This window comes from Copadichromis virginalis, linkage group LG2 (genome assembly GCF_057382275.1).
Source record: "Copadichromis virginalis isolate Kocher_CV1m ecotype Utaka linkage group LG2, C_Virginalis_male_GT1.1, whole genome shotgun sequence".
Taxonomy (NCBI): domain Eukaryota; kingdom Metazoa; phylum Chordata; class Actinopteri; order Cichliformes; family Cichlidae; genus Copadichromis; species Copadichromis virginalis.
The window spans coordinates 22050795-22286307 of record NC_140619.1 but is presented as its reverse complement, the minus strand read 5'-3'; the positions used below and the strand labels follow the sequence as shown (position 1 = coordinate 22286307).

Sequence of the window (235513 nt, the reverse complement as noted above, 5' to 3'; positions counted from 1 at the left end):
AAGCTCCCAGGCCTCTGGTAGAGGACCCAAGCTTGAAGGATAAACCGCCCGCAGGGGCGTGCTGGGTGTTGTATATATATATATATATAGGCTATAGCTCATAACATTTTAGTTATACTTAACACATAATTATTAAAGTTGTAATTACACACTGTTTCAGCATATCTGTGATGTTTGAATAGTTTTAAAAATGAATCCTGAAAATGTTAATCTGCAGACAGCCTACACTCCTCAGAGCAGTCAAAAAATATGAAGATCCTTAAACAGAAGCAGCAGGAAACACAGCCAACTTTCCACATGTGTTGCTCACTATAGTTGTTGATGTAGCAATGGAACACATTTGGAAGATCTTTTAGCCCAGGGCCCCAACGAGCTGGCTCATCAAACATTTCCTCCCAACGAGAGCAAGGTTCCTTAAATATTACTGTAACTGAAGAACAACCAACAACCACTCCATACTCTCACCAGGTTCTGCATCACCTGCTGCTATACCGCCATCGATGCCTAAAATTTATTTCAGGGAGGATGAAATCATATCATGCAATCCCAATAAAAGGGACCTGAGTCTGCTGGGTTATTAGCTCCAGCTCCTCCTGCTGAATCTGTGATTATTCGTTCAGCACACACAACAGAGCATCAGACCACATTCTTACCTGTCATAAGAAATTAGCAAAACATATCCAGACAACAATGCAAACATATGACCAACATTTACACATCTTATCATATCACTTTTATTATCAATAGCCTACTGAGAAACAGCCTATTCATCTATGTCCTCTGTAATGGAAATCTGTTTTTGATCTATATCATTTGACTTACTTAAGCTACCCTACTAAGTCCCACTGTACTAAATAGAGGACATCCTGGGCTTACCATTGATATCTCATCTGTCTGGGTGACCTCTTTTAGCTCCAAAGAGGAAGGAAATCACAGACAAAGTTCAATGGGAAGATTCTTTTTTTCCTCGGTTCTCAGGAGGATATGAACCAAAATGAGGATATGGTTTACAAGAGTCAAGACAACTTGCTTCAGCAGGTAACAAAGGCAGCGATGAGGAGTCAAACTGTGGGCTGATTTCCACTTTGCTTTTTCTTGTCAGCTTTGTATATGTATAAATATGTAAGCTACAAATAATGATTATTCAGAAGTATTATTCAATCATCACACCCGTAACCTCCTGAAGTCTAAGTTACAATGTGTGATAATCCCATGTGTCAGAAAATTACTCTTTGTTCCCTGACTGCCAAAACCCAGGAGAATAATTTGATAAATATGCACCGCATACTGACTGCCTAGGGTTAGGTTTAAGCTTAGAGCTGGGGTTATCTGATGATGACTTAGATGTCAGAGGGTTTATCACAGGGGTGTCCAGCTCCAGGCCTCGAGGGCCGGTGTCCTGCAGGTTTTAGATGTGTCTTTGATCCAACACAGCTGATTTAAATGGCTAAATTACCTCCCCAGCGTGTCTTGAAGTTCTCCAGAAACCTGGTAAGGAGCTAATCATTTGAGTCAGGTGTGTTGACCCAGGGTGAGATCTAAAACCTGCAGGACACCGGCACTCGAGGCCTGGAGTTGCCCACCCCTGGTTTATCATATATCAGGGTGGGGGTATACCACTCCTTCAGACACACCCCCTTACCTGTGAATATTCCTGTATAGTAAACAGTCTGTAAAACTCGGTGTGTCCGATTCCTGCTATGCACTGCTAAGATCAGTGGCTGACAGCAAGTGAAAAATACAAATATGCTATCTGCATTTGACCATTTTGGAGTACAGCTTAGCTTGCCTGTAAGCTGTATTTAAACTGTCTCAGCTAAACTTCTGCTGAGGTTTGCTTTGAGCCGTCCTTCTGATGTTTGCCAAGGCAATCAGCATACTCTGATGAAAAGTCAGAGGGCCTTATCGAACCATGAAATGATTTAAAGTGGCATGTCTTCATCTCCTGTTTCCCATCTTTCTCTCTCAAAACCATGCCCATTATTCACACTGCTGTACTTTTAACCCAGCTCACCTCTGGATGTGGTTTTTGGATACATTTCCTATTTTGGGGGAGCTTCAAGTGTAGATGACTGTTGTGCAAATCAAACAGTACTCCCGTCTGCTGCTATTGGCTGTTTCAACAGCAGATATTTTGACATGTCACATCAGGAATGACCGAGGTGTGATTGATGGTGTTAATCACAGAGTCCACTTATAAACATTCCAGTCCTTGTATTGTGTACATTTGCTCACTTGCATACACCTGCATGACACAGAGCCATCATTACTGACATCAGCCCCACCTGTGCTTTCCTTCCAATAAGAAATCAAATGTTTAAAAGCTTCTTTTAAAATAACTATTTCTCTCTCTGATTGTTGGGGAGAACATACAGGGAAAAAATTATGAAGCTATACTTAGTGATATATCTCTTAAAGCTATTGAATGTAGCTCTTTAGTGAGCAACAGAACTACAACATAACTAGTGACATTGGTCAGAGCGTAAAAAGGCCATTACTGGATGCTGATTACGGTGTGAAGCTCAGTAATGTTACAGAAAGTCCTCCGAATTTCCTCAAAATCTACTCCCATTCATGACAGACGGTTGATTTGACCTCATACTAAAAGTTAGTGATTCATTAGCTTGATTGTGTTGGGACTCCTTTACTTTTGTAGGTTCCTACATGTTTGTTCTTGAAAAACCCATGACGGAGCCTGCTCTGTTTGAACCAGTGAGCTTAGTTAAACGCAGGGTCATTTGCATTTACTGGAATGCAAACTGGAACCATTTTTCATTCACTTTGACATGATTATGTTTTTCTCTGCACATAGGCCAGAGCTCACAATAGCCATGGTGGAGTATGCAGAGCCTAATTTTCGAGCTTTCAAAAGAACAAAAACATTTCCCTCGAACAAAGAGATCAGGTTTTATTTTATTTTAAGTCAAAATCCACTGGTCTTCCCTCCACTGTTTGACATCTTTAATACAACTTGTACCTGAAAGAGTCTCTTGGTTATCCTGTAGGTCAGGAATGTCAAACTCATTTTACATCGTGGGACACTTTGATCTTTAAGTGGGCTGGATTACTGAAACTTCCCATTCTGTCAATGTAAAGACGTTTAACTACACAGTCTCAATATCCTCCTGAGAACCAGCTCAAAAGATGACATCCTGGCCTTTCCAATGATTCTCATGTGTTTGGGTGGCCTCTTTTAGCTTCAAATAGGCAGGACATCACAAAAAAAAGTTAAACCGAAAGATCCTTGTTTTAGGGCTGGGCCATATCATACCGTTCACGGTAATACCGGTATAATGTTGGGCAACAATAAGAAAATGAAATATCGCGATAGAATACGGGTAAAACGCGCATGCGCAGTGCCTTTGTTTTCATACGCACATGACGGAAAAAACACGGTGGCGATACAGAATGAGAAGGGCGAAAGTGGATCGTTGAATGAAATAGATGAACCAGAACTGGTTTGTAAAAACGCTGCAACTTCAGTGGTGTGGAATTGGTTTGGCTTTCGTCCATCAGATACACAACAAAGCACTATTTTTGGTAGAGCATGCTAGCGGGCCGTCGTTATTACCGTGTTTTTTGGAAAATACGGCACACTTAAAATCAATCCTTTGATTTATCTGAAAATCGACAGTGCCCCTTATAATCCCGTGTGCCTTATGTATGAATTCTAGTTGTGTTTACTGACCAGTGCCGTAGCTCCGCAAACGCACATAACGCACACTGCGTAGGGCACCAAATGGCCGGTAGGGCACCAAAAAAATCAGGGTCGTAAAAAAAAAAAGTAAACCATATTAATACTATAAATATCATATGCATTAATATGGTTAAACAATACAAAAGCAACATAAAACAATTTTCCCGAGAAAAGGGGTGAATCTGCTTTGTGCCCTGTCTCCAGTCTCCTCCTGGTGCCCCCCCACTCCCAGTGGTCTGTTCTATAATTGGTAAACACCTGTTTGAACATGGCCTCGAAACTGCAACAGGAGTCGGGAGCGGAGAAAAGAAAGAAGAAGAGGAAGCGTGATGAAACTCAGGCGTCGCTTGCCGGTAAGGCAATGTTTAAATAATAATAATAAAAAAAGTTCATTATTGTAGCCCTTGCTTGCACGCTCATGTCCGTCAACTCTGTGATAGCTCCTGTTAGCAGTGTTCATACTGTGTTAACAAATGTTGCAAATGATTGATGTTGGGTAGTTTGTTTACGTTGTGGATATGAATATAGAATGGACTACTAAAAGCAACTCATCATGGTCACTCAATTGACGGTTTTCAGATAACGTTATCGTGATTCGTGAGACTAGCATTTCCCTCCTCAGGTTGCTAGCTGGCTAACGTCATGCATGCTACTGATTAACCTTAACTTTGGGATAGGTCAGTGATGCAGTCAAGTATTATTATCAGATTAGACAAGATTACTTTGTATGTTGCTGCATTTCAGGAGATCTATAAAGACGCATATCTTATTTATGCCATTGACGTCTGAACACATAAATAGTTCTCGTCTTTCTTTAGGTTCATAGATCAAGGGCGACATCTGTTGGTGAAACTGTAATATGAAACCTATATCTTCCAGTAATATAGATTTCCTACTTGCGCATTTATATCAAATTATGTACAGCATGTTTATATTGCCATTTGCCATTATGAAAATCTATACATGTAAAATATAGTTAGTAATTTTTAAATGTACCAGTGACTTACTTAATTTATTAGTCTTATAATGCAATCTTTCGTAGGCCTACTGTAGATTCAAAATTGTATTTCTGTAAAATCCCTGAATATTTTCTCTTGTATGCAGGGTCAATGCTTAAATATGTTCAAGGAGGATCTCAAGGACAGGATGAACCATCCAGTAGTAGTGCCATCCCTGGACATCAACCACCAGCCATTGTAGACCCTGCAACAATCCCTAGCCAAGAAGAACAAGAACCATCAACCACCAGTTCAGGTACAGTTCCATACACAAGTACCACTGAGAGTCCTGTCACTGAGAGACTATCAGAAAGTGACACTGTGGAGACATGTGTGCCCCCTTCAACCGATCCTGCTCTTTGGCCAGCTCACATTGTAGATGCTGATCGTGTTGAAATTGTGCGGAGAGGTCCTTTTAATGTCAGCTCTGATTTTAATTTTCCAAAGGGGCCTGATGGAAGAGCATTTCACACTAGCCTTAAGTTCAAAATTCTTCCCAATGGAGAAAAGGTTCACCGGAGCTGGTTAGTGTACTCACCGCAGAACAATGCTGTGTTCTGCTTTGCATGTAAGCTTTTCAGTGTGAAGGATATAAAGCTGAGTACAGAGGGCTTCAGTGACTGGTCGAACATCAACATCCGTTTGAGGGGTCATGAGTGTAGCCAAGACCACATACAGTGCATGCTTAAGTGGAGAGAACTGGACACACGGCTAAAGAAAAGCATGGCAATAGATCAACAGGAGTTGACCTTACTAGAGGCAGAAAGGAAAAAGTGGCGAGAGATTCTCAAACGATTACTCTCAATAACTCTCTCACTGGCTTCCAGAAATTTGTCTTTTAGGGGCTCTTCTGACTGTCTTTATGAGCCGGACAATGGCAACTTCTTGAAGGAAGTAGAGCTTATGGCAACATATGACCTTGTAATGGCAAATCACTTGGCCAACATAAAAGATGAAGGTTCCCACACACATTACCTCAGCCCTGAGACACAGAACGAACTAATTCAGATTATCTCTTCAGAAACATTCCGCGCCATTGTGAAGCAAATCCAGTTGGCAAAATACTTCTCCATCATTCTTGACTGTACTCCAGATGTGAGTCACACTGAACAAATGTCAGTCATAGTACGCATTGTTTGTTTCCAAGCACAACCAGATATTAAAGAATACTTTCTTGGCTATATAAATGTGGAGCAAACAACTGGCCTTAACCTGTCCAATGTTGTCCTTGACAAGTTGAAGGAGCTTGGCATTCCATTTGAAAACTGTCGAGGACAGGCCTATGACAATGGGGCCAACATGAAGGGGAAGAAGCAAGGTGTTCAGGCCAGACTGCTACAATTAAACCCGAGAGCATTGTTTGTGCCTTGTGGAGCTCACACGATGAATCTGGTCATAGCTGATGCTGCCAAGTCCTCTCCAGATGCAACTGGCTACTTTGGGTATTTGCAGAAGTTGTTCAATTTCTTTTCCAGTGCCACCCAGCGATGGGCCATTTTAACAAAACATGTGAAATTGACACTTAAATCTTGGAGTGACGTTAGATGGGAAAGCAGGCTTCAAAGTGTAACTGCTGTCCGGAGTCAGACAAAAGAAGTGAGGGATGCTCTCCTGGAGGCCAGAGAAGCTGTAAGTGATGCAGTCGCAAAGGTGGAGGCTCAAGTGCTTGCTGAGGAAGTAGCCTCATTTCGATTTTTGATTTGCTCCATCGTGTGGTGTGAACTTCTTACAATCACAAACCAGGTGAACAAGTTACTACAGTCCAGCTCCATGCAGCTCGATGTTGCTGTCAGGCTCATTGACACTGCCAAAAGTAACCTCTCTAAATACAGACAGTCTGGGTTTGATGAGGCTGTGTCAGCTGCCAAAGAACTCTGTGAGGCCCTGAACATAGAACCACAGTTGAAGGAGAAAAGGCTCAGGAGCACAAAAAGGCAGTTTGCATATGAAGCTGTTGATGAGCCCCTCCATGATGCCCTTAAAAAGCTTGAGGTCACATTTTTCAATTGTGTTGTGGACTCTGCTTTAATCTCCCTACAGGAGAGGTTTGAGACCATGAATCAAGTGAAGGAGAAATATGGAGTGCTGCTTGATTTCAGCAAAGTGAATGGGATGTCCAAGGAGGATTTAAAAAAACACTGCACTGAAGTACAGAAGACACTGACAGATAAGGGAGTAGCTGACATTGATGGACCTGAGATGATGCAGGAAATCATCAACCTTCCTCAGCTGCCACCACAGACGTCTGCTTTGGAAATGCTGTCATTTTTACATGACAATCAGCTTCAAGAGGTATATCCCAATCTGTGGATTGCTCTGCGTATTGCACTGACCCTGCCTGTCACAGTTGCCTCTGCTGAGCGAAGCTTTTCAAAGCTCAAACTCATTAAAACGTACCTGCGTTCATCAATGGGGCAGGAACGTTTAAGTGGTCTGGCTGTTATCAGCATCAATGGTGACGTGGCTCAGAAGCTATCATATGATGACCTTATAGCTGATTTTGCAACCAGAAAATGCAGGCGTGTGCCTCTCTAGGCCCTAGAGAGGCACACCACGCCTGCATTTTCTGGTTGTCAGAGTATGCCCTAGAGTCTAGGGCATACTCTGACAACGAATTGTAAAAATGTTTAACATAGTTACTTAAGGAATGTGGCTTTTGTGTTCAAATTCTTATTTTTCTTATTTAAGTTTCTTATTTAAATTCTATTGTGAAACTATTTGTAAATATATTAATAATAATAATACTATTATATTATATATATTATTTTTTTATAAAAAAAATTACACATTATTGCCAGGCTCTTTGTTCTTGTTCCAATGTTCAATTTTTGTTTCAGTATTTATTTGTAACAGTATTTTTAACCTCCTTTAACCTTATTTATTTGTTTAACTGTCATGTTTGTTGTTATTTAATTAAACAAATTCCACTGAGAAATTCAAAAGTATTAATGTTTTTTTTTTTTCTTTTCAGTGGCGGGGGGGGGGGGGGCACCATAAAGCATTTGTGCTTAGGGCACCCAAATGGCAAGCAACGGCCCTGTTACTGACCTCGAAACGATTTTATGTACACGGCGCTCGAAAATCTGTCAAATGTTTTAGTACGACTTTGCTAAGCTACGATGGATTGTCGGAGCATTACGGCTATCATAGGGAGGAGCCTCGCGGAGTGATACGTACTGTGCTTCAACATAATGGTACCGTATAGTGTGTGTGTATAACCTCTTTTTAAGTTTTGTGGATATTATACATGGTTATGCTGAGGATATGTCGGCCAATTCCCACTGGAAATGCCTTTTGGTTAAACTGTCAGCAAGGAATTTGCATTTGCACTGTTTTTAGATAACTTTAATGCACATAAAAAACAGCTCCTTGTTTAAGTGAAAATACATTGATATTTTTATTTGCACTAATAAAGTTGTAGAGTTGTAAAGTATTTTGTCTAGTGTCAATTATATCGTCAGTTATATCGTTATCTCAAATTTTCAAATGTATATTGTGATAAATATTTTTGGTCATATCGCCCTGCTCTACCTTGTTTCCTCGGTTCTCAGGAAACAAAAAGAAGTGCAATTTAAACTGTGTGCCTCAGTTTTTCTACATATTAAACAAATTGTGCTGCAGGAAACAAGTTTTTCGTGTATAAATTCTAAGAAATAATAGCCAATTCCTGAATAAGTCAAAGTCAGAAATTCCGAGTTCCCAGTTGGAAGTTTTTTGTTGAACTCCCACTCAACTCGGACTTCTTGCTCAGGAGTTGGATCAGCCCCAGATACTTTGATCTATCAAAGCATTATAACATAAGTATTATCCTGTATTGCTAGTGATACTTGAATTGCTCTACTTTGCTAAGAACCAAAAGAAATCTGTTTTTTTTTTTCTTCTGGGTCTGATGTATCTGGAACACAGTGCAAATGTTTTAAATTACATAGAAACGTTTGGTAGCTCATTGCCCGTGTTTTTGTTAATAATGTCCCATAGTGGAAAAAAACTAATTTCTAAAAAACATCTATCACTTTATTGTTTATCTATTACTTAATAACACTGATGTAGTAGGAATGCGGTGCGGGGAAGCTCTTTATCAGTTGGCAAAGCTTTAAATGCAAATACACATTGTCCAAAGTTGTCCAATGGGCCTTCATTGCTAGGCCGACTCTGGGACCCGGGCCTTATGTTTGACACCCCTGCTGAAGAATATTGAGAACTGAGAAAGCGGAACATTGTGTGCCACACGGATATAACAACGAGTTACCGTGACAAACAAAACAAAACCACACAAGTAAGGCACAAACATAAACTGCAGTTACTGTGCAGCTAATATATTTTTCCCTTGCTTAAACAAACCAATTATGTGCCCTCCGCCAACGAGCTCGCACCCACAGTCGCGAGTCATATCTCTGCACTAAACAAACCCAGACTGTAGTTTATCTGTTACATAAGCCTCTGAAAGTGGACTTACACCTATAGCCACAGCCAGCGGCTTTAGCATGTTACCAACTGCTGCACTGCCTGCGAAGACGCATACGACATTGAAACTCTTGTAACCCATTTTAGTCTCACGTCCCGGGAGTTTACCTACTGCAAAAGACATATACTGGGTAGACATCTTGGCTCAGCCCAGACCGTGCCCGTTCAGCCTTACCCTCGCGTGGCGGGAGCCACAATGACGCCAGTTGCACCACTACGTAGGCGGCGTGCACCGCGATCCCTCAGGTGCGCATGTCAGCGAAGGGGTTCCCTAGCGGTAACGCAGTGAAAAAGCGAGCCAACAACACTATTTCCGGTTTGAAAATTGCTTTCAGAATAAAGGTTTTAAAAAAAACATTTTCAAAATGTTTTAAGCCAGCGGTCCCCAACCTTTTTTGCGCCACGGACCGGTTTATGCACGACAATATTTTCACGGACCGGCCTTTAAGGTGTCGCGAATAAATACAACAAAATAAAACTAGTACCCATACCGAAAAAAAAGAAGATTTATTCATAACACACGTGAAAAGACCAAGGAAAGCCGAGTAAACGATAAAAACGATAACAAAATAACGCTGAAAACCGATAAAAACCCTGAAAACTATACATTTCACACCTGAACCTCAACTCTCGCGGCCCGGTACCAAACGACTCACGGACCGGTACCCGTCCGAGGCCCGGGGGTTGGGGACCGCAGTTTTAAGCCACTGAATATTTGAGTATTACTGATCTCAGAAAAGGAAAGAAGTAAATTATACAATCAACTGTCATTTTTGAATAGTTCAGGCTCTGTCCGGAAATGGACAATAAATCCTGCTAGTCTATAATCCCAAAATATAATGATTGTGTGGGGACAGAAAATACACAGCTGCTCCCAGCTTTTGAAGTCTTGAGCTTGGTAAACCAGCCAGGTTGCTTTTGTTGATGTAAAATAGTTGTACCTGTGTGAAAAGACTTATAATTTGCGGTGTTAATAGATATTGGATTACTGTTTAAATACTCCTGCTCTCAAAGGCGGCCCTCCACAACATTTTATAAAATTGTTTAGGTTTTTTTCTTAATTCAGGATAAAATGAAATCTCCTGTCCTGAGCTTGGGATATTGAATCTCACTGCAGCTGGACAATTCTCTAAGACTGTGTGGCGGCCAGTTTTTCTTTTCTTAATTTTTCTTAGCGAAATAAACTGGAAATAAATACTGTTTAAACTGGGAAAATTCTTCAAAGGTTGAGAAAAGTTCTAATGAATTCTCTTAAACATTTTTTTTCCACCAATGACTTTTTTAACCTAATAAAATATAGCATTAAAAAACATATTTGTTTTGACTGTTCAACTGCAAGTGTGCTCATTCTTGAATCTATGCCTTGAACAGCTGCGGCAAGCTTTACATGGATGGTGCTGTTGCAGTGGATGTTTTCTGACACATCCAAACAGGGCATGAATTGTTGTTGAGAAAATCAAAGAACACACACACACACACACACACACACACACACACACACACACACACAGACTTGTCTTCACGTTTTTTTAGAGAGGTTTACGGAAGTGCCAAGTATTCCATGGTCCAACTTTTCAGATGTGTCATCTTTTTACTGTTAATATCACTGCAAATTGTTGTATGGAAGTATAGTAATCATGTTTGCAGCCCAAATAATTCTATGCATGAATAAAGTAAAGGTTTACTTCCATCCTAGGAAAAGGATGCTTCTTTGGGGACATTGCACAGAAAAGCCTGTCAGAATATTAATTTAAAGGCGTTTCCTATGAGACTGTAAACATGTAACAGTGAAAAAGCGGATTTACTTTTGTGTTATATGAGGATGGAGGAGAGCAAGGTAGTTGTGTCACCTTTAGATGGTCGTGGTTTAATTGTGAAAAACGGAATTCGGAAGTGTTGCCGTCTTTGCTGCTAGCAGAACACAGGCCGCAGTGATTTGGTAGCCGCTGCAGTAGGAGGAAGGACCGCGGTTCTACCGCTTCTATCTTTCAGTTTCGCCTCAAAATTTGCTTGGTGGTTCTTTCTGGTAGCAACCAGTTAATTATATGTGGAGTAACGATCTTATATGACAGCTAAATCGTAGTATTACTAACGGACAGTGATATCAATCGCCATTTTAATCGCACGTTTTCCCTGTCAGAAGCGCTAGCACAACAATGGCTCTGAAAAGAATTCACAAGGTAAGGAAGTGAACGGCGAGGCCCAGGATTTCGCAGTTTGGTTATAGATCTAATTCCAAGGTTGTCTAGCGGATGCTTGTCCGGCAGATTAGTTGTACTGACAATAATTTGAAAAACGGATCTATTTATTCAAGTTAGGTTTGAGCTGGCAGCTAACGGTCTGTGAGTCTGAATAGCGAGCGGCGACACTGAGAGCAGCAATGCGCCGCCTTTCAGTGCTGCTACAAATGGGCCAACTCCACCATTGGCTGTGTTAGCTGTTCTTGGTTGTGTCACATAGCTTCACAATCTGTTTCGGTTCATTAAGAATGTATTCGATACCGCGTATAAAAAGATGTTTAGCTTGCCATGGTTGTCACTAGTTAATGGTATTAGTGGTGTGTTAGCTGCTGCTGGCTAACATTATCTCTCCCGGTTGTTGGCTAGTTTGGATGCAGGCTAGCCCACTGCATTTCTATCTTTATAGTAAACTAGCGGCAGTTTTCACGATATGCTATCAGATATGTCTTCATTAGTCGATATAAACGGCAGCCTACGTAGCTAACATTATTCAACACGGCGGCTTTCGTTTACTTAACCCGCTATTTGATTTGACAGATAACTGAAGTTATCCGGCTAGCGGTAACGGCTAGCTCAGGAGTCCAGAGCTTATTTAATTAAAGGACGGACGGCTTCTTTGTCGCTAGCCATTTAAATACCCGATCATTTGCTGTTGTTAGAGGAACAGTAAAAGTTCAAACATAATGATCGCTATATCGGAAGCGAGCATGTACCTCCTCCCCGTTTTTTTTTTTCGTTAACTGTATATTGTCATCTTAATTCATAACCTGCAGGTTTTCGCAGTAGTCATGTGAAAGCAGCCATGTTATTGTTTGCATTGAACATGCTTATGGCTCAACGGGAGAAGCAGTACATAAGGAAATTCTTGTTAATGTTAGCAGCGAGTCGGTGTTGTAAAAACAGGCCCCACGCGTTGTTCGCCTTTGATGGCATGTTGCTGATAGCAGGCGAGCCCTATAATCGTTATTGTGCCGCTCGTCTGATTGAGTTAGCTCCGCGTTGTTTGGTCCTGTTGCAATTAATTCCCCACGTAGCATAAAGGCATGTCATAATTTGGCCAGGCAGCTCGCTTCATGTTTCTCTTACATGACATCCTGTGCTGCTGTCGAGCCGGAGAGGTTAGCGTTTACGCTAAGCTAACGTTACCAGCATACCGTTTACTGCGAGCTAACCAGTTTACACGGCTGTGTGGGCTATAGTAAAAGCTTTGTCAAATTATCGTGATCTCGGTTTGGGTGTACGTGTGTTAGCCGCTCTACCTGGAGAAAGGCAGTTACGTAATAGCGGTCAGTGCCATAAGCAAAGGCTCGGGGTGCTATAGTAGTGTTGTTGTGTCACCGGGAAATGCTTTGAGAGTTACTGTAGCAGGGAGCCTTTATGGCTGTGGCACCGGCCTCAGGAGCTGTCTGAAAACAAGACAGAGCTCCTGGTGAGCAGAGGAAGTAGTAAGTAGAACAGCCTCTATAAGATTATTGAAGCTCTTTTTTTTGTGCCCACCCCAAACACATGCTTAAACAGAGGAAATTCTTGTGTGGTTATTTTTATGTTGCATTTCCTTTTTCTCTCTGTTCTTTAGATTGGGGTTGCGCTGATTGTTTAATTAATAGCCCGATATTGGTGTTTGTAAAACAACCTGGCTAAACCTGATATTTCTGCTTGCTCCTTCTTTATTTGTTTTTTTATCATCTCTTCTTTCAGTTTATTCGGAGGATTGTTGAAGGGAACTTTAAAAATGTGTATATTAGAAGGATATATTCTTAACGATTAAGTTGAATTTCTGAGACAAGTCAAAATACACTGATAATCGTGTTTTAGAAATGAGGACATTTTCTCTGTTAATGTATAGACTGCTTGGACCTCACACAGAGAAGAAGAAGAAGAAAACAGCAAAGTGCTCTGTTCTATACATTGTAGCTAAAAGGTTGAGATGCAGTTTGGCAGGTTCACCTTAAACCTTCCACACTTTCCTAACACCCTTTGATGAACTCAGGGAGTTGACTTCAATCTTTAACATTTTAAATTTATTTTCAAAATGGAAAATATTAAAATCAATTACTTTATATTATTCTTATTTTTTTCTTCATTTGGCCCTACTTAATTACAAAGAAATAAATGTCATTCACCTCTTAAACACACTGTCTGGACTCTTATCTGGCACAATACTGATGTGACACAAAAGATAAACAGGACACTTTCATCAGTGAATGCTATCCTGTATGCAGATGCTGGTGTTTTTAGCCCTCTTATCTGTTCTTAGTTTTTATGGTCTATTTAATGCTTCGCTGTATGGCCGGACCCAAACAACTCACATCTCTTTGGTTTGTCTCAGGAGTTGAACGACTTGGCACGGGACCCACCAGCCCAGTGTTCTGCAGGACCAGTAGGAGATGACAGTAAGTCAACATTTAAACCCACAGTGTCACGTGAGCTGTGTGTAAGCAGGATTCAGAACCCTTTCCCGCTTTTTATTTGAACTTATTCATAATCTTATGTGACCAAATCATTTTTCAATCATCAAATTATACTCGCATATGACATAGGAATCAATGACAGATCCATGAAGACCAACATCTATAAAATAGATTAAATTAGTGTTCGTTTCTGCTTGAAGGTTATTCTTAGAGCTCACATCCAGGAAATACCTGCAGCTCCTATTGTGAAGATTTCTGGGTAATTATAAAAGCATAACCCACTGTATTGCTTCATGTAGGTTTTACTTTTACTTTCACAGCAAGGGTATTTTTTCTTTTGTAATGTTGGGAGTAAATCAGAGTTCAGATTTCTTTTTTTAATCTCATAGACTGAACCAATAATGAAATGCAGAAGGCATTAACTGAACTGAACTTAGCCCTGCAGTATGTTTGTCAATGTTTCCTTGTAACCAGTACTTTAAATGTTGTATGTAAAACTCCCAAGGTGCTTCTATTATTGCAGGTTAATTAAACAAAATTTGGTCCTAATGCTAAAATTTGTGTGCAGAGTTAAAAAAAAAAAAAAAAAGTTCAGAATATTGAAAAACTTTGATGATATGGGGATTTTTTTTGTACTGAAGGAAAATGTTTAGTGAGCAGTTTAACACTTTCTCTTTGATGCGTTTCTGGTTTGATCAATAAGTCACTCAGTCCTAAACCACAGTGTCCACAATCTTGTGACCTGAGGTTTAAGTGTCAGTAAATCCAGACACTTAAATGCCTGCATAATTTTGGAATTTTCACTTTGGCTCGATCTCATCAACTTGGTCTTGACCCTGCTGTAACGTCAAAATCCAAACTGTAGTTTTTAATGACCAGCGTCCAGTTTAGTTAGTTGCTTTTAAGAAATATTTTGATACATTAAGATCTTGTATTGTGGTAGATCTGACGCTGTCCCGTGCTATATACACAAACAGATACATTCAGTTAATCGCTCTGATGATGTGCCTTGATATTTAAGTCCATTTAACGATTGCTCTTATTCTGTCTTGGTAATACAGCAGTGTTTTTACATATAGCTGTAATCCTTTATAATCATGTCTTTTATGAATGATAGTGTGGGAGTAATAATAATTGCCCTAGATGGGTATGTTTAGAACAAGTAGCATGAATAAACACAGACAGATTGTATTTAGGATGTTTAAAAAAAAAAATAGACAGAGTGACTATATTAAGTGTATGCACGCTGATTTAAATATGAACTCATGGACTTGCAAATTACGTGCTGCCCCAGTCATTGCACAGAGGTTGACGCAAACTTAGCCAGGAGTAGTAATGCGGCGGCTGCCTGCCCGACACATCCTGAGTGCAACACCTGGGTTCAACAAGAGACCGACACCCACGCTGTTGTCTCATGTTTGAGGTTTGTGACGTCTGCATACATAACCAGAATCGTCACAGGGTGTACAGTGCAGCTGCTCTAATATGTTGTATTGTTTTTAGGAAACAATCTACATGCTTTGTTTCTTTAGTCTGTTTTCATGTCTTCAGACTTATTTTTGCATATTGATATCTGTTCCTAAATTATTTATTGAAACTATTCTTTAAAACAACAAAACTTATGTGCAAGATTCCTTGAAGATTATTAAATGAAATATGAATATGTTGTGTTGAAACTCAAGACTAACCCATGAATGTGTTAATATCCTTTGTGTGTGCGTGTGTGAGGGGGGATGTTGCATTTAGGTTCCAGTCAAAACAAAAACATTTGATTTTTATCTTAGGACCGCACGCGCAGGACACGTCCATATGTGTCTGCATGCTGTCAAGATCACAACAACCGTCTGAGGAGTTTTTCCTTTGTTTTAAAGTCTGACATTTTAATGACACAATCATAGTGTGGATCCCGTAAGCACTGCATCCTGGGATTTTGGTGTGCAGTCTGTGTTTGTGCACGATAGCGTCTAACTTTTGTACTTGTGCGGAGAAAAAATCAGTAGCAGAACTTTTTATTTGTTTGCTGTACACATCGCTTCCTGCCATCAACATCAAAAAAACCAAGACGGTGTCTCTTGTGAAATGCAGTTATTGTGGCTTTCTTCACAAATGTGACATTTCTCCTCAGACAGGATGCTTGAATTGGACAGGTTTAAAAGATCACAGTCAGATTACAGTGGTTTGTTTTGGTGGTTATCCAAGCTCTTTAAAAAAAATCACTTCTTGTTTATTAATTTCCTCTGAAGCAGCAGGTTAGTGTTATTCATGTGCTGCAAGTGTATATGTAGTCATTTCTAATTAAGAAAAGACTGTCCTCAGCTGCACTTTATTTAAAGCCTGTTACTCAACTGTATAAATAAACAGGCACGCTTCATGTGGCATTATTTATTCTAACACTTCCCAGACACACATCATGTCCTCAGTTTCATAACAAATTTCTCCTTTTTTGTTTCAGTGTTTCACTGGCAAGCCACAATAATGGGACCCGTAAGTACTCACACAGTCACAGCTTTAACCGTTGCTTTAGGTTTATGGGAAATTCACGTACATGCGCACGACTCTGAATTGTTCTCACTATAAGTTTTCTACCTGCCTGTTTCCTTTTATACCATAATTGTAATGAAGCCCATTGGGCTTCTCTCTCCTTCAGAATGACAGTCCTTACCAGAGCGGGGTTTTCTTCTTGACCATACACTTCCCCACAGACTACCCCTTCAAACCGCCAAAGGTGAGCACCAGAGCATGCAAAGAAGTAGCTTTTCATAAACAGAGGGTGCCTAAGTTCCTCTTGCCCGTTAAAGCGTGCCACAGCTTTACGTCGTTCAGCTTTCTGCCGTCTCCCCCTCTTTCTTGGCTCCCCCCATTCATCTGTTTTCAGGTTGCATTTACCACAAGAATCTACCACCCAAATATCAACAGCAACGGCAGCATCTGTCTTGACATCCTGCGATCACAGTGGTCTCCGGCTCTCACCATCTCCAAAGGTAAGGAGATGTTTCTGGCTGCAGAGTAAAAGAGAAACGCCCCGTTTTCTTCTTTTTTTTTTTCTCTCGTGAAAGCGCTACCTCCAAATGCATTCCTGTGGCAGAGGTCCTTGATTTAAACTGGCGCAGCACTATCTCAGTGAATGTCAGAGATGGTCCTTGAGCTAATACAGTGGTTTACACAAATAGCGTCCCTCATGCACTGTGAGTGTTTTTGTAGACCAATTATGTTTATGATCAGAAGTGGAATAGATGGGACCTGCTAGCATGTGAGGGTCATCCAAAGGAAAATGTATCCAAACTCTGAAAATGTCAGTTTTTATGTGTGAGAACTCTTAACCTTTTGTGTGGTCTGTTCCAGTTCTCCTGTCCATCTGCTCTCTGCTGTGCGACCCAAACCCGGACGACCCATTAGTACCCGAGATCGCCCGCATCTACAAGACTGACAGGGAAAAGTGAGTTGTTTGCATGAATAGTTTGCTTTCATGTGCCTTTTCAGATTGTTGCTAGTAACACTGTTGCTAACAGTGTGTGACATAACAGAAAAAATTGAAACTGTCACCACGAGTCTTTAAAATAGCCACACAGTTAACAGTGAGGTTCAGATGTGTCACTCACTCCCCACATTTGGTTTCGAAACACCCAGACAGCAACAGCAAACCTAACTCGGGGCTTCATAATGGGCGAATATCCTCTGTGGCCATGTCCAACTTTTATATACAGGCTATGGTCAAGAAGGCTGTTTAATGTTAGAGCGTGTGAAACTTGAGCTTTTTGATTAGTCATGCGTGAGGGTGAATGAATGCAAACATTGGGGCACAGACATGCCACCTTTCTGGAGTTGTCACCCCGTTGAGACGATCAGAATTTGCTACCTGTGAAATTAACGATTGATCGATAAGGCCGGAGAGCCAGAATTGGCTCAACAAAGACTCCCAATTTGGCCCACTGGCTCTGGAAAGTATGAAATATTGCATATATTTTGGATTTTAACTATTTTCATAACTTGGAACTTTTATAAAGACCCAAAGAGCTCCCCATGGTCATTTGTGCTACATCAAAGTAATTAAGTAGTAGATAAATGACTAAATGGCAGAAAAGGTCCTTTTTTTATATATATATAAATATCTACTATAAAAAATAATAAAATCTTACAATGGGTCCACAGTAAATAAAAATAAAAAATTACATTTTATGTGAATGAACAAATTAAGTCACAACTCTTTCAGTAACTTTACACATTTATTTCTTACTCTTTCAGGCCAGAGTCGTGCTGACAGGTGTTTTATATACAGCACGTTTCTCTTATCGTGTAGAAAAACAGATACGTTCCATTGAAAATTCCTTTGTCTTATATTAAAGTATCTGAGGGATTTCATATGAAGCTAAACATCTTTATCGTGACAGAAAGGAGAATGGCACTCGTCTGAGCCTACGATGTAAAATGAGGACGATGTGTCTGCTCTGTGCCATTCGCTCATGAAATTTCTGCCCTCCTCTTTGGCTTCTCCCCAGCTTGATGCACTCTGACAAAAACCTAATTGCTGTGCAGGTTTAGTGACAGGCAGTGGATGGCCAATTAAATTGTTGAAAGTGCAAGCAAGTTTTGAACAGTCACGGTGACGTCGCAACAGAAACGTGATGCGGCCACACTCGTTGCGATTCAGACTTCGGGGAGCATCTGCTCTAATTCGGGCTCCCCGTTTCAGACACGTTGATGGGACCAGTCAGAGTAAAGGCAGTGGTGCAGATTGACTACAAGTGTTCAACATGTTGATCCTTCACTAAGTTAAAACTGACCACTCTCCTCTCTTTCTCTTTTTTTTTTTTTTTTCTTTCTTGTTCACAGGTACAACAAAATAGCTCGGGAATGGACACAAAAGTATGCAATGTAGTGTTGGGGGTAGAAACATGGCCAACCACCTCTACGACGTAAAGGCTAGGGGAGCTTCAGACGTAAAGAGAAAACAAACAAAAAAACCATACAAACAAATGAAAAGTTTAAACAAGATCTTGTTGGTTTCCATTGGAGTGCTTTCTTTGAGCCACGCCTCCCCTTCACCAGAGTACCTGTAAAACTCCCTCTGCCCCACCTTCTCTCTCTCTCCCTCTATTTGCTCTATCTTTACCCCTTCCCTCCCTCCGCCCCTCAGCTCACCCACCCCTCCTCTAGTGTACATATTGTCAACTTGCAATGGTAAAGCCCATCTCCCCTTTTTCACCACCTACCAACTCCTCCTCCATCTCCTGACTTCTGTATTCCATTTGTCACCAAGCAGGTTGGGCTGTCACCGATCCTCCACCCTCCCCTGTTTATTCCCTGCACGCCCGCATTCTCACCCACCATCACTAAAAGCATTCCTTTAAGCACCAGTCAAGCTTTGAGGGGACCTTTTTCTTCCCCCATTATCTTCCAGTTTAATTTTATTTTTGAGGGGGAGGGGACAGTAAGATGGAGGGATTTTTACACTCTGCACCCTTTCTTGTTTTTGTTGTCCTAATGATTTCCATCTGTAGGGGTGACATTTCAAGGAAGTAGTCAAAGGGCACTCTGTGTTTTATACAAGGCTATGTAACATGGAAAAAAATTACACGCAGCCTATTTTTGGTCTTCTGTTGGATTCTATGAAAGGACTTGAATTTATCCCCACACCTCCTGTTCCTCATTCCTCCCTCCCCCAATCTTCCCTCACCCAAGTTGACCCCTTTGTACACACACACACACACACACACATGCACACACAACTGTAACCCCCATGTCACCCTCACCACCATCATTTCTTTATTCACAAAAAGTGGAGGTTCTGGACCAGGTATTTAAGCAATTCATTTTTTTTCTTAGTTTAACCTGTGTTTTTATTTCCCACCCCATAATTCTTTAGTTTGCTTTTATCTTTCTTTTTTTGTTTGTTTTTTTTTGCTATTGTTAAATTAGAGGCTAACATCTTAAATGGCTATGGGACTGGCTTGGGCTCTGGGTGCGAGGAGAACCCACTCTTCTTGCACAAAACCTCTGTATATTGAATTACCTGAGAGGCTCGTTGAGCTTTGTGTGTTGATTAAACTGTGTAATAAAAACCCTCGACTCCTGTGTTGACTCATACTCAGCCTCTTTTTGAAGAAGGCATACAGAGGCAGGTTGGCAACATCTGAATGCAGTTAAGAGGAAGTTCTGCAGAAATCTAACAGGATAAATAAGATGAGCAATTACCTCATTCTTTTATGGTTACTTCTATTCCACAGAATTCTGTGAATACTGGGGAGCATAACAAAATTACAAGACTTGAAAGCTTTTGAAATTACATAATTCTTGGGCGCTTGTAGAGTCCAGTCAAGCCTTTAGAAAAGGTCATTTGTCGCCCTCTGGTGGTATGTAAAGTAGTTAAAAGTTGGGAGACCTTCCAGCTCTGTCACAGCTAAATTAAAAGCTTTGACTGGTAAAACTTTATAATTTATATATTTAAGCATTGTAAATCTATAAATGGGGTTTATTTTGAGTCAAAGGTGTTATGTTCAAACCCCCCCCCCCTCCTTTTTTCTTTTTTTTTTTTTTTTTTAAGCCAGTGACCTGTAAAGGAAATGGGACTCACCAAAGCTCGCAGTGGTCAAGATAATTATCCGCCGTTAGGAAAATTTGCCAGGCAGTGGAATTTTATTTATCTTTTGGCTATGGACCCGATAGTGAAGAGTTTTAACAAATACACTTAAAATAAAACGTAATATTTATTTATTTTATTTCTGGAACGTATTACTCATCACGGCAATTCCAACTTCAAAGAGCGCTAAAGCGAAGCCGGAAATGGTATGGGGGTTACGCTCTTACCCTTGTCGAGCTTCGTTCTTCCTCGGTTTTGATTGGTTGGTGGGCAGTGACGCAGCAGGTTCGGTGCGCTGTCAGAGTGGATAGTTTTGATAAGCTCTGTGGTTGACCTTGCTGCTGAGCGCTGATCACATACAGTACACCGTCCAAGGAGGGGAAAAAAAAAAAAAAAACCTCCCAACATGTCAGCCACCCATTTACCTGCAATGCCAATGCCTCCGATACCCGACTTACCCAGCTCGGGTTTCAGGTTAACTAAAGGTAAAGTATTAAAGCTGGCTAATAGCATGCTAGCCTTGTATGAGTGTTTTGTTAGCCGTTAGCGGGTCTGCGACAGTGTTGTAGAAAAAACTGTAGGATACTGTGTGGTTGTATTGAGGCTACCGCGTTTAATAGTAACGTAAAGACTCAAATATTTTTATATAGACTGCAAACTTTTCCCCTTCTTCTGGCATGGCGCCGTTAGCTGGCTAACCGGTCACCGAACCCAGTTGGACACGGGTTAATTTTTCCAACTTTAGACTTCACTCAGTGTGGGCCACAGCTAAACGCTATCTCCGTATGCCCGGCTTCCCGCCGCTCTAGCCAAGCAGAAGTTCACAGAAGTTGCTGATCAGGTCTGACAGCAGGGCCCACATTCCTGTTCTGAAACATGTGATTCTCAGTACTCGGCAGATAATCCTCCATGGCTTGGAAAAATTTCGCCACTCCTGGCCTTGGAAAACACCGCCACATACCTGCTTGTTGGTTTTCTAAGAATAGGCCTAAACTACTCTAGCATAAACCCTTTCAGAACCGAGAAACTGTTAATGCCACTAGGTCTGACAGGCTGAAATGATGACTAAAATGATGTTGCCTCAAATGACAGTTATGATCACTTGTTTAAGACATTACATAAAAGTCCTTATCATATTTGTCTTTTTTCAGAGCATTTTTTGGTTGCCGTGCCGGTGGCGGTGGTTGCAGCTGTCGGAGGCTTTCTCGTCAGCCAGTACCTGAACAGGCGGAGCTGCAAAAAGGGCCAAGTGAACACCTGCATCAACAAAGACAGCCCTAAAGTGGTCCACAGCTTTGACATGGAGGACATCGCCACCAAGGCCGTGTACTGCCGCTGCTGGAAGTCAAAGAAGGTTGGTCCCCAGGCAGCGATAAATGTCCTTTAGCTTAAACTTCAAGTAACAGTCATTGAGCTTTCTAAGCTTGCAGGTAATCTTATCAGAGGTCCAAAACTGCTTAGCTTTCTGCAGTCACAGGTCACGGTTTGACACATATTGTGCTGATCACATCCCAGTTGGTAATGGGATGTGACCATCTTTAACATCCCTGACCTGCGCTGAAAGTTACCCTCTGACAGCCCTCCATGCTTAGTCGGTTTCAAACTGCTGTTAGCATGAACTCATATGTGGCTAACAGACTCTCTTCATATGACTGATAAGAGTGAATTCTGTTGTCGTTTCTCCTCTTCCCTGCAGTTCCCTTACTGCGATGGTTCCCACACTAAACACAACGAGGAAACCGGGGACAACGTTGGACCGCTCATCATCAAAAAGAAGGACGCGTAATCTGAGCCACCGGAGAACTCGGCCCTCCCTGACTCCTCGCACGCCCGGCCCGATCATCTGTCATTCTCATTGCCGTGTCACACTGATTGATGATTACAGTATGACGCTGATATGTTCAGTCCAAACTCTGAGCATTGTCCTTTGCCCGTAACAGAAAAACATAGTTTTAATATCAAACTGGCCACACTGCTCTGACACTGCTTAGTGTGACTTTGAAATCAAAGGTCATTTGAGGACAGATAAGTTAGATATGGTGGCACTATGACTGCAGCTCGCAGTATGACCTACTTAATGTGCCGTTTGTTTAAAGTTCTCACTGGGCCTGATAAAGGTGAAATATTTCCCCGTGCGGGCATTGTGCCTTCATGTTTGGTGTCCTTTCAGCCGCCTCCTCTGGCTGTGGGGCAGGTGGCTGAAAGACGAGACCTTCAGTCAGTCCAGCGTCTCGGTGAACTGAAGCGTAGGCCTTAAATTTAAATCTAAACCAGAATCCAAACGCTCACACAACCCTACATGAATGTTAACACACATTGTTTTGTTTGTTTTGCTGCTTTAGTCAGAGGAGGTAGAAGTTTAGTTTGTTGTTAATGAACTGTTGAAACTGTCTTCTTGTAACCAGTTCCTGTGGCTTTCTGGGAAAACTTGTGTTGAATCTGTGTTCAGCAGCTCGTGCCCATTAAGAATATATTCTGCCGTTTCAGCAGGTTGATTTTTCTACTGGCTGCGGGGTGTCTGGTTTGATTCATTGTTCTGTACATTGTGAATAAAACTTGAGTGACCCAATTTGAAAGCTTCATTTATTCATTTCGTTCGCCTTTTTCCACCACAGGATCGGAACGCGTGTCACAGCGCTGTGCTGATGGATTAACGCAGGACGGGGGTAATGAGTAAACAGCTCTGTGTGCGTGTGTGTGACTGCGGTGGGATCGGGGCTGTGATTTGTGTGGGAGAGACGGAAGTGAGGGGGGCTCCCGTGCTGCAGTGTCCACCGACACCAGTGGCCATTTTAAGACGGAGCAGTATTTGCGGTGACCGCTAGAAGACGCTGTGTTTACACGGATCGCCCAGGCCAGACAGACAGCAGTGTACGCGAACACGGTGGGCCCCTGCTCCCATAGTGACACGTGCGCGCGCTCGCACACACACATAGACACGCACGCACGAGGTATCTGGCTGCGTGCCAGATGCAACGGAGGACTCTCAGAAGAGGTGGAGTGGACTCCGCCGTCCCCGCGTGAGGAGTCACCTTTAACAGACAGCGAGCTCACGTGCTTCAAAGCAGACGGACATTAGCATAAAGGCTATTTATGTTAAACAGGCTAATTTAGCTCACAGGGCTCTTCCTGTTTTCCGAGTGACCTGTAAAAATATCATTTTATTTTGTAGCTGTTTGTTTTGATATTTATTTACATCCACCGTGTGTGACACCACAACCCAGTGTGCTTTTATGTATGAAAGGTCACGGCGCTGGCTTCCGGTGTGGATAAGACACCAGTTCAGACGGTAAAAAAATAAACAGTAAATCTGTATTTAAATCCATTTTAAGGGGAAGAGTTGTTTTGGTTGGATTTTTTTGTCTTGTTTTTTTTAAATAAGAGCTTTTTTTTATGTTAAAATAAGTAGGCGAAGCCTGGACTGCACAAACAGTAAACGCTTAAGAGTTTTCAGCTACTTTACTGAACATTTAATATAGCAAAGTTTGATTGAATACATTTAAAGATTTATAAAAGGACAAACAGGAATAATTAATAAACTGGGCTTTTGACTAGTTTCCACAGGCCTGAATAAGGCATAATTATATATATATGTGTGTGTGTGTGTGTGTAAGAGCCTAACAAGACTTTCTAGTAGAGAAAACATAACGAGCGTAAATTATAAGTGTGCCCGGTGTTTACATAATTTTTTACATGTGTCTCAGTTGTGCTGTTGACTGCGTGTAACCGGTGGCCTTGATTCGCCTTAGTATTCCCGCTGCCAGCTAACGGTGTGTGCTGATCTGCTTCTGTGGACGTTTCACGGGGTCGCTCTGACCAGAGCCTCGACTGCAGAGTCCACTTCGCATTTTGAGCGACGCCCCCAAATTCCGTGCAGAGTGTTTGCAGACCCTCCGGGACGGAGAGGTGGAGGAGGAATCGGCTGCTCCGCCGTCCATATACGCTACAATCACCACGCCATTAGTTCATGACTTCATCATATCTTTGACAGGAGAGCTCGGGTCGTGTTTGTAAGGTAAGCGGGGAGCTTTTCTCGACACTTCCTGTTGATTTTCGCCGTGTTGTATTGTCGCCTTTTTTCTTGCGCGCAGCGCCGTGTCGCAGCGACCACTCGGACTGTGGTCAGCTCGCCGTGGCGTCGGTCGAGCACCGTCTTCTTAGGTAACCTTAATAACGGCCAAATGATCGATCTGGTTTCCCGATCGATCCGCCAAAGGGGGCGATTGGCCGGTCTTGTAATAACACCCATCTCCCGTGTTTAATCAGCGGAGTAGTTTTTCTACAAATGTGGACACGGAACATAGCCTGGTCTTTTTTTATCCACAGCAACCGCATCGTTGCGCACCTCGCTCCTCGTCGTCGATAGCAGACAAAAGACAGCCTGTTTTTTCCCCCCGGCGTCCCTTATTTAGTCTTTCTCTGCTGAGCTTAAGCTTTGGCTGGCACACATAACAGCAGTCGTCAAAATGTATTTGAAAAGCGCGCTCCACATTTGACCTGCGCATATGCGCATATCTTTGCATATTGTTGTCGCTCTGTTATTGATTGCATTGATATACCGTGAAATTCTTAAAGGGATACTGCCTCCTGTATGCGGAAATCATTGGCAAGCATGCAGTGTGTGTCAGATACATGGCTGCCTTCATCTCTGTCCGGGGAGTTTGATTTCTGAGCCTGTGCACATGCATGTTATATTTTTGTCTTTAAGCACCGAATCTCTGCACTCTGCTTCTCTGGCTGTGTTTGGTGGCTCTGACTGAGAACATATCTCCCAGCCCTTCTTTCCTCGTAACTCTCTTTCTGTGTTTGTCACTCCAACATTTCTATTCTTAACCTTCCTCTCTTCATCCCCTATTCATTTCTAGCTCTCCAGGACTCCGAGGCTGCTGCAGAGAATGGGAATAGGGACACAGGCCAAGGCTTGCCATTTTGGCTGAAGTAACAGCAGGACAGTTGTCAGCCTCGCATCGGCTTCAATCCCCTTCTCCCTCACCTCTCCTCCCACACACGCACGCATACTCACACAAGGACAGACAACTCCCCGTAGCCAGCTATGTCCACCGCGGTAGACATCGCTGGCCCTTCCTCCCCGGATCAGGCCCACAGCAGTGCTAAAATCCCCAATGAGCCACTGAGACCAAGCCTTAAGCGCTCTAACCACCCTTACAGCCTCTCCCATTACATCTCCACCCCTTCCCCGGCCGTGGATGTCAAAAGCCTGATGGAGCCCTCCTCATCTCAGCAACGGGCCACCCAGCCCGGCCACGCTAAGCCTCGCCGGGCCCCCTCCTGGCCCGACATGTGGGAGTCGCCCAGCGGGCTCCACCTGGCCCACGCTGCGGAGCTGCTGATGCGCGCTGGGCTTCTGGCTCTCACCCCTGCCACCACAGAGCAAGCCAGTTTGGGCGCACAGAGCAGCCAGCCAGCTAAGAGGGAGGCTGCAGAGGCAAAGAGCGGAAAGGGAGACGGCGAGGGAGGTGGGTCCGGGCCTGAGGAGGAGGAAGAGGACTCCTCTGCATGCAGCACTGACTTCCAGCCCTTCCTGGGTGCCTGGTTCCCCTTCAGCCCCGCTCTTTTCCCCCTGGCAGGCTTCCAGATGGGGGGAGGTCACTGGAGAAGCACGGCCATGGGAGCTGAGGGCATAGAGGGGCTGGTGGCCGAAGGATACTCTCCCAGCTCCCTGGGCGGGAGCAGCGGAGGCAGGAGGAAGAGGAAGAGGTGCGGGGAGTGCGTACCGTGCCGGCGTCAGACGAACTGCGAACAGTGCAGCAGCTGCCGCAATCGCAAGAGGGGACACCAGATCTGTAAATACAGGAAGTGTGAGGAGCTGAAGAGGAAGCCCGGGGGGCCGGGGTTTGAGAGCAGAGTGTCTGGGTTTGATCTGAGGGGGTCTGATTTTACTTTGGGTCTGGCACAGGAGAGAAGCAATGGAGCCTTGGACGGATAGTAACGCTTGCGGTGGCAGGATTTGTCAGAGGTTCCCGGTTGGATGATTGTTGAGGAGCTGCAGTTTTAACAAAACAAAAATTACAAAACCACACACACACACCAACACACACTCACCCACAGGACACCCTGTTAACATGCTCGGACTGTGACTGCCAGAGACGTTTAAAGATGTTGTGTTTCGTGCAGAGCTGCAGCTCCCGTTTAAGAATGTCCACACACGTTCCCATCCATTTTGACAATCAGAGAATTGGAGAGGCGAGAAAGAAGGATACCAATGTTTGTCAATATTCAGATGATGACAAAAATTCTGTAAATAGACTGTAAATATCTGGAAAACATTATGTCTTCTTCTTCCTTTTTCTTTTTTTTCTTTTTTTTTACGTTGCTTTCCAGTTTGGATGTACTGTGCTTCAAAGGTAAAGAGGAGCCAAATGTTTTGTTTCTAACGAGGGGAGTTTCTGTTGTTCTGACGTCACTGCATCAGTAAGAAGTGAATGAGTTTGGCCTCGGCTAAATTATTTCATGTGCAACTTGTACTGTATAGCGCTGTTTGCCCTTTTGAAATAAAAGAAATTTGCCATGTGCACTCGTCTACAAGCTCTATGCTACGTCTTTATGTGTGTGTGTGTGTGTGTGCGTGCACTCATTTGTAATTGGGCGTATGTGTCCGTTTGCAACCTTGTTTCTGCTTGCGCACACATGTGCTCCTGTATGTGTGTGCGAGGTTGTGTGTGGATTATGAGTCACCTAATGGTGTGGCTGAGAGCCTTATCACAACCCCACAGACACACAAACACACCTACACGCTGCCTTGGCAAGTCCAGTGCGTGCACTTGAGCACACCTAACCTGACACACACAATCATCACAAACATTCGGGCTCTTCCTCGCACACAATTTCCTTTTTTTTTTTAAAAATTTTCCACGTATGTATATATAAATCTCTCACACACGCATACACAGATGAGGGGGGGGGGGCAGATTTCAAGCCGAATACACAGCCAGCTGGGCTGAGGCTACAGGGTGGGTTTTTGCTTGTTGCCGTAACGATGGCTGATGTGATAAGACCTTCTTCCTCGGCGCCACACTCCAGGGGACCGCAGGGAAGACGTAACCATGGCAACGGCCGGCCCGAGGTGTCACGCTATAATTGGGCCACGGCTGCACTTCCTGTGAGCCTTCAGTCAGGGGGGATCGCAGAGGGACTGTGTGTGTGCTTGTATGTGAGTGTGCATCTGTGGGGGTGGGGGCAGGAGGGGGATGTGCACGTCCGTGCGTGTGTGTGTGTGTGTGTGTGTGTGTGTGTGTGTGTGCGTGTGTGTTTGTCAGGCAGGGAGAGAGAGAGAGAGACAGAGAGAGAGGGAAAGCACTGCACGCCAGCCAACGCAGGACACTGCCAACTCATGGAGAAAAGCAGCGAGCTCCAACATCATGCAATTACAACGCTCCCACTGAATGAGAAACACGCAGTCTTTTAGTTTTGAGTCCACAGTCTAGTGTTTCTTCATCTCCCAGACAAAGGGAGAATTTCAAATTCTTGGATCTGCAGCTTTTTCTTTTCTCACCCCCCCTCTCTTCAGTGCCTTTCTAGTGATTTGGAGCTTAATCCCCCCACCCCGCTCCTCCTCCTGGTCTCGTCACACATGCACACACACACACACACACACACACACACACCGGAAATCTGTGTCACCCGCTGCCCAGCAGGTCCAGTGACTCCCTGAACGCCTGCAGTCTGGCTCCACTGGCCTGCAAGATGGCAGGAGCAAAAAAAGGAGGGGGGGGGGGGGGGGGCATTGAATGGAGGACAGAGGAGAGGCGGGGGAGGGCTGTGAGAGAGAGAGAGAGAGTTGGGGGAGGTGGAGGAAGAGGAGGAGAAGGAGGAGGGAGTGGAAAGTGGATACAGGGAGAGGGTGAAGGGGAGAGGAGGAGGTGTGTGTGGGGTGGGGGGGCATGGTGAAGGGCAGAGAGAGAGAGAGAGAGGGAAGGGGGAGGAAGAGGAGGGGTAAGAGGGAGAGATGAAAAGCAGGCCACAGGGGGAGAGAAAAGAGAAAGCGAGGGATATGCAGGGAGGAGGATGAGGGAGATGGACAGCAGGGGATGAAGATAACGTGGGGCCAAACAAAGAGAGTGGGAGAGATGAGTGTGAGATCCAGCAAGCGCGGTGATGGAGGCCGATTGAAATGCAGCGAGACAGAGATGCGGGGAGGTTAATGATGGATGCATTGTCCAGATAGACGGTGTGTGCCGTCACAGACCCCTGTGGAGCCTACATATGTTAGCACCAGCAGCCCTGCCCACTCTGGAGGAAAAACTCCTCACACACACACACACACACACACACTGCAGTGGAGCAACCTGCCAGCCCGAGGCAACCTGCGCTGGAGCTGGGCGGACCCTCGCTCATGAGCAAGTCCTCTGAAATTTTGGCCACTGCGTTTGCTCTGAGACACTGTGTCTCATTGTGACGATCTTTTTTTTCCCTTCGACCATTGGCCGTTTCCCCAGTGTTAGGAAATGTGTAACAGCTTTGCAGAAAACATCATCTTTCTGAGATCACTCGTCATTATGCCTCTGTTATCCATTTGCATTCCCCTTTTGTACACATGGAAAACATGCATCTCCCAAACAGCAACACAATGGCTTCTTACATCCTCAAAAAGCCCTGTCTCATCTTCCCCCCAGGTTATATTTTGGTGACACCGAGGTCAAAGGGCTTTCTTGACCTTTGACCCTTAAAGCTGTTAAAGGTGGATTCAGAGTACGCCAGGTTCTAAAAACAGCCACAGGATGGTCTTGTTTCTACCGGTGAAAAACAAGCAGAGAAATCACTAAATGATACATGTGACTTCAAAAATATCTGAAATGGATTCTTATCCAGTCAAAGCTAAATACAGCCATAAAATCCAGAACAAATAAAAATAACTTTCAAATCCTTCTCACATTTCTACGGTACGGAGCCCCGCAGCGGACATGGGAGAAAAAAAAATTAAGACGGACTTTTGCGAGACCTCGCAAAAGTTTTGCGAGATCTTGCAAAAGTTTTAGCCGCATTCTTCGGACGCTGGCTTGAAGCCGACCGGGAGGTCGAGGCACGATGTGCCGGGAAAGTGGTGTTCCTCCCGGCTGTAGTAGGTCTCGACCTCCCGTTAGCTTCGAGCTAATGGGAGGTCAAAGGCCGAAGAATGCGGCTAAAACTTTTGCAAGATCTCGCAAAAGTTTTGCAAGATCCCGCAAAACTTTTGCAAGATCCGAGTTTGTTTTGCGAGATCTCGCAAAACAAACTCGGATCTTGCAAAACTTTTGCGAGATCTTGCAAAAGTCCGTCTTAATTTTTTTTTCTCCCATGTCACCTGCGGGGCTCCGTACATTTCTATGCTCAGACGTAACGTGTGCACAAAATTCTGTTAATGTTTAGCTTGTTGCTGATTTCTAGGAAGCTAGGCAAAGCCCAGGGATAAAGTCTCCCTGTCTGCAGAGATATTTCATCATGACGTGGACCACCCCACGATGTGGAATTGATTATTACCAAAGATTACTGGGCTGGAACTCCCTTTGCACCTTTAAATTTGCACAACTCTGACAGCTACCAATCTCGACCACAGCTGCAATGTCAGTTATACGTTTTTGTCACAAGCCCTGCGAATTTTAGTTAATTATTGATAAATAAGTTATTACAAACAACACTTGGCCAACTAATTGACTGTATATAGAAGATGGAAGTCATTTTCCGATCTGAAAAGTAAAGTCAGCATGAACACCGCAGTCTTTCTCATTTCCAGCAGGGGGTGCTGCCTTTAATTATAAACACATGTCTGGTTGTAACTCTTCCTGATAGTTTTATGGTTTCAGTGGCTAGTTTTAAGTTGTTCCTGAAACAACACATTGCTCGTTTTATAAGTTATGGTCCCCATTAGAGTCAAAAGGGATGATAAAGTTTGGTTTACAGTGTGACTGACAAGTTGCTAGTCTATAAGTTTGTTGTGTTCTTCCATTTGCACCCAAGTGAAATTGTTTAAATAGCTTACTTTTATTAGTTTTGAATACTTTATACTCTATTTTACTATTGACGCATATGGAACATAACAACTATTTCAATCCATTCTTTAAAAAAAAATAACAATGATAAAGTTTATATTTTTACCCTATCAATGCTACAACTCTGGGCCAAACATGGAGGATTGTTTGTTGTTTTAATGTGTTTAAACGGGTTTAACATGTTTATTTTATATAGCGAAGTCCCTAAAAATAATCATTGGTCACCATCAGCCTCTCAGGCTTTTTTTTAGTAGTATTCCAGTGCAGTATGTCTTTAAACTCAGTTTTTAAAAACATTATGAAACAACTCTAATCCATAGATTTACAGTTTGCAAGCACCGAACATCTAAACACTTCAGAAAAGAATCACTCTCAAGCCGAGTAATATGCCAGTAGGGGCATAAAGCCTGGGGTCAGGAATTTTTCATAGCGAGTCACCCAAACCCCGGAGCAGGATATTAATGACTAACCTTGTGTTGTGGATGAATCATCTCAAATGTTCTCTTGCCTGAAGTTTGGTTAGTTTTCGGTGTTATCTTCTTGCCATATGATTGCATTTGTCTCTGGCCATTGGGGACTCTCACATTAACTTCTATTCTGGGTAAAAAAGTTAACCCTCATCCTAGTGAAGATGGAGTGTCTAATGTGTTTATATTATGCTGACCATCACCACACCAATATATAGCAGTTAGCCCAGTTAGCCCAGCTTCACTAACTCTACAAACATAGCTGGGCTTTAGTTTTCCGTCTTTTTGTGCAAAGCAATAGCAGAAAAGTACATCTTAGTCCTTCGGTCCCGATCCTTCAGTTATATCACCTTCAAATGAAAACTAGCGAGCTAACGTCCTGCTTTCCTCTAGCTTTGTTAAACATCTTTCACGGAGGCCTGGATGTTAAACTTTAACATCTGAGAGAAACAGTCATGATGATCATTTTATTGGTGATTTATTTGGACCGTTTCTCAGTGTTTGATTGATTTTAACCGAGGAAGAGTTCTGACGCAGAAACGGATGATAACATTAGACTTAGGAAGCGGATACTGTCTTGCTAGCACCCAGTGAAACTTCACAGCATGAAGGTGCTGTGGCTACCTCCAAATGTAATCAGGTATTTTTTAAAATGGGGATTTTTCCAAGGTCGTTTTGAAAAATATCTCTGTCCAGATCAAAATGCTAAAAACAAACTCAAGTGCTGTCAAGAACAGCCAAAGCAGGTGGCAATGTAACCTCGCGAAGACATGCTGATCAATGAAAAGCACAGAAACAATAACAGAGCAGTCTAGTGTCAAAAAAGGAAATCAAACCACATACCTTCGGTTTTAAAATTTACGTTTTCCTTGTCCATATGTAAACGCAGTAATGAAGTTTAATGCATTTACATGTTTTAAAATATTCACCCTGCCAGGAGTCTTTCAGAAACTCAGTTTTCAGTGATCCAAACGCTGCTTACATGTGTACGAAAGACCCAAGTAAATCGTTATTTACGTAAATAATCGTGTACATGCGGACGTAGCCTTTAAAACTAAACAAAAAAACTCAGGGGACTCAGAGGATCACATGAGTATAACCTATCCAACGGTTGTTTTAGTCTGGATCAAAGTGTTGGACCCATAGAAAGTATAACGAAGAGATGTAGTGACCGTGCTGTCACCCTCTGGGTTCTGAAGAACTGTTTTAAAGCCTTGAGACCGAATGTTTCTGCCGTTGCCATTTTGGTGTAAAAAATCCAAATGTGACAAATGGGTATGGGTCTAACTGTGAACCCACTTGATCATTGGCCAGCAATGTGTCGGTTAATCCTCTATTTTGAAACACGGTATGACCAAGGTTTACAAAGTGTTTACAGAGTCAAAAAGGTGTTTCCCGTTGACTTCCATTTTTGTAAGTCCTCTAGTTAGAGTACAAGCTGTGTCCAAATTCATAGGCTGCATCCTCTCGAGGACCCGGCCTTCATGGCTGCATCCAAATTGATTTACTCACGAACAATTAAAACAATAAAAAGTCAAACAATAATATTTTTAAGTTATCTAAGTGATTTATATATTATGTTTAATCTGAGTAGTGAAAGACTGCGGGGGGTTTGAAAACGATGTGCCGGGAGTTTGCTGTTCTTGCCGGCTCTAGCGAGACGGATGTCTCCGAAAACGTCAGAGCACTTTTGAAAATATGTGATGTCTTGATAAACCAAGCAGATATTTGAAGTTAACACAGCTACATTCTTGCCTGAAAACACCTTAAAAGTTTATTTTGTGACCCAGAAACAGTAATAAGAGTAATATTAAAACTAAGCAATTCCAGTTTCCAACAACGGCGGCAAAAAACACTAAAAATATTTATTGGATTTAAAAATGTTTAATCTTACACATTTCAGGTGTATCCTACCTTTTGCCCAGTGGCAGCTTTAAATTCCAGCCCCACCCACATATCCTAAGTCGGATACACAGATAACAAATTTAATGGATGTAGTTTTCAACATTTGTATAGTTTCAAATAATTACATGAGAAGCACAATCTGATATCCACATGTTAGAGTTCCTGCTACATCATCATAACAGTGTTGGTGCAGGATCAACATTGCAACTGACCAATCATGTTGTCAGAGTATTCACTTAGCATTAGCCAAGAAGTTAGCAAATGCTATAAAAAACTATCACAACCAAACTAGCACGAGTAATCTAAATTAGGCTAACAGCAAATCTAAATTGCTAAAACATTTATTATGTTGCATAAATTAATAAAGAATAAAAGAAAGATTTATACAAACAAAAGTTTTTTTCGCTCCACATTCCCAAGCAATGACATCACAGCAATCCAATTGGTCAGTAGCATTGTTGATCCTGGACCAACATGATAATGATGATGCAGGACCAACAACAACATGGGGTTACATGACAGACTAGCTTTTTACCAGAGAAGCCTCGTTACAAACACATCATGTCTAAAAGACGTGGCTATAAGTTAGGGCTTATGATAGATAATGTTTTTAAGCTGAGAGTCGAGCTGATCATGGTTAAATGAAAACAAGTTTTTTACGCTGTGTAACTTAGCTTACTTAGTTTTACTGTTATTTTGCAGTGCGAATTCTTCAAAGTTAGCAAACTGAATAAAAAGCCTTAATTCATGAAACTTAGAACTAGTCAAATAACCAGAATTGTTACACGTTAAGTAACAATTATCTTCAGGCTATAAATGAGACTACCATTGCATTCTTGTGGAATGACAGCCTAAGGTGTTGTCTGTCACAGATTCTTTTTTATTGTCTTTCCCCACAATGACCTGATTCACAGAAACGATTAGGAGATAGCTTTTCCAAAAGACAGCCAGATAATATATGTTGTTTACTGTCACACGGTCGACACATGACATGCTACATGTGTCCTAATTTCACCTTTCGAGGTGGATAGAAAATAATTAGGAGCAGCAGCACTCTCTATACGCAGCACACGAGTGTATACAAACATTCCAAGAAGAGCTTTCTCAAGGAACAAAGGTGAACAGGCTCCCACAATGCTTTACTGGGACACCCAACACTGTCCTACTATATATAGCGGCGCTTTTCACGCTGTGTGCATGACTGCTCGTGTAGAGTCACATGGTTCAAGATATATGGCCGGACAGACGCTCACACGCTCTTCACTCAGACACACACACACACAGAGGGTGAGGGTGTGGAAGTGGTGAAGGAATGCGAGAAGGTTTACTGAGTTGACTGTGACGTTGTGCTTCCCGTGACCAGACTCTCATTTTCTCTGTCTCCCCTAGCGTCTCGCCCTCCGTCTCAGTCTGAACCACATGCTAATCAGCTTTCTGTTCTCTCCGTTTGATCTCTGATGGGCTGTTTTCTGATAGAGCCCAATGAATAGATAATCATTGTGTAAGTGACCACTATCTACAGCTTCTCTGTGTCATCTGCAGCTGTCCCCCCTACCCCTACACACACAAACACACACACCAACACTGTGAACACACACAACTTTGTTAGAAGCAAGAAAACTCTTTTAGTTTGTTCTTTTACACAACAGGCATAAACCCATGTAGGACATATACAGTACAAATACAAACAGAAGGTAAAAAACAAAGTGTCAGCTGGTGAAGACTTTTAGGAATTAATTAGTGACCAAGTAAAAGGAACATGTGACTAAATGGTTAGGTAGTAACTACAGCTCAAACAGTGCAAACCTTAAAAATAAAGTACTGCTGTCTCTGCCACGGGTGTGATTTTGTTCTTTTCTCTGGCTTCTTCCTCCTAATGTCCCGTAAAGCTGCAGTAGAGCCTATAAATATTTGTCCAGGGAGATGCTTTTCACTGTTTTAGATATGTACTCCAGCGCAGTGGAAAAGAAATGAAGCAATGGCCATGAGGTTAAAGTGCTGAGTCAAAGCAGTGGAGGGTGTTCACATCCAATTTGCCTGACCAACATAGAAACATAAGTTATTTTTACACACAGTCCCTCTAATTTGATGACCGTGCAGTTCTGTGAGCTTAAACATAGCAGTGTTTTAGCGCTAAAATGTGGATTTCCCCCCCTGCCAAGTCCATCACCTGATTATGCCCTCTTGACTGACCTCATCTGATGCTAAGTATAGAAATGTTAACATCTTTGGGTCCAAATAGCCAATACAAGTAAAAAAAAAAGAAAAAAAAAGTGCACTTATGTGGCTTCCACAGCTGTCGGCGATCCTGAGCATGTGGCCATGTTGAAGTCATGAAGATATGGATTTGTTTTATTTTAACCACAAAACGTTGGTCAGGTCAACAGATGTCAAATGTGGCTAAACGCTCCCTCAAAAAAAACAAGCTAATGTTTGTTTAGTGGGTTGTTTCTTGCTATTTTTATTGTTATTTTTTGCCAATCACCAAATAAAAGGTAAATAAAATATCACAACTTTTAGTTTTTGGCTAAATTCATCAAATTTCTTTTGCCCTACTAAAGTCTGTGAGGAGCAGTGCTCTGAGCTGGATGCTAACATTAGCATGCTAACTTGCTTATGTCAATGACGCTAATGTTTAGATATTAGCTTTCCTCATCATAATGCTGTAACTGAAATCACTTATTGTACACTATATATTCAACATGTGCACTCTTGTTCAGCATGTTTTTGACTGAATTTCAGTATTATGTTTATCTGTAACATGCTACGGGCCAATTCCTGAGAGCATATGTGCATTTCTAACAGAACCTGACGTCGTTTCAGATTAGCCAACTACAGATACACAATGAAAAAGTATAGTATACCTGGCAAAGAGAAATTGAAATGCTTAGATTTAAGTGTTATTGAAGTTAACTTTCAACTACTTTGGTCATTGTATCATCACTAATATATTGTTTTGTGGAATATTTATGTCTATGTAATGTCCTTCCTGTGTGCTGCACAATTAGCGTATAAATGGGTTATTTTATTATAATTATGAGATATTATTTTATTTTGGTCTACTAAACTGTACATTGTTGTGTAATTTTAGAGGCAGCCTGATAAATTATTGCACAGTAAAAGTTGAAGGAACGTTACTCGTTAGCATTCTGTGGGGAATAGAGATACTTAAAGCAGCAGTCCTCAACCTTTTTTGCACCGCGGACTTGTTTATGTCCGGCAATATTTTCATGGACCAGCCTTTAAGGTGTTGTGGATAAATACAACAACATAAAACCAGTATTGGACAAAAAAAGAAGATTTATTCATAACACATGGGAAAAGACCCAGGAGAGTTAACGATAAAACCGATAAAAAAATAACAATAAAAACCGACAGAAAGCCTGAAAACCATGAGTTTCACACCCAAGTCTCATATCTCACGGCCCAGAACCAAGCGAGCCACAGACTGGAGCCATGTGGCCTGGGTGTTGGGGACCGCTGACTTAAAGGACCTAAGTTTACTAAAAGTCTTATGGTCAACTTCAGAGAAAAAAATAGAAAAGACAGAATTCACCATGTAATGAAGCCAAGTGTTTCTATCAAATATCGTTCACTTTCATTATACTCCTGACACAGGATTGGTAGATCAACTCAGAGACCTGATGCTGCATGCTAGAGCTTGCAGCTTTGTCAAAAAGAGCCACAGTTTAGTCCCTTTGAATCTGATAGGTACAGTTTCTTTTCAAGTCGAGTGTGCTGGAGTGGCCATTACTCCATTGGTAACATTTGCTCTGACAGAAAAAAAGGCACTGTAGGCTGCCACATATTCCAAATATTATCATATACATCTGGATAAATTGTTCTTGAGCAAGACACCAAACCTGAAAGGCCTCCTGAGCAGGTCCGTGTCTGTCAGTGAATGTCAGGGACAGTAGAAAGTACACTGAGTATACTGACCCTGTTAATAATTTTACATGAATTTGGTTGTTTTCTTTTAAACCCAAAACTCTTACGCCAGCTAAAACGCTGAAGGAGAATTTTGCCAACAAGCAATCAACACAGTTAAAAACATTATAGTAATACGGTACATGGACTACATTTAACATAGCTCCCACCTTTGGATCAGTGAAGAAAAAAATGCGGATGATTTATCAGTTTTTCCTGCTTATGACATGTCAGTAATAAAACCACAGTGTTTTTCACCTGCAGTCAATAGTCTGTGTCTGGACACCACGCTCTGTGTCGACCTGTCAATCACAGACGCCGTGTGAGCGTATCTGTGCTCGAATTTCAACTCAACATCAAAGCTGCTTAGTTTTATCATTCAGGTTGACTTCAGTCCAAAAGCTTTCAAGTCTTTCTCTCACTTCACCCCCAGATGTTTCTCTTTCTGTAGCTCGGACCTTGAAATAAGGTCTAATAAAGTGGACTTTTGTTCACTGCTCGGGTTCAAGTCAGAATCCTTTTCTTTCAGTACGTGCAGCCTCAGCCTGAGCTGCTGCTGTACAACAGAGTGCTCATTACACTCAATAGAGTAGGCTCTTCGGGGTCATGTGTAGCAGAGATACACGTGGAGTCTTAATGGGTCGGTGGTGCGCTTCACTTCTGCAGATGAGCAGGTTTGGCTGGTATGGGTGGTTTCTTGGAGGCAGTTGATGTGTTGTGATGATTATCTGCGAATTTCTTCCTGAGCTGCTCCACGCGACCTCTGCCCTCTGGCTTCTCTTTGTAGCACGCGGTTTCTAAGAAAAGAAGCACAGGATGCAATCAATGACATGTTCTGGGATACAGCTGAGGTGTAGGGTTGCCAACTCCCTGAAAAATAAATAAGGGACACCTCGTGGCCAGGGTTGTCTTCACCCTTCCCAGTGTGGTGAATTTTCTAGCTCCTTTTTTTGTGTGTGAAATTATTTTTTTAACCATTTGACTTGAAGTTGATTTAAGTAGATGTGTATTCTTTGTGATATAAACACATGTGAAACAAATGATCATTTAGCCATTTATTTTTAGCTCAAAATGACAACATTAACACATAAAACAGGTCTCCTTCTTAAACAGAAGCCTGTCATGCTTAACTTTTGAGAATATAAGTAAACCTTTCTTTAAAAGAACTCTGTCCTGCTTAACTTAAAATAACAGAAAACAATAGAAAGAAAAATATTCTTGTAACAGTGCACATTTAGTGCATTTAGTACAATTGGCTTCAGTTGAGGTATTATTTCAGCTTTTCTAATGCTAATCAGCTGCTCCTGTTTGTAAACCCGCTTGTTCCCATGATTACGCATCTTAACTCATCATCATTATTCATCTATGTATTACTTTTATGTATTAGTCATCTATTTGTTGTAATCATCTATCCTTGCAGTCGTTTATTACACAAAATAAATTATATTATCACACTTCTGGCCACATAGCGCTGATATTCACTGCACATGCCCATATTAACTTTTTCCAGCCAGGTGTTTTCCTTTTCCCATTCTTCCCTTTCTCTGAGGGGAACAAACATTGCTGCTCTAACGCTGGGCTTACACTGTGCGGTTTTAGGCCCATTTTGAGCCGATTTTTGAGTGATCGGACCGATTTTGGCCTTCATCGTGCGTCGTGTAGTATACGTGGGGTAACGAGAAGTGATTAACACCTCACGACCAGCTCCCGATCATCAATCGCTCGTGAGGTTCTCACCACAGCCGCTCACACTGCTCGCGCGCAAACACGTAAACGTTGGTGTAAAAGACGGAGCAGCACGGCTGTGCAGCGTGTGATCTGGACACAAGCGATGGAGGCACAACTTGTAGAACTTTGGAAAGCTCATCCGAGCCTTTTCGATGTGGCATCACAAAATTATCACGACCACAACAACCGTGAAAATAGTTGGATTTACTCTGCTGCTCAATCACAGCTGCCTGATGAGTGTTTTTCATTAGCAATTTAGCAAAGTTGATGGTGGTGTGTGTGTCTGTGTGAGTGAAAGACAGAGAGGGAGAGAGCGCGACAGATTTTCTGTTATAACCTTCATGTTATGGAGGCACAGTGTGAGCACTCAGGTCGCATCAGAGCATCGGGTGGTATAGTGTGAGACCCTGCATCGTGACCTACCAACTTCTAACCCCTGCGAGTCAATCGTGCAGTTTGAGCAGGAGCTGAATAACGTGACTGAAAAAATCGCACAGTGTCTGCCCAGCTTTAGGTGTACTGTACTGTGAACTTATAAGCAGTTAGAGTTGGTGATTATCGTACACTTTTAACACTAGCATACATAGATCCTTCCTCTATCCTCTCCTCCCTTCTCACCTCTGTCCTGGGGGCCAGTCTTCTCTGTGTCCGCCAGCGGGGCTCTGAGCGGCTGGTTGCCATGACTACTAAAATGGGGCTTGTAGAGCGGAGTCCAGTCGCTGAGGTTGTCAGAGCCGCTGCCTGATTCGCTGTCGCTGTCCTCGGCCGTGTCCTTCGGGTCGTCATCAGCGCTGCACGAGTCCATGTCTTCCTCGGATGACTGGTCATTCGGTGAAGCCGTGTCATCCTGCGCGTAAGACCGAAACGACTCAATGTTATAAACTCTAACACACACGCAGGTCGTCGCACTTTCAAACACATTTCAAACATGGGAACTTACATGTGTGATGGGTAGCTGGATGTCTTCTTTAAGGTTAAGCTGCTGGTCCTCACTCCCTGGAAGCAAGTCCACTCTCTGGATGGCATTCATGTTATCAGACTGAAATCTGAAAGACAAAGACATCCGTTTTAGTCCCTCCGATAACAGCCTTTAAATGAATCCACCAGTCAGCCATGTCACTAGTAACTTCTATAATCATGTTGGTGCAAGGAACTGTCCGGCTGACTGAAAGTATTTAGTTCACTGTTGATCTACGCAAACATAATTGAGAATCTATATGTTATGTGCTACGTTAAAAACACGATGCAGAGCAACATTAATTCAGATCTATTGAAAATAGGTTATTGTTCTTTACTGTGATAAGATAAGAGCTTATCATCCTTTGGATTTCTTTGAGTCGACTTGTCAAAGATATTTTTTTGGGGAAAAACACACTATGTGTTTCTACCTGTTGTTCATGAGGTTCTGGAGGAGTCTGGAGGATCTCAGTTCGTCCACCTCACCGATTATACTGACGCTCACGTCACCATCCCGCCCAAGGAGCCACCTCACGTGTTTACTGGAAGCTGGAGAGAAAATAAAAGAGGAAAACAAAATGTATATGAAGCATACAACATAAAATATATCCTTATTACACTCGGAGAGAAATGCTCAGCAGCATTTAGAATGAAGTCGTCTAACAAACTGTTATTGTGGCTATCAGCCAGAAGGTGGTGCTGTCCTATAAGTGTTGGTGTTGGGAAGCCTCACTCCCGGAACAGACTTACCCTCTAACACTTTGCTTGTTGCTGATTTGTCCTTAGTACATTTTTAACCCAGTTTGTGTTTTCTGTGTCCGTTTTCCCCCTGGAATTATTTAATTGTCTCCTACAGCAAAACTACCTTCTCACCTTCAGTAAGAGTTTACTTAAATGTCCCCTTTAAGTTTCACTTTAAGACCATGTTGTAATGCTAAAACCTTTATTTAAGTGTCTAATGTTACAATAATCATGAATTCACTCACAGTTATGAATCAATAAATTTTATAATGTTGCGTTCACATCCTGGAAACTGGGTGTTTTCAGCCATTGCCTCATTATGACGTTATATTCAAAAATAAACCCCCATCCTGACGGCTGCTGATTGTTTTTCCATGACAGTAGAGTACCTGATAAAGACCAAACACCTGCCGTGATGTCACAGATTGGGGCGTGGCTTTAAAATTCAAATTGTCAGTGTTGAAATTCCCCCAGCGGGACCAGTGAACATTTACAGGTTTCCAGCTAATAATGGCAGCTACTTATTTTTAGACAATTGGCTTGTGTGCTACGCATGCAGTGACATAGCACATAATGGTACCTGTGATGTCAGAAAAAAAACAAAAACACACCTTCAGTATTCACATTTATAGCCACCTCGCTGAGTGTCGATCACCTGCCATGACTTTACAGACCTGCGGTGCCTGTCTTTATTACCACCACACCCGCAAATTAACCAGAAATGCAGCACATAATAGAAATCTTCACACATAGGTGCAGGTTTAATCATGCATTTGTATTTAAAGACCTGTTTGCACACCACATGTAAAGGCTTGTTTTTTCCCATCCACAGAACAGTGAACAAAGACAGAAAGATGGCAGAAGGATTGTATGGAGTGCAATGTGCAAACGGCACACACTCCGTCACCTCTCAGGTGACATGGCAGAGATTGGGTGGACAAAGATGGGAACTTAATATGTGCTTTAAAGCATGGTGACGCCCCAGAACCACAGGACCTCCTCGATCTTATTCAGCTTTCAGCCAACAGAATGATTCAGCTGGCTGTGAGAGATCTGTCCATCAAACCCACACATGCTCACACACACACATCCATTGTCCAGGTGAACCGGCTGAGGCGGCAGGGTCTCAGTGAGTTAGAATAACACCTTAATTAGAGGAAGGCTGGATGAAATGAGTAAGAGAGAACAACAGGGATGGTCAAACTGGATTTCTTTGGGCGTAATCTGAACACATTAGTCAGATTGGTAACCAGAGAAGGTTTTGTACAAAACTCGTGCTTCACTGCTCACGTGTACTGAGAATTTAGAAGTTTTCAAGTAGGTGTAAATGAACTCTGGTGCCCCATTTTCTAAAATCTGTATTTTCGGAGCCCCCCAAAGGAGTTGGCAGCAAGCAACAAACTAAATTAAACATGATGAGCATGAAGTGATTTGCAGTGAACGATATTTACAGGAAAAACATGGTGTTTTCTCTTAACGTGTTATGGTTATACTGCCCAGGGCTTTATTAAATATTTAAAGCAATCTAAAATGAAAACTTAATAAAAAATAATTTTCAATTTGGGATGAGCGGGTTGTCAAAGTCCTTCTTCTTTGCAAGCTACATATTCATTGTATAAGACAAAGTAATGAGTTACAGCACTATTATAAGAAAAATAACAATAAACAGCTAAATGAAGCTAGTGCCAGCAGCTTGCTAGGTTAGCTTAGTATACAGACAAGAAAATGTGAGAAACGCTAACTGTTGCTGCTGTTGTTAGCCAACCATGATAAAGCTGGGACAGAAACTTTGTGAAGCTGCAACTTATGTATTTTTTTCATTGTATTTCTTTATTTGCACTTTATATTTGTGCATCTTAAATTAGCAAGATAAACATTGTTAAGGACAGTTACAAAAAAAGAGAGGAAAAGCTAAGCTAGCTCTTTCACCTATTTCTAGTCTTACTATTACTATCTATATAATATTCACCTTTACAATAAATGTATCCATATAAATTTATTGTAAAATAAATTTCAAGATTCAGGCCTGTCAGCTAGCTGAGAGCTAGCTAGTTTTTATTTTGTTTTCAATTCAGTTTTTGCTTTAAGCTAGCTTTGAGCTTAGCTTTTATTTGTTAAACATGTTTCATTTTAGTTTTATTTTATTAATTTTAATTTTTGCTTTTGTATTCTGTGGCATACAAAAGAAGTTATATTAGCAAGAAGTTATACAAGTGTATAATAAATAGGCTAACCAAAACACAGATTACAACCTTTACTTTAAGAAAATAGTTGACTTAAATAGCAAACAAAGCCTTGAATGCTCGCTGTACTGACAAATGTAAACAAGACTAGAAATAATACAGGTCCTGTATCGTAACATATTTCAGTTAGCCTGATAAATAAACCATAATGTTTCCACAACGTTTCATTTTCTGGGTTTTTATTTTTCAATCAATTACACCTTTTTACAGGTAGCTTTAGTCTTTAGTGAACCAGCAGCTTTTCTCTCTCATTTACCTAAATGATTTCCGCCTACTTAACCTGTCGAAAGAGTTGTGACACCTGCTGTTCCTGTAAAGAAATCTGGTGATATCAGACCGGACGGTATTAACCTCATGTCTAATGATGTTATGTAAAAATGGGAGCCAGGTTTACCAGAAACCTCGGTCCTTCCTCTTCCAAACAATGTTGTTTCATGAGTGTTTAAGGCTGTTCCCTTACTGGAATTTATACAAGTGTGACCTGTATGGTAAGCTGAACAAGTTTACCCACTACAGAATAACCAGTGCTGTACCTTTCTTTGACTTGGTGTTCCTGTTGTGTCCTCTTTCCCTCTCCTCCTTCTCCTCGCGCTCTTTCCAGCGGCGTACCTGCTCCTCTCTCATCTTGAGGAAGAGGATCCTCTTCTGCTCCTCACTGAGGGCCTCTAGAACCTCAGGTTCCACCCACATATCTTGAAGGATTTGAGCCAGCATCCTGCCTCTTTTCCCGGGCACCACACACGACTGTCAGCCCCTCTGTCTCTCGGTCCACTGGGTCGTGTTTCAGCAGTGGGGTGTGATTGCTTCTTTTCCCGCTGTGCTCAGAGTCAGGTTGCCCTTTTCTTTGAAGGATATGGGATCAGGTACAGTCCTGGCAGTTGGAGGTCAGTTCGGTGTTGTTTGTCAAGTGCTGTTTCTCTGGACTGCAGCAGGAGTGTGCAGGCTCTTTCTGGAGGCGGAGGTGCAGGGTAGAGTGTCCGGATCAACTGGGCAGTAAATGCTTCTGTTGTGGGCTTTAAAGAGAGAGTGAGAGAGAGAGATTAAACCTACTTTATTGTTTTGTTCCCTTTCACTCAATGCAGCTCTGGCTGGCAGAACACAATAGGCCCTAAGCAAATAAGTAACAATGCCAAGTGTAATGTGTGTGTGTGTGTGTGAGTGTTGCAGTGAGAATGCTGCTGTGTTTCCAAACACTGATGGGCAAATAGGGGCAGGTTCAGTATGTCACACTCACACACACAGACATAGACAGGGTGGGGTGCTAATGACTCTATGCTATCTGTGAGTAACAGACCCAGGGATAAAGAGTTGAATATCACACACACACACACACACACACACACACACACACACACACACACACACACACACACACACACACACACAGTCTCGTTTTTTCAGAACCTTATCAACATGCATGTCAACACAGTTAGTTATAAATTAATCAGGAAGCCCTGAGAGTCTAAATCCCAGAAAACAACCTTGTGCAGTTTTTAAAATATGTGGGCTAATGTTTTGCTGAGTGAGAGCCAATAGGATTTGTGTGGCTGATAACAGCTGACCAATGAGCGCTTGAGAGCGATCCAGTGTTATGGTCACTGATAAAAGTTTCCTTTGAGGTTAGGTGTGGCCACATGTGCTTCACAGGGGGGCCCATTTAGTGATTCTAAATCCTAGTGGTGTTCAGTAGTGCAAATTTTAGTACTGATCCGATACAGGGCAAGAGGTGCAGATATCAGCACGCATACTGATACTAAAAAACCTGCAAAAGCAGCTCATGTAGGCTAGAGCAGTGTGTCCAGTGTGTCATGATTTATGACATGAATCATGGGCGGTTTGCAAATTCTGAACACATTTTAATGACCCTAAATCACTGTGATTTATACCGTCCACAATAATTAGTTCAGTGAGCTTCATACTGTACTTAGAGGACAGAAACAAAGTATCGATCCTATCAGCCAAGTATTGATTCATTTCCAATACCAGAGTTAGCATCATTACTATCGATATTTGGATTGATCTGCCCACTTCTGCTAAATCCTGAACAAGAGCGGAATAATTCAGCTTAAATGAAGCAGTGAAACCAGGATATTCTGCACCTGTACATTTTTGTTAGCCTGGGAACTCAAAACAGTAGAAAACAGTCAATTTGGTCTGGCCCTGCTACCCACAGGTCACCAAATCGCACTAAAACGAGCAGCTTAGTTTTGGTGTCAGTTGTAGAACTAGTGTCCCTTCGTTCAATATCTGTCAGTAGTTTTTTTCCCTTGCTGTGATGTCTTTGTGATCCATGTTCTTTCCTATGTGAACGCCTACACTCTGTACATTGAATGGGGGCTGCTAAAGCCCTTTCAGATTGTGATTGGGAGCAATGCAAATAAACCCAACCTGACTCGAAGACTTCATAGCAAACATTCAGCTCTGTGGCAAATTGCTTCAGCTCTCTATTCATGAACAGCGTTACACCTGCACCACAGCTCCCACAATCAACTGTGTGAATTTGGGAAAAGAGAAGCATTCAGACTGAGACGTGAGTGCGTCCAGATTTCTCAAAGACAATAACAGCCCTTGCAGACTCTTTAGAGAAATAATATCACAGAAAGGGACAAAATTAGCAAACTCGCGGCTCTGTTATTCTTCTGTAAAGGTAAAGCATTGGGCTCTGGCTCTGCGCCAGCATGCAAATAAGCCTCTCTGCCGCTACACATACACCGAGAAGAAAGAAAGAAAAGCAGAAAGGCATGTGCACGGCATACTGAGAGAAAAGTTTGAAAGGTCTCTCAGTGTGAGAAAACACTGGCCATTTCACAGCGGCGGGGCAGAGTGTGAGAGATAAATGAACTTAGACGGGCCGGAGAATAGCAATCAAGCAAGAAAAGCAGGCAGAGAATGAAAGAGGAGTGCAGAGGAGGGAAAGTGGACTTACTCAGCAGCTGCCAGCTCGTAGCATCTCCCAGCTCCGGTCTGACTTTCAGTGCCTGTGTGAGTGAGCGCTATGATGAGCGTGTGACGCGACAGGCCGTCACAGAGCGCCTTTGTGTGTGTGTGTGGGATCAGATCAGTCGTCAGCAGTGCTGGTATGCAGGCATTTGTACTTGAATAGAAGTGGGACGGACTGACATAAGTGCATTCGTCTTTTCTTCTCCCCTCCTCCTCTTTCCACTACCTCTTATCTCCTGTTTAGATTACTACAATAACACAAAAAGGTAAACTAACAGCAGCTGGGTCACAGTATTAAAGTAAGCAGATTTACACATGCAGTGTACCTGCTGCCGTTAATGACTTCATAGCCTGAAATTTCTAATCTGCTCCGCTGATGAGATTTAGTTGTGTTCAAGGACATGAGGAGTTTAATTTCCCCTGACAGGCTCTGAATTTTACCCATCAAGGGAAAAGAGGGCAATTCTCTCTGATTCTTTTCTTTTTTTTGTCTTTCCTACATGTACTGTTTAAATCTCATCTGGCTGAGAGTGCCTGCATAGCTGCATTTACCTCCCCACTTTCCTCCCTCTTCTTCCTTAAGGAAGTCCTGCTGGCTTTGTACGAAACAATTAATCACAACACCGCATGCACAGAAAGGAAACTGGGGTTTTTTTTCCACAGGGGTTTTCCGTCAACAGGTTGTTGACACCATTATTATACAGGTAGTCATTGTGTTTGCTCTTACTCTGCCCAGAGGCATAAGATCAGCTTGATAGCACAAATGTCATTCACATTCCTATTAGCAAACAAAGCTATTTACAACTTCCAGTGTATAAGTGATGCATCAATGATGAGGCTGTTGCGTGATTTTCAGGGTTATGTGACTCACAATGAGGCTTCTGAGATTAAAAAAAAGAGGGGGAATTGCTGCTCCTGTGATTTTGTTTACAAGGTCCTTGATTTGAGAGATGATTACGTACACTGCTGTAAAGTACGTTAAGAACAGGCCTTTATTAAATGGGTCAGTAATACATTTACATTTTTATGACAGTTTTTTTTTACGTAAAATGTTATAATATTGTCATAGATTTATTCCAAAATCAATGTTTATTCCTTTATTGTTTATTTAACACAACTTATTTAACATGGTTTATCATTTATTTGTTGAACCTTTAATACAAATTTTACCCAAGTTTCTGCACAACCACTTAAATGCTTGTTTGGTGTATTTTACATTAGTTTCACCACAGTTACTGCCACGTTAAGGTTTATTTAAACGAAACTTGCAAAGCCACTTATTTGGAAGGTCTGACTCATTCAAACTGAGTTATCAAGTTGTAAAGTCGGCTAATCAGCAATATCTGTTCAGCAAGGATGACGGGAGTGGTAGGAGCAGAGTGGAAAACAGGCCGAGTGTGTATATGAGATGGCACAACACACCTGCAGTTTTAATCCTGGTGTGAACAACAGCTGAAATTTGTTATAACACATCTGTTACAAAATGTCTTTAATAAAACTGACATGTTACTGTGAAAAATGGATTAAAAAAATCTGCACTAAAATCGCAATATTGTTATTTACGAATAAGGCAGGAAATGGTTTGCTTTCTTTAGCTCAGTGGATGGGACCCCAAACCCCCACAACAGCTACCATTGCGCAAAGTGAAACTGCAACTACCATCAGTCAATACTGCTGAGTCTCCACCAAAAGTGATACCAGACACCTGTTTGTCTACCTCTCGGTGTGTTTCTCGCTCTCCCTCTCTCTCGTGTTTTTTCCCTTTCCTTGAAATCTTGCTCACGCCATTTCTTCTAATCAGTGACCACACCTCTCAGTCAGATTAACAGGAATTATTTTGTAGTAGGAGCTGATTTCCAATAAGGAAAACTTAGACTCCTTCCTTTATCTGTCACCTTCTTACCTTTTACATTTTCTAGGCAAATAACACTTGACTTTTGCTGCCAGGTCTCTCTTGGAAATGACGGACTTTAGCCACAAATGGCAGCGGCTGAAGGCCCCGCAGTTATTTACAATAAGTGAATGAATGAATGGAGTCATTGGTTTGAATTCACTCTGAGGGTAATACACGTGCGCCCACACTGAGTGGTGTTAATGCATGAGCAGCTCCCTCTGCTGGAGCAATGCAAAATAACAAGTCAAGTCAATGAAAGGATCATGTGACTGCAGGGGAAGGGGGGGGGGAGGGGGGATAAATGAGAGTGTGCTTTTAGTCATACTACAAAATATATGTTTAGTGTGTGTTTATCCTTATTAGGTATATAGATCTGTTTTGAACAACATAAATATAGTATGTGGAAGATGCATTACCTCACTGTATTGAAATAATGCAAAAACAAAAAACAAAGGAACAATAAAAGCACATTGTAATTAAAAGGATATTTTAATATAAATCTTTGTGTCCATTTAAATTATATAAAAATCAAAGTTAGAAACACAAGGATGAAATGGTTTTGACACATGCAGAGAAGGGATGGCGGACATACTGGACAAAGGATGTTGAAGCTGCCAGGCAGGAAAGACCACAGAGAAGATTCGTGGATGTAGTGAAAGACGACCTGCAGAGGGCTGGTGTGACAGAGGAGGATGCTGCAGACAGGGTGAGGTGCTGGTGTGACCCCTAAAGAGAACAATGGAAAGAAGAAGACAATTCTAAAATTTAACTGGATCATGACATTTCAAATTTTTTGATGGATAATAAAGAGACTAACCTAAAAGCTGTGTGCTTGGTTTAAAATGGAAAATGGTCTGTATTTATATAGCGCTTTACTAGTCCCTAAGGACCCCAAAGTGCTTTACATATCCAGTCATCCACCCATTGGTGATGGCAGCTACATTGTAGCCACAGCCACCCTGGGGCGCACTGACAGAGGCGAGGCTGCCGGACACTGGCGCCACCGGGCCCTCTGACCACCACCAGTAGGCAACAGGTGAAGTGTCTTGCCCAAGGACACAACGACCGAGACTGTCCAAGCCGGGGCTCGAACCGGCAACCTTCCGATTACAAGGCGAACTCCCAACTCTTGAGCCACGATCGTCCCCGATAAAAGGATGAACATTAGTGGAGTCTCAGTTGAGTTGGGGCTGTTTGTATTACCAACCAGGGCACTGGATCAGCAATCATTAGCATGATATACGCTGAAGTAGTCTGTGTGGGTTTGTGCCCAAATGTACTTTCATATATATAAATCCCATTGATTTAGAGTGTATGCTGTCACCAGACCTCACCATCCTGCAGCTGGCGCCTCTTTTTTGTTGGTTGTACATGCTGTTCAGAGCTTCTGTCTCTAGGTTAATAATTGCTCATGTTGAACTTGGTGTAAATTACAAAATACATTTACTGAACTATAAAAGAGGAACATGAAGATCAATGTATGATAAAGGAGCTTTTTTTAACACTGGGTTGTATCCTTCGCAGGTTTTTCTGGCCCTGTTAGGCGGTTAACAGCATTTCCTTGACCTTTAACCCCAACAAGTCTGCTGAGACCACATCTGCATAATCTGTCTTGTTCTGCTTTTCCTATGTAATTTTTCTCTCAAGAACTGGGATCTCATGTGATACCAGCAGTTTGCATTTCCCATCATGTTTTTTTTTTTTTTTATCAGGGTGATTTTTAATAGTAAAACATTTGGTACTGCAACATATCCCCCCTCAGCTGCTCCATGTTTAATGCATGGGCTGACGCAGAGGTTGTGCATTAGCATGGATTCACATAGGCGTGCGGCTAAAACGACCGCAAAGAAATATTGGTTTAGTCCCCAGCGTCTTTTAACTGGCAGAAGCGACTGTGATGAAGCTCTCGGTGCTGAGTGTTTGCCACAACGTGCCACCAGCGCTGTATGTTGACTTTTTTAATGCTTCATTTGAAAAACGTAACATCATTACATACACAGGCTGCATTTTTCATGTATATGCAGCAATGCAAGCTTACACTGTGGATACTGGTTTACGTTCCACATTTTAATACAAAAAAAAAATACCAGGCTTTACATGGATTAAAATGAAACCCCATTTTAATCGCAAGTATTACAGGCAGAGCTGCTTTGCTGATTACATGGTGTGGCTGAATCAACACGAAGAAGCAGCTTAAACAGTTAAAACAGCATTAATTACCTTGGAGGGGAAAACTGTAAACGCAAATATGTCATCATTACCTTATTAGTGCTGCTAGCGAACAGCTACTGATCCTCACATCCACCAATGTAAATCCCTCTATTTTTTCCTTTTTGGTCTCCACCACTTCTTGTTTGGGTAAAGAAATGTCCTCTTCAGCTGTTTACAATGATTTATAATAACTATAAACTAAGTCTGTGTGTGTGCTGTTTGGTGCTGGGGAGGTAGGCTGGTGTGCAATAATAATATTCATCTAAATCTATTTGTCACTGCTGATGGGACCCGTGAGAGGAAACAAAACAGCTGAATGACACTAAAACGATCTTGACGCCTTTCCTATGACACATACTCGTGATGAATAAACATAGTTGCAGACCAGATAAGGTAATATTGCATCTTTAAGAGGAACAGGTCTCTCCTGTAAATGAGACATTGGGTGTCAATGGGGCTATCTGTATAAATAAAGTTTAAAATACAAACCATCTCAACCTTGTCTTTGTCTCCAAAAACGTAGCATCTTCAGCTGTGTCACCTCCAGCTCGGCCTCATGTATTTTTGTCATTGCCACCATCTCAAACCATCCATCATAGCGAGTCTCACTACCTTCTTCAAACCTTCCCTTTCACTCTTGCTCTTGTCCTTCTGTCCGGAATCCCCTGACTCCAGCCTGTGCGCTCTTCTTCACTGCTCTTGTGCACTATCCATTGTTTTGGATGGTTGGGTATCTAAACTCCTAAGGTTTTAATTCTCTTGCATACGAGTTAGCAAGGCGGTTAGCATTTGGACGACAGGACGACACCTGGGCCTGACACTGTCCAGTTGTTCTCTGGTTCCAAAGACATCCATATTTACAGCTTGACACATAGGGGCAGAGTGTGGCACTGTTGCCATGGTGATCGGTCTGTCGGTTGACCTGGCTGCCCAGCAGACTCGTAGCTCATACACACGCGCGCGCACGCACACAGACACACACTAAGTGTCGCTACTACACATGGCACATTCTGTCATCATGTTGGCAGGGCCGCCAGTGTTTCCCTTGTTCGTCTGGCTGGCCGTCTTTCTCTCACACTCTCTTTCTCACACAGACACACACAAACCCAAGTAAATACAGATCGGCTTTGTCCATAAATAAACATGGAAGTTTACTTTTTTTGTTCATTTCTCCTGGGAATGCTCATTGAGAATCATAGATTTATACATCATCTCGCTCTCTCTGACACACACACACACACACACACACACACACACAGTATCATTTTCTTTACTTTCATCCTTCAGCTCACGAGGACAAGTGGTCACAGGTGGAAGTGACTGACGCTGAAAAATGAGGACCCTTCCCAGCTCCATTTGCACTCCTGTCTCTCGGAGGAAAGTGTGTCTATGTAACCTGCTTTTTCATGCCTGTGGATATAATGACCCAGATGAGAGACACAGACACGCACACACACAATGACATTTACACAGATACACACCACAAGTGCTGACATGCGGTGTCCCCCTCCTTTTCAGAGGTAATGAATGCTGATGAGGTAGTCAAGGGAATCACTGGAGTCCGACACAAAGGCGTGGGGTTTAATAATGATGTCCAATGAGGAGGTAAGTGTGCGGCTTGTTTGTTTTTTCTTCTTCTGCTGAATCTGTTACAAAGATAAATGCACAGTGCAAGGCCTTTGTGTTACTGATGTGTTCCCGTTGCTAGAGTTCTTTTCCCAAGTGCAATAAATTCACGCAAAACACTCGCTCCTTGTGTTTTTTCTTTTTTGTAAATGGCAACCAGTACAACATGAATTGTCTTGTAAGGCATTGAAGAATGGGTTTGAAATTCATTTTTAAATTTAAAAACCCTATTTTGCACGACAGCATAGTAATAGCAAGTAATATATGTGTATCCAAAGGGCAAATAAAGGCCACAACACTACTTCCTTTTACCTCTGTTTTGGGCTCCACTGACTATTTACAATTAATACTATTTTAAAATGAATTCCAAAATGGACATGCAACGAGTATAAACATGCAAAACCAGGAGTAATGTGCTCACACGTGTATGTCTCTGTGCAGCAGCATCCATTTGTAAATGTGATAGTGAGGCCTGATCAATATCAACCTAAAGTGCACTACAATAACAAATGCTTGTGAAAATCTCTTTAAGTCACAACAAAGATAAAAAGGATCAACTCTAGAGAATCCATTTTTACCTCAAGGTTGGTAACAACTTGTTTGACAAATGTTGCAAGAGGACTCAAGTCAGAAAGGTGGACAGCTTGGGCCACTCGGCCCAAAAATAATGACCTCATGAAAATTTAAAAGAGTGAGAACCAGCCATGCTCTGATGCCCTGAGGTATCCTAACATCAGCACTGTGGGGCTGGGTTCAATACGAATCAGTGGAAAGTCAGCTGACTGCAGTGTGTTTTATTAATAAGAGAGCTCAGTTAATACTAAAAAGAAGAGGCCCGAGGATGAATCCTTGAGCTATACCACAGAGGGTGGCCAATGATGAATGACATTTACCATGAGAAATGGAAAGACTTCTGTCAGACAGTTTCGACTTGAGCCACTCCAAGGCAGTGGCTCTAACATGCTGCTCTAGGTGGGAAATTAAAACATTGTGATCTAATGCGTCACAAGCTGCTGTGAAATGCAAAAGCATAAGTATGACAGTCCCCAAAGCCAATGGTTAAAAAAATACCAATAAAAACGTTCAAAAGTGCAGACTCTGTGCTGTGATTTGCTTTAAAACCTGACTGAAATACCTCAGAAATATTGGGAGTGTTTAAAAAAGGCTGCAGCTGTAAGATCTCTACTTTTTCCAAAATTTTAGAAATGAAAAGGAAGCTTGAAATAGGTCTGAAACTGGACAACAATCAGACATTGTACATCATCTTAAGTCAGGCTGCTGCTTATAAGCCTTTGAATGTAAGTTCCAATATTGTTGAATATATGGTCCAATAGTGCCCCAAATGTCTTTAAAAAACACAAACAAGTGGGAGGATATCATTGGGAGAGCCCGATCTGAGTAACAAGTTTCCTCAGTTATGACAGACACTGGAACAAAATGGCTAAAAACTGCAGGAGTGATCATAAAGAAAGGGTAATAAGAAGGATGTAAGATATGTGCTCTACCAGTTAAAATCTCGTCAACAAAGAAATGTAAAAATAGCTTCTGTGCATTTGGACTGAGGAGGGTTAAGATCAGAATTTTCAATGCTAAATAATAGACAGGACTTGTGGCAGTGGCTGTTGATAACGCTTGAAAAATATACAGATTTCTGGTTCTTTATGATATTTACTCCAACCATCTTTTTAGATAAGTGTCTTATTATCATAAGACACTTGTAGCTTGCCTTTCCCCCCCATTTATATTCTGCTTTTTTTACATTCTCTTGGAGCAGCAGTATTTCTGTCCTAGCTTTGCTAAATGTTGGCATTCTTCCTTTTGGTGCAGTGTATCAGGAAAACTGAAACAAAACAGCAAACTGAAGCCAAAGAGCCCCCTCTCCCCGCTGCTAAAGCATGTGATGCTCATAAATACGTATTCACACAGAAATACACATTAAATGGTCACTTTCACACATTTAATGCTTTGTGATTCATTGTGATTTACTGCTACAAGGGTAGAGTATAGTGGATTTAACTGAATTCAATTAATTGAAATCAGCTAGATAAGTGTAAATATATAGAATATATAGAATTAAACTGAAACATTATCAGAGATTTACTAAGCATAGCATAAGTAAAATCCAGGAACTTTATTTTAAAAAATTATACCTGGGAATCCCACAGGCCAGTGGGAGCCACAAAGAGGCCGCTGGAAAGCTGCAATCACCAAATACCCGCAAAGAGTAAGGCAAGTCCTGAGGAATCAGCTGAATGGTAAGAACAAGGCTATCAACACCTTCGCCCTACCGGTGATCACATGCCCTGCTGGTCAAAGGAGGACTTCAAGACAAGGAAGCTTCTGAGCATGCATGGAGGGTTTCACCACAAACCCAGCACCCTGAGACTGTGCGCTAAACGTAAGGAAGGGGGCCGAGGATTAGTGAGTGTCATAACCTTAAGTTCCCAGGCCTCTGATAGAGGACCCGAGCTTGGAGGATAAAGACTGCACACTGTCTATATATATATCTATCTATAACATATATATTATATATATTTTTTAAATAACTCTTCCTATTTATCCGCACAAATGAATCTGTGTGTACACTCGTATTAATTTAATATCAGATATCACAGATGCACACGTGTTTACACTCCAGCACACTGTGCTATGAAGTCCTGAGATCAAAGAGCCACACCATGTGCACACACATACTGTGATGTGTGTGCTACATATATGTGCCCACAGTGGTTCCTGCTTGTGTGTGGTGTGTGTGAGTGCTCCCCAGCTGTCTCGCAGAGCTCCCTGTTGTTTGGCCTGACATGGCAGACGGGGCCGGCGCTGTAAACTCTTGGATCAATGCTTGTTTGGAAGATTTCTGTATCTAATTCCACCAAAGTCAGCAGCACTGCATCTTCTGATGTGTGTGTGTGTACGTGTGTTTGTGTACCCTAGGGTGCTTGAATTTGTGCCCATGTGCGTGCATGCTTGCATCTCCATCTTCCTAATGAGTTGTATATGTGAGCATGTGCGGAGGAATGCTGCAGGAGGTCCTGGTGTGTGTGGATGCAGAACATCAGTGTGTGCCTCGGTGGCTTACACACACACACACACACACACACACACACACACACACACACACACACACACACACACACACACACACACACACCCGAACATACAGAGCTAAGAGTCATACAGCAGGGGCTAAAGACAGACACAGACAGACAGACATCATCAGTCTCTCTCGCACCTCCCCCTTGCTTTGATTAAAGACACAATGTTATTACTTGAGCAGACCAGCATTAGCTTATTGATTTATCTCCCCCAAACCTGCACACACTCACACACACACACACTCAACATGCCAGTACACCTTATGATTGCACATTTGGGCACCCATGTGTATGCATGACGGAACAAACGCATAAACATACTCTGACACCACAGCCGTGCACATTAACACACTCATATGCACCATTACAGGAGACCACCCGCTCCAACAAACTAAAATGCAAGCTGTTAGCTCCCCCCCCCCCCTCCCCTCACCAGTTACCTCCCCGCCTCCCTCCCATCGTCACATCAGGGATTTCCAGCGCTCCCAACACGTTGCCGGCATCATGGCCCTGCAGATGTCACTTAGCTGCAGACACACCTCTTCATTTCTCCATCTCGCCAGCCGTCCGCCTCTCATGGGACATAGAGGAGGGACCGAGCGGAGAGCACTGAGTGCATGTGTGGGTGTGCAAGTGTGTGTGTTTGTGTGGCTACAGAGGGGGAGGGGAAAGGATCTGGGCAGGTTAATGAATTAGTAATTAGGATTGACATTGCGTCTGCAGTGGGTTTTCCTCCAAACTATTTCCACCCCTCTCTCCCTCTCGTGCCTCTTTCTTTCTGGTCATCTGTGCATCCTCTGAACTCTCTTTGTCATCTTCACACCCCACCTCCCCTTGTACTTCTCCTCTCTTCATCCTTCTCTTTGGATAACCCCCTCCTCTACCTGCCTGGCTATGGGCCTCTCCTCTCTAACCTTCTCCTCCCCTTGTCTTCAAACGCACACCAGGCTCTTTTGTTCTGTCCACATCATCATCTCTTTTGCTTTATGCATCTCTCTCTCTTTTTCTTCCTCTTAATTCTCCCTGTGCCGCTTCATCACCCTTTTCACTCGCTCTCCTCCTTCTTTAGTCTCCTTCTAATGCGCTATTGATCTCTGGGATATTACTGAGGTCTCCACAGTCTGTGCAGATGTTACTGTAAAACTTGGCACTCCTGGACATTTGAAAGGGACGTGCTTCAGAGTCCTGAAGTACCAACATTGGAAGATTTTGGCACGAGCCAGTGCAGAGCCATATGAATGATTGGATGCTACTGCTGTGCTTCTGTTCATGACCTTGAGGTTCTTTAGTATGAAGGTACTGTCAAAGCGGAGCACTGTACAAAGGCAGTTCTGATGGTCTGAACTGCCTCCTGATTGAATTTAGCTGTGCTTGTGAAGTGAAAGAGAAAGGAGAGAAAAATGGTGTCAGACATATGCTGTTACAGGGTGAAAATATCCCCTTTGTTTTGTCAAGGGCAGAGCGGGAACAGAAGCTAATTTGCACTATATGCTGAGAGATAACATTAAATGCTTACCTGTTAGTTGGACGAAGAATGATAACACTTTTGTGTTAAATCCTCTGCAATCCAACTGATCATATGTGGCTCAGAGCAGGCACCATCAGCAGCCTGACAGCACAATCACAGTTTCATACCATGGTGTGTCTATCAGTCTGAAAAAGAAAATTAGACTCCCTGGCAATTTCTCATTTTGACAAATGCAAATGTGCAAATACACATGAATATTAATATGGGGCGGGGCAAAAGCATGTGCATTGTATTAATGGCAATTTAAGGCGTTGCAGAAAGTGTTTATCTGACACTGTGTGCTCATTCCTTAAAACCAGTGGTCGTGTTTAGCGGTTCAATTGGGATTATTGCTTTTCTCAGTGGGCTTTAATCATAGTTTTGACAGAGGAGGTAGCACAAACAGCATTAGAAAAAAAGGGGGACTGACAAAGATCAACAGAAAGCGCTCGACCTGCTGTTACTGATGATTAACAGTACCCTGAAAACAACTTCTGACAGAACTCAAGGCTAACCACAGGTCAAAGGTCAAGACAGTGGTCCGTTGCGATAGAATTAAAAAAATGCAAGTAGATTTTTCCATGATCAGTTGCACAATACAAGAACATTAGGATGTTCACTTTCATTTATGTGTGGTAGGTTACAGTATGTTCTGGCATGATTACACTGAGCTGTTTCATGTAACATGGTTCACTGTGGGTCAAGCGGGCTATTGACTGTTTCATAGGTCATGTTTTCCCTTTTCAGGCATCCTGCTGAATTCCTGTTGAAACCAAACTTCAGCATGACCAATGCAGCATCCCAGATATGACAGCTGCAGGACTTTAGACCTTGGACAACACCATCTGAATGTCTGTAAATCATCTACATGCTCTCTTTTTCTGGTCAGTTCCCAAACTTTTGTATTCACACCATTAATTCTTAATTCTAATATCTGGTGGAGAGGGGGGGGGGAGTAACGCCATCCAAGATCCCAGGACCTTAGTGTGGGAAAGGTTTCACCACCTTTGAGCACTCTATAGCTCTAATACCACCGGTCCAGCTACAACTAAGCTCCAGGTCTCCAGGTTATCATCAGTGGTCAAAGAGAAGCACGTATGTCAACACAACTGTCGGCGCTAATCTTCACTGCGGGCTGCAGTGTTTGATATCAACAGGCCATCGAGACACGTCTCGTTCACACCGCGCTCTAGCCACGGGAGAGTGATGGTACTCCCGAACGGTCCGAGGAGCGGGTTTAGAGTTTCTCAGCTGCCACTCAAAGCACGCATAAGCTCCACAGTGAGGAGGAGACGGGCAGGACGCCTCCGTTCATCCGTCCATTCATCAGAAATAATCCGGACCTCCCCTAGCAGCCTGAGCAGAGGCGCGAGACGACACCACGAGCTGCTTCGGTTGGACGTCAACGTCGGGCGCGCGAGCGAGAAGGGGGGCAGCTGAGGAAGGGAGAGAAAAAAGAGCCCGTCTGTCAGTGTGTGGCGTGTGGATGTAGGGGAAGAGAGGGGGAGAGAGGACCAGTGCCGCCGCGCAACTCCCAGCATATTTCAGCATCCGACTGGACGCATTTCACCGGTGAGTGAAGATACGACACGTTTATTTTTAAGACAAACGGTCAAAGTGTGAAGATATTAACCTAGTGCGACTGTGTTAGCGCTGTTTAACCGCCGGGTCTAGCGAAGCCCATGCTGGGTGACCGTTTAGTAGTTTATTAGCGAGAGAGGCATTTCTCACAGAGGCTGTCTTTAGCTTTCCTGTTTTTCTTGCTAATGTGGGAGCAAAAATGCTCACGCGGGGCTGCAAGCCTCCTCGCGCCGGCAAGCCGTGTTTGAGGAGCTAATGTAGGCTGTGAGATATGCACCGTGCGGGCCGTGGGATTTTACGGAGGTGTGTGCGTGTCTGTGTGTTTGTGTCCCCCGAGAGGAGGCAGAGAAAAGCCTTTTCTCTGCTTTTTTAGGAGGACAAGTCGGTCTTGAAACGCGACCAAGGCACTATTTTGGAGGAAAAGAAAGACACCGGCCTCAATTGAGCTTGAACCGTGTCTCCCAGCCATCCTGTTGTCATGGTTACTGGCTCGAGGAGGCTGGGAGAACATGGTTGTCTCGCGCTGTGGTCTCTCGCTCTCTCTCTCTCCTTCGCGCACACACACGCACACACACACTGGTAGAAACAATAAGCCTCGTCTGTCTGGTGTTTGTTTATGTCTTTTTAAGTGCATTGGGGGGGGACTCGCTAGAAAAAATAACACTGGGCCAAAGCTCTCAAATCAAGTGTATCCTATACATATAAGGGCAAAGGTGAGATGTAACCATGAGACATGTACCTTGAATAACATCATACATACTCTAAATTCTTTCCATAATGTCCAAATACAGGAATATTACAGACTCTGCAAAGACACTGCTGTGTCTTTGCTTTTTCAGGATGTGGGAGGCTTCTTTTTTAACAGGTGTTTGATAGCCGCTTATTTTTTATCCCCAAAAGCAAAGTCGCTATTATCTTAATTATAGCCATTTGCATGTCTAGTCTAGATCTATTGTAATTCATTTCCCCGATACAACTGTGGGCTCTTCCCATGCAAACGTGTTGCTCGCTCTCCAGTGTATTAATTTCATACTCAAGGTGTCAGACATCCAGACACACTAGCACAGCAGCTCCACACCAAACTGTCACCTCTTGTTGTCTTTTTCTTCTTTTTAAATCATCCCACTAATGACTTTATTAGCAGATGTGGAAAAAACACAAAACATTTTACGCATTCAGACTAATGTTGTGTAAATATAGGGTTTGAGATATTAAACATATACAAAACACACTGAAATTCCAAAATGACGGCAACCTATGGTAGCACTTTATAGCACAGCCTGTGACTTACGGTGTAATATCTCAACACCTACAATGCAAATACTCAGAATTATCGCTAGGTACGGTGGAATAAGGGTAACAATTTGAGTTCATAAAGGACATAAGAAACAAATTATACTGTAAGCAATTTGAAGTAGTGAGTAACACCATGGTATTTTAGAGGAAAAGACAAACAGTATTTACACATCTTTCACTGTAATTACTCACTACTTTTAGGGACTGTATTACTGAGTAGCCTAACCTCTTCTTACATAGTGGTTACAAAGTATATATAGGGTTGTGCCATTCAAATGAGCTATTTTAAATTCAAAGCTTTAATGTAATTATTCATATTGAAAAATTCAAGGATAATTAATTCAAATTTATTGTCCCAAAATAATACATAATTACAATGTAAAATGGGGAGCTTAGGCAAATCAGTAATACAACCCCTAAAATCTGTGGATATATATTTTTTTCAATCCTTGAAAATTTGTTATCACCATTATTCTATAAACTATATTATATACCTTCTGTTAAGTATGTTTAAGTACTGAATATAACAGCCTAAATTCAGAAATATTACACAACGGATTTAAGGAAATTACTCCATAGTATGTGAGCTGTATTACAAATGTTTCTAAATCTACACTTTTCAAAATCACTCACATGTCACAAAGGTCTGTTATGCTTGCCGTGCATAATAATGAGTGAATTTGTATTAGAAGGTGAAAGCACCCAGGGGAATAGGCCCAAAACAAGATAAATCACCACATTATTGTAAGCATGTATTTAGATGTAAGCAGTTAGAGTGACAAAATGTGAGCGGACAGTTGACCTTGACTGCACAGAAGTGACATATTGGGGTGATTTCAGGGAGCTGGCTGACTGTTACGCTCCACTGGGCTGGTCTAGCAAGTTTTAGGCGCTGTGATAATGCTGGTGTGACTTGCAGCACAGGCATGAATGCTAAGAAAATAGCCCTGGACCACTTCCAAGTCCACATTTTCCTGACTGCTTTCACATCCTCAGCTTATAAGGAGGAAATGATGACATTATTTTCTTCCTCTCTGCATCTGTTCTTGTAGCACAACAGCATTTTTGAAAGGTGACTCTGCTGTGTGTGCATGTATGAGGATAGGCTGCAGGGCCAGTGCTGCACCCAGCCTACGTGTTATGAACAGGGTCAGTAGGTCATTTATAGTATAGGACTAGTCTTTCTGAGCATGTCTTACTGATAGTGTAAGAGAGGAGAAGGGAAGAACAGGGGAGGTTTGCCTTCTCTGTTCTTAGTATGCAGATCTAATATCATCTGTCAATGTTCAGCTGGCAGCTTCATGAATTAATTTTAATTACTAATTAGCTTGTAGAAAGTATTTAGAAGGCTGTCCCGGTGGTCTTAATGCTGCTCTGCGGTAGATTTTCTATTGAAAGCTAAAATAAAATGGCTGTACTGTTCCTTTTACATGTATAGCAACAGCTTATTTATTTTGATAGTATAATTTACATTTTAGAAAAAATAGGGTGATCAACTTGATGTCAACTACTGTGGTGAAACACCAGCATTGCATTCTTCACACCACTTGACAGTATTGGGGTGCTGCCTTTTAGTAAGAAATGCTCACGGTGGCACGCAGCACAAACAAAAGAGCTGCATACAAATGCTTCAATATTAAATGAACGGGGGCAGCACTGCAAACGTAATGAGGTCAGGCAAGTTGAAAGTATCAATTGATGGCCTGCTCCAGCATCTAAATTCAGTGAAAGGTGGTGCAATGATGCCCAACAGAGGTATCTACGGGCAGGGGAGTGCTTCCAAAAAGATTTACTAGATAGAGAGATAGCTAGACAGAGATTAATGGATTAAGATGATTAAGTCTTCATAGAGCAGAAAACAGTTAAGGCTAGTACAATACTTATATCATATTGAAAACCAGTATCCTGATTTTCTTTCCTATTGTGTCGCTCGTTCATTTGTTAAACTCCCAGAGAATCTTGGGTAATCCTTTCCACTGCATCACATTACATTCAGTGACTGCCAATGAAATCTGGCCAGAGTGCAACACCACTTGAGGAGTCCTGTGCTCATAGGCACAAAAGTATCCTGTTTTTATGTATTTACAGAGTAAGAGAAACCAATTTTATACTTAAAGGTCAGGTTAGCCTGTTAATATAACTGTATAATGTCTTTGATTGTGGACAAGGACTGTTAAGTCTGATAAAATGGAAGCTATGAGTTTGAAAGGGACGGCACATCTATTGTTGCAATCATTCAAAATGTCCAAATGGGAATTCATGCAAATATTTCAGACTGTCTTCTCACTGGGGTTGAGTTATATGTTAACATTAGCCAGCCGACCACTGTGAGTACAGGAAGCAGTGTTTGCTAATTTGTCTGCCAAAGTGTGTGCAGCACAGACTCACCAGACTCTCAAATTTTGTATTCTTTTTGCTATAGCCTTTAAATAACCAGTAGGACAAAATGAGTAAAGTTAGGGACACCTAACAAAATCTATCAAATTAGTAAATATAAAATTAGTGAGACAGTAAAGAAGACTTAAGTCCCACCCACACATAAAATGATTTACTTGTTCCAAATCGCTTTTCAATTATTGATCAGTTTGCAAGAGGATATTCCAAGCCCCCTTTGTGTAGGTAATGTATTTATATGGTAATGTATCTCATATGTCATTCACCAGTATTGCTTTAGTTCCTCGCTTCAAAGATGAGAAGACTTTAATTTATGACCCTTGACTTTACATCGGTTATTTTGCCTGTTGTTGCTACACATGGTTGCTTTTTATTGACATTATAACAGCGCTTATTCGTACACTGGCAGGTTCCCATGGTGCTACATTCATACATCATGAGAATCTCCATCAGAGCAGTCTGTCAGTATCTTTGTACAACTCTCTGATCTTGCTCAACACAACAACAAAGAAGGGAACCCTTGGGCGACCACTAAATTAGAAGAATAGCACAAAAAAGGCACAAATAACAGCCAATCGAGTGGACTAGTCTATCACTGAGCTAACACAACAGAGAGACAGATAACCATTCACACTTGCAGTCACTCTTGTAGCCAGTTTTGAACAACCAGTTACGATATAACCAGATAAAAAAACTACTGTGTATAGCTCTTAAAACTGAATTGATTATACTAATATTGTTCGTAATTTGTTCAGATATTAAATGAATGGGAGTTTGTTTTAAAAACATAAGTCGATGTGTCAGTGTCTGTGTTTGATGTGATCTTGGGTGTGTCAGAATTATGCCATGTTTTCAGTCACAAAGGCTTCCCTTTTCAATTAAAATTTAGCACGTGTACAATTTAAGTTAAATAAATATTGAACCCAAGGATCTAAAGCAGCGGCATCTTCAGCACCACTGTGAGCTTTGTGTTCCTGTAAGATCTTCTCAGCACTTTCCTTTTCACTCTTATTATCTCAGTAGTTGCTTCTCTGCTGCTTATAGAGACCAGTCATGCTTATCACCAGAGACTCCCATTGGACTGCAGCTCTGTGTCTCAGGGATCAATAAATCACACCACGGTGTATGTCTATGTGCAGTCTTTGCAGTGTGTGTGTGTGTGTCACAGAAGCACATGTAGACAGATAGAGAGATATAAAAGGCACAAGAGGGAAGAAAAGCTATTTAATGGCAACTTGGTCTTTTATCCATCATTCTCACCGGATTGGTGAGTTATAAGTCTAGGCGATGGCATGCTTTTAGATGTTAGACGTTGGTCACATGATTGGCAGGTTGTCTGATCACAATTAAAGGAAATTGATAACGGTTAAGAGCCCCAGTGTTCTGCTGACAAAAGTGGAATGCATGCATCCATCCTGATAGCCATTGTATATGTTGAGACACAAAGACTCAGAGACACACAGACACACACATACCCCATCTGATAACCGCTCCCCCAAACACACACACACACACACACACACACACACACACACACACACACACACACACACACACACACACACACTGTCTCTCTCTTATTGGCTGTGTTTTCTTCATCTGTCCATGTGGGGTGTCTGAGCACATCTGCTCTGTCTCTCCTCAGCAGCCGGATTCATAGTGCTGCTCACTTCCACTATCCTTCTTCCCTCCACCCCCTCCTTTGGATAAGACCCATTTACCTCAATTACTGCAAAATGAGTGGTAGAGAGTGCAGAGTTAGACTGTGAGATAGCAAAAAGCATAATGGTGAACAGATGAGGAAGACAGAGTGGGAGAAAAACAGAACACCGGAGACATGCAGAGAGGGAGAAACGGAGAATTCCCACTTCTCGTGTCTGGTTTCATAACCGCTCACTGCTTCCATTTATGGAAATGTTTCACTGCTTTATTTGTGCGTCTATGTGTGTGCGTGTGTGCATTTCACTGCTTAATAATATGTGCAAATTCCACTTTGTGGAGTAGCATAAATACATGCAAATTGTTCATATGCCTCATACTCATACATGAATATGGAATCCATAAAGCCCCGCTGGAAATGTGAGCACCCCAGTTTGGGAATATTCAAGCTCATTATAGTAGAGATTGGTCAGCAAATTCTCATCCAAAAATGTTTTGAGGCCTAAGAAGCTTTCAGATTCATTACTAGTTTGTGAGATACACTTTTCATAGTGTGCTATAATGGAGTTTTAAATGTCTTGTTTGTGAAAACTATGATGTTTTCATGGATGGAACTCTGAAACAATCTGGTGACTTATGAATAATGCAAACCACTCCCATAATCCTTCTAGTAAAAGACAAAAAAACAAAAGAAAATGAGTCGGCCAGTCACCGATGGTGTACTCAGAAAGACTTTGTTCAGAAATCTGTCGGTCCTTTGAGATCATCGCAGCAGCAGTCAGAGAGAGGATGAGGATTAGAGGAGGCTACAGTAGCAGAGACACAGTGCCTGGTTGTGCCTGTGTTGTGTTTTGTTCCGTTTTTAAAAGTTTACCTGCATTTCTTGCTGCGACACAAGACTGTCTTCGCTTTTTCAGAATGAAATGCGACAGCAAGATGCACTCTTATTTGTGTCTTTTAAATGTGTCTACAATAACACTCCCAGAGTGAGAGCTCCAGCTTGCATTTGTGTGACAACATAAATAAAACTCAAAGAAGTTCAACTTTAGTAAGGGGAGAACTCTCCATAAATTCATCATCCTTTTGCAACTCTGATGAAACAGTTTCTGGGCCTGTGGTATCCTCATGCTCAGGGGTAAGCCAAAGCACTTCCAACATCATACTTGTAGATACAAATTTGGCTCACTATCTAGCCTGCCATAAATTTGTCCTCTCTAAAATGGTTCAGTTTTTTTCTGCACAGTTTGGCAGACAATTTTTCCCCTGAGAAACCAGAATCCAGATATGGATGTTCATTTTGGCCTAACAGGACCCTTACCTACATCTGCATGCTATCAGAGGAAGCTATGAATTCCACTAAATATTTTACTGCAGTTGTGCTGCAATTCCCAAGCTGTGGATGATTCAGCAAAGCAGAGAACCAGTAGAGCATGAGCAGACTGGCAGGGCTGCTTCCTGGCAGCCCTTTTTATGATACTGACACATAGAACAACATAGCAATAAAAACATAATCAAATATTCTTGATCTTGGAAACAGCATTTGGCCCAATAAATAGCTGTTCTGGAGCTGTTCAGTATGACACAAACTCCCTCAACTGATGAAGCTTATCCAGCTTTCATGTCATAGACGTTCATGTTTCAGTCTTTGAATCTTAAAGACTGAGCTTTAAAGTTGCTCGACTTTATGTGAAACTAAAAATCCAAAGCCTAAACAAACTAACTTTAAATGAGAGAAAGACAATCAATATGAGAAGCTGGAACCAAATAAGCTTTGCTTAACAGTGACTAAGAAACGATTAATTATTCATTAATTATTCATATTTCTCTTAGTCACCATTTCACGCCATCATTTCATCGGATCTCAAAAAAGATAAATGTATATTTTTTTTATTCTCACTAAGTCTCTCTCCATATAATTTATATAAGAAAAATACATCAACAGCTGCATTATTCAACATTTTACAACAGGAACTGTTTCTGAGAGCTGCTCATTAGCATTTGCCCATAAACTCCTGAAAGGTGAATATAAACAGAGGGCTAACAGATCAGCAGCAGACCTTTACAATACGTTTACAGAGTTCTATGATGCATTAACTGTGTGTAAGCCATCATCAGTGATGAACCTAACACTATGCTGTCAGAACATGTGATTGTTTTGTTTTTTTTAAGTAAAAATTGTTTTCCCAAGTCTTGATAATCAGTGGACAAAAGAAAATCAATCAATCAACCCCTGACCCTAACATAAGATTAGGATTAGGGCCTAGAGGATGTGATTGGGATTGTTGCCGTTGATGACTTGGACCTCACAGGGTTAAGTGCATTGAAGGCAGGCATCTCCATGGAGATCAAGAGGAGCTACTATTATAAGGAATCTGCCGAGAATCTCTGTGCCTGCCTGTGTTCCTCTGCTGTTCGTCGCCCTCCTTTCAGAGCTGTTTTGGGATCATCTGCTGCAGAGGACATAATGTTCCAACATATACTGTATATCTCTCTCCAACACTGGCTTGCACACCTAAAAACACACGTATGCACAGCTGCTGCTTTGTTAAGAGTGACCTCTGTGACTTGCAGAGGAAAGCGCAGAGGTCATAAGAGAAATAATCAAATGACTGCTCTGGTTCATGGTGGTGTATCTTTCTTTTCTTCTTTTCTCTGCAGAGGATACATCCAAATTTAAGGTTTAATCTGCATCTTTTGTCTAAGTGGAGAGTCACCCATCCCCTGCAGGGAAGGGCACCATGACCCAGGAGGGGCAGGCTCTGCCCTCTCCCACCCCACCAGAGAACCCAGTAGAGCCCAGTACAAGCACCACTACTGACCCACCCAAAGAGACACATGACAAGACAGATGAGGACAAGGTGGATGCTGGTGCAAATGATGAGACAGATGAAGGAAAACAAGAAGAAGACGTCAGGGAAAGTGAGGAGGGGGAAACACAGAGAGAAGTAGAAGGGATGGTGGAAGTGGAAGGTGATAGAAGAGAAGGGGAGTTGAAAGAGGAGTGTGAAGATGGGGATGAGCATCAGCTGACAGAAGGAGAGGCGGAGGGGGAGAGGGAAGGGACGAAGGGGGGAGGATGTATAAATATGGAGGAAAGCTTAACGGGGGAGGAGACAACACATGAGGCGGAGGAGATGAAAGAGGAAGAGGAGGGGAAGGAAAATGAAGAAATTCACCCATGCACAGAAGAGGAGGCAACTAATTCTCAACAAGCTGGCCGGTTAGTGGACAAAATTTTATTTGTACCACTTTACCTGTCAGAGCAAGCAAGTGTCATGTTGCCTGTTAATTTGCATTGCTAAAAAGACAAACACAGCTTCCTTATATTTTTATAATAACCTAAGAGTGTCACTTTTGGTCAATGTTTTTTGTGCTTTGTGATTTGAATATTTTTTATGTTAAATTGTTTTATCTCTGCGGTTCCCTTTGTACATAATTAGCCTAATGTGCTTTACTCATATTTTACAAAATAAATAGTCAATAAGCCTCAACTTAATGAGCTGAAAAAATGGAAGAAAAATATTTAAAGAGCTAAGGGACACAGCAACCATTTCCCAGCTCCCCAACTGTCCCAGAAAGACATTAGTGGAGGGCAGTCTGTAAAAAGCTCAACATGTGGTAGAAAAATGTGCCTGCTAATTAGCAGATTCATATATAACAAGCAAAAACTACGCAGAATGATAAAGACATACTGAAAGCAAAGTACATCTAACCTTTTTCTTTTAAAAAAAGGGATGAAATAGCGATGCTTTTGTATCATATTGTAGTAAATAGCACAGTGTTTTTAGATGAACAAGATGACTGATCTTTTTTGCATATTTTTATCCATTTTCATGCGTGTAGGTCAGATGTTTTCTTTTCTTCCTGTTGATATAGATTGGCAAATGGTATAACTGGGAATGACGATGAAGATGAAGTAGGTGAAGAGGACGAGGGAGGAGATGAGGGGGCGATACAAACACACTTGGACACTTTCAGCTCTAATTTTGAGACAACTGTAGAACAGGCTGACACCGAAGTGGAGGAGGAGGAGGAAGAGGTCCAAAAAGAAGGTGATGGCAGAGAAAACCAGGACAGTTTCAGCTCAGCTTTTGAACAGATTGTCGAGCAGGTCGACATTCAGGATGAAGAGGAGGAAGACGAGAGAGAGTTGGAGGAGGAGAGGGAGAAAAGTAGGGTGGACAACAAAGATGGTTTCAGCTCCACATTTGAGCGCATCGTGGAATCTGCCCTGCTCAGGGGTGGGACCTGCTACAGCAGCCTGGACTCTCTGGATGTTCTGTCACTCACAGATGAGACAGACAGCTGTGTTAGCTTTGAGGCGCCACTGACACCGCTCATCCAACAGAGGGCACTGTTACAAGGTCCTGAACCTCTGGAGCTTGAGTTGGCAACAGTTCAGGAGCAAGAAGGGGCTGAGATTGGAACAGATGCCCCAGGGCCTGAACTCGGGGCTGGGGACAGTGCTGGAGCAGTGGCTGGAGTAGGAGGAAGCCCGCTGAGGACCACCATACCTGGGAGCAGATCAGAGTTTGTGTTGAGCCAGCCTGGACGCTGGGCCATTCCTAATGGCTATCACACAGATTGCCAGGGAGACATGATTAACTCTGTCAGGTAAGTTTTACTTTAGTTCCATGTGTGGACCAAATAACATTATTCTAAAGGGATGAATTTGGTTTAAAAAGTAAATATGACAATCCTGAGAAAATATAGTGTAATACATTAAAGAATTTATATAAAATGGGGATGTTTTTGCATGGTGGGTGGGTCATTTTACACATTCAATGTTAAACACAGTTTAATGAATATTTAAATGACTGATGACAGCTTCCAGGTTATGTGGTTGTTGAAGCCTTATGCAGATGTCTTACTCAAGTGTAATTAACTTAACTTAATGTGACCTTGGCTTAACCAGTAGGTGGCGTGAACAAGTGAAGCCCAGCTGTAGGTCCTTAGAGAGGTGGACAGGGAGGGCTGGTTGGGGTGGAAAGAGGTGGCCCGCCTCTTTCCACATATGCAAACTGAGACAGTTCTTTAAACAATAACCATGATGGAAGCAACAAATGTAGGCATGCGTTACTTAGCTTAAAATGTTCATATTTTTGGAAAATAAAGGAACTGAGTCTTTCAGTGTTCATGACTGCACAGTTTTGTGCACTCCAGCAAAAATGTTGCATTCACACAAATGTTGCATTAAGCTAAACTGAACAAACAAAAAGTTGCAATACAAGGAAGCTTTAACATTTTGATGAAACCAGTGGGACTGTTAAAGCAGGACTGCTGCATTTGAAATGAGAGGAGCCTCTGGTAAATGTATACAGAGTTTATTCACCAGAGCTGCAGACTGTGGCTCGACTATTTGCTCTCTCCAACCTCTTTTGCTTAAAGGATACAATAGAGAGAGATAACCTCAGTACTGTCAAATGAGAGGTTTATGCATCATGACAGAAGACCTTTTGAACAGAAACTCAAATTTTAGGAAGAGTGTGGTGGTTTTCTATGGGAGGGTTACACTAGATAAGATCCATGGCAGCCTGTCAGCATAATGAATCACTTGTGTGAGCAGGAAAAAACAAACTCGTTGGGCTTTTCGACAAAGAGAACTAGTTTCGTTCTTGATGAAGATTACATTTTTGACATTTTGACCAGTAACAGGTTGGGTTGGAACCTGATATATTGGTTCACTATGAAGGAAACAGATCATGGTAATAATGCTTATTTCTGCCTCTCTAATGTCACAGACATTAACTTGGTGGAGTTTTGGTATTGAAACTATGATATATTTTATGATATTGATGTTCAAATTTGGTTATAGCGAAATACCATGCTGAACAAAAGCACATTTTTAGCCTTTAAACTGTGACACTTTGAGTGGATGTAAAGTTGATTCAGTTGCAGGTTTTATCAGAGCTTAGATGTGTTTGCCAAATTACCATGAACTTCGTGTACTTCATGGACCTCTAGCTATTATCATAATACACATATATAAAATCAAAGCTTTATTTATCCAAATAATTAATCATTAAGGAAAATATGCTTGATATAAACTGAATGTATACGAATCAAGTACATTTCATTTGACCAGATTTCATTAAATTCCATAAATACACAGAAATTTTACATGTAACATTGTTACATGAAGCCAGACCTGGAGGGATTGTGGGGACACGGTAACAGCTGACATGACTTTCTTACAATTAATTACCTTAATAGTAGTAAAATGGGTTGAAGGAGACAACGTAGAGCCACTGAAGGGAGAAGCAGTAACGCAAAACATATGGCGAAAACATGTAACTTGAACTTTGGCTATAGGTCTCCCTCGCTGGTGTGCACACAGTCCCTGTGGCGTGTTCATCAGCTCTTCCCCCTTGCACAGTTCCTGCAGTTAGAAACATACTGGAATGCCAAATAGATGCACAGACCTTTGACATTATCTGCTCAGCTAACTGCTGGGATTTGCTCAGACTCTGGTATGACTTACAGGATGAATGAAGGATTTTGGATGTCAGTTCTGCTCTTCTTTTCTCCTCTCCTTACCAGTCTACAGATGTAGTACTTTAGGCACAGTCTTGCTTCCTGACCACCAGCGCCAAGCTGAATGAGCTATTGTTTATGTCATGACATCATCGTCTTCAGCTTTCCTCGGCCCAGCAGGGTCTTAGAGTGAATGTGAGTGTGTATGTGTGTAAGTGGGTGATTATTGCTCCGTGCTAGCCAGCCTGCCAGACATTTGAGCACTTAAACCTAGAGTGGATACATCTGCTAGTCAGTCTTAAAGGGAAAGTTTAAGATTTAAAGATACTAACAGTTTCCAATTATTTACTTCTTGATGTCCATTCAGATGCTGTTTTTCAGGCTGTTAAAAAGGGAACCTTTAAAACTGTTAGGAATTCCAGTGCAAGTTAGTCTTTTAATATTCTCTAGAAGGATTATGGATCATGTGCTTCTGAACTCCTTCTACTGATAAATGAATTTCCTTGCCTTACATTTCTTCTCTCTCTGTGCCATTCAGTGTCGTTGAGACAGTGTCGTATTTCACTGTCTCACCTTCTGCCTCTCCATTCATTTCTCCACTTGATTCATGTTATCTCACTATATCACATCTTAGTTATAACACACACACATAGACACACATACACACATATCCTCCATTTCACTTACACTGCTCTCCTACCAGCATATCTTATCTTTCATTCTTCTTGTCTGCCTACTTCCTTTTTTTCTGGTGGGTAGCCAGAGAATTGCCGTGGTTACACATTTTGGCACCTTGGGCGTCATGGACAATGGGCCTTTTTCACTGCGGGACCGAGCAGCTGCAGAGCATAGAATAAAAAATTAAAGTCAGTCAGTCAGTCAGCTTGGCAGACATGATGTTTTTTTAATAATCACCTTTGCCCATTATTTTCACTGAGATTAAGAATTTTAGTCATAAGAAAAAAAATTGTTCTAAAATAATTGTAGCAGTTGAAACAACTTTGTTTCAACTGCTACTCATAGACTTTATAAGAAAATGGACATAGCCACAATGACATCACCTACTGATTCGCGAAGTCCCCTGTTGAAGCCTAATGCCAGGAAGTTTGTCTGAGGCCTTCGTGGTGTTTTTAAAATTGGATGTCTTGAGTAAGGAGGGGAGGTGACTTAGAATCCGAGGGATAACACACACTCGTATGGTAGTAAATTGCTATTTATAATAAGACCATACTAAAGCATATGCTACTTGGACCATAATTTATAAAACTGAACATTTTTTTGTACTCAGTATGATGTAAAAGTAATGATTAGTCTTTTTGGCATCATAGATTTGTCATTTCATGTCATTTAGACTTTGTTTTATTTTATTTATTTTCTTTTTTTTGTTTTATCTGAGCACATACGTGTGTGTATTTACATATATATTTGTATTTGTAAATGCAAGTATGTGTACTTGTGTATATATTGTTTTTTTCTGTATATGTCTGAAATAAAGATACAATACAATACAATACAATAGATCAAAAGAACAGGAGAACTGTTTCCCCTGGGTGTCTATATCAGCGGTCCCCAACCTTTTTTTGCGCCATGGACCGGTTTGTGTCCGACAATATTTTTACGGACTGGCCTTTAAGGTGCTGCAGATGAATACAACAAAATAAAACCAGAACCGGTACCAAACAAAAGAATATTTATTCATAACACACGGGAAAAAACCTGGGGAAATCGAGTTAATGATAAAAACCCTGAAAACCATATACAGTATATATATATCTATATGATTTGCAAACGAAGAAGATGCCCCCTGCTGGCCATTAGAAAAAATGCAAGTTTAAGAAACTTGTGCGCTGGCTTCACTTTTCAGAGTTGTATTCTGCTCTGTATTTTCGTCTATGATGTTATTTCTATTTAATCGTGTTTATGGTGTTTTTGCATTGCATTTTTCAGGGTTGTGATTTTGGACGTCATACCTCTGCTATGTACAAAAATGTATGAAAAAAATGGTCATGCTGTGCTATAACTGTCAGTGACAATGCTGACATTTTTTTCAGTTAGAGCCCCTGTTTTTCCTAGGTTTAGCATGTACACTAATGTTAAAGGATAATACACCCTCTGTCAGTTCTTAGGTTTTACATATCAGGATATAATAAACAATTGGGTCTTAAAATTAGGTAAATACAACATCAGATGAACAACAACATATGACATATTACTCCATGTCATTATTTATTTAACAAAACTAAGACAGAATGCAGAACCATAGAATTGTTAAGTTAAGTAGACCTCATGATTCAGTAGCTTATAGAAACCCTTAATAGCAATAACTTGCGGTAACTTGAGGATCATTGTTCAGTTACATGACCCAGTTTCAGCCAAGCACAATGACTGCAAGGTACCCAGGTCCTGTGGCTGCAAAAGAAGCCCAAATAATCACCCCTCCACCACCATGCTTGACACTTGGTAGCCCTTCCAAACAAACCACACTTGTTCAGTCTTTTTCTGATTGTGCTGTCAAAAACTTTAACATTTTACATGCTAACTGAGGCCCTTTTCTCTGAGCATTTCACAGTTTGACCTTGGGGTGAATTTGCTGGGACATCAACTTCTGAGAAGATTCGCAACTGCCTGGAATGATTTCTACATGTGAATAATATTTTTCATTGTAGAATGATGGCCTTAAATTGTTTGGAAATGGCCTTATAACCCTTCCCAGACTGGGTAGCAGCAGTTGCTCCTCTGAGATCATTGCTGATGTCTTTCCTCCTTGGCATTGTGTTAACACGCCCCTGAATGCTCCAGACCAGCAAACTGCAATAACATCTGCTTTGGTAGAGGCACTCACACTTTCTGATGATCAGTTTATCGAGTGTTTGATTACTAGTACATGGATGCTACTTACCATCCTAATTCCAATAGAGGCAATAAGTATATATTTTGTTTTTCATGCACTGCTTCTGCATTTTGGAATAAATTTGTTAAATAATTAATGACACAGCGTAATGTGTCATGTGGTGAGGTTCATCTCAGATTGTATTTACCAAAGTAAAGTGTGTTTTATAAATGTAATAAGCAAAGACACACATTTTCTGCCAGTGCCACTGTTTCTTTGCTTGTGTAAGCCCCTGGGTGGTTACATTGTTTACAAGTAAAAGATAAGAAGTAAGTTTCTTTTATGTTTCCCAAATTTGTTGTTGCTTATACCCTACATCTTAATGAAATGTGCTTCATTAGGCTACATCAGTCACTATAAACAGATGTTGTGCTCCCTGGACAAGTAGAAGTGATGAGGCTCCACTCTGAGAAAGCATACACTATCTTTGCAGTGCATGTACATCATCTACAAATGTAGCTATACAAATTTGCTCAAAACCACAAATACAAAAACCTTAATGTTGCATATTTCTATATTATATTCATACTAATCTAAATATTACAAATATGAAAGGCAGATGTTTGTTATCTCTTGTGATAGTGAGTGAATGTAAATGACAATACAGCTGAAGAGGCAGAGTGGTGTGTCTTTGCGGAAGAACACATTGGCATGCAGTGTGAAGCAGTTGGATCGGCATATGTGTCTCAAAATGCTGCAGAAACTGTTACTGAGTCATACATCTGATGTACACATGTCTAACATGCTCTTTGTGAATGAAACTGAAAGGCTGTTACTCCACGTTTTGCTTCAGTTGTTCATACTACTAATCTCACCTTATTTTTACATATTTTTCAGCTTTTTTAACCATAGTTTTTGTAATATGGCAGTCAAACCAGGTATTCAAACTGATCCATTTGGCTGGCAAACCATGTGCACTGGTGTAAACTCATTGCCACATACACCTCAGTTTGATCTGAAGTGGGCTGGAAGGTTATTGCCTAATAAACTCTTAGAAACACTAGCAAATTATTTACCTTTCCTGTAGGGTATTATTTAATAAACCATCCATAAAACTAATGATACATGATTCAGAGGGACTTTGGTGCATCCAGATGGTTATAAAATGGCAAAAAAAAGCACAAAAAAAGAGAAAATTACTAAGTTGCAAAAAACGGGCACTTTTCTGTTATTAAATGGGAAGCAAACATTAACCCCCCCACCCACACACACATACCTAATTTTGTCTATCTATAACTTACCTATCTTTTACTTTAGTGTGATATACTGAGCCCAACTGACAAAATTAGTTAAAAGACCCAAATGTATGCCCTCCTTCTTTGAAGTTTTCATGTTGTACAATGCAATCCAGTGGGCTGAAATGGACCATTTACTGGACCATATGTTTGACATCCCTTCCCTGGTGCATATACAGCCTGTCCACAAGTTAGCCTTCAACGTTTGTAGCTGGAGCTTTGATGTGGTGCAAAGAAACCTAATCTTACCTCAGCCAAACCCTCTCTGCAGATATTATTCCCACTGTTACTGTCTATTCTGACATCAGTGGGTGAAGATAGTGAAATGGGCAGCTGGCCACAGGAACAGGGAAAAAGTACAGCAGATACTGTAAGCATGCCAACCAGTACATGCAAATATGAGATGACAGTGCTCTTAGTCAGCAAACCTGGCTTTTAGTTTTGAGCTTGTACACTTGTGTAGTTTGTCAGCCTGTCAGTCATTGGGTTAGACAGTCAATTGCATCTTTTTTTTGGTTACTTAGTCACTGTTACTTCACACGAGTTGTGTTGCTCTGTGCTCTGTGGGGACCATGAGTGAAGCTTAACCTTAATCCACAGAGGAGACTAAAATCGCCATGAAAACACACTCTCTGTTGGTCAGTCTATTTGTCTGTCCAGCAGCTTACTATAAAGCAGGCTATATCTACGCAGTGAAGCCAACTAGATGCAGGCTGATTATGTGATAATGCAAACTGCGCTAGAGCATCCATGCCCTCAAAACAAACACACGCAGTGCAATACTCAAGAAAAAAGATCCAGTGTCTGGACATATATGAATGTGTTTGACAAATGTTCTATGGCTGAACATTTGCATGAATACATGTGATTCCATTGTGTATGCGTATTCCTCCTGGTGGCTCACAAGCCTAACAGATCAAGCAGAGCAGATAAAAGCCAGGCAGTTTGTTTCCATATCAGAGAAGCAGCTCTACTGCATGGACTAACCTCTTTCATACACAGTGTTGAGCGCAGAAACACACATACACATGAAAGACATGTGGGCCAGAAGCATGCATAAACAAAAACTGTGTTTAATGCTCGCACATTCTAGCTCACTCAGTGATGCAGATATGGGAGTCCTTTATATCCGTCTTTCATATTCTTAATCTTTCTCTCTCTCTCTCTCTCTCTCTCTCTCTCTCTCTCTCACACACACACACACACATATGTTTGAGGATATCACATTGGGAATAAAACCCTTAGTGAGGTTCTATAGCACTGCTGAAACATCCTGCAGATTATCCTCTCCTGGCTCACACTCAGGCAGTGATATGGACACATGCAGTCCCACATACACAAAAATAGATGCGTACACAAAAGGTTTGCAAACAAATCTCTTTCACCCTCTCACCACAGACTCACATGGTAACTGAATAGTTTCAGCACCAGCATATTTATCCCTGGCTATTTATAGCTCAACTCTGTTTTATGACACATCCCACAACCCTACTGTAGAAGTGACTGTGTCTGCTGAATTATGTCTTTCTAACCATGGGTTTCTCGCTTCTGAGGCGTCTTGTCAGCACTTCCTGTATGTGCTAAGTGGAAGAGAAAGCAGACCATATGAAACATTTGTGCGCAGTTCTTGGCATGACTGCTCAAACTGTAGCTGATTTTACAGCAGATGGTAATCTTTAGCTGCTGTCAGATCAAGCTGCTGTGTTTAGTGTTTCACTAAACCCAATCCCACACCTGAACATAATTAGTCTCACCCAGCCAAAAGAGGTCACCATTGTCCATTGTTTACAGCTGAGTAGGTGGTTTTTGAGTCCTGTGTGTTTCTCTGTGTGTGAATAAGAGCTTGTAAGATGGAAACAGTAAGCTACGCTAAAGGTTTTCACCCTTTTTCATTTTGTTGTTATTACTGATCGAAGGATTTCTTGGTCATTTTGTATTATTTAGCTATGCTGTGTTTATAAAGGTGTAAATGATTGACAAATTTAGGTTGTTCTATTCTCTCCTCAGTTTGTGGGTGCATCAGTGTTTCATCTAAATCATCAATCAGTCGTTGTCTTGTGTGGCTTGCAACTGTCAATGTTTAATTGGGCTTGCAGTCAACAGTAATAGTAACTCCTATTAAGAGCTCAAATACAATACAAATTCTTAGAGTAAGACGCAAACAGCAAACAGTGCAATTTACCTCTGTTTGCGCATGTGACTATTTTAAGAAATTGTTTTGCAAGGCTTTTTATGTATTGAGTTCACTTATGTTTGCAACTTAGCAGGTGGAGCTCAAAGTTCTTTTTGAGTCAAGCTTCACTGGCTGATTGACTAAAATGCATAAAATAAGAGCTTGTTTTAATCAGCTACATGTTTTTAAGGCAACATTTCGCTTCTAAAACCTCATCAGCTGAAAAGCTGAATCTTTTTTTTTTTTTTTCCCCACGTGCTGTTGGCTGCGGCATCATATTTGTGCTACAACAGGTTTATAAATTCTGCTGTCTGTGTGGTTGTGTGTGAATGACAAAGGTTATCCATGAGTCATAGGAAGCCTCTCCAAAAAACACAGACTTGTGACTAGTGTTCAGATGTGTAAAAACAGTAGTCTGGCCACTGTTGTTGTCTGTATTCACCAGCCACTTTATTAGATGCACCTTGCCCACCTCTCAATTTTAAATACACGTAGACATTGAGGGCTAGCAGGAGGGACTATGCGCTTACCTGCTGCTCTCTGGCAGGTAGCTCCATGCCCTCCTGGGTTTTAATTGCACCTTAGAACACACATGCATCAACACTACAATGAGCGGGTGGAGGGAGGTTTGGAGTCTTCTCTCACCCCCATTCTCTGCGGCCTGCTGGAGCGGGGGGGCTAGGAGGAGGAGTTGGCCGTCCGACTGCGGTCTGGAGTGTGGGGCCTCCCTGCTGCTGCGGAGTCGGGGCGGTCTGCCTCTCCCCACCGCAGGGAAAAGGGTAACACCACCTGGGTCTGGGTGCAGTTCCCCCCTCCAGGGGCAAGGGTACCTAGACCCGGTTCGTAGAGTACGCTTGGGGACAGAGTCTCTTTATGTCTGTCTCCACGTTGGTTGAGTGTGGAGTAAGTGCATATGAGAGCATGAGGGTGGGAATGGATGTTTGTGTCTGTGTGTGCCTGCATGTCTGTGTCTATATGTCAGGTTGGGTATCAGACGCCACCTCTCTGGGGACATCTCAGGCCCTCCAAGGTTTGGAGGCCTATCTCTACCCACCACCACTTCCCCTTCCAGTGGCGGACTCCCTCAGGTGTCGGTGCGTTGGTGGTTCTTTGTGTCTGGGGGTGGGCGTCCGGGTACACACCGGCTCACTCCTTGGCGGCCGCTTATCGGGGCCTGGAGCCTGGGGCTCGCTCGGGCCACTTCGGAGGTGGGGTGCCCCCGGCCTCTCGGCCTGGGGCTCGGTCACTCAGGCACAGCTGGCTGCCGGCGGAGCTCACGGGCGCGTCACTGCAACTCCCCCTGGCTTCTGCTCCGCGGCTGCTGAGTGAGCCCTCATCTGGGACTCTCCTCAGCTCTTACTGGGACAGTGGCGCGGCTGCCCCTCTGTTGGTCTTCCTTGGTCTCTTGTGTTCTGGGGGCCTCTGGATGTCTGGAGTTTTGATCTCCTCCATACCTGCTTCATACCCTGGAGGACGGGGCTGTGGCTCCCCACACTCCCTAGCAGATCGTTACATGGAGAAACCTTTGGAATGCAAGCATGCTGATCCACACAGGTATGCACACAGGTGTACACACGGGTATTCACAGACGCGGACTACAGCTTTCTTGGCTGCTGTCTCAAAGCACATTGTGCGCTGTCTATCTTGCCCCCACACCATTACACCACCCGTTCTTAGCTGGCACGTATTCTGTGGTCTTCTGCTGTTGTAGCCCATCTGCTTCAAGGCTCAATGAAATGTGTGTTCAGAGATGCTCTTCTGCACAACTTGATTGTAACAAGTAGTTATTTGAGTTACTGTTGCCTTCCTATCAGCTCAGAGCAGTTGTGGCCATTCTCCTGAAGTCAGGCATCAATGTATTTTCATCAAGGGAAAGCTGCTGCTCACTGCACAGGTTCTCTTTTTCTGACCAATCTCTGTAAACCCTAGGAATGGTTGTGTGGGAAAATCCCAGCAGATTATTAGTTTCTGAAACACATCAACAACCACGTTCATGTTCAGTGTGAACTGCAGCAGGTCGTCTTAACCACGTCTACATGTGTAAATGCATTTACTTTCTGTCCTGTGACTGGTTGATTAGATATCACCTGTAGAACAGGTCTACTTAATAAAGTGTATAATATATATAGCTTTTTTTAAAAGATTTCCACACCCTATCTCCTGATTTTTTACTTTTATCAATACAGATGCTTGTTGTGATAAAGTGGGTGAGAAGACCATTTGTCTATATTCTTAGTTAACATTCTTGTTTTGATTTAACCATATTTCATATATGGTCTGCAATAGGCAAACATCTACTATCCCGGGTTTGTTTATGTTTTGCACTTTTACAGATTATATAATATAACATCTTGGTTTAAATCAATTCCTACAAGTTTGTTAAGTTAACATGTTATTTATTTCAACTGTTAATTGGTATTGTTTAGAACTTACCTTACCTACCTGTCTTCCAGAAACAAAAGGAGGAGATGTAGTTTTACTTCCTGCTTTATACCTTCTGGGTTTGTCTGAGGTCACAGGAAGAGACCAAGTGCAGAAGGGGAAGAACTCTTATAATTTAATAAAGTTGAGTTTAGAGGGTTTATGAAGAAATAGATTTATTGTTGTAATATGTATTGATTACACCACAGAGTTTATGTTGCCAGTAAAGAGGAGTAGTAGAGGTTTGAATATAATCATGTTCATCTTACCTACCTACTTAATGGAATAGTCCAGAGGAGAAATTGTTTGGTTAAGTGGACTATTTTAAGCAGAAGAACTCAGGTGTTTCGAGAAAGAAAGGTTCAGGTCAGTGTAGCTGTGTGCAGTTTGACCTTAATGTCTGTTGATTTAAGTTCAGTTATGTTTATTTGAACTGAGTTAATTATAGAGTTGAGTTTCTTATTTGTTTTTTTGTAAATATTGTTTGGGTCACAAAATGGTGAATAAATCACTTGCTACACTGGACAGCATCAGTCTCCTGCACTTCTTTGACCTCTTAAGTCGAGTCCTACCACACTTGTCATTTCTTTTTCTGTGCTTCTTTCCATCAGATCAGAAAGCGGCCTTTGTGTTCTAGCTAGCAAATGTACTAATATTACTCTGTGGTTTTGTGTGCTTTACATGATGGGTTATTTTTGTCTCATTTAAATTATATTTACATAGCAACCATCAGTCTCCCACCTCTTTTTAACCTCTGTTATATCTGTAGATATTTTTAGCTAAATGTCTCATTGTTCATTACACATGGACATTACGCTTGGATTTTTCTCTATCCGGTGATAAACTCTTGCAAAGTAGAGCCAACCAGTCATATTTTGTCATATTAAGCTCAGGTGGCTTTACGTTTACCTTTGAGCATGCACAGAAATCCTCACATCTACTAACTGCTTGCGACTTAATGAACTTTAAGAAAACAGGACGTCCAGCTGGCGTTGGACTGATCTGCTGGCTCTCAGCCCTATAATGCAGAGGAAGTTGTCTTGGCTGGGACACACAGGGCCATTGTAAAGCCACCACTAGGAACAGCGCTATTCATCAGAAAGAAAGTCTGTCCAGTGCTCGCTCCGCCCCCAACATCCTCCCTTCAATGGAGCTTTCAGACCAACCAAGAAACTTCAAGGAAAGCCCTCCAAACACACTCCGTGCATGTTCGCGTTGTAGTGGAATAACACAGCAGTGTCACTGATCGTCTCTGAATACGCTGCGATTTTATAGAACTTGACTTGGCTGAACGTTAGATCACCAAGCCGGGCCGATGCACAGTTCACCGAATACTGGACGATGAGGCGGTCGGACCGTAGCACGCCTTTAACCGCTAATTTCCAAGATCCGAGATGTGGAAAGAGGAATATGATGTTCACTTCGACTTTTTGCTGCAACTCCTGTAAGCTTGGCTTTATCTCTCTAAACTCTTTTAAAGCTCTGATCTCCAGATGGGTGGGTACATTAACAATTATGCTGCGTGGCAAAATGGAAATAGTGAGGTAGCTGTGGTGTAAGTTGACCCTGGCGAAAAATTCCCATGATACTAGAATAATATTCATAGAAAGGCATATTTATGGTAGAAAAGAAAAAGACAAACCGTATTTTAATCTAATGTGGCACGTGGCTGACGATGTGCTGGACTGGGTTAGCTATTACTTTTCATTTGAATTAAAAAAAAAACAAATCTGCTGGAATTATTATTATTATTGTTTTAATAATTCACCTATTGCTAGATAGATTATTTGATGTCGTGGGTACAGCAGAGTTCAGTTCAGTATTTAATTGAAGATATGACAGATCATAAGCTGCCAAGTTCAGGTTGATGGGTTTACAGTGGTAGGAAACGAAGAGCCAAAACTAAAAACACCACCCCTCTGATTAAGTGGAAAATGATTAAAAATAAGTCACTTTATCACTAGCTTACTGATCAAGTGATTAATGTCTTAATCAGTTATTGTTGGATTCAGTTCTAGTGATGTATTAAAATATGTAATAAATGGTTTGTAGCCAAAGACCTGATTGCTGTCACCTGCCTGCTTCTTATAAAATCAGTACGGCTGATTTGTTGTAGCAGCCACCAGTGTTATACCCTACGGAAAAGAGCAAATATCAGTAATGTGTGTGATTCTGTTTGTTTATTAATAAACAGTAAAGGCTGCTACTGTCATCGGTTCACTGAACTAATGGTAACGAGTGTTTTTATTCACAGAGGTGCCTTTGTTGTTTGTATTAGGTTCCGTTCTTACATTTGTTTTTAGTTTCATTTTCTGCCAAGACTCAATCTAAAAGTTGAAACAGATGACCTCACTGACACGCTTGCACAACTACACACAGAGCTTTACTTCTGCCTCTACTGCTATACATCACTTTGGCCATAGATCAGTGTAGGCTATATAAAAGCAAAAGAAGAGCCTGTAAAATCACAGAATTTTACAATTTGGTTTACCCCATAATTGGTAATTACACTCATCCAAGATGTATTTAGGACCCTCCGCTTCCTCCCTCATGCACACACCCACACACACACCTTACACAGACACACCTTGTAGCTGTGGGCACGGGTAGTACACAGCTAAAGAGATTAGCATGTGAGTCAGAGACATGTCCTATCATGCTCTGAGTATGACACAGTCACACAGACACGAGCGCAGACTGAGTGGCGGTCACACTGACTGAATAAGACTGGCCTGGGGATACAAAATTGTGCCTTCACATAGACTAATAGCTTTGCTGTGTGCCACTTGGCCCTCAGTAACTCTGAGTGTCTTTTTCACAAAAGACCTGCACTAGATAGCTGACACTTAATACTGTGTCCCTCTCACTAATATTTTGTGTTTGTGTGCCAGAGACCGTTGCACGGGAGGGAGACTGGCATCGTTTTAGCAATTTAGCCCCACGACTGATATGAGTTTTGAATGATTTATAAGGACGTTCTGAATGCAGTGAATTAATATGATCAGACAAGCGAAAGCACATTCACTGCTAACACCAGGCTGGATATTGTTTTAATGGTCTGGCACACTCATTTTATTAGGTGTATATCAACATGTTTGCCTGTTGTTATGAATTTTTTCCCTTCATCTAATTGTTTGTGTCTCAAGTAACTAAGCTTTTGTGGGTGAGAGTTGTGTATTGATGAGGAGCTGGCTATGGGGTAGCTGTGCAGGAAGCATTTTAATCGCATCCCTAAACCAGATCTGATGGCCCCTTTTCCACTCCAAAGAGCAGCTAGTTTTACTCCTCCCGGAAACTCCCCACCCTGTCCCCAAGGCTGAGCCTTTGCACGCTGTCAGTGGCCATTTTCTGCTGGCTTTATCTGCAATCTCGTTGTCATTCTTGGAAGTGATGCTTTGCTATGATAAGTTGGAGAAGTTTGTATGACCCAACTCTTGGTGGTTAAGAAGTTTATGTATCCTGTGACTCTGGGTACTCTGTTTATGGGGGTAATAGTCTGTTGCTACCAAGGCAAATTGGCCCCAGCAGATCAAGGGCCAGATGATGATTCTATGAGATTAATGAATCAGCCAAGACATGAAAGTGGATCCTTGCCTGGAGCAGGGAAATCAGAGTCCTTTGTGGTACTGAGCTGTATGGGTGTAGCACACAGTCAGCTAAAGTGCGTGAAGTCAGGGGACTGAGTCTTAGCTATGGAAACTAGTCATTTGTGATTTCGCCTGTAGCTTTGGATTTTTGTCCACTTTCATTCTTCTTCCTGTAGCGTGGGACACTTAGCTTCCGCTGTATCCATAGTAACCAACTAATCCTTTACGACAGCAGTGCCTAATGTATTGAATTTACGAGGGTAATGAAATTGGGCTGATCACATTATGCAAAGACATCTGAATCATCTGTTGGGGCTGCTGGCGGCGCATCACGGATGCAGAGACCAGAGACCAGCAGGAAATGAAGAAATGCTGCTGAGACTGACGGAGGTGAATGCGTGTACCTCATTTGTCATCAGGATGCTGGTAAACATGCGAGTGGTGTATCATTTCCATTTGCTTTTTTTTTTTTTCTTTTGTCATGGATGGGCGTTATGCTGTCTTTTAACCAATACTTTGCCTGTGGGGTCTGGATGGAGCAAGTGTCTTACAGACGTGCACATCACATGTGGAGAAATGTCAAGTCTCTATCGACACACAGAAGTCACAGAAATGACTTGGAATCAAAAACAATCCTCACTGTTTATTAAGATGCCAGTAAAAAGGCTACACAGCTTCCCACTGATTGACTCTGGCGTGCATAACAGTGTGCAAAGTATGTAGTGCAGTGCAGCACAGTGGATATAACATCAATCAAGCTGCCACAGTAAGTCATAAATACATAAGCAGGGCACTAATTAATACTCTGCATTGATTATCTATGCTGTCTTTACAACAGTTTAACAGCCACAGAGCATGTGGGGCCTTTTGTTTGAATAAACAGACTGTTAAACTCTCCTTCAGCCCCCAGTAGCCTTCATCACAGCCTGCAGTAATGCCCTTATTTATTAAAGGTTGCCAACTGTAGCATGAGACTCAGCCTAGCTGTCATGGTGCTACTCAGAAGTTATGTAGTGTCTTCTGTGACTGAAAGCCTCAGAAACCTGCTGATGTCCTCAGGGTAAAACTCTGTAACGCCAAATCCTGTTTTACAAGCTGGACAGTGCAGTGTTTGAAATATGTCTGCGTTTGCCAGACAGGGAGGGTCTGATGAAAGATGCTTTTAAGTTTCATTTTGCAAAATGTATAATTTAGTGTCTTTCTGAAGCATGACCCATACTAGTGATTAAAAAGTCAGAACATCAGCTCCTGCTGCTGTGTCAGTTTTTTAAAATCATTTTGTTGCAACATGATGGTTAAGCAAGTTAGCACTGTTTACCCACAGCAAGAAGGTCCTATGTCTCAACCTGTGCATGGGCCTTCTCTGTTCAGTCTGTCAGCTCTGGGTTCCCCTGCAATCAAAAACATGTTAGGTTAATCATAGGTTAATGTTTCTGTGTTGGCCAGGAAGCTCTTGCCTAAGAGATTCTAAATCTGAAGAGCTCCATTTCCTGGTTATATAAAAGGTATATAAAGATTAAAAGTTTTTACTTCCCCCAATTTAATGTACAGTGCTAAATCACTAGGCTAAAAGCTTTTATGCCCGTCCACCCCTGTCAAATGTATTCCATTTATATCGATGCCCTGGACAATACATGTGGAACTTCTAATAAATTGAATGAAGTTGACTTTATTCATATAAACATCAAATTTGTGTTAGATCACTAGGATCAGAGCATGAATGATATTTATGCAGCTTTAGGCCTGTTGAGCATGCTTTCCCCTGCAGTGGTTTTACATCCTTCTACTTAGGCTTTTACTGGCTGAAAGTATGATTCATTTATTTATTTATTTATTTATTTTATGTTTAAGCATACGCTTAAATGAGTAACTCACTTGGGTGAAATAGAAAAGAGCTTAATAATCAGTTCAGGCTGCTTATAAAATGGTATATTCCAGCAACGGTTAACACATTTCAGTTTGAAACATTACCATGTATTGTTACCATGGTGCATAGTGTTGGAAATCTGTCATCGATTCAGCCTGTGCAAGTTATTACTTTACGCTGAAAACAGCACGTTCTGTCGTGTTCTCAACACTCACTTTATCTGTTCTTCACCTTTATTACTCCTGCAGGGGTGACTAAGTGCATTCTGTTTTTGGCATAAACTCCTTGTTTCATACTCTCACACAGACTCATTCACAGCTGGAATAGACATTTGACTGATAGACAAGGAGGTTGCAAAGGGCGTTTAACTAGCACATTTGGGTGTTTGGGGAAAGCTACCATCGAGGCCAGGGAAGGAGCATTACTTGGTCACTTCTGAGAAGCTTACTTTACTAACTTCCCAGCTGCATTTTCCCAAAATAGAAGGGTAGAATTAAAGGGTTTTCTTTATGTTATAGCCCTTTAATATAGCCCTTTAATTCTAATTATCTTAGTGGTCCACGGTCTGAGATTAGTGGGGCTTTTTAGAGGAGATTGGGGCAGGTGAAAGCAGCTTCAGCTGTATAATCAGCCATCATATCCACTGCATCAAAGTAGGACATTAAGTGACAGTGAAAGTGGGTCACTGCCATAACAAGTCATTTGAACCTCATTTGACTTGTTTTTCTGTGCATGTGAGCATATGTTTATGTAATTGAGTTTTATGCTTCACAGTTGAGCTTTTTCTGTTTAGCTGTGAGTGAGTGGGTGTCCATAATGGGCATGCGTTCCATTCATTACCCTGGGTACCTGCTTGTGTGTGCGACTGTGTGTTTGTTTTTACATGTGTGTGTGTGTGTTCTCCTCCTCAGCGATGCCAACCTCACAGACGGGCTGTCTGACTCAGATGAGTGTGATTTGGGCAGTCTGGAACACGGGAGCACGGATACTCTGGCCAATGGCTGCCGAGCTGACTGTGAGGCTGCGAAGAGGCTTGCCAAGCGCCTCTATCACCTCGAGGGCTTCAAACGCTGCGATGTGGCCAGACACCTGGGCAAGAAGTGAGCATGCATACAGACAGTTAACACAGGCACACACACTCTGGTGTGATGGTCCAATACAGGGAGGTTTGTGGGCTTGCCACAAGTGTTCCATATCCACGAGACACAAAGATGATGGATGTAAAAATCAAACAAACAAACAAACAAAACAGAAAAAAGTTTCATTAAACACTCCTCAATGTGTGTTCATATCTGAATGTGTATCCATTATCTATAAATATTTCCCAGTAGGCACACAAAAATAAGGGCGCAACAAGTCAGGTTTTAACTGTTTTGTTGGTAAATATAACTGTATTGTAATTTGAAATAAAATATAATGAAGTTCCGTTTAATCACAGGGGAGTTACACCCTTAGTCGTGGCTGTAACATAGTGTTATCAAACATTTATATAACATTTGTTGATGTGCTTTCTGTCTCCCTGCAGTAATGAGTTCAGCCAGATGGTGGCATCAGAGTACCTGAGCTTCTTTGATTTCTCTGGCTTGTCGCTGGATCGCGCCCTGAGGTAATGCCCACTCAGCACTGGCAGGTGATGAATGTGTGATGGTAGAGCTATTAGTGCATGCACCTAGGCTGTGTGTGTTCTTCACATTCCCTCTTCACAACACATTAGCTTTGTGTTAATCAAGCTGTCGTGCTCAGTACAGTTAGCTGGTGTAGCTGACAGCTGCAGAGTACATCACGGTCTTGTATCTGACATGTTGCTGTCTCAGACTGCTGCCTTCAGTGCAGGACTTTCAGTTGAGTGAACAATGCTGATGAAAAGTGACATCCTGCATTCATTTTGGTACTGTTGGGATCTTTACATATTCTGGATCTTCAAAGTACATTCAGCCAAAGTGATGAATTCTGAAAAAAAATTTTTTAGATGCATCATCTGTATCTAAATCTGAAAAAAAGATGTCAGCTACCAAGATGGCTTCCCTAGAATAATAACTTTTTTTTTTTTTTTTTTTGCCTGTCCCGTTTGGCTCTTTTGCCATCAGAATTGTTGTCTAAAGGCAAAGAAAGATGCCCAATAACTTTAAATTTAGCACAGTTAACAAAAACAGAAAATGCTCAGATCTGTGATAATAATATGCTTTTGTTGTTTAACAAAAGTGTCAGTTGACAAATCAATCAATGATTTTGACACTGATCCCCTCTGATTTATTTACAGTTTAGATGTGGAACCTGTACCATACTGCACTATGCCACAATGACCTGAGTTTTAAAAAGCAGGACTAACTGTTGAAGTTTTGGGGTTTTTTTGAGAAAAATGTTTCATAAGGTTGTTCATGTGTGGCAGGAACTTCTTAAAGGCCTTTCCACTGATGGGCGAAACCCAGGAGAGAGAGCGGGTCCTTGTCCATTTCTCCAGACGCTATTGCCACTGTAACCCCCAGACACCCACCTCTGAAGGTCAGAGCTGTGAAGGTGATGATAAAGATAATCAAGGGTAACAGTATTATAATCAGAAAGTGAAAAAAGACAAAAAAAAATGGCTGTTGTTGGTGTCCATGTAGAAAACAGTTGACTAAATGTCCATGGCCCATAGTTTTGCATTGCAGTGATGAAGCTGGTGCATTTCAATTCTTAAAATGTAACTATTGCAAATCACTTTATAGCACCAGATGATATTATTTGAGTGTGTAGATATATTTTGTGCAGCACTGCAGACGTGTGCTGAAAAACTGTATGTACATTGATTTTGTACACTATTGTTTTTATATGAGTGTGTGTGCTTGGAAAGAAGTGGTGTGACATTTAGCGGACCTCAGCCATGTGTACTGTCCCTTTACAGATGGAGCCCACACATTGACCTGCGCCCTCATGCTGCTCAACACAGATCTGCATGGACATGTATGTATTGTATTTCTCTGACATTCTGATTCCCAGAATTAACAACCTTTCATTTGTCTAAATCACTCTTCATGTGACTTCATATTGCTATAGAAAGCCCACCTGTGAGGTCTGCTATCTACCTGTTGTTTTTGCAAGCTTAGCTTTAACAAAATGTTGGTTAGTTGTTCAGTCCCATCAGAACAAGGAACGCTAACTAAAGTGTTACTGGTTTGTTGCTGCTGCCCTAGAACACTGACTACAGTGACCCTGACACTAATGAATGCATCAAAGCAGAGGTGTGGACTCGAGTCACATGACTTGGACTCGAGTCAGACTCGAGTCATTAATTTTATGACTTTAGACTTGACTTGAAAAAATGTTCTAAGACTTGTGACTTGACTTGGACTTTTATACCAATGACTTGGGACTTGAATTGGACTTGAACCGGTTTACTTGAAAAGACTTGATATTTCACCTAGAGCTGGGCGATAGAACGATAACGATATGTATCGCGATATAACTTTTACTCGATAGAGAAATTAAGCTATCGCGATAGACCTCGCCGCTCTTGTCCTCAAAGAAAAAAAAAAAAAAGGTCAGCCAATCCAAATTAAGTAGCGCAGAGCCGAACCAATCACAGCCGCAGCGTCACGTCGCGTGGCTTGTTACGTACAGCACAAGTGCCAAGCCGCACGTGTGTTTGTTTGGGAAGCAGCCAGCGGGTAATGGAGGAAATGAGTGTGCCGACTAGAAAAATCAACCGAGCGTGACCGAAGAGAAAACAGATGATGGTTCCAATGCCGGAGAGATTGTCAAACGGAAGAGCCATAGAAGTTCCGTAGTGTGAAGGTATTTCGGCTATTTCAAGTCTGACAAAAAATAGAGTAGCGTGCACTGTGAATTGTGCCGAAAGCAAGTCTGGAAATACAATAAACTGGTGCATGCGTCACACTGTGCGCCACGTTATTGTTTCGGTGAAAGGAATTTCTACAATACTGTTAATTCTACTCTCTGCAGTGTTTAAATGCTTACATATACACACAGTTACTGTCCCTCCACACATACGACTCGGTTCTGCTTCTATGCCCCAGCTTTGTTTACTTTTTCCCACCGAGGCTTCTAGACTTCTGATTGGCCAACATTTCGGCACGGTTAGGAATCTAGCGCCACCTGCTGCTTTGGCATGTTCATAGCAGCGTTTTCCTTCATTTCTGCCTTTATGTGTGGACGGGATTATTTTTTAAAACGAAAACGGAAAATCTCAGTTTTCAAAAATACCCGTGTACGTGTGGACGTAGCCTCAGTCTCTGACTGGAAGCGCTAATTCGTCATTCGGCTTTTGTCAGACTAAAGTAACTGTTAAAACTGTTTGAAAAGCTAAGCTATACAACAAGGAGAGATTGAGAATTTCCTTTTAGTTCTCAGTTTATTGGATATTGACAAAAGTTAGTCAGTTTTGTCTGTTCTTCTGTAAAACAAACTAAGATTTATTTTTAGAATTAATATTTTGTTTCTAAGTGGAATTGACAATTTAGTCTGTTTCGTTTGTTCTATTTTGAAACTTAAACGCTTTAGCGGCTGCCTTTTGTGTAGTTTGCAATATTTGCCTTTATCTATCTGAAAAAGTCTCATGTTCCTTAAGTACATCTACCCTGTTGAACTTATTATGGGAAATAAATATTTAAATAAAAACAAGCTGCTGATTATTTCACATTTTACTTGTGAGCAACGGCACATTTAAATCTTACAAATATAGTTATTTGGCTTATATCGTGATGGATATCGTTATCGCCTGAAATGAAAAAAACATATCGTGATATGAAAAAAATCTCATATCGCCCAGCTCTAATTTCACCCCAAATATAAAATTTAACACGCATATTATATAGAGATTGAAAATGTGACGTCATTCACGGGTAGAACCGCAAAGGATTCTGGGAACTCGTGGCAAGAAGTACTAGCGCACGCAGGCTTTCAATTAAAATCAGTTACACAGCGATAAAAAGAAACACAAAAATGTCAAGAAGCTGTTGTATTATTAACTGCAATAGCCGGTCGCATGACAGCCACGGGAAGCCGACGGGTAAAGAGATCGGTTGTTATCGGATTACGACGTTTAAGAGAAATTGTTCGAGCCATGTTTCCGAAGTGACAAACAGGCGACGGATGGCCTGGATTGCAGCCATTCAAAGATCAAATATAACGTCCCAGAACACTCCAGCTCACAGGTTAGTCTGCTCCAAGCATTTACACGAAGGTCAGTGTTTTTTAGTAGTTAATACGTCATTTTCATAACATAATTGGTGATATAGGTTACAAGCAAGTCTGGCGCTGAACAGAAATTGTCGCGCTATGCTCCTTTATTTATTGTGCATAAATAGTGAATTGTCCTGACACAATATTGCGTTTCGCTTCTGTTATTATGGTACATTGACAAAAACATATACTTTTATTCACAGGATAAAACAGGTTTTTTGTATCACTAATTGTCCAGTACGATTACAGCATACAATATTATTGTCACTGCTACATTTCTGTGATGCTACCAGAAATTATTTCCACTACTAATTAATTACCGTTGAGCTCAAAGGTCCTATTAATAAACGGTTAAGGAATGTGTATTTATGACGACAATTTGTGAGACTGGTAAACTTATGATACGTACGATGGTCTTTCGTTCTACACGGTGCATTTCAAGGTCCTGCACCCATCTGTCGGTAAACTGTACCTGGGCTTGTTGCAGTGACCGGAAGTTACTAAACTTCATGAGTGTGTGCACTCACTCCAAGAACCGTATGATTATAAATATGCATATAAATATGCTAAGATGAGATAGCTGACTTCATCTAACTAGCAAATGTTGTCCAGGCTACGTTGGTGATGCAGTTTTTTTTTAATGTGTATGATATTTTTGTCATGCGATTTTAAAGCCGGTCCTACAACCGCATCCAAGAATAACATGCAGCTTATCTCAGAACTGTCGGTGAAAATTATTCTTGGAGCTAGGTTTAATTGAGCTGCATTCTAAAGAGGTGCAATTTCACAATTTGTGTATATTTTCTAAGTTCACTATTTTGTCATGTGTTGAGAAAAACACAGATTTTAAAATTACATGGTCTAATATTTACATTTAGCATAACTGCAACATGCTTTTTTTCGTTTTTTTAATGACTCGAAAGGACTTGAAATTCAAAATTTCAGACTTGTGACTTGACTCGGACTTTTACACCAGTGACTTGAGACTCGACTCTGACTTGCCTGACATTACTTGAGACTTGACTTGAGACTTGAGGATAAAGACTTGAGACTTACTTGAGACTTGCAAAACAATGACTTGGTCCCACCTCTGCATCAAAGTTAGATAAACTAGCTGACGTTCGCTAAATAGCTTTCACATTTGCTTTGACAGTGAAAGATTTCTTGTCCTTCACCTCCCAAAGGCAGTATTATCGACCCATCCAGATCAAAGCTATATGTAATTATCAGTGAAAGGTGATTTTCAGGAAGATACAAACATAGCCAAAGTGGACCTCCGGCAGGGACTTTTTTTAAAATGAGTCTGGAGTCCCCAAAACATGTAGGTTGTTGACATTCAGGTCTTGCCTCACAGGACTGAAAACTGAATTAGACAACAGAGTGTAAATACAGGCCTTTGTCAGCAATGCCATGTCTTTATCTATGTCCTCTTTTAGGTATAGTTCTTCTTCTTTCCCTTCTCTTTCTGTGCTTTTGTCCCAGCTTCTCTCTCCCCTCCCCGGCCTAGTTTCTGACCTGTTTCTGTCTCTCCTCTCCTCCTGTAGTCTCGTCTGTTCCCTTCTAAAAACAGGGACACTGTGGTCTGCATAACATGATCCATCATAGGCTTTTTGCTTTGCTTTTCTTCACCCTCCTGCTAATAGTAGTTTTACTTAATAGGCCTTCTCTAATTAAAATCCTCTCTTTTCTCAATCTCTTTCCCTCCTTTTCAAATCCATCCTCTGCTAACCATATCTGGTCCCCTGGTCTCTCTCTGCCCCTGCAGGTGGTAAGTATACGTACAGTACTAACACTCATCTCGTTCACAAATGCTCCTCCTTTTGTCAGCTGACAATAGAATTGAAGTCATATTTTTAAAATGTAGGTTTTTAAATACTTTCGTTCAGTGAGACAAAAGTATTTAAATACCTAAGTTTGGTTGGTATTTATGCTGCTTAAATGAAAACTGATCATTCAGTGAAGTTGTAAGAGTATTATCTTCTTGTGACCATTAGTGGATCATACCAGTAAAGAGAGAATAAAACATTTTCCACTGCCTGTCAGATCACATCCTGAATAATTTCTGTTTTCGCTGGAAAAGGGAACTGGGCTGTCTTGCCTGCTATGTAGCCTCCCTGGAGGAATGTGTGAATCACATCAGTTTCAGATCAGTTTTATTTCCACTTCTGTGTCTATTCAGGTTAGAAACATCTCCCTTCTAATCATGAGGCATCGTGATTAGAGGTCAAAACGCTGGTAAAAGGTGTGCTTGATATGTTCTAATATAGGCACTACCACTGCGGTAGTACCTCAGCTGTATAACACTGCCACCCAGTGGACAGAATCTAATCTGCATCGACATTGGAGTCGATAAAACTCGGTGTAAAGCACCAGTTTCTTTAAAATAATAATAATATATTTTAAAAAAATCTTTTCATACACATGCCCCCCCCAAAAATCATTAAATTGTTGTTTGTTCATTTCTCTCTGTCTCTTGGTGTGTTCTCCTCTCCTCAGAACATTGGGAAGAAGATGTCCTGTCAGCAGTTTATCAGTAATCTAGAAGGTCTCAACAACAGCAAAGACTTTCCCAAAGATTTATTAAAGGTACAGATCTCGTCCTGAAGTAGCACAGCAACAGGAGACTGAGTCAGCTTGATTGTTATTTATTCATTTATTCTCAGCCACAGACTAAAGTTTGTGTTGTCATTCCAACCCAGTAGTCAATTTTTTTTTTTTTAAAGAAAATGTTCACAAGTCCCCTCTTTTGTTGCCTGCACAGGTTTTGTATAACTCGATCAAGAACGAGAAGCTTGAGTGGGCAGTGTGAGTATGTGTTCTGTGCCCATCAAAAGGATAAGTATTTGTAGTATGCAAGTTTTTTGAAGTAAGTGCACTTGAATACATTTCAATGTGTGTGTGTGTGTGTGTGTGTGTGTGTGTGTGTGTGTGTGTGCAGTGAGGAGGAGGAGCTGAGGAAGAGTCTGTCAGAACTGGTGGAGGAGCAATGTGAGGGCGGGAGTAAACGTGTTGCTAGGGTAACGGACGGCAGTAACCCTTTCATTGCCATTCCCATTCTCCTAAATGCCGTCACCTACAAGCATGGCGTGCTGACCCGGAAAAGCCACGCCGACATGGATGGCAAACGCAGTGAGTACACACATTTTTGACTCAAGTTAGCAAATCCTTTATGATAAAGAAAAATAGTAATAAAGCAAGAGCTTTCTTTGTGTTTTTTCTCCTAGCTCCAAGGGGTCGCCGAGGATGGAAGAAGTTCTATGCAGTTCTGAAAGGGATGATCTTATATCTCCAGAAGGTACCGCATCTCGTCCTCTGCTCTGTTACCATAGAAACACACTGCTGTCACTGCAGTGGTGGATGCTGTGAGCTTCTGTGCTCTGTGTGTGTGTGTGTGTGTGTGTGTGTGTGTGTGTGTGTGTGTGTGTGTGTGGGTGTGTGTGTGTGTGTGTGTGTGTGTGCCAGAAAGGGAGGGTGATAGAAAAGGCAATTACAGAGGAAATGAGGCTGGTCTGTGTAAGTGTGTGTTTGTCTCCCCCTGCTGGCAGGAAGACTTTACTAACAGCCCATAAGGTTAAATAAATTAGCTTCTATTTCTTGTCATCGGGGTAATGTTTTTAATTTCAGGTGATAGTATGAAGGTGATGTTACTCTGGTGTCAACCTGAATGTAGTGATCTGGACACTATCGATACGTGCAACAGTTTCCTTTTATTCTTGTTACTTACCCAGGATGAGTACAAGCCAGATACCGACATTTCAGAGGTAGACCTGAAGAACGCAGTGCGAATCCACCACGCTTTAGCTACTCGTGCCACCGACTACAGCAAGAGAGCCTACGTACTGAAGCTCAAAACCTCAGACTGGAGAGTCTTTCTGCTGCAGGCACCGTAAGTTATCTGTCCTTAAACAGTAAAATTTTAGGTTTCGAAATTTTACAACTTTTTTTTTCAAGTTTTAATTTTGCATTATTTTTGATGAAACCATGTTACTTCGGTTTGAGAATGAATGTTTTAAGAGGATACGCAGGTGTAGAGGAGAAGGGTGTGTGGTGCATAATGATCTATGAATAATCTGTAAATAGCCCTGCTCTTAAGAAGAATTTCTGTGGTGGTTTAAGGTGCTAAAAAAGGAGTACCTACTAATAATCCGATAATGGAAGGCACTATCTCTCATTTGATATTCAGCATGCCTCAAAACACTGATTACACTATTATTGTGTCGAATGACTTCAGAACTGTTTCTGTGTTGGATTTGTCATTTAGATTTGAAATCTTAAAAGCTTTCAATTGAAAATGTAGGTGTGTAGTATAACTAGTTGGATGTTTGATATGATTTTAATTGCTCGGTTGCTGTCATCATTTTCCTGCTAAAATGAAACATACCACCATTAAAACTTGAATGAATTGGTTCTCTGTCTTTGTTTCTGTCTCTCTCCAGGAGTGAGGAGGAGATGATGTCTTGGATCTTCCGGATTAACCTGGTGGCGGCGCTGTTTTCTGCCCCAGCCTTCCCTGCTGCTATCGGCTCCATGAAGAAATTCTGTCGGCCCATCCTGCCGTCCTCATCCACCCGACTGAACCAGGTCCGCACTCAAGCACATGCACAGATGGTGGCACGCATTAGAAACACGAACTTCCTTCTCTTGCATCCCACAAGAAACATTATACACCAATGTCAGCATTCAGCATCCAGTACTAATTGCATATACCACACAGTCTATTTCAGCAGCATGCACAGTTTACATATGCTATTTGTATCTGCTTACATCTGATTGGCTGTTTTGGGGTCCTCTGGCATCTGTTTGCGCTGTGATTGGTGCAGGAGGACCAGCTGCTGAGTCACGAGAACAAGCTGAAGCAGATGAGCCTGGAGCTGGAAGAACACCGGAAAAATCTGCCCTCAGCTGACCCAAAAAGCAGAGAGTGGGAGGAGTACCGGCTCAAAGAGCACTACCTCGCATACGAGGTAAATTCTTTGTGTTGCTTTTTGTTAATTTCTCTGCTTTTAATTTTCTTTTTTTAACTGATAAATAGCTAATAGACCACGAATTATGACAGAGGAACATGTCTGCTGTATTATTTTTAGAGTCAAGGGTCACTTTATTTACCCTTGGTATTAAAAGCTAGGGTAGACAACCTGTTTTTTGGCAAATTGTGTTATTGGTCTCTTCTGTTTGACTCTTGATTAATTGTCCTTTGGTCTTTTTGTCTTCAAAAACACATCTCTCCTTCCACGCCCCTCTCTGAGCAGAAGACTCGGTATGAGACATACATCAGCCTCCTGCAGGCTAAAATACGCACAGAGACGGATGACCTTGAGAAGATTGAGGCCAGCGTGATGGGCGGCCTGATCATGGAGGGCGGTCTGGCCGGCCGAGAGTGCCACCTCCGCAAGACGCAGTCCTCGCCGTCCATCAGTCAGGCGCACGGTGGCCTGAACGGGAGGGCAACTGGATGCGACATCCCAGGAAAGAGGAGCTGAGGAAAGAAGACCAAATGCCACAGCCCTCAAAGCAGCATCTCTTCAAGCCAAACTAGTTAAATCCTACAAGTCCTTCTCGGATTTGCTGTTAGCATTTTATTTATTGTGCTCCATTCTTTAGTAAGCCATCACTATCCTTCCCAGAATTTATCAACCGTGATGATAAGTTCCTGTAATGAGCAATAGATAAGAAGAGCGTGCGCTTGATACCCCACCACAAGCGACCCTGCCAAACCTCAGTTCTTTTAACTTTTGTTATTGCACATTACAGCGATCATAACTGTGATCACTATTTATAGCAGCATCGTCAGTATTAATTTTTGAACTCAGAGTGAAGAGTTGTCTTTAGTTGAAATGTGTTTTTTAGTTGTGAGCTGCAGTAGTTTATAACCTGTCGATATAAGACTGCACAGACACAGACTGGTTTCCTTTGCCTTGCTCCGCAGCTTGGGAGTCAAGCAGTGATTGAGATGGACATAGTACAGATGGTACTACTGTAGCATTTTGGCTTTACTTCAACTTGCGTTTACACACTCGGCCACTCACAAGACTGTGTGCTTTATGGACCTACAATATTGTTGGAGAATGGTGTCTGAAGATGCAACATATCTGTCCCGGAGATATAGGAACTCGGAGAAGAACTCAGGAGGATCAGATTCCTGTATAGCATATTTATTTATTTATTTAACCTTTATTCACCCCAGCAAGGGTTCCCCTCTCAACATTCACACATTTACATGCATTCACATGAGAGCAGGAGCTGCCAAGAGGAACCATAGTTTAAACTGTTCACTGAGCTGCTCCACCGGAGGAACTGGAGGTTGAGTGCCTTACTCAAGGGCACCTCGGCACTAGCTGTTGAGGGATTTAAAGAATACTGTTACTTGTCAGAGATCAAACATGTGTTCCTGTGATTTTTGAGCTGCCGCTTCCCCCCTCTAATACTAACCTGTGTTTAACTGTATGTTTCTGGAGAGGGCAAAAGCACTGTGCCATGTTATCCACTTACTGCTCTTTCTGTACCATGACTGAGTAAACTGAGCTGCCAGAACTCATATGTAACAATATATGGTTGGGCGTGAGGTTTCTGAAGACTGAAGGGCTGAACAGGAAAGTGTGGGTGGGCTGGTGTGTGCACATGCATGTGTGTGTACGCGTGTGCATTGGCGTGCTTTTGAAAGTGGCTCCAGTTAAGAATTTGAACTTGTAGGCGACAGGAAGAAGTAAATATAGCAGGGTCATGTTATTTGTATAAAGATTTTGTTGAGCACATTGAGAGAAAACAAGCCGACGGCCTTATGCTGAATAGCACTGCCGGCACAGTCAGGCCTGGATCTCTCAAAAGCATCTTCAGGACAAAGCCAGCCACGTGATAAAACGTGTTTTTAAGTCTGACTGATCTCTGCTCTGATTTATAACATGCTACATGGACCTATCGCAGCGTCGTTTGCCCTGTTATAATTTTGGGAATTTGACTTTCTGTTGCATAGCTTCTTATTAGATGAAGATGTTTTTAGGAAAGCAGGCCCTGACCGATTTCAGATGGAGGCTGGCTGACAGCAGAGCATAGCAGCAGGACTGCTCTAGCGTAGTGGGCTAAAGTCAGGTAGGCTGACAGCATGCTGGATAGGAGAGGGGAACGGCGGCAAAACAACTCCACCAGCAAAGTAGCCATCAAAACACCCTCCACATGGGTGAGAAGGAGCTGATGGAGGAGAGACTTGTTTTCTTAGAAGAGACTGGTTTGGTTTACTTAGTACGACCGTCTCTGCCAGCCAAGAACAGGCAAAATGGACATCCAGCACACATTACTCCAAATTGAGGAAAACAACATAATGAGGCCGATTCTTCTGGAAGGAGGACTTGTGTAAGGTTGTGGGAAAAGGACATATGGTGGTATCGCTCTCTGTGAGCACCTCGATTGATCCTATATCCCCCAAACACACACACACACATACACACGTTCTCTTTCTGTGTGATTTGTTATGTAATGACACAACTGTAGATCAGTGAGTTCAGCGCCCCCCTCACACAAACACAGTGTGACTCAGAAGCATGTAGACATAACCAGGGTTGCGGATATTGATGGGAGGAACAATTATATCTTTGGCTCCGGACACATTGCTTCTGTTGCTACGTACATTGTATTAACAGTGACTGATGGGATCTGAGATCCTTTTGGGACTTTGCTGGAAATCTGGAATCACAGCTGGAATCCTGGAACCTGATTCTTGTACAGACCAAAACGCTGAAACAGGAGCGGAGCTTTCAGAGAGGAAGTACTTTTTCTAAAGCTGTATTGTTAGGATAAATACCTGCTTTCTTACACGGAGACTTCCCCTTATAGTCACTTTGGCTGTTGTGCTAACCATTGTTTCCCAATGTTCTAGGTTAGGCCTGTGCTGTAATATAGGGTTGTGGAAAAAAAATAGTTGATTGTTATGTTTTATTTAAGTTAAAAAAAAAAAAAGACAACTTCGGCACTTTGATGTCAGGATTGGATTTTTCTTTTTGTTTGTTTTGTTTGTATATCTGAACTTTTCTGACAGGATGCTCATACTATGTAAAGGACATATTTACTGAATATTTAGTCTGTGCTTCATAAAGTAAGCTTTTATACAGATTGATTGTGGTTGTAATTTATAAAACTGTCAAGACTAAAACAATGAAAAGCTAAAAAAAAAAAATCCGTGCCAGTTTTTTAATTTGTGTTTTAATTTTTAATTTGTGTTTGTGTTTTTTAATTTCTTTGACATTCTGCAGACATGACTATTACTATGTAATGCTTTTAAACATCTCCTGTTTACAACTACGCCCACTTTCCTCCACAGGTCAGTGCACTTGTTTGAAAGTTGCTGCTAAAATGTGTTGCCTTGCAGTTAAACTGTCAGTTGTTAAGTTGCACATTTACCCATTGTGGAGCACATTTATCGTAAACCCTCATTGGCCACTTTATTAGGTTCGACCCTCCCTTTTATTTTCCTTCAAAACACAAAGGTGCTGGAGACACTCCTCAAAGATTTTGGCACCTAATAAAGTTGCTTCAGATTTTTTAGCTATTTATCCATGACGTGAATCTCCTACATCCCACATCTCAGTACAGTAAACTCATTGTCATGTTCAAGAAACCTCTTTGAGATGATTTAAGCTTTGTGACATGAAGCTTTATCAGAGTGTGATCATAAAGGGAAGGACATGGTCACTAGCAATACTCAAGTAGGCTGTGGTGTTTAAAGCATGCTCAGTTGGTACTAAAGAGTATGATGATGAAATATTTGCAACACCAAGGGAGAATCGGTCCATCCTTTAATGTTGGTTGTGCCAAATTCTAATCCTACCATCCAAATATTCAAGGAGAAATCAACACTCCTCCTCCTGTAGTCCTGAGTTTTCTTTGCATTGTAACTTCAGTTTCAAGGCTTGGTTGTAATGAGTGGTCATTTGAGTTACTATTGCCTCCCTGTCAGCTTGATGCAGTCTGCCCATTCTCTTTCTGACCTCTGGCATCAACAATCATTTTCACCCAGAGAACCGAACTACCGCTCACTCTATACACTATAGATGGATTTGGAGCAGATCAGCAGTTTTTCTAAAATACTAGGACCAACCTGTTTGGTACCAACAACTATGCCATGTTCTAAAGCTCTGTTTGAATTTCAGCAGGCTATCATAATCATGCCTGCATCCCTAATTGCATTATGTTGCTGCCATGTACTCAAGAGGTTGAACATGTGTACCTAATGAAGTGGCCAGTGAATGTATATGTTTATGTTACATACACATATTCAAAAATGAAGTTTCTGTAAAAGTTTAGCTATAGGTTGCTTAATGACAGAGACCGCAGACACACCTAGCATGTGTCTGTGGTCATGGCAATGTGTTTGTGGAACAAACAACCTATTTCGTGTGTGACGTGTTTAGTACACAACCATAAAGCCTCACAGCTGAGACTGTAGGTAAGAGCTAAGCGTGATTTTTTTTTTTAAAGTTTAGTTGAAAGAACATGATAAATATTTAATTACACATTTAGCGCAGCATAACTATGCCACTATAATAATTTAATATGCTTAGTTTAAGACTATAAGGAACGAATATCCTGTAGCTGCCCACATATTAGTCACAATAACGTTATGTTTTTTTTTTTAAATGTCCACTCGACTATTTCCACTTAGTTGTCATTTGCCCCATGTATATAAAGGTGATTCAGTAACAGGGTTAATTTGATACCTAACGATATAAAGAATTAGCCGATGTGAAAAAATAAACAGGTATGGTAGACCGTGTGCTGTGCCACGCGCTGCCTGTTACAGAGAGTGTTGCATTATCAATTGCAGCTGTAATGTTGCTGAATTTCCGGGTAGCTGTGTCTGCTTAAGGCTGGGATTATACCCGCACGCAGGCACGAACATTTAGACTCTGTGGGTGAGTAGTCCTGCACGTTTTACTGTTGCCAAGTCCGCTTGAAGGACGCATGCGTAGCGGGTGCATCGTTGCGTGCCATCTGCCTGGCTAGCGGTCACACGGACGTCCGCGATGGGGAAACTGTAACACTGTCCTACAGTAAGTGTTTCAAACCGAAAGGTGTCCGCTGAACCATTTCTGTCATACAAGCGTTTGGAAATGCACATGGTTGTGAGTATTGAGACCTCCAGATCATTAAAGTTTTTTTTAAAAAAACAAACAAGAAGTTGTGACATAAAAAAGACAACAAATTTGGCGCCATTGAAAGTCACGCTAAAGCATAAAAAAGACCTGCTAGAATTTATGAATAAATGAACTGCAAATATGAGCTTTATTATATAGCTTTAAAGTAAAAATGTTTTAAGGTTGATAAACACAGAGGTAAGGAGCAAGTGAGGAGTCAGTCAATTTACCTGTCAATCCCAGTGATTTGGCCAGTCAGGGGTGGGGTTAGACATTTTGAACCTATCACAGCCAAAGAATCACAGGAGTCACTAACACAGCTAGCAATGTTTGATTTTACTGCCCCACAAAAATAAAAGCATGATCATTTCCTTAATACCACCTGTGCTTAAAAAAGAAATTAAGGAAGTAAAAGTAAAAAAAGAAATGTTTTTATTGTTTTATCTATTCTGCACAGGACTCCCACAGCATCAGCTGGTCTCATAATCAGTGCAGCGTAACCAGAGATCTTTTTTCCCCCTCTGCATTCTTGTTCAGTGACATATACTGGAGCCTACATCACACACACTGCAACTCAACCCTGCAAACCCTGAGGGACGTCTTAATGCTAGTAGAAGCTAGCTATTGTCGGCAGCTATGTTTTGTGTAACTCCTCTGACTTTCAAATCTGAAAGTACCACGAGTTCCCTTTAAATGCTATAATTTGAGAGTGTACTTATGTTTAATTGACTTTTTTTTGCAGCTATAATCGTGAGTACAGTGTGCATCTTCTCAGCTTTTAAAATAACCCTAGCCAGCTCATAATGGGGTCAAATGCTAAAATCAGTCAATAAATTCATACTTGAATTTGGCATCTGTTTCCCCTTACACTCTAACTGTATTCGTTTGGTATAGCACAGACGTATGTGCAAATATATTCTGAGAACTTTCATATATAACCATCATAAGCATATGTATCACTACTTTGCTATTACATTATCAACTCTAGAATCAAATCTAACCTCTTATGTGTCACTTTCTCTTTTTACAGCAGTCTCTCAAAAACATGACTCCTTTATAAGTAGTGAAAACAACAAACATTTGATTAAGGGTATGAATACCACATTAGCCATGAAGCTTCACATTTTCAATCCTTCCACCTTTGTAACAAAGACAGGACTTCTTTTTATTGCCCTAAGAAGTCGGGATTTTTTTATTGATCCTGCAGAAATGAGGCAGACCAAAAGTCTCTTTCAAGCTCTTTTAAGGTTCTTTTTTTTTGCTTTCAAATTCTGTCGCTCTCCTTCTTTGCCCTCTTTGCATCATCCAAGAAGGGGGATTGGAGAAGGATTTTCTTTTTGCCAGGTAAAGTTTCCATGATTGGTGTGGTTGTTCCACTATTTCGGTTGCCAGGGAAAATAAAAGCGCTGCCTTTCTCCTGTTTTGCAGTCTACATTTTCCCAGGAGATTTTGAACCTGCTTTCCATCACAACTGCACCATGAGAACAAGGCTTACTGGTGTCCGGTCTGAATGCTGATAGCATCGTTGCATTTTGCAGCAGCAGTTTGAGCATAAACGTAAAGTAACTTTAAACTCCCTTTAGGTATACGGCATAGTTGAGTAATCCACATGAGGTGCCATTAGTGATAATGACACCCTGGATGATAACATGGTAGTTAATACAGTGCTCCGTGTTCTGTGTAAAACTTGACTTTTTGGGTCATGATAGTCAAGTGACCTGTCACATGGATTAAGAATGCCCTGAGCAGTGAGTCTTATGGCTTTAGTAGTCCCATGCACTCTTTGGCCACCTGTCTCTGGAATAAGTAAAGGCAAAATGTAAAAAACCCCAAACAAATCAAATCCGCCCACTGTCGTTACCCTCCTATGTGCCAGTCAGTCCTGAAGACGTCTGTGTGTGGTGGCTCTTGATGTTTTGACGCCCGCTTTCTTTCAAGTTCTTGATTTGACTTTTCTTGACAGTCTCCCCAAAGCTGCAGTGATTCCTGTTGAATGTGCATGTGGTGGGGCGTGGTCTGCGGGGCCGTGCGGACGCACCTGCACGGCATCCGCAATCACGCCCGCCGTGTTAAAACACGGGGACTCAGGGGTTGGTGGTGGTGTGTGGTGTGACGTGAATCAAATAAAGTTGGCTCTGAACGTCGCTCCGTGGTCCCGCCGTGCCTTATTCATGCCACAGTGCACCTTTTTGCTATCATATCAGCCTCTCTCTTCACATGTTACCTCCTGTGAGATTCCTGACACCCCTCCCCCACCCATCACCTTCACTCAATACCAGGTTGAGATGCAAATAGGAGACTTCACTAAGGCAAGTCTGCTGGACCAGACGGAGTGAGTCCCCTTGTCCTCAAGACCTGTGCCCCCCAGCTGTGTGGAGTCTTTCATAAACTGTTTATGCTGAGTCTGAGTCTGCAGAGGGTCCCGGTGATGTGGAAGACATCATGCCTCGTCCCTGTACCAAAGACGCCACGTCCCAGTGGCCCCCAGGATTACAGGCCCATGGCACTGACCTCTCACATCATGAAGACCCTGGAAAGACTCATCCTGGACCAGCTGCGACCCAGACTAAGACCACATCTGGATCCCCTTCAGTTCGCTTATCAGCCTCGTCTCGGAACTGAGGACGCCATCATCTACTTGCTCAATCGTGTCTACACCCATCTGGACCAGCCGGCGAGCACTGTGAGGGTCATGTTTTTTGACTTTTCCAGTGCTTTCAACACCATCAGGCCGACCCTCCTGGGTGATAAGTTAGCAGCGATGCAGGTGGATGCTTCTCTGGTGTCCTGGATTGTTGATTACCTGACAGGAAGACCACAATATGTACGTCTCCCACAGTGTGTGTCTGACAAGGTGATCAGCAACACAGGGGCACCACAGGGGACTGTCCTCTCCCCCTTCCTCTTCACCCTCTACACCACAGACTTCAGCCACTGCACAGAGACCTGCCATCTTCAGAAGTTTTCTGATGACTCTGCGGTGGTTGGATGCATCAGCAGGGATGATGAGACAGAGTACCGGGCTGTGGTCGACTCCTTTGTCACGTGGTGTGAGCAGAATCATCTGCAGCTCAACGTGGCAAAGACCAAGGAACTGATCGTGGACTTCAGGAAGACCAGGAAACACTTGACCCCTGTTTCAATTCAGGGGGTCAGTGTTGACATTGTGGAGGACTATAAATACCTCGGAGTACACATTGACAATAAACTGGACTGGGCTAAAAACACCACAGCACTTTACAGGAAGGGCCAGAGTCGTCTCTATTTTTTGAGGCGACTGAGGTCCTTCAACATCTGCCAGAAAATGCTGAGGATTTTCTATGAGTCTGTTGTGGCCAGTGCGATCCTCTATGCTGTTGCATGCTGGGGGAGCAGGCTGAGGGTCGCAGATGCCAACAGACTCAATAAACTAATCCGTAAGGCCAGCAATGTTGTGGGGATGGAGCTGGACTCCCTCAAGGTGGTGTCGGAGAGGCGGATGCTGTCCAAGATAAAGACAATGTTGGATAACACCTCCCACCCACTCCATGACATGCTGGTCAGTCACAGGAGCACGTTCAGTGAGAGACTGAGATTACCGAAAAGCACCACTGAACGACACAGGAAATCATTCCTGCCTGTGGCCATCTCCCTGTACAACGCATCCACTTAACACACTGTTTGCTGCTACAACTACACATGTTTCTTTTCCAACTATTTATCTATGAGTGACTTATGTATGTATGTATGTATATATATGTATATATTGTACTATTCTTAGTTAGTGTATTGTCTGTCTTGTCTTAATGTTGGTTTATAATGGAGCACTGTAACAAAAAATAATTTCCCCCAGGGATCAATAAAGTATTCTGATTCTGATTCTGATACTTTCCCTTTCCCATCTACTTTCCATGAATAAGTTTCGATTCAGCACTCTGTGAACAACGAGTCTTTTCAGGAGCCTTCTGTGGCTAACTGTCCTTACAGACGGTGTCGACGATCATCATCTGGACAACTGTCAAGTCAGCAGTCTTCCCCACGGTTATAAAAGATCACTGACAGGTAAAGTGTCTGTGTAGATTCTCCACCAATCAATTCACCTCACATCCAAGAGGCTTTTAGAACTGAAGAAGCCTCTTGGATGAGAGGTGAAACATCTTCAAGAAATTTAAAGAAGTCCAGTTACTATCTTTCCGAGCTCCATAGGCAGGTAAAGTGAATAACATCAATCATCTTGTTGCAGTGCAATGTTCTGCTGGTAGAGCTTTGCATTCGAGCAGATGCAACTCTGACACGTGGTGGCTGCAGAAACGTTATGGTTGCGTATGACAACATGTGCCCCAGCACGCTCCAAATACAGCCCATGAAAGCCTGGAAAACACAACAGGGAGTCAAAGGTGCTGACTTTTCCTGATCCCAATCTGATCACACAGTGGCAGGATGTGCATAAATGAGCCTGACTGATAGAGGCACCACCCTGCCGGGACACCGTGAGAGGTCCAGCTTCCTGAGAGCTTCTTTGGGTAGAATGAACAAGGGTAACTTAATGTCGCAGCTGATCAGTGTATATTGTCTTTCTCGTTGTGCATAGAAACTTGGCAGATTTCCTTAAAAAAAAAAGAAACTAATAACTTTGGTAATAGTATATTGAATTCAGTCAGCAATTCCTGCTGGTTGGGGTTCATCGAGCCCGGGTCTGTTAAAAAACTGACCATTGTGAAGTTAAAGACAGCTATGCAGAGACCAGGACATGTGGAATGACATTTTATTGCGCCATTAGTCATTTTTCAGACAACAAAGCTCCCTCAACATTAAAACAAACAGCAATGTACAAAACAGCACACCTTTGTTTTATTTTTTTGCCATCAACGGAAATTTAATAAGGTAGTGAGAGTACATAACAGAAAGGAATGGAGTGTAAGGACGCGAATTATGATGATGATGTCGAGATGTATAGGATGAGCTCGATGTCAAAGCCAAAGTAAGCACCATCGTCATATAGTCAGGAAAAGGCCATATTTCAGTAAGAAATATCCTAGAATGGGTGAGGAGAGGTTAAACATGATACAAGAGGGTCGTTATCACAGTTTTCAGACATTTTATCAACTAAAAAAACAAAACAAAACAAAACAAACAAAAAAAAACAATATCGGTGTAGCACTACTTTATCATGCAATTTACTTTAGTAAACCTTCTGACACAGACAAAATATACTTCAATAAGTAGAACTCAATACATCTCTGTCCAGCAATAGTCACAAAGCCTGTAATTTATACTCTTTAAATGTGAGATCCCTATCAAAAATAATATGCAGATTTTTATTTTTCTTAATATATCTAAAGTGCAAGTATTTATCCATTTTTATTCAATGCTTTCTGTAAGTATAAAATACAAAGGAAAAAAACAGCAATGTTTTTCCTGTTTACATGTTATATTTTTCTGAAAGGAGGAGCATCATATATAACAAACCATATATATATATGTATATATATATACACACACACACACACGCCACAGATAAAATATTTTCGAAAGATACAACATATTATCTCTTATGGGGATGGTAAAGGGATTGAGACCAAACGGTGACAATGGGATATGTTCATTGTGCATTGACCCCACCCCCTTAAAAATCCAGGATCCATTTAACCCAACATCTCCAGAACAGCTTCAAGGACGTCTTCAAGAACTATACACAACAGTAGCTTTTACAGTCTGCGAACACGGTGGACCCTACTGCTCGGTGCGTGTGCAAACAGAAGACATGCTGAATGAGCTCCTCTGTCTGTGGTTTTCTAATGAGTCATATAGTGCTTGGCTTTGACCAGAGGCTGCGATTGGTTGTGTGATTAACCAGAAAGTCCGAATGGCCAATGAAAGACTACAACACTGGAAACCAGAAACAAAGCACATTTGGTTGTTTTGAACACCTTAACAGAAGTTCAGTCAGTTCTTTACTTTTTTTGTTTTTTTAGTTAGTACTCGTATAGTCTGGTGGAGGCGCGAGCCGGCAGCCGCGTTTCATTTGTGGAAGTTTTCTGTTAAACCGTCATATAGACGGTTTGTTTCCCACCTACAGCGGAGCCATCCTAGCAATCTGACACTGAGGTGCGTGCAGCAAGTAGATATCGCTGCATCTACAACTTAACCTCTCCTCAGTCTGACCAGGAATGGTCTGGTTACCTGTAGTCTGATCAACGAAAGAAAACGGCACACTTAAGTCAAATCTGACAAATGAATACTGCGGGCGAAAGTTCGGTTAACATCATGGTTAGAGATCACTATGATGGCTGCTGCTGTGGAGAAAATAATTGAAACGGCGCTAACAAGCACAGAGCAGCATCGCTCATGCACATCCAACCCGTCCGGAGCCACCCGAAGACGGCACACCATCACGTCCGCTGACACGGAAAACGAGACGAACGGCATCCGCCTACCATGCTGCATTTAAGTCCTAGAGATGGATGACTGTGTAGATGTGGGCACAACGTGGTTGCGAGGTGACTCCAGGTAAAGGTCTCACAAAATCAGGTTTGATCGCACCGGAAGTACGCTTCAGACAAAGACCCAAAAAAGCCACGTTCAACGCTAAAAACACAACCGACCCAGTAGCACCTGGAGAAAACAAAAGAACACATGTTTAAATCTTTTTTGAAAACAAAAAAAGAAGCGAACAATGTGTGCGTTTCACAGAGTGAGGCATTCACAAAGTGAACTCTATGAGCATGTTCAGGCTCTCCTCATATTTGGCCATTAGAGAAAAAGAGAAAGGAAGCGTCGTATTTCCAGTCTTAGCATGTAGCAGACATGATTAAAGTCAGTCAGGCTAAAGCTAGAACACTTTGGGGAATAAGTGCTGTATCACCACAGTGACTTCAGACTCGCGGTGACCTCAAGATGAACTCAGGTTGACCTCAGATGTGCTTTTCTGGGCACATAGTCATAGGTGGTTTGTACGTGCATTCAATGAAAATAAATGTTTTTTGTATTGAGGGCAGTGTGAGGAAATATAATCATCTCTGTAAGAAGTGGAAGAGATTTCCAGAGAGAAAGGTCCTAACTCGATCTGTCTGCAGCCGGGTTGGAAGGTTGTGGCAGGCTGCTGCTGCTGCTGGTAAGCCCTTACAGTGCAGTGCCAGGCTTCATCGGGCCTTTCACTGTCACTGAGACAAACGTGGGCCAGAAACAGTCCTGTGGTGAACAGATGGGATTTTCTGGAACCTTTTTTTCTTCTCCTGCCATCACAAACGCAGCCAATCAGACACAAATCAGCTTTTAAAACTAAGGATTGAACTTGTGACACCTTAGGAGCCCAAGTGTGCTCCGGGGACTTCTGCTTTCGGCCCAGCCTCAGCTCTCCTACATACACGGTAGGCCTCGCTTTTAGCCGCTTTTATCCAGCTGAGGCCTCTAAAGTGTTCCCTTCCCGTCAGCTAGGTGGCATGCCACACCGACAGGCTCAGTCGTATTTAACACACTGAGAGTTCAGCAGGACCTCAGTGCAGGGCTGAGTCAGCTGAGTCAAAATGAAGGGATGGACTACACGTCCTACGTGATGAATAGTGCACAAGCAACAAGCCTTTTTTTAACGCCTGGGAAAGGGAGCGAGACTGCGACAAGAGTCTTCCCACATCAGAGGGGATTGTGATCCTCGCCATGAAAACAACAACAAACTCCTCTGTCCTTTGGCTTCTGCCGCGGCTGATCGCTATCACCCGGCTCGACTGAAACCCCAGAAAAGCCTAAGTCAAACTGCGGTTCACCTGTACTGCAGTCCCAGGTGAGCGAGGGCTCGCACTCAGGCTCCAAGCACACAGTTCTCTTTCTCCTAATGACAGGAGGCCTTGTGCAGTTCTAGACACAATTCAAAACACTTCAGAGGCCTCCCAAACACTCAGATATCAACAAGAGGCCTTAACAGGGGGAGAGTATGTGTGTGTCTGTGCGTGCGTGTATGTGTGTGTATGCCAGCCACCCCTGGACCCAAGTCCCAAGATACTATTCAAGCTTAGTGTAGAAGGGCCAACATGGAGACAGTCAGAGGTTGTTGACGGTCTGTGTTGTGTGTTTGGAGGAGAACTTTTTTTTCGTTTTCCTAAGGGAGGACGTAAAATACCCGAGCTAGTCTACGCGCACTGAGAGACAGACAAGGCAGCCTACTGGTTTACAGAAAGTGACAGGAAGAAAAACAATTAAAAAAAAACTCACAACGAGTCTGACTTTTTTCACCTCGAGAAGTAAAAGTCTTCACATTTTGGAAATATAATGCGATGCATCCACTTCATCATCATGCTTTCAAATATCTACTGATCACATAGCCTATACATTTTTTTCGTCTATACACGTGATACAATGCCACGATTGGCACGTACACAATATTGCACACTAATATAAAATGTCCTACACTAGTCAGTGGCTTCGTCTCTGGCTGGGAGGGGAAACCTGACACGTTTTGGACGACATACTGTGGAGGAAAGGGGAAAAAAAGAAGCATCAGAATAACAATGCAAAAGTGACATATTCTGAGCGGCGAGGCCCCCAAGGAGCGATCAAGGGGCTGTAGCACCATAAAGAGATAGACACTGCCTCGGCCCTGCACTGATAGGCCTCTACATCCGCTGGACCGCATTCGTACTGACTGCATGGGACCGGCCGGCTGGCCTGCCTGGCTGGCTGACTGCCTGGCTCTTTAACAGCATCCATCTCAGCTCTGACAAATAAGCCTCATCCAGCCGCTCCTGGGTTTTCGTTTTTTTATTTTTATTGTATTTATATATTTTTGTTGTTGTTGCTGTTTTTTTCATTTTTTGTTTTTCTTTTTAACATCATGGTGCATATGGTGAGCAAAGCCACCCATAACATTTCCAGCTTACTTTCCACGCTCGCGCACACTCAGTGAGATCTCGGGAGGCACCGATCAGTCCGTTGAGCCAGGGGTGCGGCTAGGGATTCTGGGCTCCATGTTGCGCCATAGCACAACATGCATAGCCCCCAAAGTGCCAACAACACCCAAGAACACAACTGGACCCACCCCCTGCCCCCAGCTCCTAGCAGCCTTTCAGCTTTACTTTTGGTGTTGCCACGCATGCTCCATGCACTGCAGGGGTGTGAATCCCACAGCCCTGGTGAGTATATATTTCTGCCTACATAACAGCACTCGTAAATGAAAACATACAGCGGTCGAGGTCACAGACCATCCACGTGAGAACACGTAAACGAGTGGAGTGTATAAGGCACGGGTCGTAATGACGTCAGAGAGGATGCGCTGCCTCGCCGCGCGCTGCGCTGACGCGTCTTTTTTTGTCTGTTTGTTTCTGCGCCTTGCGCTCCCACATATGGACCTTTTTTAATATCCTTTTGCATCCCCCACCACCTTGAGGAAAAGAAAAAACAAAAAACAACAACGTAAAGAAAAAAATCCCACAGAAAACGTGGGCATCTTAATAAGGAATTTTTTTTACAGCTGATTCACAAAATCATAATTAGTACATCTAAGTTAGCACTTTTTTCATTTAAGTTTATGTGGACATGGTGCAAGAGGGTTGATATTCAATAGAGTAGCTCAGAGATAGGTTTAACCCATTTGTTTGAGGCGCACATAGGCTATTTAGGTTTGTGTCTCAACCTTTTCCATAATGGCATGAGAGAAATGCTTCCATTAGCCGACTACGTTTAGGCCAAATTAGAGACTACAGCCTACTTTGCCAACTTCTTTTCAAAACATGTGCCTACACGCATGCTGACAGGTGTTTACAAGGCCTGCAGTGCTGCCTTCTGCAACTCATTGAGCATTGCCATATTTATTCTGCGTACCTTTATAATAAACTATACATCTGGATTCGGATTTTGGTTTCATAAAGTCCATAATATATCCTCTTTGTGCTGATGTCAAATATTCCTTCTCCATGAAGACTTTATACTCTAAACCTCTGGTTTTATTTAGATTAAATCTTAGGTCTATTACCAGTTTTTAAAACACTTAAACATTTTTTTTTGTGAAATAGCTTTGATGTGTGCAAAATCTGTCATCGATAGAGATATAAACACTCTGTTCATTGTCACTTAAATCAAGTAGGAAACGGTTCATATCTTACAGTTCAGTCCTTGATAGCAGCGGCTTACTGTTACATGGGTGGTAAGTGGGGTGACATCCAGTAAAATGAGCGAGGAGACAGCAGAGGTGCTGCCATGTCTGTGGAGGTTGTGTGTGTGGGGTGATTCCCTTGTAGATTCTCTTTCTATTTTACAGTTAAAAGTCTGGGTTGTTTTTTTCTCTTCAGAGTCCAACGTTGTCTCGGTTGTTTCATGTCAGCTCTCCTAAAATCCGCGTCAGTCATCGTCGCCGTCGTCTCCGCCGTGCGGGCCCTCAGGTAGCAGTTCCGAGGCCCTTTTCTCTCTACTCCTCTCCTGGATCTTCCTCATCTCCTCCGCATATTTACAGAAGGTGTTACCGAATTTGGACCACACTTTGCAGGGAACCGTAATGGAGTTCCGGTACGTGGGCTTCACCTCACTCACCCGCATGAACACCCCGTACTTATTGGAGCCCACGTCAAAGAAGAAGCGCTTGTTGTCGACAGTGAGCGAGGTGCCCTCCGGGAGCTCCGCCGGCTCCTCGTCCACGCCGTAGTCGTCGATGAGTTTGGCTAAAGCGTCGCGGAACTCGATGAGACCCTGCGCCGGCAGAGCGATGGTCTGGCCTTGCGCGCTTCCCAATCCGGGCCCCCGATTAACGGTCTGTCGGATCCTCAGGAACCGCCCCCTCTGGTTCTCTTTCAGATCCATGTAATATTTCCGATTCTCCCGCACCAGGAATTCGCTCTTGAGCGCCCGCCGGGGCTCATCCTGCACCATGTCCGGGTTGGTCGGGCCCAGCTGGGCGTAATGTTCGATAAAGTCCCCGAGATAGTCGCGGAACTCCACGGCGACAGACATGGAGAGAGTGAGGCGGCTCTTGTTTCCCCCAGCCCCGACCTCGGCTATCTTTAGGAAGCGGCCTTTAACATTCTGCTTCACGTCAAGGTAGAAGCGCTTGTTCTGGATGTCGACGCGCTTCGAGGCGAGCTCCTCGGTGTCGTGCTGCAGCCGGGACATGGCGCCCATTGCGCCCGGAGGCAGCGAGCCGGGGCCTGCGGTGGGCCCTCCGTGGTCACTGCCACTGTCTCTGTCCGCCATGATGCTGCCTCCCTGCTTTACCTTCCACCGTCTCCCTCTGCCTGCTGCAACCTCGACTGCCCGTCAAACCGCTCCGCCGCTCTATCGCGAGACGAGAGAGGAGAAGAGGGTGAAAAAATGAAAGTAACTGTAGTGTGGTGTTACTGTAGTACTCCGAGCGGGCTGCGTTCAAGGTCCCCGCGCGGTTTTTGCAACGTTTCGCAGAATTTACATTTTAAGCCGTTAAAGTAGTCGCATACTGCAAATGAAAGCCTAAAACTCCGCAGCCGAGCTCACAGACAAATGTGTTTACATAAATAAGCGGGTCTAAGCAAATGAAGATCACGGGGTTTGAAACCTGTGTCAAACACAGCTAAGAGCAGGGCGCAGACAAAGGCTTAGCCTACCTGGTGGTTACTGGGTCGGGTGTTTCGGCACCATGGACAGTCGTTTTGGGGGTTTCAGCACCACGGACAGCGAACCCGCACGGAAGGAGATGCGGGGAAGGGAGAGCGGGGTGAAAAAGAAATTTCTGAATGAACAGTCGATGGTGGCTGCGTGGGATTTTGATGCACTGCGAAGCACCGTGAATCATTAGCCTGTGATTGGACACGCTGGTGTGTCTCTGTTTCTCTCAATGGGAAATGACATTGAAGGGCTTAAAAAAAAAGTTAAAGGGAAGAAAAACCTGTTGCTATACATTTATTGGCACACATGGTGACACGAGTGTTTGGCAGCACTTCTGATAATGATTTTCTCCTCTATCAGTGGGAGCCTTTAAGATTCTGATTTTCTTGGAATTCACTTCAAGGCCTGACACTTAGCGCTTTATATGGGCAAAATAAATAGCCCGGTGACCCCCACAAACACAAGCACTACTGTTTGGGGTCCACGAGACAATCACCACTGCAAAATTATAGGTATCAAATTAGTGGAATAGAATGAGCCATAATGTGTGAAAACCAGAGTCATTACAGTTTTGTATTGTCTAACTAGTTTTGATTTCATTTTGATTTTGATTTTTTTTTCTTTTAAGCCAGTTTAGTTTCAGTAAGAGTGAAGTTCTGTTTAGCTTTTATTGTTTGAAAATGTTCAATTGTAGTTTTTTTTAGTTTCTGTGTTTATTGTAGTCTTTGTAATATATGCTGTGTGGAGGGCACATGTCAGAGACAGGATTTAGGAAGTCATTGCAGAAGTGACAATAAAAACACAGACACTTGAAAGCAGCAGACTCACAAACAGAGTCTCAATAAACACCAACAAAGTCTCATTTTTATTGGTTTTTAGTTTTGAAAGTTGACACAATTGTTTCAGTCTTAATATTTTTCAAGAGCCTTTTTTTTTATTTTAGTCGACTAAAATGTTTTTTCACATCTAGTTTGAATTTTAGTTTTAGTTGACTATGATAACCTTTGTGAAAACAACCTTTCCTTTATTGTTAAATTAGTTTTATCCCACCTGCAATCCACATGCTCACGCTGCATCCATAACTCCTCCAATCCCTGTCCCTAATAATTAGGAGCTACGGGAAACATGAATTCAGTAAATAGTTCACCGGTGGAACTACATGCTTTTCACTGGGATCTCCAGTATAATTGTGTTCATAGAAAAGTGTCATATAATGGTAATTATAAAAACTATATGAAGTAACTGAGTTACAGCATTGTTAAAAGTTACGCAGTAAAGCAATGGAAGAAATGATATGACTATTGCTTGTATCAAAGGCATGTCACATCTTCATGTCTGAGCATCTTCCATATGTTAAGTAAAAGCAATGTCATCATATCAATGCTATTAAATGTCATAATAGCAGTAAACACAACAAGTGCCCGTGTAGCAGACCTGAAGAAGGACAAGATGGAGAGACTTGATGGGGTTTGACCTAATAATCTCTGGAATATATAATTTATATCAGTAGACCAAGTATGAAAAAAGACCACCTCTTGTGTTTTATTCGCAACCGTTTAATTGTTTGTTTTTTTTCTAAACTTGCACTTAAATGAATAAAACAGGAGGTTTATGCTTTGTCTTTGCAGAGTGACACTGATGTAATCTCACATAAAAGAAAGGGTGGCTAGGGCAGCTACAAAGAAATGTGTGTCAAGTACAGAAAAGCATATTCCCTACAAGAACTGTAAAAAAAAAAGTGCTTTGAGTGATCAGGTAGAGTAGAAGAGTGTTATATATAAGAACCAGATCATTTACCATTTACCAAAATGACTGCTGGGTTGTTACGATTAGTGTATCATGACAGGGAAGTTCAAGCGACCTCATCAGCACCCTGCTGAAGTGCTGATGTAGCGACAAACGTGCCCCCCTTTGCTCGAGTTCAGGGAGGTTGTGAAGGCAGTTGGTGGTGGCTGCCCCTGGCCAGTGAACAGCAGGAATCATTTTCACTCCACTTTGCTTGGTCAACAAATGATTTGTTTTCAAGGCTAATTTAGAACAATTCCCAAAATTGCATGCGAGCTTTCTGAACGAGGGCTTCCAAGTTGACTAGATCAAGGAGAGACTGATCCTTGTGTATGTGGGTTGTAGGTGGGGAGGGATGATGTGGGGCAGGGTCATAGGATAGATCAGAGATTGGCTGATCCAGTTCTGTGAGCTCGGTGAAACAACTGCAAAAATGTGGAGCAATCTAAACATTCGACTGAGCACATCTAAAACCACAGAGATCAGTGGCACTCCGGCTTCACTCCTGGCTCCATGTGAAAATAATGTATGAACAGGGATGTGGTTTTCCTGCTTGGACAGAGAAATAAAGCTGTCCAGCACCATGGACAGAGGCAGGCCCCTGACCCTGGTGATGAGGGGAAGATGAGGCCATGCTCAGATGAAATGGCTATATACATTTTCTTTATCTCTCTCTCTCTCTCTCTCTCTCTCTCTCTCTCTCTCTCTCTCTCTCTATATATATATCTCCATATATGTATATATATATATATATATATATATGGAGATATGAAAACTGTCCAAGTGTCCCCTATGTGACATTATAGTTTCTGATTTCCTCTGTATGGACTACAAAAAGTCTTTCTGACCTCTAACGAAGGTCGCACAGCTCCTGACAGGGAGGGAAAGGCAAATCTTATGAATGGCTTGGCTGATGGAGGCAGAGACTGGGAGGGGATACTTATGGTCAACATAAAAAAAAAACCCAAAAAACCTCAGCACTTTGTAAAGGGGTCTCATTTCATTGGTGGATGCGTATTCAGTGGAAAATGAGGCTTTATTCACTGTATCTAAGCCAGATAGGCGAAAATATTTGTGTCTTTCTATTATAACACCCGCATTTTCTGGTAACTGTTGCTACCACGTGTTGCCACAGGAGTCGGCAAAACTGCAAGGCGACATTTGTGAAGTGTAATGACTCGCAAAAACAGCGCTGAACATAAAAGCGGGATTCGGGCGTGCTTTGCAGAAGCAGATATATTTTCCAGAGGGGCCATCTAACAGCTCAGAGAGCTCAGCTCCGAAGCGCCCGCTCGCCTCTACATGCCGTGGAATCCATTGAGAGAATTTCGCAGCGTTAGTCATCGCAACAGCTATCCGCAGTGTGTGTGTGTGTGTAGCAGTCGCCTATAGCCTCTCTTGCACCTCTTGCACCGGAGATCCACAGTAGGCGCCGTGCAGGGCTTGGCTACAGACGCAACTCCGCGCTGCTGATGTGGTGTGCCTGTGCACCGCGTGCGTGATTTCTCCTGCACCCACCCCGCAGAGGTTTTGTTTTTTGGGTTTTGTTTTTTTTTTTCAAACAGAGTCTGCCGGCATGCTCACACGCCGGTTGGGTCCGTGCCGGTGGGCCGGTGGGTGCCCGGGTCATTAGGGTGTTTGCGCAGGACGTGGCGAGGCGAGGCGACGCCGTTGACCGGGCAGGTGATGTTTGCTCACGTAAGCCGCTCGCGTTTGATGAGGGGCGCAGGGGACGCGGCTGGAGGGTGCGCGCTACTGTTGCAACGCCTCACCGGATAACCGCTGCTCTCTCATCCTGTCCGTTGGACCTCTCCGCGGTAGGGGGTTTGTTGATTTCCCCCCTTTTTTTAATTTGAATTTTTTTGCTTCCTGACTAACGGATTTGCAACACTGGGACTCTTGACGATATATAAGTGGATAAAGGAGCCGATACTGCGTGTGCGTGGAGCACAGCATATCATTTCTTGTGATTCCCCTGTACGCGCAAGTCGCTTTTTTTTTCTTTCCAAAGAGGCAATGCGCCCACCCATGCGATGCTAGCCTATTAGCTGGAGAGAGAGAGAGAGAGAGAGAGAGAGAGAGAAAGAGAGGTTTCAGCCCTGGATTCGAGAGGAGACTAATTTACGAGTCTTGTTTTGCCTTTCAGGAAAAGGGGAGATAAGAGGGGGGAGGGTGGTTGGTGAAGGAGAATGCAGCAATCACATTTTTAAGCATGCAGAAGCGGGCCGTTTCCGGTTCCTAGGCTGCTGTGTCCCCCCCATCCGACGCCAGCAGCCGTATGGGGAAAGCAGCGGCAGACACAGATGGCATGGACACTTCCACAAGGTCTGCCGCTCTGCCCTGCCTGCTCTGCCGGAGCCCGTTCGCCGCCGTCTCTCTCTTCCAGCTCGCTCCGCCGCCCAGCAGCACTGCAGCACAGCACAGGCTGACGGCATGAGGCTTGATCCAGTGCATTTCTCCATGCTGGTCATCGGGGTCTCCTTCGCCTGTTACGCCCCGAGTCTCAACTCCCTCCAGGACCAGGCGTACAGATCAGCCGTGGTCATCGAGGGCGAGGTGCGCTCCTCCCCGGAGAACGTCTCCTCCCGGGAGCCCTACAGCGTGAATGTCAAGGTGCTGGATGTGTGGCCCGTCAACAGCGGCGGCCTCGAGAGGGAGCAGCTCGTGACCGTCGGGGACTTCGGTTCCGAGGCCCCGTGCACCACGGTGGAGAAGGACCACAGATATATCTTTTTCATGGACCCCACCGCCGAGCCCTTGGTATTCAAGGCATCGTACGCCCCCGTGGACGCCAGCGAGCCGGAGTCGAAGAAGGATGTTGAGAGAGTGTTGTGCGAGGACTGCGGTAAGTTTAAGGCTTTTCCCTCATACCTGCCATCCACTCACAGCGCACTATAAGGGCCACTGAAACTGCCATGGTGATGTAAGGGAGACATCCAGCACTCTGGCTGCGCATGCACGTTCCCAGTCCATACAGTGTGTCAGCGTACACACACACATATGAGCGATTGACACCTCAGTTTTCCATAACCCGGTCACCCATAATATATGAGAGGCATGTCAGGGGAATGTGTGTGTGTCGCGTAATCTGTCTGTGTGTCCAAAAAATAAAAAATAAAAAATGAGAGATGGTTAGTTAAACCTAAGTAACCACCACCACCCTCCTCCCTCTCCACCGGTTATGACCCAAACGCCAGCATGAAGCCCAGGACCTGCATCGTGTCATCCTCACGGTAGCCTACATGTGCTGCGTTAAGGTGAAACGCACCGGCGGAAATGCCAGCGGCTCTTCTTGTCGTGTCGCTCCTGTGTGAGTGAGGCAGAAAGTTAGGCCCAGAATGTGATGGGAATCGGGGACAGCAGCCTCGTCTTGAACTAACCTCCTTTCCAAACTTTGCATCGGAGCCTTCAGCCAGTGTTAGATCTGTCACATCTGACGCCTTTTTTTTCTCCTTCAGAAATTGTGGCGAAAGTCTCCACAGTGTCTGTGTGGACTGCAGTGACAGTACGTGGGCGGTGATGGCAGTTTAAAATCTCTAAAACTTGCTGCCAGTTTTTAACATTAAAAAAAAATCGTGGTTTGTTCTTGTCTCTACAAACAACAGAGGCTGCGGTGGCCCTTTGTTCTGGGGAGTTTAACCAGAGAGGGCCACAAGTTTGATAGTCTGCACTTTTTGTCTCTCTTTATTTTATTATTGCTGTTTATTTCTTTAAGATAATGGAAAAGCCTTTCCCCCCTCTACAGCAGAGCTCTGGAAATCAGCTTCAGCTCAGTTATGACCTCACATGGTGTGACTTATGAATGTTGTAATGTATATTCAATCTACTTTGAACATAACGCTTTTTTTTTTGGCTAAATGTCCTTTGTGAGCCACTGCACCTTTGTTTTCAGCACTGACATGCTTCGCTGCCTTTGAGAAGCTGTAACTACAATAGCCTCAGTTATTGTTAAAGCATCTGGCAGCCATGAAGCGAAGAACTACAAAGACAGGAAGTAGTAATTCAGCCTCTAAAATAGAGAATAAGATCTTCAGTGAGAGCCACGCATTTCTCTCAAATGAGCACCAGCGTAAAACCTTTTAAGGGTCTCCTTTTTAAAAAATGAGGGTTTTAAAAAAACAAACAAAAAAACCTTTAGAAACATGTAATCTTAAAATGTGACATTTATTTTCCAGGCTTGTGTGTCTGTGTATCTGTAGTGTTGCAGCCTAACAGGAGTTAGCTCAGATGTCTCAACAAAGGGTGCATGGAGGTTCTATTTTTACCTCCATGACATGCTAAAATTATCCAGTCATTTATTAATGACAGTGCTGTTGCAATCAGTCTGAACACATTTTCCAGGCAGGGATAAGCTCAGGAGAGGAGATACCCACTTATGAGCTGATTCACCTCTCATGTGTGCGCACATTCTCGCACGCGCTGATGTGTCTCCATGTCTCCAGAGGACATTACACTGACCTATTCTCTGTTGTTAACCACGACAACTATATTTGCCCTAAACCTCCACCTAACCTCACCTTCAACCTAAAGTATGTTGCTCCACATGATGGCGATTCATCTAGGGCTGATTTAGTCCTCACGACATAAGTGAGGCCTGCGTTTGTGTCCATGTATAAGAAAGTTGAGTCTCCGGAGTGTGACTGTCCAAACAGATCTACGTTCTCGCAACATGAGTAGCATAAGTGCGCGCACGCAGAGGCTCACACGACAACTACACACACAATAAGAGCCTAAATTACATGAAGAACCCCAACCTAATTAGACTCTCCAGAGTGTGTGGCGACACTATAGATTCACCGTAGCAACTCGTAGTCTCTGAATGTCCACTGTTTCCGTTACGTCCCTCATCAATTTTGTTTCTTTTCCAGGACTGGATGAGATTGACACACGAGTGGAATATATGAGAGGTTAACGAGAGGTTAAAGAAACACGTATATTTTTTATTGACAGTGCAGTAGCCTTAAAGCTTTATAAAATCTGCTGCGGTGAAGTTGATTTAGGACCTGATTTAAAACAGACAAAATATTACACAGTTCAGATCGTACACCCCTGTACGCCACCACAGTGGATTTTACATCAAGTCGAGCTTTCTGATTTAATTCAGAGGGTTTAACAAAAGTATTGCAATAACAGTTTAGGAATTACAGTTATCTTTATACAGAGGTTGAACGTAACTGAACAGCTGACTAACACACAGTTTCATGGCCTGGTGGATTTGCAGTTTAAGTCACCAAATGTAAGCGAAGGAGGCCATCATTAGGCTGAAAAAACCACAAAAAAAATGCATCAGAGAGTTAGCAAACACTTGCAGAGTGGCCAAATCAACCATTTGATATGTTTTTATAAAGAAGAAATTCACTGACGGTTCAGTGGTTTCTCAAAGTACTTTGAAGCTAGTGAGAGTGAGTTTTGTGAGTTTTTGAGACCTCTGCATCACCAGTGTGATTTTTTCCCCCTTTGAAAAAACACAATAAAGTACACAGTACATTTTTAAGCACCAGATTTTTAACAAAGTCAGATGTAGCAAATATGATACAAATCAAAACTCATATATATGCATTTATATTTAATTTAAACTTGTCAGATAGTTCAATAAACACTCTATTTACAAGAATTTTGAATTATCTGAATTACTTCATGGTTCAAGCTTAAAAGTGTTAAAAGTGAAAGCTACTCTTGAGGCATATGTGGATTGTTTAATTTAAAGACAACTGTGGCGATGTACAGAGACAACTTTACAAAATAAAAGTCAGACTATCGAAACACTTGTGGCTCTAACAGCACCAACCTGCAGCGTGGAGTCAGATGGGTTTCACATGTCTGCTTGTATGCGCTCAAACATAGAAACCTTCAAGGAAACTGCTGCTCACTGGCCAAAAGTTCTCCTTAGTTGTAGCTTGCTGGCTGTGGTGATGTTTTTCACTGGGTGAATGCAGTAATGTCAGTGTCGCCTGCAAATGAGTTACGACGGAGCAGGACTCACAGCCAGCAGTGAGGCTGGAGATGTGCAAGCAAAGGTGCTTGCAAAGTTTCACTGAAGACAGGAGAAATGGCAGCTGACAAGTGGGTTAGCAAGGGGTGTGTCTGCGGACACCAATCCAAAAGCAAGTCTAAAGGAAGGCAGCCAATCACAGCCAAACACTTTTATACACACCCTTACCCCTGTCTGTCAGCATGATGGGATCCAAAAGGGCTTTGGGCTTTAGGTTTTCAATAGCATAGCTAATAAAGCTGTGGGTTGCACCAGGCTTATGAGTTTTGCTGATACTAGCTGATGATGTTGTTTTTTACAGAGATTTTTTTGTGCAATAAAAACAGACAGCAGCAAACTGACAGCAAGAGTATCTGATAAGTAGTTACATTTTCGGAGAAGAATGGGAGCAGATGCAAACGATGATCCCACACTATATTTCCTTTATGCTGCTATCTGCTGGGTGGCACAGTTAGTTTCAGAGGGCAACACTTATCACACTTGTCAGGGGTTTAATCTGCCACGACAAGATGTCTCTGACGTATATGTGAAAGCTAGAATCCAGGCAGGCATTCACTAACATACCACCACATTACTGTATAAGCATTTACTGTATTCATTTGTTCTGGGTCTGTTTGACACTTAGTGCTATAAAGCAAAACAAAGACAGAGCAGGTGTTCCAGCTACATTGTTCAGCTAGGTTACTGATGTCCAGGCTACCGGTGCCAGCCGCAGCGATGTGCTGAATTTTACACACTTCTTGGTATTTCTGGCTACAACGAATATGTGGAATCCACATGATGTGCCCATTTCTGACTGTAATGCAGGCAATTAAATAAATGACAAGTTAAAGTCTTTTTAGGGAAGTGGTTGTCGAGGTTTAATTCAGACTTTGTACCAGCGAACGTTTAAAGGCAGGAGCACAGATCCCTCGCTGTGAGAGAAATTATGAGACAGTAAATCTTCGTGCACCATAAAAGATAGCAGAGCCATCTTCCAAAAGCAGAGCCAATGTTGATTAAATGGCAGGACCGACTGGGTTCTCTCTTACTATTTATGTTATTGAGTCTGCCATAGCTGCTCCAATAAGCTCTCCTCTTCTCCCACTTCAGCTCAGCCCACAGCTGGATTGGGGCTTATTTACACAGAGGTTTGCAGAACTGAACAGTTTCAGTGGCAATAGCTGCAATGTTTAAGTTTCAGCATTTAATGTGAAAGAGTGGAGTACAAACTTCCTTTGAACAGATGCTGAGTTACATGTATGTCTGCATCCAGCGTCTCTCCCTCACCGACGTCTCCCTTTTTTATTCTGTGTAAACGACTTAGGCGTGTGGACTGCTCACACTGCCCCTCTTCAAAAACTGCAAAACCAATCCCATCTGACATCCCAGACAGGCTGCAGCGTAATGTAGGTCTTCTCTGATCATTTCTGTTGGCACGTCTTTTGAGATGCATTGACAGTTTCGTCCTAAAATAGCTTTATCTGATGCCCAAACATGCTCCTGTCAGTGATGCTGTATCTAATGCTGCATACCTCATGCCTCATGCTCTCCCTCTCTCTCTCCTGCTGTAGCTGACTGTAGCTGGAGTGTGCGGTTCAGCTTATGCTGCCCTTCTGTCAGTCAGCCACACAGAGGAGGAGAGAAAGAGAGAGAAGGAAGCAAAGGCAGTGATCTTTAGCTCTGGCACTACAAAGAGATGCGGTAGTAACTGATACTGTAAAAGTTTCAGTAATAGCCGGGCCTTTTACCCACATAACGAATAAGAAAGAGCGAGAAGTTCAGTGGGTACTTTTATTTTAGTGGAAATGTCTGAAAATGGTTCATTTTGATACGGCAGAAATACTGCTGCGTTGTCCTTTACTCACTCGAGTGTTTAACACATGCAAGGACAGAAATTAGTGCTTGCAGGAAAAGTTACATTGTAAAGCAGTGACGGTGAATGTTTCTTCTCCTGACTGTTAGGAGACCAAAATCAAAAACCTGTATCCAGCACATATTGTGTGCTGAAACCACAAATGTGATGCTGCTCTCAGACATACACTGGATTTTCTGTCAATTAGGTTCTGTAGGTTGTAAAAAAAAAAGTGTCGATATAGCTTTCGGGTCTGAAAAGTGATTCCAATGAGAAAGTCATTTTTTTTAATGGCCAGCAGGGGGAGACTGATCAGGTTGTAAAAATTTACTGAATACAACACAATGTTTGTTTTGTATACTGTTATTTCATGTATAGTCGAAGCAGACAATAGAGCAGGGTGTGCTGTAGGGTGTGGCTACACTTTGATTGACATCGCTACTGAATGAGGCTTCAGTGTCTTTGCTTTCTCAGAGATCCACATTTGCTTGTTATGTGCAGTGCCGACAACAAAATGAACAAAATGAGATGCTGACTTTAAAAACCAAAGGGGGATATCAAGGTGGCTATCTATGATCATCTTTTATATACAGTCTATACGGGCATGTCCCACTGGGAGGAGGCCCCAGGTAGGGCTGGGCGATATGACCCAAAATTCATATCTCGATATTTTTTAGCTGGATGGCGATATAAGATATATCTCGATATATTTTTTTAAAGCCATAAAGTAAGAACAAAAAGAGAGTTCTTAGTCAAAGCTGTGTCCCAGATGTCACACAGGCACTTTTATTAACATAGAGCAGATGTACATAACATTTACTCAAAAATAAATTATGAGCATTTATTAAATAATAATGCTCCATAAATAAAAGAAAACAATGTTGTTTTTGTGCATAACAAAAAGCTCACAATTGTGCAGTCAAAATGTAAACTAAAAGACGCTGAGCACAATAACAAAGACAGATTTCACAGCTGCTCTGTTCCCAACTTCTACTGCGTGACTGACAGCATTGAGTTTGAAATCCTCTTCGTAACCACGTCTCATAACAGGTGCCATTTATGGTCCTTATACACAGTAGGGTAATATTACGTTGAAGCACAGTACGTATCACTCCGCGAGGCTCAGCCGTAATGCTCCGACAATCCATCAAGCGGTGCAGCTCCGTAGCTTACCAAAGTCGTACTAAAACATTTTTTGACAGATTGCTGAGCGCCGTGTTCCACATAAAATCGGTTCGCGGCCATCAAGCACAACCAGAATTCATACATAAGGCGCGCTGTCAACTTTTGAGAAAATGAAAGGATTTTAGTCCGTGCAGCACCTCTGGGCTGCATGGCGTTAGCGTGGTTAGCTCGTTAGCGTGGTTAGCTAGCTAACACGTTGACGCCGTCCAGCGCCACGCACGGGGCGATGCGCACTAACTCGTTAACGGCGATTTGCCGTGTCCGTCTTGTCGCTTCCTGCAGGTGAAGCGATGGGGGAGGAGGGGGACTTGTGTTCAGTGAAGGAGAGGCGAGGCCGAGTAACGTTGCGTAAAGACGAAAGTGGACGAAAGAGAGGCAAACCTGCGGCTCCACAAGTATAATTATAACGTAACATAGACTATATCGATATAAACGATATTGTCACATCTTATATCTCGTATAAAAATATATCGATATGTTTTAAAAACTCGATATATCGCCCAGCTCTAGCCCCAGGGCAGATCTGGGACATGCTGGAGAGATCATATCTCTCGGCTGGCCTGGGAACACCTTGGTGTTCCCCCGGACAAGCTGGAGGAGGTGGCTGGGGAGAGGGAGGTCTGGGCTTCCCTGCTTAGGCTGCTGCCCCTGCGACCCGGCCCCGGATAAGCGGAAGAAGATGGATGGATGGATGGATGGACATCATTAAACTAAGCTATGGCTCCGTAACTGCCAAATGCTAGCTGGGGTATTTTTTTTTTTTTTTAAAAAGCAATAAAGCAACCATCCTACGACTATGGCAAATCAGTGGTTTCCCAGTGACTGTTCTGTCTTCCTCCCCTGATCCCCAATCGGTCACAACAGATGGCTGCCCCTCCCTGAGCCTGGTTTTCCTGGAGGTTTGTTCCTATTAAAAGGGAGTTTTTCCTTCCCAATGTAGCCAAGTGCTTACTTAAAGAGGGTTGTTTGATTGTTGGGTTTTCTTTGTAGGGTGTTTACCTTACAATATACAGCACCTTAAGGCAACTGCTGTTGGGATTTGGTGCTATATAAATAAAAATGACCTGAACTGATTGCACTGCATTGCAATTTTTTCACACTCAATCACCAACTGTGGTGCATTTGCATGCATTTGCAAACTTATAGCAGACTCACTCTATCTTACTGCAGTTTTATTACCAACATCACTTTGAAGATGGCAGCTAATAGCCGCAGACCTGGTCCCCATCTTCAAAGCAGCTATTCCAGAGGCAACGACATCTCCAGCACACTGGATGCAGTTGCAGTTTTGGTTGTGCCACGGTCTCCGATCAATGTTTTCCTGAGTGTGAAGCATGTCATGAGAGCAGCTTTGGTCCAAACACACAAACATGAGATTAGACAACTTTGATATGTTTGTTTGATGTCAATCTTCTGCATCCTGTTTTTGGATCTTTTAATAAGCCAGAGACGGTGGACATATCTTGGCATCTTTACAACCTTAAATGACTATGTTTACCATTTCTCATTAAGTAGGTAGTGCATGTGATTGTCTGTGGATCTGTGGACTTTGTATTCAAAGTTTTACTCAGACTAATGTATCCTTATCCCACTATTTTGACTCTGACTACACTTGCACGTGTCTAGCACCTTATAAGCAATAATCTGATATTTCCAGGTTAGCATACACTGCTGTGTCTCAGCTCAGGTTCACGTCAGTGTGTAGAGCAGCTAGGGGGCAGAACCACAGTGGCATTGATCTCCAAATCCCAGAATTAGAAGGAATTTCTGCTCTGGGGCATCATGTCAAAACAATCCTTGGAACAGGAAACACATCCAGGACCACACCCTTGAATAATTCTTTAAAACAAACCCAGTGAATTTAAGCTTTCAGCATGGCTTTCAAATTCAGATCCCTTTCAGCCAGTGATGAGAAAGATGCTCGTGGAGACATAGAATCGCCTGCGTTTGGATCATGGAAACGGTACTGCAGGAATTCCTAAATTAGAATCAATTTTCCTTTGAGCAAGTGTAGTGTTGAGCTCAGACTTATGTACATACTTTATGCTGATGCATACAAACCATGAGATTCACAGGTTCAATAGACTTGAACAGATAGTGTGTGTGTGTGTGTGTGTGTGTGTGTGTGTGTGTGCATGTTTGTGTGTGTGAGGCCTCTCACTTGTCCGTCTCATCCCTTTTCCCCTTTTTGTTGCGTTATCTGTGTCTATTTCAGACACCCTCTGTGTGTCGCTTTCCCTTCTGTTTCTCTCTCTTTCTGTCTCTCTCACTGTCCTTGTCTCAACAGAGCATTATACCTCTCTCCACACACACACACACACACACACACACACACACACACACACACGCACAGAGCAATGCCAGTTAGCTGTTGCTGTTGCTGCTGTGCTGCAGATGCCCCAGTGTGCTGTCATTAGCAGAGAGATCTGGGGTTGCTATAAATTATGCACACTGAATAACAGAAGGCTGAGGATTTCTCCTCTCTGCTGCGGGCGCGTGTGTGTGCATGTGTGTGTGTTAGGGGCGTTGTATAGGTACGTCTCTGCACTGACATTATCCTGATCAACTTTCCTCGCCAAAGTACTTGTATTAGCGCAATTCTCTGTGCCTCAGCTAACTCGCAACTGTACAAATCTTGTACCTATCCTCCAGTTACTTAGCGTGTGTGTGTGGGTGTATGTGTGCGTGTCCTTGCTTGTGAATAATGTATCAGCACTCATCCTCTCCAGCAGTCAGCCTTAGTAGAAAACTCTGACACATGCCTTTTAAAGGGACCACCCCAGTGCCACATGGCTCAGTTTGTGAATGAGAGAGGTTTTTATGTAACCTCTCTCTCTCTCTCTCTCTCTCTCTCTCTCTCACACACACACACACACACACACACACACATAGAAGTACACACATGCAGATGCACTGCACACACCACCCACACACTCATGCAGCTACTGCTGCACACTCCCTCCTCACTGCATCAGCAAAGTGCCCGTTTCAGACAGGATGGATTTGGCCGATGCTCTCTTCGTTTCGGTTGAGATTGTTTTTCCACAGAATTAGATTAGACATCAAATTCAAAATGGAATAATTAGAAATGTTTATGCCAAGGACTTGTCGGTTGGTATTGCAGATAAAATATTTAAAAATGACAAGTTTGCCACCGCCTCCATAAATCCGAGACATCTCATGTTTTCCTGGAAAGCCATTTTAATCTTTGGCATTCTCCTCCTTAAGTAGCCCTGCTGTGCCAGAGTGTAAGGGGCTGGCATGCAGCCAGCGTAACCTGATATTCGTGAAGTTGTAAAGTGACATATTCATCTGGTACTCAGAGTCACACTTCATGAGCAAGAATTCAGCTCTTTAACATCCCAGAAGCTGTGCGGTGTATGTTGTGTGCTCAACCTCAACATAAAAACAGGCATTACGGTGACTAAAAAGGGACAATGGATGCTTTGCAAACACTTCACAGAAGGGAAAGGGTTAAAACAAACCCTTTGGTTCTATATCAGGCTATCTTCAGCACAGAAAGGTGGGCTATCTTTATCTCTCTTTGTCGTGGCGAGCTTTGATGGTGACAAGTAGAGCATCTTCATCTGTCTTCCAGATGTCCTCCTCTGCCTCTCTAGACGTTATCTCGTAACTATTATGGGATCGTGGTAGACAGCACCGCATGTATGATGTGTTTGTTTTGGCATCTTTTCATGTTTCTGTATTAGGACATGTTTGATCACGCAACATTTTTAAAGTCACATTCCACCTTTTATTTAACACAATGCCCATAAAACATCCCCAAATTTAAACTTAGCCGATGGATCAGCTCTCTTCAATATAAATGATTTGGTCAGTTATGCTACTATTTCAGCCGCTCCCAGGAATTAGTTTGTCTAATTTTTATGTGAACTAAGGTGCTGATGAACAACAATATTTTTTTCTTAATGTGGCCCTAATACTCCTTTGTAACAGTCGCTACACAGAATGGGTGAACTAATGATTTTCCTCTTACACTTGAAGGTTTATGGCTTCATTCTTTTTTGAAATAAAAGCGTTTAAAATGTTGTGACCATTTTTGTTTTGTGCTGGTCCTGTTTATAAGCAGCACGGTGGTGCAGAGGTTAGCACTACTGCCTCGTGGCATGGTGGTTCAATGTTTGAATTGTAGATGCAAGAAGAAGATAAAGCTTTGAGTGGTCAGGAAGACTAGAAAAATGCTGTGCTGTGCAAAAACAAACAAAAACACTTAAATGGATCCATTAAGGTTTATAACTAGTCTGTGTACGATACAAACAGAACTACACAAACACAAAGCCCTGTCATGGCCTCAGTGTTTTCACTGCATGTACACAAATATCCTGAGCCACACTGCACACTCAAACGATGTCCTGTGCTAAAGTATGTCTGTGAAGGTTCTCAGTCATCCTGGTCATCGTAGTCTGGGGAGCTACGATGTGTGAACGGCCATCTTTGAAAAGAGGCGGTGACTTATGGCACCAACTGTCTGCCATCTATAATCCACTTTTGAGATCCCTTCCCAGACGCCTTAATGCCCACTCACATCCTGGGCCATTTGACCTCAGTAAATCACATGATAGAATGGGGCTAGGTTTCACAGTGGGTTCACCCAGAACCTTGGCTGATTGTGACCAACACCCGTTTTCACAACTTGTGATTAGCTAGTGGATCAATAGGAGGCCCATGACCCTCTTGGGGACACTCCCATTGGGCTTAAAATCTGGGACTCTCCTCCAATTGCTCTTAGAACTGAAGAAGCTTCTTGGATGAGAGGTGAAACGTCTTCAACGAAACTTCAAGAAGTCCAGATGCTTTTCTTTCCAAGCTCTTTAAAGTCTGCTAAAGTAGTTGATTTACGGCTGATTAGGCACTAGAAGTGCTCTGCCGACAGCTTTTGGTAAAAATGAAAAGATCTTTGGGTTTATTTGCACATAGAACCAAGAAGTGAGATCCAAGTGGTCACCTGAGATGTGTGTTGAGATCCACTGTAATGTCAGGTACAAACTGATGTACTCAGAGTTGAAAATGAATATTAGCCTGTAAACAGCCACCAGGTTCCTTAGTGTTAGGGTTTACATGTATTACTTTTTAAAAATTTCATTGTTTGCCGTATACGATTGAAAACCTTATAATGGAAGCACTTTAAAGCCAAAATAAACGACATCTTGGTTTGTTTGTTTGTTTGCATGTGGCTGAAAGATGATGGTTCATCAGTGATGGTGGTTGTTAAGAGGTTAATATAAATGTTGTTGTCAGAGAAGCTCATGGAACAGTATTTTCTAACAGCCAGATAGTCTCTATGAAAAAGCAAATCTTCAAAAATTTAATGAAATTATCAGTTTGAATTACTTAGTTTCTTGTATTTTATGCTGTTAAAGTAAATTTGCATAAACATATTGATATCACCTGGAAAAGGGTGGAGTGCCCACTCTGGGTCGGGGATGAGTTCCTGCCCCAAGTGGAGGAGATCAAGTATCTCGGCGTCTTGTTCTCGAGTGATGGGAGAAGGGAGATCGACAGACGGATTGGTGCAGCTGCAGTGATGCAGATGCTGCACCGGTCCGTCGTGGTGAAGAGAGAGCTGAGTGTAAAAGCAAAGCTCTCAGTTTACCGGTCAATCTACGTCCATATCCTCACCTATGGTCACGAGCTGTGGGTAGTGACCGAAAGAACGAGATCACGAATACAAGCAGCGGAAATGAGCTTCCTCCATTAGTGATAGGGTGAGAAGTTCAGCCGTCCGGGAGGGGCTCAGAGTAGAGCCGCTGCTCCTCCACATCGAAAGGAGCCAGCTGAGGTGGTTCGGGCATCTGACAAGGATGCCTCCTGGGCGCCTCCTGGGTGAGGTGTTCCGGGCATGTCCCACCGGGAGGAGGCCCCGGGGCAGACCCAGGACACGCTGGAGAGATTATATCTCTCGGCTGACCTGGGAACGCCTTGGTGTTCCCCCAGATAAGCTAGAGGAGGTGGTTGGGGAGAGAGAGGTCTGGGCTTCTCTGCTTAGGCTGCTGCTCCCCACGACCCGACCCCGGATAAAGCGGAAGAAGATCGATGGATGGACATTGGTATCGCTAAAAAAAACAGAGGAACGCTTTTTAAGTATAGAATCAAGTCGATTAAACTTCTTGGATATCGGTTTGTTCAGTAGCCAAGAGGGTTGTTAAGGGTTCGATTTCAACTGGTTTGATGCTAATAAAATTAACTGCAGGTGCACTAGAGGGGCAATAAGATTCCAGGAAATAGACTGTTACTGTGGGAGAGCTGGGCAGCACTGTAGAAGGTCCTTTACCCATCATCAGGACCAGTATCTGCTCCTTTGTGCAAAGAGGAACAGGAAGAGCACTGCCAACTACAAAATGACTACCAGCAGATCAGAAACAGACTTCATAAGGTTGGCATGAGGATCCAACGTCCTCTAGTGGGCCCTATGCTTGCTGCCCGACACTGTGGAACCTGACTGGCATTAGCCATAGAATACCAGGTTTGGTAGGTCCACCACTGGTGCCCTGTGCTTTTCACAGATGAGAACAGGTTCACCCCGAGTGCATTTAACAGACATGAAAGACTCTTCAGAAGTCTTGGAGAATGTTATGCTGCCTGTAACATCGCTCAGTGTGATCGATTTGGTGGTGGGTCAGTGGTCTGAAGAGGCATATCCATTGAGGACCATGGATATCCAGACTTCTACAGGCTAGGGGCTGCCCCAGGCACCCTGACTGCTGCTAGGCATCAGGATGAAATCCTTGGACCCATTGTCGGACCTTACAATGCCTCGCCTCATGTACTCAGTACTCAGAGTACTCAGGCAGTTCCTGGGGGAATTGATACCACTAAGTGGCTCTCATGCTCTCTTGACCTAAGTTGAATAAAACACCTCTGGGACATTATGTTTTTTTCCAGATTGCGTCTTAGACTGTCCAGGAGATCAGTGATGCCCTGGTCCAGATCTGGGAGCCCCAACAGGGTTTGCTGCAAGGAAATTTGGGCAAAATGGACTAGCCTGCCGTAATGTTTTATTTAATTTGATTTACACATGTTTTTGAATTTAGCCCTCTGTAAGTGGATGATTGATTTCCACGTTGTTTGATTTCCATCAAACAGCATGGCATACTTTCATTCCTAGCACATGACCCAGTCCATAACAGTGTAGATATCCAGCATGACTCCTTTGAGACTTGATGCTTTTTCAAATTGTTCCTTTAATGTGTTTTGAGCAGTCTGTTTAGGAAACTCATCACAAACTGCAAGATAGAAAAAAATGCACACTGTTTATTCTCAGTGTGGTTTGCAATCTATGTACCTTTATCTGCTTCACCTTCAGTAAAGTCCAATGTCTGTCTCTGTTAGTGTTTTGCTGCCTGTTGGACCATCAGCGTGTTGCTCACCAGTATTTATACAACACTGCTATAACCATGATTTAAAATAAGAGAGGTGGCGAAGGTAGAATGTGTTTGACTAAAATAGGAAGGCCGAGACAGAGAATACATCATCTGTCCTCCTGTTCCCCACACTGTTCAGACTTTCATAAATTATTACTAAAGACTGATAGTGTTGATTAATTTTACAGTAGCTTACAATTGTAACACCTCCCCATCTGCCCACACACACTCTCAAATTCAAATCAAATTCAAATTTTATTCTCTTCTGACCACGGCTGGAAGAAAGTCAAATGTCAAGTAAAAGCGCATTTTAATCCAGACCAACGTCACACCGCCTTTGTTATATATTCCATAGATTTATGGAAACGGTGTCAAACAGAAGCTCCTATTGACCAAAACACAGTTTGGGAGTGAGACACAGACTGTCACTTAACCAGGCACTAAATGTTCGCTCTCCCTCCCATGAAAGTTGGACTCGCTCACAATAAATCTCTTGTGGTGCTTTTCTCTTTGGTACGAAGCATCACAGGCTGACCGGCTGATTAAAGAGCACGCAGTGATCAGTTTGCTGCTGTTACATCACAGGGTTCCTGGGATTCGGCTTCAAATGCTACAACCGGTTCCTCTCACTGCTGTTTGGTGTTGCCAACAAGCAAAGATGCCAAGTGAAGATTTAATCCTCAATAAACCTTTGTCAGTTCAGTGCAAAGCGTTAATTTTATTTGAAATGCAAGTGGGACATCCCTGAACAGTAGTGCCAGTCAAACAAAAGATCAGTGAGTCATTCTTTTTTTAATCAAATCTTGCATGTAATTTACTGCCATGTGTTCACAAATATAAGAGACATTTCTGTTCAAGTAAACAGACGGAAATACATCAAACTCAAAAACAGACTCATGTAAAGCACAAAACATCTTTCACAATCAAACAACACATACAAAAATCATTTTTAATGTCTTATTTAAAGCCTGTTTCATTGAAATAAAGGCTTTCCACTTTTTCCACAGTGCCATCTACTCAAACATGTTTCGTTCCTTGATGTTGCATGCGATGGCACCATCTGATCTCATCAATCAGCGCTAGGGTGACCAGGTGTCCTGCTTTATGTGGGACTGCGTGACATTTTTATCCCTTGTCCAACATGGAGACGATGCCCCGCATTTCGTTTGGCTCTGGATACAAAAAGTCGAGACATACTTATTGTATTTATTTAATGGGAGAGTTGTATTTTACATGACAATGTGAACCTGATAATTAATACTTTATTGTTTGAAAGCAGCTGTAGTAAAATATCAAAACTGATCCTCAGCATTAAAACGCCTCCCATATGGTTTGTTGGGATCTGGTATAGATAATATAAAAGATAAAGATGGCTTCTGGGTTTGACTAGTCAGTCTCAAACTTGCATTCTTTTTAATGACCAGCAGGGGGCAGCTCCTCTGATTGCAGAAGAAAAAGGGTTCAGATTGTATAGCAGCCTATTGAAAAACAGCACTCTTTCCTGATGACACTGTTACCTCAGTTGGTAGTGACAGGTGTGTTTTGTGAATGAGACACGGCGAGACCACGGGTGACAGTTTTGAGCCATTGTATTACATGCGGCTGCAGCTCTCAAGCACCAACCCTGAGTCCCCGTGTTTTACCAAGCAGACGTGATTGCGGATGCCGTGCAGGTGCGTCCGCACGGCACCGCCGACTACGCCTCGCCACCAGGTCATAATACAAAATCCACCTCATTTTATACATTTCTGGTCTTTCTGAGAATTGGAAAGGAGGATAAACAGAGCATGCTGATTGGCTAATGAGCTGTAAGTCACATCGTCACATAGTCGTGAGTTTAACCTACCACCACTTTCAAAGCAGTAGGATGGTCAGCTCACGGCTTCATAATGGGACTTCAGAACCCAATTATATTAAGTACTGATACTATATAGGTCCATTAGCCCTATAAAAAAACACCCAGCACGCCCCTGCGGGCGGTTTATCCTTCAAGCTCGGGTCCTCTGCCAGAGCCCTGGGAGCTTGAGGGTCCTGCGCAGTATCTTAGCTGTTCCCAGGACTGCGCTCTTCTGGACAGAGATCTCCGATGTTGTTCCCGGGATCTGCTGGAGCCACTCGCCTAGCTTGGGAGTCACCGCACCTAGTGCTCCGATTACCACGGGGACCACCGTTACCTTCACCCTCCACATCCTCTCGAGCTCTTCTCTGAGCCCTTGGTATTTCTCCAGCTTCTCGTGTTCCTTCTTCCTGATATTGCTGTCATTCGGAACCGCTACATCGATCACTACGGCCGTCTTCTTCTGTTTGTCTACCACCACTATGTCCGGTTGGTTAGCCACCACCATTTTGTCCGTCTGTATCTGGAAGTCCCACAGGATCTTAGCTCGGTCATTATATATATATATATATATATATATACATATATATATATATATATATATATTAGGGGTGCAACGATACACAAAATTTTCGGTTCGGTTCGATACTTTGGTGTCACGGTTCGATATTTTTTCGATACAAAAAAAAATGTTCATGCCTTTTTAATTTGTCATTTATTAAAATTATAAATATATATTTTAACACAAAAGTACAGTTTTTAAATTTAACCCTAACCCTTGTGCGTGTTGTTTTTTAGCTCGTCATATTGCAGCCACAGAAATTCTTTTGTCCATGAAACCATAAAGCTGCACTTTCTTTTTGCCTTATAGTCTGATTTGTCATAACTTCTCCGTTTTGTGGTAAGCTTTTCTTTGGCTGTCACTTCTTCACCCTGACCTGTCTTATTTGGCTCAGCAGAACTAAAATATATATCTGTCTGTGAAGGTTCTCAATCATCCAGGTCATCGTAGTGAAATATAAATCCTGCCGCACTCACATAAGCTCAGCGATTCTCTGCGCGATCAACCTCTCACATATTTAAGCTTGCTGCGGGAGATTTCACTTGTCATGTTTGCATAGTAAGCTAACAATTAATAAGACGATGTCAGAGGAATTGGTGCACAAATTATCATCACTCACAGATCAGTGCTGTCGCTCTCTATACACAGTTCGCGCGATTGCAAAGTGAAAGCAAAAAAACAAGCGCAAATTCAAACACGATTTCAATATGTCACATATTGACAGTGGCTCACCCAATGACATAATTACCCAGCTACATTTCTGAAAGAATGCAAAAGCATTGACATATATTTTTCCTTCCTACAATAGCCCGACGGGCAGGGCAGAGATAGCCCCGGGACGTCGGGCTAGCGATATTGCGAGCCCTGTATCTGATTGAGGAATCACTCATCTTTGGAAAAGAGAGTTTATTACAGAGAAATGTCTCTTTCCAAAATAAAAGCTATACTATCCGCTTCTTCTGGGCTATATTCTCAGCAGCATATTAAACATATCAGGTCTCCATAAGGAGAATCCTGTGCTAACAGCTGTCTAAATGACTCGGCTAAAGTTTGTAGCATGCATGCTTGTTGTTTTTGTCTTTGCACTAGGATGATGTCGGTGTAAATGTGCAGTCATATTCGTTGTGTTCCCACTAGTGCTTTCAGGTTAATCTCGTTGAAATAACCTTAACGCCACAACACGGCAAATCTCCGTTAACGAGCTACCCTATACAGAGGGGCTAGACGGCCAACACGTTAACGAGCTAACTGCGCTAACACACTAGCTCCCACCCATGTAATTGAGCATTGCATGGCACATCCAACATACTGTTTTACTTTAGTCCATGACTCGCTTACCTTCAGGGTCATACGTCACATGAAAACCAAAATAATTCCAAACGCCAGATCTGAATGAGGGTGGGGAGGTCCACTTCTGTCTCGCTAGCTTGCCCTGCGCTCTTCCTTCTGACCATGCTGTCTGTGTTGAGTGCTCAGTGAATCTGCGTTCGACTACTCCGCCTAGGCTGCACTCTCGAGCCTAGGCGGAGTAGTCAAATGCAGATTCACTGAGCGCTCAACACAGACAGCATCGTCAGAAGGAAAGTTGATAAAATAAATTACAAATTTTGTATTGTTCTTTTTTTTTTCTCCCCTTTGGTTTTCTTTCTTTCTCTCCCCCTCTTTCTTTCATTCTTTCCCCCTGTCCTATCCCACAGTCATGTCTGTCCCGTTTGCAACTGAAAATAAAATAAATTCATAATTATAATAAAGGTCAATCAAATGGACCAATATGATGATCCACTTAAAATAAATCATCTTGGCATCTTTCTTGGCCTCAAGACAACAATTCTGATGGCTATAGATCCAAACGGGACACAAAAAAAAAAAAAAAAATTGAAAAAAATTGAAAAAAATTGTATTGTTCGATACATATGCGTACCGAACCGAAAGCACTGTATCGAACGGTTCAATATCGATACGAATATCGTTGCACCCCTAATATATATATATATATATATATATATATATATATATATATATATATATATATATATATATATATATATATATATATATATGTACATAGAAAAGCACTATAGTACGTGTCTTGTCACACGTACTCAGATGGACCACACTAATCACAAGACATGTGTAAACTTATAAGTGTGCATACATACAGTTCTGAGGGGCCACAATAGTGCAAATTATTCATCTTGTATCAGAGAGAGAGAAAAAAGCTTCAATCAGACTTGCCTTGAGTCCATTTCAACTCGTGAACATACCTACAGCTGTTTTTCACACGTGTTTCCACAGTTAGCTTTTCACACATGTGCATCTGCCACCATCTTTCCTGCGGCTGAAATCTCTTATAGATTTCAGTTCAGGATTCTTTGAGCACCTTGTTTCTTTAATGTAACTTGACCCTAAGCCATGGAGCCCAATAACGCTTGTCCTGTGATAGGCTGCACAGTAACTGCTAATATCTGAATAATCAAACCTGTCATACAAACCTATTAATAGGGCAGTTTACAGTTTAGGGTTCCATTTCACTGGTTGTCTTTTTTTAAAACCAGATAGTTATTGATAGTTTAGATTTATTCCTAGCAGTATCGCTGCTTCCTGAGATCTCAGCACCTAAAATCAATCTTTCAGCTTATAGCCATAGGGGAGTTTATGGAGGTCTCACAGTTCGGTAAGGATGTAGTGTTTTGAACCAGCTATAGTTCCTTTTTGTCCCTGCACACAATAACTATTAACCTCTTTTTTTCCTTATTACCAATTTTATGTCATTCGGTCACTCATGAATGTAACAGGAGCTTAGTGGGGTTTCTGATCACCAGATGAAGCAGAGCTGTGTGCTATCTGTGTGACAGTGCAAACCAGTGCTGTAAGGAACAAAATTGCAGAATAAACCAAAAAGTAAAGAAGAAAAGGGAGCAAGAAGAGAAAATTGGGGTATACCATGAAAATTAACTCTTTATCTTTGTTTCGCCTTTATGTTTGCTATGTTTGGTCTGTGAGGGGGCCGACAGGACATCTTTCTTCAACAGAATCTTTAGCTCCTTATGGAGGACGGATGTGATCAATGCTTCAATCCCTTTATCAGGAGAATTGTGTCTGTTAGTCCGCTTTACAAGCCTGCAGTTAATGATGTGTGTGAGTGGGGGTGGATGGGGTGGGCTGGTTGGTGGGTGGAAGGAGAGGTGAGAAATGGTGGGATGAGGGGGTGAAGGAGAGGAGGGGAAGAGGGAGCAAGAATGGATGAAGAGGGACGAGAGAGGGGAGGGGAAGATGGACAGATGAAAAGAGGGGAGAGGTGAGAGAAAGAATAGAAAGTGTTTGGGGAGGGAAAAAAGGAAATGGGAGGAAAGATAAATTGAGGACAGGTGGGGAGCAGAATGACTTGCACACGACTCCTAACCCAGAGAAAAAGAGGAGGAGAAGAAAGGAGAGAATAGCTTTTCCCCACCGTTCTGCCCGCGAGCCCTTCATTAACTATTCATTATAAACTCTATCTATCTATCTATCTATCTATCTATCTATCTATCTATCTATCTATCTATCTATCTATCTATCTATCTATCTATCTATCTATCTATCTATCTATCTATCTATCTATCTATCTATCTATCTATCTATCTATCTCCTTCATTTTCTTTGGTCCTCTCAGTCAAACCTTCTCCCTGAATCTTCCTCTCCTTCTCCCTGGCTTTCTCACACCCACTCTTCTCTTTCCATCTCTTACAAAAGGCTTGACTGTACATCTAGAGCAGAAGACAGCCTCGCTCTCCTTCTCCCTCCATCTCTCTGTGTTACTGTCTGTGTTTGTGGGGGGAAAAATATCCTGATTTCTGTTGAATCTGAAGGGTGTAATTATACCTAAACAGATCTCGCTGCAGTCAACAGAACAATAAACACCACCACCAGAGATAACAGGCAAGGTCAAGTCAGCGTGTGTGCGTAAGCATGATGTTCATGTGACAAAATGAACATCATGGCAAAAAAAACGGGCTGAAAGGCGAGGAAGACTATGATTTATCAACAATCGTTCTCGCTAACCATGCGCGCACATCCAACTCAGAATCATTTTTGTCATTAAATGTGCACGTGACAGGCAAGAGCCCACACACAAAAACACACACACAGGTTGGCTTTGGCGTTGCCGCTGTGCAGAGGTTAGCCAGCTGCATAGAGGCCTGTTGTGGCTGCTATCATTCAACAACCACCTCCTTTTTTTCTCGCTCTCCCTCAAACACACATTCTCTCTCTCCTACTCTTACTCAATCTTATTTTCTTCTTTCTTTCTGCCTAACCTCCTCTCTCTCTCTCTCCTGCTCCCTCTCTGGTTTCCATGGTGACAGCTGTGCGCTGCAGAAATCACACTGATCTGAGAATGAGATAGAAGGAGCTTCTCTCTTTTGTACATGAACACACGAGCACACACGCATCAGCTTCCTCTCCACATGTCATTTTATGAATGTGCTCTGTGTCTTCCCTCACCATCTCATCAGGTGACACACACACACACCTACACACACCTACACACAAACACACACATGCAGCCCATGTGTGCAGTCATGTTGCTGGCCATGACTTCCCAGGGTGCCATACCTGCCTGCGAACACACCTAATTGGTTTGGCTTCCATATCACTCTTTGTTATTGGATCATGCTTAGTGAGAAATTAGATCAATTTTGTTGATGCCTGCTTCTCTGAACGGACAGAGGGAGGGAGAGAGGGAGAGCATCAGCTGACCTTGAAAGAAGGACCTCATGATGGACGGCTGATTGGAGCGGTGTCACATGTGATTGGACAGCCGAGTGGGCCGGTCACAGGCTATTGGCCAGGCTCTGCTGTCCGTTTGTGCTCCCCCCTGAGTACCACTACCACCCCTCCACACTCACACTGAGGAATTCTCCCATCACTCAGTGATACAGAAGGCTTGGGTCAGCAACTAAGAGCACGCGTGCACACACACACACCCAATCACACGTATCCATCAGTGCTGAGCATTACGTATGCACATATATGCAGAGAGATGTGGAAACTTTCTGTGTCAGTGTGTAAATTGCAGCTGCAGAATTAGACTTGTTATGGCCTGCTCGGTGCCTGTGCTGTGTGGGATGTGTGAATCTGCTCTAATTGTGTTCGTGCACATGAATTTCAGAATCACTCTGTCTTTTTGTGCATAGCTGTTGTGCGGGCTTAGCTTTTGTTAATGCTCAAGAATAATTCTTTATCAAACTGCCGCTCAACTTCTAAGCTAACATCACCAAACAAACTCCATTTGGATTTTACTTCAGTTTCATCCACAGGGTTTTTTTTTCAGTGGTTGTTAGGAAGCACTGCTGCCAAAAATAGGCAAGATCTTGGAGGAGGATCTGACGGGACCCACAGGATTTATTAGCTCAGTTGGATGTTTTACAGTCTGTTCACTGATAATTTTACAGGTAAAAACTCACAAAGACACAGTCAGAAATGATTTCTACATCTTAGTGCATTATGGACTTTTATCGGCAATGTCTTAGTGTTTATGAAAACATATCTGCATATGAATATGCAGAATCTGCAATTAGGGGACAGATCAATTCAATTTCAGTTTATATCAACTCATATAATTAATATAGCACCAAATCTTTGCTTTAAGGTAAAGTCCCTATAATATTGCAGCGAAAACCCCAACATGACCCTCCCTATGAGTAAGCACTTGGTAACAGTGGGAAGAAAAAACTCCCCTTTAGCAGGAAGTCTTTAGCAGAACCAGGCTCAGGGAGGGGCGGCCATCTGCTGGGTGAGGGCAGGGAGACGGGACAAACAACAAGACACAGACGAGATTTTTGCTACTAGAAGCTTCCTTGCTCATATGCCACGTGAGATGGTGGTATTGACCAATCGTGTTTGAGCAGGCTTTGGTTGAATGCAGGTAAACAATATGGAGAACAAAGGAGGGTTGGTGCATATGCATTTCTGAAAACATCAGCTTTTATCTTTTTTTAAACCTTTTCTTTTAAATGTATCTGGGTTTATAAATATAGATCAGCATGTGAAATATGAGGCACTGGCCTTGATTTTTCCCGGCTACAGTGGAAGCTCTGGCACACTGAAGTATTTAAACAACAGCCAATGATAGGTTCATGGGTTATAACTGATAATAACCACTCTTCAGTGTTTGCATGTGTCTACCCTCGAAACTATCTCCAACACCAACCATCTTCAAGTTCATCCAGGTGATCCAAGTCTTTCTGATGTGTCTATTTCTTCTTTCAGTGGTTTGTTTTTAAAGAGTTGCATTTTTTAATGAAGATCTAATCTCTGAAATAACACACTGGGAAGTCTCGGGTGTTTCTAGGAAGTGTCTAGTGTCCCCTTTGCGCTGTCTTACATGTGTTTTTGGTAATTAATGCAGTGAAAATGAAGGTCTAGCCAATGAGGCGGGATAGAAATATTAACTGAATTACTTGATCACACCTATAGGGTACAGTCAGATGTTAGACAGATGATCTGTTAAATTTGTTTCTGGCATAGAGAGCGATTTTTAAGGCTTAATGGACAACCTTTTTTAGTTCAGTCCTCTGCCTCAGCGTTGGGGACGGGGTTTTTGATCATCAAGTAGTGGTAGAGTTTGAGGCAAGCTTTACATGAGCAGCCATTCAAACATAAGAGAATAAACCCTCATCAGCACAATAAAAACAAATTGTATCAAGCGGTATTCTTTGAATTTACTTTCAAGTTATTGCACTCGTAGCTCTTTAAAATCACCCTTCAATAATCACACATAAGAACATTTTTAATTTTCTGCAGTATTGCTCATATTCACTGGATCCAGCTTCGGTTTGTCAGCTGTTTTGAAGGACAAACTCCAAAAGCATGTTTGAGTGCCCAGAGCGACTCGAAGGATTACCATAAATGCTTTAAAATGGGTTAAAAATCGTAAAGGGAATTTATGATAATTCAGTGAAACCAACACCGTCACACTCATAAATGTGGATGTCACCTCCATGAAGGGTGATTTCTTTCTGGTTTTTTAGCTAGCATTCTCTGGATGACAAAACCTCAGCGTTGCCCAAGATGAGCGTCCCACAGAGGGACGAGCTCATTGGTAACCAAGCTCACCTCTAATTGCTGCTCCAGGCCAAACTCCATGACTCATTTCCTCACTTAGCTCCACATAAAGCCACACAGACTCGCCAGGTGACCGGCCATATATGTTAGGTGGAGCTGCAGCAGCTATATGCATCTTGAAAAACAGGCCAGGAGTTACATGGTAGAAAGTACGCAAGTAGAAATATGTGTCAGCAGTGTCCAGACCAGATCATTTTGCTTCTCTGAATAGTAGCAGATATTTTCTTTATTGTGGTGTGGGTTTGGATTTGAAACTAATGACTGATTATTGTATCCAGCTGGATATTTTTTAAAGAAAATATTGTTTTTAAAATAACTGCCTGAATTAGATTCAAGGTCAAATGTAGATGCCATTGAAATGTAATTGCATGCATGTATACGGCAGATATAGGTAACATACATTGATGTGATTAGATAATTATGATGTCATTGGCTATAAATAGCTCTCATTTCCTTCCCATGGGTTATCTGGCTGAGGAAAAACAGCAGTTGCTTGAAATGTTGCTAATAAAGTTAAATGCAGCTGTGACTCCTTTGTGCAGGTACTCTTTGAAGTACAATAGAATTTAATAGCAGGAAATGTTGCAGCTGATTCTAAGTAGACTCGCTATCCTGGAGCTGGGGTGAGCAATCGTACAGGAGGAAATACAAGCTTAAAAAAATGTCTCTTCTGCTTCAGTCTTCTCTCCTAGAAATTCAGTTTTTATATGACTAATTTGTAACGTAGGAGGAAGGAAACAAACTGCTGCCTGAGTGATGTTTGCTGGCAGTTTTTCCAGGCAAGAAAGTGTCACGTTCTCGTGATTGGCATACAAAAGATACGACTTTGAGTCCCACGTGTAACTATGTTTAACTTGAGCCTGCTAAAAAGAAAAGAAAAAAAGAAGAAGCCTTGATTAGGATGAAGGAACGTTTGTTGCTCTGGTTAAATATTAAAAAATAAAACATGTTTTTATCCTTCAAGTCACCACTGGCCGTTTCAATATTTAAGAACTGCCATAAGAACTGTAACCTAAAATTAAGGTAGTTTTTTTTATTTTGACTTTCAACACCTATTGAACACTCATTCACTGAAAAAAGATAACTGCTGGAACAACTTAATTATATGTAATTATATATATATTATAGGGGTGCAACAATACTCGTATCGATATTGAACCGTTCGATACAGTGCTTTCGGTTCGGTACGCATATGTATCGAACAATACAAAATGTTTTATTTATTTTATCAACTTTTCTTCTGACGATGCTGTCTGTGTTGAGCGCTCAGTGGATCTGCGTCCGACTACTCTGCTTAGGCTGCACTGTCGAGTGCAGATCCACTGAGCACAGCGCAAGCTAGCAAGACAGAAGCTAAGCTCGTTGCAACATGACAGCACGAATATGACTGCACATTTACGCCGACATCATCCTAGTGCAAAGACAAGTGGAAGCTGACAAAAACAACAAACACGCATGCTACAAACGTTACCCGAGTCAATTAGACAGCCGTTAGTACATGATTCTCCTTATGGGGACCTGATATGTTTAATATGCTGCTGAGAATATAGCCCAGAAGAAGCGTATAGTATAGCTTTTATTTTGGGAAGAGCCATTTCTCTATAATAAACTCTCTTTTCCAAAGATGAGTGATTTCTCGTTCAGATAAATGGTAAATGGCCTGCATTTGTATAGCGCTTTACTCAGTCCCTAAGGACCCCAAAGCGCTTTACACTACATTCAGTCATTCACCCATTCACACACACACATTCACACACTGGCAATGGCAAGCTACATTGTAGCCATAGCTGCCCTGGGGCGCACTGACAGAGGCAAGGCTGCCGGACACTGGTGCCACCGGGCCCTCTGACCACCACCAGATAGATTTTTTTATTTTTTATTTTGTTGTTTCAGCAACATTAAATTTAAAAACTGTACTTTTGAGTTAAAATAGATATTTATAATTTTAATAAATGACAAATTAAAAAGGCACGAACATTTTTTTGTATCGAAAAAATATCGAACCATGACACCAAAGTATCGAACCAAACCAAACCGTGAATTTTGTGTATCATTGCACCCCTAATATATTATGTCAACTTGTAACACAGAATTTATTTAAGCTATTTAAATTAACTTAAGTTAACAAGTTTTATTGACCTGACAGATTTAAGTTACACACCATGCACAATAAATTGAAACTAACCTGCAGGGTTTTACTTAAATAAAAATAGCAAGTTAAGGGAACAGGTTGTAAATTCATATTATCAGGTATCTATCAGGTCTAACTATAAAGTGAAGTGACCATTTTTAGATGAAGGGATGAATGCTAAGTTATTAGCTAATGCTAGCAAGTTTGGCTAGTAGCTGCAAACATAAACCATGTGTGTACAAAGTACAGACACATATATCTGCTAATTAGTTGCTAAAATACTAGAATTTCACTCACCAAAACTAAACCGCAAACTTCTTGTTTAGTCTGGACCACAGCAGGCAATATTGTCAGTCAGACAGTCCATTAAAAATGCCTAAAAGCACCAGTTGTAACCAGTAACCAGATGGATGACACATAAAAAATTCACCCTCCATGCAGTTTTTATGATGAGAGTAAGTATTTATAGAGGTTAAAACTAGACCCGAGTGTTAATATGCAGTTTTAACGTGTCTTTTAACATATCTGTGGAGACTGACTCCCTTTTGGAGCCAGCCTCAAGCAGGACCTAGAGGGACGGCAGATTTTGCCACTTAATCTTCCTGCTCCAGGTAAACCCGGGACACGGTGTCAGTCATAAACAGCTGTGGACACCACAGATGAGCAGTTGTTCTCAGCTGTTTTGTAGTCTGCTTTGAGATCACATGCATAGTTGATGCACTTGTAGTCTTAAGTCAGCTATAAGATTGTGACGATGTAGAGTCATGTGTACAGCCTCTGCTGATGAAGATTGCTCGGATCCAAGCAGACCCTGACATTAGGGTCAGGGTTAGGGAAATTGCTGTATTAAATTTTACAGCTTTATTATACCAAGCTGTAAGTAAGATTAGCTGTTTCCTTTTTTATCCAGTATCAGGCTCTGCTAGGCTATATTGTGAGACTGGTAATGTTTTTCTCATCAGCTCCCAACAAGTAGAAGCTTTTTTTTCTTTTGCAGTGGCCATCTTGTAGACCACAAGTGTTGAGTAATACTGGTTTAAAAGAAACTTGTTATCTCTTTCAAAATCATCACCTACCGAGAAACATTTACACACTTTTGGAATTTCCGTGTATCATACCTAAGGTGGTGTCGGAGAGGCGGATGTTGTCCAAAATAAAGACAATGTTGGATAACACCTCCCACCCACTCCATGACATGCTGGTCAGTCACAGGAGCTCGTTCAGTGAGAGACTGAGATTACCGAAAAGCACCACTGAACGACACAGGAAATCTTTCCTGCCTGTGGCCATCTCCCTGTACAACGCATCCACTTAACACACTGGTTACTGCTACAACTACACATGTTTCTTTTCCAGCTATTTATTAATGAGTGACTTATGTATATTTATATATATATATATATATATGTATATATTAGGGGTGCAACGATATTCGTATCGATATTGAACCGTTCGATACAGTGCTTTCGGTTCGGTACGCATATGTATCGAACAATACAACATTTGTAATTTATTTTATCAACTTTCCTTCTGACGATGCTGTCTGTGTTGAGCGCTCAGTGAATCTGCGTTCGACTACTCCGCCTAGGCTGCACTGTCGAGCGCAGATCCACTGAGCGCTCAACACAGACAGCATCGTCAGAAGGAAGAGCGCAGGGCACCTCCCCCACCCTCATTCAGATCTGGCGTTTGGAATTATTTTGGTTTTCATGTGACGTATGACCCTGAAGGTAAGCGAGTCATGGACTAAAGTAAAACAGTATGTTGGATGTGCCATGCAATGCTCAATTACATGGGTGGGAACTAGTGTGTTAGCGCAGTTAGCACGTTATGGGTGGCTGTAGCTCAGGTGGTAGAGCAGGTCATCTACTGATTGGAAGGTTGGTGGTTCGATTCCCGGCTTCCCCTAGTCTGCATGCCAAATATCCTTGGGCAAGATACTAACCCGAAATTGCTCTCCGATGCATTCATCGGAGTATGAATGTGTGTGAATGTCAGTTGTGCTTGTGCGAATGGGTGGGAATGGGTGAATGCACAAGTTGTGTAAAGCGCTTTGAGTGCTCAGAAGAGTGGAAAAGCGCTATATAAGAACTAGTCCATTTACCATTTAACGTGTTGGCCGTCTAGCCCCATGCACGGGGCGATCGGCGGTAGCTCGTTAACGGAGATTTGCCGTGTTGTGGTGTTAAGGTCATTTCAACGAGATTAACCTGAAAGCACTGGTGGGAACACAACGAATATGACTGCACATTTACGCCGACATCATCCTAGTGCAAAGACAAAAACAACAAGCATGCTACTAACTTTAGCCGAGTCATTTAGACAGCTGTTAGCACGTGATTCTCCTTATGCTGCTGAGAATATAGCCCAGATATTCTGTCCCTCCTGTTATTTCTAAGGCATGTTTTTTATAAGTTTGTTATATGGCGGGTCATAATCATTCGTTCTGTAATTAACTGTTGCAACATGTCAGAAAATATGTTTATTCCTGATCTTGTCTGGGCAAAGCCTGCCATCTAGTGGGTTGACAGGGTAGCACCATGTTAGAGCGCAAGCAGTGGTTTTCTCCCAGCGCTCGACAGGGAAGGTCCATTTGGCTGTGTCTCTGTAAATTCCTGCATCTGACGCCCTTGAAAAGGCATAATCTGTAAGTGTGGCAAAACGGTTTATTGTTCCCACTTATTAGTACCTTGTTCAGCAAAGTAATGAGCTTCTTGTGTGTTTAGCGAGTTTGTTACATTACTAGCACAAGCTAGCTGTTAGCCCTTTGTTTAGCCTGCTAACATGAAGCATACCAGCATGTGGTGTTAGCTGTATCTCTTACCATCTCTGTATCTCTTGATTGTGTAGTGACTGTTTACATAAGTCAACAATATTTAATGTAATCTTTGTGTATTTGTATGGAGAGTGAATACACTGTATTCTGTTTCTGTTATTACAGTTTTACAAAAAAGGAAAATAAGGATCAGTAAAGCTCCGAAGAATGGCACGCGGTCTCCTGAGTGTTTACTGAAGCCATTTTATGTTTAGCTCACTGCATAAGCTGGATAGAGACATTCAGCTGAGGGCAGAAGACCAGAAGAAGCGGATAGTATAGCTTTTATTTTGGAAAGAGACATTTCTCTGTAATAAACTCTCTTTTCCAAAGATGCATGATTCCTCAATCAGATACAGGGCTTGCAATATCGCTAGCCTGACGTCCTGGGGCTAGCGATTTTTTCAGTCGGGCTACCAAAATCTATCTCTTCCCTGCCCGTCGGGCTATTGTAGGAAGGAAAAATATATGTCAATGCTTTTGCATTCTTTCAGAAATGTAGCTGGGTAATTATGTCATTGGCATCGGTGAGCCACTGTCAATATGTGACATATTGAAATCGCGTTTGAATTTGCGCTTGTTTTTTTGCTTTCACTTTGCAATCGTGAGAACTGTGTATAGAGAGCGACAGCACTGATCTGTGAGTGATGATAATTTGTGCACCAATTCCTCTGACATCGTCTTATTAATCCTTAGTTTACTATGCAAACATGACAAGTGAAATCTCCCGCAGCAAGCTTAAATATGTGAGAGGTTGATCGCGCAGAGAATCGGTGAGCTTATGTGAGTGCGTGTGTAAAAGCAGCAGGATATATATTTCACTACGATGACCTGGATGATTGAGAACCTTCACAGACAGATATATATTTTAGTTCTGCTGAGCCAAATAAGACAGGTCAGGGTGAAGAAGTGACAGCCAAAGAAAAGCTTACCACAAAACGGAGAAGTTATGACAAATCAGACTATAAGGCAAAAAGAAAGTGCAGCTTTATGGTTTCATGGACAAAAGAATTTCTGTGGCTGCAATATGACGAGCTAAATAACCAGGGCTGCACATAAGTGGTCCGCAGGTGCGCATTCGCTGTCAAAATAAAAAACACGCACAAGGGTTAGGGTTAAATTTAAAAACTGTATTTTTGAGTTAAAATATATATTTATAATTTTAATAAATGACAAATTAAAAAGGCATGAACATTTTTTTGTATCGAAAAAATATCGAACCGTGACACCAAAGTATCGAACCAAACCGAACCGTGAATTTTGTGTATCGTTGCACCCCTAGTATATATTGTACTATTCTTAGTTAGTGTATTGTCTGTCTTGTTAATGTTGGTTTATAATGGAGCACTGTAACAAAAAAAAATATTTCCCCCAGGGATCAATAAAGTATTCTGATTCTGATTCTGATAATGTGGTGGTATGGTGGTTAGTGCTATTCTCTCATAATAGGAAGGTCCTGGGTTTGACTCCACCATGTTGCTGGGTTTATCTCCCCATATCTGTGTGGGTTCTCCTCTGGCTCCTGCCCAGAGACTTGCAGTTAGTGGGGTTAGGTTGACTGGTGTTTCTAAATGGCCCATGCATGTGAATGGTTGTCCTTCTCTGTGTGTTAGACTGACGGCCTGTCCAGGTTATATCACACCTCTTGCCCTACGCCAGCTTAAATGCTCTCCAGCCCTCTGCTGTGACCTGAATTGGATAAACAGAAGAAGATAGATGTTTGTTATACTGTCCAGAGGAAATGTAGCCCACTGATCTCTGAATGTACTTACTTTAGCTCATTGCATAGCCAGTTGACATTAGCGCCTCCTCTGCTACATAACCAGCAACCCTCAGAGTGATAGCTTTAGCAGAGCTAAAAGGTGCGGCTGCTGAGCTATGTATGCTGAGCTCCTTAGCAGCTGACAGACACTTATTGTCACCTCAACACAAAAATAATGGCTATACTTCCAGAATGTGAAGGTTGACCTCCCTTCCTTCAAGCTAGCTGACCTGACTGACACAACTGTAGGACTTGATATATTCTATTAGTACACAGCAGTGTGTCAAAGAGCCGGAGGGGGACAGAAACATGGACATACATCAAAGATACAGGATTTCTTATTTGAAAAAGTAACTGGATGTTTGACTACAAGGCTAATCCAAGTACTCTACACGATACTTTGTAGGATGTTACACTGCTGACAACACGGTGCATGGAAGCTGAGCGGTGCTCCGGTAAATGTGATTGAACCGAGCACTTTGAGGTAGTTTGGAGGGATTGATTAACAGACTGACAGAAGGATTGACTGTTATTTAACACCGGATGTATGGACAAACTGGCTGTCCTCTCCTTCTCCTCCTGTGTGTCTTAACCTCCTACTCGCATGTGCGTATTGCCAAGCTTTAGAAAAATATTCTAATCTGCAGAGACCTAAATTTCATTTTAACACCTCACTCCCGTTTCTCCCACACATATTTCAAATGAACTCTGTGGTTTGTGAGAAGTCACAGTCATCTTTTCTGTCTGTTTTTTTCCAGAGCTGCCTTGCCACAGTGAAACGATACATGTAAAAAACTGCGGCGCGTGTGGAGTAAATCTGTAGTGCTGTAGTGCAACACCTTGACTCCTCCAGACTTTAGTATGAGCTCTTAACAGTGATGCTGACGTTTTTATATTTACTTTTTTAAAAGAGAAAGGAAAATCAATATATTTGCAAGACTTTTTTTAGACATCGTGCTGCATTATTTGTGTCCTCCCACTGTGTTTTCTTTCTGTTGTTTTGTGGCATTTCTAGTTAATTTACTCTTGATTATTTCTAATGTATTTACTGACTGTGAAGCACTTTGTAACTTGCTTTTGAAAAGTGCAATACAAACAAAGATTATTATTCTCAGAGGTATTTTGTCATTGTGAAACTAAATGTCAGATTCGTACCGGTGGAATTGGCCTAATGTCGCCCCTCCCACAATGAAATCTCATCTCTTTTCCACATGTGGTACATTGTCATTAGATTACAGCTCCCTTGATTTCCGCATCGTCTCCTGCAAAATATCCAGAGCAAAAAGCAGGACAAAAACAGCAACCAGGCTGCTCAGTGCCTTATAGAAAACAATTTGTCATGACCAGAGCCTTTTTATGCATTTTTGCAGACATAATAAAGCATCCTAGTAACATAAGTTACAGGGAAGGTTTTACTTTAGCTCATACCAATAACCTAAAACAGGCCTATTTAAAATTGAGGTAATCATGTGTGACACTTTAAATGATACAGTGGGGCAAAAAAGTATTTAGTCAGCCACCGATTGTGCAAGTTCCCCCACCTAAAATGATGACAGAGGTCAGTAATTTGCACCAGAGGTACACTTCAACTGTGAGAGACAGAATGTGAAAAAAAAATCCATGAATCCACATGGTAGGATTTGTAAAGAATTTATTCGTAAATCAGGGTGGAAAATAAGTATTTGGTCAATAACAAAAACACAACTCAATACTTTGTAACATAACCTTTGTTGGCAATAACAGAGGTCAAACGTTTACTATAGGTCTTCACCAGGTTTGCACACACAGTAGCTGGTATTTTGGCCTATTCCTCCATGCAGATCTTCTCGAGAGCAGTGATGTTTTGGGGCTGTCGCCGAGCAACATGGACTTTCAACTCCCGCCACAGATTTTCTATGGGGTTGAGGTCTGGAGACTGGCTAGGCCACTCCAGGACTTTCAAATGCTTCTTACGGAGCCACTCCTTTGTTGCCCGGGCGGTGTGTTTTGGATCATTGTCATTAGATTACAGCTCCCTTGATTTCCGCATCGTCTCCTGCAAAATATCCAGAGCAAAAAGCAGGACAAAAACAGCAACCAGGCTGCTCAGTGCCTTATAGAAAACAATTTGTCATGACCAGAGCCTTTTTATGCATTTTTGCAGACATAATAAAGCATCCTAGTAACATAAGTTACAGGGAAGGTTTTACTTTAGCTCATACCAATAACCTAAAACAGGCCTATTTAAAATTGAGGTAATCATGTGTGACACTTTAAATGATACAGTATATTTAAGACAGACAGAAACAGAAGTTTAAAAAGCTCTAAGAAAAGTAAGATAAAGACGATGTTGCAGTACCTTCCCTTAAGAAGTTGCTTGTTCAACAATTACTATTAGAAAAAAATGTTAGATTGATTATCTACATAGAATTGTGTGGAAAAGTGTTTGCCCCATTCTCGATGTCCTATTTTTGTAAGTCTGTCACACTCAAATGCTTGACAAATTTGACAAAGAAAACCCAAGTGGACACAAAATGCAGTTTCCAAATGAAAGTGCCAGACATCATGCCGCGATCCAAGGACAGTCAGAGCCATTATCCACAAATGGCAAAAACATGGAAAAGTGGTAAATGTTTCCAGGAGTGGCCAGCCAATCACAATGACCCCAAGAGTGGAACAACAAGTCACCCAAGAGGTCACAAAAGACCTAGAGCAACATCCAAAGACTGCAAGCCTCACTTGCCTGAGTTAAGGTCACTGTTCATGACTCCACCATAAGAAAGAGACTGGGCAAAAACAGCCTGCATGGCTGAGTTCCAAGATGAAAACCACTGCTGAGCAAAAGGAACATAAAGGCTTGTCTCAGTTTTGCCAGAAAACATCTTGATGACCCCTAAGACTTTGGGGAAAATACTCTGTGGACTGATGAGACAAAAGCCGAACTTTTTGGAACGTGTGTGTGTCCCGTTACATCTGGTGTAAAAGTAACGCTGGAACATCATACCAACAGTAAAATATTTTGGTGGTAGTGTGGTCTTGGGCTGCTTTGCTGCCTCAGGACATGGAAGACTTGCTGTGGTAAATGGAACCATGAATTCTGCCGTCTACTAAAACATCCTGAAGGAGACTGTCCGGCCATCTGCTTGTGACCCCAAGCTGAAGCGCACTTGGGTTCTGTAGCAGGACAATGATCCAAAACACACCAGCAAGTCCAACTCCTAATGGCTTAAGAGAAACAAAATGAAGACTTTGGAGTGACCTAGTCAAAGTCCTGTCCTGAATCTGACTGAGATGCTCTGGTATGAACTTAAGAAGGTGCTTCATGCTCAAACACCCTCTAATGTGGCTGAATCGCAGTTCTGCGAAGATGAGTGGGCCAAAACTCCTCCACAGCGTTGCCAAGGATGGCCCAACCACTTATCAGGTTCAGGGCCATGTAGGTTTTTGTTTTTTCCCCTTTCTAAACGCCTTCATTTAGAAACTGCATTGTGTGTTTACTTGCATCATCTTTGTTTATTATTGTATCTAATATTTGTATGATGATCTGAAACACTCAAGTGTGACGAACATAAAAAATGGGAAGTCAGGAAGGGGGCAAACACTTTTTCACACCACTGTATTCACAGATGGAAAAACGTGACCATTTCTTTTCATTCTTGCTTCTGGATACATGAAAAATACAGCCTGAAGCTATTCTATAGCTGAATGTGAAGAAGCACAACACGACTTGCTGAGTGTCTTTGTGGTGCAGTAAATCAAGACTTGTCTGTGTATATGTGTGAGTGTATACATTTATAAAGGAAAGCTTGAATTAAAGTCAAATTTTACATTATTGACTGGTAAGGTACATGTGTACCACACTTTAAAAAAAGGTTTAGTGTCACTTTTACAGTACTACTAAAATAAAATTTAAAAAAAAGTAGAAGCAGCTACTTTTGGTGATCCTTTGTCACCAGGGATCTTGGTTTGGCAGTTTTATGTAACACCAAAGGGGATTTATGTCTCTGGCTAGAATTGAACTTGCAACCTATTGCTTGCCAACCATATGTGGAAACACATAGTGTGATCAAAATAATAATAGTAAATAAAGATTATATATTTTTCCTATATTTAATGAATAATTACACAAATATAGTTAGTTTTTCTTCCAGTAACTCTATGTAACTAATGCAAGATTTTGTTTAACACCACATCTACCAGCAGTTTTATGTGCAGTAATCATGCAGTCCTTATCAGATAAAACCTTTTATTGTGATGAGAAGAAACAGGAACACACTGCAGAACAAGTCGGGTTTCCATGTGCAGCCTGGGTTCTGTCATATTTATACTGTTCCATCTGTGAATGTGCACGTAAGCCCTGTGAGTCCAAAACTCAGGCCTTGAAACTCATCAAGCTTTTTAATCATAACCCGATTTTGACTTAGAATGACTAAACAGAGTGAGGATAATAATTTCTTATTATACATTTATCTACTCTGAAAAGCCTGATGCAGGTGACACTGTTCACTCAATGCTGATAATAACAACAAACTGTAGACTGTACAGCCGTCAGTAAACCAAGTAATCACTTACAAATAACCAAGCTGGAGGTGTTACCTGCACAACTGTATTCAAAGCTAGCTTGTTGACTGCCTTTCCAGTTGTTTGTTTCTTCCTTGAAAACAGCTGCCTGTAGATAAGAATGATGAGACTGAACAAGAACAGTTGGGGGGCTTAAACCAAAACAGTGAGCTGAAAGATGCTAAAATGTTCTAAAGAATGCAGTCGACTGCAGTGAATGATAATTATACACTTTGACCTGATGTTATTGTGAACACGTTAAGTCAAGCATCTCTAACATCGTAAATGCAGTGTTGGCTATGACATTACCTGCAAGTCAAAGATGATGATCAATGGATCCACGTATTACTGAGACAGTTGCACGTGGAGAACATATCAAAATAGTAAGTGAAGTATTCAAAAGTTTGTATTTTGAAGATGTCCACACTGCTATTCTTCAGCATTACTCATTACAAACCAGGAGCCATGGAGCGAGACAGAGACAGCATGTGATGATGCTGGGATGGTTTACTTTGGCATGACGTGGAATTACACATCCACAGTGTGTGCGGAGACTGTGACAACACTAAATCTTACTAAATGTAAGTAGGCATCCTGCTTGTTCTCTTTTGAGTCACAAACACATACTTGAATCCCACTTATATAACTGCAAGCTGTTTGGACGGTGCTTCGTGGAGGATCTACTTATCAGATCCATTCAGAGGTTGTATGGTTTTTTTTCTAGACTGACTTCCACCTGTGTAATTTCCTATTTCCTCTGTGGCATTCAGCACCAAACCATTTGGCTAAAAACTGAAAGTCATATTTTAAAAGGGCAACACCATCTTTTAAACAGATGGTGTCTAAGGTTTTAGTAAAAGTTACTCAAGCAAGAAAAGTCGATGAATTTTTATAAATTTGGTGGTATAGAGGGCATTTCTGGCTAAATATAAAATATATAAAATAAACTACAGCATAAACAGTGTGACAAACTTTTTTTAACTTTAGGACACAAAGAAAGCTTAAAGAAATGAAACATATCACAAGTTGGATACACAGTAATTCCTAGTTGGAGTGGGGCTTTGGTTTTCGTGAGATTTGATGAAATTACAAAAAAAAAATATCACAAGCCGTCTTCTGTATTTATTTTTGCCAAACAACTCAGTTTTGACTATCTTGGAGTATTTGGAGTGTGGATGGACTACACAGAAAACCTGGACATAAAGGTGAAAGCTATGTGGATTTGACTTAAACCCACATTCTTTTTAATGGTAAACTTCCAAATGAGTTTTTGGTTTCAGTTGAGACAACATTTCCGTTTTGTAAATTTTGGTCCCACATTAAAGTAAAAAAGAAGACCAAGCCAGAGTGCCATAGGGCAGGCCTGCCTTCTGACTAGCTAATTGCTGCAATCAACCAAGCCCAGTTTTGAAACACCAAGAGGCAAAAATGTGTAGATCACAGCTTCCAAACAGGACCTTACAAAGCACTGGGTGATATCATGGTGGCTTCATTCACTTTTGATATAATATTTATGGGCGCTTACGAGATTTTCTTACACGTAGATCAGCTAGCTCATTTGTCATGTGGATCATTTGGCAAATTCCATGTAGAAGCCTGGATTATACTTGGTTGCGGACATGGACAGCTGGATGCCCGACGATTGAGTAGTTATTCCTGTTATACTTCTTTGAAGTTTGCTGTCTGGGCACATGCGTAGTTGGTGCAGTGTAATGTAAATTCTCTACGGGCTAGTCCACACGGTCACAAAAAATAGACAGGCATGTGGATGTCTGCACTCATTGTGCGCTGATTAGCTTTACGTCACAGGAACCTGAGCGGAGACTTGAGGACACAGAAAGTTTATATCCTGTTTTACCGTTTTTCAGCCACTTCAGGCCGCAGTCATACAGGCCTAGAGACTGGTCAGCAACCCCCTGGCAACCTCCGATCACAAGGGAAAATGTGTATTCTGTGACTGGTTGGTGTGTATATTCTTCATCTACTGTATATCTATAATGCTGTCAGCATTAATCTCATTAAAATAACGTTAACGCCATAACCGCATTAATGCAGAAAAACTCCGTTAACAAATTAGCGGATCACCCCGTGTGTGGGGCTGCACGGCGTCAACGTATTAGCACGGTTAGCTCGTTGGCGCGTTAGTGCCGTGCAGCCCCTCGCTGAACAAAACAACACAAATGTAAAAATTAGTGCTGTCAGCGTTAATCGCCCCGTGTGAGGGCTGCATGCTGTCAAAGGACACGGAGAAGATTAGACTATATACACATATACACAAAAGGCTAAAAGGTTGGACTATATATACACTGGCAGCTGATTAGGAAGTAGATAAAGGAGTGGAACTGAACACAGGTGCACAGGATAAGTAATTAACACAAACCCAAAGCAGGAAGTAAGTCTAACACAAAGCAAGAAGGAAAACCAACCTTCAAAATAAAACAAGGAATAACCATGAAAATTAATACAGGCATGAACACTAACACACTAACAAGATGCCAGACTGGAAAACAAAGGGAAACCAAAACATTAGCACAAAGAGATGAACATGAGACAGGAAACTATAATCAATAAAACTCATTATTCAACCCAAACAAAGGATTGTAAAACTGAAAATATACTTAACAGGAAAAACGTAAAGTCAAAAGAGGTATTGAATTTGCTCAACAGCCATGATCAACACACCCAAAAATGAAAACTTCACACAGCAGAATAACAGTAAAGCTTAATCAGAACCCCAAACTCAAAATATGTTCACTATGAATTCAAAAGCACAAAACCTTAGAACCATGACAGCAGCTAATTGTAGTTATCATGTTTGCACAACTGACAGGATGTACACAATCATATATTGACTTACAGAGTCTCATATAGATGCCTAAAGCTCTAGAGTGTATCTACTGCACCTATGTGAGGAGTAATGGAAGATACAGCAGTGCTGTGAGGAGCCTATACAACAGTTGTCTTCCATTTGATCAAGCATGTCCTATCACTGCACTGTGTCTGTGTGTGAGTGTGTCTGCACATGTGGGGTAAAATCGGGGGGTTTCACTGCTTGTGTGTGTATATAAATGGTAGTAGATGGTGCTGAGCTGTCTCTTTGCTTTAGCTTCTGTGTGCTTGTGTTGCCTGCGCTGGTGTCAGTGATGCAGTCTGTTGTAATTTTTAAGGAGAAAAGAGAGAGAGTGAAAGACTCCTGGGACTGATGAAGTACACACACACACACACACACACACACTTTGCTCTATAGTGAAAATCTACTGCAGAGAGTTTCTGTGGCAAGACTTTTTCCCTCGATACAAGGTTTCAGTTTGTCTTTGCTTTTCAGGATTCAGACCACCTTACCATAGAGCCTTTCCTCTCTCTATATCCTTACACATCTGTCTGTGCAAGGACTAATTTGACTTCTAGACATCTGGAGTAAGGACATTTGTGGAAGGCAAAGACATTTTGGGTTGTTCTAGGCTTGAAGAATTAGATTTGGGTTAAGCTTAAGCTTTGGAGCTAATGCACCTGTGTATAATGTCTGTCCTTGTTTTTCCTTTGAGAATTTCAGCCATGTGAACTTTGACCTGTTCCCTCAGGTCAACATCTAAACCTTCACTTATAGATTTCCATTGGTTACACACATGAACGCACACTCAAAGAAACATACACACTATGGGAAAAAGGCAGACTCAGATAATTACATTTATAGATTAATTGAATGCCTGCCATTCATTTCAATAATGCAATCCTTTCTCTGCCCCTCTGTCTGTTGGTCTCTTGTCTCTCTCTGGCCAGCCTCTGCTCCTAAGTTGCGGATGATTAGCAGCCAATCTCTGATGGAAGGGAAGAAGCTGTACTTGAAGTGTGAGGCGTCGGGGAATCCCAGCCCTTCCTTCCGCTGGTACAAAGATGGACACGAGCTTCAGAAAGGCAGAGACCTCAAAATAAAAACCAACAAGTGAGTGTGCCAAAGCAGATATTTTTTCTTAGGGTATGATGTAAAAACCAAGAACTGTCATCCACATGTACTATAACAGCTGTTTTGGTTGATGCTATCACTCCGCTGTTCTACAATGAGTAACCATCAAGTTAATATAGTCTCATAAGAATGAGTTCAATGTTATATTTCTGCCTGGAGTTGATGTGACAGGTTTCTCTTGCTCTATGGAGCATTTAATCATCTTTCACCTTTTAGAGCTCAACAGTGACCTCCCACTTTTTAAGGGCCCCGCTTGGGAAGTGAGTTTTCCATTCATTTTCTCCACTGACATTTCAAAAAATCCCGATATAACGACTTTAACCTCCTAAGACCTGAACTCTTTCATGGCATGCATTTTTAATTTCTCTTTCCTATTTGGGCTGATTGGGACCTGATGAATGTAAAAACAAAGAATTATCTTTTTACCTGATTTTGCTCTACAAGGGTCTGATATCCAACTATGAGGACATTCGTTTTAAATTTTGATAGAACAGTGGCAGTGTAATGTTTTCATAAGTGGATATCAGGCCCTTGTAGAGCAAAATGTAGTATTGACCAGCGGTTAGCCGTTTGGTACCGGGCTGTGAGAGTTGAGGCGCGAGTGTGAAATTTATGTGATTTCAGGGTTTTTATCATTAACTCGGTTTCCCTGGGTCTTTTCCCGTGTTGTAGTTGTGCGTCTTATTTTGAAATAAATATTTATGCGTTACCATAGTGACCAGAGAGCATTAAGGGGCAGAGAGGAGGATGTTACTCTGAATGTTGTTGGCACATTTCAGGAGGACGCTGCTAATAAAGTTACACAATTACACAGTGAATTCACATTTATTATTATATTTACAAAATACCACAGTTTTTGTCTCGGTCGTAGCATTTTATTTTGTTGTATTTATCCGCGACACCTTAAAGACCGGTCCGTTAAAATATTGTCCGATATTAAACCGATCCGTGGCACTAAAAAGGTTGGGGACCGCTGGTCTAGACAACCCAAAATGTGATGTCCTCATATGTGGATACCAGATCCTAGGAGGTTAAAGCCTTGAGCCGAGCCAACCTGTGAATTGTGGCCATGAAAAGATTTGATTTGGGTCAAAAATGAAAAGAAAATGGAAAAAATGGCAAGGGTACAAGACTATGTAATTAATATAATCACTTTTGACAGTGAAGGATCTACCCAGCTTGTAATCTATTGGAATTCCCAGATTCCACAACAAATGATGTCCGACCACAAATGTTTTTTTTTTCATTATCATAGTCTTGATATATGTTTTAGTTTGTTCAGTAAAGTAAAGTCTAGCTGTCAGTGTGGTAAGTGCTGCATTTCTTACTGCAATCACCGTCCTCCCAGTTGTCCAGGGGTTTAAACATTTCCGTGGTAACAGTGACCTCTGCCAATCAGAGGCACTGCTGATTCACTTTAGCAGTGAGAGTAGAGTAGTTCTTACTGCAAATAAAACAAATAAAACCTGTTTCTGTTAAAATAAGGTTGATATACAGATATTTGGTTTCATGATGCTGAATATTTTTACTTAATTTCGCTGTTGAGCTCTCTCATTTTATTAGTAATACTCATGCATACTACACTCTATCTTTGACGATGCACAAATAGATCCTGTGACTTTAGGTAACGCCACAAAGCTGTGCATGTTGAATACAGAGAAAAGAGTCCCACAAACAGCTGAAAGCAACAAACACAACTGCACCTTTTGTGATTTGCATTGATGACAAGAGACACGTCTGCATGTGGGGCTCAGGAATTTTTAGCACATGACGTTTGGGACAATAGGATGTTTTTAGTGCACTGAGAAAACCTGGTTAAGATGGAGGTTTGAAACGTCTTCTGATTGCAGGCAGTATGGAACCTACCAGCTCTAAGTTTTCCTACCCTTTACCTGCCAGAACAGCATCCTCTCTGTGCAAGTGGAGGTCCTGTTTTTCAAGTTGACCACTGGGTGCTTAACCTACATGAAAAACCGTAGTAGTCAGTATCTTAGAGATCCCCTCATTCATATATAACATAGGCCAAGTTCCCCCTGGCTAGTTTGGGGGTGAAGGGCCAGTGTGCCGTAGTGCTGTAGTCTTTCTCTGCACAAAATAATAAAAACATGCACACAAGGTACAGTTTGATTAATACATGCTCTCAAATTAATAAAAGCAATACTTTTTTCCTTTCAATGGCTACTAAAGTGTTAGTTTCCAGCTAAAAAAAACTTTAGAGTCCCATAGTACACTACCGAGTCATTGTCAAAGGCCTGGTGGTGTAGCGGTTAGCACTGTTGCCTCACTAGAAGAAGGTTCCTGGTTCAGACCCCTGCTGGGGTCTGTCTGTGTGGAGTTTGTACGTGCTTTCTCCCAAAGACATGTATTCAAGTTAATTGTTCATTCTAAAATTGCCATAGATGTGAGGTAGTGCCTGTAATAAATGTGACTTGATGTCAAAAGTACTTTAAATGGTCAGTAAATGCATGTCCAAACAGAAAACAAAGTTAGCTGTCTTTACATTTATGTATGCTGAAAACAAGTAGATGAAGGCTTTTCTTTTTGAAAGAATAATAACTGACATTGTCTCTGCCTCTCTCCTTCCCTTTTGCTCAAGAAAAAACTCAAAGGTGCAGATCAGTCGTGTCCGTGTGGAAGATTCTGGCAACTACACTTGTGTGGCTGAAAACTCAGTAGGACAAGAAAACGCCACAAGTATAATCAGCGTGCAGATCTGTGAGAACAACTTATTTCTATCTGTCCTTCTGTCTATGTGCTGATGTTTGTGTTGATATATCGCTCAAATACGTCCGATTTTTTTGATGCAGGAGTCTGATCATACGAGCACAAACCTTGTTTACGGTCACTGTCGTCATGTGTTCTCTTCACATGGCTGGCTGGGGATAACGCAGACAAGTAAAGCAGAGGCAGCGGTTGTAAAAACAGAATAATTATTTTTATTACTTGCAAATATATCTTAATTTTTCAGCTTTAAGGTTGGAATAAGAAAATACAAGTATCCTGGGGACCTTTGCACTTGTAAAACCAATGGAGAGCTGGAGCTCACAACAAAGTGACTAATGCCTGTGTACACTGTGGCGTCGCATGCAGGATTGCAGCGTAATGCACTGTGTCTTTTCTGTCAATCTGTGTTTCTCCTAGTGACCACCACAACCCTGTCTCCAGGTGTGAGTCATGCGCGGCACTGCAATGACTCTGAGAAGTCCTACTGCGTCAACGGAGGAGACTGTTACTTCATACATGGTATTAACCAGCTGTCCTGCAAGTAAGTTTATTTCTCAGTCGGTCCCCCGTCCTCTCAGCCATCACTGTGTAGCTCCCTCTGTCTCTCCACCCAGTCTCTGTCCCTCTCTCTTTCTCTCTGTCTATCTGTGATGTCATTGTTGCTGGTCACCGTGTCTTCTGTTCCTTGGTTATGATCGCTCGACATGCACACCTGCAGCCCACCTGCAGCCCACCTGACCGCTCGGCTGTGTCTGAAGGCTTCTTGTCTTCACTTTTCACCAATTTGCTCCAAAAACATGCAACCGATCTTCACCTGCACATTAATGTGCCCATTCACTTAATGCTTTTGTCTCCAAGATGAATTCATTTTAGAGCGAGGTCTGTCTGTGAAATGGGAAGAAAAGCAGAGGTGTTGAACAAAACCTCGCCTAATGTATAAATGCCTTTGGATATTTTTTATTTATTTATTTAACACTGAAAATAATGAGTCCAGACTATTTTAGATGAGATGCAAATTACTGAAAAACTGGTGGAGTAATTTTCAGCTGTTAGCAATAAGGCAGTAAACCCAGTGGAAACAATTAGCATCTCTGTCACAAGGGAAAAGTGGGTTTTCTTGAAAAAAAAAAGTCAATATGCTGAGTGAGGACTGTGCGCATGGAAGGTTTATAGATAGAGTGTACGGTCAATACTATACATATACTGTATTTGCAGTTTTTTTTAAAACAGTCAGTGTTATGTGCAATGGCATTGTGAAACACATTTATGCTAGGTAACAACATACAACGTAGCCTACATAGCAGTCCACTTGAAGCCCTTTGAGATTTAATGATGTTTCTAAGCCCAGCCTTGCTCAGAAGAATTAAACTGGCTTGAAAAGTTGAAGAGGACATCTTGCTGACATTGTATATTAGCAGCTGTCTCTATTGTCGGTCACTCTGTTGGCATGTTACCATGAAACAATTTGCAAGCTGAGGGCACTCCAAAGCAACGAGGACAGAAGAGGCATGACGGATTTCAGGACTCATGGACACCCAAGTTTGTGAATAACTTATGAAGGAAGTCACCTGGGATTTTGAAATCAGCGGGAGGCCTTTTTTCAAAGTCTAGCTCAAAATAAAAGTTGAACCAGCGTTGCAGATATTACAGTGATGTCCATTTGGGGAATTTCTTAAACGTCACCTGGACATCCTTGTTTGATTCTCTGGAACCAGAAAGCTTGTTTATGAACTGTTTTTATTATCTCTTTATCAATTAGAATAACATAGCAGATGCCATCATGCTGACATTTTTAGCTGAGGTTAGAAAATAATTTAAGATAAAATCTTTTTACAAACTGTAGTGTAAATCTCTACTGTATTTTGCGGTTGGTCGTAAACAGCTCAAGTGTTTGTTATTTTTAAACAATCTTTAGTAACACGATTCTGTGTACACAGAGATGACAGAACCATGTTAGTTGTCATTTAATCAAAGAAAATTATTTTGCACAGACAAATGCAAATACATTTTTTCTTTGCAATAATCTGATTGTTAGTTCTCACTTTCCAAGAAGATGGTCTGACACGACCTCTGTTCTCCATGGAAAATCAACGTCCATCTAGCTATGTTAGCATAACATAAACACAGTGAAGCTGGAGGATGAACGCTAACTTTTTCCCCACTCGATAAAAGTTAACATGAGGGTTCCTGATGGTTAGGGACAAATGCAATCGCATGGCAGGATGTAAACGGACCAAACTTCAGTCAGGAGAACAACTGAGATAATCCATCCACAATACGAGGTTAGTCATTCATATACTGCAACAACATGGGAATAGAGCAGCTGCCAGAGAATTCAACATTAATGAATCAATGGTACAGAAGTGGAGGAAGAAAGAAGAATGAGTTGAGTAAAGTTTGACTTATCTGACCGTTCTGTGTCGCTTAATGCACCTTTTGGTCCAAAAAATACGGCAGAGGGTAAAATTGGCATCCAATTAAGTGTGCTGATATTTTTTTTTATTGAAAGATGAACTGGATAAATCTGTAAACCACAACTTTAATCTGTATCCTGCCTGACCCTTGGTTTGGAGGTTAACTGTTAAAAAGATATATTATAGTGCCTTTGATAGCTTTCGTCAGACACAGAAGAACATTATCTGTATTTAGGAACAAACAAACTAGAAATATAATGCTTACATGTTTAGTGTATTATTTGTCTACTTTGTTGTTGTCTCTGTCTGCTTAGCACCCCAGTGAAGTTATCCTACATTTGACACAGAGCATTCCCTGCAGGTTTCTCCGTGCCTACGTAGCTAGCACTTTATGTTGTCCTCTCATGCTTTTGTGTACGGCAAAATTCTCTAAGACTTGACAGTGAGAATCAGAATCAGAATCAGAAAGGGTTTTATTGCCAAATGTTGAGCGGGTTTACAACATTAGGAAATTGCTGCTGTTTCACATAAGCATTTATATGACTAAAGCTACCAACTGCACATCATCCCAGTAAAGTCAATTTTCTTAATGTTTATTTGACTTTCTTTTCTTTGGAGGGTCCAACATTTAACGATTGTCTGGTGGGATCCCTCACAAATATATGAGCACGTCACACAGACAGGCACAGAGAAACCATGTTTAGCAGGTACTGGCTTCAATACAGGGATAATGTGAGTAATATATAAATCACTCAGGCTTGACAAACATTAATATTCCAGTTATCTCCCCCCCTTTACTTCACATTTTACTCCTATGCACTGTTTGTGTCACCATGTTTCCTGTTGTCCCAGTAGGTAGGAGACAGGACAAGCTGTGTGACAAACTACTGGTCACAATCATGGCAAGGAGGACGTGAAATGTAGTGATAACTTTTCTGCACTGACACAGCCCCACAGTGATTAAAAACTTCACTGCTAATGATCCACTTCTTCCTTGTGTTTATTTGAAATGAACTGTAAACATAAATGCATCACTTCCTGTGAGTGGGAGGATTTTTCCTAGGAAACTGCTACCAGACTGGTAGGTGTTTAGAACAGCAAGTGCAAAAATTTTCATGAACTGAATTTTTAGATGAATCACTGCTGTGTTATATCAACTTATTCCAGAGCAAAACTGTTGTAGCAGACATCATAACTGATTGCAGATGGGAAGTAACAGTATAACGGTAAATACCTGTTTGCAGCTTGTAGCACTTTCTTTTAGAGCCTTGCACTAGAATAACGGAGGTGTTACTTGGCCTTGCACTACTAGCAATTATCTTGCAGGATTTATTTATATATATTTTTCATTTATAGAAAGGTTTGTAAGTTTTTTAGACTTTGTATTTACAGCCAAAGCTTTGTACAAATCTAAACTACAGGGAGTGCAGAATTATTAGGCAAGTTGTATTTTTGAGGAATAATTTTATTATTGAACAACAACCATGTTCTCAATGAACCCAAAAAACTCATTAATATCAAAGCTGAATGTTTTTGGAAGTAGTTTTTAGTTTGTTTTTAGTTTTAGCTATTTTAGGGGGATATCTGTGTGTGCAGGTGACTATTACTGTGCAGAATTATTAGGCAACTTAACAAAAAACAAATATATACCCATTTCAATTATTTATTTTTACCAGTGAAACCAATATAACATCTCCACATTCACAAATATACATTTCTGACATTCAAAAACAAAACAAAAACAAATCAGCGACCAATATAGCCACCTTTCTTTGCAAGGACACTCAAAAGCCTGCCATCCATGGATTCTGTCAGTGTTTTGATCTGTTCACCATCAACATTGCGTGCAGCAGCAACCACAGCCTCCCAGACACTGTTCAGAGAGGTGTACTGTTTTCCCTCCTTGTAAATCTCACATTTGATGATGGACCACAGGTTCTCAATGGGGTTCAGATCAGGTGAACAAAGAGGCCATGTCATTAGTTTTTCTTCTTTTATACCCTTTCTTGCCAGCCACGCTGTGGAGTACTTGGACGCGTGTGATGGAGCATTGTCCTGCATGAAAATCATGTTTTTCTTGAAGGATGCAGACTTCTTCCTGTACCACTGCTTGAAGAAGGTGTCTTCCAGAAACTGGCAGTAGGACTGGGAGTTGAGCTTGACTCCATCCTCAACCCGAAAAGGCCCCACAAGCTCATCTTTGATGATACCAGCCCAAACCAGTACTCCACCTCCACCTTGCTGGCGTCTGAGTCGGACTGGAGCTCTCTGCCCTTTACCAATCCAGCCACGGGCCCATCCATCTGGCCCATCAAGACTCACTCTCATTTCATCAGTCCATAAAACCTTAGAAAAACCAGTCTTGAGATATTTCTTGGCCCAGTCTTGACGTTTCAGCTTGTGTGTCTTGTTCAGTGGTGGTCGTCTTTCAGCCTTTCTTACCTTGGCCATGTCTCTGAGTATTGCACACCTTGTGCTTTTGGGCGCTCCAGTGATGTTGCAGCTCTGAAATATGGCCAAACTGGTGGCAAGTGGCATCTTGGCAGCTGCACGCTTGACTTTTCTCAGTTCATGGGCAGGTATTTTGCGCCTTGGTTTTTCCACACGCTTCTTGCGACCCTGTTGACTATTTTGAATGAAACGCTTGATTGTTCGATGATCACGCTTCAGAAGCTTTGCAATTTTGAGACTGCTGCATCCCTCTGCAAGATATCTCACTATTTTTGACTTTTCTGAGCCTGTCAAGTCCTTCTTTTGACCCATTTTGCCAAAGGAAAGGACGTTGCCTAATAATTATGCACACCTGATATAGGGTGTTGATGTCATTAGACCACACCCCTTCTCATTACAGAGATGCACATCATCTAATATGCTTAATTGGTAGTAGGCTTTCGAGCCTATACAGCTTGGAGTAAGACAACATGCATGAAGAGGATGATGTGGACAAAATACTCATTTGCCTAATAATTCTGCACTCCCTGTAGTCATTCCCAATCAAAGCGCTAAGTACCTCATGGGGTATATTTTAGTAGCCAGGGGGTACATGGAAAAATTAGATTAACTAATCACGAAGTTCAGTTCTTTAATCACTTTTTTCACTAAAGAAAAAAGTGGAGATAAACACGTTTGAGCTGAAGACTTAGAAGTTAAAGGATAAACGGTAGGCAATAATGACGCAACAAAAAATTAAAAAGCAATAAACTTAAGTAATAACAAAACTCATCTAGTTACATCATTAGCCATTAAAAATGTCTAAACAAATAAAATTATTTAAAGTAGTTGATGAAATATATGAAGGCTATGAGTAAAAAATAAATAAATAGCTAATAGGATGTAGCTGACAACTACAAGAGCTAGCCGGGAAGGTAAACAGTTTTAAACAATTTTAGCTGGCAGTACTTCAGTTTAATCCAATTCCCTTTTATTTATACAGCGCCAAATCACAACAATAGTCACCTCAAGGCGCTTTATATTGTAAGGTAGACCCTACAGTAACGCACACAGAGAAAAACCCAACAATCTCACATGACTCTCAATGAGCAAGCTCTTTGGCGACAGTGGGAAGGAAAAACTCCCTTTTAACAGGAAGAAACCTCCGGCAGAACCAGGCTCAGGTAGGGGCCATCTGCTGCGACCAGTTGGGGTGAGAGAAGGAAGACGGGATAAAGACATGTTGTGGAAGAGAGCCAGAGATTAATAATAAGCATGATTCAGTGATTCAGTACCGATCAACATGCACCAGTGGCGTGCTAGACAAGCAAGCAGAGCCAATTACCCTGACAATAAACCAGATATCCTACCTTTCATTAATCATTTCCTTGCTAACATGCTAAAGAAGTTATTAAAAGGTTGCTCCTCATAACACATCATGGTCAAGTTGGTTATTAAAAGGAAACTTGTCTGTTACAATGATAAATCATAGAGGGCTTGTTTACTTTCTAGTGCTAGCTATGTTTCCATACCATGTGCAGATGAGCACTGATCTCAGAGCAGTGAAAGCAAAGCCAGCAGCTGCCTCAGTTTCAGAGGTTATCAACATTGCGCATGCGCAAAAAAAACTTCCTGGTTTCTCAGCTTGCCCAGCTACAACCTTTGTTAATGGGACGTAGGCATTGCCATAGAGACTCCAGTAATTTGAAGTCAACTGAGTTAAGGCTGCTTCCAGAGGCAGTAGCAAACTGTGGCCACAAGTAATTTAAAAGATGGATGCAAACAGGCAAGAAGCTTCATGCAATACAGTAGATAAACAATTGAAATAGCTATCTTAAATTAAGAATAAAAAGTTAGAATAATTATCTAAAAATATGGAAAGCAGATGAAAATGAAACTTTAAGTATTGTTATATTATTATATTATATTATATAACAGTATAGATAAACAAGCACAATACTTGTCAAAACAGAATGGACACAGTTTAAATAGCTAGCTAAAAAGTGGGAAATATTTAGCTGAAAGTATTTCTAGCAGTTGGAATTGAAACATTTGTATCAAAGGTTGAAGTAGCTTGATAAAAAGTATAAATCAACAATTTTGATTTTAGCTAGTAGTATGGCTAAACAAGCACAATTTAACCCAATGGATACACTGTTAAAAGTAGTCATTATATATACTGGAGAGCTGTTAAATGGAGTAGTAGCTGGTCATGCCACCAGTTCAGATAATACAATTTCTCGATAAACTCCTAAAAGCAGATATCGAATTCGCCTAAGTTGACTTCATAATAACCGGTTTTCTGAACTAGAGGTTTTAGTCTTTCCGTTCTAAACTGGCATACATGTTGGGTCATTTTGTAGATGTGTACCAAACATTTCCTCTGACGGTGTGGCTAACAGATGGCGTGTATAGTCATGCATGGTCAGAAGCTTTGTTTTTATGCTTTCTGTACAATAGGATGTCTCGGCTAGAAATCCATCCTTAGCTCCAGAGGTGTCTGTTTCAGGTCTCCATTTTTTTTTTGTCTCTTTGTTTTTACATTTCCATCTCTCTCTTTCTCTCACTCTCTTTTTCTCCCAATATTCCCCCTCCACTCGCTCTCTGCCTCTCATCTGATATACCTTTGGGTCATCGCTGAAGGATAAATCAGAACGTTTTTTTCATGGTGCTGACAAGCAGAAAACTTTGTTTGAGAGGGTTCATATAGACATTAGGAGCTGCGTATAGCAGTTTAGCGATGCAAAATGTGCAGGATTGCACAACCGCGTGTGCATGATTGCACTGCATACAACACACTGCATATTTAAAGAAGACACAGCAAGCTAGCAGTAAAGTAGCAGTAGACTAGCCAGCGTTTTCCAGAGAATTACTGTAGCTTCTCAGCTTTGTCATCCTTTGTTGGCCTGTCTGTTAAGGCCATTGGATAACAGGATGTAAATAAGACTGCTGTCTGCAGGTGTCTGTGCTTCTTGTTCACCTCAGAGATATGTAGACCACCACCCGGCTTCACAGACACACGCATAACAACACTCTTGAATCTGCACGACAGCTTCAAATCTACCCACTGCAAAACATAGCCAGGCAGCAAGAACTGTTAACATCTCTAAAATTCTTTTTGTGCCGACCACAGAAACCTGTAATCTCCTCTTCCCTGAAGGAGAAAGTAATGCTGTATTGCAAAATGGAGTCTGTAGGTTAAAGTGGAGGACAGCACATACAGAAAGGCACCCTGGCTTAAAGTATGGAGGGTAAATTAAAGATGAGCATAGGCAAACATTCCCCCACCAAGCTGTGGGCAAGTTAAACCTCGGTGTGCCTCTGGTTTTCTGTGTAAAGCTGCAGATCCCTGCTTTGATTAATGTGAACTTGCTAAACTACAGTCTGAATGCTGGCATAGAACAGTATGTCGTGTATTCACAGCTATAGGTGGAAAATGCCGATATTCCCCTCATGAATCAGTAAAGATAATTTAATCTAAACTAATCTAATCTACAAATGCCATGAGGTCAGGCTTGTGAACGTTTTGCCCATAACTGTCCGTGGTTCTTCTGTTAAATTTGATGAGCCCTTTGAATAATGAATATAACCACATTCATTCAGATGGTTGGAACAAAAGGTGTGTTAGCTTTTTTCCCCCTTTCCTTTCCACTTGATCTGGGGGCTGAAAGAACAGTACAGAGTGGAAAAAATAGGAATGCAAAGGGTAAAACGGGTGCAAAGAAATAGAAAAGAGATGATATACAGTAAAAGCTTTGCCGGCATAGGGCTGCATCTGCACCCAGTGTCTCCCACCACTCTCTCTCTCTCTCTCTGCTCTATTTATATCTCTCTGGGAAATTGCTGAGTGGGCTCTACTGAGGGTTTTTGCTGTAATTGATTCAAAATGCAAGTTGTCTCTTTAGTGGTGAGAAAGAGGAGAAAAGGATACCCAGTCAGTTATACGGACAGTGTGTGCATGAGGGGAAGACGAGGCTTCTTGCGTTTCAAACTGGATAAATTGGTTGACCACTGTAATAAATACAGTGTGGTCATTACTGGGGCCTGGGTGAAATCGCCAGAGAGCTTCTTTCATCCTATAATAACTGTAATGGGGCCACACCCATGATATCATAAAACTGTGGTCAATTGTTATGATCCATCTACAGCATATGTGCACTGCAGCTGAATAAGATATTCTATAACATGTCTATTTTTCATTTGACTGCAGTAAAAGCTGATCTAATATCAATTACAGCAATAAAGAGATTACATCAATTATTCCCAGCTGGGTAAAAGCCTCGACACCATTATAACACACAATTTAAGACATTTCTGGATTTGAAGCACTCTTACAGAGATTTTTTTTAAATTTTCAGAAAGGCATTATTTAAAATTGGGGTCCTGTAGTGTTTTAGTGAGTGAATGAAGATTAATATAAGAATGTCAAAATCAATATTTAGCCTCCAAATTACCAATAACTGGCATGCGTCAATTTTCTAGTTGCTGTGATGCAGCGAGGAGCTGCAGTTTCAGTGTTGTGAGTTTGATGGCTGATGCCAGAATATGAATCACGTTTAGCTCGTGGTATTGCTGACAGCTTGCCACCCATCCAGAAACTAAACACCACATTCTGCAGCTGCATGTAAACTGTTGCTGTTATTTATGCCCAAGAAATACCAAAACCTATTCCACCCATTTTCATGCTCACACACTGTGGAAGGCTGTCTCTCTCTGTCTGCGCGCTCTTTCATTTTTTAGACTTGTGGAAAATGCTTTGGTTTTAAGCGTGTGCCATGATTACAGGTCCTCGTTTCTTTATGATTTATTTATGGAGTACATTTAAACATCGCATTACACAGAGCAGGGACACTGCATTTAATGGAAAATGCATGACTAACGACCAGCATGACTCAAACAGGGAGGCCTGCCTTTCCAGCCGCTGTAGAGACGCACCCAAAGAGAATTACTGTCCTGCAGCTAACCTTTGCCTTTTAGAGCATTTTTCGTATCTTTCAGCTCTTTATTTTGGTTTGGAGTCTAACCTTTGTGTTGGCTATGCATTACTTATATTACACTCATTAATACATTTGAGGCAGGAGATGTGTGTGTGTGTGTGTGTGTGTGTGTGTGTGTGTGTGTGTGTGTGTGTGTGTGTGTGTGTGTGTATTAGTTATTCTGTAAAAAAGTATCTTAGTGATTAACGGCCATCATTATGTCACATTTTATTGTGTTAGCTGGTTAGCTCAGCTAAGCTACCTGAGTGCAGTTATAATTTCTCTTCCCACAAATTTTTACTAGTGCTGTCAGCGTTAATCTCATTAAAATTACATTAGCACCATAACCGCATTAACGCGGCAAATCTCCATTAGCAATTTAGCGCAGATTGCCCCATGCGAGGGGCGGTACGGTGCTAATACGTTAGCGCCTTTAGCTTGTTAACGCGTTAGCGCCTGACAGGACTAATTTTTTACATTTCTGTTGTTTAGTTCTGTTCGATATAATAGGAAAACACTGAATTAATCACTGAAAACAATCTTTCCCTTGCTCGAAAGATCATCCAGCCAGCACTGAAATCAGCTGAATTCACCAAAAATAATTAAAAATAAAGTAACAGTTGCCTCAAAGCACTTTGTATTGCAAGGTAAAGATGCGACAATATTAGCAAGAGAGAAAAGCCCAGCAGCCAGACGATCCAGTATGTGCAAGCACTTGGCAAAAGAGGGAAGGAAGAACTCTCTTTTAACAAAAAAGGTAAACTGTAGCTAACTTTGGAGTCTTTAGCTCTGCATCTGCTACCTATGTATGCTCAGGGTACAGTCACTGTGTTTGCATCCTCTTTACCAAAAAAACTAAAATGTAATTGACGAGAAAAACATGGCGGACCAAACATCAAAATGACCATGATCAGAAAGGCAAAGAGTAAAGTGAGGCACAAAATCACAGACGTTTACATGCTAGCTCCTCCTCTGGGTAGAGCATTTATTGAAAAGAGCTCAGCATGATAAATGATAAAACGTGTTCCACTAACAGGGATTTCACAGATTAGCATCCGATTACATCATATCATCCTCCTGCATTTTTTCAAACAACTCACTTTCTTGTTTATATGTGTAAAAACAGCCCAGAATTATATCTGCTGGCTAACATATAGATCCTGCATCGGTCTTGAGTGGAGACCACTGTAAACTTACAGGTTTGGACACAATCAGGTTCATGACTGCTGTGTTTTGTTAATATGTTTGCATATTATATAATGGTTAATAAATTGTTTTAATACATTTCTCCAGTACAACGAGTGGGAGTCCATAAAGCAGTTGTTCATGTATGCATTTTGTGGGTGTTGTCTACACCTGTGTTTGTGTGTGAGAGGGGTTGGAGGCTAACGGCTGTGCGTTTGACCCCTCCTATCTCCTGCACCACCATCACACAACCCCCACGACTGTGATGATGTCTGAACTGTAGCAGTGATGTCATATTGATGGCGGTGATGTCACAGTATGCAGGTCATCTCTCTCTCTCTCTGTCTCTCTCTTTCTCTCTTTCTGTACTTGGTGGATTGTGATGTTTCTAATCCCTCATCTCTCTCCTCTCCTACGTCTCCCTCCTTCCCTTCCTCTCTCCCCCTCTTATCTATCTGTCCTTGTGTCTTCCTCCTCCTCTCTTTCCTCCTGTTTTATCCTCTCTCTTCCCGCTGTAACTTTAACCTTCCTTCCCCTCCCTCTGTGTCTCGTTTTCCCTCCATCAGGTGTCCCAATGACTATACGGGGGACCGCTGTCAAAACTCCGTCATGGCCAATTTCTACAGTATGTCCATTTGCTCTTGTCTGTCTCTTTCCCACTGAGATGCTGCATGCTACATTGGAGGGGTTGAATGGAGGGAGTGTATGCGTGTGCGTGTGTGTTTGCATACCTGCTCGTCTGTTTAATGTGAGTTATCGTATGTATGTGAACGTGTGTGTGATGTTTGCATGATTCTGTGTCCACCCTTTTCTCTCCCTGTCTCCCCTGGTTCCTCTGTGGTGCCCCTCTAGTAACCAGAAGCAACCACTGTAGGGATATTTGCATCTATTTTTCCTGCCAGCTCACCTGCTTGAAACCCTATTTAAAGTACGCTGGATCTACAAAACAGTTCCAAAATAAACAACTTAATAAGCATTATGCCTCGTCTTACAGCTTAAAATTCTGCACATCAGTCATGTAAATTACACCCAAAAGTTCTCGTGCTGCAACTTGATCCGGAGGCTTGCACTAAAAGAAACAGAGGAGACAGAGAATTAACATAATGAGCAACACAGGAGGTTGAAGTTATTTGCTTTCGTTGAATCGCTTTGTCACTTTTCTTTGTAGATGATCCATTGGTGCCGCTTGTTTTGGAGCAGCAAAAAGAGAAGCCAGAATTGAGCAATCAAGGCAAAACTATGTGGATAGAATCTATTAGCAGAAAAATCTTGGATCGATCTTACATTTTGGAAAGTTGAGTCCTTGCAACATTGTTTTGAACAGCTGCCAGTTTTTGTTAACAGTGACAATGTGCCCAAAATCCCAACAATTTGGCAAGTGAATGGAAATAAGATTTAGAGTTTGAATGTTTCAACATTTTAAGTCTTCAGGTAATGATGTTTGAAAGCACCATTCATCGTCATTCAACCGAGGGCCTGTCTCAGTGTGTATTGATCTGACTTTCTTCAAATGACATCTTAGAGGTTATTTCTTCTGACGGTTAAGAGCTTATGATATACTGTGTATATACTACCACTACAAGCACCCATGGATCATCCGATAAAATATTTTTATGGCATATTGCTAAACGCTGCTTGAACTTTTCATGTAGGGTTCACTTCAAACACATTCAGAAATTGTCACATAATTTTTGAATAAATTGAATATTTTAACATTTGGGAAATTTTCTTATTTGTTTTTCTGAACAGAGCTATAAGACTATTACCACTCATGTGATACAGATACATTAAATATAAACCTATAGCCAAGATAGCTAACAAGTTAGCGTAGCTTAGCACAAAGACTGTAAGCAAAGGGAAACAGCTTGCCTGGTCCTGTCCACGGGTACCAAAATGTTACTACCACCAAACAGTAAAGTGTTATAGTAAATTAAATTGTTATATATTTACTGTGTAATTGTAAAAAATAAAGTAAAAAACTGAAAGTTGTGGGGTTTTGATGCTAGTAGCAGTGAGTTACTGGAATATTGTTATTTACAGACAAACAGTAGAGCTAAGAGGTTAATGTTTTTACCTTTTAAATTATTTAGTGTTGAACAGAGCCAAGTAAGCTTTTTCTAAAATGTTCCAGTCGTTATACCAAGTTAGGCTAAAGATTCTTGTATCAGTCCTCTTTGTAAGTTGCCACTATGGCTTATATCCCCTCAGTTTTACCCTTTAAAAGACTTCCCTTTTACGGTCATGTGGAAAACAAAGTACTTCCTTTCTGAGGTTTCATGTATCAGGACTTAATAAAAACTACATGGGTCTTAGCTGGTTCTAAAATTATTAACATACAATAACAACTACATATGTCATATTACACTATTCATTTATCAAAAAGCAAAATGCAGAAGCACTCAGTGAAAAGGAAGTGAAAAACTAAGTAATTATTTTTCCCTTTTTCAGCAGTTTGGTTGTAGTTTTGCTGCTGTGCTTGGATTCACTGTTACATGACCCAGTTTCTGCTTTAGCTGTCAGACAGATGGCCTCACATTTGACTCTAGGATACTTTGGTATAGAGAAGAGTTCACAGATGACTCAATGAGTGCAAGGTCCCCACGTCCTGAGACTGCAAAACAAACCTAAATCCTCATCCCTCCTCCACCGTGCCTTACAGTTGCTATGAGGTGTTTGTGCTGCTGTGCTGAGTTTGGTTTTCTACAGACATGGTGCATTGTTGCCAAACATCTCCACCTTGGTCTCGTTTGTCCAAAAGACATTGTTCTGGACGTCTGGAAATCTAAGCCGTACTGCCTCGCTCTCTTTACAGAAAGGAGGCTGTCTCCTGGCAAAACATGAGACTTGTTCAGTTTTCTAATTGTACTGTAACAAGTTAACATGCTAACTAAGGCCTTTAGAGTCTGAGATGTAGTTCTTGTGTTTTTTGCAGTTTCTCTGACCATTACATGGTCTGACCCTGGGGTGAATTAGCTTTAATGTCCACTCCTGGGAAGATTGGCAGCTGTCTTGGATGTTTTTCAGTTGTGAATAATCTTTCTGACTCTAGAATGATGGACTTCAAATTGTTTGGAAATGAGCTTATAGCCCTTCCCAGACTGATAGGCAGCAACAACTGCATCTTTAAGCTGATCGAGATTTTCCTCAATACCAGACCCGCAAACTGCCAAAATGTAGCTTTTATAGTGGTGCTCACACTTGCTGATTATCAGTTTTTCTGGTGCATTTGATTAGCTGCACCTCTGGTGCTTAACCTCTGAACTCCTAATTCCTTAATTAGGAATTAAGGAATTCCCTGCTTCTGCATTTTGTCTTAGATTTTGTTAAGTAAATAATAACACAGTCTAATATGCCACGTGTTGTTGTTCATCTGAGCTTATATTTACCTAATTTTAAAATCTATCAAGAACCAAATGACTGTTTTTCGATGACTGTAAGTCTAAATTTAGGTGAAGAATAAAAGGTGAAAGGTCGTATTCACATAGACTTGAATTCCACATATTTTCACCAGCCTGCCCACTGAGTGATTATCTGCGTATTGCATTACCTTCAAGGCAAAAATCAAATTAAGTTATGTTCATACAGTGCATGTACCGTACAAATTTATTAGAGCGCCACCCAAGGTAAGTTTTTGCTTAAGCACTGATGGCTAAGCACTTTGATCGAAGTTATATTTTTTAATACTAAAATATAAATACTGCTTATATCTCTGAATTTTCAAATTTACTGTTAAAAAAAATCAGAAAAAATATAAAATGCATTAATATTTTTGGTTATTTGGTTATTTTTACTTAGAGTAAATTACCTACACTTCTGAACACACAGTGTGCAGCCCCAAACACAAATTTAGTTTGTTATTTTCCTAATAAATAGCATTATCATTTTTGGCAGTTTTTCCTTGTTTTCATAAGAGGTGGGCTAATAAATTCAGTGTTTACTGACAGCAAGAAGGTTCTGGGTTAAATTATGCGTTTTCAGAGGAGTTCACTACGAATTCAGACTGATGTGCAAACAGATGTCTTTTCAGCAACCTAAGAATACGACTTTTCACCTTTTCCTTTTGAACCAAATATCAGCGTTGTTTAGACGTCTGTCAGGGTCGTCTTTTCAGTGTCTTTTCAAAGAGGTTTTTGCTGGGTGGGATGTAACGTGCGAAACTCCCGTTCCCCTGCTCTCATTTTTCATTTGTGACAACCAAGCGCAACGCTCCGAATGTCTTCCTGGAGAGACAGGACTGTGTCGTCCCCTTCTCTCCGATCGTTTGCATTTTTGCTCCAATCAGCAATCAAAACATATTAAAAACACGACCAGTTTCCACATAGCCAAACCCACTTGCACAGGAAGTCAAATATGTGGATTTCCCAAAATGTTGAACACTTGTTTAAATCAGAGGGATGAAAGAAATGTGTTTGGTCATTCTCCTGTGATTGCATGGGCAGTGATAGCGAAACACAGTCGGCCAATATTGGCACAGGCACATAATTAATGGGATGAGATCTCTGCTTAAAGAATGAACAGTTTTAAAGTTAGCACCTGGCTTCTTTTGTACAGAAACAAACGAGCTCTTTCTTGTAGCTGCCCAAGCAATCACACCGAGATAAAACTTCTTGTTTCCAGGGGTTATACAGTGTTGCTTCACGTTCATGTTGTGCTTTTGTTTCTGTTTGTCTATTGCTGAAGTTTCCATACTGAATAATGTCACATTTAAAGCAAGAACAGGTTTTATTGTATGTAACGTGTGCTTATTTTTGACCCCACCATCAAGCCTTGTGTTCATGCTGAAGTCTGTCTGTGTTTTCTTTTGCACTGTGACGGTGAAGGAACACCCTCTGCTGTTTTAAATCAATTTGTGTCATTTTCTAGCAGTATTAACACACAGTGCTCAAGGTTACAGAAGTTAAAAGTTAGGGTGGACTGTTCTGGCCAGTAATGCATGTGAGGCCAGAAATATTGGGAATGCTGAGATGATCTCTCTGTAAATCCTATGAGAGTCTCTAAGAGCAGCGTTATACAGAAGGTATGCTGTAATCAGTACAAAGGCACACAGTTGCCATTAGGCGAATGAGTTACAGCACCCACCCCCATTTGTTGTGTCGGCCTCATCGACTGTACTGTGTTTTTATGTTGGAGAGAAACTCACTGCTTTTATCGTTTGTTTTCTTTACTTTTTTGTCTTATTTTTTGTCCTTTTTTATTTTGTTTCTGTCCAATGTTGTTTACTCCAGAAATGAGGTCTAGTAAATATAGCAGTAAGTGATGTGGCTTCTTGTCTTGCTGTCTTTGTCAGTCTTTCTCTGCATGCCTTTTCCTGCCTGCTGTTTCTCTTTCCTTCTGCTTTTGGTTCATTTTCTCCCTTCGTGTTTGATTTCTGCCTGTTTTTTGGCTTCGTTTGTTTGGGTTTTTCTTTTTTTGTTTAGTTTTTCCTGTCATTTCTGGGGATCACAGAGCTGAGGCTGTCTGAGTTGTCTGTCTGTTACTAGACGGTACGCGTGTCAGTCACTCTATAATTAACTTATATCCTGGTTCAGCATATGCAGGACATGGAAATAATATATCTGCTCCAAAGTGGACATTACACCTGACCCTATGTGTCTCTTTCCTTTTACCACGACAACTTTCTGCGCTGGCAGAGCTTCTCAGAATTGAATTTATGGGTATGGAACATTATTATTCATTTTGCTGTGCTTAAAGGATGTGCCAAGATCCTCTCACAGTCACACATTATTGTGCCATCTTCTCTCTAAAACCAACAACTGGGTCTCTCACAACCTGTCCTTCTTTTTCTCCTGCCCACTAACTTGGTTTTAAGACACCTAACCTCCCGTCTTTGCATGCACTCTTCTTTTTTTGGTGTAACAACACTAGAGAAAGAGACAAATTCATTGGGAAGGGATACAATAATAAGAGAACGTGCAGAGGTCCATTCAAACTCAGTGTAAGGGGCTCCTGATACGACTCCAAACTGTTTATCTGGACACCATATCAGAAAAGCAAAAAGCTGCCTCTTTGCTCCAAAAGAAAAATCAGCGAATGTTTTGCATCATTGATAAATACAAGTAACTGGCTCGTCCGCCGGGCTTTGGCAGTGTGCATATTGGTTTCAGCAGCCCGTCGAACAAAAACATGCAAGCTACGAGCATTTTTGCAAAGCACTGCCAAAAGCCAGCAAAAAAAGCCTGACTACATAGTCTGTCCTTATTATTATGCCCTTGATTGACTCAGTGTCAGAGTCAAGAGCTTGCCTGTCCTAAATCACGATCGCTGCTGGCCCCACTGTGCCAGCGAGCTTGCCTTCCCATTTCCTTTTGCCTTTCTGTATCAGTACCCTGTGACACACACACAATGCCGGGCCGAGGCTCTCGTAGGCTCGTCAATCCCTACAGAGGCCCTTTATTTAAAGACTGTCCTCGTGCCCCCCCCCCCCCCCCCCCCGCCCCCTTTCCCTTCTTTTCAGTGGCGTGTCTAGAGTTTTTGTTTTGTTTTGTTTGGCAGGTTTAATGATAGGTTTCAGGCACCACTGAACGGCATTAGTTTTAATGTAAACTGAGAAGAAACTCATTTGAACAAACAAATATTTGTGTTGCAGAAGATTTAAATGGTAAATGGCCTGTATTTGTATAGCGCTTTACTTAGTCCCTAAGAACCCCAAAGCGCTTTACACTACATCTACACCCATTCACACACACATTCACACACTGGTACAGCTACATTGTAGCCACAGCTGCCCTGGGGCGCACTGACACTGATTTAGGTTGATGAAAACAAAAAGTTACTGTTAGTTACTGTTAATTTGGCCGTAACTAACAATGCAGTGACCTCGATAATCCAGTTAGTTGATAAGGGGACAAAGTCAGGTCAGTCTTTGGTTCCCGCAGGCCTCTTTCTTCTCCTGGGCCTTTTTCCTGGACACGCCCCTGCTCCCCTTGCAGCCTCTTTCCTTTCCCTCTGTGTATTTCCTTCTGCTTCCTCCTTTTTCACCACTTTGCTTTTCCTGCTTTTATTCCCTCTCTCTTCCCTCTCACGTTCTGTTTATTTGTTGCACTGTGTTTTGTGCTTTTCGTTCTGACACAGAGTGTTACACCGCAGCAGCCCCCAGAATCTGAATTGGATTCACTACAAGATTCACGCGCCATCACCATATTGTGTTATGAACTAAATAAAGTTTAATGTGATCCACGGGGACTTCCACACCTGTACTGTTGAGTCCGTTTAAATTGAAATTGGTTACTTTCCCAATGTACAAGAACTCTTGCAGGAGATTTGCACGTTAAAGAAACAGTATAGTCGTTCACAGTTTTTCCCAAGAATATGAGCTATGAATTAGATTATTGTAAAATTGTAAAATAACAAAATAAACACCATAACACCATGGGTGCTATTTAAACCTTTTTCTTTGATAAAAATGTTTCGCTTTTTAGCTTCAACTTAAGGTTAAGGTGGTAAATTGTGACATCGCTGTTGGGCTGTAATAGGTCACACCACCAGAGGGCAGCAAAACATTCAATCTGGTGTCAACTTGTTTTAATTCAAAAAATCCTGTGTTTGTGATGCTGATGGCGAGCTATGTGAATACCAAACTTTCATCTGGTTCTCGGGCCGCTGTGGTGCTAACCCTGATTTTTTTTTACCCCATCTTGACAACTTGTCTCGTGTGACTCCATTCATACAGGCATGGCATCAGATCTTTTCCAGTGCCATCTGTGGCATTACATCCCCATGGCCATTACAAACTTGTTTAAGACAGCAGGAAGTCTGTGCCAGGTTGTAGGTTTACATCTCAGCTTTTCCTCATGATAGTCGTGAGACTGTATAATTACTCCTCTTTGTTGTGTAGTACTGTGTGACTGCAAGAACGTTAAAAGTCCAAGGCATGTGATTTGATAGAACAGAGACAGCACAGGGACACGATGACAGCAGATCATAGTGAGGACAACAGTTTCTTTAGTTGCCATAGATGGGATAGTGCTCATGCTGTATGTGTGTGTGTGTGTGTGTGCGCGTGTGTGCGTGTGTATTTTTGGTATGGTAAAATGTGCGTTTGAATGTGTGTGTATGTGTTTGCATATTTGCATCCACAGAGGCTGAGGAGCTCTACCAGAGGCGGGTGCTGACGATCACAGGCATCTGTGTGGCGTTGTTAGTGGTTGGCATCGTTTGTGTGGTGGCCTACTGCAAAACAAAGTATGTCTTTGAAGCAAAAAGAAACAATTCCACCGTATACAAAAGACTCAAAACCTTTGAATTAACCCTTAAGTTAAAAGCAAAAGTGCCATTACAAAGACCTAAAAGTACTCTATTACAATCAGAAGCCTTATATTGCATGCATGTTAAGTAACTTTGACTGAAAGCATTTGTTCTGCAGAAATTGTCCTCTGGAACTGAAATATTATTAATTAAGACATTATTAGAGTGCTCTATTTAAAGAAAAAAAGAAGCTGCATCTTTATTTGTGAAAAATTTGTACTGTGCAAAAATCTCAAACCACTGTATTCTGCTAGGAAAAATAAGTGCTGCGATTTTCTAAAACATTTGCAAAATTAAACGTAAATGCAGTGCATAAGACAAAAAGAAATCCCAATGCGCTTAAAAGCCAATATTTGATATTACCACCTTAATTTAAGTAGTCTTCAGGAATAGTTCTCCAAGCTTCTTGAAGGACATTCAAAGCTCTTCTTTGGATGTTTCTGACTTTTGCTACATTCTCTGTCAAGATGGTCCCACACTGCTTCAGTAAAGTTGAGGTCTGGGCTCTGGGGAGGCCAATCCATGCCTGACAGTGTTTCATTGTGTGTTTTTTATCCACTATGCTTTTACTATACTAGCAGTGTATTCAGGATCATTAACATGTGGAAAAATGAAGCCATTTCTAATCAGATGATTTCCCAATGGTATTGCATAATGGATGATAATGGTGTTCATACTTCCAGCAGTTATGACATGATTCCCAACACCACCGACTGAAATGCAGCCGACACTAAGACAGAGCCTCCACCGTGTTTTACAGATAACTCTAGACACTCACTGTCGTCCCGCTCTACTGACGTCTTCCATATAGGATACATTTGACAATCATTTGAACCAACAGTTTCAAGTTTGGCTTCATGATTCCATCACACCTGTTGCCACTGATCCTCAGTCCAGCTCTTATGTAATTTTCGGACTTTATCCGTTTCACCTTGTTTTCCTTCCTTAATGGCTTCTTGACAGCAAGTCTTCCACTGAGACCGTTTCTGAATGGTGAAGGGCCTGTTTCTTAAGGACGTGACTTTCACATACTGTCCATAATATAGATGTTGTTTTAGGCTTGCTATTTTGTGTTTTGCCCTTTACTTGTCTAGTTTCCTCAAATTTTTCATGGACACTTTTTTAGCAAACAGATGTATTAAAATTAAGTTTTTGGTGAAAAAGATTATTTTAAATTGGTCAGAATTGATCTTTTGCATAGATTCAACTAAAGAAATAAGAACGTGATTTCGTTTTGTGACAGCCTGTTTGTAACAAAGAGCGTAGAGATACAATTTAAAGTTAGTTTTTTTGCTAAGTTCTCTGTTATGTGGAAACAAAAATAAATGAAAAAGCAGCCAATGTTTGAAGAAAAACTTTGAAAAACCACGAGAAAGCTTGGAGAACATTTGCTCAAATCTATTTTTTTAAATGACTAAACTACTTAGACTTTTGCACAGTACCATATTTGAACATTGTCATCTAAATAACATGATTGGCGGAAGGCATCTTGAAACTGCTACCATCTTATAGACCAAAAAAACGCTTTTGTGCAGGCATCTTACATTGACTGTAAGTACAATAGTAATATATAAATACATTTAATTCACATTTTGCCAGCTAAATTCTATTGACTCATGTTCTACCACGTCCCCTCACATATTTTGAATTCAGTAGTAAGAGAGGACATCGGTTTGGTAGATCTCTTATTGTTCCTTCATCATCACCACCCGTCCAGGAAGCAGAGGAAGAAGATGCAGAGTCACCTACACCAAAACCAGAATCAGTGTGTGGAGCAGCCAAACCGCATGTTGGCTAATGGGCCAAATCATCCTGGCCCTGGTCCTGAGGAGATCCCCATGGTTGACGTGAGTCCAAACAATAATAACACTCAGCTGAGTGGAGCCCTAATTTTAGTTTGTTTTTGCAAATTATCATTACTTTCAGAGAAGCTGTTTAAGCTTAACTCATTCACTGCCATTGACGTCTATAGCCGTCAATTGCAGTGTATGAGTCAATGGGTTTAACTCATTCACTGCCAATGGCTGGCAGTGAATGAGTTAAGTTGAAACCAGAGTGTTTGCAACTGTAACAAATTGATTTCATTTGACTTTTTGCTGTGCGATTCAACAGCAATTAATTTACAAGCATAGCTACTGATCTGATATAGCATAAAAATCCACTATATCAAAGCCCCGCAGCATTTATTAAAATAAAACCAGATATATCAGTGCTTTTAATTAAATATACCCATCCCAGAAATAGGATTTGGGTGTCAAGAAGTCCAGAAAACCCTCACATATTCATTAATGCTAATGACCGACCGAAGAGGAAAAAGACAGGAGGACTGGATGTTCAGAAACCAACAGAGACTCAGCTGGTTCATGTTCCTGCTGGAGTTTTTTTTTAGCTTCGTGACTTCGATTTAAAACTTGAGTTAAGGCCTGCCTTCAGCAAAGTGTTTATGTGAGTAAAACGGTGATTCACTGACTACATGGGGAAATTTTGGTGTCATGCAGCTAGCTACATGTTAAAGAGAGGGCAGAAAACACCTAGCATCCTGGTGGAGATACAATAGGCATGAGTCAGCATAAACGTAAAGCTGAAAACAGTGAAGAGGAAAGAGCAGAACGCCCTGATGTAGTTACATTTAAAATTCCCTGTCCATATGTTTGTTTTTGCTTTGATTTGAAGGTAACAAAACAATCAAACGCCTTTTATGTTTTATTTTTTCAGTACATCTCCAAGAGCATCCCTACGACCGAGTGCGTGATCAGCCACGGAGCCGAGGGTGCAGGCAACTATGCAGGCAGTCGAATGTCGACCCGCTCCCACCACTCTACCACTGCCTCACATGCCTCCAGGTACACACACTGCAGTCAGGATGGACACATAATCCAAGCAAAAGAACAGGTCTCCTAATCCTTAGTCTTTGTCCACTTGGAGCACATTTTATCTTTGAGCTGTTGCAGACATTCTTGTAAACACCAAACAGATAAAGGTGGGCAGCATACTAAAACAATGTTCACACAATTCAACCCTCAGTCAAAATAATCGGATTGTTATTGGTCTGTGACTACTACATCTGGGAAATCCACTGGGGGCTGTCGTACGTACTTTACAGTGCATAACAAATTTAATAGAACATCATCGAGTGTAAGGTTCATGCCGCAGTTGCACTAATTTAACATTATTGGTTAATTACCAGAATCATTTTTTCTGTAATGGTTGATCCACCAGTTTGTGCAAGCTCTTTAATCGACACGATCACTTTAATGCTAAGATAGAATTATTGTTGTTATCCATGAATTTCAAGATTGACTGTTTTACAGTAAATGAGGAGAAGCACATTTTATTTTTAAGATTAAGATACCAAATTACAGATATATGCAATTGTTCCTACTTAACAGAAAAATGAGTTTTAGTGGTTGAATGTCACGTTTGATTTATTTTCTGATTTAAGTGTCAAAGTTTGGGTATAAAAATTGTATTTTTTCACAGGTTTTTGACAGATTTCAAAAATATTTGTGTTTTCTTTTTTATGATAAAATTGTTAAGCTCTGTAAGGAACTGCAGGATGTGCATGTACCAAGTACTTACGAATACAGTGTAATTTGTTTCTCCTGTCCTTCAAAATATTCTGAAGGTACTCATTACTTATGCACATACTGAAAGGTTTTACTCCTTTATTACCTCGTACCCACAGTACCAACAGGACCTGATAAGAATCTTATATGCAATGTTTTCCGAGGATTTGCAGAAATCACGGTCTGTGTTGTATAGTTGATACGGTCAGTTTCACTTCAAATTTTACTTTTAAAGTAAATAATTTCCTGAATATAATACAATATAATACGAACGAATGTAGCAAAGGTAACAAAGGGAAAAACAAAATGTTTTTTCTTTAAATTTACAGAAGTCATAGGATATCAACTTGTGCCACTTTGAGCTCTCGCCCTCAAGCTTAAAAGTATTGTGAAGATAAGCTTCACAATACAGGTATATAAAATACAATATAAACTGTCTGTGTGACCTTATATTGCTAGAGCTAACTAAGCAAATTGCAGCTAAAACAGAAAAGATTCTCCATAGTTGCAGATTGATTAGTCACTTCACCACCAGAGGGCAGAGTAATAACTCATTAACTGAGCTCTAACTGCAACCACAGCCACTGGGCACACCCTGTGCCCCTTATCTGTGGTACTGCCTGCTGCTTTGGCCTAGCTTGGCATGCCTGCTAGATCACTGTAATAACATCCACTCCATCTGCTATGAATAGCTTTCAGTACACGGCAAGCACATATCTGCACAACAAAGTACAGCAGCTACACGGGGTAGCTTTAACCACCTTGAACACAACACAAACGAGTCCTGATGCTCTGTTTTCATGCTTAACACAGCTGACTGTTGTGTGTCGTTGGGATCAGTGTATTAACTTCAGTCTCCCTTAGTATCCCCCTTCCTCCCCGCTGCTGTCATAACCTTCTAAACTCGTCCTGCAGACACGAGGAGCACACGTGGAGCATGGAGCGAACAGAGAGTATGAACTCAGACTGCCAGTCAGGTGGGCTCTCCAGCTCTGTGGGAACCAGTAAGTGCAGCAGCCCAGCATGCATGGCGAGGAGGGCCGCCCACTGGGGCTGTACGGATGCGTCGGGACCGGGAATGCAGTACGGGGACTCGTACGATTCTCTAAGAGACTCACCTCACAGTGACAGGTAGAGAAAGTGGAAATGGTGGGCACTGTGGTTTGGAGGGAGAAGGAACTTGCTCAGTGGCTCTTAAACACTTTTTCTTGGCTGTGCTTCTTGCTACAGTAGGCCCTTTACTCTCTGGCGACACCAAGTGGCAATTAATTGCTAGGACTTTCTTTTTTTAGTCTTTTTAAGAACTATATCACCCAGACACTGTTAATAATAATGTGTAAAAAGATATAGCGGTGGTGAAGGCAATTACATTCAATTCAATTATTATTATTATTGTTATTATTATTATTATTGTTATTATTATTATTATTATTATTATATGTTTGTTGTTGTTTAGGTGATTCTACTCACCTAGTTTTGATACACAGGTGTGACATCTTTTATTTATTTTTTTCACCCATGACTTTGTAAAGAGAAGAGAAACGGGGCGACAGCAGAGTTCATCGGAACAGGAGAACCCTGAAAAAAGTTCAAAGATCAAAAACTACAACATGAAAAGCACAGACTGAGGCTGCAGTGACACTTCTCATTGTATTTAACACTCAGTTGCACTTCAGCTCTTTGCATATTATAACTTCTCTCCTCCACGTCTGGCTCATGGATCAACAACAGTACAAGCAAGAGTGGCCCAAGGCTCGTCATACCACACACTTACACTGCCTCTATCTGACAACAGAGCTCACTTCAGACAGACGGGCTTATCTCTGGACTAGAGCGGACAGCGAGCACACTACCTCTGCTCGACCATAAAACCAGCTTTAGCTCTGCTATAGACTGGTGACCAGTCCAGGGTGGACCTCATTCCTCTCCCTATCACAGCTGAAGTAGGCTCAAGCTTCCCCATGACCTTCATTTGGTCGGAAGAAAATGAATGGATGGATGTTAATACTGCATAATAATAAATAAGTAGTATTTCAGAATATGGGACATGGATGCACAAGTAAAGCTGAATTCAGTGAGCGGCAGGAGTCATTCAGTTCTTGTTGGAGTGAATGCACATGAGCAGTAATGTCTTTTATACTCTTGTGATTGACTAAGCAGGTTTGTTGGCACATAATGGGGGGACCTGAGCCAGTTGGTTGCTTCTGTTGTTTCTGTTTGAAGTTTTTTCCTTCCATAGTTCAAAGACTTACAGATCACAATGAGGGCTGGTTTTTGTGTGTGTTGTGGTGCTTTTCAGGGAACAGACAGATGTGTGACCTCTTTCAAAATATCATGATTAAACCGATGGCGCAGCTGAGCGCCTCAATAATGCAGGAGTGCACACTTACTAAGTGCATTGTTAAAGTGAGAACATTGTGTTCACCAGATATGAGCATCTGTTAAAGGTAAAAATGCACACAGTTGTGGTTATTTTTTGTGTTTTTCTAACCTCATCCAGGTATGTGTCTGCACTGACCACGCCAGCACGCCTGTCTCCTGTGGAGTTCCACTACCCCCCGCTGCCTCCCCAGGTTCCCACTTTTCAGATCACCTCGCCCAACACAAGCCACGCCCTCTCCCTTCCACCTGCTGCTGCCGCCTACCACAGAGACGATGACCAACCGCTGTTACGGTGCCCCGATGTACGTAAGCCTATATACAATATATAGTCTATATCAAAAGCACATGTCTGTTCCCCCCAGCTTTACTGTTATTGAAGATATAAAAAATTCTTTGTTTAAAAAAAAAAATCTGTTAGTTATAAGAAGAACTTAGCATGTAACCTGCAGTCTCTGTGTGGGCATTCACTGTCCCCAAGTTCATTTTCCTTATAATGTTTGCATGTTCAGCACAAACCATATGTATAATTGATTTACCAGAAGTAAACAAGCCACCATGACTAACATATTCTCTCCCTACAGCATGTGTTTGAATGCAGGCTGTACAGAGGTGTCTTTCTTTACTTTCTGTGCACCGATACTGCTGACAACAAAGCCGAGCCAAGGCTCGTGAAGTCGCATTCAACCTTCTGTGGGGTTATTGTGAAATATAATGGTTTTTGCTGTGGCACGGACAGAATAGCATCACAAAACTAGCACACAAACAGTAACTGCTGCCTAATGTCCAAAAGTCACCAAAAGATTGATGTACTAAACAGATGGCTTTGACATAGAATACGGCTGAGCCTGGCTCTGGTTAAAAGGGAGTTTTTTCTTCCCACTGTCACCAAGTGCTTCCTCAAAGGGGCCCTGCTGATTGTTGGTGTTTTCCTCATAATATTGTATGGTCTTTACCTTACAATATAAAATGCCTCGAGGCAGCTGTTATTGTGATTTTGTGCTATATTAACTGAACTGGATTGAAAGCCAAAGGGCCTGAAGTGCCTTAAACCTGTATTTTTTTTTTCTAATTGCCAGCAGGGGGTGACTGGTTACAAACAGAAGTGTACAAAGAAAAAGGGGCTTCATCTTTCCTGATTTATGACATCATTAAACAACTTTCTTATAGCTTTATGATCTCAGTTGCTAAAATTACGTCTTGTAAAATACAACATTAACTTAATGCTTAATGTTGTAAATTATGGTCCCCAGGTGAGTAAATTGGGAGGATATTGAAGTGTAAGTTTTAGGCCAAATCCACCTTGTGATTAGCAAGCTGCTACCATGTGAGCATGCAGTCTCTTGATATACATGGTGAAGTGTGCTCAGTTGAAGGCTTCACAGCAGGATCGCCTTCTCTTGTATGCATAGGCAGACCAACACACCAGTGGGTCAATAAATTTGTTCAGCCATTCTAAGAAATCTGTGTTTTCTCTGTTTCAGGATGGAAGTTTATACAGGCAGCCCCGACGTCCTCGACGACCCTACCTGACAGAGAGCACAGGAAGTCTACCGTCCAGCCCCTACCGGCTCCCCGATGACGAGGCTTATGAGACGACACAGGAGTATGCCTCTTCACGGGAACCCATCAGAAGCCGGCGTCGCCCGCGACGCAACCGACTCAACGGACATATCTCACAGCGCTCGGCGGGTTTACGGGACTACAGCTCACAGAGCTTCAGCCAGTCAGAAGAGGAGGAAGAGGACGAGGAGGAAGAGGATGGTCACGGGGAGAGCACGCCTTTCCTCAGTATGCAGAACATGAACATGGACCCGCCTCTAAATGTCCCGGGTTTCCGTTCGTCATCCGGTGCAGACACACGGACTCACCGCGGGCTGAGTCGGCCAGGGACGCGCAGCAACGGGCAGAGCCGCGGCTCCCAGTCGCAGCGCTCCAAGGCTGACAACATGCCCCTTTAAGACTTAACCTCCCTCCGACGCCCACCATTACACCCCCGCCACCTCCCGCCCTCGCCACTTCACACACTCCCCTTCCTCTTACACACAACCCGTGGACTAGAGACCTGCACCTAGGAGAAATATTTTTATTTTGTATAACAGACAGATATTCTAAACAAATGAAATATTTATTTTCATTTCAGCAAAAATTGTCTACTAGCTAACAGCAAAGACTTTTTTTATAACGGGGGGGAGGGGATATTTATATGTAAAGTTTTTTGATTTACAGCATTATGAGAGATGAAAAAAATAAGAGAATTACGTGCCAATTTTTTCACAAGTTAGATAAATAGAATAATATTGTGGTGCCTTTTGCTGTATGCTGAAGTTGGAGGTCCCATTGAGTTTTTGTAGCCTTTCTTATAAAGACTCCTCGTTTTTATAGAGACCAACCCTCTTCCTCCTTTTGCTTTGGTTTGTTTCTCTGATTTGGGATCTTCCTCTTTTTGAACTGTGATCTGATTATGTCATCATGCAATATTGATTCCTCCTGTGTAAAAGGTGTCTGTTTACATGAGTATGACCCACGCGATGCGCTCGTTTCACAGGGACATTTAGTCACTGACGCAACCAAGATGTGTAGGGTAGTTTCCTCGGATGAACACACATCGGTCATTTATGTCCTCGTTCGCTGCCTGTCAGTCATTTCTTGTTATTTCTGTAAAAGCAGGAACGTTGGGGAGTTGTCGAGGGAAAGTGACTCCAGATTCCTCGTGTAGGTATTCAGGGTGCTGCCATGACATTGGTGGTGGTTGTAGTGTGCGTGTACTGTATGTGTGTGTGTGTGTGTGTGCGTGCCTGTATCCATTCTGCACGCCTCATGAAGCCTCATTCAGTTGGCGCCTCTGTTCACCGTGGAGGGTGTGATCTCTGTTGTTTGACTGTCACGCTCCTCTCCATCGATCCTCACGCTGCCAGAAGCTCCATTGCACTGTAAGAACCTCCCTCCGTGAGCAGTCATTGGCCAGGGAGCTGCCGATCCAAACCGAACCTAACCAATCCAGTTGTAATCCAGCCTGACTCTGGCCTCCCGTGGACTGCCTAGCCCGCTCGTTTCCTATGCCAGCAGCTTAGAGCCGCACTGTGTCTCAGGACTTCCCCATCACATCACAGCCAAAAAGACTCAAAGCAGAGAACGCACGTCATCTCAGTCACAGTTCAGTTCGCAGGTCAGATCGACATCCCCTCACTCCCCTTCTTTTCGCCATCTATCAGGTTTCTCGCGCTTACTTGTGGCTAAAGGACGGTAAACAACGCGTTTGATTAAACTTTTGGAATCAGTAGGCGGATTCAGTTACTTTTTTTCTTTAACTCCAAGAAGTTATGTGTGCGTTTAAGTGAGCATGTGTGTAGCCGTGTTAAAAAGATGAAGTTGTGCAGAGACGGCATCTGTTTGCGCTCTGATGCAGGGGCGTAACCTTGGAATTCTGCCCCCACCACTGAAAGGTGGATCTCCCTCTGGGTTTCCCATTTTCGCTCTTTTTCCTTTTAAAAAAAAATGTGTTTGTTTTCTTTTTAAAAAAGGATATCCCACCGAAAGCTACGTGGGCTCACATTTTGCCACACTAGTGACGGTGCTGCTCCGATCGGGAAGAAGCACCATGTGCGGGTTCACATTGCTGGGAAGAGAGTTTCCGAGGCTGATTCTACCTTTTTAGTTAGCTCACACGGTTGTATATGATAATCCTGATTACTGCATCCTTGATTTGCATTCCTATACCTTTTATCAACTGAACTTTATTTGCTTGGTCACACTGACTGACTGAATGATCTGTTATGTGTGTCTCTGTCTGCCCCTTCCACCCACCACATCGCAACCTCACCGTCACGTCTTCCTCGCCCTCCTACAGAAGCAACTAGCAGACAAAGTTAAGTCCAGTGAGTAAAACCAAACAGCACACTACCAGTAGTCCGATCATGTCAGAAATTCTTCCACTGCAGATGTACATCAGGTTCTGAGACCCTTAGAGAGACCCTTTGAAGTTCACTGAGGAAAATGATACTGTGTTAGATACAATGTGTCCCGATTAGACTTCATTTCCAATATGTAGAGTTTTGTTTTCTTTCTTTTTCCCCCCACACAGGCAATGCATGGATCACAGATATAGAAATTATCCCCTCAGATTTAGGGGGAATCGTATGATATGAAAATACAATTTGGGTTCACGGCCCAGTGGTCTGGCTAGTTTTGTCTTACTATCACTGTAATCAATCTGGGATTTGCAAACGATTTGAAATTACTGCAAGTGAGGATAGTGTGCTTCTAGAGCTAGTCGAATTGTTGACAACCCCACCCTCTTTCTCCTCGACCCCACCCCACCCCTCCCCCGCGCTTCCCACCCACCTTTTTTACGAACACACGTACTTCTCTCACGCACGTACATCCATATCCACAATGAAGCACACACACTGAGCACACAGACACACAAAACCGTGCATACACAGACACACTCACACACTCTCATGTTTGTTTGTCAAGCAGTTTGTCTTTTTTACCTACCAACCTATCCTCCTCCTACTCCTCATCTTCCTCCCCTCCTCTCAACCCCAAATCCCCTGCATGTCCTAGTGGTACTGGTAGTTGGGTGCATGGAAAAAGCAGCAAGCAAATCTTTTTTTTCCACTCGGTGAAAAAAATAATAATAATAACAATAATAAAATGAAATAAAAAACGTGTCCTCATTTTAACATTCAGCAATAAATCCCCTTCTCTTCATGTCCATCATTCTTGGAATATGCTAGAAGATTTTTTGCAAGTTTTATCAAAAACATACTACTTGTAAAAGAAGAAAAATCCAAAACACCCCTTCATATGAAAAATAAAACTTTATTCCTACCATTTTTGAAACAGTCCTGTCATCTTTGTAACTGAAATACTGCGTGATTGCCTCTTTAACAAGCAGAAGGTCTGAGATGATCAGAAGCATATCCACTCTCACTGAGGTCATCTGAAGCCTAGGGCAGGAAAGAAAATAGCTGGAAACGGGGTTTGGAGCAGTTGGACCTTTCAACTCACAGAGATTACTTACACACAAACACTGACCACATTCTTTGAAACCTTAACCACGTGCATCCACAACTGTAATAGTGAGGAAAGTTTTCATTACTACTAAAGGTTTAACTGTTCTAAAGGAGCAAGGAGCTAAACGATCACATCTTCAGTCTGTTACCAGAATATCAGATGATTATTGTGTATTTAAGCTCTCAGTTTTTAATTAATCGGGTATGCCGACACTATTCACAGCCCACATTATGACATGAACAACTAATAATGTCCATTATTATCTAATTTACAGTTGATCGAGAACAAGCTAGGTTTCTGAAACGTTTGGAAGCCGGGAACCAAAAGTTACTTACTGTAGACCAAAGGGTCCTAACACTAACATACAGCACACATTTACAACCATTTGTACTCTTAGCTGCAGCTGAAACTGTTTGTAAGACTTTGCCTAAATACTTCAAATACTTGAGGCACAATGTGTCACAATCCTGCGGAGGTTTTTACAGGATCAGAGATAACAAGGGAAGGAATAAAAAGGAAAATATGCACTCTTTATAAGAATATTATCTAGAATATTACAAAACAACCTTGATTTGTGAGCTCTTTGGCTTAAGAGCTGTGAGCCCGGCTGGGATGTTCAGATAAACAGGTATTTTGATTCAGATTCATGTTGATGGTGATGACACACATTTTCACACAAAGAAACAGAAAACATCCCATCTTATGCATATAATTTGCTACTATGTACATGTAGGGATGTAAGACAGAGAGGAGCCACAGTTTATGCCTCCAAACTGCTACAAACACTGAGGAGGGAGCGTTTAGGTAAGATTGGTTGGTGATTGTTGTCTTAGGGTTTTCCCAAACTGATTCACACTTGTTTTCCATGACAACTGTTGTAACACCTTAGTGTCAGGATTGCAGACACACCACATTATTTAAATGCAACCGTTTTTAATCAGAGTTCTTGTCTGACCTGATAGGTGTGCGGATGACAGGAATCTGCCCATGAAAAGATTGCCAGGTGATGAAGTCATAATTAAGCTGCTAAAAAAGAAAAGATTAGGTGGAGATGTAGGGCGGCACAGAAGGAAGTTCTGTTTCCAAACTGATGTCTGGTTATTCATGTGCACAAGATGAACTGAATGAACTAGTGAAGTTTCACACCCACACTGATATGTTTTACATAGTATTTTCTCTGTGATTCTGGGGTAGTGACACCAACAGCTGAGTCACTGATAAATGTTATTAGTTTTGTATCGTCTTCATTTCTTATGAAACACATTGATGTGTTTCCCATTGTTTGTGGGTGGAATTTCTCTTCGTTTCACAAGTGGGTGTATCCATGCTGCTCGGCAGAACCCGAAGCAGCCTCCTCAGCCAGAGGGCTCAAAGGAGGAGCTTCAGCTACAGAGGAAACCTTCCTGATAGACTGACTCACTGTATTTTATCTTTAATTCTTGAGTAGAGCGTTTACTCAGACTAAATGAGACAAAACTGTGCTGGACAACGCTCCTCAACTAGATAACAACAACTATGTGATTATTCCGTGAAATAGAAAGCCTTCATTAAAAACAGGTAAGCAAAGAAAACTGCTGACATCAACAGCTTCATTAAACCTTTTAGGGTTGAAGTCATGGTAACCCTAACCTCTATATTTGGGAAGAGACCAAAACAGAGTTTTTAGAAAAACTGTGATTTTTTTATGCTTGTTTGTTAAAATTATGATTTTCTTTCTACCCTCAATGGGAAAACAATATAATAAAAGCCAAAAATGACATCTTCTTATTGGCTCGGGTCAGAATAGGAGTTAGAGTTAGGAATAGTGAAGTTTGGGCTGTCACTGATTTAGACCTAAGAAGGTAAGTTTTTTAAAATGACATCATCTTTTCAGTTTCTTGTTAACACAAGGAATTTGTAGACTGCGTTTGTTTATCTGCTAATAAAAATGTGCTTAACTCTTTTTCATACCTCAAAGTGTGACTAAATTTAACTCTAAATAAACGTTCCTTTTGAACTTGTGATAATTATCTGCTAAAAACCACACTACTAAATTTCAATCAAAGCACATGGTTTTTGATTGGTGGAGTCAAGATTGCGCATGGCTTTGAAATGACCAGAAAAAAATTGCTTTGCATCTCAATGCTTACATGCCAAATGAGCCAATTATACTGGCTGTTAATCATCATGTGATCAAAAAGAACTCAGCTAAAATCTATTTTACGCACTCGTTTGTGAGATCACTGTTACATATGGTCTTAGTTCATCTCTCTTTTGCAAATCTTCCATTTCCTCATGCTTCTTCACTTCATTTCTCTGCGGAGCTTTGCCTCTCGATCCAGATACACATAAATCCGCTATTGTACATTTAATAATTGTTTTATATTTTGAAACTCAGAAATTGTCAGATGTCAGATTTCTTCAGTGTAACTTGGTGTTTGTGTATTTGCAGCTGAATGGCACGGTGTTACTTTCGCTGGCGCAGGGTGTTAATCTGTGTGTGCACGCCTTGCATCTTCCTGGCCCTGCTCTTTGTCTACGTTGGTCTCACGGTGTGTATGAGCATGAGGAGCATGACAGCACCAGCGAGTGAAATCATGCCGAAGAGTTCTCATTTTGTGGCCAATGGAATTTTAAGAAATAAGATCTTCGTCTCACTCCCTAAAATTTTCTGGGAGAACCAATGTCAGAAAAAGGCTTTTTGGAACCAGCTCCAGCTGGTCGTTGACCGTCAATTTAACCCCATCCTGCACCCCCACGAAGCCAAGGGATTAATGAAGAATATCAGCTTTGATGATTTCCTGCTGAAGAAGAGTTTCTCTGCAGTTCGCAGACTCAACAACATGACATATAATGTTGACGAGCTACCACAACAGGTGCAAGACTTCACCAAGTACATGCAGACAAGAGACTACCCGGTTCTCCTCCAGCCAGGTGGAGAATGTGGAGCTCAGGGAAAAGACGAGCGGGAGGACCCTCTGATTCTCTTCGCCATCAAAACAACACTGGATAACTTCAACAACCGACAGGCTATTCGGCAGACCTGGGGCCAGGTGGGATGGGTGGCAGGACAGAAGATAAATGGCAGTGGCAGAGATAATGGTGGAGCCTATGTCCGCAGGGTATTCCTGCTGGGCAAGCAAAACACCAAAGAACCGGGTGTGGATGTGTCTGCGTTACTCAAGTTGGAGAGTACGCTCTATGGAGATATTCTGCAGTGGGACTTTGAGGATACATTTTTCAATCTCACCTTGAAGGATGTGCTCTTCTGGAGCTGGTTCTCACACTCTTGTAAGCAGACCCACTTTGTCTTCAAAGGAGATGATGACATCTTTGTCAACACACCAAAACTGATAACCTACCTCCAGATCCAGATGGAGAAGCCGCATGTGAAGAAGAACATGCACAACTTCGTGTTTGGGGACGTCATAGGAGCAGCTTCACCCAACCGAGTCAACATCTCAAAGTACTTTATCCCACACAGCTTCTACAAAGGGTTATACCCCGCGTATGCAGGCGGGGGAGGGTTGGTGTACTCGGGTCAGTTGACCAGACGTCTGCACTTAATTTCTAAAAGAGTTCACCTGTTCCCCATCGATGACGTGTACGTAGGGATGTGCATGGTGCGGCTCAATGCCTTCCCCACGCACAACCACGCCTTCCTCATGTTTGACTTCCCCAAAAATGAAGGGAAAGACCCGTGTTCGTACCACACCATCTTAGTGATCCACAAGCGAAGCCCCAAACAGGTGGTGAAACTTTGGGCTGACTTGAAAGAGACACAGGCACAATGTCGACATGTGCCTCTGAAAGTTGAACAGAAGGAGAAAAACAAAATAACCCCCAGCACTTTGTAGCCACCTTGAAATGCCTCTGGGCAAGCTATACGGGCAGATATGTTGTTTAAGTTCAGTGGTCACTGAGACATAAAAACTGCATATAAAGAATAACAGGATTGCAGTAAAGGTTAAGTGGAAAAAGTACAGGCTTGGAAATGTAAAGGAACTCCTTTAAGGAAAATTCTAATAACCATTTTTGTAAAAAGGCATCCGAACCTTGTCCTACATTAATATAATATAAAACAATATTAGTACATGAGAAGGCAAATACTATTCCAATCTAAATTCTAATTCCCATGACAGCTTCATTCTGTTGTTTTTAAAAATAACCATTTTGTTGCCTACATTGTAGAGGGTGACTTTGCCTCCACACCTAAACAGTAAAATGGGACACTCAGGAGTAACCGTAATTTATGTGTAGTGGCTCAGCATAGGGAAAAGAATCACAAGTCTGTAATTTCTAATGTGAGCTCCAGTAGGTTTTCTTCATGTATAGACTGTGATCAGCTGACCTGCCACTCTTTGTGGATTTACACAACCGGATTCAACAAGATGTAAACAGTTTCACAAGCTATCTTCACTGATGTCTATCCTCTACACTAAAGTTAGAATTCGGTTAATTATTCCAAGTGTCATTAGGCTAACTTCAAATTAAGTACTTGCTACACTTGATGTAACCTAACACTGACCATGAGCACCTGCAGGCCCTTCGCACCAGTCCAACAAAGAGCTTTACAGCGGTCCCTTGTTTATCACGGGAGTTACTTTCTAAAAATAACCCGTGATAGGTGAAATCCACGAAGTAGCAAACTTTTTTTTTTACAATTAGTATAGATGTTTTAAGGCTGTAAAACCCCTCCCTACACAGTTTATACACTTTTCTCAGACAGGCATGGACATTTTCACACTTTTCTCTCTAGTTTAAACACTCTCAAAGTTCAAACCTTCGTAGAAAAATAAGTCCAGTATCATAGAATGAAACCAAAGATCAAACCCTGTTTTCAGGTCCAGAACACGGGATTTTGTTTCGCTAAATGTGCCTCATAATCCAAAAAATACGGTAACTTCTACCTTCCTTTAGCATGTCCAGAAGTCCAACATTTTGTGCGATGGTTGGCAATAGCATCGTCCTCTGCCTTTGGGTGCTACCGCAGGTGCGTTTGATGGTGTAAAACGTTTCGTTGACATTGTTGTGTTTGTTGGGGAGAAAACTTACAAACATACAGTCACTGTGTCTACTATTTATTTTTTCACTTCATAAGTCTATGTTCTTCACTTATATTTAAAACACTGAATAATGTGAATGACTAGCACTTTAATAATAATTTGCAAAGCATTACATTATTTTTAAATATCTTTTTTCATTTCTTTCATGCTCCTGTTTGTACTATGAAATTAAAATACCTTGCAGACTGGTTTGTTAAACTTTGACTATCCTTGCTTACTTTAAGCATGCAATAATGCAAAGTTTGAATGCCTGCAAAATGGATATAGTAGGAAGTATGAGGGAATGAGGTGGGGTCATTGTCTCACAAACAGCACTGTATAAAACAAAAACTACACACAATATTCGAAGCACATAGTGCACTGTGGGAATTTACGACTGTGCGTAAATCCCCCCTAATATTGGTATGAACCAGCTCAGACGGGGCTGCATCAAGACACGAGGACTAAACCCCAATTCAACCAGACCCAGAACTGATCCGGAGTTAAAACAGGACTACAACAGTTCAAAATCAGGACTATTTAGGATTTAACCAAGACAGAACCAGAATCAGAACTAAATGAGCACTAAAATCATCATAGACCTGCACTACACTTATTTTTTAATTCTACCAAAGTCCACTATGTAGATTCACAAAAGTTTATATAATTATTTAGCCTTGTTGTGCAAACAAGCCTGCATAACTTAATAAATATAGAATCTGAAAAATAACAAACCTAAAAAGAAACACTAGGTACGAGATACATGAGGACCTATGATACAGTGATACTTTTGGTAAACGACCATTTGACTAACATGTGTGTCTCACCTGCTCTTGTTCCATCTCTGTGCTGTCCTCATTCTCTCTCTCCCTCTCTGTTTCTCTCTCTCCCTCTTTGTGCTGAAAATCAAGCCAAACACCAACATCATCAAATATACAGTTGAAACCAGATATTTACAAACTCTTCAGATAAAAACAGAAACACTTTTTTAATTGTAACATCAAATCAGACTAAATGTTTATTTTTTTTTTTAGATTGATAAACATAAAAAACACATTTGTTAACTTTAAGAGTAAAGAGAGAAACTATCTGTATTTCTATATGGCACCAAATTGTATTCAAAATTAAGCCACACTTATGGAGCTCCACAGTTCTTTTCCTGGTCTTTTGTTGACATCTCTTGATTTTCCCATTTTAAAGAAACAGGCTCTGTGTTTTGCCTTATATGCATCCACAGCTGTGCCACCAATTTACTCACATGGACTCTACTAACCTATCAGAAGCTTCTTCAGCTCAGGATGGAATCGTCTGGAGTTTTCTTATTAATTAACAATAAACTTAGTGTATATGTACTCCTAAATTTAATGAAAGTGATAAAAAATAGACAGATCTCTGTCTCTCTTTATTCTGACATTTAACTAATTCAAAAGATATTTCAACATTTATTTATCCAAAAAAAACCAAGTTTACTCTAAATTGATGTTGTACAGTAAAAAAATGTTCGTGGCTCAAGGGGTTGGGAAGCGCATCTGTAACCGGAAGGTTGCCGGTTCAATCCCCAGGCTCTCTGTCCTGGTCGCTGTGTCCTTGGGCAAGACACTTCACCTACCGCCTACTGGTGTTGGCCAGAGGGGCCGATGGCGCGATATGGCAGCCTCGCTTCTGTCAGTCTGCCCCAGGGCAGCTGTGGCTACAACTGTAGCTTGCCTCCACCAGTGTGTGAATGTGAGAGTGAAAGAATAGTGGCCTTGAAAAGCGCTATATAAATCCAATCTGTTATTATTATTATTATTATCAATCTTTCAGTCATTTCTAACCCCCCCAATCCCACATGCATACTACCCTTTAGGGCTAAGCCCCGGGTGTATCAAATGTCTGCCTCCGCCTCTGGAGCTGATGCTAAATGCTATCATGCTGTCAGTAATTTCTGAACAGCTAGATGAAGTACATGAGAGTACCTACCTGCCCCTGAACCTGGTTTTGCCAGAGGTGTCTCCCAGGAACACTTCCCTTGTGCTTTAGGAAATCAGTTTTTTCCTATTTCTGTTTTTTTTTTTTTTTTTTTTCCTATTTCCGTTGTGTTTTGTGTGCTTTTGCAGCATTTTTCTTATTGCTGGTGTTTTCTTAAGTTGCAGTCCATTCGGCCTCTCAGGGCCACCGTACCATATAAATAAAACTGAATTGAATTGAATGAGTTAAACAAGACAACAGGTATTCGAGTTTCAGGTTACAGCAGCTGAGCTAGTTTTGCAGTGCCAAGGCTCAAAACAAACCAAACAAATGTGATATCTGTTTTATTGTAATATATATCTGGATTTTCATGTCTGAGTTCATAAATGATCAAGACTGAAACAATCTCATCCCATTACAAGTGGAATTAAAATCCAACTGATAGTGGACTACAGTATTAAACTTTAGGCGATAAATAAGAGATTGGCATTCATCCAAACACTGAGGCTAAAGGCGTCAGGCAAAGGTGGAGTTGGTTGGTGTTTCCCGTCCTTGACAGGGAGGAAAAACAGGTCTGTTCTCCTCCAGTTTTGTGCACTGTCACAAAGTGGAGCGTTAAATCCAATAAAGCTCCTTCAGCAGTTCGTGTGTATGACCGCAGTGTTTAATTCATGTATAGATTAGTGCGCAGTGTTTCACTACAAGTATTATTTGATATAATTATTGTAGGATACATTTCAGGTATTCATGGGCTTTTGAAAAAACTGAGTGTACATTCTTATTTAAAATTATTTTTGTCAAAATACGACATAGATGCTTTCATTGTGCAGTTACTCAGTGAGAGCAAAATTGTAATGACAGGAATCATCTCTCTTCTGTTCAATGTCATGTGAGTTATGACGAAGTTTTCTCACACCTTGGGGGAAGAAATGAGTCAGCCAAAAAGGCGTGGGACTGGTTCCGCTTGCAGTAGGAATTTTCTGTGCGCTGACGACACTGTGATGTAATTTCTGAGAATCCATATATTGTAGTTTTTTTTCCAGATATGCTAGTGTGACATCTACACAACCTTTTCCGGAGGAGATGGCTGCTTGACTGCGTAATAATGAAATGCATTCAGGATTAAGTCTTGAATCCGGCAAGATGGAGACATGCACAGGAAGATATCGAGTCAGTGTGACATAAGCATACTCTGCTTGGGATTTATTCCATTTCAAAAGCTTTTCAGTCATTTCACAAATTAACTTTTGCTGCTGGATAAGATGAAAATAAAACAGCTTTCATTTGTAACTCAAGCTGATACAATAATTTTTAGAACCATATCCAGCACCAATAGGACATTTGGATTTTCTTTGGCAGCAAAATTAAACAGGTTTCTACGGAAAAGGTTGCATAAATTTAACGTCATCGTACAAATATACTGTGTGCCCTTTTATATAAGGTACCAGTGATGTGCAATGGACCTATCATCAGAAAAAAACACTAGAAATGTATCCCATGTTAAATTTCAGATACATTTTAATCTCACAGATTTGTAAAACAAGCAGGAATTACTAAATACATTGAATGAGCCCAGCCATTCAGTACATGAACTGCAGAGGGCGCTGTTGCAGGTGGACCATTGCTTCAGATCATCATAGCATCAGTCAGTGATGACAGCAATACAGGGGAGCATGCTGTCGCATCTGTTTCACAACTCCTGATTGTCCGTGTCCTCAGTGCTGCTGCTATGAGGCATTTTCCCTCCTTTTCTCTTTGTCCTGATCCCTGTCCTCATCCTCTTCGCTATCGTCCTCCTCCTCCTCACTTTCACTGTACTGATAGTTACAGCGGTTAGTGTTTACAAAGAGGTCGCTATCGTCATCTTCAGAATCGCTAGCGTCCTCGTCCTTTTCCAGCTTTTTCTTTGTCTTATCCTGCGTCGAATGCTCGTCCATAAAGCCCTCTGGCCTGGAGACAAGAAAAAAATGTAAAAAGTGCAAAACATGTGACAAATGAGGCTGATCGAGGAACGTAAAGGTTGTGCAGTGTGTTCCCACCTACCAGAGGTTCTGTTTTTGTAGGTATTGAATGTGATCCTTGTAGAGAATAAAGCTGATCTCTGCCTTCACCTTCTCTCCTTCTTCAATAGGATCCACAATCACATAGTCACCTTTGGAGTGAGAAGATGAAATTTAAATGAATGAACATAAATGGGGGTCTTATTTAGACCAGTACTAGCTAGCGGGAGATCACATTACTAACTTATATGTTTGCACTACGATATATATTATTCTTTTGTTTTGAAAAGGCAATGAACACCATGACAACGAGGTTCACTGCACTGTATACATTATGGATGTGCAGCTGATAAGTCTCCAGCAAGTAAGGTGCAGTGAAATATCAAAAGTGTAAACTAACTAGTAAGCCCACAAAAAGCACCCCAATTTTGTTGTGGGCAGCAGCACACACGGTGCAGCATGAACGTCTGTGCCACAAGCCACTAAATAATATTTGCCACCAGCTGTCACTGGATTATTACTCAAACTTTTAAACATGTAACTTCCCTTTCCATTGCTTACCTCTCTTGATCCAGATGTTCTTGCGGAACTTGGTGGGCATGCTCACCAAGAAGGTCTCACCCTGAGCTGTTACAGCATCATGTAGGTTGTTACCACGGCTCCCAGTTACCTGTAAAAGTGAAGAAGCAGAGGAAACATGGAATCAGAAAAATACACTCAACAGCCACTTTATGAGGTGCACTTGTTCAACTGCTTGTTAATGTAAAATGTTGCAGAGGATGGTCAATGGACTTAGGTGTGTGAAAATGGTCAAGACAACCTGCGGAAGTTAAAACTGAGCATCAGAATGGGGGAGAAGGGCGATTTAAGTGACACTGAATGTGGCATGGTTGTTGGTGTCAGCAAGCTGGTCTAAATATTTTCAGAAACTGCTGATGTGAGACACAATTATCGCTACAATTTACAGAGAATAGTTAAATATCCACTCGTTACAACCACAATGTGCAGAAGAGCATCTCTGAACACAGAGCATATCAAACCTTGTTGTAAAGGGACTACAGCCGCAGAAGACCACACTGGGTCAGGTGTCAGCTAAGAACAGGAAACTGAGGCTATAATTTGCACAGGCTCACCAAAACTGGACAATTCAGTTCAATTTTATTTACATTAAATAACAACAAATCACAAGGAAAGTCACCTCAAGGTGCCATATATTGTAAGGTAGAGACCCTACAATAATAGAGAGAAAAGAATCAAATGACCCCCTTTGAGCAAGCACCAGTAGAACCAGGCTCAGGGAGGAGCAGCCATCTGCTGCAATCGGGGGCGAGGGGAGGCAGAAAGAGAAAAAGACACTGGGGAAGAGATCAAGAGAATAGTAATAACTAATGATTCACTGGTGGTGTATAAACACAGTGGGTGAAAACACTGAGTGAGGAAGAAACACTTTGAAGCCCCTGGAGGCCTAGATCTATTGCAGTCACCTGATTCAGCCCTAACTATATCTATATATGAAAAGGAAAGCTTTAATGCTAGTCTTAAAAGTAGAGAGGGCATCTTTCTCCTGAATCCAAACTGGAAACTGATTCCACGGAAGAGGAGCCTGAAAGCTGAAGGCTCTCCCTGCCATTGCACTTTTAAATACCTGCACTGAAACAGGAAAAATCCACTTGTTAGCGTTAATGTTTGGGTTTGAGCAGGGCACCACAGTGTAAATAAGCCTTTCTACAAGTGGTGTTACATGTCCACTTTAAGGCAGCTCTGGAGTTAAATGGGGGTCTTACCTGTACTTCCAATCTGTACCTAAGTACACAAGTATCCAGTGTATGCTGCTGATTACTAAAATGTGAATGTTGTAGTATGTAGGAAATACAGGGAACTTTATACAAAGTTTACCTTTACGATCTGCTGGTTTTCTGTGGGTGTGACAAAGTCTCCAAGAACCTCCTTGACAACGTGTTTGCGTTTAGTGGCCTGTGACATTATAACCGACAGCCTTCACGTTCCTTCGCCAGCTGAGAAAGAAAGAGTGGGTCGAAAGTTCTAGTTAACTAAAGACACATTTAAAGGCTAGACCTTTCTTTATAAACGTCTATAAAACTTTCTGTGTACCTTAATAATTTAAACTTCCTCTGCCAATTTTCTTCTAAACAGTAAGTAGTTGCTTACGAATAATAACTTAGCGGAAAAGGCTAACATTAGCTGTCTCCACATTAGCAGGTTAAATACTACCTTGAAAGAAAGACAGGAGTGGCTGTTTGTCTTTTTGACGCAGAATCTGTCTCCGAGCAGCAGGTATACGTTCGTGTACAAAAAGAACCTGAAATATTCAGTCAAAAAAAAAATGGAATGACATGCGTTCTTGTTTTCAGTCCACAGTGCGGGGAAAGACAGGGAACGTTACACTTCCGATGTCAAGTGGGGTATATTTTCAAAATAAAAGTTCCATACGTGTAAAATGTTCATTTTATCGCTAAAAGCCCTTTTAATGACTGGTTAAAATGTGACTAAATTTATGTAAATGAACTTCAGGATTCATTGTAATTCACCGTAAGATTATATCACTAACTTACGACGACTTTTGTTTCTTATTTTAGAAGCTACTGCTAAAGACCAGCTGTTCCGTTACCTTCCCTTGGCATTGTGGGAAAATGAGGTTGTTTTGATTAAAGGAACATTCAAGAACACGAACGTTGTTGCTCCTCTATCGTTCAAAGTGTTTTCCTACATTGTGTTTGTCCTGCTTCTTCCCAACATACCGTTTAAAATCATAAACAGGTTAAAATGTTTTCTCCCTTTATAGGCCGCTGTAGTTATTTGAAGTTAATTTTGCCTTATGGTTAAAGTTATTATATATGCACTAAATAAATTATAAAAAGTAATGCTTTAATTGTACTGTCAACCAGTTTATAGTTTCAGTGCACATGAAAAACTTTATAATAAAATAGGGCAGCACAGTTAGCACTGCTGCAAGAAGGTTCTGGGTTTGAACCCATCATTTTCTTCTTCAGCATCTGTGGGTTCTCCAGCTTCCTCCCACAGTCCAGAGACATGCACTTGGGTGAATCAGTGATTCTAAATTTCCAGTGAAAGGTTGCCTGTCTCTCTGTGTTACCCCTGTGACAGACTGTCCAGGGTTTACCTCATTTCTCCCCCATGGCAGCTGGGATAGGCTCCAGCGTCCCCCAGTGACCGTGGATTGGATAAGCAGAAGAAAATGGATAGGTAGATCATAAAATAACAAACAACTAGATTTCACACTTTTTTTTTAATTCAACTCCCATCTTTCATTTCTCACTGTTATACAGCTATTATTGCAATTACATTGCACTAAACTGAGTTTGTGCAGTAAATCACTTCAGAATCAAAGCCTTGTTTTTCAAAAACTCTTTGAAGCACATACCATCAGCTCACCACTATGAGCATGGGCTCTGTTACTGTAAGTAAAGATGACTTATAAGCTGTTACCTTAAACACATTAATTATTTTAACCAAGCTTCAGGACTAACAGAAAAAGCAGATGTAATCTTGATTTAAAATTACTGGAAAGTTTCAGTATCACATCAAAGCTAGCTTTATTAGAGCTGGTAAAACACTGGTTTGGTCTAACGGAGAAGAAACATCAGCAGGACTTCACATGTGTGCGTGTTGAGCTCTTGTGCATTCTGGATAAGTGATGATGGTGTGTGTGTGTGTGTGTGTGTGTGTGTGTGTGTGTGTGTGTGTGTGTGTGTGTGTGTGTGTGTGTGTGTGTGTGTGTGTGTGTGTGTGTGTTAGGGGTTCAGTTGACTACAGCAGATGAGCACATCTTGTTGATCCCACATGCATTGGAGCCCCTGTAGAGGTTGTAGTAACCCTGTGTGAAGGAGAAAAAACAAATTAACACTCACTCCCTCACAGCTGTACATGAACAGAACTCATTTTTTCATTATGCTATGAAACAACAGTCAGCTTTGTAAAGCCTAGTGCACGGATCAGCACTTCTATTATGAAAACGGTGCTTTATGTCGGTGATCCTCAGTCATGTAGTTGGTTTCAAATGAAAGATTTTTAGAATGATAAGTGTTCTAAAGGTCGTGCTGTCTCACCTGCTCTCCATAATCCTCCCCCCAGCTGTTTTTGATGGCCCAGAAGGGAATACCTTTACCTGAGAACACAGGGGGGAAACATTGTTGACAAACGAGGCAAAAAGATGTGTCTATGCTTTCCAGAAACTGGGCAAATATTTAAGACAAAAAAACAAAACAAAAAAATTACGTTCTCCGTATCCCACCAACAGCACAGCGTGGTCGATCATCCAGGGGTTGCAGAAAATCTTCAGAGGGTGAGATATGCCCTTCCTGTAAAACTGGAGGGAATGAAATGATATTCAAGATAATGTAAGAATAACATGTATCTTAAGATTATTATCTTTATTATCGTTTATGTCCAGTTTAGATGAATGAATGAATGAATGAATGAAACAGCTTTTTTTATTTGTCACTAGCAGGTTGTCCTGCAGCGAGATGGAAACACCCCCGACCTTACACTCATAACACAAACATCACACGGGGTTACAAGTCGGAGATCGGTAGCGTTACAGAAAAACACTGAAATGTACACAACAACGGGAAGGTACAAGAGGGAAAAAAGAGACCTCCACTCATGCTGTGCTTCCATGGTAGGAAGCTATTATTGCTATTATTTGGGCAGGAAATATGTCACTCCTGATATGATACAGTAACAATACACTGCCCATGATACTATACACATGCAAGAAAATGATCTACATACGACTTTGCTGTTTGATAAGCACCACCACCAAGTACTGACTCTGATAAGTCAAACTGGTGGGGGTTAGGAATGTTTTAATAAATCAGTAACATATAAACCAACATTACACAAGAAGGCAACGTGACATATTCTATTGATATTTTTATTCCACTCCTAGTTGACACCTCCACTGAGGAGCTGATGTTCGTTTCATTCTGGTAAAACTTTGTAGGCTTGTAGAGTGGGGTCACATTAATTTAAAACTCAGTTTCTGATTGCCATTGTTAATAATGACAATGTATTTTTATACTCTTATATAAGACAATAGAATGATAAATGGGGATTCTAACTATCACAGTATGTTTGCATCTAAATATCACATCACATTTGACCTCTGACCTCACTTTTACATTTCCATCTTAATTTCAAGCTGACCCCAAAACATCTTTAAAGAGAGGATTGTTAGAGACTGAGCTGTTTAGTTAGTCACAAATATACTTCAGTAATATTGAATAATAAGCTCAAGTTATTCGTGTCCAGTTGTTTACAAATCAGTACTTATTATTTATCACATACTCACTGATACCCTTCTCTGATTTTGACTACACTATAAACTTCTTCAAGTACCTCTAAAAAACAAAGAAAACAAAAAGAATTCATCCTCTTAAAAATAAACACTGCGCAACGACTGAGCTGCTTTGCTTCTTGTTGTTTTGAGGAGTGATTTAACTTCTTAAAAAACCTCCTACCTGCATTGCAAAAGCATTCAGAGCAACAGAGACTGGCCCATTCTCAGCCAGCCAAGCAGCAATCTCTGAGAAGGAAAAAATACAAAAATAAATCAAAATGAGTCAATTCAACAACCCTTAGTTTCAAATAGACTCACTACAGTTAGAATAAGATAAAAATCATGGACATGTCCATGCAGTTAAACCACTGTGTGCTCACCCTTCTCCTCTTTGGGCAGCTCCACGGAGCTGTTGATGTAGGCGGCCACCTTCCCGGTGGTGAAGTCACACCTCTGCTTGTGCCCGGTGTAGGAGTAGTCACTTTCAGTCTCCAGACCCCCTTAACCACACGAGGGGCAAAGATTATAAGAAAGCACTTTAAGGAAAAATCTGCTTGTGTTATCAGTAAAAACATCTCTCTGCTTTTACTTATTGCTAAACACAGAATAAAATCTTAGTTCTACCCAGCTTCTCAATAGCTTCATAAGCATTTGATGGAAGCCCGCCTCTGCACGCTTGGTCCAGCCCGTCACAGTCAACCAGCTCTGTGAAGAACAAATCAGTACTCAAGCATGTCAAGACTTTATGCTGGATTTGAAAACCCCTGATTAATTCTATCATCTGTGCTACTTTTCTGTGTCACCTTGTTCGGAAAGTGACAGCAACGTTCCATTTTTCAGGAACCACTGGCCTTCAATGTTGCCTATGACAGAAAATGCCCAGCAAGATCCACACATTCCCTGCAGGAGAAAAAAACACACTCTAATAAGCATAAAGTGGGCACGGTGTACAATTTAATCGCTACCAACAAGCTCTTTAGGGTGACCGCCCCATAATGAACTCTGTTTGTTGGCACCTGGTTCTTAACAGGACTGACAGCTCCATGATCCCTCCAATCCCAGCTGTCAGGCGAGGGGCCTTTGGCGGGAGTAGCTGGTTTCATTGGTTGATGGAGAGTCCATTGACTCAGCAGTGGGTTTAAGTATGTAGAGCGAAACTCCTCCTCTGGAGAAAAGCAGAAGGATATTTCACTTTGTTTTCTTAAGCTGAAGCAACACGTGGAAAGCAGAAGAGGCGTTCTCTCATTAGAAACTGTGGACGTGCATTCACAGTTACGTACCGGTGAGGTCGCTGAACTTGGTGACTCCATACTCAGCTGAACCTTGATCCAAAGCCTGGAGCTTCTCAGCAGTCTTCAGGTTCTCGTGGAAGATGCGCAAACGGCGGTCCACTTCTGCAAGGTGAAGGGTCAAAAGCACATATTCATAAAAGATTCTGCTTAAAAGCCTTTCATTTTTTTCATTTTCAGTTGAATTTAATTTTGTTTCTAAAGTGCGAACAAGAGAAGAGACATATCAGATGTTTAACCTGAGACATTAAATATTTCACTTTGAATTTGATGGCACCAAAATGTGTCAAAAAAGTTGGGACAGAGTAAAAAAATAAAGACTGGAAAAGTAATTGGTACTAAAAGAAAACAGTTGGCGATACATTTTGCAAGTTGCAAGTAATTGGGTTAACTGGGAACAGGTGAGTAACATGACTGGGTATAAAAAGAGCATCTTAGAGAGACGGAGGTTCACCAATCAGCAAAAAACTACATCTACAAATTGTGGAAAAATATCAGAATGTTCCCTAACAAAAAAATGTGAAGACTGTGAATATCTGATGATCTAAGGGACAGGATATCAAACGATTTAAAGAATCTGGAGAAATCTCTGAGCACAAAGGACAAGACCAAAAATAGCATTGGATGCCTGTGATTTTTAGTCCTGAGGCAGCACTGCACTAAAAACAGACATGATGATTCTATCATGGAAATCACTGCGCGGGCTCAGGCTCACTTCCTGCAATCACTGTCTGTGAACACAGTCCACTGTGCCAGCTGCAAATGCAGGCTAAAGCGCTATCATGAAAAAAGAATGTGAACATTATGAAAACATGTTCAAAAACCTGCAGCTCTGACAGGAATGTGACACAATGTCCATACGTGGTATGAATGAGATTCAGTCACTCACCCTCCTGACTGCTGTAGACTTTATTGTACTTAGTCATGAACTCTTTAAACCGGCCCAGCAGCTCCACCGACTCCTAATGCAAACACACACACAGAATCAACGACAGAAAGCCTCGATCTCAAATCTAAATCGATTAGAACAGTTTAAACAAACAAGCAGACAGGCAGATAAAACCACAGGCCTGTAGCTGTAGAGCCTGACATTAATTTTACCTCCAGAGGCTGGCTGGTGGATGGATCCTCTACCTTGTTGCTCTCTTCTACTTCAAATTCAACTGATAAGAGAAATGAAACACAGGAAGACAATGGGAAGTGTGAGAGTATTTAACACTTAAATCAGTCAGTCAAACTGTCATGCAGGTTGCTGCAATTCACAATTTTCACGGACGATTTTCAAGCTGATAAATATGACAGAAAGAAACAACAAAAATACAAAAAACAACATAAAATCAACATATTTGCAACATCAAATGCAAAAATGTCAATTTCTCCTTTGTTCAACCTTCCACCTCATTTATCTCTTTGTAAAACAAGCATGTAAAAAAAAATCTCATGGCCTGACTGGCTGATGTGGGTTGCTAGGAAAGTTCACTGACAATCAGTAGAAATAAATGCATTTTAAAAGGAGTTTTCTCTATATGTGGTCAGAAATATCATGATTAAGTTATTATCATAGAACAGAAATGCTGAACTCTTTTATTGTGTTTTTTGGGGGGTAAAAAAGGTCTAAAAAATACTTGTTGATGTGTTTTTGGATGATAAGATAATCAGTGTATTTTTAACAGCACTGTAAGAGAAGACCAAGTGAGCCGCAACTATGGTGTTCAGCTATAAATGTCTACCATATGACTTCCATAATGGGTGGTTGTGAATCTTAAATGTTGGATGATGAGTCTGTTTGGCTGCTGACTGACCTTTGGGCTGGCACTTCTGTTTGAGCAAGGTTGACGCCCCCTGCCAAGGGATGTCCCACACCTCGAAGACGCAGACTTCTGTCTGAGACATAAAAACAAAAATAAATTAGAGGAAAAGCGATAACAGCTGTTATGTGTAGGTTTGGGTCTCTTGTAAAAAGCCCCATTTATAGATTTACTTATAACTTAGATATTTTTAGTTGGGAAGAAAACAGGAACAAAGAAAAAAAAAGAGTCAATACTGTAAATGAATGCAAGCGTGAATGAGGCATAAGAGAGATCACTCCAAGTCAAGGTTGAGTCACAAGATCAAAACCAGCAAAACTGGCGCAATAAAAAAAATCAATACACAGCTGGACACACACACACACACACACACACACACACACACACACACACACAGAGCTTTTTTTCTCTTAAATATAAACTCATATAACACATTCTCTCTGCTTCTTAATTTTTATCACAAGAGCTATCTCTCTCTCTCTCTCTCTCTCTCTCTCTCTCTCACACACACACACGCGCGCGCGCGCGCGCGCGCACGCACACGCACACACACAACCTACCTTGAGTTGATTTAACTCGGGATAGAAGTCACATGTCCTGAGCATGGTGGACTTCTTACATTGAGTGTTACTCAGCTCCACTGTTAAAGTGTAACGGATCCCTTTAACCAGCTGGAATACAGATGAACACACAAACATTCGGACATTTTTAATTTAAAGACACAAAATCTTGGTATAAATAAAGATTTTTATTTAGACGTGGTATAAAATATAATGCGTGTTATTGTTTTATGGGCGCTCGTTATGCTCCAAACAAGCCACACTGCGGAGACATTGTTAATTTAAAGTCAAGGACATAACTTCCGGCTGCAATAAACCGCGCATAAAATCTTATCTTGAACGCTTGAGAATAAAAATAGGTAAAATAAAATAATAAATGCTGTTCTCCAAGTTGAAACCTCTTGAAATTTTTAAATAAATAGGAATACATGTTTGTTTGTTTTTTGTTTAAGCATAATCTAATCCCTTGCTGACCAGCGCAGCAAAGACGTTTACGCTATTACTTTGAAGGTACGTCGCCCCTTTTTCCGGCCTGTGTTTAGCTAAAATGACGACCCTCCAGCAGCGCACTTGTTTACAAAAAACCGAGCATACACAACGCTTATTACAATGAGATAAATCGACAAACAATACTTTAACCGTTCTTTGCAAGTCCACTAGAAGACCAAAATATGTTGAATAAATATTATGAAATCAGAAGGAAAGCCACCAATAATAATTATACCTGTTTGTTGGCAGAGATGACCCGGCTGACTCTGCGGAGATGCATCGCATTGGAGACCCGGTTGTATCGCTCCTCTGCAAAGGCCAGAGCCTTCTTAAGACCCGGGTCGGACTCGTGGACCCGGATAGAAGAGCCGGGGGGCCCTAAGAGAGGCCGGTCGAGGTCCTCACCGAGTCCGACAACCGAGCCCAGCAAAACGGCCACGGACAGCCACTGGATTAGCGGGCAACAGCGCAATATGACCACCATGTTTGCCCCGGGTGTTGTCACCGACTGAAAGGACCGATGTCCAGTCTGCGCTCACTTAAATAACAGCCGTGTTTGTTTTCTTCACACAAAAATCGATTTTCAGTTAAGCAGCGATTATACAAGAGGCTATTACCAAACAAATCTGAGAGGCTGTAGGCGGAGACTGAGCTTTTATGGGGGGCGTGTTCATGATAATTCCCATATTTATTATTCAGGCAGGGCTGTCGCTGATCGGTCTGTAGGCAGCAGTTGTCTTTCAGGCTTTCTGAAGCTGTGGTTTGGATATTAGGCTGATATTCGCTCACTTCAGTCCAGTCGTTGTGCCTGATCATTTTCAGATTATATTGTTTTTCGTTTGTTTGTTTGTTAAGGTACCTGGCACTGACCTATGAATCATTCGAGCATTCAAGAGATGAAACAGGGTGGTGCCTGCACTTCACAGACAACTTAGCAAAGAACCAAACAGCTATTAGTGGAGGTTCTGTCACCGTTTGGTGCTGCATTTCAGCCAGTGGTGTTTCAAGCTCTTTAGAGTTGTACAAACTCTGGTTTTGCCTTATATACTGTATTTACACATATATTTGCACATGTTTCAATAAATGGCTACACTTTCCCCCCTAAACTGCTGACTATAAACACAGTAAAAAAGAAAAGAGGGGCGACTAAAGACGTTCAGCTCATCATTGGAATAAATAAATAGATTCATTAAAATAAAATGGTAACATTACATACTACGTTTCCTGCAAATTAAAATTGATCAGATTTCGCCACTAGAGGTAGACAAAATACTATAACATTTTACCAGCGTTTCCTTTAGGGGACGTCTTTAGTGCTCCTTTATTTTTTTCTGCTGCTCTTTTATTATGAAAGTATCGCACCTGACACTCCGATAAAGATGAACACACAGTTATAGATTACATGAAATCATGAAAGTAATTGAAGTGTTGGTTACAAAGACTCCCAGTTTATACACTTCTGTAGAATTTAGAAACGAGTATTATTTATATAAATTTACTTTTGTAGAGATGGCGCTTTTATTCTAGGGGATTCTAACAACGGACCGGAAGTGGTGTCGTGCCGACTGAAGCCATTATCTGTGCTAGCGCTATTTAACCACAAAGCTAACATTTTAAAGTCGCGTACTTAAGCGGTCTGAAAAGGCTGTACTATAATCTAACTGTCTCCTTAAAGCTACCCAGTTTCCAGTTTACCCACCGCATGACAGAGGTGCAGTCGTGAAAGTAATGACTAATTTATATTTAGGGGTCAGGTTGTATTTTTAGCATTAGCCTCTGAAGGTCTGACTGGCAGACATGGAGACTCGGGGAATTGAAGACATGTTTGACTTTCGTCGGTAAGTCAGCTAACTGCTAAGTAGTGTAAACTGCTCGGTTAACCTTCACTTAGCGCTAATTAGCGCAATAAGCGTTGAAGAAATACACAGAGGATATGGCGTCGACGACGTTTATTATCGGGCAGCTAACCAGTATAGTAGAAGATGTATTAAATAATCTGGAAAACATGCAGCTAGATAGCCGATACTGGCAACGTTATAGTAAACAAGTCATGGATAGCGTTTGACATGAAACCTTGTCCAGTGCTAATTTTAATAAGCACGCCGATCAGTTGCAGCATGAAATGCGTATTCACTGCTTGCCTTGTGACAACGAAGAGTGAAGTTTAAGAGACTTAAATTTTTTTGATCTAGACGCAAAAGTCAGATTATATCTGAGCGCGTGTAAAGGGGAGAAAATAACTGACAGCAAAAGTAGCTGTCGTTGTGTACTTCAATACTAAAGTGTTTTTGACTTGAATAGAGGGCGGACATGAGGCCTGTAGACAGTGGTAATGACGACTAGAGCGTTTATGAGGTTTCGAAATGTTCTCTAGCGCTTGACTGCAGAGGGAATCGAGTAGTGACACGTGTAATATTGGTAAAAACGCTGAAACAAAAGCAGCTCTAACTCTGCAATTGGTTTTCATAACGTGTGTACAGTACTGTGCCTCGAGCCACCTTTCATAGCGTCAGACTTGATTGTAATTTTTTTTTAAGTGGTCTTGAGCATCGGTTCTCCAGGATTTCTGAAGGTCTTTCAACGTTATTATTTAGACTCTTGCTGCCTTTTCACTCATTTTCAGTCCAGTCCTTGTAACGGACCACTTAACACTGATCTATGATTCATTCAGGAATTAAAACAGTGTTGTGTCTACACATAGCAGACAGCTTGGCAAAAAAAACAATGTTAAGTTACTTTGTTATCAGCAGTCTGTCACAAAAACATAAAGATAAAAGTTTGACAGATGTAATATAATACTTTTGTCACAACAAGGTGATTCCCAAAGTGCTATTTGCTGAAAATTTGGCATATTGCAGTAACATATTGCAGCACACTATAGTGTGCAGTGTCCAGTTAATTTGTTTTTAGGAAACTGGATAAGGGGAGGACAAAAGAATTGGCAGTGCTTTAAAAATTATCAACAGCAGATGAGCCAGTAAAAGTCATGTCACAGGACCTGAAAGATGCATCTGGCCCTGCAGTTGACCCAAACAACAAAAAGCACCTAATGCAAGGGATGATGTTGTATCTTTACATAACAGAAAACTTGGTAACAAAAACAAGTAATTTTACATTGTATCTTTTGGCACTTTTTTACTTGCAGTCTATAAAAGAAAAAAACTATAAAATGTTCCCATTTCTTTAGTTGAATCTGTGAAAAATGTCAAAAATAACAGTTTGGCAGATGTCGAATAATATGTTTTCTAGAAAAAGGTGATTCTCCTCAAATTTTCATGCCGAGATCTGCTAGCATGAAAATATGAGGAAACTGGACAAGAGGGGGACAGATGAAGTGGTTGGCTTAAAAAAAATTATCTACGGCAAGTGTCTGAAAGTCATGTCCTTGAGAAACAGGAAACAGTCCTTAAGAAACAGGGAAAAAAATCTGCCATAGACCTGACAGGACCTGAGAGATACATCTGCCCCTTTAGTTAATCCAGCTACTGTTCACTGAAGACTCATTGGAAATGGTCTCAGTCTAAGGGTCACTGTCAAGAAGCCTTTTTTTAAGGAAGGGAAAAGAGGAGAAAAGGATGAAGTATGAAAATTACACAAGATCAGTGGAGGACAGCGGGATGATGGAGTAATGAATCCACGTTTTTGGTTCAACTCCTCTTCAGTATGAACAGGAAAGAATTACAACAGTGAGTGTCTGCAGCCACATGAAAAACACAGTAAAAACATACCTGAATAGAAAAGCACAAATTGGAATACGATCAAGTAGAGCTGGGCGATATAAGATTTTTTTCATATCACGATATGTTTTTTTCATTTCAGGCGATAACGATATCTATCACGATATAAGCCAAATAACTATATTTGTAAGATTTAAATGTGCCGTTGCTCACAAGTAAAATGTGAAATAATCAGCAGCTTGTTTTGATTTAAATATTTATTTCCCATAAGTTCAACAGGGTAGATGTACTTAAGGAACATGAGACTTTTTCAGATAAATAAAGGCAAATATTGCAAACTACACAAAAGGCAGCCGCTAAAGTGTTTAAGTTTCAAAATAGAACAAACGAAACAGACTAAATTGTCGATTCCACTTAGAAACAAAATATTAATTCTAAAAATAAATCTTAGTTTGTTACAGAAAAACAGACAAAATTGACTAACTTTTGTCAATATCAAATAAACTGAGAACTAAAAGAAAATTCTCAATCTCTCCTTGTTGTATAGCTTAGCTTTTCAAACAGTTTTAACAGTTACTGTAGTCTGACAAAAGCCGAATGACGAATTAGCGCTTCCAGTCAGAGATTGAGCATGCACCGCTTTATTGTATTTCCAGACTTGCTTTCGGCACAATTTAACGTGCGCGCTACTGTTTTTGTCAGACTTGAAATAGCCGAAATACCTTCACATTACGGAACTTCTATGGCTCTTCCGTTCGACAATCTCTCCGGCATTGGAACCATCATCTGTTTCCTCTTCGGTAACCTTCGGTCACGCTCGGTTGATTTTTCTAGTCGGCACACTCATTTCCTCCGTTACCCGGGCGGCACCGCTGCTTCCCAAACAAATACACATGTGCGGCTTGGCACTTGTGCTGTACGTAACAAGTCATGTGACGTGACGCTGCGGCTGTGATTGGTTCGGCTCTGCGCTACTTAATTTGAATTGTCTGTTCTTTTTCTTTTCTTTTTTTTTTTTTAAGAGGACAAGAGCGGTGAGGTCTATCGCATTAGTTTAATTTTTCTATCGAGAAAAAGTTAGTTTCGCAATACATATCGTTATCGTTCTATCGCCCAGCTCTACCATCAAGCATGAATTTGCCTCCACAGACCCCAGACCTCAACACTATTCTAGAAGTGATGGTTCAGCTTGACAGAGAGAAGAGCTTTGAATGTCATCCTAGAAGATTGGAAAACAATAGGAAAGCTTGGAATTGTACAAACTCTGTTTTTGATTTACGTACTGGATTTCAGTGTGTGTTTGAACATGTTGCAATAAATACCTGCACCTATAACTAGGGATGGGTATCGAAAACCGGTTCTTGTTGAGAACCTTGGAATTGTTTGCCATTTTTGCCAATGATTCCCTTATCGATTCCAGTCGCCCCGAATGACGTCACTACGTTGCGGCGCGTCATTTACCTGGCAGGAAACACGGCGGCTCAAACGCTCAAAAGTTTGGTCATACTTTACGAGAACGGATGACAACAGGGCAACTTGCAAAGTAGATATTTCATTTAAGGGAGGAAACACTACGAATATGCAAAAGCATTTGCTCACAAAACACGCGATGACCTTAAATGAATGTCGTGTTTTTAATTCCATTCTGGACTCGTGAATCTCAACCCAGCAGCAGCGGTAACGTTTGCACGTCCTCTCCCGTTAATGCGGCAGGTAAATAATCAACTAACAGTGCATATTATGTTAGCAGAGTCTGGCTCAGATGCTGGCAGTTCTCGCTGCTGTCTACCGGTAGCGTCTCCTTTCAGGCCAGGATAGACAAATGTCACCGAGCAGTGACTAAGTTTGTGGTCAAAGGCTTGCACCCATTTGCCACAGCAGATGCCCAAGATTTTCGGAATGTGTTTAATTGTAGGCAGGGACATTACTGGATATTCTTGTGTAATTGCTACAGAATAATTTATGTTACACTTTGTTATTGCTACAGAAGAATATTTATTTTATTATTTTACGTTTACAATTTTTTTTTTTTTCCTGGGGACCCTGTGACACCCCATCGAAGAGCCGTAGGCTGGATCTCTTAAAATCTTACTGTTGGGTTTGTAAGGCCATGTTACTCCTAAATTTCTATCTTGTTCAAAGAGAAAATGTAAAACAAAGTTCTAAGCTAATCGACCTTAGTGTTCTCCTTTTTTAAAAAGAATCGATAAAGAATCGAATCGTTAAATAGAATCGAAAATGGAATCGGAATCGTGAAAATCTTATCAATACCCATCCCTACCTATAACCATTTCGTATCAAAACATAAACAGATTATGGATGGCTCTTTTTCACAGTATTGTATCATTGGATATCATTGCATAGTTGAATAACAATAGAGTGAAATGGTTAAACTCTGATGTGAGTTCATGCTATGGCTCAGTGCACATTTATCCAGTAATAAAAGGAAGAAGATCAGTAGGTTGTGAAAGATGCTGTCATTCAAATCACAGAACGGTATTTTTGAGGCTGATGGTGAGGTGTATATTTTGAAATTGGGAAATAAAAAAGGGCTAAAAATGTGTTGGTTCATTTGAAATATAATCGGCACAGGATAAAGCAATCTTGCTACAGCTCCCCTGGAAATCACTTAAATTCTCTAATTTACATTTAGATTTGTTTTTCTTTTGTGTTTTCTATTCCAAATGTCATTTTTTTGATTCTGCTCTGTTTTTGTGCAGGTTTCCCAAAGATGCTGTCGTTCTTCTGCTGTTGCTGATTTACTTTCCAGTCGGCATTTCTTTAATGTTCATACGTATTTTTATTGGTGTTCATGTGTTCCTGGTCAGCTGTGCACTTCCAGAGAGTTTTATAAGAAGGCAAGTGTTGAAAAAGTGTTCCAATACCACATTTTACTGTCAGCGGTAACCAAATCTGTAGCTGAGTCGTCTTGTGTGTCACTTGTAATCATGTTTGTGTGTGTGTGTGACAATAATGACTGAGGTGAAATTGTAGTATAAGGGATAACAATAGCAGTTAATGCTAACACACATGGCATCTGTGCCATTAAAATAACTGTAATTTTTTGTCAGAGTTTATTCACTTTAACCACAGTAAATACTACTGAGGCCAGTGGAAGGTAATTGTACTTTGCACACTGTAATTTTAGTTTGAAGAAAGGTGGTGACTGCATGATTAAAGAACCAAAGCATGTACATGCCCTGGAGGCTATAAGAGCAGTTAAGAAAAAAGATATTTGTACGTATTGCATATTGTGGTAAATTATACACGCAGTGTTACACTATTGAGGACTATCCTGTTGCCAAATATGTTAAAATGCTGACATCATGTTTGTTTGTTTTTTCTTTGCTTCTAGATTTGTTGTGAGGGTTATGTGCTCGGTGCTGGGGATGCATGTGAGACAGAAAAATCCCCGCTCCAGAGACAAAAACACCAAGCTGTACATATGCAATCATGTGACAGAGTTTGACCACAACATTATCAACCTCCTGACCCCCTGCAGCACAGTGAGTGCTTGGCTTAAACGTTTTTCCTGACTCAACCGTGTCATGCAGCATATTTTACACATTCAGGGATTCAGTGTAATATATCAGTGTGCTGATTGCATCAGTACCCTCCTATTAACAAATCTATGGTGACATCATTGCATTACATGGCTTGGACATAAATACAATTTGACACTACATGCAGTCCTGTGAAGAAGAAAGTTTTCAGTTGTCTGCATTCCATTATAACTTTTGTAGGAATTAAGCTGGTAATTAGCAGTCAGGTAACTTTAATCAAATGCACTTGATGCGCTGTGAGCACCTCTATAAAAGCAGAGGTGTTTGGCAGTTTGCTGGTCTGGAGCATTCAGATATGTGTCTTTCTAGGAGTGGACGTCCCAGCAAATTCACCCCATGCTCAGTCTCTCTGACCACTGCATGGTCAATGAGTCGACCGTGAACTCCTCTGTATACCAAAGTATTCTAGAGTCAAATGTGAGGCCATCTGTCTGACAGCTAAAGCTTGGTCCAAATTTGGTTATGCAACAGGACAATGATCCCAGGCACAGGAACAAATCTCTAACAGATATACTGAAAAATTCAGTTCTCAAGGTGTTGCAATGCACCTTAATCTCAGTGAAATGCTGTGACAGGACCCTGAGAGAGCTGTGCGTGGAGGCAAGATTGTGCTGGTGCATTAACACATGTTATAATATACCTGATCTATTCTCAAGGTCTGTCAGTTGAAAAAAGAAGATCCTGTGTACTTTAATGTATTTTAAATATAGTAAATATGTGGTGAATTTGACCCGTCTCTTTCTGCCTATCAGCCCCAGTTAGATGGCTCCACAGGCTTTGTGTGCTGGGCCAGAGGCTTCATGGAAATCCATGCAGGCTCCGGAGCCATAGGAGAGTCTCTGCAGAGTTACTGCTCTGCTGAAGGCACCACACCTTTGCTCCTGTTTCCTGAAGAGGACACCACAAATGGCCGCGCCGGTCTTCTCAAATTCAGGTGACGTTTGTACACATGTTACTGTACGGTAATAAACAAGAACTCTCCGATAACACAGCAAGTGTTTGCAATTCATCAGCACCCTGGGACGGTTTTGGCCTCTTACCCATACCCAGTGATTTAATGCAGCCAGCGACAAATTATCATCCCTCTTTCATGGCACATTGAGATAGAGATGAATTACTTTGGCGGTTGAGTCTCCCCCACTAATTTCCCTCTAGAGTTGTAGGGAAATTAGTGCAAGGAAGTGAAAACAGCTGCTAAATTGATTCATTTCTATAGTTAATTCGAGTAAGACTGAAACAAGTGTACTGTATCCTCAGTGGAGATGCACATGAAAACCAGAGAAGCTGGGAGTTGCACTTTATAATGAGGTTGTGATTATTGCCATGCTTTTCTTTACAGTCTCTGATACTCTTCTTTTACTGGAACCTAACGCAGACTCTTAGGCTGCGCCTCCTTTGTGCCATGTCAGAATCACCCGTTCACTATGTTGCTGATGCTAACTACCAAAGGCATTGGCCTTTAAATGCTTAGCTGACTAATTGCACATATCCTGAATGTCTTTAACAATAAAATCAATTGTTATTGGCTCACAGCACAAAGCCAACCAGCTACTATATTAAATATCTATATATGTTTTTTCTCTCAGCTCCTGGCCTTTCTCACTGACTGAATCCATCCAACCTGTGGCCTTACGGGTGACCAGACCGTTGATCTCTTTGGTAAAGTCATTTGAACTCACATTTAGAATGAAAGTGACATTTAAAAGAGCTGATGAAATGATCTGACTGCACACCAAAGTAATCTAACAACACGATTACCTCCTGTCTGTACACAGAGCACACCGGAGTCCAGCTGGCTGACGGAGCTCTTATGGACATTTTTTGTTCCATGGACAGTGTATCATGTAAGGTACTAAATAATTTGTGTCATTATTTCTATCTTTTTCTGCAGCCACATTTTTCACAATGTAGGTCTCATTTCTTTTACCCTAACCTGGTTTTGTGGAGATTGTTATGTAAAATCCAAAAAACACAAAAAACTGTGAATTTTTGGCACAAACTACCCTCCTCAGGCTCATGCTCCTGCCAGGACTTCTGATTAATGAATGTGCATTTCAAAATCATATTGCTTTCATGAGCAAGTTTTTTGTTTGTTTTGTTTTTTTTGTTTTTTTGTTTTGTTTTTTTGTTTTTTGTTTTGGTTGGTTTTTTTGGTCTGAGTTTTTGAAAAGACCTTCTATTGATTCTTAGTATTTCTGTTGCTCTAATTGTTCAGATTGTCTTCTTAGCATTGCTTTTTTGTTTCGTTTCCATCCCAGTTGGCTCCCAACAGTATCCAGACAAGATGGCGAGTCGACACAGGAGTTTGCCAACAAAGTCCAGGAGGTAAGAACAGCGTGTGCCACTTGGATGCACATGAGTTATATTTGTAATTGTAAAAACAAATATGCGTGTGTGTGATATGTGTAAGAGTTATGAAGCCTTGCACCTGTACACAGATCTTTGTTGTTGTGTTGCAAAACGTCATGCATAGCAGATGTAGTTCCCACTTTCTGCTTGTGTGTTTTTGTTTAGCTGCTAGCTGCTGAGCTTGGCTTGGTCGCCACCAAAATCACTAAAGCTGATAAAGCAGAGCACATCAAAAGGACAAGACACATTGTTCCACAAACAACCACAAGTAAGTCGGTCACATGATTCAACATCAACTCTGTCCATGTGGGAGATTCAGCTGATTGGAGGTTTGTTTGTTTTGTTTTTTAAATGTAGGTGTAACACCTGGTTCTATTGGGCTTGGATTCATGAGTTTGGGCACAGATGACCGCAGGATTGCTAAGATGGCTCAGCAGGTGAAGGACGTGTTGCCCCATGTTCCACTGAATGTCATCACAAAGGATTTAGGTACACTTACATTTGGCTACCACATCTATTTTCTTGGAATACACTTTTATGTTCATTCTGCACCTGAGCTCTTCTGTCACACTTTCACTTTGTAAGAAGTCCTTTAAAAAGAATGATAGATTCATTTGCCATGCACTAACAGTTGTTCTTTTTATTGTGTATAGCAAAAACCAATTGTGTTGACACCACCATTACAAATCTGCTGGAGAACAAGGAGGAAACATCAATGGAAGCAGCGGGGATCTCGACTTTTGGCCCTTCCAAGATCAGCTCCTATTCTTCTGGTCCTGCTTCCACCTTAAAGGTTTGATAAGGCCTGTTTCCTAGAATTTAACCAGACAATTTGAAGTTATAGAGCACATCTGATTAATTTACGGGTCAATATCATTGACTGATATAAGCTACTTGGTGATCTGTTGGTATCTGCATTTGTAATAGTCATAAACAACATTTTTAAAAAGTAAAGAAAGAACAGGAGAAACAGCCTTCAGTGATGTTATGAATGTTGAAATTGCAAAGTTTGCCCATCACAGGGCGCTCTGCAACTCCCCTGTTGGCACACCACAAACACAACAACCAGCTTGTAAAGTCAGGAAGACTGTAAACGGGCAACTAAGGAACTACATCTAACAAATGTTAATCTGTTTGCGTTTGATGCATCTGAAAGAAAAACATGATAAGAGGACAACCTGTCAAATTTAAATCATTTAATTATTGGTACCAGGCAAAAAAGTCACGTATTTGTCAGGCTCTAATAAGTTGGGTAAAAAATTATTATTTATGAAGTGATACCGAAAAGGTCCATAAAAGGCACAAGCTGTCCAGAGGTGTACGAGAAGATGATCTTGATCTTTTGATCTCATAAGCTCCATATCAGTGTCTTTTTATCACACTATTTACCTTACATTTTAGCTGCACTGCATGATAATAATCACTAAGATATTATTTATAGTAAAGGAGCCCAATATGCAGTCGGTCCATCACATGCTGTCAAAATCAGTGAGACGTGAAGCGGCCGTCTCCTTATTTTTTAAGACTGCACATCCCAGACCCTCAGATACATCCGTACAATATAATGAGCCCTAGTGTCTTCTGTTAGTTTTGGCTTATCTGTGTACATGAATGTTAATAAGAATATCTGTTTTTTGCAGTTTTTTTTTTTTGTTTTTTTTTTGTTTTTTTAATTCCATTTTGTTTTTATTCATAGCCTGCTGCCAAAACTTTTGGGAAATCACCAACCGACAGACATTTGTCTCTCCAAGAAAGAAAAGAAGCGCTGTATAACTTTGCACGAAGGTGAGTTTTTCTAGTAACTATTATCTTTACTGCTTTAAGCAAGTGTTTCTGGACTTTGTAATAATACCCCATGACAGTTCAGTTCATCTTAATAAGAGACCTGAGAGAGCAGCCAAAGCTGTTTGGTTGTTCGTTGTTCAGGGCTGAGAAGTTATGCAACATTCATTTGATTTGAGATTTTCTTGCTTTGGGTTGAGTGTGTTGTTCATTTCTGATTCTTCACAGTATTCGAGCAACACCAAGCACAGATCGTATGCAAAACAGAAAGTGTCTTTACAAATTTAAATTCCACAACTTTGTTTTGACAAACAACATCCACATCTCTAAACTCAATTTTGGAGAACAAATTGTCAACAAACGGTACCTGGCAAAACCTACGGCGGAAAGACACTGATGAACACGGTGAAGCATTAGCATAATTTTATTTATAGTCTAATAAAAGCCAGAGGGATGACTCCAAATGAATGCTAACTTTGTTGTGAGTCTGCTGGATTTTCTCATGAGTGCAGCTGTGTCCAAACACATCTGCTATACAAACTTTGTGTTGTGGTAATAGGTTAGTATTTTGTTAAAGGTTGTTGTGCTGCCCCCATGTGGCTGAAAATACATCAGTGCATTTTTTTTAAATAAAGGTAATAAAGCTGGAAATCGTAAGAGAAGAAATCTTATGTGAGCATTGGTGTCAATTGTAGCACTAAATGTTTTGGTAACTATGTAAGCAATGACTGAGTATGTCAGTGCCATTACCCTTTTTTTTTTTTTTTTAAACTTGTGAGACTGAGGTTTTAGCTTGCTCTGAGCTCGGACGTGCGTGTCCAGTGATTTTATTTATTGCTTGAGCCGATTTAATGTAAGTTTGCTTGGCAAACATGATCTCTGGATGGTGGGGCATGAGATGAGCTCTCTTGTTTGTCGTATTACCAGAGTATTTGAATTTATTTAAATATAGATATTTGATGCGCCTGATGAACATGCAAAATATCAAGATAATAAAATACTGTCGTGGTGCTGAATCAAATTTTTTTTTTTTTTTTTTTTTTTTTTTTTTTTTTCTTCTCTCTCTCCCTTCACGCCACTATTACCTAAAAGTCAAAATAATTTGGCATGAGCGTGGTCTTAGACCCTAATAAGAGCACAACTGTACAATCACAGTGAGTCTGGACGTGTCAGAGTTGCATCTGTAGTTGTGTTTATTAAACTTTTATGATGCTAAATAAAAGCTGTATTTAATCTTTTTCTTTTCCTTTTCCCTTCTTCCAGACGCTACATTGAAAAGCATGGATTGGAGCAGGAAGACGGTCACTGAACAGTCTGGGTCAAGCAATTATGGAAAGAAGCATATTCACGTTGCATAGCTGTCTGATTTGAATGATGATTTTATATTTCCCCAAACAGTTCTGTTGACAAAAAGGATTTTGTTCTTACGTATTCAGGACATGTATAAGTTCATGGAATGGTGATTATGCATGTGTTCAGTTTTTCATTCTGGCTGATACATAATTTTGATAACAGTTTGTATTACAATCCACTGACTGTGAATCATCTATTTATTTTTATAATGTCCAGAGTTGTTGATGGAAATAAACCTCTGCTTGACCTTGCTTTAATGAAATGATTTCACATCCATGTGTTGTCAAGAGTTTGGCATGTGATTAAGAGGCCCCAGGTTTTGGCAAGTAAAGTGAAATTTGACTTCCAGTTGCATGACATTTGTATTTTAATAGTTTTATGTTTTTTCTATTCTCCAAATATATGTCAACCAAATCCTGCCATAAGAGGGAGCCAGAACATGGTGAACCTCGGCAGTCCTATAGACACAGCAGGAATCTAGAAACTAGTGGATGGTGTATTTTAATTAATGTGAACATTTAACTGATGAACACACACAGTTACAACTCCATCAGAAATTTAAAAGTCAGATGAGTTGTAACAGGTTGAAAACAAACATCCATAAACTGAGACTAAACTGTGACATGAAGACCAGCTGGAACAGCCACTGTGGGATTTGATAACTGAAAAGGTAGAAAAACCACTGACCTATGAATCATTCATACATAACAAGGCACCTAACTCAAGGAATGAACCAGTGTTTTGTCTACACAGGTGGCAAAAAACAATACTTGGATCTTTAGGCACTTTGTTACTAGCAGCCTTTTACAAAGTAACATTTGTTTCAGTTTCTTTAGTTGAAGCTACTGAAAAATAAATAGCACCGTTTGAAAGACAGCGTGGTATTTTTAAAATCATTTGCATAAACTTATCTCCATAAACTGGAGAAGTGTGGCTGTCTATTATTATTAGGTGATAATTAAGGAAAGAAAATCTCCATTTCCCAGCAGCACTTAAAGGCAACTTTTTCCGCTACACCGGATATGACGTTTTCTTTCTCAACGGAGCACAACTGCGATTAAGCTAACTAGTTAGCAATGTCGGACATTGAGGAAACAGTTGAATCTGTACAAGTTAACGAAGACAAAGAGTTTGATGTAGAGGTCGAGGAGCACATCGAGGATGAATTTGCTGTTGACCCGACTCGATACATATTTTACAGGTATTGTCTAGTTATCACTTTCTCTTTGGGTGGCTAACTTAGCTTTGGTCGCTCCTCTACCGGTGCTTAGTAACTACTCTGTAGCTCGTGTTTGTTATAACGCGGTAATGTTTGATAACTTATAGTTTAATACGAGTTTTGTTAGCAGCTGTCAAAAGTGCACTATAATTATCGTCTTTGTGATGGAAAGCCGGAGGAGTTGCGCTAACAGCCCTCTTTCTAGTAGAAGGTTCAGCTCTGTACGTTTATTCTAGCCAATACCTTCAGAAAGAATAGTACCCAGGTTAATTTGGCGTCCTAACGTCACAGCTTGTCTTAATGATTTCAGTATAAAGTTAAACAGTTATCGCATTTGCAGTTTTTTTCCTTGCACAGAGGCTTTTTTTTGCCGCCCCCTCCAAAGTGTCAGATGACAATCAGCAGCATTGTAATGACTTTGCTGTTTGGGTTTTCTTTTACCCAAGAATAGGAGACCTCCTTGCTTATATGGCGGTCAGAAATGGCTGAAAAATGCATTGGTTGATCACAAAAACAGTGTACAAATTCCCCCCAAAGTAGTTAGCTCAGTCAGAGACATTATATCAAGAGATATAATACTCACAGAAGCCTGAATTGAATTTATGGGAGAATTTAGTGACAGCAGACGTGGTAGTAGTAAGTTTAATGGTTCTTAAAGCCTTATTTGTGGACCAAAAACTGGTGACTGGGCTGGTGATTATCTACAATATATTTGTTTCTAGATGGATCTTGGCCCTGTGTAACTAAATACATTAGCTACTGTCAGGCTGTACTGACAGTTAATCCACCTCCGTGTTTTTGTGTTTCAGAGACAGAAAGGAGTGGGCTGACCTGGAGCCTGTTCCACAGGATGATGGACCAAATCCTGTAGTGAAGATTGCCTACTCGGAAAAGTGTAAGATTGCTAGTGAACCATGGAAGGCTCATAGGGAATTGCAAGACAGCAAGGAAGTGGGTAGAGGGAAAGGTCACTGCAAGATATTATACGTCTAAGTCAGGGGTGTCAAACTCAAATACACAGTGGGCCAAAATTCAAAACTGGATCAAAGTCGCGGGCTAACATTAATATTCATTGAAAAAAAATCTTCCTCCAAATATAACAATGAATCTTTTCTTATGGACTCAAACAAGTTTTGCTGAAAAACTGAATATGGAACAAGCAAAGCTTAATACTAAACAATATATATAACTTATATAAACGTATATATAACTTAATATTGCACATATGCAAAATCAAAATTCCAATTAAATAACACATCAGTGGAATTCATTTCTTAAATAAAAAATGTATTTGCAGGCTTCTGAATTAAATTTTATCATTTATCAAATTTTCATCATGTTCTCCCACCTGTTCAGAAAGCTCCTGTTTTCTGCCTTTCTTTTTGCCATTTTGGGATAGGTAGCATGGCAGTATTTGCATGGTTGCTATGACTATGGTCAACAGAGGAGAGGGTGCTAATGGGTCCTGTCATGACTGACGTGCCAAAACACCAACAGAGCATTCTGGGACTTGTAGTATTAGCAGTACATGCACTGTATAATACCGGCAGGCCAACTCTAATAGTAATTTTGTATGGCTTCGTGGGCCAAATGTAATTAGGCTGCGGGCCAAATTTGGCCCACGGGCCAGAGTTTGACACCTATGATCTAAGTAGTCATCTTCATCCTGTCATGAAACCATACGATGGGGCTCAAGTGATCACTGAAAGGTTTTATGATTATGACAATGACAGCAAATATCATTTGCTGTTTGGGATATTTTTGACTGCCAGTACCCTCATCCTAATTTGTAAAAATACCAAAGTAGGGGGTTTTTTTTGTTTTGTTTTTTTTTTTTTTTTTTTTTTTTGGAATAATGGTGTTCTATGCCTCCAGGAGATTTCCAAACACTTGGAGAATCATTGCCGTACTGGTGGCACCTGGCTTCCTTGCTGTACTTTCCTTCCTTTAGGCACATTATGTTGTTTTTTCCGTTAATATGCCACTTGTCTGTTAAAATCCAAACTATTTCAGATGAAATATGATTGCAGAAGGATTTCATATCTAATGTTCACGTCTTTCTTCCAACAGTCTCAGATGTCTACGACTATTTCCGTGCCCTCCTAAAGAATGATGAAAAAACTGAGCGGGCTTTCGCTCTGACTGCAGATGCCATTGACCTAAATGCTGCAAATTACACTGTCTGGTGAGCATTTTGCCTGCTGGAAAAGCAGTGCTGATCTTTTGATGTTGTAGCATTTACACATAATGGGAAAAAGAGCAAAGGAGATGACATTCATAGTTAAGTAGTACTGTTTATAGGTACAGTGCCTCAGGCCAGTCACAATTTTAAAACTGCATCAGAGTATAAAATGTGTTTGTTTTGTTTAGAAATGAGTGTCTTCTGTGAAAATGTAATCTAACATATGCTGTGGTACTGTCCAGGCACTACAGGCGAGTACTCCTGCAAGCCCTGTCGAAGGACCTAAAGGAGGAGATGAAGTACATTACTAACATTATTGAAGAGCAACCCAAAAACTATCAAGTCTGGTAAGTGCATTATGTGAATTTATCCAGAGCACATAGAGAGGAGAGTGGGAGTGGGACATTCCTAAAACGACTCAAGTTTAATGAAAAAGTTGGAAGATAAGGACGGCTTTCTAAACTCCCTTCTGCTCCAGGCATCACAGACGTATGGTGGTCGAGTGGTTGAATGACCCCTCGGAGGAACTCCAGTTCATCGCAGACATTCTCAGCCAAGATGCAAAGAACTACCACGCTTGGCAGCACAGACAGTGGGTCATCCAGGTAGGTGTTGCTCTCGGCAGAGTTTGGCTCCAAAGCTGAGGAACGAGATCCAGTTCTCCTCCCACAGCGACGCTCTCTGCCAGACTGACTCCTTCACTGATTAATTTGGTTGGCTGTTTGTGTGTAGTTCGAGTCCCTCTGTGGTCAGTATTTGTATCATGTAATGCGAGGCAATGCACGACACAAACGCTGCACTATGTAACCGCATAAACGTGTTGGATGCCAGCTTAGTTTTCTTTGTACCCCAGGAGTACAAACTGTGGGACAACGAGCTGGAGTTTGTGGAGAATCTGTTGGAGGAAGATGTGAGGAACAACTCTGCATGGAACCAGAGGCATTTTGTGATTTCTCACACTACAGGCTTTTCAGATCCAGCTGTAGTGGAGAGAGAGATTCAGTAGGTGCTTTTTTTTCTTGCATTTTTCTAGTGTTGTTTAATTAATTGTAATGTTTAATTGGTGAGGAAATATTAGGTTTATTATATTAAAAATCATCCAGTGCCTCACAGCTGACTCCATTAGGTTCAGTAATGTTAGTATATTTAGTGGAGGCTTGAAATTTTTTACCTTCATATGTGAATTCTTAAGTAAGAACTGAGGCGCTAAAAATGTTTGATCGGTGTGACAAGTCCAAACTATTATTTATAACATGTAAACCCCAGTGTGGTTTCTCCAGTTCATGACCGCAACCTACACTGATGTGTGTTAAAATATGATTGTGTTAGAATTTGTATTTTGACACAAAAATGAGCAGAGCTAGAAGATCTAAAACATGGATAAAAATGAGACTTTTATTATCCTACAGTTTGTTTTGATCATTCACCCATTCCACATGGTGACAAGTTTACCCAAAATGCACTTTCAGAGGTTTCCTCCATTGACTTATCAGACAAAATTAAGGGTACCAGTGCATGTTAGAGTGGTTGTAAAGTTGATTTTCAATTTTTCCCGGAGCATAAATATGTTTTCTAGCCTTGAAAATGTCGTGTGGCTAGCTCCTATACTTGGCTGACCCCTCCAAAAATAATCTAACTGATTGCCTTTAACTACTTCACTCGATCTATACATTTTCTTTAATATGTCTTGGTTTCATAGTCTCTTGTTTAATTTTTGTGTAATTACACAACAGCAGTGTAGCACTGTTTATTCATTAGTTTAGACAGGCAGGAGTAAGATAATGATCCCCTCTCAAATAAAATGGAGCAATTTGTAATATTTAAAGACAATCAGTGTTTATCACTCTTGTATTGCACAAATTCAATAGAGAGTAACCTGCTCATGAATGACCAACAGCAAAACAGTTTGAAACTCAGTCTGTACTAGAGATGGTCAATAATCTGCTTCAGTGTAAGAGCTCTGCTGTTCTAACATCAAGGTAAATACAGCCCTGAGCAGCTAAACTGTAAACATAATGGAACAAAGATGGAACTACTCGGTTTGACATCGTGACAACTTTAGCAAAAATAACTTGAAGCAGTTGTTTTCTGTTTTCAGTCTCTCACATTGTTGTGAATTAATTTTGGCCCACTCTTCTTTACTGTGACTGGAGCATTGCACCGCCTTAATTCTTTTCTTTTTCAGCTATTCAGTTGTAGATTGGCTTCTGTGCTTGGGATCACTGTCCTGTTGTTTGACACAATATCAGCCAAACTTTGGCAAACGGGCTCACATTTAACTCTAGAATACTTTGATATACAGAGGAGTTCATAGTCCACTCAATAAGTGCAAGGTGCCTGGGTCCTGGGTCACAGTTAGCATGAGGTGTTTGTTTTGGTTTTACTCTCAGTAACTTTAACATGTTTTTTGCACTTGGGTGTTTTTGGAATTTCTGCTGGGATATCCACCGCTCCAGTTGTTTTAGTGTGCTATAGGAATGTCAAAAACTCAAGATTTAGTCATTAAAATCACTTCTGACAACTTCTGACTCTCTCTCTCTCTCTCTCTGTCTCTCTCTCTCTCTCTCTCTCTCTCTCTCTCTCTCTGTCTGTCTGTGCAATATGAATACATACATGTTTCTGTACCCTCAGCATTGTTCCTGCTTCAGTTGTGCAGTTGCATTCATTTTTCTGCTGTTCTTCCCTTTGTGTCAGATATTGCCTGAACCAGATCAGGAAGGCTCCCCATAATGAAAGTGCATGGAATTATTTGAAAGGGTAAGATGCAAATCACAGTGTAAATGATCCTATGTGTGTTTACCTGTAAGGCCCAAACATGCTGACATTTTCTCACTAGAATATTTCACCGTGCCATCCTAAGACATTCAATATATAGCACGCTACAGGGAGCTTGAGAAATGGTTATTAAAAATGGAAAAGCTCACTGCCAGTATCCTCTCTTATTTCCTTCTTTTTTTCCCCCCCAAGGATGCTGCAAGACCGAGGTCTGTCATCTCAGCCAGGTCTGCTGGAGAGGGTGCTGGAGCTAAAGGAGACCCATTGTTCACCTTACCTGCTAGCATTTCTGTTTGATTGCTATGAGGATGCCTTAGAGAACATCGCCCAAAAAGAAAAGGTAGAAGAGGAGGAGCAAAAGGAAACTTTAAGAAAGGCTCTAGAAGTAAGTCCTTAGGCATACTTAGAAATAAAAGTTTGCACCCCAATGTTGTTCTTGTCAAACTCGAGATCTGAAACAATGTTGTTGTGCTTTGTTGTCTTCCTTTGAAGATTTGTCAACTACTGGCACAGGAGAAGGACACCATCCGTAAAGAGTACTGGGAGTTTTTGGGACGTTCTTTAAGGAACAAATATGGAAACGGTACTCTCTCTGATGAGCCCATGGCAGAAAATCCTGAGCCATCCATCTCAGCATCACAGTCGCAGGAGGCTAGCTAGGTCTCCTGGGGACTCGCACCATTTCCACTCCCTGCCCTGCTTCATCGCTGCCCTGCTGTCCGCAGAATCAACTCCTGGAGCTTGATATTACTGTAAATGGCTATAATTTATATTGCTGAACAAGGTTTGAGAAATAACCACAGACAAAAGGTCACCTAGAGTCTGAAATACACGTGACAGCTACATCAGAAAGTCTTTAAAAAATGAGGGAGTTAACCTGGAAGTGAGTCTTTTAGCCAGGTTTAGATTTAGATTCATTAACTGGTTGTTCTTTTTCTTTGTTTCAACTTGAATATGTGTATGTATGTTGTCATGGATTCAGCTGCACCCCTGTGAGTGTGACATTTACGTTGTTTTACAGCTTTTTGTTATTTTTAATTCATGGAACTGACGCGTTAGTGAGCAGACTTCAAAGTAAGACTTCATTTGGACTTCTGGTTACAAAACGCATTTTTCACATAAATATAAAGGAAAATATTTGGTTTGAACGGGGAATTCATCTGCTTGTGTTTAAGGAAAGATGAGAAATATAAGTTTGGAATAACAGCAGTGACATGTTGTGTTGTCTTTTTTTGTTTTTGTTTTTTTGTGGGAATGAAGCAAGTTGAGATTAAAAGCAGTCATGTGCTGCTGCTTATTTTCAAATCTATGCTGCTTCCTTTAAATGAGACACTTTTTAGTTTGATTTTTTTTGTGTTTGGTCCTCTGAACTTTGCAGCCTGTGTATCGACACTCGCAGCCTCATGTCCTGACCTCCCTTGGAGCGAGGAAATGGATTTACTCCACTCGATGCAGCTGTTTCTACTTCTGCTGACACTACAACACAATCTGTCCCCTTACAGCCTCTGACCGAGCAGCCAGTGTTCCAGCTGTGCGTAATTACAGCTTCTGTGCATCGTTGACATTAGAGCAGCGCTGCTTGCGTAGTGTGGCGAACCCTGTGATCAGCACGGTCACGTCATCAGCGCTTGGCAAACGAGTGCAGTGGGTGCCCATTCAAAGAGAGTGCAACCCAGGTTACTGTTATTGCTACAATTTATAGGTGATTGCTAAGCATGTCGCATTCAGGCAATCAGGATCATTAACGTGTGCGTGTGGATGAGATTGTGCCTTGAAAATGTGGCTGTTCAGAACTGTCAGATTTTAAAAAATCAAAAGAACTACAGTGCTTTGCAAAAGTTTGAGTCTATACAGAACAGACAAGTTGGCAAAAAAAACCCCATTTATATTGTATCTTTAATCACTTTTTACTCGCAGCTGCATTTCTGCCAGTCGTGTTGTGAATCTCATCCAAGTTGATGGATTTATAAACATAGTAAAAGTACCATCTGTAAAGCATGTGACTGGCAGCAGCTTCATTCTTCAGCATGACAATGATTCCAAACACACTGACAATGCAGTAGAAAGATACCTGGATAGAAAAGCACACAATTGGAACAGTCAGTCATGGATTTGCCTCCTCAGCGTCCGGACCTCAACATTACTGAAGCAGTGTGGGATCATCTTTACAGCACAGAACAAAAAAGCAGCCAACATCCAAAGAAGAGCTCTGAATGTCCTTCAGGAAGCCTGGAGAACTATTCCTGAAGACTACTCAAGGTAAATACAGGACAGCTTAGCTAGGAGGTGGTCAAACTAAATATTGACTTTCACACTTATTGGAACTGTATAAACTCTGTTTTTGCCTTAGATACTGTATTTCACGTGTTTCAATAAACTGTTACCACCTTCTCCCCATTTTCATAGCAAAACAAAGAAATGAGGATGGCTCAAGACTTTGGACAGTACCGTATATATGTTTAGTCTGTAAGTAATTTGTAACAGGAAATTAAGGGCAATGACTACATCATATTAAAAAATAAACAAAATGCAATATGTCTATATTAAATAAAGAGAGTGGTTTTAGATGAAATGTTCAAACAGATACAGTTGTTTGGCCGGCCCTTTTTTTACACCCTTCAAAAGTGTCTCTGAGGGTTAAGACCTGATTTTAGGGTTAAAGCTTTGAATAAAACGTTGGGGATGCATGCCCTCACAGCAATAGCCAAGCAAACAGACCTCTGTGTGTATGTTTGCTCCTTCCTCTACTCACAGAATGAAGCAGGAACTCTTTGGGGAAATTCTGGTAGTAGAAAACAACTTTCATCCAAAATGTGACAACCACTCATTTAAACTACCTCAAACTTGGCACCGCACTTACTCGGGTCCCTGGCAATACACCCACAAAGTTTTAAGTGCAAGGAAATGAAAGGTGCTTGCAATAGGTGAAGAACAGGCTTACAGTTTCCACTTTTTTTGCTTAACAAAAAAAATGAGTCTAACTTTGGGCCAATCTGCAGGACAGTAAAAGAGCTGCCAAGTTAAACTAGGCAACAAGACAATCCCAGCAGCTGAGTATGCATATTAGCCACATTGTTTCAACTTATTAAGCAAAACAGATCAGGTACCTGCTGCATCACTTCCAGCATTGTTGAATGAGAGTGCTCCCTAGTGGTTAAACCCAGAACAAAAAACAAGCAGGGGTTCCAGGCAGTGTGTAATTAAAATACTAATTAAACCCAGCACAAGTCCAAACAAACCGCACACTGTTAAATACAGGTGAAGCAGACAGAAGGCCTGCAGCCAAACATTTGCCTTCTGTTTCGGTGTCCATATGCTATGTCCAGAACAGCAGTTGTGGTAAAGGCTTGTGGAGCCACTGTCTACTTTTTAAAAATGCAAGCACAGACACAGTGGATTAACAGGAGACCGCTGTATCCATGTAGAGTCCTGGACGAGGTCCAGATTGGTTCTGAGACATCTGCTTCTTTTAGTGGAAAAGGAAAGGCGGCTAATCCTGTGTGGGATTCTGCAGCCTCTCTGTTCATCAAGGCACCAGCCACGTGTTGGTTTTACATCAAAACATCAGAGAACTGATATTAAGCACAAGTAGGATTTTTCTTTTTCCTTGCGTGTGCACATGAATGTTGTATTGTTACAATGTAATACAAAACAGGAAACAGACTCGTGACATTTCTGTCACTGTTTTATCACTTCTGGAAAACACAAGTTGAATGTGTAATCATTTTCCCCTGCAGCGTGAACATCTGAAAATAAAGTCTGGAAAGTTAAAAAATGAAAAGACTATAGAGAAAATCAATGAAAGTCAATGAATGAATTAAGTAAATGTGTAAAAAGTAGAAAAATGGAAAAATGCTCCACCAGTCCTGGCCGATCAGCTGATGTCTTGCCATAGACACTGATAGCTCAGGTTACATCCTACCAACGTGTTGGTTATTTAAGTCACCAAATGTCCGTCTCAGTCTTAAAAATCATTTATCAGTCAGACTCTAATTGCAGGCATTTTCATAAATTGTGTTGCATTTTCAGATGCACAAAACTAATTGGACAAACTAATGTAATTGTAAGTATAAGGATGTTTTTAATAACTGGATGAACATTAGTTGCAATCAGTGGATGTCTAAAGCTGACATTACCATGAAAACAACAATCCTCAGCTCCCCATGAAACCACTCCTCGGTCTATCGTCTAGTTGTTTGAGCCTCTGAAAATGATGCACTATGTATAAAAATGTCTCTAATTCTCAAACAGTTAATAGAGCACTTTTATGAAGCTCCTTGAATTCAAGCTGAAGGTCTGCACTTCAATCACACATTGATTGTTAGATTTAAAGCCACTGTGGTGGGGTACAGAAGCACAATGACAACATAATGTATCGCTGTCCAATGATGATCCTGTGGATTTAACTGTATGTGTTTTTATTCATGCCTGCTCAGCGCTGTGCTGCTCTCAGAACAGCACCAAGCTGCCAAATATAGATTAAATTAAGTAGAAAAAATCTTCTTTTGACTGGAGTGATTCTCCTCTAAATTAACTGATGCTCACACCACCAAGTAGACTTATCTACCATTATATATGCAATTAAAGAATGTATCTCGCAGTTAACTTGCACTGTGAGGAAACAAAAACATCTGTAAAGTGGCCACTGAATTAGAACCAATGGTGTGTAGTGTTAGTCTCCTTTACAGCACTATAAAACTGTTTTTCCTCACTGCACCCTTGAAGCTCTCAGCCTTCCAAAAATGCTAAATTTGCTGCTGTAAACCTGACTGTCATTTCTTTATTCAGTTACGAACAGTAATGTGTGTCTAACGCTAAAAATGATGTTACATGTACATCTAATCCTTCCTAATCCAGAAATCCTGGACCACAAAACTGGACTCATCTTCAGCTGGTGGCGTAAAAGCAGCTCGAACATCAAAGTGAGGAAGTGCATAGAAAAACACATTTTTAATCAGGTCACATTTGAAGAATCCTTCTGAAGTCACAAAGGCCGGCTACGAGCGTTGTCTCTTGAGCATCTTGCAGTCTCGGGAGAAAGCCTAAGGTCAGCTGTCTGCCCTTTTCTATACGCTCTGCCTGCATGGTGCTGGTGCAGTAATTCCTTCCACCTGCATCTCTGTTCTCTAACAGCCTCATATTTAAAGTCTCTTAAATGTCTGATGCAGTTTCCTTATATAAAGATGTGGACTACAAGACAGAAGGAAAACCCCGGATTGGGTGTAGCTTCTCCTAAGTCCTCTGTTGCATCATTTTAAATGATTCCACACAGTTTTATTATTTGGTGACACTTCTGCACTCAATTTATCTGGTAATGAAAAACATTTACTACCTCTGGCTACAACGGTTTTGAAAAGAACGAGCGGAAAGACCCTCATTTGTTCTGTGAAAGAAACCGAGTAGGAGGATTTTGAATATTTTAAAATGATCAACGACAAAGATGCTTTGTGCAAACATAACAATATCAAAGTGATCTGCAGCATAATTTTGCAAATACACTCCATTGTGGAGCAGTGTTTTCACTTGCATTTGGACGATGCTATCATCTTGAGCAGGACTTTATTTGTATTCTTTGGATGCCTGAAATAAACTCCTACGTAGACTGTGCTTTACCCTCACATGCAACCCTCATCATTACATTGCCTCTTTCCTTCACCTCCTCCTCACTAATGAATCTCACTAATGTAATCTGATCATCATCGTTACCATCGCCATCATCTGTATGGATTTCCATTAACATAAATACCACTATAAATCTTCTTTAAGGTTCAGCACAACAATTTCAGCGATGATGCTAAATGGGGAAGAATTATACTTACAGTATTAACAGGTTTCAGTGTGTGCTCCCTCCAGTCCAGCCAGTCAGTGCCTGAATTATTTATAATTTACCTTGTTATTTTTCATTTGTTTACATATTTTAGCACAACACGCATTCGTGATTTAAGCCTGTGTATTTCCTGGCTTGAAAAGTGAAAATGTTTCTTGGTACCTTAACTCAAAGAAAAATCTACTTTGCAGTTCTTTGATTAAAAGTCAGAGGAAACTAAATATATATGCAGTTGTGCAGTGAAGGGTATAATTAGATGAAGCAGCGCTAAATTAAATGACCAGGGGAAAGGTTTGAAGTTAAATTGACTTTTGATTCAGATTAAATTATAACAATGGTGCTATTAACATCGGGAACATCAGAAGGAATAGTGGTGATGCTGGTGGTTACTTTTCACACATTCATTTCTGACTTTATTGTTAATAAAATAAGTTTCCCAAAGACTGAGATTCTCCTCGAAATAAAACAATCCAAGTGCAACTTTAAGGGTAATGGTACTCTTAACCAAGGTCAATAAGTCAGGAAGTACCTTAGAGACTCATTATTTCAGTGAGATGTTATTTTCCATAAAGTGCCAAAAGTGCCCACAAATCTCACTTAAAGCTGCTTTGTTGTCATTTCTGGCCACAAGGGGGCAGTAGCTCAACCTCGAAACTGCACTACAGCAGCTAGCTCCATATATTTGATATGGCAGGGTTTTTTTTTATTACACTAGATGCCCTACCTGTCCCCTACCTATGATCAAACCAGGGATATTATGCTTGTTAGATACTATCCTGTGGAGCCTCTAATCCTGATATGAAGTTCATAAAAATCAAGCAGGAAACAGAAGGAAAGGGATAAATAAGTTCAAACTTCCACTTTGATGGAATCATTTGGACCTCATCTTCAGCCGCGCCTGCTCGTATGTTTTGGCATCTACAAAAGCTAAATGGCATTTCTTTGCTGCTCCTCAGGCTTTATGCACAATCATCCAACCTCTGCACCTTGTATTTTACACAGTAAAGCCCCGCACAAACACAAACACACATACACAAACACCCAAACCCCTCGAAACTGACCTCCAGTGATGCCAACAAACACAAAACCAAGCTCATTTTAAATTAAATGCTTTCTATTTTCCTCACGCGCCCACACACACACACACACACACACACACACACACACACACACACAAAACAATCTCATATATTCCCTTAGTGATAGACTAAACATTATTTGATTTAAGGAGTATTCAGCTTTATCGCTGGAACTCTTTTCTTGGTCTTGTTGTAAGGGATATCATTATTTGGAGTCGAGCCCAGTGTCTGCACACAGATCTGTTTGTCTACACTGGGTTCTCGCTCTGTTCATCAGGTAACATTTGCTGCTTTTGTTTTCAGTCTGTTTCGGGTGGGTACTGGAAGCCCACAGTGGGTTTATCTGAGGTTTTCTGCTGGCAACATGAAGCAGCAGCAGCTCTAAAGAAAGTCAATAAGAGAAGAAGCTTCACGCTGGCAAATGAAAATTACTCGAAAAAAAAGCAAGTGATATCCTCCACGCGGTCATTTGATACACTGTTGATATGAATACTATGATAATCTCACCAGCTGACTGCCTCACTTCTCTGTTCCTAATGCTCCCGCCCATTTGACAAACCCTGTCCCCTGTCTGATCTAGGTCTGACAGGTTTTCACCCTTGGTATTGAATTTATTTTTCAGAGTCAGTTCCTCTTTAGAAGAAACATTGTTTGAGTCTCTCCCAGCTCCAGCCATCAACAGCAGCGGCTGCTTTAGATTCATTAATATTTATAGGCTAACACAGGATTTTACAGGCCGACCTGTCGCGGCTGTTGTAACTGCTGCTGTAAAACTGCATCTTAGATGCCGAAGCACTCCCTTCACAGCTGACTCTTGGCACAGCTGAAGCAATCGAGCCTAAATGCTCACACACACGCACACACACAGAACGACTTGTAGTGATTTAAGTTGAAAATCTGCTCTTGGAGGAGAAGGCTGATTTATTATTATTATTGTTATAATGCTGGGGATCTATCTGCAGTTCTTTGTGTGGCATTTTCCCCTATAAACCATATAGTAATCACATTCAGACAGCCCTGTACATTAAAATGAAGCCAATTTCAGGTCTTTCTGCCATGTAGGTGAGAGGTGATCTTACCCATTAAGGTTAGAGCCACTTTCCCCTTCAGTAACAGTGTCTTCCAGGTCTGTGACCATGAGGGAAATGGTCTGTGTTATGGAGGTGAGCAGGGCTCACCTTGTGCCCTGATGAAAGACATATGCTATTAACAACCTCTGCCTCATCACTTTTATCGGGCAATTGAATCCAGTAGTTTTCCTTCACATTAAAGTGCATGCTCCTTACCTGTGGCTGCTCACACTGTGAGTGAAGTGAAGCCATTTTCTGTGATGCCCTGGTCCAAGTTTATTTGTATAGCTCTTAATCACAGTTACAAAAGGCTTTGCAACGCCCACATTATGGAACAACAAATGTGAAAAATGGGTTTGAATCTGCTGCCACACAAAGCATGGCTCAAATACAATGCTTTAACAGCAGGAAGGACTCAGAGCTGTGGGTTTTATTGCTCATGTATGGACTGGATAAGAAGTGACAGAGAGACTCGTTAAGCAGTGGGTTATATGCTCCCCAGGAAACTTTGAGCCTCAGACGCTTCGTTTTCTGTGTTTTGATTCTCCAGTTTTTGCCCCTTTATTGCTTCAGTTTTGTATCTACGCCTGTGGTGACTGGGCCAGTCAGTCAGGTTGTTGCTGCTGATGGTGTCAACATCACTGAAACACACTGCCAGCAAGCAAGCCTGCCAATCAATCAGCCAATCAGCAGCTTATCAGCTCATCATTCACAGCATCTTTTCTTATCTGCAAACCTATGCAAAGTAGTAATGACCTAATTAGAGTGACACTCACACTTGCTGGCAGCTGTGCTGGTACAGTCAATGAGGTGGCTCATTGTGATGAATGGTTGGGCGACGGCTTTCCCTGGTGGAATTCTCCCACCTGCACTCGTCAAACATTTGGTTAATTAAGTCAAGAACTCGCGCTCGTCCGCTGAGTTTTCACAGCCAGATAAAATGAAGTGGAAACAACTCAGCTCCAAGAACCGGCAATGTTTTACAGCAGGTCACACAGTTGAATCATTTTGCATATCCTTGAACTTTTTCACGAATTTTTTTTTTTTACATTTCATTATTAGCCAGCTCCGATTCAATGACACCAATTTGTTTTCACTAAATGAATGTCACTCGGGCACTTTGCTCCCGAAACTCCAGCCTCAAATGCCATTGGCATGAAATTTTATTGTGATATTTACTTTGCTCATGGATGACAAAGATGATAAATCTTAGTGACCGCAGTGGTGTCATATCTCCACGCTTTAGTGCCAAAAATGTTTTTGGGTTTTAGGTAATAAAAATGACTCAGCATATATTTGGATTCGTTATCATGAAATCTGGTTACATGATTACACACACACACACACACACACACACACACACACACACACACACACACACACACACACACACACACACACACACACACACACAAATAAATCTCGTAAAGATTGTCTTAACATATTTTCAACATATGAATTAGAAGAATGTCTCTTTCAGCTGCCTGCTCTATTTATAATGACTATGTACTCTATTAGACTTCACACTCAAACATTTACTTTTACACTGTGGGCTGTAGCTTCTGTTGGGCATTGCAGCATGGACTTTGGATGACTCATACAGTATGTCTTTCTACATTTGTTTTAAGACTGAAATGCTGCCTCTAACCAGTTATCCACCCTGCAACGCTCCTGTAAAGGTTGTCTATGGTGAAGTCTGGAGCCTCTCTCAACCACCATTAAAATACGAGACGTTTATAGTTTTAAAGCTCCATTAGAAATGTGAGGAGAGATGCTGTGGACTCCAATCAGCGGCCGTCTGGCCTCCTGGTTTGGATGTTTCAGCACCGCGGACAGCACACAGCCTCGCTCAGCTCCTCTCGTCTTATTGATGCTTGATGAATTGTGATTTCCGGAAAGATCTGCCTGACAAAAACAAGTCCTAGGACTTGTTTTTGCAGTCACTCCTGGTGGGCTTTTCGTTTTTTTTATTTAGCTCATATTAAGAATAAGAGGATTATTTTGTTTCCGCCAAAAATCAGTTTAGTAACAGGAACACAGGTTACCGCTCGCCTAAATTAAATTTCCTCACCTCGCAGTCACTCCTGCAGAGGTGAACTGACTACGAGCCTGAGGGTTTGAAGTGCGTGTATAAAAAACGAAAAAAGAAATCATTTCATATTCCCGAACACCAGTCGCGCTCACGATTGTTTTGATCACCCACCAAAAGTCGCTCACTCGCCTTTCCATTTAACACAACGTCACTGTAAAGTCTCTACGTGGCACCTCGGGCACACTTATAGCCCCTGTAGGAGTGTTCTTGGGGCCTGCGGGTCATTGGTCAACAGGACGCTCGAGCATCTCCGGCTGTAGCAGCCGCCTCCTTCTCTGCCACAAAACCCCGCACACGGCATTCAAGCCGGAGACTTGGCGGACTGCACTCTCTCGTCAGGAGGAAAAAGGAAAAGCAACATAAAAAAACTTTTGCTTGGGAGTGAGATGGGCGGCTATAGCTGATCTTGGGTAACGCGATCATTGGCTGTATGGATTATCGATAAGTGCAGTGAGGAATGCGTTCTTGTCATTAATTATTTATATATTCCTGTAAAGCGGCGGGCATGCGAGAGAGACGCCGCAGCGGCGAGGATCGCCCGCTCTGAACCGGAGGAGTCACCGGCAGATGATGTCCCGATGTGAGAGTGCTTCCAGAGGAGACGGAGGAGAGGACGCAGGAGGATGAAGAGCGGGGGAGAGGGATCGAGAGCGGCAGAGGTGGAATATAATGAAGTTGAGTGGGAAAGGGCTGTGCACCGTCCTCTCCAGCACCCTCCTCTTCGTGTGCGCCCTGAGCGAAGTTGTCGTTGGATTAAGATGCGTTTCGTTGGGATCTACGGTGAAAGCGCATTTCCACCTCGGCTCCACAGCCGGGGCTTTCTACTCCGGGCTACTTGTGGGAATCGGGCAGGTCATGCTGGGAACCGCGCTGGTGTGTTGCACGGACAAGCCCGGCTGCAGGAATTTCTTTCTCCTCGGTGTTGTGGTCTTCTTGTTGGGGGTCCTCACCGCCTTCTCTGGCGCGGTGGTGGACGGGGACACGGCTTCTCTGGTGGAGAGGAAATATTCCCATTACTGCTTCCACTCTGTGGTGTTGAACCCTGCCTGCGAGCAGCTGAGGGATTACCAGCGGAGTTTGGTCATCTCCACTGTTCTCAGCACGTTGGAGTGCCTCCTCGGGCTCATCAACCTGGTGATCATCAAAAGGTACAAAACAGCGCAGTTTTCTAGGAGCAGACAGTGTCAGAGGCAGAGCGCCGGGGCGATCATCTTCAGCGAGGAGCGGGACTGCTCCTCGGCGGATTTCCAGCCGGTGTCTTACATCAACCTGGGTGTTTTTGGTGTGTTTGACGAGACAGGTGCAGAAGTGCAGTGCGGGGGACACCCGTCAATCGAACTGCCGGGATACTCGCCCACGGACCCGGAGCTCAATTATTGCTTCCCTTTCTCCTACCCGCTCCCCAGTGAACTGCCACCCGCATACGAAGACATTTTCCCCGCTGAGGCATGCAACACATAGCCGCTCTGGAGCAGCGCTTCCCTCTGCTGTGACAATCAATGACTTTACGCTTTAAAAAAACAACAACCCCTTCCTCTTCCTCCTCCAACAACCCAACAAAAAGCAGTAAGTTACACAGGAGGACGGCGGAGTGGATTTTGTTTTCGCCTCATTCCTTCTCACTTTTCTTTTACCTCTGCCTATGCTTATGTTCAACATCATCAATCAGACTGATGTAGATAAACACATCATCCAGGGCCAGACAGTGCAGGCAGATCAAGGCCCATAAAACGCAACAGCTTGCTAATATAACAAAAAGCAGAGTTTGTGTTCTGAATGTTTGCTGTTAACGTTTTTACCTGTGAATAAACTGTATTTAACCTCACCTGACGTCATGGAGCTGCTGGCAGTTTAGATTTTGTGCTGGTGTGTTCACTCTAAACTTCGAGCCTAAAGGTTGCGGGCAGACCTCCTCCAGACTCCGAGGATAGCTGGTGGAGCGTAATTAATGAAAGTGTCATGCACATCAATCCAAACGGTAATTTTATAAAATCACGAGAATTCATGTAATCCGCTGGGTAAACACCCGAGAAAAGGCTCTAAAAGGAGTCACATCTTTTCACGTCAAAGCGGGGATAATTTGACAGAGAAACTCTCCTTTGCACGTTTAATCCCATCCAAGTGCAATTTTAGTTTTTACGCACGATAAAATAAATTATGTCGTAATTGTTACCACAAAAAAAGCACACACATTTCTGTAGCTGCTAGTAAAAAGCAAAAAAACATGAACATATGT

General features: G+C 41.6%; 14 protein-coding genes across 21 annotated transcripts; 10 read left to right on the top strand and 4 right to left on the bottom strand.

The window, feature by feature from the left end:
- Nucleotides 1-3696: 3696 nt before the first annotated feature.
- Nucleotides 3697-7230, top strand: LOC146717259 (zinc finger MYM-type protein 1-like). The gene is made up of 2 exons (XM_085467067.1): nucleotides 3697-4050; nucleotides 4802-7230. Exons 1-2 carry the CDS (start codon nucleotides 3966-3968, stop codon nucleotides 7228-7230), a joined length of 2514 nt encoding a protein of 837 aa, XP_085323193.1. The 5' UTR covers nucleotides 3697-3965.
- A 3817-nt stretch (nucleotides 7231-11047) lies between these two features.
- On the top strand, nucleotides 11048-19857 carry ube2d2 (ubiquitin-conjugating enzyme E2D 2 (UBC4/5 homolog, yeast)). 2 transcript variants are annotated; one of them, XM_085473685.1, is made up of 7 exons: nucleotides 11048-11339; nucleotides 13729-13792; nucleotides 16263-16294; nucleotides 16458-16535; nucleotides 16686-16791; nucleotides 17153-17246; nucleotides 18641-19857. In XM_085473685.1, exons 1-7 carry the CDS (start codon nucleotides 11316-11318, stop codon nucleotides 18684-18686), a joined length of 444 nt encoding a protein of 147 aa, XP_085329811.1. In that variant the 5' UTR covers nucleotides 11048-11315; the 3' UTR covers nucleotides 18687-19857. The 2 variants fall into 2 exon arrangements, with proteins under 2 accessions (XP_085329811.1, XP_085329819.1); XM_085473693.1 differs by lacking the exon at nucleotides 11048-11339 and adding an exon at nucleotides 12348-12844.
- Nucleotides 19858-20652: 795 nt separating this feature from the next.
- LOC146717257 (CDGSH iron-sulfur domain-containing protein 1) lies at nucleotides 20653-22956 on the top strand. Its single transcript, XM_085473705.1, has 3 exons — nucleotides 20653-20872; nucleotides 21539-21741; nucleotides 22084-22956. Exons 1-3 carry the CDS (start codon nucleotides 20794-20796, stop codon nucleotides 22171-22173), a joined length of 372 nt encoding a protein of 123 aa, XP_085329831.1. The 5' UTR covers nucleotides 20653-20793; the 3' UTR covers nucleotides 22174-22956.
- A 432-nt stretch (nucleotides 22957-23388) lies between these two features.
- On the top strand, nucleotides 23389-26922 carry cxxc5b (CXXC finger protein 5b). 2 transcript variants are annotated; one of them, XM_085473664.1, is made up of 3 exons: nucleotides 23389-23676; nucleotides 24092-24402; nucleotides 25253-26922. In XM_085473664.1, the coding sequence occupies exon 3, from the start codon at nucleotides 25441-25443 to the stop codon at nucleotides 26332-26334; it is 894 nt and encodes a 297-aa protein (XP_085329790.1). In that variant the 5' UTR covers nucleotides 23389-23676; nucleotides 24092-24402; nucleotides 25253-25440; the 3' UTR covers nucleotides 26335-26922. The 2 variants fall into 2 exon arrangements, with proteins under 2 accessions (XP_085329790.1, XP_085329799.1); XM_085473673.1 differs by lacking the exon at nucleotides 23389-23676 and having other exon boundaries at nucleotides 24081-24402.
- Nucleotides 26923-36027: 9105 nt separating this feature from the next.
- On the bottom strand, nucleotides 36028-45409 carry LOC146717255 (uncharacterized). The gene is made up of 6 exons (XM_085473650.1): nucleotides 45268-45409; nucleotides 42875-43354; nucleotides 39789-39906; nucleotides 39341-39446; nucleotides 39019-39247; nucleotides 36028-37469 (listed from the first exon to the last, which is right to left on the bottom strand). Exons 2-6 carry the CDS (start codon nucleotides 43053-43055, stop codon nucleotides 37327-37329), a joined length of 777 nt encoding a protein of 258 aa, XP_085329776.1. The 5' UTR covers nucleotides 43056-43354; nucleotides 45268-45409; the 3' UTR covers nucleotides 36028-37326.
- An 11327-nt stretch (nucleotides 45410-56736) lies between these two features.
- Nucleotides 56737-96475, top strand: psd2 (pleckstrin and Sec7 domain containing 2). Of its 2 annotated transcripts, none has more exons than XM_085473630.1 (15): nucleotides 56737-57186; nucleotides 65203-65764; nucleotides 66421-67158; nucleotides 84103-84291; nucleotides 84717-84797; nucleotides 85581-85708; nucleotides 86076-86134; nucleotides 90869-90958; nucleotides 91134-91177; nucleotides 91311-91501; nucleotides 91597-91667; nucleotides 92101-92258; nucleotides 92809-92953; nucleotides 93193-93336; nucleotides 93622-96475. In XM_085473630.1, the coding sequence occupies exons 2-15, from the start codon at nucleotides 65283-65285 to the stop codon at nucleotides 93850-93852; spliced, it is 2751 nt and encodes a 916-aa protein (XP_085329756.1). In that variant the 5' UTR covers nucleotides 56737-57186; nucleotides 65203-65282; the 3' UTR covers nucleotides 93853-96475. The 2 variants fall into 2 exon arrangements, with proteins under 2 accessions (XP_085329756.1, XP_085329764.1); XM_085473638.1 differs by having other exon boundaries at nucleotides 56738-57186; nucleotides 85581-85693.
- A 6751-nt stretch (nucleotides 96476-103226) lies between these two features.
- Nucleotides 103227-110168, bottom strand: purab (purine-rich element binding protein Ab). Of its 2 annotated transcripts, XR_014923031.1 has the most exons (3): nucleotides 110037-110168; nucleotides 108570-109731; nucleotides 103227-107848 (listed from the first exon to the last, which is right to left on the bottom strand). XR_014923031.1 is itself a non-coding variant. In XM_085473614.1 (2 exons), exon 2 carries the CDS (start codon nucleotides 109648-109650, stop codon nucleotides 108805-108807), a length of 846 nt encoding a protein of 281 aa, XP_085329740.1. In that variant the 5' UTR covers nucleotides 109651-109731; nucleotides 110037-110168; the 3' UTR covers nucleotides 103227-108804. The 2 variants fall into 2 exon arrangements, 1 of the variants encoding a protein (XP_085329740.1); XM_085473614.1 differs by having other exon boundaries at nucleotides 103227-109731.
- A 3226-nt stretch (nucleotides 110169-113394) lies between these two features.
- Nucleotides 113395-185300, top strand: nrg2b (neuregulin 2b). 2 transcript variants are annotated; one of them, XM_085473593.1, is made up of 12 exons: nucleotides 113395-114667; nucleotides 152746-152908; nucleotides 155526-155644; nucleotides 156071-156194; nucleotides 167225-167283; nucleotides 172289-172312; nucleotides 174737-174839; nucleotides 176620-176749; nucleotides 177618-177745; nucleotides 179384-179599; nucleotides 180969-181152; nucleotides 182332-185300. In XM_085473593.1, exons 1-12 carry the CDS (start codon nucleotides 114256-114258, stop codon nucleotides 182806-182808), a joined length of 2139 nt encoding a protein of 712 aa, XP_085329719.1. In that variant the 5' UTR covers nucleotides 113395-114255; the 3' UTR covers nucleotides 182809-185300. The 2 variants fall into 2 exon arrangements, with proteins under 2 accessions (XP_085329719.1, XP_085329726.1); XM_085473600.1 differs by lacking the exon at nucleotides 172289-172312.
- A 1956-nt stretch (nucleotides 185301-187256) lies between these two features.
- LOC146717251 (N-acetyllactosaminide beta-1,3-N-acetylglucosaminyltransferase 2) lies at nucleotides 187257-191102 on the top strand. Its single transcript, XM_085473581.1, has 2 exons — nucleotides 187257-187426; nucleotides 188301-191102. Exon 2 carries the CDS (start codon nucleotides 188305-188307, stop codon nucleotides 189703-189705), a length of 1401 nt encoding a protein of 466 aa, XP_085329707.1. The 5' UTR covers nucleotides 187257-187426; nucleotides 188301-188304; the 3' UTR covers nucleotides 189706-191102.
- Nucleotides 191103-194343: 3241 nt separating this feature from the next.
- On the bottom strand, nucleotides 194344-197328 carry eif1ad (eukaryotic translation initiation factor 1A domain containing). Of its 2 annotated transcripts, none has more exons than XM_085473558.1 (5): nucleotides 197076-197328; nucleotides 196740-196858; nucleotides 195405-195513; nucleotides 194887-194995; nucleotides 194344-194793 (listed from the first exon to the last, which is right to left on the bottom strand). In XM_085473558.1, exons 2-5 carry the CDS (start codon nucleotides 196824-196826, stop codon nucleotides 194571-194573), a joined length of 528 nt encoding a protein of 175 aa, XP_085329684.1. In that variant the 5' UTR covers nucleotides 196827-196858; nucleotides 197076-197328; the 3' UTR covers nucleotides 194344-194570. The 2 variants fall into 2 exon arrangements, with proteins under 2 accessions (XP_085329684.1, XP_085329694.1); XM_085473568.1 differs by lacking the exon at nucleotides 197076-197328 and adding an exon at nucleotides 196956-197069.
- A 764-nt stretch (nucleotides 197329-198092) lies between these two features.
- On the bottom strand, nucleotides 198093-204951 carry ctsf (cathepsin F). The gene is made up of 14 exons (XM_085473545.1): nucleotides 204545-204951; nucleotides 203821-203931; nucleotides 203255-203336; nucleotides 202554-202615; nucleotides 202342-202414; nucleotides 201444-201557; nucleotides 201180-201328; nucleotides 200967-201063; nucleotides 200788-200868; nucleotides 200544-200663; nucleotides 200345-200409; nucleotides 199101-199191; nucleotides 198932-198990; nucleotides 198093-198699 (listed from the first exon to the last, which is right to left on the bottom strand). Exons 1-14 carry the CDS (start codon nucleotides 204791-204793, stop codon nucleotides 198625-198627), a joined length of 1428 nt encoding a protein of 475 aa, XP_085329671.1. The 5' UTR covers nucleotides 204794-204951; the 3' UTR covers nucleotides 198093-198624.
- Nucleotides 204952-205849: 898 nt separating this feature from the next.
- aup1 (AUP1 lipid droplet regulating VLDL assembly factor) lies at nucleotides 205850-217284 on the top strand. 2 transcript variants are annotated; one of them, XM_085473513.1, is made up of 12 exons: nucleotides 205850-206147; nucleotides 210707-210844; nucleotides 211342-211492; nucleotides 212302-212483; nucleotides 213136-213208; nucleotides 213325-213398; nucleotides 213808-213874; nucleotides 214064-214166; nucleotides 214256-214387; nucleotides 214552-214691; nucleotides 215595-215683; nucleotides 216944-217284. In XM_085473513.1, the coding sequence occupies exons 1-12, from the start codon at nucleotides 206107-206109 to the stop codon at nucleotides 216987-216989; spliced, it is 1236 nt and encodes a 411-aa protein (XP_085329639.1). In that variant the 5' UTR covers nucleotides 205850-206106; the 3' UTR covers nucleotides 216990-217284. The 2 variants fall into 2 exon arrangements, with proteins under 2 accessions (XP_085329639.1, XP_085329646.1); XM_085473520.1 differs by lacking the exon at nucleotides 205850-206147 and adding an exon at nucleotides 207052-207995.
- Nucleotides 217285-218044: 760 nt separating this feature from the next.
- fnta (farnesyltransferase, CAAX box, subunit alpha) lies at nucleotides 218045-224422 on the top strand. Its single transcript, XM_085473532.1, has 9 exons — nucleotides 218045-218234; nucleotides 219062-219147; nucleotides 220323-220437; nucleotides 220677-220781; nucleotides 220913-221039; nucleotides 221288-221436; nucleotides 223129-223191; nucleotides 223402-223594; nucleotides 223702-224422. The coding sequence occupies exons 1-9, from the start codon at nucleotides 218110-218112 to the stop codon at nucleotides 223867-223869; spliced, it is 1131 nt and encodes a 376-aa protein (XP_085329658.1). The 5' UTR covers nucleotides 218045-218109; the 3' UTR covers nucleotides 223870-224422.
- Nucleotides 224423-233294: 8872 nt separating this feature from the next.
- tmem271 (transmembrane protein 271) lies at nucleotides 233295-235107 on the top strand. The gene has a single exon (XM_085465644.1). The coding sequence runs from the start codon at nucleotides 233947-233949 to the stop codon at nucleotides 234736-234738; it is 792 nt and encodes a 263-aa protein (XP_085321770.1). The 5' UTR covers nucleotides 233295-233946; the 3' UTR covers nucleotides 234739-235107.
- The last annotated feature ends 406 nt before the right edge of the window (nucleotides 235108-235513 follow it).

Coding starts and splice junctions, on each gene's coding strand:
- LOC146717259 (XM_085467067.1), top strand. CDS start 3,966: ATGGCCTCGAAACTGCAACAGGAGTCGGGAGCGGAGAAAAGAAAGAAG. Junction 4,051..4,801: donor AACTCAGGCGTCGCTTGCCG/GTAAGGCAATGT, acceptor TCTTGTATGCAG/GGTCAATGCTTAAATATGTT.
- LOC146717257 (XM_085473705.1), top strand. CDS start 20,794: ATGTCAGCCACCCATTTACCTGCAATGCCAATGCCTCCGATACCCGAC. Junction 20,873..21,538: donor GGGTTTCAGGTTAACTAAAG/GTAAAGTATTAA, acceptor GTCTTTTTTCAG/AGCATTTTTTGGTTGCCGTG. Junction 21,742..22,083: donor GCTGCTGGAAGTCAAAGAAG/GTTGGTCCCCAG, acceptor TCTTCCCTGCAG/TTCCCTTACTGCGATGGTTC.
- tmem271 (XM_085465644.1), top strand. CDS start 233,947: ATGAAGTTGAGTGGGAAAGGGCTGTGCACCGTCCTCTCCAGCACCCTC.
- psd2 (XM_085473630.1), top strand. CDS start 65,283: ATGACCCAGGAGGGGCAGGCTCTGCCCTCTCCCACCCCACCAGAGAAC. Junction 65,765..66,420: donor AATTCTCAACAAGCTGGCCG/GTTAGTGGACAA, acceptor CTGTTGATATAG/ATTGGCAAATGGTATAACTG. Junction 90,959..91,133: donor TTCCCAAAGATTTATTAAAG/GTACAGATCTCG, acceptor TTGCCTGCACAG/GTTTTGTATAACTCGATCAA.
- LOC146717255 (XM_085473650.1), bottom strand. CDS start 43,055: ATGCTGGCTCAAATCCTTCAAGATATGTGGGTGGAACCTGAGGTTCTA. Junction 39,907..42,874: donor GAACACCAAGTCAAAGAAAG/GTACAGCACTGG, acceptor TTTTCTCTCCAG/CTTCCAGTAAACACGTGAGG. Junction 39,248..39,340: donor TCCAGCTACCCATCACACAT/GTAAGTTCCCAT, acceptor TCTTACGCGCAG/GATGACACGGCTTCACCGAA.
- aup1 (XM_085473513.1), top strand. CDS start 206,107: ATGGAGACTCGGGGAATTGAAGACATGTTTGACTTTCGTCG. Junction 210,845..211,341: donor CCAGAGAGTTTTATAAGAAG/GCAAGTGTTGAA, acceptor CTTTGCTTCTAG/ATTTGTTGTGAGGGTTATGT. Junction 211,493..212,301: donor TCCTGACCCCCTGCAGCACA/GTGAGTGCTTGG, acceptor TCTGCCTATCAG/CCCCAGTTAGATGGCTCCAC.
- cxxc5b (XM_085473664.1), top strand. CDS start 25,441: ATGTCCACCGCGGTAGACATCGCTGGCCCTTCCTCCCCGGATCAGGCC.
- ctsf (XM_085473545.1), bottom strand. CDS start 204,793: ATGGTGGTCATATTGCGCTGTTGCCCGCTAATCCAGTGGCTGTCCGTG. Junction 202,415..202,553: donor CCACCAGCCAGCCTCTGGAG/GTAAAATTAATG, acceptor TGTTTGCATTAG/GAGTCGGTGGAGCTGCTGGG. Junction 200,869..200,966: donor GCTGTCACTTTCCGAACAAG/GTGACACAGAAA, acceptor TGTTCTTCACAG/AGCTGGTTGACTGTGACGGG.
- fnta (XM_085473532.1), top strand. CDS start 218,110: ATGTCGGACATTGAGGAAACAGTTGAATCTGTACAAGTTAACGAAGAC. Junction 218,235..219,061: donor ACTCGATACATATTTTACAG/GTATTGTCTAGT, acceptor TTTGTGTTTCAG/AGACAGAAAGGAGTGGGCTG. Junction 221,437..223,128: donor GTAGTGGAGAGAGAGATTCA/GTAGGTGCTTTT, acceptor CCTTTGTGTCAG/ATATTGCCTGAACCAGATCA.
- nrg2b (XM_085473593.1), top strand. CDS start 114,256: ATGAGGCTTGATCCAGTGCATTTCTCCATGCTGGTCATCGGGGTCTCC. Junction 114,668..152,745: donor AGTGTTGTGCGAGGACTGCG/GTAAGTTTAAGG, acceptor CTCTCTGGCCAG/CCTCTGCTCCTAAGTTGCGG. Junction 172,313..174,736: donor TCTCAGAATTGAATTTATGG/GTATGGAACATT, acceptor TTGCATCCACAG/AGGCTGAGGAGCTCTACCAG.
- ube2d2 (XM_085473685.1), top strand. CDS start 11,316: ATGGCTCTGAAAAGAATTCACAAG. Junction 11,340..13,728: donor CTCTGAAAAGAATTCACAAG/GTAAGGAAGTGA, acceptor GGTTTGTCTCAG/GAGTTGAACGACTTGGCACG. Junction 16,792..17,152: donor GGCTCTCACCATCTCCAAAG/GTAAGGAGATGT, acceptor GGTCTGTTCCAG/TTCTCCTGTCCATCTGCTCT.
- purab (XM_085473614.1), bottom strand. CDS start 109,650: ATGGCGGACAGAGACAGTGGCAGTGACCACGGAGGGCCCACCGCAGGC.
- eif1ad (XM_085473558.1), bottom strand. CDS start 196,826: ATGTCACAGGCCACTAAACGCAAACACGTTGTCAAGGAGGTTCTTGGA. Junction 194,996..195,404: donor GAACATCTGGATCAAGAGAG/GTAAGCAATGGA, acceptor CTCACTCCAAAG/GTGACTATGTGATTGTGGAT. Junction 194,794..194,886: donor CTACAAAAACAGAACCTCTG/GTAGGTGGGAAC, acceptor TCTTGTCTCCAG/GCCAGAGGGCTTTATGGACG.
- LOC146717251 (XM_085473581.1), top strand. CDS start 188,305: ATGGCACGGTGTTACTTTCGCTGGCGCAGGGTGTTAATCTGTGTGTGC.